This window comes from Lithobates pipiens, unplaced genomic scaffold (genome assembly GCF_037356315.1).
Source record: "Lithobates pipiens isolate NorthernLeopardFrog02 unplaced genomic scaffold, aLitPip1_a1.2 Scaffold_22, whole genome shotgun sequence".
NCBI lineage: Eukaryota > Metazoa > Chordata > Amphibia > Anura > Ranidae > Lithobates > Lithobates pipiens.
This window is the reverse complement of record NW_027507784.1, coordinates 52,524,747-52,813,104: the sequence shown is the minus strand read 5'-3', so window position 1 is coordinate 52,813,104 and position 288,358 is coordinate 52,524,747. Positions and strand designations below refer to the sequence as shown.

The following is a 288,358-nucleotide window of genomic DNA, read 5'->3' as shown; positions in this document are numbered from 1 at the left end:
TCCTCCTTAAAGGGATATAACCTTAGGACTTTTGAGAGCATACTATTCTTTTTCTCAACTTTACTCCATTCATCCGTGATGACCTCACCAAGTTCAGACAGGAATGGAAAGTTAAGACGCTCCCTTTTAAGTTGCTTGAAATACTTCCTTTGTTTGGAAGGATTAGCCACCTCATCTTCCCAGTTCAAAGCCTCTCTGATGGCCTTCACCAAGGGGGAAAGTAAGGCAAAGTCAAACCCCACACAGGGACTATCTTCCTCAGATTCACTGTCTGAAGCAGCAGCTGAATGGTGGCTTGTTAAAGAGGACTCCCAGAGCTCTTGAGCATGCGACTCCCTGACTGGTGACTGAGGTGATTCTGACTGAGGCACAGGGGTCTGACTGGCCCCGATCCCCTTGAGGGATTCTTTCACCACTTTTTCCACAAGGGATCTTAGTTGCTGGTCCGTACCCCCTCTCTCACTAGAGGCTTTGGAAAAGCAGAGGTCACACAGGGATTTCCCAATAGGAACTTGCGATCTGCATCCCCAGCAAGTATTAATAACAGAGTGGCTGGAATGAGCCCTGGAGGAGCGAGATCGATCCTCGCTACGGCGCCCAGATCTTGAGGGTGAGCCGTGATGTTTAGACTTAGAATATGAGTGCCGGTGGTAAGACTTAGAAGAATCGCTTCCTCTGTGCGTTGAGCTGCGTTGCTGTTCTGATCTAGATGGGCTAAGACAGAGATAGAAGAGACATACAGATAAGGAAAGATAACACACTGACTAATACCGGACCCCTCCCCCCCCCCCTTACTTCCTCCCCAGACAGTACCTATTATGAGAGGGCTGGCCACATACAGGCGGAGGTGAGTCCATATCTCTAGGGGTTTCCATAAATGCTGCAAAGACATATAAGTAAGGCTGAGGGCACCAAACACACACACACACGCCCACCCCCTTCTTCCCAGAAGGCCACCTACCTCCACAGCAGAAAACCTGGACAAGGGGAAGTCACGTAATAACCTGCAAGCATTCCCAAAGCTTGCAGGCTATTTTCTAAGTTTAAATAAGGCGCCTTAATGACGTCATCACCGCGTCCTGTGCACCGCTACTGCACATGCGCGAATAGCGTCATTTTGCCGCCACTGTGCATGCGCGAACCAAGCCTCAATCCTGTGCCGTACGCGCGCATGCGCAGAACGAACGTATCAACGAAGACCAGGAAGTGAGCGGCGGCTGGAACGCAGGCTAATCCGACCGCCATGCCTATACCCACATACACAGACACAGAAAACGAACGAAAAATGAAGGAGAAAAGGCAAGGAACAAACACAAACTGCTGCCATGAAAAAGAGGAACAATCTTACCGCTCCCACACGATCGTCTCCAGGCCGAAGGTAAGCACAATACATACCGGACTTCTCAGGGCAAAATAGGTCGCCTGCTATTTAGCTGGGCTATCCGACCGAATGCGCAGCCTGCCTGCCAGTGGCTAGGCTCCTGGCTTTCCTCCAGCGCTTATATCCAAATGCCCACTCCATACCCTGCTAGTAGCTAGGGCTTAGCGGAGTTATGCGACAATTCCATCCACAGTCGCTCTTCGGCCAAACCAACAACGGAATCATGTGGGAGCAATCTTCAGGTAGAAAGACCGTAATGGGTCCTACGGAGGAGGACAAAAAAAGAACACGGCCATGGGCAGGGAGCAAAAATTTATGGGAGTAGTGTCCTATAGGGTAGTGGAGGCGGGACTTAACCCACACGTTGCTGCCATGGAGTCTGTCAGGAAATATATATATATATATATACCGTATATACTCGAGTATAAGCCGAGATTTTCAGCCTCTTTTTTGAGGCTGAAAGTGCCCCCCTCGGCTTATACTCGAGTCATCGCTGTCTGCCTGCTCGATCAGCGTGTCGAGCAGACAGACAGCGGCCATTCTATAATTCAAAAGCCGCGCCTCCGGCTCCGCCTTCGCCTGTGATAGGCGGAACACTGAATTTCCCAGCAGCCTGTGTTCCGCCTATCACGGACATCGTCTCATCCTCGTACTACGGACGAGGATGAGACGATGTCCGTGATAGGCGGAACACAGGCTGCTGGGAAATTGTGTTCCGCCTATCACAGACAGGGAGGCGCGGCATTTGAACAGGGGAATGGGCGCCGACGAAGAGCGGTGATCCTGGGACGGGACCGGACGGAGGCTCGGCTCGGGACGGGACGGGACCGGACGGAGTCTCGGGACGGGACGGGACCGGACGGAGGCTCGGGACGGGACGGGACCGGACGGAGGCTCGGGACGGGACGGGACCGGACGGAGGCTCGGGACCGGACGGAGGCTCGGGACACAGGTAGGCTGGACACACAAGGCCACACACACACACACACACACACACACACACACGGATGGACACACACACACACAGGGATGGATGGATGGATGGATGGACACACACACACACAGGGATGGATGGATGGATGGACACACACACAGGGATGGATGGATGGATGGACACACACACACACAGGGATGGATGGACACACACACACACAGGGATGGATGGATGGATGGACACACACACAGGGATGGATGGATGGATGGACACACACACACACAGGGATGGATGGACACACACACACACAGGGATGGATGGATGGATGGACACACACACAGGGATGGACAGGCATATCTCACCCTCGGCTTATACACGAGTCAATAGGTTTCCCAGTTTTTTGGGGGTAAATTGGGGGCCTCGGCTTATACTCGGGTTGGCCTATACTCGAGTATATACGGTGTATATATATATATATATATATATATATATATATATATATATAATTTTTTTTTTTTTACATATTACACAAAAACAGGTAATCAAAACTTTTGGATGAAAAAAAAATGGGCTAACTTTACTGTTTTTTTTTTTTTTAAATCTGTTTATTTTTTCCAAAAAAAAATTGAGTTTGAAAGACCGCTGCGCAAATACCGTGTGACATAAAATATTGCAACATCCGCTATTTTTCCCTAGGATCTCTGCTAAAAAAATATATATATAAGTTTTGGGGGTTCTAAGTGAATTTCTAGCAGAAAATACATGATTTTTATTTGTAAGCATCAAGTGTCAAAAAAGATTTAGTCTTTAAATGGTTAAACTGAGAACTCTACACACTGAGTTGAGTTCATTCATTCAAGTGTAAACATTGTATCTTTTTGATCTTTTCTTGACAGACTGCCCAGAGAGGAGACAAGTGGCTTCACTCAAGTCTCCAGGCAACTTGCACTGACTTCTATTACTGAAGTCATTTGCAAGTCGCGCTGAAGATATCATCGGCCTTTTTTAACAGCACAATCGGCCGATGCCGATTAATTAAACAACGCCAAATATCGGCCGATATATCGGTCGACCTCTACTCATAATACACTCCTGGAGTAAAAAAAAAACATGTTATTATTTATGGTACGGTTTGAACAAACTACACAGACACAGATTTAGCTGCTATATAATGCCTTTACTCTAATATTGCTTTTTAAGTCACAGCTTTATTCCTTGCTATAAGTGCATGCTACTTTTCTGTTGTTGATTAAACAAAATAAACCTGAACACATATATACAGTGCCTTTAAAAAATATTCATACCCCTTGACATTTTCCACATTTTGTCATGTTACAACAAAAAAAAGTAAATGTATTTTATGGGGATTTTATGAGATAGACCAACACAAAGTGGCACACAATTGTGAAGAAGAAGGAAAATGAAAAATGTTTTTCAAAATTTTCTACAAAGAAAAATATCTAAAAAGTGTGGTGTCTATTTGTATTCAGCCCCCCTGAGTCAATACTTTGTAAAACCACCTTCTGCTGCAATTACAGCTGCAAGTCTTTTTGGGGATGTCTCTACCAGCTTTGCACAGCTAGAGAGTGAATTTTTTTGCCATTCTCCTTTGCAAAATAGCTCAAGCTCTGTCAGATTGGATGGAGACCATTTTTGCACAGCAATTTTCAAGTCTTACTACAGAGTCTCAATTAGATTTACATCTGGACTTTGACAGGGCCAGGCCATTCTAACACACGAATATGCTTTGATCTAACCCATTCCATTGTAGCTGTGGCTGTATGCTTAGGGTCGTTGTCCTGCCAGAAGGTGAACCTCCACTCCAGTCTTAAGTCTTTTGCAGACTCTAATGCCGTGTACACACAAGTGTTTTTTTCTGTCGGAATAAACTCTAAAAGGTTCCTCCGACTGAATTCCGATGGAATTCCGCTCAAGCTTTCATGCATACACACGGTCACACCAAAGTCCAGTCATCAAGAATGCAGTGGTGTACAACACGTACAATGCGACTAGAAAAGAAGTTCAAGAGCCAGTAGCCAATAGCTTTCGTCTCGTACTTGCTTCAGAGTAAGTGTTGTTTTTGGTACATCGGAACAGTATACAGACGAGTGGTTTTCCCGAAAAATTTTGAAAATTTTTCTCATACAGAACATATTTCTCAGAATTTTCGACGTAAAAAGTCACAATGAAAAGCTCCCATCTGACCTTTTCTGTCAGAAATTCTGCTCGTGTGTACACGGCATAACAGGTTTACTTCTAAGATTGCCCTGTATTTGGCTTTATCCATCTTCCCATCAACTCTGACCAGCTTCCCTGTACCTGCTGAAGAAAAGCATCCCCACAACATGATGAGGCCACCACCATGTTTCACAGTGGGGATGGTTTGTTCAGGGTGATGTGCAGTGTTAGTTTTCAGCCACACATAGCATTTTGCTTTTAGGCCAAAAAGTTAAATTTTGGTCACATCTGACCAGAGAACCTTCTTCCACATGTTTGCTGTGTCTCCCACATGGCTTCTCGCAAACTGCAAACGTGAATTTTTATAAGTTTCTTTCAACAATGGCTTTCTTCTTGCCATTCTTCTATAAAGGCCAGATTAATAGTTGTCCTGTGGACATATTCTCCCATCTGAGCTGTGGATCTCTGCAGCTCCTCCAGAGATACTATGGGCCTCTTGGCTGCTTCTCTGATTTACGCTCTCCCTGCCCAGCCTGTCAGTTTAGGTAGACGGCCATGTCTTGGTAGGTTTGCAGCTGTGCCATACTCTTTCCATTTTTGGATGATGGATTGAACGGTGCTCTGTGATATGTCCAAAGCTTGGGATATTTTTTTATAACCTAACCCTGCTTTAAACTCCTCCACAACTTTATCCCTGACCTGTAAAGGGTGTTCCTTGGCCTTCATGATGCTGTTTGTTTATTAAGGTCCTCCAACAAACCCCTGAGGGCTTCACAGAACAGCTGAATTTGCTAATTAGGTGACTTATGAAGTAAATTGATTCCACTAGATTTTAGTTAGGGGTATCAGAGTAAAAGGAGCTGAATAAAAATGCAAGCCACACTTTTCAGATATTTATTTCTAAAAAAAAATTAAAACCATTTATAATTTTCCTTCCACTTCACAATTATGTGCCACTTTGTGTTGGTCTATCACATACAATCCCAGTAAAATACATTTATGTTTTTGGTTGTAACATGACAAAATGGGGAAAATAGCAAAGGGTATGAATACTTTTTCAAGGCACTGTATATTGTTACCTGTGAAAAGTATGTGGGCCACTCAGACTCAATAGGGAGGGGGTATGTAGACAGTGCATCCACAGCTGCTGCGAGAGTGCTGACAGGGGATGGAACCTATCTTGGCTCCTGCAAAGGTTCAAGGAAAGAAAGGTAACCCCTGGAAGTCGCACATTTATGATGTCCTGCTGCAATGAATAGAGTGGCAACCTCAACCTGGACTCCGACCAGGCCATGCCACCAATGCATTTCACTCTGCCCCCCGGAGCTTAGTCATGGAGATAGGGAACTCATGCATATGGGGAATATTTAGGTATCATTGGTAGCCACTAGGGATGAGTCGAACACCCCCAGGTTCGGTTCGCACCAGAACTTTCGAACGGACCCCAAATTCGTACGAACTTTAGAACCCCATTGAAGTCTATGGGACTCGAACGTTCGAAATTAAAAGTGCTAATTTTAACGGCTAATATGCAAGATACTGTCCTAAAAAGGGTTTGGGGACCTGGCTCCTGCCCCAGGGGACATGGGCCAATGCCTAAAATGTTTTTAAAAATGGCCGTTTTGGCAGGAGCACTGATTTTAATGACGATTAAAGTGAAAAAAAATAAGTGAAATATTCCTTTAAATATGGTGCCTGGGGGGTGTCTGTAGTATGCCTGTGAAGTGCCACGTGTTTCCCGTGTTTAGAACAGTCCCTGCACAAAATGACACCATTTAAAACTGCTTGCGGTTTTAATGTTATATCTGGTTCCTGCAATATGGTTGAAAATCATTGAGAAAAATGGCATGGGTAGCCCTCCCTGCCCATTACCAGCCCCTTTGGGTCTTGTACGCATATTAAGGGGAACCCAGTACCCATATTAAAAAAAGGAAATGTGTGTGGCCCCCAGGCCCTATATACTCAGAACAGCAGTATACAGGCGGTGCAAACAAGACAGGGACTGTGTAGGTTTGTTGTGTTAAGTTGAATCTGTTTGTAATTTTCAACTGGTACATTTTTAAAGTGTAGCTCCAGTCAAAAAAACGGAAAATTTATGTCAAATACTTACCGTAATTTTCCTTTCCTGATGGACTCCATGGCAGCCTACGTGTGGGTTTAGTCCCGCCTCCATTACCCTATAGGACGACACTCCCATAAATCTTTGCTCCCTGCCACAGGCCGTGTTCGGTAACTATCCTACTCCAGCCATTTGGGAGGGAACTCCTGCTGCCATGGAGTCCATCAGGAAAGGAAAATTACGGTAAGTATTTGACATAAATTTTCCGTTTTCCTGACAGACTCCATGGCAGCCTACGTGTGGGAAATAACTCGCCAAGACACACCCGGGTGGGCAAAAATGCTGCTTAAAAAGATTTATTTGACACCGTCAACTGACAAAACTTTAACACCAAAATCAACTGAGGATAAGGCCGCTGGCTCAACACAATAATGAGACATAAAGGTGTGAATGGAAGACCACGAGGCTGCCCTGCATATCACGTCAGGGGCCACATGGCGAGAAGCCGCCCACGAGGTCGAAAGACTTCTGGTCGAATGTGCCGTCACCGCCTGAGGAGGAGCCAAGCCCTTATCTCTGTATGCCCACTGGATTGCTTGAACTATCCATGCTGCGATTGCCCTGACTGATGCTCTAGTGCTCTTGTTCTTACCACAGAACAGAACGAACAGGAAGTCCGACTGCCGGAACGGAGCTGTAGCTTCCAAGTAGAGCTTTAAAGAGCTTCCAACGTCAAGAGGATGAATATCTGAGGAATCCGAGGATCTGAATAAGGGTAGAGAGATTTCTTGATTATTATGAAAGACTGAAGTGACCTTAGGGTTTGACCCTAACATTGGAACTAGGACCACTCTATCCGGAAAAAAGGTTAGAAAAGGCTCCTTGGCTCCCAGAGCTTGGATTTCCGAAACTCGTTTCGCTGAGGTGACCGCCACCAGGAACGCGGTTTTCAAGGTAAGTTCTCGGATGGAGAGATCCGTACTGAGCAGAGAAAAGAAGTCCAGGACTAGAGGAAGATCCCATTTGGGGAATCTGGGTTTCCTTTGGGGTCTCAATCTTACTGCACCCTTGAAAAACTGCTGAATGAGGGCGTGGCTGGCCCACTGAACCCCTGTAAAAGCGGAAATAGCTGAAACTTGAACCCGAAGGGAGCTAACTGATAAAGGTAAGTCCAAGCCAGATTGCAGGAACCCCAACACATCTTGAACCGTGGGTGAAACATAGGAACTGGTTCTGGAGGACACATAATAAACAAACTTGGCCCAGATTCGTTCATACACCTTATTAGTGCTTCTTCTCCTTGCACTTAGGAGAGTAGGAATGGCTTCCTTAGGACACCCTAGAGCTTCCAGCCTTCCCCTCTCAAGAACCAGACCTTCAACCGGAGCTGAGCCGGACATGGATGGAGAACCGACCCTTGGGAGAGAAGGTCCCGTCTGGACGGAAGAGGAACCGGGTCCCGAAAGCTGAGGAGGGATAGGAGAGGAAACCAGGGCCTGTTGGGCCAATACGGAATTATTGCCAATACTTCCACTCCTTCCCATCTGAGTCTCTTCAGGAATTGGAAGATGATTGGCGTTGGGGGAAAGGCATAAGCCTTGTGGAATCGCCACTGCTCTGTTAGGGCATCTATCCCGTAGGCCTGCGGATCCTTGAACCTCGAATAGAACTTTGTTAGCTTCTTGTTGAAACGAGAGGCAAAAAGGTCCACTTCTGGAGACATCCCCAGGGATAGAACCCACTGAAACACCTCTTCGTGAAGGGTCCATTCGTTGTTGTCCAACTGGACTCGTGATAGAAAGTCCGCCTGGACATTGAGGACTCCGGGTACATAGGCTGCTATTAGGTTGGACAGGTTCCTCTGAGCCCAATGCATTATTGGCTCCACTTCCTTCAGCAAAGACCGACTTCTGGTGCCCCCTTGCTTCCTCACGTATGCGACCGCAGTCGTATTGTCCAGCCTGAGGACTACGGATGCACCCACTAATAGATGTGGAAACGCCAACAGCGCTAGGAAGGCTGCTCGTATTTCCAACACATTCGACACTATTCCCCGAGAGGGAAAGTCCCAAACGCCCTGGGCCACTTCCGAAAGACAATGTGCCCCCCAGCCTTTGTTGCTGGCATCTGATGTTACTGAGATCCATTTGATTGGCAGAAGAGAGTGACAATTCAGTAGATTCTCCCGACGAAGCCACCAAAGGAGGGAACCTCTCATGGTCTGAGTAACTACGATGGACTGAGCCTTTTCTCCCGACCATTGATGGAGAAACCCCACCTGAAAGGGGCGCATCCTCCATTGTGCCCACTTCACCATGGGTATAGTAGACACCATGGTGCCTATGATCTTTAGGCAATGAAGAGCACTGAGACGAGAAGAGGAGAGAGCTAGGTGGATCCTGTCTCGTATTACTGCAATTTTCTCCTCGGGCAGAGAGATGGTACCTCTTGCTGTGTTGAACAGGGCACCGAGGAACACGAGAGACTGCGTAGGAACCAACTGGCTCTTCTCTAAATTCAGGAGCCAACCGAATTCTTTGAGGGTTGCGATGACTTAATCCCTGTGGCTCAAGAGACAATCCTTGTCCTGAGCGAGAAGAAGCAGATCGTCTAGATAATGATGAATCCGGATCTTTCTGATTCTCAACAAGGCTACGACTGCCAGAAGGACTTTCGAGAAAGTGCGAGGAGAGGTTGACAGACCGAAAGGAAGGCAAGTAAACTGTAAATGGAACTGGCCAATGGAAAAACGGAGAAACTGTTGGAACTCTGCAGCCACTGGGACGTGAAAATAGGCGTCTTTGAGGTCTATTGAGACAAGCCAGTCCCCTGGCTGCACTGATTGTTGGATCGTGGACAGCGTTTCCATTTTGAACTTCTCCTTTTTTATGTAGCGATTTAGACGCGTTAGGTCTATTACGGGTCTCCAAGTACCGTTCTTCTTCTGGACCAGGAAAAGAGGTGAATACATTCCCCTGCCACGTTGGACATCTGGAACAGGAATAGCGGCGCCTTGATCCAACAAAGATTTTATGTAAGCTAGAAGAATTTGCCTTTTTTCTTCTGACTTTGGAATGGATGTGGGAACAAACTTGAGTTTGGGTACACTGCTGAATGTCCACGTGTGTCCGGAAGAAACCGTCTTGACGGTCCAAAAATCCTGGATCAAGGCCGCCCAAACGTGTCGAAAGTGGAACAAACGTGCTCCTACCCGAACCGCCTGGACGGGCTTGATCTCAAAAGGACTTAGTCGGCTCCTTTTCCCCCATTGAACTGCCTTTCGCAGACTTCTTGAGAGATGTCTGTCTGGACCTCCAAGATCTAGAAAATTCTCGTCCAGGCCTGTAAGTGCGCGCCTCCCTAGCACGATCTTGAACCTGCTTCCTAGGGAACGATCTTCTTTGACCCTGCAGGCGTCTATCCTGAGGAAGGAACCCCGACTTACCTCCAGTGGCTCGAGTTATGGCACTATCCAGCTTATTGCCAAAAAGGGAAGAACCATCAAAAGGAATACGGCACCAAACCTGCTTAGAAGCGGGATCGGCTAACCAAGGACGGAGCCAAAGGGCACGCTTGGCAGTTACAGAGGAGAGCATAACTCGAGCCACCAGACGGATAATGTCGATCGAGGCCTCTCCCAGGAAAGCTGAAGCTAGTCTCAATTCCTGAATGGGAGAACTCCTGGCCAGATCTTCAGAAACATTTCTGAGTGAATCGTCAACATTATTGGACCAAACTTCCATTGCTCTAGACAGAGCCGCTACAGCCAAGGCCGGCTTGCAGGCCATCCCGGCCGTAAGGTAGATCCGCTTTAGGTCAGAATCAATTCTTCTATCCAAAGCGTCCTTAAAAGAGACTGTGTCTTCCAGGGGAAGGGTAACATGTCTGCCCAATCGCATTACTGCTGCGTCCACTAGAGGAGGAGACTCCAAATTCTTAACTTCTTCTTCCTTGAAGGGATAAAGTCTCTGAATTTTAGATAGAAGAGAATTCTTTTTCTCTACCTTGCTCCACTCATCTGAAATCACTTCTCCCAGTTCTGAGAGGAAGGGGAAGCTAATACGCTCTTTCTTCAATTGTTTGAAAAATTTTCTTTGTTTTGCCGGGGCCACTACCGGCTCTTCCCAGCTCAGTGTTTCCTTAATGGCTTTGACCAAGGGAGGGAGCAGGGCAAAGTCAAAACCTGAACCAGACTCTTCCTCTTCAGATTCACTCTCTGAAAGGACAGCAGATGGATGGCTAGGCAGCGAGGAATCCCAAGTGTCCTGGGCCTGAGCATCCCTCCCTGGAGACCTTGGAGACTCTATGGGAGACAACTGGGGGGCTTCAAACTTCTTAAGACTGTCCTTAACCAATCTTTCCACCATAGACCTTAGCTGTTGGTCAGAGTCACTCCTTTCACCCGTCGCTTTGATATAACAGGCATCACAAAGGGACTTGTCAGCAGGAACCTGCGTCTTGCACCCCCAGCATACACCTTCAGCTACGTGACTTGGGTGAGCTGATGAAGGGCGGGAAGATTCCCGGCTACGGAGACTGGTTCTCGCAGGAGAATCATGTCGTCTGGACCTGGAAGAGGAATGCCGGCGGTGGGACTTAGACGAGTCACTTCCTCGGTGAGAACTTCGTCGTTGAGTAGACCTAGAAGGGCTGTAGAACAAACCAGCAGCGTTAGCGGAACATTCCCTAATGTTCCACTGCTTCCCCCCCCCCCCCCCCCCCGGTAGGTAACCCCAAAAGAAGTACCTTCTCCGAGAGGGCTGGCCACTAGCAGGCGGTGAGGCATCCCCAGGATCCATAGGGCTGGAGAAAGAAACAGCCTAATTTAAACACAGAAAAAACAGCTAAGGAGGCAGAGGAAAAACTGATCCCATAAAGACATATACCTTAACACTGAAGAAACAGAGCTCAGGAATGATGTTGCAGGCTTACAAAACATCCCAGGCATACTACCAGCTGTTTTCTGTTTTTAAATTCGCCGCCAAAGTGACGTCACGATTTTCGTCACTAAAACGCTAGTGCGCATGCGCGAAGCCCGCATCGCGCATGCGCGAACCAAGCCTCGTCTTCGCTCCGGTCTCGCGCATGCGCAGAACGACCGAGCGGCGAAACAAGGAAGTAACTGGGCAGCTGGAACGCACGGAAACCAGCCGCCCAAACAGCCAGATACACCGCACGGCGCTGTATGGGGGAAACGAAGGGACACTGCAAACCTGCAAAGGAAAGCAACAACAAACAAATACAGGCTGCCATGGAAAGAAAACGGCTCACCACTCCAGAAGACGGACACCAGCCGAGGTAGGTCCCCACACACGCCGGACTTCAAGAGGAGGAGGAGGGGGGGACGTTGGGGGCGAACAGTCACCTGCTAGTAGCAAGGTTCATGACTCAAACGCGGTTTCACCTGTCAGTGACTAGGCATACACCTCTTCAGCGCCTCTTCCACATGCCCCTTTTCCATACTCCGCTAGTAGCTAGAGCTTATCGGAAATCTGCGACTTCCAAGTCGCACGGCCGGTCCGTAACGTAGAAAAAAGTAAGTCTTCAGGGTAAAAAGACACATGTTAAGTCCTATGGAGGAGGACAAAAAAAGAACACGGCCTGTGGCAGGGAGCAAAGATTTATGGGAGTGTCGTCCTATAGGGTAATGGAGGCGGGACTAAACCCACACGTAGGCTGCCATGGAGTCTGTCAGGAAAACTATTTTTAAGCTTTTTGGAAAACATAGGGAAGGGTTATCACCCCTGTATAATTTGTTTTGTCGTCCATCTTTTTTCATCTCACTTGCTGTTGTCTCCTTCCGTTTGCAAGTAGGAGATGTTTGTAAGTTGGATGTTTGAAAGTAGGGGCCTGCCCTATATGCTCTGCAGAAATGGCGGAACAAGGTGTTGGTTTTGCCACAACATTGTAAGCCCTCAAAGTGACTCTTGGTGGTCGCTGGAGCGCCCTGCTGTGAACGATTATATCAAGAATTGTAATTACATGCCATTGTTGAACAGTGGTAGAAAAATTGACCTTTGGTGGTTGTGGTGCTGGTGCCACAACACTATAAGTCCTCACAGTTACTCTGGGTGGGCACAGGAACGGGCCCTCCTGTGAAATATTATATCAAGAATTGTAATTACATGTCCCTGTTAAACAGGGGCAGAAAAATTGGGCCTTAGGCACTGGTACCACGACACTGCAACCTCTCCCATATACTCTAGTTTTATTGCAGGAATTAGCCCTGCTGCAAAGCATTGCATCAAAAATTGTAATTGAACGCCCCTGTTAAACAGGGGCAGAAAAATTGGGCCTTAGGCACTGGTGCTGGTGCCACCACACTGCAACCTCTGCCATATACTCTAGTTTTATTGCAGGAATTAGCCCTGCTGCAAAGCATTGCATCAAAAATTGTACTTAAACGCCCCTGTTAAACAGGGGCAGAAAAATTGGGCCTTAGGCACTGGTGCTCGTGCCACCACACTGCAACCTCTCCCATATACTCTAGTTTTATTGCAGGAATTAGCCCTGCTGCAGAGCATTGCATCAAAAATTGTACTTAAACGCCCCTGTTAAACAGGGGCAGAAAAATTGGGCTGATGGCATCACCCAGAACCAAAAATGTTCTTCCAACATATCAGCGGAGGAGGAAGAGGATAGACAATCAACATAACAGGACAGTCAATCAGCATCAGCATAGGCAGTCTTGAAGGGATGTGATATTTTAAAAAAAATTATTCGGTTACATCAGCTTCAGGTGCTTGGTAGCTGTGGGTGATCCAAGACTGATTCATCTTGATGAAGGTCAGTCGATCAACTGATTAGGTGGACAGACGCACCCTGTGATCGGTAACAAAGCCACCAGCAGCACTGAAGGTGCGTTCCGAAAGAACGCTGGATGCAGGACAGGCCAGTAGCTCAATTGCATACTGTGCAAGCTCTGGCCAGTGATCCATCTTCAAGACCCAGTAAGCCAGAGGATTTTCGGTGGGAAAGGTGTCTAAGTCTGACCTTGCTCCTAGGTATTCCTGCACCATGTAAATCAGACGCTGGCGATGGTTGCTGGAACCGATCATACCTTGGGGTTGCGGGCTAAAAAATTGTCTGAAAGCATCAGTCAGACGGCCACCTTCTCCACCGCTCCTTCTGACAGATGCCTCAGCAACACGTTGTCCAGGACCAGGAGTTTGTAACCTCCCAGTCTCTGGGAACGCGTTGCACAGACCTTTCTGCAAGGCCTTCCGGAGATGTCTCATCCTCTGCTCCCTCTGCGATGGCAAGATAAGGTCAGCAACCTTACCCTTGTACCATGGATCAAGGAGAGTGGCCAGCCAGTAATGGTCCCTCTCCTTGATCCGAAGAATACGAGGATCCTTCCGCAGGCTTTGCAGGATCATGGAGGCCATGCAGCGTAGGTTAGCTGAGGCATTCGGTCCGGAGTCCTCTGGGTCACTAAGGACAACATGATCCGCAGCTACCTCCTCCCAGCCACGTACAACTCCACGTGTTTCTTGGGACTGTAAATCATCCCTACAAGACTGCTTCTGCTGCTGCTGCTGATGCTGAGTGCCAGTCTCCACCTCCATACTGACACAATCATCCTCCTCCTCCTCTTCCTCCTCCTCATCCTCTTCCTGTGTGATGGGTGGCACAGCAGGAACACTGTCTGGATAAAGGGGGCCTTGAGAGGCAAGGAAGTCCTCCTCTTCCTGCCTCTGTTCTGCCTCAAGTGCCCTGTCCATTATTCCACGCAGCGTATGCTCCAAGAGGTGGACAAGAGGTACAGTGTCACTGATGCATGCACTGTCACTGCTCACCATCCTTGTGGCCTCCTCAAACGGGGACAGGACAGTGCATGCATCCCTGATCATGCCCCACTGGCGTGGTGAGAAAAAACCAAGCTCCCCTGACCCTGTCCTGGTGCCGTAGTCGCACAGGTACTCATTGATGGCCCTCTGCTGCGTGTGCAGCCGCTGCAGCATGGCCAACGTTGAGTTCCACCTGGTGGGCATGTCACATATAACGCGGTTCTTGGGCAGGTTCAACTCCTTTTAGAGCTCAGCCAGCTGAGCACAGGCATTAAATGATCGGCGGAAATGCACACAGACTTTCCTGGCCTGCTTCAGGACATCCTGTAAGCCGGGGTACCTGCCCAAGAACCGCTGCACCACCAGGTTAAGGACGTGAGCTACACAGGGCACATGGGTCAGTTGTCCCTGTCGGAGGGCGGAGAGGAGGTTGGTGCCATTGTCGCAAACCACCATTCCTGGCTTAAGCTGGCGTGGCGTCAACCACCTCTCGGCCTGCGCCTGCAGAGCTGACAAAACATCTGCCCCAGTGTGGCTCCTGTCCCCCAAACAAACGGCATGGCATCGTTTTGCCTGCGTACTTGCGTAGCCCCTGGAACGCCTACGGAGCACCGCTGGTTCTGAGGACAGAGTACTGGAAGAGGCCATGGAGGAAGAAGAAGAGGAGGGGGTGGAGGAGAGAGGTGTGTCACAACCAATAGTAGCATTTTGAAGGCGTGGTGGCGGAACAACCTCCAACACTACTGCACCTTGTCCTGCATCCTTCCCAGCTGCCAGAAGAGTGACCCAATGGGCCATGAAAGACAGGTAACGTCCCTGTCCATGCCTGCTGGAACATGAGTCAGCGGTAATATGCACCTTACCGCTGACCGCCCTGTCCAGCGAGGCAAGGACATTGCCTTCCACATGCCGGTAGAGAGCCGGAATCGCCTTCCGTGAGAAAAAGTGGCGTTTGGGGACCTGCCACTGAGGAACCGCACATTGTACAAACTCACGGAAGGGGGCCGAGTCTACCAACTGAAAAGGCAGCAGTTGAAGTGCTAGCAATTTAGCCAAGCTAGCATTCAACCGCTGAGCATGTGGATGGCTGGGAGTGAACTTCTTTTTCCGGTCCAGCAGCTGGGGCAGGGACATTTTCCTGCTATAATCGGACGTGGGTGTACTGCTAGCAGAGTGCCCGGAAGCACTTGGCTGTGACACACCTAATTCTACACCTTCATTCCTCTCAGAGCAGGTTTCAGAGAGGACTGAAGGTCTAGTGGGGTTGGAGATGCCAGCTGATGAGGAGCAAGGAGAGGTCCGCTTTGTTCTTTGGTGTGGGTCTTTGAGGTACGCTTGCCAACGAGCTGCATGGCAGGTCAACATATGTCTGGTCAAGCATGTGGTGCCCAAGCGGCTGATGTTTTGGCCACGCGAGATACGCTTGAGACATATGTTGCAAATAGCAGCGGTGCGATCTGATGCACTCGTCTCAAAAAAGGCCCACACCAAAGAACTTTTAGAATAATGCGCAGAGGCAGCGCCCTGCACAGGCGGAGCTCTGCGGTGTGATTCAGTCGGTGTGCTGCCCCTAAGCTGGCCCCCGGAGGGCATCCTGCCTCGTTGGACATGTGCTTCCTCCTCCTCCTCCTCTCTCCTACCAGGCACCCACGTGGAGTCAGTGCCCTCATCATCCCCTCCCTCTTCATCGCTGTAGCAAACCTGGCAATATGCTGCAGCTTGTGGAACATGCCAGATTGCTGTCCTTCTTGAGCATCCCCTCTCTCTGCATTCACGCTACTGCCTTCCTCTAGCTGAGTGTCATCATCAGAGGCTACAAAACACTGGGCATCCTCCTGGAGCATGTACCCAACACTGTGCTCAAAGAGTTCAGGAGACTCCTCAGGAGGACGTGGTGGGTCTAGGGAAGGAGTCACTGATGATGACATTGAGACGAGGGAAGACGATGCGTTGGCAGCTGCTTTGCTAGTACCCTGAGACTGGGTGAGAGAGGATGAGGAGGATGAAGAGGGCTTGGTCATCCACTCTACCAAGTCATTGGCATGTTGCGGTTCAACATGTCCAGCTGCCGAAAAGAAGGACAAGCGTGTCCCATGGCCACGTGCTGATGACAATGCACCGCGTCCACGACCAGCACTGTTGTCTCTAGACACAGAGCCTGCTTGCCCTCTTTTATCGGCTCGCGCCTGTCTGCCTCTCCTTGCTGGCCTTCCAGACATGGTAATGGCCTGAAGGGAGTTGGGTAAAACAGCAGTTGGGTAGTGTATATTGTACTGGAGGCACACAACACCCACTAACTCCTGCAGATGCCTTTATTATAGAACACCAGAGATAAAGGGGTATACTGTAATGGAGTCACACAACACCCACTAAGCCCTGCATATTAGAGAAATAGAGAAGAGCTATGTAGGTGGATATAGCGGTGTGTACAGGGTACAGAGCATGCAGACAGCACGCACAAGCTCCTAACACTACTGACTGCAAGCTCTATTATAAAAGATAGATCACTAGCTATATAGGTGAGGTGAATATAGCGGTGTATACTGCGGTCAGGGCAAGCAGACAACAACCACTACAGAAGAGCAAGATCGAAAATCGGCCGATAACGATCGGTGTATACTGTGTTGAAGGTACACAGAACACCCACTAACTGCTTCAGATGCCAACACACTACACAAGGCCGCCGCGCTGGCGGCCTTATATAGTGTGGGGCGTGTACTACACAGCCTGAGCTATGATTGGCCACAGGCGTCCTGCCTGTGGCCAATCATGGCTCTCTTCGCTGCTGGCGCTGTGATTGGCCAAGCATGCGGGGTCACAGTGCATGCTTGGCCAATCATGAGCCAGCAATGCACTGCGATGACGCAGTGTATTGTGGGCCGTGAGCGCCACACGAATTTGGCGCGAACGGCCCATAATGTTTGGAATTCGCCGAACGGGCGAACAGCCGATGTTCGAGTCGAACGTATGTTCGACTCGAACACAAAGCTCATCCCTAGTAGCCACTAGGAGGGAGTCATTAACAGATACTGGTCTCTATTAGTGGGTTGAATGTAGGCCTTGATGTCCAAGTCCCCCGAAATGTCTTCAATATTACAGAACAAGTCCAGCTGAACGTGACTAACTAATACTAGATATACCATGACCTGGATAAATGAGAACCTTCACAGATAGTACGAAGATAGTTGACAGTAAATATTGGTATTTTTTTTTTTTTTTTATAGATGTTTATTAACTATCAGAAAAACATTACAAATAAACACAAACATAGTCCACCTTGTCTCCTAAGAAAAGTAGACTGGTTACAGTCAATATATACACTATTTTGAAATAAACAATTATAACAATAAAACAATAATTTATTTATAGATAGGTACATTCTACTAATCTGAAAATTGAAGAGGTGTAGACGTAACAAGGATCAATACAGGATTATTAATGACATTAGCAAAAACTGTACTGTATAGGTGAAAAAAATCCCTATGATATAAAAAAAAATCCCAAAAATATAAAAGTAGTCAATAAACATCAGCATCAGCATAAATCATTAAACAATATCCAGGTCAGCCATACCCCTTTAAACTTCTCATAGGCTCCTTTTTTTTTTCAGCTACCAGTTCCTCCATATGCCTGATAATATTAAGAGGGTCTCTAGCCATTCAAGGCACAAAAGTGTAATAGAACACTTCTAGTTTCTAGGTATCAGTTGTCTAACCTAAGAGGTAAAAAAAAACCATAGGAGAGATTTTTTAACTTGCAATAGGGATTGGTGTAAAAGCACCACTTCTGGGGAATTAAAGATCAATTCTTCGGTTACATTATAAAGGTGGATTACAGATTGCAATAGCTTGTGAATGGAGGGACATGCCCACCATATATGAAGAAGGGCGCTCATGGGAGTATGATAGCACTAGCAGATATTTGACTAGGATAGGAAAATACAGTGGATACTAACTGGAGTGCAATACCATCTTGAAAATAATCTAAAATTATGCCCTTGAGCGGCACATGCCAAAGAAAATGTATGGGTAATGGTATTAATAAAAGTGTGTCCCCATTCTTAAGCAGAAATTAAGTTCAAGCATTCAGTTATCCGTATAAGAAGGTAGGCCAAAGGAATCAGAATTAGATATGAAAACATAAATCTTAGATATAGTATGAGCCGAAGACACAGGAGAGACACAAAGCTGTTCAAAGGTTGCAAGTGATCGGTATATGGCAGTTTTTGGTGACAGAGAGTAATAAAAACTCTGCACTTGCAGAAACAGAAACAAAAAAAACTCTCATTTTATCATGTATCTCTTGAAATTGTGGAAATGAGAAAAAAACATTGGACGAAAGAACATGTCTTATTTTGCAGCCAAATGGATTTATTCCAGCTTAAAAAAGTCTTTGAATGAAGGTCAGTAGGGAAAAAAGGATTTTCTAATAACGGCGTAAGGGTACTGCGCACGGACGATAAGGAAAAGGATTGCAGATGTCGATGCCAGCAATTTAAAACAATACTGTATATGTAACCCAGAGCCAAGAGGAACGTGATCCAATGTATTTTAATAAAAGCCAGAGAGCTGCTTTAGGATGTATTGGAGAACAATCTATTTCTAGTAGAACCTGTTGTTTATTACGAAAATGATGGAACCAATCTAGAATCCGAGAAAAAAAATAACAGCTTTGTAATAAAGCTCAGGGTCCGGTAAGCCTATACCCCCATGGACTTTCAAACAGCAATTTGTTTACCAGACAGAAATCTGATCTGATTTTCTAATTTTATAAATCTGTCTGCTGGTCCAAACATCACTAGTGTGTCTCTAAATGATGCAGGGGCCATTGGATGGAGTCCCAGTGCAAAGCAAGGGATGCAGGCATCTGAAACACAAGGGGAACGTGTGTTGGATGTACCGTAATAATTCTACTAGTGGCTTTGCTCTGCAAGAGGGAAAATGTTCCAGGGATGGCAAATATAAAGATTGTCTTTTGCAGGGTATTTTTATAGGTATCATGTGTTCTATATATCCCTTTTAATGTCTAACTGCCAAACAACTAACTTTAAATATACATCATTACTTTGACGTTAATAGTGGGGCTATGCCTTAACCCCTGTATCTTTATTTACAGCTAGTGGCGAGCTTTCATATGAAAGTAGCTATGGCCAGGAGATCACTTTAGGCCATTTTCCCACTGCTGCAACTTGAAAGTCACACAATTTTGCAATGATTTTGCGGCCACGATTTTGACACGATTTCAGAGAATGCCTGTGTAAACTTGAGCTCTATGGACCTCAACTTGCATCAGAGTCGGACCAAAGTAGTACAGAGACTACTTTGAAGTCAGTGAGACTTGAAGTCGCACAGAAATGAATGGTTATCATTGGGAATCATGGGGTACAACTTATGATGCGACTCTGATGCCCAAAGTCACAGGAAAAGTCACACAAGTGTTAAAGGGGACTTATAGGCAATGGGAGAAGTGCCCCTTGCCACTTCCCAGTGTCTTTCAGGTTTAACAAAGCCATGAAAGCGATTCGGTCCAATTGGTGGCTGGGCAGGAAGCCGAGTCACTACCGCCTCTCGGTCTTAAAGGGATGATTTATTTTTTATTTTTTGCTTTTAAAGGTAAATGAGAGATTTGGGGTCTTTTTGACCCCAGATCTCTCAATAAAGTGGACTTGTCATGATTATTTCTGTTACAAGGGATGTTTACATTCCTTGTAATAGGAATAAAAGTGTTAAAATATTATTCTTAAAGGGACAGTGTAAAAAAAAAGTCAAATAAATAAGAAAAAAAAAATGAAAGCACCCCATCTCTCCAAGCTCACGCACAGAAACAAACACATAAGTAAGTCACGCACTCATATGTAAACGTGTTCAAGCTTCACATGTGAGGTATCACTGTGATCATTAGAATGAGAGCAATAATTTTAATACAAGACCTCCTCTGTAACTCTAAACAGGTAACCTGTAAAAAAAATTTAAGTATGGCCTATGGAGATTTTTGTCGCCATTCCACAAGTGTGTACAATTTTAAAGCATGACATGTTGGGTATCTATTTACTTGGCATAACATCATCTTTCACATTTTACAAAAAAATAGGGCTAACGTTACTTTTTTTTTCTCATTCATTAAAGTGTAGTTTTTCCCCAAAAATTGTGTTTGAAAGAGCGCTGCGCAAATATAGTGTAACATTATATATATATATATATATATATATATATATATATATATATATATATATATACTCTGACCAGCTGACCAGGCCATGCCGCCAATGCGTTTCACTCCCCCCCCCAGAGCTTAGTCATGGATATAGGGAACTCATGCGTATGGGAAGTATCATCGGTAGTCACTCGTTAGGTGCAAAAAAGCAGCAGGTGTATGTTATTGTGATTGGTGTTGGTATGGAGGAAAGGATCTATCAGTGCAATTTGGCCTCAAATGTTACCCTCTGTGCAGTGTGTGAAATATTGTGAGTGCAGGAAAAAATATATACCGTATATACTCGAGTATAGGCCGACCCGAATATAAGCCGAGGCCCCCAATTTACCCCCAAAAAACTGGAAAAAATTATTGACTCGTGTATAAGCCGAGGGTGAGACATGCCTGTCCATCCCTGTGTGTCCGTCCATCCCTGTGGGTCCATCCATCCCTGTGTGTGTGTCCATGCATCCGTGTGTGTGTGTGTGTGTGTGTCCATGCATCCGTGTGTGTGTGTGTGTGTGTGTGTGTGTGTCCGTGCAGCCTACCTGTGTCCAGCCTGCCTGCGTCCCGTCCAGCCTGCGTCCCGTCCAGCCTGCGTCCCGTCCAGCCTGCGTCCCGTCCCGTCCCGGCCCGGCCCGGCCCGGCCCGGCCCGTCCCGTCCCGAGCCGAGCCTCCGTCCTTCAGCTCTTCGTCGGCGGCCATTCTAGGATTCAAAAGCCGCGCCTCCGTCGGTGATAGGCGGAACACTCAATTTCCCACTGACTGCTGTTCCGCCTATCGGATGTCTGTGATAGGCGGAACACTCAATTTCCCAGCAGCCTGTGTTCCGCCTATCACGGGCATCGTCTCATCCTCGTCCGTAGTACGAGGATGAGACGATGCCCGTGATAGGCGGAACACAGGCTGCTGGGAAATTCAGTGTTCCGCCTATCACAGGCGAAGGCGGAGCCGGAGGCGCGGCTTTTGAATTCTAGAATGGCCGCTGTCTGTCTGCTCGACACGCTGATCGAGCGGGCAGACAGCGATGACTCGAGTATAAGCCGAGGGGGGCACTTTCAGCCTCAAAAAAGAGGCTGAAAATCTCGGCTTATACTCGAGTATATACGGTAATCATTTATACTCCCAGTCAATATGCAAAATATATATTAATATTAATCACGGTTGACAAATGCTTGCACGAGTGGGACATACCAAAGCAGAACATCTTAAGAGTTAAAACACACAATAGGAGTAATATGGAGGCAGCATTTAAACAAACCACAGCAGCAGAAGAACCACACAGCTCTAGTGAGGAAGACACCCCTGTGATAGAAAGTGAGTGTGAGTCCAAAATTAATGATCTGCTGTGAGACATTTTTATTATTCTTTTACACGATGACATTCAATTATCAAATGGATACGAGATGATTGATCTTGGGGCTATCTGCTTTACTTGTGTATCTTTGTTATTTTTCCACTAAGAAATAGTCAGTTCTTCCCCCTTGCTGTGAGTGACAGGTGATTTACATATCTCATCTCATGCCCGAGCCTGAGAGGCCTTCTGTGTACTTCAGATCCCCTCCTCCTTTCTTCTCCAGCTCTCCCAGAATTTGCTGCTCCACAGCTCAGCATGATTGGGCATGCTAAAGTCATGCAGTGACTTTCCTGGGTTTTGACTGGATGTTAGTGATCATAGCAGAATTTCAGTGTAAGAAATACACAGGAGAAAATGCATGTTGACAAGGGGAGTGTAGAGGTGGGCAGGAGTCCACTGACATCACAAATCCACCCACTGAGCTCCCACCCACAGAATCTGCAGTTTTTCAGGTCTCATAACACACAGAGGGGAGACATTTGACATGTAAGGATACATGCAGGAGGTATATAAATCTTTATAAATAACCACTATGGCAATAGTTAGAGAGCGAGTTTACCACTAAGCAACAAATGTTCGAAAAAGGCCTGGTCTTAAAGTGGTTAACTGTATTATCTATCTCATATTATGTTGTGTTAACACTGATGATTTGGGAGGAATTAAAAAATACAATAAAAATAGGGGTCATTTGCTTCAACACCTGTCAGTGGTATAACTACTGCTGGCCTGGTCCACTGGTTCAATTCTGCACCCTATTTCTATTCTGTGGAAATGCTATAAAAGCAGGCATAATAAAAAGTATGAAACATTTGGGATGAGATATCTACTATGAAACATTAGAAAGTTGTTATCTATTATATGTATGTTTACAGTCTATAACTCTTAAAACGTTTCTTTTCTGTTGCTCAATGTGTAGGTGCGTTCCATAATCAGTGACTTTGCCGTGTTCCTTACTATAATGACTATGGTAGTGATAGACTATTGTCTGGGAATTCCATCCCCTAAGCTTCAAGTTCCAAGTGATTTCAAGGTAACAAAAAAAAAATGATTTTCATGGTATTTTCAGTGAAGTTATATTGCCACTAATAAAATTCATCATGCTTGTATTTATCATGGAGGTCATCAATACATAATTTCCCATGGTTGCTTGCAAGTTGAATGCTATATTGACTTTTTATATCTTTTAAAACCTTCAGTGATGAGCTATGCCCACCACAATTCCTTGTTTTGTCTAATTGCAGTGGCCATTCACAAATAACCTGATAAGGTCTTAGCCCTTGTACACACGGTCGGAGATTCAGACGGAATGTTTCCTATCGGACCGTTTTGTCGGATATTCCGACTGTGTGTGGTCTGCATTGGACTGTTTCCGTCGTAATATCCGACGGACCAAGTTTTACAACTTGCCGGTAAAATTTTCCGACAAAATGCTCCTATCGGACATACTCCAATCATGTGTAGCCTACTCCGACAGACAAAGTGCCACGCATGCTCAGATCAAATTCCTAGACCAAAGCTATTGGCTACTAGCCTGAACGTAGTCCCGTTGTAATGAAATAACGTCATCACGTTATGTACAATCGGATTTTCCGACAACTTAGTCCAACCGTGTGTATGCAACATCACTTCCGGACCTCTTCTGGAATTAATCCATTAAGGGCACCTTGAGGTTTCTTCAGGGGTGTATGGGCAAAATGCCTAAAAAATTATCAAAAATTGCATACAAGCCAGCAGATGGATCAAGTCTGCCTTTTGGTTACACAAAGCCACTGTTTTTTATTATGCACCATTACAACTTTCTAGACACTGATATCCTAACAACCATTGACGTCATCAGTTAATAAGGGGGTGTCTGTTCCCTACACAGCATCATTGTTTGACCCTCCTGTGCCCCTCTCCCTCAGCACTGGGATGACATTAGCTGATGGAGAAAAACTGAGAGAGAAGAGAAACACTGGAATACTAGTCAGTACTGGTGTGCAAAAGTATTTTTGCTTTGGAAGAATAAATTACCTCTAATGTTGGGTGTCCTATGTGTGGATGTTGCTGCATTATGTAAAGCTATTAGAATAGTTTTCTACATTTTAGAATAGGTTGCCTCAAGACTGTCCATAATTTTAAAGGGTGACTTGAGATTGTCTATAATTTTAAAGGGTGCCTTGACTGAAAAAAAGTTGAGAAACACTGCTCTAGGCAAGCAGTCCTGGGATTTACACAGATTGTTACAGAGCACAGTCATGTCTGGCAGGGTAGAAGACCTAATTTTCCATAGAAACTAATCAGTTTACAGTTTTTTTTTGTCAAGGCTTAATTGAATAAGCTGGAGTCTAAATCTGAATGGCTACTGTGCACAGCTGCACCAGATTTTGCACTCTCCAGTTTTAGTAAATCAACTCCTATGTGTCATTGATCTTAAGATAAAGATAAATGGCTAAGGCCGGATTTACACTGGTACGACACGACAGTCGTACCACTTTGGATCCAACTTTGCCCTCTGACTTAAAGTCCAACATGCATCCGACTTCAATGAACAGGGATCCGACTTTGATGCCCGACAATGCCAGGCACTGTGTCTGGTATGAAGGGGGAGCACCAGCCAAATTATTATTTTTTAAACTGGCATGGGTTCCCCCTCCAAGGGCATGCTAGGCCCTTCGTTCTGGTATGGGTTTTAAGATGAACCCCCACACTGAAAAAAACAGTGTGTGGTTCCCCCAAAATTCCATACCAAACCCTTATCTGAGCATTCACATATCACCCTATGTGAATGAGTATGGGGTACATTGTATCTCTACCCATTCACCTGAAAAAAAGTGTCAAAAGTTAAACACAGCACACAGGGTGTTAAAGTAATTTATTAAGGCAGCTCCGTTGTCTCTTCAGACTTCTTCTCCCCTCTTCGGCTCTTCTGCCTCCTCGGCTGTTGTCTTCTGCCTCTGTTGATTCTTCTCCCCTCTCGGGGTCTTCTCCACTGATGTCTTCTGGCCCTCTCTGCTTCTTCTCTCCCTGTTCGCTGTCTTTTGCCTCTGCCGGGTCTTCTCCGCTGTCTTCTCGCTCTTTTGCTGGGTCTTCTCCGCTGTCTTCTTCCTCTGTTCTTCTTCCGATATTGACTCAACGCTCTCTCCCGCTCTAATGCTGGGTGTGCGGTGTGCCCCTACTTAGATTGGGGAGAAGAGATTGGGAGAGACACCGGAGCTGCCTTAGTAAATTACTTTAAAAACCTGTGTACTGCATTTTATTTTTTACACATTTTTTTTACAATGTACCCAAAACTCATTCACATAGGATGGGGAGCCGGGATATGGGAGCCAGATTCCGATAAGCCCCCCTCCCGCAGACCCCAACAACCAATGGCCAGGGTTGTTGGAAAGAGGCTTTTGTCCTCATCAACAAGCACCCACCCCCCATGTTGAGGGCATGCAGCCTGCTACAGTTTATGGGGGATGCTCATTCGTCCCCACCCCCTTTCCTAATCTGCCTAGCTGTGTGCTCGGAGGAGGATCTGGTATAGATTTTGAGGGTTCCCCTTAAAATCCATATGAGACTGAAGGGCCTGTTATGCTCTTGGAGGGGGAACCCATGCCATTTTATTTTTAGTTTTTTATTTGGCATGGAGTTCCCATTCAAGTTCCCCTTCAAGATCATCAGAGCATGCCAAAACAAAGTCAGATCAGTTAAGAGGGAGTTCCGACTTTGATCGAACTTCAGTGATATTCAATAGGCTGAAGTAGGATCAAAGTTAAACCAAAGTAGTGCAGGGAGCATTTTCATTTTGTGTCGGACCAGTTAAGACGGCTCCCATAGGGAAACATTGATATCTTTAAAAATGGTAGGTGATACTGTGCTACTGAATCCACAAACTGAATGCAAGTAAAATAGATGAAATGAGACCAGAGAGTGGGAAAGAAAAAATGGAATTGCTGTCTACTTGAAATAAATAGTGGTGGAAAAATGAATTTGAAGATGGAAGTGGAAAATAGAAAACTATAGTCAATGTGGTATGGTGTTATGCCCTCTGCCAGTATCAAAATGAAAAGAGTGAGGGATGTGACATTTTTTTATATTGTGTCAAAAACTAGGTGTGTTAGACCCTCTGTGCTAGCTGGAAGATAACCTTGAATAAATTATGGTGTGTTACACCCTCTGTCTGTAGTACAAATAAGTGTGAAAAAATATATATAATGAATGAGTGCTATATAGTGATGTGAAAGTGCCATATAATTCCAATACAAAAACCAAAGAATACTAAAGACTGTGAACCCCTGGTGTATTACACCCTCTGGGGTGTATAAAATAGGTAAACTGTCCCAGTGAAGGATAGGGGCCTTCCAGACCCCTGTGTATGTAAGGAGGTTGGTGTATTTGACTCTCTGTGTCAGAACACTAACCAGCAAGTGTTCGCTTATGTAATTGGTTTGTGTCAAAAATAAAGGTTGGTTTAAACAATACCAATTAATAATTCATGGAAATAGCTCGTACTCGTAACCTTAAATGAATAGGACTACATTTTACATCAAAAACAAAAAAATAAAAAATAAATAGTAAAATGGAAATAAAATTAAAGATAAAATATAATGACAATTGACAATTAATCCGAAAATAGCTTGTGCTCAAAAAACATTTAGTCCATAAAGTAAAATAAAGTGACTTGTGCTCTAAAATTAGTGTCCAACATTTAGTGCAGATACTCTTTCAGGTGACAGTGGTGCCAGGTGATATCATCCGTGTTGGTAATAAGATTGCACTCACCAGACGGCTTTACCCCCCTAGGGGTATTAGCCGTTCACAGTATGAGCCACTGTGTAGCTTACTGGAATCTGCTGGGCAATCTGTGGATCTATGACTGGCTTTTCCACTGGTTAATTTACATGTAGGAAAGAGGAATTCCCATAGCATAATATTTCTTAACAAAAGCTTTTTTAATCGCAAATTTGAAAAGGTACTGGCATTGTATACAGTTTTGAACATGCATCAATAGAAAGATGGAGCTGGCACCGTGTAAACAAAAAGTCGCTGCTCAAAACTGTATATAATGTGAGTACCTTTTCAAATTTGCGATGATTTTCACGGATGATATCACCTGGCACCACTGTCATCTGAAAGAGTATCAGCACTAAAGGACCATTTATTACAGGGTCTGGAAGGCCTACCTCACTTGGTGTGAAACCAAGGGCTGGCATCCTTGTAAGTATGTCATATCAAGAATTCTGGCCTTTCTACAATTAGGAGTAGAAATGAAGCTGGCTTTGAGTACAATCAAGGGTCAGATTTGGGCCTTGGCAGTGTTTTTCCAAAGCCTCACACTCTTTAGCTTCGCACTCTTTAGTCTGGGCATTCATACAAGGGGTAACTCGGATAACTCTGCCAGTTAGAATACCCTTGTGCCCATGGGATTTGAATCTGGTTTTGTCGATGTTGCAAAGACAATGCTTTGAACCTATATGGAATATTCCTTTGATCCTTTTGACAAGGAAATTGGTATTGCTTATTGTGATAACCTCTGCAAGAAGAATATCGGAATTGGCTGCTTTCTCCCATAAATCATTCACAAGGATAAGGTTGTGCTGCGTCCGCACCCAACCTTTTTTTGCCAAAGGTAGTGTCTGGTTTTCATCTGAATCGAGATGTTTCCTTACCTTCCCTTTTCCCAGAACCTCGTTCTGCAGAAGAAAAACTATTGCATTCTCTCGATGTAGTGAGAGCAATTAAAGCCTATCTGAAAGCGACTGCTCAGATACGGAAAACTGATGTTTTGTTTGTGTTGCCGGAAGGCCCTAGAAAGGGTCAGGCAGCATCAAAATCTACTTTTGCTAAATGGATTCGTCAGGTGATTAGTCAGGCTTAAAAAAGAAGGGTTCCTCCCTTTAAGATTAAAGCGCACTCTACCTGGGCAGTCAGTGCTTAATGGGCAATGCATCACCAAGCCTCTGTGGCTCAGGCCGCTACTTGGTCGTCAGTAGATACATTCTATCAAATCAATGTAAGATGGCAGGAGGACACCGCCTTTGGGCGCAGTGTGCTGCAGGTAGCAGTATAGGTCCTCACGCCTGGCAGCGGCTCTTTGCTTTTGTCTCCCTCCCCTCAGGTGGCATTGCTTTGGGACATCCCACATAGTTATTACTATGGTGTCCCGTGATGTACGATAAAGAAAATAGGATTTTTGTAACAGTTTACCTGTAAAATCCCTTTTTTGGAGTACATCACGGGACACAGAGGTTATGGGATATGTGTATATATTGCTTTGCTACATAAACTGAGATACTCCCGGTATTGGGGGGGGGGGGGGGGTTATATAGGGAGAGGTACTTCCTGTTTCCTTTTTGGTTATACCAGTATCCATTCACCTAAAGGTGGCCTATAACCCATATAGTGGGTTATAGGCCACTATGATGAATGGTGCTCTGGGTCCCGTGATGTACTCAAGAGAAAAGGATTTTACAGGTAAGCTGTTATAAAAATCCTATTTTTCACAAGTCATGTGACATGAGCTCCCGATGTTTGAGCCTTAATCAATGAAAAGGTAATGGGAGAGCTGAAGCATAGTCAGGCTACAAGGGACTACCAGGGATATACTGTATTTATTGGCGTATAACACTCACTTTTTCACCATGACAATCTGGTGCAAATAGCGTGTGCGTGTTATATGCCAATACTTAAATTTTAGCTGCCTTATTTAAAATTGTATTTAGTTTTTTCTGAAACTTCCCTCTTAAAATGAATGTGCGTGTTATACACCTGTGCGTGTTATACGCTGATAAATACGGTAGTTGTAGTAGAAATGATAATGACAACAACCCTAATGATATTATATATTATAACAAAATTATGAATGTTCTTGCACACAATTACTCTATAACCCTAATACAAACTTCTTTAAACTCTTTCTTCTTAAAAAAAAATTTTTTTGTAGAACTACAAACATCTGCTGTCCCACAAGCTTTTAGCTAAGGAAAACCTGTGGGATTTTGACTGATTTTTGACATAAGGCATTTGGGGCTAGGTTTACGCTTTTCAACCTTTGTGAAATAAAATGTCATCATGTCCAAGCTGCATACTTGTGGCTCTCAGCTGCTATAAAGCACTCAAGAATTACAAGACCCAGTATACAGGGCTTTTTTCCTCAGAGAATAGGTGCCGGAGCTCCCCCCTTTTTGAGTTACCCCTTGTCTCCACTCCTAGCCACCTCTAAATACTGTTCCTTAGTTCCACCCCCTACCCACCTCTCATTACCGTGCTTTTAGAGAATACAGAACCATGCATAATTTTGTGGTGATAAATAATGTGTATGGAATTTGTTAATGATAACAAGAAAAGCAGTAAAATAGATCCCCTGTAGCCAGTAAAAATAAAGCCCCCTTCAGCAACAATAGCCCCCCCCCTCCCCCATCAACAATAGACCACCTAAGACAAACCCCCCCTCCTGGCAGCAACAATAGACCCCCCCCCGGCAGCAACAACAGATCTCGTTTATTTATCAATTCATTTGTATGTGTACCACTACCTTTAGCAACACGTTGTTCCTTGTTAGAATACCTTGATCACTTGGGTATCTGTGTCTGAACAGCGCAGCACCAACCCCCACCTTTTTAACAACAGATCTCTCCACAGCCAGGTTCAATAGACTCTCCAGCAACAATAGACCCCTCCCTCAACAGTAGAACCCCCACCAGCAAGAATAGACCCCCCTGCAAAGATAGATGCGCTCCAGCTAGAATAGATCTCCCAGTAGCCAGCATCAATAGTTTCTGCAGTATACCCCATGATATTAAATACAGTCAGTGCTGGAGGTGCCGGAACTGCGATCCCCACGTTCCCGCTGAACAAAAGCCTGATGTGTATATACTGCTATAGGCCAGAAGGTGAGAGGAGTGCAAAGCTCACTCTACCTCTCAATGACTAGGTGTGCACCAACGCCTATGCTTACCTAATGATACCCAGAGATCCTGCCATGAAGTTTCCTGTGCAAGCACTTCCTGCTGTAGGGTGACACTGGGTGGCTATGCTCATAAATAAATGGGAGATAGGGAAATATACAGGGACAATGCTTTGTCCCTGTCTCCCAATTGTTTCCAGCATTGTCACCCAGTCACATGGGCTTCTAATGGAGAATACAGGTGATTGTGTTGACGCACATTGCACAAGTATGGTCCACTGCTGTCACTATCAAGAATCCATTATAAAATAAAAATAAAAAAACACTTTGCAATTACATAATTCTTTAAATATCTTGTGATCACAGAACTGCTACATAAATCATCCTTTCAATATTATTACTTATTGTCATTCTGTAGCCTACAAGAGATGATCGTGGCTGGTTCATTAACCCATTAGGACCAAATCCTTGGTGGACAGTGGTTGCTGCTATCATTCCGTCTCTGCTCTGTACCATTCTGATTTTTATGGACCAACAAATTACAGCCGTCATTATTAACAGGAAAGAACACAAGTTAAAGGTATGAGATAAAGAATGGCCAGCTGGCAAAAGCCCTGATTTCTAAATCTTCAGTGACACGATAATTATTTATTACAGGTATTTATTACACACTAGTGCCTAGTGCTGCCAAGCAGAAGTGATAACCACTTAGCCACTGTGTTTATAATGCAATAATGATAATGCAATTATTAGAAAACACACACTCATTTGTATAGCTCTTTCACATTCCACAGCACTTTACAGAAAATGTAAAACCATCAGTATTGGTTCTCTACCAGGAAAGCTTACAATTTGAAGTCACTGTCTTAGTTATACAAACACCTGAAGGGCTTGGTGGAAGACAAGCCATGAAAACACATGTAGAGAAAATGCAAACTGTATGCAGATAGCTTTTTGTTGCTGGGATTTACAGTCCCTTGAAAAAGTATTCACATCCCCGTTACAACTAAAAATAGAAATGTATTTTATTGGGATTTTATGTGACAGACCAACACAAAGTGGCACATAATTGTGAAGTGAAAGGAAAATGATAAATGGTTTTCCAATTTTTTTACAAATAAATATCTGAAAAGTGTGGTGTGCATTTGTATTCAGCCCCCTTTACTCTGATGCACCTAACTGGAATCTAGTGGAACCATTTGCCATCAGAAGTCACCTAATTAGTAGAGTCCACCTGTGTGAAATTGAATCTAAGTATTTATCATTTTCCTTCCAATTCACAATTATGTGCCACTTTGTGTTGGTCTATCACATAAAATCCTGATAAAATACATTTACCTTTTTGGTCATAACATGACAAAATGTGTAGAATTTCAAGGTTTATGAATTCTTTTTCAACGCGCTGTATATGCAGAACCCCCTGTTCCACAAGGCAAAATGTAGACCACTTCTTTGCCATACTACTATCTAGATTCAGGTCTGTTTCTAAATTACAAATAACTGCTATATTTTGGGCTATATTTTGGTTATAAGTCTACAATTTTTTTGTCTGCCTGCCTGTCTCTCTTATCGTCATTCTAGCTCTTATATATTCCACTTCTAAAACAGAATCATCATGTAGACTTTTCCCTACATTAGGCAGTTCTTGTTCATATGCTGCGGGAAGTAACTTCTGTACATCCTGCTCACCATTGAGCCCAGGGTAGCCATCCTTCCCATCCACCCCCAGTCCCGTCCCTGGACACAACCATAAACTGGTTGTGTCCAAGGCCGGGATATGCTTCAGGTACATCTGAGTGAGCCAAAAGAAACATAGGAGCCTCATGTAAGGAACAAAACTTTCCTAATGCAAAATAAAGTCTGCATGGCAGAGGAGGAAGGGTTGGCTTTTTAGGGAATCACATGTATAACTGCTTGAATGCGGGTAAGTGTTTTTTTTTTTGTTTGGGCCAAAAGTTGGGCTTTAAAATAATACAAATAGAACTATGAATATTCTTCATGCAATATGTAGCAATAAAAAACACTCAGTAGGAAGGATATCCAATAGAAATGCAACTTTTTATGTTGTTACAGAATCAGTCAGGTTTTTATTGCAATGTATTGGGCAGATTTCCCTTTGCTTCCTGTCAAGACAAGAAAAGAAGGGAAGCAAATGGGGATATTAACAAAGAAAATGTACACTCAAACTCTATCTACCAAGAGTAGGGAAGGGTTAGATTTTTTTTTTTGTTTTTTTCTCTCTGTGCCTCCTTATCCTGGTAACAACCAAATTCCCCTATTTCTTGTACAGGTGTCACTGGGGGAGGAAGAGAGTAAACATCTTCCAATGGGGGCCACAATATATAAATTGTCTCAATAGCTTCTGAAATGTTCATTGGCTAAAAAGATGTCTAAAAATGTTACACGTTTGCCACCATTCTGTAGAGGTGTATATACAGTATCTCACAAAAGTAAGTACACCCTCACATTTTTGTAAATATTTTATTATATCTTTTCATGTGACAACACGGAAGAAATTACACTTTGCTACGATGTAAAGTAGTGAGTGTACAGCTTGTATAACAGTGTCAATTTGCTGTCCCCTCAAAATAACTCAACACATAGCCAATAATGTCTAAACCGCTAACAACAAAAGTGAGTACACCCCTAAGTGAAAATTTCCAAATTGGGCCCAAAGCAACAATATTTTGTGTGGCCACCATTATTTTCCAGCACTTGCCCTAACCCTCTTGGGCACAGAGTTCACCAGAGCTTCACAGGTTTACACTCTTCCACTCCTCCATGATGACATCACGAAGCTGGTGAAAATGTACACTGTTAGACAAGCTGTACACTCACTACTTTACATTGTAGCAAAGTGTAATTTCTTCAGTGTTGTCACATGAAAGATATAATAAAATATTACAAAATACTGTAATTTTACATGCGTGGGGGTGCCATTCAAAATTAACGGTAGCCCTGCTCCACTGTGGGTGGTTGCGGGTGCGGGATGCAAAAGTGTGAAGCCTTAGAGTTTACCAAACTGTACTACCAAATATATTATAATTGTTTAATGTGGAAATTACAATTTATATTATGGAGTTATTGTGTAAACCAGTATACAGTGTGATCCTGATTCAGGGTTGGGTTGATTCAGGATCACAGAGATTTCATATTCTCAGGCTCATTGGTGTAGGGCAGAATTTCTGCCACAAATGTATCTAAACCTAAACAAAAATATAAGCTTACCAGTTATATGTGGTGATTGCATTAATTTTCTCCTTTTTAGGGTTATACATTTTCTGCAAGTACAGAAAATGTTGATCCTGCCAGCAATACAGTCTTTGTAATTTCCTGTGGACTGAACTGCAATCTCAAGCAATAATATAAGCTTCCCTAGCTATCTGAACTCCTACCTAGGTGCAGATGAAGAAAGGTGAAGGTATTTGTGGAGATATTTCAAATCAGAAGAGCAGCCTAAGGCAACAATTCTGTTCATCTCTAAATACCATACAGCGAGGGGGCATTGTCAGCCTAGTCTGTGTTACTGGCAGGATCACAGGGTGAAAGCAAAGGTAAAACAGCCTGAATACCTGATGCATATATATATCAGGGGCGGATCCAGGGGGGGGCAACGGGTCAATTGCCCCCCCCGAAAATATTTCACTTCAAGGCTTTCTCCCTCCGCCACCTATTTACGTTTGGCGAGGAATCGTCTAAATGCAGTTGCAGGGACTTTATTTCTGCTTCCCCCACTCCAAGATGGCTTAAGACATAGTCAGTGTGCCCCATCCGTTCATTTAGAGGGGCCCAGGCGGTGGTGTCCTTATGGGGGTAAAGACCATGGTAAAACTGGGTTCGCCGCTACACGCTGTGTAGTATTATTTGCAGAGCGGTGCGGACGTGCCCAGTGTTACTTCCCAGTCAGGCGGAGTGATCTCCACCCGACAGGAGCTCCCTAGTCCCGGCTGGCGTGACGTCATATTTCAGAGGCCGGGAGCGCGAGATTCAAGACAAGATGCTGTCCGACCTGTGAGCCCATCTGCATTGTCTGCAAGTGAGTGATCACTTAACTGCCTTAACTCCTTAACAGTGTGTTAGCTGTGTGAACTGCTGAAGTGGTTAACACTTGGAGGGAAGGGGAGGGGGGAGGGGTGTTAATGCAGTTAGAATGGTAATTGTAATACACAGCATGGAGGGGGGTAATGTACTCACTGATGCATTCATGACCAATGGCAATTAATTAACCCCTTTGTGCTGCATTAGTGGCAGTGGCACCATCATTATTAATTAACCCCTTTTATGCTGCAGCATGATGGGGTTGAAAAAAAACAATGCTACTAATGCAGCACAAAGGGATTAATTAATTGCCATTGGTCACAAATGCGTCAGTCGGTACATTACCCCCCTCCATGCTGTGTATTACAATTACCAATCATCATCATCATCATGAGCCACAGCAATTCATCTTTAGGCCTCATTCACACAGGGGGCATGCTGCAGACATGCGGGCTGTCTTTAACTGACTTGGGGATGGATAAAGTGTGGGATATACTAAAAGGAATGTCCAATAAAGTTTTGTACATATCCCTGTGCTGGCATCCCATTTATTTCTAATGTCACACACAGCTTTTGTGTCCCAATATGTCCTGCGTGGGTCTCAGAATGCTTGCCAGGTGCCTTCAGGTACCCACACCAGCATGTCATATTGGGACATAGTGGCTGTGTCTATGCAGCCATGTGTTAGAATACAAATAAATGGGATGCCGGCATGGGGATGCATCTAACACTTTAAAACAGTGTCACTGTTTTAAACAAGGTTATGACTGTATGATATGTTAAATACATATATTTTAATACAAACGTGTTCTATAAGCAACACCTTATTTTCTGGCAGTGCCCCTCCCGAGACTAGGCTCTGGATCCGCCCCTGATATATATATATATATATATATATATATATATATATATATGTATATATATATATATATATATATATATATATATATATATATATAATATTTGTTTTTGGTTTTAGATACACTTTCAGGCTGAATACAAACAAATAACTTGAAAGATGGATATATAAATGGATTCTTAACTGAATTTAGAAGAAAGCACAGAACAGTGGGCAGTAAACTAACTTAAATTGTTTATATTCTTTGTTTCTACAGAAAGGCTGTGGCTACCATCTTGATCTGCTGATGGTTGCTGTCATGCTTGGTGTATGCTCGCTGATGGGTCTGCCCTGGTTTGTTGCGGCCACTGTCCTATCCATCACTCATGTGAACAGTCTCAAGCTGGAGTCAGAGTGTTCGGCTCCAGGAGAACAGCCTAAGTTTTTAGGGATCCGCGAACAAAGGGTTACGGGACTCATGATTTTTGTACTTATGGGGTCCTCTGTATTTATGACAAGGGTTCTTCAGGTAAGTAAACAGTTTCAGCAGGTCCATTAAATAAGACTTCTTGGGGTTGATTTACTAAAACTGGAGAGTGCAAATTCTGGTATACAGTAACTGTGCATGGTAGCCAATCAGCATTTAACTTCAGCTTGTTCAATTAAGCTTTGACAAAAAAATGGAAACTGATTAGTTTCTATGCAAAACTGCACCAGATTTTGCACTCTACAGTTTTAGTAAATCAACTCCCTTATGTTTAATATGCTTTATTGTTGTTTTTTTGCCTTCCTCTGGATGAACTGTGGGTATTGGATAGTGAATATAGAGGTTTTCTATTTGAGCATCTTGGCTTTCTTTTTTCTTTTTTCACTGTTGGTTGAATTGGATGAACTTTTTCAAACTAACTATGTTACTATGTACGTAATATTGTCTGAATCAGTAAGGCTGGGTTCACACTGCTCCAATATGGAAGTCGGATCACTTCCGATCTGACTTTGCCCTACTACTTCATGTCCGACTTCCATGCAACTTCAATGAACAGCATCCGACTTCGATTTGACCATACTAAGGCCTTTGGTCTGGTATGGATTTTGAGAGGAAACCTCATGCCACGGCAGGTCAGGAGAAAGGGGGGGGGGTGAGCGAACCTCCTAGGCTATACCAGGCCACATGCCCCCAACATGGGGAGTGGGTGCTATGGGGCAGGTGGGGGCTCTAGGACCATTCCCGCCCCAAATCACCTTGCCCCTATGTTGATGGGGAAAAGAGCCTCTTCCCAACAACCCTGGGTGGTGGTTGTAGGGGTCTGCGGGCAGTTGGGTTATTGAAATCCGGAAGCCCTATTTAATAACGGGCCCCCAGATCCCACCCCCCCATGTAAGTGAGCATTGGGTACATTGTACCCTTACCCATTCACCCCAAAAAAGTAGCATAGTTTAACTAAAAATAAGAGTTTTTGACAAGCCCTTTATCAAAAGTGAAGACTGTCCCCTGTCGTAGCTCCAACATGTCTTCTTTCTCCAGTTCGGCCACTGAAGTGTGCTTCCTTCAGTCTTCTCCCTCGGCTCTTGTTTTCTCCCTCCAGTGATGAGTTCTTCCTCCGGTCTACTCCCATCGCTGCTGACTTTTTTTCCTTTGCTGCTGTCTTCTCCTCCACTGCTGTCTTCTCCTCCACTGCTGTCTTCTCATCCGCCACTGTCTACTCTGCCGCTATATATTCCCCACTGCCTACCCGGTCCTCCTCCAATGCTAGCTCCCACTGTTGTGTCATTTCCAATGTCTGGCAGTTCTTATATAGCCATGGGGTGTGGCCAACAGGTGACGTCACTATGAAACTCTGCCCATTGTGATGTCACGCTTGCTCAACCTGACCTGCCTGACTGCATGCTCAGATAAGGGTCTGCTATGGATTTTGGGGGGGGCACGCGTTTTTTTTTTGTTTTTTTGTGGGGGTTTTTTTGCGTAAGGTCTACCCTCAAAATCCTCAGAACACAACTTTCTTACCACAAGTCGGATACGACTTTGATGCGACTTACATTCTAATCAATGGACTGAAATTGTGCCCAAGTCGGACCCAAATAGTGCAGGAACCTTTTTCAAAGTCAGACCAACACAAGTCAGACCACTTAAGACAGTTATCATACTGAACAAAAAATGTTTACATGTCATGAGACTTGTTCCCTCGAAGTCGGAGCATAAGTCGGACCATAAGTCTGACCAGTGTGAACCGACCCTAAATGTTCTCCTCCAGCGCTCACATCTTCAAGCAGTCTTCTTTCTGGGCTTTCAGGCTTTGGCTATCTGCATGGCAGAGCCAGCATTGCCATCACCCTAGCGCATGCACATGGGAGTGACTTTTTACGGCTTGGCTCTGATGGAATTGCACGGGTATGCCATTCCTTCAGAGCGCATGCGCCAGGGATGTTGCCAGTTGCATATAAAGTAAATATCTCCAAAACTGTGCACATTTAGGAGATATTTACAATACCTATAGGTAATCCTTATTATAGATGTGTAACGTGGATAATCCGTGCTACCCCAGCAACAATTGAATTGAATTAAATGTATGAAAATATATAAACATATATGCTCAAACTCAGTGTATATAATATATGACAGGTGCTGCAACTACAAAAAAACTGGAATATTCAGCTCAAAATTCTTGATGATAGATTTTGTATTTATTTGTTTATGTTTTAACACATTTATTTGCATGGATTTTCCCTACTTTGACACATAATTGTTTTCAGAAGTTTTTTATCTGCAGATTTTTGGTTGCGCATTTAAATTTTTGTTGTACGAGCCTTATTATAGCTTACCTATAGGTAAAAATCGTACAAGGGAGTTTACTCCCACTTTAAGTTACACTTTGCTACTGCAATGCATAATGTCAATGGGCTCTGAGAGATCTTTGTCTAAAAAAAACATGAAAAACAAGCTACACAAATAAATATATTTTCTTGTTGCATTTTCCTGATGTACAGTCTGCTGCCATTTCTTAAGCCATTTTGCTAACTATGTATTTTCTCTTTTTGATGTGTAGTTTATTCCTATGCCAGTTCTTTATGGAGTCTTTCTCTATATGGGGGCCTCATCACTAAAGGGAATTCAGGTAATATGCTTTTTAAATGACTGGTGACTTTAGGACAGACATAGCAGGGACAGAGCTAAGCATTCTGTATTGATTTTAAAGCAAAATCATTACCATATTTAATTTTCTTCTATTATAGCTTTTTGCCACAAATTGACAGTATATTTCAGTTTATTACAGATAGATTCTTAACTCTGCTGTAAAAATAAGTTGACAGGGAACATGCCAACAGGAGAAGAAAGCAGATGTGCTTAATGATCTCTGTTGCTGCTTCTTCGTCGTCTATCACTATAAAGTTTAACCGAAAGATGGCACAATGTATTTCTTAAGGGAGAAGTATGGGCTTAAAAAATGAAAAATAATATAAAACCATTGGAAAAGAAAAATGAAAAATAATCATACATACCTTCATGCTGCAGCATCTGTGTAATGCTGCAGCTGTACGTCGTCGTCTCGACACTGAGAACACATGATCACTGATCACTCTGTTCTCTGTCTGCTCCGAGTGAAGAGCAGTGACTGTCAGTTACTCTTCTCTACTCTTTCCCTCAAGTACTGAGTGTTGGGTCAGGCAAGGGAGGGGAAAGTTCTCAGCCGTGTGCTGAAAAATATAGCCAGCTGTCAATCAGGCAGCATGATGGATCATAGCATTATTGTCAGGATACTTCCAGAGCCTGATGTGGCCTTACACCGTGTGTATATATAATGTTCTAGAATCCAGTCCAAAATGTGGCAAATTCAACTTGACTTCTTAAAAGATGCTTAAAGAATCACAACATGCTTCTACCCACAAATTGACAGAAGATATAACATTTCTAGCACGTTAGCTTATGGAGGACTTTCAAGTATCAGGAGGATTTAATCCCTTCTATCCCACAATCTGCCAATAAATGTCTTCCAGAATAGTGCCCTGTTTACATTTCCCCTTTGAGAGCCAGCAACCAATGCTTTGTGAAGCTGCTGCCTGTTAGTCCCTGCTGCCACTGACAGCTTAGGTTCCCATTGATGAGTGAGATCATATGATCTCTATGCTAGCTATGACATAGTGATCACATGCAGGCTGGAGAATACTTTGGAAAAAATAGAAACCTTCATTCTACAGATGAACACTGCCATCCTGAGGCTGTAATGACATCTTAAGGCCTCATGCACATGGGCGTATGAAAATATTCAGCATTTTGTGTGCCAGAACTTGATGGAAAAAATGCCTCTAGTGTTGCATTCTTATGTGCATGTATGAGTGTATGAATGTGTATTTATACGCTTTTACACACATGCATTTAGATGTGTATTATGCCGCGTACACACGAGCGGACTGTATGGCATACTTAGTTCGTCATACAATCCGATGGACAGTCCGTCGTACTTTCCACTGAACGGACTTGACCACACACGGATGCACAAACAGTCCGTCGAAAGCCTGCGCGATGACGTGTACAGCACGTACGACGGGACTAGAAATAGGAAGTCCAAGACACAGCAAAGCACCCTTCCACCGTGTAAATCCTTTCTGGGCATGCGCCATTCTTAGTCCGTCGAACTAGCATACTGACGACCGTACTGTCTGCTGAAACCAAAGTACGACGGACAGAATTTCGAAAAAACCGAAATACTTAGTACGCCAGACTGCACGCTGAAAAAGTCCGCTGAAGCCCACACACGAGCGGATTGTCCGCTGAAATGTGTTTCGACGGACTAAGTACGCCATACAGTCCGCTCGTGTGTACGCGGCAGTAGCGTAAACTCATTCTACTGTTTAGAATATTCATTTATTTTAGGAATTAGAATAAATGTGCGCTCATATGCCCACTTAGGTGCATTTAAACGTGTACTGAGTAAATTTCTCTAGAAAACACCTTTCTGAGCACAAATTGGGGGCATTTTTTTTCTAAATATTTTTTCTAAAATACATCTGTGAAAAACACAATGTGCACATGCACATTAGATAACCTAGAGCTGTTTTCAGAGGCATAAAAAAATGCCTGTAACAGCAGCAATTTTTTCTGTGTGTGCATGAGGCCCTAGTTCCATCCATTTTAATCGTAACTGTAACTGCACAGTATGAAAAAAAATAGCAAAATAATTTTTTGCGCATTTGTTAACCTAAAAAAAAACAGAGCAATTAAGATGGTGTACCAAATCAAAGCCCTATAGGTCCTTAAACATTTATAAAAATGTTTGGGTATGCAAATTAGTTACAGAGTTATTGTCAAATTATCTGACATTTGCTGATGTTGCTAAATTTACCCTGGGCATTAGGACATTAACCGCTTAAGGACCGCCTCACGCCGATATACGTCGGCAGAATGGCATGGCTGGGCACAATCATGTACCTCTACGTTGCCTTTAAGTGCCAAGCCGTGGGTCGCGGGCCCGATCCTGAGCTTCATGATCGGGTCACAGAGCTGAAGAACGAGGAGAGGTAAGTGTAAACAAACCTCTCCTCATGCTTCCTAGTGAGGCTGTCACTGATCATCTGTTCCCTGTTATAAGGAAAGACGATCAGTGACATAAAACCCCAAGCCACACCCACCTAAAGTTAAAAAAACACACACTTAACCCCTACACTGCCCCCTAGTGGTTAACCCTTTCACTGCCAGTGACATTTTTACAGTAATCAGTGCATTTTTAATCGAACTGTATATTGTTGTATTAATGCCAATGGTCCCAAAAATGTGTCAAAGTTGTCTGACGTGTCCGCAATAATGTCGCAGTCACAATAAAAATCGCTAATCGCCGCCATTACTAGTAAAAAAAAAAATATTAATAAAAATGCCATAAAACTAACCCCTATTTTGTAGACGCTGTAACTTTTGCGCAAAGCAATCCATAAGCGCTTATTGTGATTTTTTTACCAAAAATATGTATCAGAATGCTTATTGGCCTAAACTGAGGGAAAAAAAAATGTTCTATATATTTTTGGGGCGATATTTATTATAGCAAAAAGTAAAAAATATTGCATTTTTTTCAAAATTGTCGCTCTATTTTTGTTTATAGTGCAAAAAATAAAAACCGTAGAGGTGATCAAATACCACCAAAAGAAAGCTATATTTGTGGGAAAAATTAAGATGCCAATTTTGTTTGGCAGCCACGTCGCACGACCGCGCAATTGTCAGTTAAAGCCACATCGCACGACCGCGCAATTGTCAGTTAAAGCGACGCAGTGCCGAAATCGCAAAAAGGGGCTTGGTCCTTTAGCTGGAAAATTGTCCGGGGCTTAAGTGGCTAATGACCTCTGGTTATGAGAGAGTAAAACATTTTTTGATGCCATTCTTTCCTAGTTACTGATTTTTACATCAGCCATTGTTTTGTAACAGCATGTTGACTGGCATTTGGTACATAGTATTTCGTTATATGTCAAAGGCCAATGAATTACTGTAAATCAACATAAAGACATTTTATTTGCGACCTAAAAGGGCTTTTAACATAATTACCCTCTAATTTTTACCAATTTCCACAGTTCTTTGACCGGATATTATTATTCTGGATGCCACCAAAACACCAGCCAGACTTTATCTATTTGAGGCACGTCCCCCTTCGTAAGGTCCACCTCTTTACCATACTTCAGCTGACCTGTCTTATACTGCTGTGGGTAATCAAAGCCTCCAAGGCAGCCATTGTTTTCCCAATGATGGTAAGCATGCATATAAGCTGACTGTAGTTAGTATTGTTTAAAGTGAAATCATAATTGTTTGAGTCGTTATTTATTTTTGGTGTTAACGTTTTTCTTCTTAAACTGATGTCTGTTGGTGGAAATTGTAAATTTTTAACTATCACACGATAACTGTGCTACTGTTTATCAAGTCTAAATTTCCAATAAAACATACATTCAAATTAATTTTAGCCCACACAAATACAATAAAATACCTAATTTGTTGGTAGAATATAAAAGGTCATGTTGCGTCAAGTAGCTAGATACCAAATATGTCAAACCTCAAAAGTATGGATTACAGTGAAACAGCAAAAATATATGGTACCCAGGTTTTGTCCACAGGTGAAGCTTTAAAAGCCTTTCTAGCTCAACAATTTGGAGCTAATAGTCAATGATTTCCCAAGAATTATTGATCATGATAGTGAATGAATATCTAGTGATGTTATAGTGAATATGTGTGGTGCAATCGTCATTTTCATGCACGTGCACACCCAACACCCACACACCTGTGAATGTATTAACTTTATTGTCAGTCCTCTTTGTGATTATATACAGGTGACAGTTTCCCTTTAATTCTACATAAGTGGTCTATTAGAGTTCCAATGTCACCTTTGTACTGTGTTGAAGCTAAACAGCCACAGTCTGTTCTTATTTAACTTCTTCCCTGGCCCGAGGGGCCAGAGATTGACAGCTCTGAGCCCAGATGTGCTCAGCGTTGAGTGCTTCTGGATTCATTCTTCCAGGGGAGATCAGAGAGCTGACTATGGGGTTTCAACAGAGGATGTCCGCTTTCACACTATCTCTCTCAGAGTCAAAGTGCATAACAATTATATCCCAATAAAATGTTAGACAGAAACTGTATAACAGGCCAACAGGTTCTGAAGGTCTAGCTGGCCTTCCTCAATCAGGATTTGTAGAGGGTAGTTTTTCTTTGTGTTGACCAAGACTTAATGAAAGATATTCATTGTTTTGAATTGCTTTGTGTGCCCGTTGGCAGCTATAACTCTTTTCCTTTATTCCCAGGTATTGGCATTGGTTTTTGTAAGGAAACTAATGGATTTTTTCTTTACTAAACGAGAACTGAGTTGGTTGGATGATCTAATGCCTGAAAGTAAGAAAAAGAAGTTGGAAGATGCAGAGAAAGAGGTACTAAAACTCAAAATGGTTTGTGTGACCAGAAATAAGAGTGTGCTTCTAATGGGTGTGATCCAAAAACAGTTATCACAAATACTTCTGTTTATGTCATAAAGCCTATATTGTTACCCATCTGCTCTAATTTGTTTCTTGCTCAAATGAAATAAAGTTTCATAGACACCATCTTTGGGAACCTTAGGCCTTGAGCTATCATGGCTGTTGTTCAATGGTTTTTTATTTATTATTCCACATACCCCAATGAAACTTACATTTGCTCCATCATTCTTTAGGAGGAACAAAGCATGTTGGTGTTGGAAGATGAAGGAACTGTCCAGTTACCGATGGAAGGGAACTGCAGGTAATATGAAAACACAGAACTGTAAAATTGTGTCAAAGTAACTACTGCGTAGTCTGTCTTGAAATACCCAGCATTGCTACTCCTTATATCAAATGGTGTATTACTATTTGAACACAAGAATTATTTTTCAGTCTGTTCAGTCTTGAACATGTATTCACATTTAGACTCACTGGTCTTCTTAAGTATACCTATCTATCCCAAACATCAGATCAAGAGCTGTAACTGACACACTGTAATTATGATTATATTAGAATGGATATTGCTTGATTGTTGGTGGTAGACATGCTGGTTGCAATATCTCAAAACCTAAGGACCATGGTAGCTTTTCACTTACTGCTGTGTCTTTAAAGTGCCCCTGTGCTCAGACTGTGGACACCAAACTATTGGCATATTCTTAATAATCAGTATACAAGCTTTAATACAAGACATCTGATGCTGTAATTTATTCTTAAAGATTGTATCCTTTATACTTAAAGATCACAACAAACTCTAACGTGTTCCGTATGTTTACATTACAAGGCAGATAGGCTGCCCAGATTCTGATGTAAAAGAAATTAATAGTAGACATGTGCATTCGTTTTCGTCCGAATGCATTTTCGTCCGAATTTCAGCTATTTTCGTTTTCGTTTTGACAAACGATAACGAAAGCACAAAATCCGAAAAACGAAAGATCCGACATAAATAAATGCTTTATTTTCGTTTTCATTGTTACAACAGTTCGATATAGAATAGGAGATTCGACATGACTCTGACGATAACAATCTGTCTATAGAACCTGTGGTCGAATGTGCTTAACCTTACCTCTATTAGTCCAAGATTATATAGAGAAAATATTCGACAGAGAAAAAAGATTTGACAGAGAGAAAAGATTCTGCAAGTTACTGTCCTAAAAAGTGTTTGGGGACCCGGGTCCTGCCCCAGGGGACATGTATCAATGCAAAAAAAAGTTTTAAAAACGGCCGTTTTTTCGGGAGCAGTGATTTTAATAATGATTAAAGTGAAACAATAAAAGTGTAATATTCCTTTAAATTTCGTAGGGGGGGGGGTTGTCTATAGTATGCCTGTGAAGGGGCGCATGTTTCCCGTGCTTAGAATTGTCCCTGCACAAAGTGTCATTTATGCAGGAAAAAAAGTCCTTTAAAATCACTCGCAGCTATTATGAATTGTCGGCTCCCGTAATACAGAGAACACTCATTGAAAGTCATTGATAAAAAAATAAATAAATAAATTAAAAAAAAAGCGTGGGGGTCCCCCAAATTCAATTTCCAGGCCCTTCAGGTCTGGTATGGATATTAAGGGGAACCCTGCCTCAAATTTAAGAAAAAATTTGACGTGGGGTTCCCCCTAAATATCCATAACCAGACCCTTCAGGTCTGGTATGGATATTAAGGGGAACCCCGCATCAAATTTAAAAAAAAATTGACATGGGGTTCCCCCTAAAAATCCATACCAGACCCTTTATCCGAGCACGCAACCTGGCAGGCCGCAGGAAAAGAGGGGGGGACGAGAGAGCTGCCCCCCCTCCCTCCTGAACCGTACCAGGCCACATGCCCTCAACATTGGGAGGATGCTTTGGGGGTCCGTGACCCCTCAAAGCACCTTGTCCCCATGTTGATGAGGACAAGGGCCTCATCCCCACAACCCTGGCCGGTGGTTGTGGAGGTCTGCGGGCGGGGGGCTTATCAGAATCTGGAAGCCCCCTTTAACAAGGGGACCCCCAGATCCCGGCCCCCCCCCTGTTTGAAATGGTAAGGGGGTACAAAAGTACCCCTACCATTTCACAAAGAAAGTGTAAAAAATGGTTAAATAAAACAAACACACTTTTTAAAAATTCCTTTATTAAAAATAAAAAAAAGATTCCAGCGGCGGTAATCCACTCTTGCTATCCAGCGACGGACGGTCAGCTCTCCATCGATGTCTAATGTCATCCAGCGCAGCGCAGCATCCTTCTTCTGTCTCCGTGGAGGAGACACTACAGACATTCCGGCGGCTTGACGTTTCTTATATAGGGTGGGCGGGGCCACCCGTCACCTGACCCCGCCCCCCTCTGACGCAAGGGGAAACCCGGGGTTCCCTGTGACGTAGGGGTGACCCGCACCCCTCTGATGTAACACAGGCAGGTTTCCGTTACATCAGAGGGGGGCGGGGTCACCCATACGTCACGGGGAACCCCGGGTTTCCCCTTGCGTCAGAGGGGGGCGGGGTCAGGTCACGGGTGGCCCCGCCCTCCGTATATAAGAAACGTCAGCGCCGGAATGCCTCCAGTGTCTCCGTGGAGGAGACAGAAGAAGGATGCTGCGCTGCGCTGGATGACATTAGACATCGATGGAGAGCTGACCGTCCGTCGCTGGATAGCAAGAGTGGATTACCGCCGCTGGAATCTTTTTTTTATTTTTAATAAAGGAATTTTTAAAAAGTGTGTTTGTTTTATTTAAACATTTTTTACACTTTCTTTGTGAAATGGTAGGGGTACTTTTGTACCCCCTTACCATTTCAAACAGGGGGGGGGCCGGGATCTGGGGGTCCCCTTGTTAAAGGGGGCTTCCAGATTCTGATAAGCCCCCCGCCCGCAGACCTCCACAACCACCGGCCAGGGTTGTGGGGATGAGGCCCTTGTCCTCATCAACATGGGGACAAGGTGCTTTGAGGGGTCACGGACCCCCAAAGCATCCTCCCAATGTTGAGGGCATGTGACCTGGTACAGTTCAGGAGGGAGGGGGGGCCGCTCTCTCGTCCCCCCCTCTTTTCCTGCGGCCTGCCAGGTTGCGTGCTCGGATAAAGGGTCTGGTATGGATTTTTAGGGGGAACCCCACGTCAATTTTTTTTTTAATTTGACGCGGGGTTCCCCTTAATATCCATACCAGACCTGAAGGGTCTGGTTATGGATATTTAGGGGGAACCCCACGTCAAATTTTTTCTTAAATTTGAGGCAGGGTTCTCCTTAATATCCATACCAGACCTGAAGGGCCTGGTAATTGAATTTGGGGGACCCCCACGCTTTTTTTTTTATTTATTTATTTATTTATTTTTTTATCAATGACTTTCAATGAGTGTGCTCTGTATTACGGGAGCCGACAATTCATTATAGCTGCGAGTGATTTTAAAGGACTTTTTTTCCTGCATAAATGACACTTTGTGCAGGGACAATTCTAAGCACGGGAAACATGCGCCCCTTCACAGGCATACTATAGACAACCCCCCCCCTACGAAATTTAAAGGAATATTACACTTTTATTGTTTCACTTTAATCATTATTAAAATCACTGCTCCCGAAAAAACGGCCGTTTTTAAAACTTTTTTTTGCATTGATACATGTCCCCTGGGGCAGGACCCGGGTCTCCAAACACTTTTTAGGACAGTAACTTGCAAATTAGCCTTTAAAATTAGCACTTTAGATTTTGAACGTTGGAGTCCCATAGACTTTAATAGGGTTCTAAAGTATGCTATATAGTTAGCTCCGTCGAATCTTCTTTATACATTCGACAGACACCATAAGCCTTCCAAGACAGATTCGACCGTAATTCATGTGGATTTTCGGACGAATGCAATTTTTGAACGAAAAACTAAATAAATAAAAACGAATTTCGGGAGTAACTAAATAAATTAAGTTTTCAGACGAAAACGAAATTCCGAAACGAAATATTTTACTCTGCACATGTCTAATTAATAGTGTAAAGAGCTGAGATTTCTGTGCCTTTTTTGTAAATTTTGAAGATTAATTTCTTCAAAATATCTATAGCTACAGTGGTAAATGAGAGCTTGTTTTTATTGCTTCTTCAAAATATATAAATACTTTCGTTTGCATTGTCTGGGCACACGTTCTCTTTAAAGAGAACATGTGCCCAGACTATTCAGGAAATATCTCTGAAATATGCAGGTATAATTACACTTACTTCGGTGCTTTCTTTCTGGGATATAGTTTTTCTGAAATATTGCCTAGTGCACAGAGACATTTTTGGCTGAATGCTTGTAGTCCATGCATTTTCTACATCCCTTATTTTTTTTCATAGAATTAGTTACAACATTAGAAGTCTATTGAGGCCACTATATGTATCAACTAATTCCATCCATAAAATAGCAGGGAACAGAAGCAGATAGTAGGTGAGAAGCACTAAGCTAATGGTCTTGCTTAGAAGAGCTGCATCCCAGAAAGAACAGCATGAAGGTATAAGAAATAAACACATTGCACAGAGATAGGACCCAGCGATCAACAAATACGACACAGACTGGCCTTTGGTAGAGCAAGTATGAAATTGTTACAAAAGATCTTCAAAAATACTGGCTTGTCTATATTATCTGAAATCATCTGGTATTTGTACTGTTTGCAAAAATTCATGTCATTTTTTTTTTTAAGCTGTATTAATTTAGGCAAAGTATTTATATCTGCTAATGTTTATCAATGTCAAATTCTAATGCCACTGAATAGAAGTTACAGTTATTTAATACCTACAATGGTACAACTACATTTTTTTTTATCACAATGGATATCCTCACCCACTTGAACTGTTGACAGTGTGTTTCTGTTATATCCACATCAGTGCAGAAAGAGAAAAAGCTCTGAATGTATTTGTTATAAGAATCTACATTTTTATTGTAGTCATCTGATTAAATAGCAGCTTCTCAGACAGTTAGTTAGGAAAGTTATTCATTTTGTGCATTATTCTGTGTGTTAATTCTGTCTAGAGAGGACCCATCAGTAATAAACATTTCTGATGAAATGGCAAAAACATCAGTGTGGAAGACTCTGCTATTAACCTCAGAAAACACAAAGACTAAGGAATCCAGCTTTTCTTCTAAAAGGTTTTAATTTTTTCTAAGTAACTTCCTTATTTTTGTATTATTTTGGTAGTGTACAATACACATCACCCATAGAATTTTTTAGTTTTTATTTTGATTCTGTTAACTGTCACATGTAAAGAACGAGATCAAGAAAATTTAAAAGGGCAGTAAACTTAAAAAAAAAACAAAAAAACAGTTGCTTCATTTAATAGAGCTGCTAGTAACATTCATAAATATAGGTGTAATATTTTTTATATCTGCCTAAATATGGGCTATTAACCTCACTTTACAGTCTAGTATCACATGTAAGAAAAGAACCCTGCTTACTTTCCCTTACCCTTCCTAACTAAACCAATGCCGGGCAAAGCAACATGTTTGCATATATTTTAAGAGCAGCATATACTTTAAGCCCTGTCAGGCCATCACTAAGTATTTTAAGTTTATTTATATAGTAAATATATTTGTAATATTATTATATTTATTATCTCAAGAGGCCACATTTTTGCTTAGAGCATTAGATAGAGTTTGGAAAAATATTTTAATATTATTAATAAAATGTTTACTTATATCAGATAACTCCTTTTTTCTGCTATTGACAACCTTACCTAATCTAAATAATTAAACAGTCCCAAAGTCATATTAAAGCTGAATTTTAGACAAATATCAGCAGCCATCCTTTAATTCAACTATAGGTTTATTAAAAATAAAATATGCTTTAGCATAAGTATTTTAATGCCTGGTAATGGATGTTTAGTTCCTGTTTAATTTTCCAATCACAGGTGTCCTAGACAGAGCTGATGTATTGCAACTACATACATAGTTATGTGTCTAAACTTCAACTTCAATTCCAGGAGGAATAAGCAAATAAGTAATACATTAATAATTAATAAATAATTATATATAATGTATTACTAATAACATGTTTAACAAATAAATTGAAGCAAGAAGCAAAACAAGAATTCTATTTTAAAGATCATATTTTTGAGTTATTTAATAAATAGGCCATTTTGTGACGATTTAAAAATCTGTATTGAAGAAAGCTTTATAGATAAGGGTCCTTTCCACTGAATAACACCTTACACATTCAAATATTTATCCATGAATTTTACTAAAAGCTCTTGAATATAAATCAACTTCATTATTTAATTTCACTGCTCTTTTACATTGGAGAAATGTGGCTTACACAGAACTGTGTACCTTGGAATTACTTAATTTTAAAATCACAATTTCATAAACTGCATAAATAAAATGCGTTGTCAATTAATTAGCATCATAGCTTGAGTGTCACAGCAATCAGTTTGTATTTTTTGGAAAATTACCATTAATAGATATTGTCTAACTGTTCTTTACTTGTGAAGAAATTCATCTAGGTGGTTATTTAGTCATTCGGTGCACCAATCCCAGAGATGCTCTAAGTAACCACATCAGCCAAATATCTGCTTTCATCTAAAATAATACACAGCACCATTGCTAACTATGTCTGTTTGGCTGCTATTGGTCACAGCAATCTGGGCTTATTGGTTGTGACATTTAACTAGACACCTTCATTTACAAAACCCAGTAGTGTCTGCTTTTTAAATTTTATCCATTGTTGTACTTTTTTTTTCTTTCCAATCAAAGAATTTTCTTTGGACTATAGGTGTTATATTCAGGCAGAAAGGAGCAATCTTCAGTATTAGAAAATTACATTTTCTATTAGGCTTTGCTGAAGACCAAATACTTACTGTGCTGGATTTTGGTGAAATGTACATTAGCTCAGGCTTAAATTATTTAAATTTTAATCTATTGTAAATCGAGTATGAAAAATAAATTGTGTTACTTTTTTTTACGAAACTATTTGTGATGTCTGCATTGCAGTGACTCTGTATCTTCTAATAACGTTACAACCCATTTACTAGAAAAGTTATTCTAAACCTAGCCTGTGTTTAGTGTAACTACCAAATCAGGACCAGTGAAAAGTTTGAATTCCTCTTATTTGACCTGATATTTGAAACTAAGACAAACCTACTATTCTAATGCATTTTTTTTAAAGTTTTGGAATAGCATGGAACTCCTGTCAAGTATTTATTCACCTGTCTGTTTCCCATTTTATGATCTTTTCCTTTACTTCCTCTAGACACAACAGGAAATGAGAGACAATGGGGGTTATTTACTAAAAGGCAACTCCACTTTGCGCTACAAGTGCAAAGTGCACTTGAAATTGCACTGAAGGTGCACTTGGAAGTGCGAGGGGGACATGCAAGGAAAATAAATCATTTATAAATAAATTAATAATAATAATAAACAGCATTTTTGCTTGCACATGATTGGATGATAAAATCAGCAGAGCTTCCCCTCATTTCAGATCTACCCCTCAGATTTAGAGCGACTGCACTTCCAAGTGCACTTTGCACTTGTAGTTTGCACTTGTAGTGCAAAGTGGATTTGCCTTTCGTAAATAACCCCCAATTTCTCCAAAGAAAGGGAAATATTTTGTCAGTTGTCAATTGAACAACTCTCTCCATTGGAAGGTTCTCCTCTATTCCTGTTGCAACTCAAAATGTTACATTTTGTCCATCACTTTCAGGTTGTTCTACTAAAGGCAAATAGGGTTTTCACATTTAAAGAAGAGTTACCCCTTGCCTGGGAAATATCCCCAAAGCTCAGTGGATGTTGTGAAATTTCAGTTTGCAAAGAATACCCAATCCAGTGTAAGGGAAAAAAATGCTTTTTTGCCTGAACATGATTGGATGATGGAAGTGTACAGAATTTCACCTCATGTGCTAAGCTCTTGGGAACATTCCTTTGCAAAGTGAAAAGTCTATTTGACTTTAGTATATCAATCTCTTTAAAATAATGATGATAAATCTCCCTAGTGATGACACAGGTGGCAATATAAACCTTAAGGCTGGGCTCACACTAGAGCATGGATCGGCACAAATTTTTGGCTAAATTCGGACCTGAAGAGGACCAAAAGACCCACAGGACCCCTGTGCTATTCGCACTGGAGCTGCTCCGGAGATGGCTCCATAGAGGGCCGCTCACAATCTCCTGCTATGCAAATTGGATGCAGGGAAACCCACATCCAATTCGCAATAGTGTGAACCCAGCCAAAAATGGAATCTTCACATCAAAAAAGATGAGGGCATCACAAGAATTGAACAGTTCAGTTACAGTTTATTCATTGCAAAGCTACTGTGCATTTCAAGGATACAAAATAGCCCCCTTCATCAGCATTGCAAGTGTAATAAACTTCCAGTTGATATTGTATATACATATGTCGGATAAGATACTAAATACTACATGTAATATTACAATTTTTAAAGCTGTTAACCTATGCATCATACATAAAAAAAATATTTACCAAGGTATAAATAAATCTAAACACTAAATAGTCCTTACTTCTTTAACCAGTTTCCGACCAGTGCACGCCGATGTACTTCGGCAGAATGGCACGGGCAGGCATATTGGCGTACAGGTACGTCCAATCTTTAATGCTGCCCTGCCATTGCAAGCGCGCCGCCGGAGGCGCGCTCGCGTGCTGGTTGGGACCCCCCGTGAGTCCGGTCGTGGGTCCCGCAGACCCAATCGTCGCGGGAATCTCTCCGTTGTAAACAGCATCTCCCGTTCTGCCAAGCAACAAGTGACGCTGATTTCTGCTCCATGTGATTGGAGCAGAGATCAATGTTCACTAAATGAAAGCCCAGCCCCCACAGTTAGTAACATGCCTCTAGGAACACTTAACCCCTACACTGCCACCCACTGGTTAACCCCTTCACTGCCAGCGTCCTTTACACAGCAATCACTGCATTTGTATAGCAGTGATTGCTGTATAAATGACAATGGTCCCAAAAATGTGTCAAAAATGTCCAATGTGTCCGGCATAATGTCACAGTCATAATAAAAATCGCTGATCGCCGCCATTACTAGTAAAAAAAAAAATTATTGATAAAAATGCCATAAAACTATCCCCTATTTTGTAAACGCTTTAACTTTTGCGCAAACCAATCAATAATCACTTTTTTTTTTTTTTTTTACCAAAAATATGTAGAAGAATACGTATCGGCCTAAACTGAGGGAAAAAAAATGTTTTTTTCAAAAGCTTGCTTACATTAGCATCTCCCTGTTCTTCCTCTCCATGAGACGATCATGGGTATCCGCACGGAACTCCCGGAACGCATGTGATGGTACGGCGGCAAATTCAAAGGGATGTACAGGTACACCCATTTGCCCAGCCGAAGTTCGTACATGCCCAGCCGAAGTTCGTACATCAACTTGCCCCAGTCGGGAACCGGATACCCAATCATGCAAGGGTAAGCAATCCCTGTGTGGCTGATATCCTATCTCAACAAGTGATTAAAGGAGAAGTTTGGAGTTACCCTACAATATTGTTGGGGTTTTCCCTGGAGCCTGAAGCTGCTCTGCCCCATCTGCCCCATCAGCTAACACAAGAGAGCAAAAGTAAGTGCACTTCTTTCTGTGAAACATGAGAAGTATGGCCAAAAAAGTTTTTGCCATACATCCCTTTTTCCATTCTCTTTTACCAGGTGGGAAGAATTATTGTAGTTACTTATCTGCTCTCCCTCTAGAGGCTTATGTTTTTATTAAAGTCACAAAAAAAGGAAGAGAAAGCATGTCAAAATTTGAAAGCTGTTTAAAAAAATTACTTTAAGTGGCCATTCACACAATTTTGAGTTGTAATTTGTGGGCATTTTGAATAGACAGTACAGAAAAAGACACATGTTTTTTTCACTGTATTGCGTCATACCACACACTATGCTTTTTAGTGCATTGCGGAGTCCTCTAGTAAAACGTCATTATGTAGATGTGTGTAGTACTGATGCATTCTGTAGATTTATAATTGATGGCATGGCGTTGCATTGCACTGCACTTGGTAGGTTACCAAGCTTACTGAGGATATACAATACCTTTACTTTAAATGCATACATTAAAAATAAAAGATAGAATTCCTATGTCAAAGTCTATTTTGTAAACCACTACTGCCCCCCTCAAATTACAGCCTTTTTTCCCTAAAATCATATTTAAACAGTCTAATATTTCCAATCACAGCCTTTGTTATGCAGGCTTGTTCATATATAGACACATTTATGGACAACCCCTCCTGCCTTGAATACAAATGCTGAATTGTAGTGTCTATAGAACATAGGGAATTTCTAGGGTGTGTGATATGGCCCCCAAGTACCTACAGACATGCTGATAATTGTCCAAACCTGATTATTGTTTTAGATTCATGCACTAATCACCATGTGTCTATGAATGCTTATGAAACAGTTGTTGATGGGGCTTGCATGCTAATGTGCTGATCCTATCTTCAAGGATATATATAGCTTAAAAAATAACTTGTCTCCAAAAGCTCATGCAGCTGTGATAGTTATAGTACCAATTTGGTACCAATTAATGTGAACCTGGCAACCATTTATTTATACAAGTGAAGGGGTACCGCACTTCGGACAAATTAAGAAAGGTTGCTGCCTCCCCAAAAAACTCCCCCGTAAGGGGAGTCCTAGATGTATAAAAAGATAAAATAAAAAAGGGGTTGATGCCACTACCTATAGGTATTATATAGTAGTATATATAGTATATAGGTAGCGCCATCAACCCATTTTAATTTGATCTGGCAACCATTTCACACATCTAAAAAGTCCCCCCTGAAGCCCTTTTGACACTGAGGCGCTTCTAAACTGCCAGTAAAACACTGACCACTTTTGATGAGCTTTTCAGGTGCTTTTGAAGAGCTTTCCATTAATTTCAATGGAGAGGGGCGTTTTTTCACCTCCCTGCCAGTGCACTGCCCCAGTTTGAAAGCATTCATTGATTTTAATGGAAATAGGATTTTGTGAGCTTTTCATTCATTTTTTGTAGTATGAAAGTGCTGGAAAAGTGCCTCAGTGTGAAAGGGATCTAAGAGCAGACATCATGAACGCTTGACTTTCCTGGTTTTTGGGCTAAGACATACCCAACAGGCATTAATGCAATGAGAGCACTTCATTAATCATTAAGAAAGATTACCCAAAAACCTTCTATTGTGTGCCCCTCTGAATTTGGTTTTACTTTGTACTTAGAGAATTGACATCCTAACTCCTGGGCTGTACTCTGTTTCCATATCATTGTCCCTAAAGAATATCTAAACCCAATAAGATACATTTTATATATTGCAGCTTATCAGTCCCTAGATGTGGTCGCTGTATTAGTTTTCTTGTTTTAGGCTCTTTTCTCTATATTTTCACCTGGTGATCCTGCCCATAAACCATTTCCTGTCCTAGGGTGACAACATCTACTCACAATGTATGGAGGAGCTAGGTGTCACCCTAGGCTGGTTTTGGATTAGAAACGCCTCCTCCTCTCATCATCTGCAATACATAAAGAGGAGCCGTTATATAGTTGACAAAGCTGGTTGGGATTTCAGCTCAGTGCACAGGGTGCTGCAAGGACACTGGATATCTGTCAGGAATCATGGTTAGTTTTGTAACTTCCAGTAAATGTACGTAGCTTAAAAAAAAAAAAATGTATGCAGCCACTACATACAAGGACTGGTAAGCTGCAGTTTTTCCACTTTTGTTCTTGGGTTTAGACTTTTTTATGGGACAATATTATGAAAACAGGCTTCACATTGATAAGCAGAGGACAGCCCAGAAATCAAATACCTAGGAACAAAGTGAACCCGAATAAGAAGGGCACACAAACGAAGGTTTTATTGCGTTATTTTGCACAATTCTCATATTTCATGTTCTTGTTACAAAAAGGACGCTGTTAAAAAAAAAACATTCTTGTATACAATTAACAAGTACTATTCTAAATTACAAAGAAGTAACCAATGCGTCAGCTCAGTAGGTTTATGAATGATGTGTAAATGTGAGTTGCCAGATTTTGCGATGACACTACAAAAGCACCAAAACATCTTATAATAAAAACATTATTAGGAGGTTAAAAAAAACTACAGGTGCTAAAGGTTAGTCTAAAGAGTAATTCTGTGCTTACTTTAGACATAATGAGGGTTTATTTACTTAAAGAATAGAGAATGCTCACTTAATTTATTGACTAATGGAATGCTGTGCTCACTTTAATCATCCAGCCACGTGCTGGCAAAAAATATATATTTTTTGTTATTCGATTTGCACATGATTGTGTATTCAGAGTTAACATAGCTACACCAAATTTATTATATTTAAAATGGAATTTCTCTTTTTCAGAAAAAATGAAAAGGTGAACTAACACCGTACACCCTACCACCCTTCACATACCTCCGTGGCTGATGAGCTGTCAGTGCCCAAGCAGCTGGTGCATCTGGGACAGATCAGAATGATGCTCTTAACTGGTGCTGAACAATTAGAATAATTCTGATCTGTCCTGGAAGATCTGCAGAAAGAACAGGGAGAGGAGCGGGGATTTCAAATCCCCATACTACCACACTGGCATCTAATCACCACGGGAGGTAAGTAGAGCAGGTCTGACTGGAAGGAATTAGGGTGTGTGTACACCTTTTCATTTTTTCTGAAATTAAGAAGTAAACCTTTAATTGAACATACCCTGCAAAGTAAACAACCTCTAATCGTTTAATAAATTAATCCCACCCAATCAAAATTAAAAGTTCATTTTCTCCAAACACAATTGGAAGTCTGATGTGAACCCAAGATAACTGGGTTAGTGTCATCTGGTGTCATCTGCTATAATCCTTTTATAAATTCCAGCACAAGTAAAACTCCACTGAATTTAATATGTTGCATGTTACATTTCTATCATAAGCTCCCCTTCCTAATCACTGTACGAGCTGATCCCTAAAGGTAAGTTCACTGGTCACATGCATCTTAATATATATTGCTTGTTTACTAATTTATTTATTGGATGCTCACATAGTCTGACGTTTGTAACTGCATACTGTAGCATGCTTTGCAGGCCGCTCAGCAATGATTCTATTTGGGAAAACAAAATGGAAATCAAAACAGACTTTTATAGAAGTGTTGGCAAATAAAATGGATTGAATTTATTATATTAGACACTCTGTAACAGAAGTACATATCACTACATAGGCTTTTATCTATTTTTTGATCAAGAGCACTATCATAAAAAAAGTTTTCTGGAACCATTTTTTAAACCAGAGATCATTAAAGCCTACATGTCCAGGCCAAATTTAGCATCATCTGCATTAGTTAAATTGGCAAGTTATTTTTTTTTTTATAGTAGTTGTAACTGACAGTTATTATATAATGTATATATTGTAAAGCTCAAGTCTAGCGCCCACTAGAGAGTACAGTCCACACCAGAAATTGTAATTTAAGGGCTTGTTGGCCCACTTTTGTTTAAATGAAAGTTCAAACAAGGTTCCAGAAAAAAAATAAAAAAAAATTCCCTTACAGGGATTTTCAGCATTTTCATCCAATGAAAATACACTTTCAATCTCCAGGCTTATACATGCAGCACTCCTGGCTTACACATACAGCAGTGCCTTCCACTTTTAGCCTTGGTCTGTCTCCTGCAGACCATTTCCTTGCCAACACCGTTCATATAGATAGCACCCCCTCACTGCCCTGATCCTCATGCCTGGGTTCCTGGCTTTCCCAGTGCAAACATGCACTATCTGTACAACTGGACTCCTTGGGAGAGTGGAGCCCAGGACCATGGTCAGGTGTCTACCAAAAGATGACCAATTAATGTGTTGGCAGTTCTGAAAATCTGGACCCAAGACTGGAAATTTAATCCCATCCAGTTCTTTAAGAAATCGCCAGGCTCCAGGTCCCAAAGTGGACTGCTCCAAATGAGGAAACTGAAAAGCCAGTTTATTCCCAATTAGGCAAACCCCCTCAAGCCCCTCAACCTGCCTGGTCGAGAATCCTGGGTTAACATCACGTAGGGCATCGCTTTGCCACTATATATATATATATATATATATATATATCACATACACTGAGCAAAATGATAAACGCGTTTGTGTTTGCCCCTATTTATCGTGAGCTGAACTTAAAGATCTATGACTTTTTCTATATACACAAAAGGCCTTCCCTGAGATGGTTTCTGACAGTTTGTGCAGAAATTCTTTGGTTCTGCAAACCGATTGTTGCAGCAGCTGTCCTGGTGGCTGGTCTCAGACAATCTTCTCTGTTGGATGTACTGCAAAATTCTCTGAAACACCTTTGGAGAAGGCTTATGGAAGAGAAATGAACATTCAATTCAAGGACAACAGCTCTGGTGGACATTCCTGCAGTCAGCATGCCAATTGCACACTCCCTCAAAACTTGTGACATCTGTGGCATTGTGCTGTGTGATAAAACTGCACATTTTAGAGTGGCCTTTTATTGTGGCCAGCCTAAGGCACACCTGTGCAATAATCATTCTGCCTAATCAGCATCTTGATACGCCACACCTGTGAGGTGGATGGATTATCTCGGCAAAGGAGAAGAGCTTACTAACACAGATTTAGACAGATTTGTGAACAATTTTTGAGAGAAACAAGCCTTTTGTGTACATAGAAAAAGTCATAGCTCTTTAAGTTCAGGTCATGATAAATAGGGGCAAACACAAAAGTGTTGCATTTATAATTTTGCTCAGTGTGTATATATCTCTCTCTCTCTCTCTATATATATATATATATATATATATATATAGATAGATAGATAGATAGATAGAGAGAGAGAGAGAGAGAGAGTTTTTATTTTATTTATTAGTTTATTTTTTTAACACCGTAATTGTATCTTACAATTACCATGTTAAAATGTTTTGTGCAGATCTGTTTCTGTAAAGTTCCATCATTCACAGCTTAACCTCATTGCTGCTGCCTATCGGAATTAGCTGTCCACGCACAATAAAGAGTCTTTTTTTATACATGGAAAGGACAGCAGCAAGGGTTATTTTAAAAAAAAATAAGTTCTTTATTATTACATTCCTTTTTTTTTAGCACTCATTGATTGTATAATTAAGTGTAAATAAATTACAGACATTGTTCCATTTTATTATTAACATTTGCTTTCCATTTTGTTATCCTAAAATTCCGCTTTCAAAAAGTATTTTATTTTCTATTTTTTAATATATTTTTTTATTTTATTAGCAGTAGCAACACAGTATGCTGGTAATCTGAGGGCTAGACATTTAAATTGCTTTGCACCTGTCCTTCATTTTTGTTAATAAATATAGTGATAATATATATCCCTTACACTTTTGTCAGCTTTATTAATTTCAGAAGGAAGTCAAAATGCTGTACACACATTTTGCATACTTTGGAAAAGTTGTATTAATCAGGGCCTTTTTTTTAAAAGCTATATAGTATAAGAAAACCAGCAGGAGCTTGGAATAACTGTTCTTAATCCTTCTTTAAGCGTGTTTGGGAGTGGTTTGAAAGGGAATATGTTTTTGTGCAGCAGTAGCAGTCGTGACCAAGTCATTGGACTCTAACCTACTACCTGTACTTGGTGCAACCAGTTTGTAGTTCTAAAGTCCACAGTAACCAGGCATTACCTGATATCATCACAACTACTGCAAATAGAATCTATTAATCCTCCAAAATTCTAAAATTCTAATAAGCATCTTGTTTGTTGCCCTCTTTCAAATCTGTATTGCTTTGTTTTGACTGTGGTTAGTTCGATGAGGACGTCCAACAAGTACACAGAAAGTAGTTAAAGCCCAGAAGAAAGTCTAACATTTCTCCATTCATACAAAACAATGTAGATTTGTACTTTAATGTAAAATGCACCACATAAATAAATATATTATCCACAAAAAAATCAGTTCTGTGTCCTTTCCTAATGTAAACTTCCTTTTCACTGGGGCAAACCTTTCCCTGACCTCATCACTAAGCCCTGCCTGCTGATACCCTTTTTGTCCAATGAGATTGCCCATACTGATCACAGAAGCAGTGGACCACAAAGTGTAGTATATTGTATGTATAGCACAAAATTTTAAAAGTTTAAAATAAAATACAGGTTCACTTAAGAAAAACAACTTGTTTTTGGTAGGCCTCGCAGAAAAAATAAAATCTTCTTATCTCTGTTTATCTACAAAAGCAGCTAACGTAAATCTATAGGCTGCACAGCAAAGGTACTTATTCAATGACCTCTAAACCTGTGACAGCAGGGTTGATTTACCAAAACTGCATGAAAACCAGTCAGCTTCCATTTTTTCTTTTTTGTCAAAGCTTAATTGAATAAGCTGAAGTTAAAAGATGATTGGCCTCCATGCACAGCTGAACCAGATTGTACATTCTCCAGTTTTAGTAAATCAATAACAAGTTTTTGTAAAGAATTTGCATAGAAGGGATGGTGGCAACCACTACATTTCCAAAAAGAGTTTTTTTGTATAGACTCCGTTGTAGTAAATCAACCCCATAATTATTATGATGGAAATCAACATAATCTGAGCAGGACCTTGAGGTGGGACTTACAAAAAGGGTCTTCTATGTTGTTCATATATGGATTTACATGGATGTTAGGTACAGTGAGGTGTATTCTAATATTGCTCTAATTTGAACATTTAAGATGTTGAGAAGTACTAATAATTACCCTTTCATCTTATTTTTTTTATTTATCAGATGTATTATACACTGGGGATTTTTTTATTTGTGAATTGAAATAGTCACATTTCCACAGAACAAATTCCAGATACTACTTCATGCAATTTAATATTTCTAATTATCAGCTCATGAAACAGGGGCAGTGCTTTTGTTTTTTTGGGTGTAGTGCAATAGGTGATCATCTACTAAAAATTTAATATTTTCTTATCTCTTTATTACATAACCAACTAGAGTATTACATCTAACCACTTTCTTAATGAACCAAACCCATTTAAATATCTCATAACCCTGTTTAAAGCATATGTAAACCCAAAAACAAAAATATTATATATTGGAGTTTACCAGTCCTTAGATGTGGTGGCTGCATTTGTTTTTTTCTAACTCAGTGTAATGTAGCTATTGAGAAGCATTGCCACCCCTGGACTACAGAACACCTCCTCCCCTTATCTCCATAAAAAGGGGAGGTGTTTTTTAGTCCACAGACATAGCTGGGAATAATGTAAACTGGTTAGAAAACATACAATATTTTTTTTGCAAGATATTTGCACATTTTATGTACTTATCTAAGAGATTTAACAAAACAGTTTCAGTGGTATGCTTAACAGACCAAAAGGGAGCAAATAAGGGAAGCTCATTGTTAGGGTTTACATACTCTTTAATCCCTCCAACTAGAATATTGCTGTGTGTTATTCTGTGATAATTCAGCGTGGACAAATTTACAGATTATATCCAGCTTGCTTCTTAAATATGCAATTTAATATATCTGTGTGCATGCATGCTTGCTAAAGCTGCCTTAAAGAGATTTCATGTTTGCTCAATATGCTTACTATTCTTCCCTTCTAGCATCCATTTTGATTGTTTGCAAATTGTGTTGCATCGCATGGCAAATATATTACTGTAGTCTTGGAAGAGCATCTGTGTCAGTCAAAGCTGTAAGATGAGACCCAATCACCTATAGGCACCATTGGTGGCCATGTTTTGAGGAAACAAAACAGTGATAAGCATGAACTTTGTCTGCTTACAAAATGGCTACATTTTGTATCTGTAGGTGATGGGTCACCTTCTATTGAACATGTTCAGCTCATATCTTCTGTTTGTTGTTTTTTTGCAGCTCTGAAAGCAAGATGGAGAATAAAGCTGCCTCAGGGAAAGGTATCGACAGGGAGACATGTCTCTGAAGCTCTTTCTCAGTTTGTTTTTACAAGGAGATGAGAAGAATATATACTTATGACACACTTGGGTTACCTATACTGCAAAATCATTACATCCGCTAGCAGTGCAATACATAGCAGTGCAATATTTTTTGGCTTGCTCACTGTCAGAGGACTTGCCGTGAAAAAAGCCTTCTTAGCAGAGGAGAATTTTATTATTGTAATTTTATTTCACAAGACAGCTACTAATTTGCACAGTTCCTTGTTTTGTTCATATACTGTACATTGTCCTTACAGTCCATATCAAAACCATTGCTGTATTCAAAGTGTGGCTCCCATCCCTGACAACAGTAAGCGGCTACCCTGAGTTTGAGGGTAAACCTTACCCACAATTCATCTGTACCTGGTAGCAGAAATCAGTAGAGGTCTACCTTTCAACAGTCTTTATTTTACAGGATTTTCTAAAATGTTTTAGGCCCTGCAAGGGACAACACTTGGCAAATCTGAGAATAGTTTGATTATATAGTGACTGTGGAGTGGAATTTGGGCAAACCTTCATCTTTTGAAGGTTTAGGAGGTTTAGGAGGGAAAGCTCTGGGGCAGTGAGGCATGGTAAAAACCTCAAGGAGAGCCATGCTCACTGCATATTGGTTCTACCTATAAAGGTCAACATTGTAGATGACACATTGAAGCTCTTAATGTAAACTTGTACTTTGCCGTTCCCAGGCCCCATACCAGCTTATACCTTCTCTTTGCTCCCCTTCACTTTGTTAACCAAGGAAAGTGACATGACCAGTGCTATAAGGTGTGACTTGCTCCACTTTCTCCAATGTAACAGCTGTGCTCCGCTTAGGAACCCAGTGCTGTCACATTGAGGTGGTATAAGAGCCCCTGGCTCTGTGTTAGCTACACGTCATTTGAAGCTTTCACAGGGCTTCTCCTGCCACTCAATTCTCCAGTGGAAGAAAAGAGAAGGCGAGTGCACTATTTTGCCAAACATATGTGAACATCCCTGCAAATTATTGTGCTCTGGTGTTTCCAGTGAAGGGAATGTTTAATGCTACAGCAGTACTGTACAAAGATATATATTATACAATTCTTTACTTCCAGAATTGTCCTTTTATGTTCCAGCCTAACTATGTTCCTCTTCACAAAGCCAAGTTTATAAAAACATGATGTGATGAGTTTGGTGTGGAGGAACTTGAGCGGGCTGTATGGAGCCTTGACCTTCACCTTTCTGAACAACTTTTGGATGAATTGGTATGCGGATTGTGATCTCATCCACAACTAGTACTCAACCTCAAAAATGCTGGTTTGGCAAGCTAGGTAGTACAAATTCCCAAAGTCACACTCCAAAATCTTGTGGAAAGACTTCCTAGCAGAGTGAAGATTGTTTTAGCTGCAAAGTATGTCCAACTCCCTACTAATAGCCAGGTTTTTGTATGATAGTAAGGTGTCCACAGATGTTTTGCTGTAAACTATATAAACAGCTGTGACCATTGGCCTGTATGGGTAAAGCACTGTTTTTCTTTAAAGGGTCACATTATTCTGATAAATTTCATATTGCAAAATGGCCATAAAGCTACCATCTAGACCACCTGACTTTTTATCTTACCCCTGTACAGGATTTAAAAGAATTCACTGTTTCCAGGAGGAGACTGTTACATGTGCCTAGACACACATAAATAATTCTGCATCAAAAAAATTGTACAACATTGATTTTTTGGTTGACACATTCCTAGTAAGGCAGCATTGGGCTTTAAAGAGGACCTCTTTCTTTCTGAAGTACTTTTTAAACTGGCTGTGAATATAACTCTTTGTTTTTTAATAAAGATGTTCAGATGCAACATCACTTATCACAATCTGACACATATATGAAGGATTGTTCTTGCCTCCACTGGGCAGAAACAAGATTTTATTCTCCTTCTCCATATATCTTTGCACAGTTGTATTGTAGCAGGAAAGGGAAGGGGTACTTATTGGAGAGGATGGTCTTTATGTCAGTAGGGCTCCAGCACACAAAAACAATTATTTTGTGCTGAGGAGTCAAGGGGTTGCCTAAGGGAAACTCTGCAGTTTCACTGACATGAAAAAAAAAATTGTAATTTACAGATTGGTCAACTTTGTAATTTCAGGCATTTATATAGCATCAGTAATGTCTGCAGCACTTTACATAGTGTACATTTTCATCAGGCCCTGCCCTCAAGCAACTTACAATCCAATGTTCCTATCTCCTTTCAAATATTTATTATGTTTTTTAAGGTTTAACAAAAGGTCTTAAAATAACATCATTTGTGGTAATACAATGCATAGAAAAGAATGAAATAATAGTAATAAAGCTTCTCTGTTAACAAGTATGAAATAGAAAGATATAGTAAAAAGCATTCAACAATACAATATTTCATTTAACATATGTATCTGAAGCTGTGATATAATTAGTATTAACAGTATACATGAATAATAAAGATAATGAGGTAGGGTAGTGTAGCCAGGTTATTGTGTCGAAGTTCGAGAGAGATCAAGATACGTATGAGATGTTGAGTCAAAAGTGATATAGGATAGTTAGGAGAAGTAAATAGGCTTTTCCAGGGCCAAGTTCCTGCAATATGGCTTGGCATTGTCTGGAGATATAAGCTCCAAGGTTTCCTTCAGGGAAAATTGGTGAGCTAATCACACAAGCAGGAAATTATGTTTCTTGGAGGCGTTCTGTACACATTCTGTGTACAGAACACCTCCAAGTAGCCATATTGCATTGCATTTTCAGAAAATTACAGATCTGCAGATGGAAAAGGAAAGGTCATTTTTAATAACATTTAATTACAATATGACTTTTGTCACAATTGTATACACTATATTACTCTTTCTTTATATGCATTTTTTCCCCAGGAAAGTGGAGTTACCCTTTAATCTTGTTCTTCAGAAAGAGAATGGTCCACTTTAAAAATTTTCTAGTTTTACATTTAAATTATCATTCTTTCCATTTTTGAGTTCCTTATGTGTTTAGATGTGCATACACGTGTGATTACAAGTGTGATGTTATTTTTAAATCGAAACAAAAGAACCCAAAGTGACTCACGGGTACAACTACTTATAATTTCATACCTTTTTTTTTTGAGTAAGGAAATGTTTTTCTTACATCAGACTTGCTCACTACTTGATTGAATAACTGGTCCAATTTGGCCAGCTAGCCTACCATACCACTCATTTCTGTAGAAGGACTCTCTGTAAATTGTATCACCAAATGTATTTATTAAAGGGGAACTATTGCAATGTACTTGTTATATTAGATATGTAAAGAAAATATATTAAGCTTTGCAACCTATTTATTTAGAAAAGAATGTATAGTTTTGATTACAGTTAATGTTTTGTTGTTGTTGAGTATTTCGAGAAATAAATTTGTATGCTGTGACAGATCAGAAGAACTTGCCCAGTAGGAGCATCTGACTAGGGCTAAATGAGCGGTTTTAGTTTATTGATACTGAGAAATGTAACCACTTGACAATCATCTCTATAGCTGCATATTAATTACTTGTCAACAAGAGGTCAAAGCTCTCAGTAGCAAGAGATTACAGCTACTTATGTAGCCCTAAAATACAACTAACCTTAAAGTAAATAATATGATTTTACAGTCTTCTCTAGATCTTCAAACAACTATATTATATTTTAAATGCTGCTTTATGCTATAAGTAGTAGTACACATGAGAATGTTGTAGCAGACTGGAATTTGATCGTCAGCTGCTTCCTAGCAGATCTCAGAGTCTGTAGGGCAGACAAAACCATGTGCTTACTAAGAGACAGGTAAGACACAGGATCGGCCACTCCATGAATTCCAGCAACAAGAACCTACTGATTCCTAATGTTCTTATAGCAGCCGTGCCTGTTTGCAAAGCTAGCAATTATTGCAGTAAATTGCTGGCTGTGTGAACAGGCATGAATAGCTGCAGTTGCTGACAGCCTGCCATTGCAAGGTACGGGCTTGGCAGTTACTGCTATCCACTCATCACTGGCAAACCCAGCAGCAGGAATCAGTAGATTCCTGCCACTGGGATTCTCAGCATGGCAAAACACCCATGCAAATAGAACCTAAAAGTCCACAACAGATACTGTAGAGCAGACTGTGTAGAACGCTATAGATATGTCTTCTTACTGTTCTATTTCAAATACTACTTTATGCCTTGACATGCCTGCTCAGACCCAGATTGTCTGTACAGTATGGTCATCTGCTGACTTGGCACCATCCACAAGCAGCTTAAAGTGTTACTAAACCCTGGACCCTGCATTCACTATACCTGGTCTCCCACAGTACACAAAACATGGAAATGCAACTTCCACATTTGTACATTATGTCCACCTTTGTATATTATGCAAATATAAACTGCTAAATACCTTTTCTCATAAGCCGTATATAGCAGTCTTGTGACATCTATGAGTGTCTGGTTAAAGCTTATAGGAGGAGTTTTCATTCTACTCTGACTGTCCTGTGAGGCTGCAGAACTCCTGACCCTCTGTCTGGACAATGTATATTGGCCCTGTGCTGATCACATGCACCCCCCCCCCCCCAAAAAAAACCTCTCTAGCAATACAAGCAATACACACGAAACCGAGCATGCGCAGAGTGCCCACAATGCTCTTTACTGTCAGGAGATGGATTGGGAACTGTGGAAGAAGGGGAGGATCAGGGAAGACAGCCTCTATACACAATGCACAGGATTTACCCCTTAGGTTGCACAGTGAGCAGTGAGTATAACAAGCATGCTTCACTGCATATACAGACTGATTTTACTGTTGTGGGTTTAGTAACACTTTTCAAAAGGACACAGAAATTGAATCCAACACAATTTTACTTCAGCTAATTGCAGTACAGGATGTTTTTCCAGTCATTTGAAGTGTAAGAAGACAATGACTTTCCTATGCGCTGTCTCTGCAAAACACTGACCAAGGGAACATTTAAGAATTGTAGGTGGTCTTTTTTTTTTTTAAGTACATGATTAAAGGCGGAGGCTCTAATTGGTTTAAAAAAAGGGTGGGCTCAGTTGTGTGACGTTAGCAAATTAATATTCGCTAATGTTATCCTGCTTCTCCTCCTGGGCCAATCAGGACCGATTGGTCAGGGAGTCTTAGGACAACCAGACTACAGGATGTATGGCCAGTTTAGGAGTTAATTCTCACAAGCTTATGACACTGTCCCTACCTGTCATATCTTTTTTTTTAATAACGAGGCAACAACTGCTAAAAGCCAGCAAGCAAAATTTTAGACAAAAACAAGTGCAACATCGTGACAGAGTAGAAGACATTAATTATATACAATATGTTATTTGCCTTGAATTAATTATAATCTTTTTTTCCCGAAGTCTTAAATCTAGGAAAAAACCTTGGTAATATGCACAACTTTAAATTATGTTGTTGTACTACTCTCTCTGGAGATTTTATTTATTTCTTCTTCCTGCAAACCAAAATGTTCTTTTGGTTTCTAAAATTGAAAATAAACAATTTAACATTCTGCAAGACATAAAGTGGCCCTGCTGCCTGGGTCAGTTTGCTAAGTTTAGAACTTTTGCTAACATTATGTCACCATAGAGATATTTTTTCAGTGTTGTGAAAGCAGGTTGTCGTATAGAAAGAAACTCTGCTAAATGCAAAATTCACCAAAAATTGAGCATGCAGAATCTGATGAATATGCTGTTCGATGTAGAACATCAGTAAGTAGGGCAGGACTGGGCTGGGAGACAAGGTAGCATTTTCCCCCAAGCCAGTAATAAAAAATATGCTGGGCTGGTTGCCCTTAGAGGAGGTAATTCTCCATTTAATCATTTATCAGAGCAGAACTCGAAGACACTGACAACTGCTGGGCATTATTCAGTCACCTGCTCCCCTATTAAACCTGCAATTACAGCATCTGACAAAGCAAAGTCTTCAAACATCAACCCCGTTTGTGGCTCTTAGATGTTTTGTGGCTGAATGCCAAAAACCACAAAGGAATCTGGTGCTCAAAGATTTGAAGAGGTGTGTCACTGCAACCATAATCTTTGGAAACAACAACCTTTGAAACAACAATTATTGCCACATGCAGAAATGTTTCTCTCCCATGACCTGGATAGTTAGGTTCATCTCCAGGTCAAGGATTCCCTGTTTTCCCTTGTCCATAAGTATTGAAACGCATCCACTATAAAAGATAATTCCCTTAATAGACAGTAATAGACCTTAGCATGCATGTTTGTTGATTTTCAAAGGGTGGCTTTCAGGGACATCTTCTACACTAGTGGTCACCAAAAGCCATCACTAGTAAAACAATCCACCTAGGAATGGAGTCTCAGCAGGCCCTTCTGGATTCTTGGTCTCTTAAAGTGGAGTTCCACCCAAAAATGGAACTTCCACTTTTTAGAATCATCCCTCCTCCACAGTCTAATGACAGTCTAAATACAGCTTCTGGAAAGCTTCTCAGGAGCAAAGTAGTTGGATGGGTTAGAAAGCCTGACCATCGTTGTTTCCTTTAGATAAGCCAATAGCAGGACTGTCTGTGCAATTGCTCCTCCTACATTTGCATACATTACAAAGAGCCAAAAAGCATTATGATCAATTGAAATTAGATACCTAAAATGGTGTGCAAGGAAGTACACTCATAAAATTCTGGATGTAGTGACATAGACTTATGAAGATCTCCAAATCTTACTCCCATTCTGGCCATTAGTAGCAGTTCTTTGTGTCAAACAAGGACCATTAATGCTTCTGGTCTGTCTTCTATATAAATAGATTAATTACCGTATATACTCGAGTATAAGCCGAGATTTTCAGCCTCTTTTTTGAGGCTGAAAGTGCCCCGCTCGGCTTATACTCGAGTCACCGCCGTCTGTCTACCCGATCAGCGTGTCAAGCAGACAGACGGCGGCCATTCAACTATTCAAAAGCCGCGCCTCCCTGTCTGTGATAGGCGGAACACTCAATTTCCCAGCAGTCAGTGGTCCGCCTATCACGGACATCCGCTCATCCTCATACTACGGACGAGGATGAGAGGATGTCCGTGATAGGCGGAACACAGACTGCTGGGAAATTGAGTGTTCCGCCTATCACAGACGGAGGCGCTGCTTTTGAACAGTGGAATGGCCGCCGTCTGTCAGACGAGAAGAGGTGCGGCGATCCTGGCATGGCCGCCGTATGTGCAGAAGCACACAGGCTCGGGACGCAGGTAGGCTGGACACACAAGGCTGGACACACAAGGCTGCACACACAAGGCTGCACACACAGGGATGGACGGACACACAGGGATGGACGGACACACAGGGATGGACGGACACACAGGGCTGGACACACAGGGCTGGACACACAGGGATGGACAGGCATGTCTCACCCTCGGCTTATACACGAGTCAATACGTTTTCCCATTTTTTTTGTGGTAAATTAGGGGCCTCGGCTTATATTCAGATCGACCTATACTCGAGTATATACGGTAGTTGGCCTTCTATATAAATAAATACACAAAATGTCATCTTGACAACTCTTTTACTTTAACACATTGAATACAAGTTTTTGGCACTGTTTGTAAGATTAATTTTAAAAAATAACAACAACCCTTCTAATCCTTTAGGATCTATGTGTTGCTAACCACATGTGCCCACCCTCCCCATAATTATAATAGTGTCTGTTCCCATCCTAGCAGTGAAGTGCAATAGGACACGTTTGTTTTTTCCCTGAACTTTGGGACATTGGGAGGCCCATAGAAGTCATCGGCAGCACATCAAAACACATATAGCATTAATTTTAATGTGTTGGCAATGGGTATTAACAAGCCTTGGTAATGGCTCTTCCACTCCAAATTCAAAATCCAAAAACACATTGAAAATGTGTCAGTGTGCATCGAAGTGGATGACGTACACAACGGAAATGTACTAGCGTGGTGGAAAAATGCACCTCTATGCTCACACATAGATCTAAATGGGTCCTTACTGTATCTGATATGCCAATGAACCTGCAGTCTGGCTCCACCCCTGAGAAAGGTATGAGTGGAGGAGTATTCTCCTGATAACCACTCCTCTAATATGATATCCTTTATCTAGAATAATATATTGCTGCTCTAAAAAACATACTTTTATTTTTTGTCAAATATTTAGTCACTATTTTATATGAATTCATGTTTGGTTCTCATGTAGTCAGACTTCTATATTAGGCTAAAATATAATACTTGAGCCACAAGCATTGAATTTCATGGATAAGTATTTTGATTCGTTCCACTTGTACCAGTAGTTCACAGCAACTTTTATTGAAACAGAGCTATCTGAAATAAATCTGCTATAAAAGGTGTACCACATCCCCAGAAGGATAGAAAAATGGAGAAACCCCCTAGAAGTGGGACTTTATAGGTACTATCATATTCACATACGTAGGAAAAAAAATATATATATATATATATTTTTTTTTTTTTCCTACGTATGTGAATATGGTAGTACCTATAAAGTCCCACTTCTAGGGGGTTTCTCCAACTTTTTTTGGGTTCTATCACCACATATATTGGGTTACGCACCTTAAAGGGAACCTGCCTTGCAGCAAAACACATATTAAAAAGAGAAAATGGGAGCTGCCATTCTTATCAGAGAATGGCAGCTTCCATTATAGATTTTCTACATAGGTAGTTTTTATTCATGGCGGGATCTTTTCCCAGGAATTTTCTGTTATCTAACCTGTTAAGACAGAAACAAGGGAACTGCACTTGCAATATAACGAAGTATGTGTTTAAGGCTGTTCGGTGTAATATAGCTGCTTTTTATGCAACCAAAAGATTCCTGACTTGTATTTGTTAAAATGGCTCCGGCTGACTAACAATTGCATTTAATAGAGTATGGTGAAAAGCAATGACCTAGTGCTGTCAGTTTACTATAGGCATAAAGCGGAAAGATGGATTCAAATCAACCACTGTGGATTACTAGACTTGTATGTATGTATATATGAGTTCAATTAAATCCAGCTCTGCATTAGTTTTCTTGCTTCAACCTTTTCTTAGGTAGGTCACCAGGTCTTTCCTCAACCTTCACTAATTTAGGCAGTAGCCAACTAACCTACCAGCATGTCTTTGCAGTGTGGGAAGAAACCCACACAACAACATGTGATCTCTGTACAGATAGCATCTTGGCCAAGATTTACACCTAGGACTCCCTTGCTGTGCTAACCACTAAGCCAAGTGGCACCCTTGAATATGTTTCTTTTTGGCTTACTAAATATGTCAAATAGCCTGTTCAGGCAGTGTATAATAGCTCTCATAGAGCACTAATATATCCAAATGTATGAAATACAATAGCAGTTTTCACCTGTAGGGGCAGTGTTTTACATACAGATACTACAACAGCAATTTACCTTTTCACCATACATGTAAAGCTGAACTTAAGGGAAATACAAAAATCAGATGGAAAAAAAACACTGCTAGAAAAAGTACTTAATCTGATTTTCTTGACCTTTTGAATTCAGCTTTTTGCAGTCCCCTGTTCCCCTCTGATCCATAATATAAGTAAACTGAGGACTGCATTTTTAAATACAAACAAATTAGTAAACCCATTGGGGCTAAGCTATACTTGCTGGCATCCATTAGGCTATAGCTACACAACATATTTTTATTATTTTATTAGCTCAGTCATGCTATCCAGTAATTTCTAGTTGAAGAAATGAATCAACAAAAAACAAATTGAACAAATGGCTTCCTATGGAAGTTATACCAGTAATTCGCAGTAGTGTGATCATTGTTTGTTTAGCTTTTTCAGTAGGGAACCATTTGTTCCATCTGTTTTGTAATAATTTGCAACCCCTAGAGACTTATTGCTAGTGAGTTTACTATCACGATTAGCTACTATTTGAGATACTATTTATTCATGTTATTAGATAAGATTACTATCTCTAGTTAAGATCTTGCCTAATTAAACAAATGCAGACAAGCAGATAAGGGCACTTTCACACAGGCTGTATACGTTTTTCTCAGCAGGGGATCCCCTACTGAGTTGAACAGAGCTGGCAGATACCAGGTTCTTGTTCGCTCCGCTTAGGCTGGCCATACAATATACAATTTTCTAGCACAATTTTCCCTTTGATTTACCAAAACCCTGTAATGTGAGGTCAAACCTAAACAGTTTCAATTTGTATGCAATCAGGCAAGCTCTTGTGCTACATAGTTGAAGGTATATCTAAAGGAAATTGAACAAGAACATTGTATTATGTATGGCCAGCTGTAGGCAGAGTGGACACAGACATAGCCCATTCTGCTGTATGGGCAGGATGTAAACAGATCCGCTTCTGTTTGTTTTTGTGGGATCATATTGGAGGTAGGTTGGTGGAAACAAGTCTGTTTACATCCGCCACTCAATAGAGAAGAATGGAGGGTCCAATTGAGTCCATCTGAAAAACAGACAGGAGGACCTGATCAGACAGCTCAGCCTGAATCTCACAGTTGCAAGAGCCTAAAATTGTCTGCGAATTGTAAATTTTAGGTCAGATTCAAACCTTGTGTTACAGTAACACAGGTAATTGCAGTGCCATTCATTTTGAATGACACCATACATAACCAATAGATAGCACTGAACCTGTGTTTGAGCTTACCACCACACCATAATGTGAAATAAAATAGGCGCGAGTCAGTTAAATGGTCAAAATTAATGGGATGCCTTACTGGAATGCATGTTAACACATGTCTAAACATACTTACATAAGTGCAGTAACACACCTCAATGGTTTGAATCCAATCTTTGCTTGTAATGTACATTTTTGCAAGCTTAGGGATGCCTAGTAGGTGAGTGAAGCTTAAGACAAGGCATGGCAAGATCTAATGCAACTCTTGTCTTGACTAAACACATCTTTAAAGTGGTTGTATACCCACTTTTTTAACTTTTACCTACAGGAAAGCCTATAATAAGGCTTACCTGTAGGTAAAAAAAATATCTCCTAAACCTGTACGGTTTAGGAGATATTCCCCTCGGTATGCGCCGCTGACTGCAGCGGCGCATGCGCACAAGGGGGTTCTCTCCGTGAAAATCCGGCAGCGCTCGTCCGGCCGGATTTAAATCTCCCGCGCGCATGCGCGGGAGTGACGATATCGCGGCTCCGGCCACTCACAGCGCCGGAGCCGCGATACCCGGAAGAGACGCCGAGGGAGCATGTCGGCTCCCTCGGCGTGGATCGGGCGAGATGTCGGGGCCTCGTTCTAAGGTAAGTATTTCATAATGAGCTAGTATGCGGTGCATACTAGCTCATTATGCCTTTTGCTTTGCAGGTTTAAAAAAAAAAAAAAAAAAATTGCGGGTTTACTACCGCTTTAACAGCATCTTTGGGCTGATATGGTCTTCAACTTTGTTCATTCCCAGTCTCAATGAGTGAGAAATATTTTACCAAAATTAATATATTTAATTTTCAGATACACAATGTGTACATGACAGTGTTATTATTTATACTTGTATGGCCATAAGGAAATAAAGTGCATTTAACTTTGAACATCTCCAGCAAACTGAGTTTTTAAAACTTCTCTCATTTTTAACTGAAATGGAATGACCATGTGTGTTATCTGTAGTCATGATTGCATTTATCACCTGTTATGTTATTTTGTGTACAGTTTTACCTGTCCGTATATTTACGGTAGTAAATTCTTCAGCTTGAGCCATGTCCTCCGCACGCAGATGTCTAATTTATCCAGCTGTCTTTCCCATAGCTGTACATGATCTTTATTGATTGGAAAAATGCATTTTTATATTCATTATTTAAAAAGGTAACTCTGCTGCAACTGATAGCTAAGTTGGGTAAGAAGAATGTGTAAATTATGCCCTATGCCACCATTCTGCTGATTTAAAGAGTCGGTCCACCAAAATTGGTCAGTTCATTTATGAATGCATTCTGGTGAACCTGTTGTCATCTTAGATCTCCTAGGGACCCCAACAGCAAGATCTAACCAGCTGAGCTCTCAGCTCTTCTGCCCACTTTCTTGATTTCTCAAAAATATCCTAATAAATTCACATAGTCCAAAATGAATGAAAGTCTAACAGGGATTATGTGATTGCTTTGTGAAGGGTAAGTGGAGCTGGGAACTCAAGGGCAAAGCTGTTACCACTGAAGTCTGTAGAAAAATTAAGAGACAAGGACAATCAAGTACCCCCCCCCCGCCAATATATTTGGCGATAACCTTGAGTCTGTTACACTGTATCAAATAAAAGGAATATATTAGGTTACAGACCTTCATGGCTATAACTTTACATTGGTCTTTAACTCTCTATTCCGAGTGAGAGGGGGTAAAAAAAAACAGTTGACAAGCATTTGTGATGCAGCCAGAAAATTTTATCAGAGAAATATAGAACTGGCTGGTTACACAGTGGCCTAGTTCAGGGCATACAGACCCCAGTGCAAGTCTTACACATAAAGATTTGTTCACGCCATTACACATATAATAACATTTATTAATTATGTTGCAGCAAACCTCCGCTATAATGCACCATAGCACTAATGCAAATGCTCTGCATTATTTTTCCATAAATTGTGGAGCCTTTACAGCCTATCCTATTCATAGTCTATTCCAAATGAATGGACTGCTAATACACAAGACAATGTATAATGTGTGTTGGGGTGTAAATGGGCTCTGCAGTGTTCAAAATTACAGTACTACAGAGGATATTAAGCAGAGGTGTTGGCAAAACAATCCCCTATGGCAGACAAAGACGTGATGACCCTATGTGTACTTAAAGCAGAACTTTACACTGTCAAACAACTATTTTTAAACCTTATGCAACTAGCATTAGTAAAAAGATAGGAAAGTATACAATATTTACTTGTGTTAAACTTTTTTTTTTTTACATTTCTTCAGTTACTGCCGTTTTTTTTGTTTTGTTTTTATTGATTTCTCAGCAAACAAAAGCATAGAGACATAGATGGGTGGGCGGGTTTGCTTTAAGTATTAAAAATACATTAAATTGCATTTCTTAGTTTGTGGTGCTCAGTTACAGTTTAATTCCCCTTTAACTACTCCAACAGTAGAACAATGAAGGAGGGTGAGAACCCATTTAAATCAGGAGGATAGTGGAATGAGGGCACCCAGTAATTATTTACACATTATACTCACCACACTTTAGTTACTAGCTGTTAGATTTTTCGTTTTTCTTTAATTTAGGCTAAGTAAGCGTAATAGTAAATTAAGGAGAGAAAAAAATCATCAGAATTTTCTCTGTAAATTGGAGGGATGGTAAAGAGTAGCCCTTTCTTGCAAAAAATATATATTAATAGCCACAAGGCTGGGAAAGGCAATACTTGTGATAATTTACATTTATAGTGAGTGTCTTATTCATTTTATATGTGACCTTTTAATGCATCATTTAGCCCAGCCAAATAAAACCATAGCAGAGGGTAAGGGGCAAAATGACAATTATTGCACTCAAGCTCCCCTCTGATCTTTTTTTTTTTTTTTTTTTTTTTTTCTGTCAAGCATCATACCATTTTGGATGTACTTTGATACAGATGTTTATGTATTGTGTGCTTTTTGCATAGACATTTCTGTTATGTGGAAAATAAATATTTAGAACAGCTCTCTATGCTTTGTCGTGAAATATTTTCTCAGTTCTCTCCACATGCATGAAAAAGAATTGTTTGGCATTTTTACTGGGTAAGTTACACTGGTATTACATATATCATCAAGATTAGCCTGAATGGTGCTTTTAGAGCAGATTTTCAGGCCTTTATACATATATAGTGCACATTGAAAGCACATTTTGTTTTGTGGGTACTCCTATACATTTCTAATAGGTCTCCAATGCATGTCCACACTTATGCCGCGTACACACGACCGGACTTTTCAACATCAAACGATTCCGGCAGACCATTCGATCGTGTGTGGGCTGCAGCGGACTTTTGATTTGCAAAAATCCGACAGACTTTAGAAATGGAACATGTTTCAAATTTTACCGTCAGAACTCCGCCGGACCCAGTTCCTACCGAGAAATCCGCTTGTGTGTATGCTAGTCCGACGGACAAAAACCGACGCGAGGGCAGCTATTGGCTACTGGCTATGAACTTCCTTATTCTAGTCCAGTCATACGTCATCACACTTGAATCCGTCGGACTTTGGTGTGATTGTGTGTGGCCAAGTCCGTTCATTCGGAAAGTCCGTCAGAACTCTGTCATAACTCCGTCAGAACTCCGTCGAAAGTCTGTCGGACCTAGTCCCTCGAAAAGTCCGGTCGTGTGTACGCGGCATAACAATGCACTTGAATATAACACATATACGACAAAAGGATCAGGTATGTTTTTGGTGCATGGATGCTTGTTGAGAACCCCTAGGAAATAAGTGGCCACAGATACGAAAAAGTGTGTGAACCCATTAAACAATGCATCAACATGCGAGATAACACACAATTGTAACTTGACCCTTAATCTGTAATTGCCAATGGTACTATATAGTGGGATGGGTAAAAAGCTCCCTTCACCCATCATCTTCCCCTGTTTTACCTAAAGTATACCTAACATCTAATTTATTGGTGGTTCTCAGGATGCGCCAGGCGTACCTAGGGATACATCTGAAAGATTCAAGGGGCTGTCCTGTGTGTGTGAAACTAGATCTTCACTCTGTGAATCAAAGTCCTTTTATTTGAGCTGGAATGAAAATACAACAAAAGGGACCCCAACCTACAAAAGAGTTAATACTTACCCCTCTGTCACCTATGCTGCCAGAATCCACTGTAGTGAAAATTTTCCAGTGCCTGAACAATCTTCAGAATCTGACATTTCTGGTAGTGTTGGATTCCTGGTTCCCTCTGTGCTCTGTAGTTTCTCCAGATGGCTCCTATTTCACTATAGGACACAGTTGAGATGTAGGGAGCAGTGGATTTAAGTGTATTGAAAGCTTGCAGCCTTTTTAATAATCAAGTAAGGTTTTATTGATAAGAAAGGAAAAACAAACACAGTATTGATACAGAATTTCCAAGACATCCTCTCAAATATATCAAATACCATCAAAAACATGTACAACGTTTGATTTGCTTCGTAAAACAAACATAGCACACCCCTTCCACACATTGTTACAGCTATACAAGTGATATAAAGCATAAGTTACAGCCAGGACCTCTGCCACATGTATTTAAATGCTCAGTCAAATTCCATAACCAAAGGGATATGGCTTAACCAATGTAGTCTGTCCATGACCAGGTCAAGTGGACTCAAGATCGGGGTGTTCAACCATGGACCTCAAAGGTTTTCATATTTATGGGAGCATCCCCTATGCTGATAAATGTACTTCTCCAGTCTGAGAGTTTCACCCATACACTGTACACGCTCCTTATGGGCGGGAGAATCAGCGAACTTCCAATACGCAAGTATAACTCTCTAGGCTTGAAGAAAGGCTATAGCCACCACTTTTCTAGTAGGAGTTGGAAATAGGAAATCTAAAATACCCAAAAGACATGGTTTGGGGTCTAGCTTGACTGAAATTTTAAAGACAGTATTCAAAGTGTTCATTACCCTTACCCAGTATATATGTAATTTGGGACACTGTCAAATTTCATTAATAAAGTCCACATGGTCCCTGTAAAACGTACTGCAAGTGGGAGTATCTAATATGCCCATTTTGTATAGCCTGGCTGTGGTAAAATTAACTCTTAGCATTTTATACAGCTGCATGAGTCTTTTGTGCCATGTTAAGGGAAAATTAGGGTACTGCTTGAAGAGTGATCCATCTCCCACCTATTCCTGCAGTCAAGGGAAATTATTTCAAGAATTCACCTATCAGCATGGCATAGCAATGGGAGATGAAGCCCCTAGCAGAGACTTAGTTGACCATCATGTGCTTGCAGCCTTAAAGGATAAGTTCACCTTTTCAAGCAGAATTTCACTTTTCATAATAAATAGAAATGTTTTCCAATGCCATTTCTGGCCCAGCCATCCCAATGTGATTTTCTGTTACTTATCTTATCCATAGAGGTTTACAATCTTGTCAGTTTATTTGTATTTTTAAAAGTAGGTTGTCTCTCAGCTTTCTCTTCCTTTTAGATCATCTCCCAGAAGTCTTTACTTCCTTGTTGCATCACAGAAGATGTGATAGGGTGTGTTCACCACTCTGGACTACGCCTCCCACCTTACAATTCATACCCTCCACCCACTTCCAATACAATCTGATTGTACAATCTCCTTTAGATCTCCCATCAGCTATGTAGTGCAAGGACCTGCCGGATTTGATACAAATTAAATGGATTGATCAGGTGTGTCGTCCTATTCCATAGTCCTGGTAGATCTAAATGTAATTGAGCAGATATTGTAAAATCATATTGCATAGTGTATGCCATAGGTGTACGCAGCCTATTGTATTAGGGTGTGCACCCCAAAGCTCAAACACTTGGTACCAATCACTGTGTTCATTCAGAATGGTAAGGGGCCTGTAATGACTATCACTTCCCCCATTCATCCTGAAACATCATCTGTGTGTGCCCGCAACAGCAGCCGGTGGGAGAGTGGGGAAACTGGCAGCCCTGTGGTAGGGGTTTCTGGGGCCGAATGGGGTGATTAGGGTGTGCCTGGGCACACCCTGTGCGCACGCCTATGGCGTATGCCCATAATTATAGGAGTATATAGGAGGGAGTGGACATAGACACTCAGTTGTCAGGCCTCGTTCACATCCACACAAAAACTCACATTCCGGCATGCCTTTGTTTTGGGGTTTTTGTTGTGTAAATGCACCAATTTCACTTTCAGGCCACATTCACACCTAAAGTAGTGGGAGTGCATGTTTTTTCAGCTCATTTTTTCAGTGACACACATAGGGGAAGGCGTTGACTTCAGCGGCCTGCACTACACATGGCCAGGTAGCTCATTGGACATGTGGCAAAATATGTGTTTGGCGTGCTGTTAACAATTAATGACACTGAAAGCGCAACAAGGTAATTTTAGGTGTATAAATGTGGCCATACACTGTACTATCTCCTTTAGATTTACCAAAACAATATACTAGGAAAGACACATCTATCCAATCACTCTATATCCAATCAGGCAGGTCCTTGCACTACATCAGGGGTGTCCCGTGGGCTGCATGCCACAACATGGAGTTTAGCATGCAACCTGAGCCTGTCTGAAGGGACGCTGGGAAAACCAGGCAAATGCACGGGTGGAGAATAGCCAGCATGCCATGAAACCTAAGCTGATGGGTGAAGGTGTGCTAATGAGGTTAGCTGGTAAACTCTTTCCTGTGTCTTACTGGTTTCTTTGTCTGTATACCAGGGAGTTTCTAAGAAATATAGCAAGGGCTAAGGTAAGACCTTGTTCTCAAAATCAAAGAAAGCTTGTATTTTTCTGCAACCTAGTTACATTAATGGTATATTGGTACATAGAGGAGCTAAATTTTAGGAAAAAAAAGTAAACTTAGCCTGTAAAGTGTATTTACATTTTTGAAGATAAATTTGAGAAAACCCAATTGTATGGTTGTAATGTGTTCTTATCCAAACAGTGGGGGAGATTTACTAAGACTGGAACACTCAAAATCTGATAGCCAATCAGCCTCTAACTTCAGCTTGTTCAATTAAGCTTTGACAATTAAATCTGGAAGCTGATTGGTTACTATGCAGGGCTGTACCACATTTTGCATGCTCCAGTTTTAGTAAATTCCCCCCCCCCCCAAGTATACCTAAAGTAATTTAAAAAATATTTATTACCTTTTAGAAGTTTCCAAGAAAAAGGTGTCATGGCTGACTGCAAGCATTTCTCAGCTAGCTCAGCATGATCTGTTCCAAGAGCTAGGAGTCCAGCTCCTATTAATATCCAATAGAGAAGCCCAGCCCAGTGATCAGATATCTGCCTCCCAGATTTGGTAATCGTGATAAACAGAACTTCCCAGCCCCCCTCATTGCAGAGAAAATGAAGTAGAATTTTTCCTTCCTGGAAGTTCCATAAAAGAGCATTTTAAAAAGGTATATTATGCAAGATGAATAGGGACATGTAACAAATATAAAGTAGGTATTATCCCAATTTGACAGCAAAAATGGAAATACCCTTTAACAATTTGCAGACCATGGGCGTATGAAGCACACCCATACAATCTCAATTGAAAAAATTTGGACATTACCTTAAAACAGACAAATAACAAAATAAAATTGTACTTTGTATCTGCTGTAACAGTAGTTGGTTTAAGCCTAACAATGATTAAACAAAAAAAAAAAAAAATTTTTTATATATATATATATATATATATATATATATATATATATATATATATATATATATATATATATACACACACAGTATCTAACAAAAGTGAGTACACCCTTCACATTTTTGTAAATATGTAATATCTTTTCATATGACAAAACTGAAGAAATGATACTTTGCTATAATGTAAAGTAGTGAGTGTACAGCTTGTATAACAATGTAAATTTGCTGTCCCCTCAAAATAACTCAACAAGCAGCCATTAACCTCCCTGGCGGTACGATTATTTCGGATTTTAGGTGCTAAAAGCGGTACAATTATTTTGCATGAAAATTTGGCGTTTTATATTGTGGTCCTGTAATTCTTAGGAATAACTCATTTAAATCTGTCCAAACCAGAGTCTAGTAGACATCCCGGGTATGATAAAGTTTGAAAAATGAAATCATAAATTATAATATAATAAATAATTATACATAATTGTACCAAATAATAATATAACAATAATAAAAATATTCAATAATGTAATCAAATCAAAAACACTGAAATTTTCTCAGTTGCAGAATTGTCACTGTCATTACTTTTCAGTATTTGATGACGGATCTCCCCACAAATCGCTATCCCTCAATTCTGCAAGTGATTGTAATTTATTATCGCTGTTTTCTAGCTGGTCTAAAATCATTTTTGATGTAAAGTGACAGTTTTGGTTGCTATGGACAATCTCCAGTTTCCAGGCATAAAGAACAGTTTTTATAATATAATACTGCATGCAGGACACTGGACAGACCACTAGGGACAAAGGGGATGTGAAATAATTACATACAGCAATGTAATCTGTAAGATTACATTATACTGTATGTATAGTGTTTGTTTCACTTTTTGAATTTGGTGCCGATCTCTGTCCCCGTGCGTCGCAACGTTTGCAGGGCACGGAGAATGGCTCCGTGATAGATCGAGCGAGACACGGCTTGCTCGTACAGCACGGGGACATCGCTGGATCCAAGGGACAAGGTAAGTAAACCTCCTCCTGGATCCAGCGATGCGGTCCCGAGTCTGGCTCGGGGTTACCGCTTTTGCCATAAAAATTCCACCCTGAGCCAGACTCGGGAATACCATCAGGGGGGTTAATGTCTAAACCACTGGCAACAAAAGTCAGTACATCCCAATTGAAAATGTTCAAATTGGGCCCAAAGTGTCAATATTTTGTGTGGCTGCCATTATTTTCCAGCACTGCCTTAACCTTGGGCAAGGAGTTCACCAGAGCTTCACAGGTTGCCACTGGAGTCCTCTTCCACTCCTCCATGACGACAGCACGGAGCTGGTGGATGTTAGAGACCTTGCTCACCTACACCTTATGTTTGAGGATGCCCCACGGATGCTTAATAGGGTTTAGGTCTGGAGACATGCTTGGCCGGCACATCACCTTTACCCTCAGCTTCTTTAGCAAGGCAGTGGTCATCTTGAAGGTGTGTTTGGGGTCGTTATCATATTGGAATACTGCCCTGCAGCCCAGTCTGCAAGGGGAGGGGATCAGTATGTCCCAGTACATGTTGGCATTCATGGTTCCCTCAATAATCTGTAGCTCTCCAGTGCTGGCAGCACTCATGCAGCCCCAGACCATGACACTCCCACCACCATGCTTGACTGTAGCCAAGACATACTTGTCTTTGTACTTCTCACCTGGTTGCCACCACACGCTTGACACCATCTAAACCTAATACGTTTATCTGGGTCTCATCAGACCACAGGACATGGTTCCAGTAATCCATGTCCTTAGTCTGCTTGTCTTTAGCAAACTGTTTGTGGGCTTTCTTGTGCATCATCTTTAGAAGAGGCTTCCTTCTGGCATGACAGCCATACTGACCAATTTGATGTAGTGTGTGGCGTATGGTCTGAGCACTGACAGGCTGACCCCCCACCGCTTCAGCCTCTGCAGCAGTGCTGGCAGCACTTATTCGTCTATTTCCCAAAGGCAACCTCTGCATGTGATGCTGAACACATGCACTCAACTTCTTTGTTCGACCATGACGAAGCCTGTTCTGAGTGGAACCTGTCCTGTTAAACCACTGTATGGTCTTGGCCACCATGCTACAGCTCAGTTTCAGGGTCTTGCCAATCTTTTTATAGCCTAGGTCTTCTTTATGTAGAGCAACAATTCTTTTTTTTTTTCAGATCCTCAGAGAGTTCTTTGTCATGAGGTGTCATGCTGAACTTCCAGTGACCAGTATGAGAGAGTGAGAGCGATTAATACCAAATTTAACACACCTGCTCCCCATTCACACCTGAGACCTTGTAACACTAATAAGTCACATGACACTGGGGAGAGAAAATGGCTTATTGGGCCCAATTTGGACATTTTCACTTAGGGTGGTACTCACTTTTTTTGCCGGTGGTTTAGACATTAACCACTTCCCGACCGCCGCACGACGATGTACGTCGACAGAATGGCACGGGCAGGCATAAGGGCGTACATGTACGTCCCTGCCTTCCTGCGGGTCGGGGGCCCGATCGGGCCCCCGCCCGGTGCCTGCGGTGGTCGGTATTCGTTCGGGAGCGATCCCGGACGAGGGGGCGGCCATTCATTCATGGCCACCCCCTCGCGATCGCTCCCGACGAATGAAAATGCTCCGTGACATCACTTCCTCTCCTGTAATGTAAACACAGGAGAGGAAGTGATGTAATCTCTCCTCCGTGTCGGTATTTTTCGTTCCGACACCGAGGAGAGAGGATCGGTGAGTTGCACCAACACGACACTACACAGTAGAACATGCCAGGCACACTCACACCCCCCCGATCACCCCCCCAATTACCCCTGCCCCCCAGTCACAGTGACACCAATGTCATTTTTTTATTTATTTTTTATTTTTTGCATTGGTGTCATTTGTGACTGTAATAACTGTTAGGGCAGTTAGGGTTAGCCCCCTTTAGTACTAATGTACCCCCCTAACCCCCCCAATAAAAGGTTTAACCCTGTGATCACCCCCCGTCGCCAGTGTCACTAAGGCTGGGTTCACATTGCAGCGGTTTATGAGAACGAATGTGATTCGCACCGCACTGCAGTGCAAATCACATCTGATCTCTGTGCGATTCGAGTTCAGCCATACAGATAGTATGGCTGAATTCGCATCGCACCCGCCGCAAATTCGCACGGGACCCTTTTTTTGGCCCGCAGCAGAATCGGATCGCATGGGTGTTCACACCATGCGATCCGAGTTTGCAGATCGCACTGCGATATGCGAACTGATCTGGGGGTGTCATTAACATTTCACTGACACTCCCAGCAGTTCGCATAGGGCAGTGTGAACTGCCGCCGGGAGGCATGCGATGCGGGAACCCGCCGCGGATTCGTGGCGGTCCCACATCGCTCCAGTGTGAACCCAGCCTAATAAGCGATCGTTTTTCTGATCGCTGTATTAGTGTCACAGGTGACGCTAGTTAGGCAGGTAGGTATTTAGGTTCGCCGCAGCTTTTTATAGCACCAGGGACCCCCATATACTACCGCATAAAGCCCCCTGATTGCCCCCTAGTTAACCCTTTCACCAGTGATCACCATAAAACTGTTACAGGTGACGCTGGTTGGTTAGTTATTTTTTTATAGTTTCAGGGCACCCGCCATTTATTACCTAGTCTCACTAGTGTACCCCTAAATTTAGGGGTGTCTACTTTCCAAAATGGGGTCATTTGGGGGGGGTTTGTGCCATCTTGGCATTTTATGGCCTTCAAAACTGTAACGCCCTTAGAAAGCCTGAAGGCGGTGCTTGGTTTTCGGGGCCCCGTACGCGGCTAGGCTCCCAAAAAGTCCCACATATGTGGTATCCCCGTACTCAGGAGAAGCAGCAGAATTTATTTTGGGGTGTCATTTCACATATGCCCATGGCATGCGTGAGCAATATATCATTTAGTGACAACTTTGTGAAAAAAAAAAAAAGTTTGTAATTTTCCCGCAACTTGTGGCAAAATATAAAATATTCCATGGACTCAACATGCCTCTCAGCAAATAGCTTGGGGTGTCTACTTTCTAAAATGGGGTCATTTGTGGGGGTTTTGTGCCATCTTGGCATTTTATGGCCTTCAAAACTGTAATAGGTAGTGAGAAGTGAACTCAAAAATTTACGCCCTTAGAAAGCCTGAAGGTGGTGCTTGGTTTTCGGGGCCCCGTACGCGGCTAGGCTCCCAAAAAGTCCCACATATGTGGTATCCCCGTACTCAGGAGAAGCAGCAGAATTTATTTTGGGGTGTCATTTCACATATACCCATAGCATGTGTGAGCAATATCATTTAGTGACAACTTTGTGTAAAAAAAAAAAAATTTTTTTTTTTTGTCATTATTCAATCGCTTGAGGCAAAAAAATAAAATATTCAATGGGCTCAACATGCCACTTATCAATTTCCTTAGGGGGTCTACTTTCCAAAATGGGGTCATTTGGGGGGGTTTTGTACTGCCCTGCCATTTTAGCACCTCAAGAAATGAGATAGGCAGTCGTAAACTAAAAGCTGCGTAAATTCCAGAAAACGTACCTTAGTTTGTAGATGTGACAACTTTTGCGCAAACCAATAAATATACAATTATTGACTTTTTTTTACCAAAGACATGTGGCTGAATACATTTTGGCCTAAATGTATGACTAAAATTGAGTTTATTGGATTTTTCTAATAACAAAAAGTAGAAAATATCATTTTTTTTCAAAATTTGCGGTCTTTTTACGTTTATATCGCAAAAAAAAAAAATCGCAGAGGCAATCAAATACCATCAAAAGAAAGCTCTATTTGTGGGAAGAAAAGGACGCAAATTTTGTTTGGGTACAACATTGCATGACCGCGCAATTACCAGTTAAAGCAGCGCAGTGCCAAATTGTAAAAAGACCTCTGGTCATTGACCAGCAAAATGGTCCGGTCTGAAAGTGGTTAATGGCTGTGTGTTGAGTTATTTTGAGGGGACAGCAAATTTACACTGTAATACAACCTGTACACTCACTACTTTACATTGTAGCAAAGTGTAATTTCTTCAGTGTTGTCATATGAAAATATAAAATATTTACAAAAATGTGAGGGGTGTACTCACTTTTGTGAGATACTATATATATGTATATATATATATATATATATATATATATATATATATATATATATATATATATATATATACACATACATACATACACACACACACACACACACACACACACACACACACACACACACACACACACACACACACACACACACACACACACACACACACACACACACACACACATATATATATATATATATATATATATATATATATATATATATATATATATATATATATATATATATATATATACACACACACACACACACATACATACATATTAATGTATACATATCCCCTTCATGCTAACAATACACATATATGCGTCCTCATTGGACTGGGCTTTTTTTCCGTATGGCCATATATATGCGTATCTGTCTTTGTTCTGGGAGCACGCCACACAGCACGCATAGTCTATGGGAAATACAAAAACAAAACATAAGGAGCTGCGCTCATAGAAATTTGATAAATGAAAAAGTGATGTTCAAGTGAGTAAGTCAATCTGGAAAAAGAGTCCAAAAAGATAAACTAAATAACCAAAAATGAAAAAATGTATATATACATATATTAAAAAAAGGTAAATCAACAGTCCTAAAGTCCTCCAATGGTAAATTAATAAGTGATTGTGGCAACACAGTATTGTGAAATCGTCCATGAATTTTGAGAGACAATGTGAATCCCCCACCACATAGAGTGCAAGCTTACCAGCTGCACAAGCTGTTTGAGCATGTGGCTAATACCCAGCAAGGACCTTTAATCCTCCCAGCACCTCCAGTAGCCCATGAGCCAGGCGTTCCTGTAGACTGTAGATGTATTCAATGGTCAGCAGCCAGCCACTGGATTCAACTCGGTGTAAGTGCTCATAACAATCCGGAAAACAAAATAAAGAGCAATCGCCATCGGTAAGACCAGGGCGGTGTTTTAGTTAAATAAAAGTTATGCTTACAAGCATGGAGTAGAAATTTCAAATACAATAAGAAAGCCAGCTGGCAAGCAATAGTACAATAGTGCAAGCGGGACGTAAAACAGCACAGTAACCTCAGCACGTCGCTCCTCCCAACGCATTTCATCACTAATCTGGCTTTGTACTGGGGCACCTCCCCAGTCCCCCATCGTGCCCCAGGATGACGTCAAATTAGTAATGAAACATGTGGGGATAAGCATTGTGCTGACATCATCTCGCTGTTTTATGTATCGCTTGCATGGGTGTTTTGTACTATTGCGTAGTAGGCCACAACCTCACCCTCTCGAAGTCCATCACACACCAGGCCCAGGAAGAAGAGAGTGTAACACACGTCTCTGGTCTCTTTTTTGCATCTACACAGCATTCTCCCTGATGATAGCAAAGATATATAGTCCGGGTGCATAGTCATACAGAGTAATAGCCATTCTGAGAAACGACTTATCCCACAGTCCCTTTGGGTCAGCTCACAGATTTGATATCTGTTAGTGATGCTGGGCACTAGAGATACAATACAGTACATAGAAATGACAGAGAATCGCCATGCTTTGCAATTGTCATCCACATTGCTACATCTATATATATAATCTAGAACTGTGCACTAAGTAATATACTGTATTACATGCTTGTTACCACACATAACTGCAATGCAAAATCCAGGCGTAGTGTACTGTGGTACCTCTTATTCTGAATGGCCCCTTTTGCACCTTGGCAACCCACTTCATTACACTTGCATTTCAATGCAGCACACAGATGCGAACCAATTGTGTATTGTAATGCAGTGCTCTAAATTTTAAAAAAAACGCACAGGTAATTTTTTTTTCATAGAAACAGAAAAGTGACAGTGGAAAAAGAGAGAGGTCCATCGAGTCTGCCAATTTTATTTTTTTCTCTTTTTGTTTCCGTTAACTTTGTTGTCTGACTATAGATCTATGTTTATCCCAAGCATGTGTTGCATGTTGTAGTGTGTGCTGCTAGCCCATTTAAACTGATTGCCCTACCCTATATTAACGTGCCTTGGAGAACAAAAACCTGTTGCATTGACACAGACTGAATATGATTTACTAAAGAATTTGAGAATGTTTCACTTATATTATCAAATTGTGAAAAGAAAATCCTTGCCTATTTATTTTATCTTCCCATGATTGGATAATTGAAGAGAGTTTTCACACATTTCACAGTGTGACTTTAGGCTTTACAAAATCCACCTACTCATACCCAGCATGGTCATAAAGGAACATCAGCATTTAGAAAAGAACCTGAATGTCCTCTCTGAATATCGCTACTTACAGATGGACTTTTCTGAGTCCGCTTTGCAAGGGTTCATTAAATACAGCTTTGAGTTCCCCTTAAATAGGCTTCAATTAAAACTGTATTTTTATCGGAAGTAATTACGGTTATCACAAGAATTCTATACAACAAACAATATAAACCTGCACAGGTCACATCTTTATTGTTTTCTTCCACAGCAGAATTTACAGAAAGGACATATTATGAATGTGTTGTAAACATATTTAGAAAAATCTACTCGGATACTATATTATATATTTCACAAAAAATACATCTCATGAAACTTCAGTTTCCAACATATTACAATAAGAATAGGCCAATTCGGCAGATCTGATCATTTTCTGCAAATCACAATTGCTCTGCATATAGACTTGTCTATGGATAATAATGCAAATCATAAATAGGCAGTCAAGATTCATATATTCCAAGATTTTTTGCAGATCGGAGAAGTCACTGTACATCTAATAAACGTGAACCCCAGGCAGATATAAAAGACACAAATGATTGAAGCTTGGTATTCATTACATTGTATTTAAAAAAAAAAAAATGTAACTAGTGTAAGTACCTGAATTTGACTTGGCATTGCCTTTGAAATTAAAATGAGAAAAAGTTGATGTTTGACCAAAAAAGTTGAAAATACGCCAAATTCCTGAATAGATTTGCTCATCTATTATATTTATAAATACCCAGCAGTTTTTAATACAAAATCAGAGAATGATTGTTAAGAGCAAACCTTGCATTACTTGCTACTGTCATCTATTCTTTTTTTTTTTTTTAAAACATTGCAAGGACATTACTTAGGAGGTCAAGGTAAGTCTATGGGAATGTTGGAAAGTTATATAATAGCATTGGTCTGAAGTTGAATATGTGTGTAAATACAAAGCTGCCTCTGGCCGAGTCGGTGAGCATGACATCATCAGCCGGACTCTCTGCCCCAGCCAATCAGAAGAAGCGTTGTATTAATTCACAGAATACAAAGCTGCCTATGAATGGCTTGGCCTGCTCAGACCGATTCTTATTTTATTCTGGGTGAGAGACAGGAAGTCTCTGTCTCACAACTGGAACCCAGCTGAAGCTACATACAGTTGATACAGTGATTGGAGCCAGCGCAGCACTTTGTGAAGGAGATAGTTAGTTTGGACCAGCTTGGTCCAAACAAAGTATTTAAAGTGACAGGAAACATAGAGATCAGCTTTCAACATTTGGAGTGTTTAGAAAAATACATTTTCATAATGACCTCTATGCTGCTGCAGCAGTGTGATGCTGCAGCTGTCCCACGTCAGCTCTAAGACCAAGAACTGAGTGATCACATGACTGTTGATCGCTCAGTACTCTGTCTGCACAGAATGGAAAGTAGTAACTGTCAGTAACTGCTCTCTACTCTGCTCCTTTAGTGCTCACTAAAGTGCCAGGCAGGAGAGGGGGCTGCTTAATGGGAGCTGGAGTCAGCTGTCAAGTTGGCAGCTGGGTGGATTCTGACAATATTGCTGGGATCCTTCCAGAGCCTGGAGCAGCTCTACTATGTCAGCGAAGAGTGGGTCACTGGAGAGCAAAAAGTAAGTGCAGTATTCTGACTCACAAGAGAAGAATGGCCAAAAAAAGCTTTGGTTATAGCTCTCTTTTAACAAATGGAGGGTATGGAAAAATGATAAAGGAAATAGAAATGGAAAATAATTATTTCAGACTGTTAAAATTTGCGAACCGGGTAAAGAAGCTTGTTTCTGTCCAGTAGTGACTAAAATAAAGTGCCACAGTCTGATCCAAAACTCAAAATTATAAAATTTAGCTATTTGTACTGGTCTATGAAGAAGGTTAAAATAGAGTTTTTGGTCTTAAAGGACACATATTTCATGGTCTAAATACCTTTTAAGCCCCCATATCCCCCCACCCAAAGTTTTATACTCACCTGTTCAGGCTTCTGTGAGATTCACACTGTGCCCCCCACAAGGAGATGCACAGTCACTACTCCTGGCTGTTCACGTGGGCCATCCTTTCTTTCTTCACAGTGTGCAGATAAAACCATTTTTATTCCTATTTAGGGGTCATCTATTATGGGTCCCAATGATAGATGGCCTCTCTATTGGTATAAATGGGATTTTTCTGCGTACATATGGAAGCAAGGGTCTGGCTGAACAGTTTGCAGGGGAAGCCATTTGGCTCCTCATGGTCTGCACAATGTGGTATTTCACAGGGGAATGGACAGGTGAGTATAAAATGTGGAGGAGTGCTAGGGAGAAGTGGGGGGTGACAGTGTTACCTATTTAAAAATGAGAATCATAGAAAAGGGTTAATGTACACCCCTTTCTCCATACATAAAGGGTTGAATGCACGCTTTCTTGCATGTGCCACTGATATACACTGTCTTCATGAGTAGAGTGATTGATAAACCTTCAGCATCCGATACACTTGGACGCACTAGTGTCCACCACTGAGGAGTTTTCCCTTTACGTCCAACTCCTGGTGGTGCTTGTTGGGCGAAAACTCCAAAGTGGGGCCTCAGAAAGCAAAACAAGCCTAAGAGAGGCTCTATTCCTTCCCCACTGTAAGTAAAAAAGTCTGTGTAGCTTATTGAAGGGATTTACTCTCTCTTCCTGTCACACTGACACATGTCACCGAGACAGGAAATGAGGGGCAGTCTCCCCAGCAGGGGCATAGACAGCAATTCAATCCTGATAAAGTTTCTAAACAAAAAAGTGTTTGCTGAGATTTGACCGATAAAGGTACTTTTTATTTTGTGTAGTTGTCAAATAGTTAACAGGGGTAATATTTATTTTCATTGGGATAGTATTGTTGAGTACACACCTTTTATATTACAAGCTACTTAATACACATATTAAATATATTCAATAGAGTCCATATTCTCCAATATACAAAATCTTTTCTCCAGAATAGTAGACTATACTTCCTAATTTGGTTAATAGCAAAACACAGTACAAGTTTGACATTCATATATAAATAGTTTACTCTCCTAATTAGCAATATCATTTAGAATTAGTGGGTGAGATATCTTCATATATATCATCCATGCTTTCAGTCATGACTGAAAGCATGTCCATTGAACTGTGCTCTTCATTTATTTATTAATTCTTACAGTAGTTTTCCAAGTCATTTGCCTTATGTGTTGCTTCTTTGGTTGTCCTAAGGATTCAAAATGGCTTCCTTTTAGTCATCACAGTGTACCGGTCAACCATGGCACAAATGAGTATATTGTCCTTGATTACTGCAGATTAAAGCATTGCTTCAGATAATGACTCATATGGGTGTAGATGTGTCTGTTTGCCAAGCCGCTTATTGCGTGGTCTTTGTCAGTATACCACTAAAAATAGAAACAGAGAGTAATAATAAAACACAATGTGGCAAAAAATATGTGGACACCCCTTTCAATTTTGAGTTTCAGGTGAACAAAGCCAGGACCATAAGGACATGGTTTGTGAAGTTTGGTGTTGAGGAACTCAAATAGCCCACACAGAACTCTGACTTCAACCCTGCTGAACAGCCTTGGCATAAACTGGAACACTGATTGTGAGCTAGGTCTTCTCAGCCAGCTTCAGTACCTGACCCTACAAATGCTCCTTAGGTTGACTGGGCACAATGTCCTACAGACACTCCCCAAAATCTTGTGAAATACCCTCACAGAAAAGAGGAGGCTATTATAGATACGGGGGGGAGGGGGACTCCATAATAATGCCCATGGTCTTGGAATGGTATGTCCAACAAGTTACATGGTTATAATGGTTATGTATTCAAGAACTTTAGGGTGTGTAGAATAACTACATGAAGTTGAGTGCAGTTTTACACTAAAAAATAATTAAAAGTATAAAGCCAGCCACTGGTTTTATCTGTGTTTCTTTTGTGTGAAGTATGTGGCATCACTTTCATAGTATGTAGGTAATTTTGTCTGTGCCATAACCCTGCCTTGTAAAGAACATTCAACTGGATTTCTATGATGTTGAAAACAGTTCTCTGCTTGTCCAAGTAACTTCTTCAAATCTAATGAATGTAAAGGACAAAGCCCAGAATGTAATACCTATAGCTATACAGTTAACGTGTCACTTTAATCCAAACCCAATGGAATGTTCAGGGAAAATGGTGTTTCCCAGTAATAAATACTGAGGTATGTTTGTGACAGATTCTCTTTAGGCTGGACTCACACTTATGTGCTAGCATTTTAGGTGCATTTTTGATGCACTGCACTTCATGATGCACTGCCTTTTTTATCCAAAGACCTTATAACACAATAGGGGTTATTTCCGAAAGGCAAATCCACTTTGCACTGTAAGTGCACTCGCTCTAAATCTAAGGGGTAGATCTGAAATGAGTGTGGAAGCTCTGCTGAATGCTGTTTTTTATTTTCCTTGCGAGTCCCCCTCGGATCTACAGAAACTTTACTTTCAAGTGCACTTCCAGTGAAAAGTGAATTTGTGGATTTTCCTTTAGTAAATAACCCCCAATGTGACTTTTTTGGCCAATGCATGCCAATGTACTGAATATATGTGAACTAGCACTATTAAAAACAATGGCAATACGCTTATAAACAACATTAATATATGAAAATTAAAAAGCATACTACAGATGTAAATGGGCACATAAAGACAAATGTTTAGAGCACTGTATACAAAAAAAATAAAACATTTACCATGCTTTCAAAGTCTACTCCTGCATCTACAAGTGCCTTCGAAATATGGGCTGCTTGCTGGAAATGCACATTATCTGGAAAAGAAACAAAAAGGTCAGTAAACTGATTACATCTGATTACTGGCTTTGTATTGTAAAAGAGCTGGAAGAAGAAAGCGGAAGGCCTGGCAGAAGAACTGAAGAGGGGGACAAGACCCCCAAAGAGCAGGACAAGACCCCAGAAGAGCGGGACAAGACCCCGAAGAAGAAAGCTGTGCTCCTCCGCTAGTAAAAGAGCTAGTAAAAGAGCAGAAGATAGATGAGGAGTCTGGCGAGAAGACACCCCAAGACAGAAGAAGAGAAGACCACCGGAGCTGTCCAATAAATTATTTTAAAAACTTGTGTTGTGTTTTTTATTTACACTTTTTTCACCAGGTGAATGGGTACATCGTATTATTGTATTATTAAAGGGGGCTCCCAGATTCCAATAAGTCCCCCGCCCGCAGACCCCAACAACCAATGGCGAGGGTTGTTGGGAAGAGGCCCTTGTCCTCATCAACATGGGTACAAGGTGCTTTGGGGTGGGGGTGCTGAAGGGCTCCCCCTTCCCCAAAGCACCCCCCCATGTTGAGGGCACGTGGCCTGGTATGGCTCAGGAGGGGGGGGCGTTTTTTCGGTGTAGGGCTTCCCCTTTAAGTCCATACCAGGTGACGGGGCTCGTGAGGTGTCAATCTCGCCGATGGATGCGGCGACATTGACTTCCTGCACTAGTCTCGTCTACCTGGAGCTGTGTTCAAAATGAACAGACTTTTCTTTGTGTGTGGACAAGTCCGTTCATTTCAAAAGTCCGGCGGACTAGTACACAGACGGGTGGATTGTCTGCCGGACTGCCAAGTCTGGCGGACAATTTTGAGTCAAAACTTCTTTGTAAGTCCGCCAGACTTTTGGAAAGAAAAAGTCTGCTGGAGCCCACACATGGGCGGATTGTCCGGCGGACTCTGGTCCGCCGGATAGTCCAATTGTGTGTACGTGGCATTAAAGGAAGTTTGTGCAGCAGTGGAAGCCATTGGCTCCCACTGCTGTCAGTTAAATCCTGTGAGCAGAGAGCAGGGGCAGGGCCGAGCCGGGCCAGGCTGTGTATGTCTCATATGTTTGCCCCATAGCAAGCGGCTTTCTATGGGGGCAGACACATAAGAAGAAGAATGGATAGCACTGGTGGGATACCCCAGAAGAGGAGGAGGGGCGCTCTGTGAAAAACCATTGAACAGTGCAGGTGAGTATAAAATGTTTATTAATATAATAAAAACAATAGCATTTAGAGGTGGAAAACATTTGATGACTTATTTTTTCCCTGAAGCTTTGGAAGTGTAACTTTCTCCCTTTCTAATTAAAGAAGAACTATCACCAGAAGAAAACAATGTTTGTTAATCTCCCCAGGTGATTACCTCCATTTTCTAATCTCTTCAGGGGTTGCTGAGATGTGTCGTCAGATAGCTAGCCTGTCCACCTTCTTAGCTATCTGACAACCCTGATCAACAAAGATGGGTTTTTGAGTAACAGCTCAGGAGCACAGAGGGCATGACAGGCAGTGCACACAAAGCCTACACAACCATACCCCTTTATCTTAAACTGGCAGACAGAACAGAAAGATTGCATCTGGAAGAAAGAGCTTTCATTCATAAAAACACAAGCTGACAACAGCACAAGCCATGTACTACCCTGTTTCCCCGAAAATAAAACCTAGCGTGATTGTCGGTGATGGCTGCAATATAAGCCCTACCCCCCAAATAAGCCCTAGTTAAAGTTCTTGTAGGTCTTATTTTCAGGGTAGGGCTTATTTTCGGTGAAACAAGGTAGGGCTTATTTGGGGGGTAGGGTTTATATTGCAGCCATCACAGACAATCACACTAGGCCTTATTTTTGGGGAAACAGGGTATACTAGGCTGTCTAGTACAAGTGTAGTAGCCAGGATGTGCTGTTGTCAGCTTGTTTTTTGAAAATGAAAGCACCCTTCCCACTTGTGGAAACTGTTGTGAGAACTGCCTCACTACTGACAATCTGTATGTGAGAGACAGCAAGAAGACTAGAGGGAGTGTGTTTGGAAATATTTGAATTACAAGGCTTCTTCTACACAGCCGGTTATCTTCATTCTGTGGATTCCAGTGGCAGATTTTTGCCAGAGGAATGTCCAGGTCATGTGCACAGCAGCTGCTGGTCAGCCTATATATATACCAATGACAGGCTGACAGTGGGCTCTGCATGTAGCTGTACCTACGGATGGTCAAGCCTAGACACAGTCAATTGCATCCAGGATCGGACATTCTCAGATAAATACGCAGGGAGCAGCTACATACGATAAGCAGTTGCCACTGTCATCCTGTCATCTGTTTATAAAGTCAATAATAGTACAAAATTTTACTGCACCAGCACTAAGAAAAAATTAAGCTGCTGACACTGCAATAGAACTAATTGCATAAGTGAATGTAAATTAATGTGCAGCGCTAAGGGATGCAAACAGGGGTGGACTGACAACTCATGGGGCCCCCGGGCAATAGGAGATTATGGGGCCCCCGGGCAATAGGAGAAGATTATGGGGCCCCTGGGTAATAGGAGATTATGGGGGGCCCCAGGCAATAGGATATTATGGGGCCCCTGGGCAATAGATTATGGGGCCACACAGTATACACACATACAGTATACACACACAGACACACAGTATACACACACAGAATACACAAAGGTACTGGAGAGGCGGGGCAGCTATAATCTTGGGATTTTTAAAAATACACAGATTTTTACATACTGTCTCTGGTTTTATTGAGGTTGGCAACCCTGATGGGCCCCCTTAGTGGCATTGGGCCCTCAGGCAGTGCCCGAGTACCCATATGGCCAGTCCGCCCCTGGATGTAAACAAATGAAAGTGCAAAAAATTGAAACAAATAATTAACACTGATAAAAGTGTAGAACATACAAAAATAATACTGATAAATACATAAAAATATATATATATATATCAATAAATCATAATGTCCATGTAAAAATGCATAGATTCTAAGGGAGGAAGTGAGTGACTGAAGTGGAAAAACGGTTCAATATAAATTCAAACTTCTGCTTCTGGGGAGAAGTTCAGTGTACTCTTGTGGAAAGGACCACCAGGAGTGGAAATTAACATTGAATGTGCAGCCACCACCAGACAAAATGGTTGGGTACTCTTACCAGATCCAGTGGGCTACTTGTTATCAGCAAGGAGCCAAATGTGCAGAGAAACCAAAGGAGATTGGACTCCACAAGAACCAGCATACACAGAACAACACAAAGGGAATGCCACTCCAACTCAGCATCCAAAAAGTCCAAGGCTCAACCAGGCATGTAGAGATTGAGGAAGGAAAAACGCCAACATAGCATAAAAGCTTTAGCCAGGTATGTTTATTGAATAAGTAATGCACTTACATCAATATGGATGGGTACAGGCACTGTCTCTATCAGATTGTTGGCGTTCTACACTTTTATCAGTGTTAGTTATTTGGTTACATTTTTTGCACTTTCATTTGTTTGCATCCCTTAGCACTGCACTTTCATTTACAATTGTTTATAAAGGCTACCCAACTGCTGCTATTCACATGACCCCGGTCATTCCATTGTCAAGAATCTGCAATTAGAACCCACAGAATACAGATAATTGGCTGTATGAAGGAGGCCTAGAGGTTTAAACAAAAGATCCACAGATCAAAAGATTACCAGAAAATGGAAGCAAAGTGAACTTTTATAAAGTTTTCAGCAGAAAAAGTGTCCCCTTGGAAATTTTCCCCTCTATTGCTACTGTGGCACCAACCATGGATGAGCTTGGGTTCAGTGTAAACTGGGTTTGACTAGCAATGACAGCTAACTTCAATGCCTGGATGAACTTGGGTTTGAACCGACTTTGACAGTGGTCAGCAGGGTAGAGTAAATCTGCCATAATGTGAAGACAGGCAGCAGTCAAAGCCTTGCAGGAGCTCTGTACCCTCGCTATGCTATCCAAAACAAAAGACATGGGGTTTCATGTACACTTTAATTTTTCGTTCTAAATAAGGCATATCTTTAATGCACCCTCAAGCTACATCTGGAAGTAATAACTACAGAGAAATTAAAATAAAGCAGTTTCTTGTAAAGAAGAATAAAATTACTGCTTCTCCTGTGCTGTTTATGTTAATAATGTTTCAATGAAGAGGAATCACCTCTTGGAGTCTGCTGAGAAACCGGTATTTCCAAAAGTGTCAGTCTCCTGTGTCCCCTGCAGTGCTCAGCAGTTCCTCCTGCCCACCCTCTCATCCTAACAGAAAACAATAGTGATGTGGATGTTGATTGAAGGAACCATTGAGCATGAAAGGGTAAGATAGGAGGTCAACATTTCTGGAATTTTGGTTTACCAGCAGATTGTGGGGGGAATTCCTCTTCAGAGTGGCATTCGTGGCACCGGAAATATTAGAGGCAGAGGAGCTTGCCCTATTTCAATTGTAAGATTGGCTGCAGGGTACCTGTAAAGCAATAGACAGCACTCTCATTGACCTTCACCACTGAACTAAAGGTTGCTTTAGGGCCCTACAAGTGTTAAGATGGCTTCTCAAATGCTTAGCAAATACCTATTGAATCTGATGCTCTTCAGAATAACATATGCAAGTTAAGATTTCAGAATACCTGTGTATTTGGCCCTATGCATGCAGAAACATGGGGTCATGGAAGAGGCCCCATAGTCTGTTGAAGTTAGTTTACAGAGAAGGTATTTTAACCACAGATACCAGATCTCCTTGATATGCTGATAAATCCTTTTCATTAGCAAAAACAGTTAACGCTGAACATGTGGTAGAGTTTCAGTAGCAGCAGATTTAGATTCATATGATATAATTACACAGCTAATAATTTACATTTGTAGACAATTAGTGTTGTTCTGTCTCGGTCATCACAATATAGCATTTGGCCATCAAGTTTTTGTTTTGTCAGTTTTGATGCTGGAAATCTGTCATGGGTAGTAGAAGCCTAATTAGAGGAGACTCACCATCTGCTGTGCCGTGGATGAGGAGGTATCCCACGTCCTTAAACTTCGTCGCTCTAGCCATGACCGTCGAACTCTGACGGAATAAAGAAAGGTTTATTGGTTTTTGATTTAGCTAGTAAAATTACTGAATAGTGCAAAACAAACTGAATTGTATCTTTCACTGAGCTAGTGAGAACTAAAATATACCCCTGGATAGAAAAAACTTTTTGACCATTTTCCCACAATCCTTCTCCAAAATACAATTTACTGTAAAGATGCTCCTTCCTTTTTCCTTATCTATCATAAGCAAGGTCAATAATGGGGAAAAGGTTTGTATTTCCAGACAGCAAAGGGTAAGAAGTAAACTTTTTAATCTTTTTTAATTGTTATTTTCTGGAGCAGATTGGTGGCTTTGGGGCAACTCAGACTGTTTTTATTTTAAGCACTGACTAATGCAATTTGTACGGCTTAATGATTTGACCTTGTTAGGAACCCAGATTCCACAAAGTACTGTTTCAGTAATGGTAGTATACAATGTACTTATTCAGTGACAGCAAACAAGCCATTCAGGATAGAAAAAACGGGTCAGGACAGAGCAGTCACACTGCTTACCGACCACAGAAAAAGAAATGGTTATGCAGATTCCTGTCCACAGTTCACTTGGGAATGTAACACACAAATAACAAGAGATATTTTTTGGTCTCTATGGAATAGGTGAAATTTTACAAAATGGTTAGCAGGTACAATGTTTTTTAATTTTTATTTTGCAGTGTGTATTCTGAAAATTTACTAAAGGCTAAAATAATTTTTTTAAGGTGAACTCTATTTAACAGTATTAATTATTCAAGCCTGAATTGGTGGAATGGCCTCACAGACTTTAACCTAGAGAAGCTAGGCTAGGAGATGTGATGCACTTTCCCTTGTTCTTATTACCTTTTATGACCATGTAAACGCACGTTAAATATCTATTATAGTTCAATTACCTTGGAAACAATTATTTTTTAATGCGGTACAACATTTTTTGCAACCAGAAACATTATAAGGGCAAATAAAGCAAAAGGGCAAATAAAAGGCAGCCAAGGGACAGATAATTGGTCGATATATGGGGCACTGAGCCAACCCAGATCAGAGTCAGACCATTCACAGTGCAAAATAGACAGGGGCCTAGAGCTTTAAGTATCTCCAGGGGATCCAAATAAAACCTTCATTCTTTCCCAGTAAACCAGAGAGATAGCGCAATTCACCAAAGCTGTAATCTAGCTTGTCACTTTACCAAGGAGGATACATTTAACTGGGGTCTAGAAGCTGCTACCTTATCTAGGACTCCTTTTTGCCCTAAATAATCTAAATATCGATAACACACCCAAGTCTACCATTTCTCTCTGACTGCTGTTTACATCATACTGAGGAGTCTTTGGGAAATTATTGACATAAGGCTAGAGAATCTGAAAGGCAGTAAGAGGAAAAACCATACAATGACTAATGTTTGATAATACAGGATATCATACCTCATAATTCTTCAGGTTATCCTCTGGTGTAGGCAGACTCATGTATCTCTCGGTATAAATAGTATCTGTAATTTATAGAAAGCGATAAATTACTTTATATGGCTAGATACAGTACAGTATATACAGTATATGAAACACATGAATAGATACAAATAGTTCTGAATGGCAACCATTACCAAGTTATTGAATGTTACAAAAACAATCCATTCCTTCTCCAATGTTTAGGAAACTGCTGCCAGATAAAAACATCCAATCATTCTATTAAATACAGCATGCACATCAAAGACATATGCGGATATGTCTTTGATGTGCATGCTGTATTTAATAGAATGATAATACCCTTCCTCTGACATACATGTGTCAATGCTCTGTGAATTCCCTCTCTGACCACACCCTTGGATGGAGATGGAGGCCATGGCTTAGCTGTTGACTTTTGACAAAAAGTCAAAACTTGCATATACTGTATGTAATGGTACTATTTTGATTGCTAATGTTGATTGCTTTGGGGGAAAGTATGCTTCAAGCAGTTGATAGAACAGATATGGTAAGCACCGTTTACTTGTTTGGGGAATTGAAGGAATTTACTAATTTTGATGCCATAGTACCCTTAGTAATTCAGAACAAGAATCCTGATATTTTGCTTGTTTCTTGATAAACTGAAGCATACTATATACAGTATGTCAGATAATGAAAAAGATGAAAAAGTGCCAAATGATCCAATACAACTTTATATGACTAAATATCAAATCCATGGAGCCTTCACACCAGATTCTAACTCTACTTGTGCGGGATCTTTAAATGATCTACACTCACTCCAGGGGTAATCTATAATTTCTACTCTTCAAATTACTATTTATTAATTAATAAACCTTAATGATCATTATAATCGCCTTCTCTCTAACCCCATTTAAATGTCCTAGCAGCTCCTCAGTATTCTGGCCTCTCCTTCCCAATGGTCTTATCTGTTCTCTAAGCTATAGTACTGCGGAGAGATTCTGAATGTATAGCAACCCTCTAATGCCGATTGGGACTCTTAGACCAGATTTTTTAAATTAATGTATTTGAGGTCCTGTCCTAAATTTCATTCAAATAGTATAAGAGCAAGTAAGTGATTTCAACTGTTGATTATTTTTTTTTAAATGTGTCAATAAAATTATTAATATGCAATATGGAGCAGTTACTGGTATCCACTAAAAACAATCTGTGAGCTACTAATAAGTGTTTTAGCGGTCTCGTTATAATTAAAGACCATGTCTTCAAAAACTGATGGACATCATTGCTTTGAATCGCCTTTTCTTTTTAAATTGTTCTTATCTCAGGGGTTTTTGTGCCAAAATATCCTTGCCTGTGTTTAGAACTTTAATTTTTAAAAGTAACCACAGCCAAGGCTATCAGTGAAAGTGTGACATGATTTTAAAGCCCAAAGGAACTTTCAGTTCAAACCAGCTACAAAAAATATTTTGCAGGTAGCTCCAAATGAAGGTGTGATATGTCTTGCAATCTTCTTTCTTTGATGTGTGTGTGATAGCGCTGGACCAGTAGACTTCAAAACCATATATTCATATCATAAAATATAGGGTGGGTGTACCATGTTCAGATCCTAGGCTTATACTGCTCTGACAGTGACAAAGAAGGTGTTTGCCAGATGTTGAATTCCTGGATGTGTATTGAAGAGCGCCATGTACAACTGTTCATCTCCCTTAAAGAGGAAGTAAACCCTGATGAGTTTACTTCCTCTTTTTTTCCCTGCAAAGGTAAAGCATAATGGACTACTATGCATCGCATAGTAGTCCATTATGTGTCACTTACCTGACACAGGAGCCAGCGAAGTCGCCGCTGTCCCCTGTAGTCCGCCGCATCCATCTTGCTGGTGGCGTCTCGCAGCTCCGCCACTGTCATTCGGCGAAGTCGCGATGACGTCACTCCCGCGCATGCGCACGGGAGTGGACAAATGCGGCAGCTCCATTCTTGGAACTGCCGCGTTCAGTGCGCCTGCGCGCCGCTGTCTACGGCGCATGCGCCGTAGACAGCGGTGCCCGTTCTCGGGCAAATATCTCCTAAACCATATAGGTTTAGGAGATATTGCTTGGACCTACAGGTAAGCCTTAATCTAGGCTTACCTGTAGGTCAAAGTGGTTTGTAAGGGTTTACAACCACTTTAAAGGACCTTTTGAAACATTTAATGGCTTAGAGTATCAAACACAGCTAAGCCGTTTTAGGTGAAAAAGTCTTCTCCTTTGGGGCTTGAGCAGTCAATGTTAACAACACACAATACAATTAAGATATCTGTGTTAATGATTGGTAAAGACTAGCATCTCCTGGTGGAACTAAAAGCTGCTTTGGAAAGCAGCCAGTGGCGGAATTATCAGGGTCGCAACAGTCGCAAGTGCGACTGGGCCCTGTAATTCTCGGCCACTTCAGGGGGCCCACCGGCAGCCCGCCCGCCGCCCTCTGCCCGCCGCCCGAGGGGCCCACCTGACTGTCCGGCCGGGGGTGTGCGTGTGCGGCGTAATGTCGGGTTCATTCATGCCGTCCTTCGCCAGCGTGAGAGAAGTGCTCGGTTGGCTCCGCCCCCGCCTATCCAGAGCGTCTGTAAGGGAGGCGGGGCGGACACAAAAAAACCTTCAGCCAATGCAGTGAAGGCACTCTCTGAAGCAAGGCTTTCCCGGAGGAGCGGAGGCACGCTTCATGGAGGAACTTTACGTCACTCTGCAGGATTCTGAGGAGGGGGAATCGATCATCATCATCGATTGATTGGCGGTAAGTCACCACCCCCCCTCCAGATTGTGCCAGCCCGCCACCCCCCTCCAGTGCCACCACCTGCCCTCCAGTGCCACCAGCCCACCATCGCCCCTCCAGTGCCACCACCACCCCTCCAGACTGTGCCACCCCCTGCCCTCCAGTGCCACCAGCCCACCATCGCCCCTCCTGTGCCACCACCTCCCTCCAGTGCCGCCACCCCCCCTCCAGTGCCACCAGCCCACCACCCCCTCTCCAGTGCCACCACCCCCCTCCAGTGCCACCAGCCCACAACCCCCTCCAGTGCCACCACCACCCCTCCAGACTGTGCCACCACCTCCCTCTAGTGCCACCACCCCCCCTCCAGTGCCACCAGCCCACCACCCCCTCTCCAGTGCCACCACCCCCCTCCAGTGCCACCAGCCCACAACCTCCTCCAGTGCCACCACCACCCACCTACCCGCCGTCACCACCCCTCCAGACTGTTTCACCACCCCCCTCCAGACTGCCACCACCACCCCTCCAGTGCCGCTACCCCCACCTCCCTCCAGTGCCACCACCCCCCCTCCAGACTGTGCCACCCGCCCTCCAGTGCCATCACCACCCCTCCAGACTGTTTCACCACCCCCCTCCAGACTGCCACCACCACCCCTCCAGTGCCGCTACCCCCACCTCCCTCCAGTGCCACCACCCCCCCTCCAGACTGTGCCACCACCACCCCTCGAGTGCCACTAGCCCACCACCCCCTTCCAGTGCCACCACCACCCCCTTCCAGTGCCACCACCCCTCCAGACTGTGCCACCACCCCTCCAGTGCCACCACCCGCCCTCCAGTGCCACCAGCCCTCCACCCCCCCTCCAGACTGTGCCACCACCACCCCCCCTCCAGACTGTGCCACCACCACCCCCCCTCCAGACTGTTCCACCACCACCTCTCCAGACTGTTCCACCACCCCCCCTCCAGACTGCCACCACCGCCCTCCAGTGCCACCCCTCCCTCCAATGCCACCATCCCCCCTCCAGTGCCACCACCCCCCCTCCAGTACCACCAGCCCACCACCCCCCTCCAGACTGCCAACACCACCCCTCCAGACTGTGCCACCACCACCCCCCCTCTAGTGCCTCCACCACCCCTTCAGACTGCCACCACCACCCCTCTAGTGCCACCACCACCCCTCTAGTGCCACCACCACCCCTCCAGACTGTGCCACCACCCTTCCAGACTGTGCCACCACCACCACCCTTCCAGACTGTGCCACCACCACCACCCTTCCAGACTGTGCCACCACCACCATCCCTCCAGACTGTGCCACCACCACCACCCCTCCAGACTGCCGCCACCCCTCCCTCCAATGCCACCATCCCCCCCTCCAGACTGTGCCACCACCACCACTCCTCCAGACTGTGCCACCACCACCACTCCTCCAGACTGTGCCACCACCACCCCCCCAGACTGTTCCACCACCCCCCCTCCAGACTGTTCCACCACCGCCCTCCAGTGCCACCCCTCCCTCCAATGCCACCATCCCCCCTCCAGTGCCACCACCCCCCCTCCAGTACCACCAGGCCACCACCCCTCCAGACTGTGCCACCACCACCCACTCCAGTACCACCGCCACCCCCTCTCCAGTACCACCACCATGCCACCCACCTCCAGTACCACCGCCACCCACCTCCAGGACAACCATGCCTCTCCAGTACCATCGCCACCCTCCTCCAGTACCACCACCCACCCTCCGGTACCACCGCCACCCCTCTCCAGGACCGCCACCCCCCTTCAGTACCACCACCGCCACCCACCTCCAGTACCACCACCACCCACCTCCAGTACCACCGCCACCCCCTCTCCAGTACCACCACCATGCCACCCACCTCCAGTACCACCGCCACCCCTCTCCAGGACCATCATGCCTCTCCAGTACCATCGCCACCCTCCTCCAGTACCACCACCCACCCTCCAGTACCACCGCCACCCACCTCCGGTACCACCGCCACCCCTCTCCAGGACCGCTACCACCTTCAGTACCACCACCGCCACCCACCTCCAGTACCACCGCCACCCCTCTCCAGGACCACCATCCCCCTCCAGTACCACTGCCACCCCTCTCCAGGACCACTATCCCCCTCCAGTACCACCACTGCCACCCCCCTCCAGTGCCACCATCAGCCCCCCTCCAGTACCACCACCACCACCCACCTCCAGTACCACTGCCACCCCTCTCCAGGACTACCACCGCCACCCACCTCCAGGACCACAATCCCCCTCCAGTACCACTGCCACCCCCCTCCAGTACCACCACTGCACTGGTGACACAGGTTTCACTCGGGACACAGGCTGCACAGAAATGTTTTACTTTGTTCTACAGTGGAAAAAAATATAGTATCAAAATCATGCTTTTCGGGGGGGGGGGGGGGGGGCCTTCCTGATTTCTTGCATCGGGGCCCTGAGGTTTCTAGTTACGCCTCTGAAAGCAGCAACAGCATAAGTAGAAAAGCCTATCTCCTACTAGTATGCTGCAGAAAAGGACCCTTGCTCTCTGGGTGAAAGTGATCTTTTTGCAGAGGTTGGGAAAACACCAAGCTTGCTTAGAGCTAGAGCTCCCCAATCAGTATGGCTCATGAGTTTGCGGATTTAAGAGATATAGGTCTAATTCAATAATTCAGCAGGGGGGGCTAGAACCTCTGTATAGAGATATCTGCTTCCACACAGAATTCAAAAGATCTTCACTGCAGCATGCTGGCAGGGGACAGTTGTTTTCACTCAGGTTGTATCTAATTTCTAAAGAAAACATTCTGCGACTTTGCACACCTAGAATGCGTTCTGGTGGACTAAATTTAAAGTTCAAGTGGGCTTCAAGTTGTAGTTTAGTAGTGAAGTAAAATCAGTAACTCAGTGAGTAACTCAGTAAGTCTATAGCTTTACTACCAGCATATTCCAACTTTATACTTTTCAGCAATTTATCTAATGTCCATCCAAAGAAGAATATCAGATCTGAGTAGACATACCCTTAAAAAACTGAGTTTTGTTTTAATAAAATACTGCATTGTTGTGTCACATACCATAGTAAAACCAGCTTGATACCGGGGCTACAGCAATTCCACACTTAAACACACCACTTCCACTGCCAAGCACCATAGAAGTTACATAACCTCCGTATGACTGAAAAGACACATATACACACAGTTTAAAATGATTATTATAAGTATTATGTACTTTGTACTGTTAAAGGGAAAGATTCTGAACTAACATTGGTGTGATGCACCATTTTCCTAAAGTATATCTAAAGTATAACTTTTTTTTAGCTCTGCATTGAATGGGGCAGTGTTAGAAGCCTTGTCAAGCTTTACTGCTATCTTTGGCACCATTAGAGAGATTCCTCCTCAATTTCTGTCCTGGGGGGACCAGGCAGGAAGTGAAGGAACCCCCCTCCCCCCAGTGAAGCTTCCAACTACAGAAAAACCTCACTGGAGTTTAATGCTTCCCCACTCCATTCAAAACTATAGATACACGTAAAGCACTACTGGCCTTGGCTTTATTGTCCAGTAAAGGAGCCTGGATCACAAGACTGGCTGGCTTAACTATTTTGGTTAAGGTAAAACAGCTCACATACATGTATTTCTGCTTTGCATTTAGTGGTCTGCATTTAGCTCAGTATTTAAGCATATCTAAATCCAGTGGTGGCTGGTGCTCCAGTTGGGGGGTGGGGTAAGCAAGACAAACTCACGCGGCGATGCAGAGCAAAGAGATCGCTCCGATCAGGACGGCCATCTCCCAGGATGCTCCGTACATCCTCCCCACCCCAGTTCTGGACAATACAATCGCTTCACCTCTTGGCCAATCGGCTCGACCCACTTCCTGACTGGTTGGGAGGAGAGGCAGGAAAGACAATAGCGAATATTAATTCCCTATTGTCACACAAGTGGGTGGGCTCAGAACACAGTGCTCTGCACCCTGAGCTCACCCTTTTTGGAGCCAATTAGAGCCTCAGGCTCTAATCATGTGCTTAAATAAAAAAAAAACATTGGAATCCATGTGTCCGGCACCCTGCATGTAGATTAGGGTCCATGCACATGGATTAGGAGGGCTATGACAAAACAAATCTTTAATATTCCATATTTCTTTATTCAAGTTTTGCCCTGAAAACAAAAAAAATACAAATAGAGATGAATCTAAATCAAATCTTTAATATATTGCAGCTTACAGTCCTTAGATGGCTGTGGCTGCATTCAGGTTTTATTGTTTTTTGGCTAAGAATATTTTCAGCAAGTACAGAAAGCACCTGTTGATTTTGCCAGAAAATCCATATCCTTTTCATGTCCTGTGAGCTGAAAAGAAAGCCAAAAACACCCTTTTTGGATAAACTCCTAGTACCATCACTCCACAATGCAACTAAATGCAATGAACTAAAGTAGACATGTTTGTTACGCCTGCTTGACACCCATGGCTTTTCTCTCATAGATACAGTGGAGAAATGAGTAGAGGCACAAAGAAAAAGATTTGTAGGATCATTAGGTAAAAATAAAGGGAAAAAGGAAAACTAATGTAGTCACCACATCTATAGACCGGTAATTTACAATATAATACATTTCGTTTTTTTAGGGTTTAGATATGCTTGAAAATATGAAGAGAGTATGAAAAATGTCCGTGGGTCTTTATTTAAATTTTATATTTCCTAAACCTATATGCTAATTTGTTGAAATTCTTTTACCAAGCAGAATTTCCCCCTAAACGTGCCTATAATACCACCCTGGTGTAAAGAAGTTCTTGTCAGTCCCCCATGATGTGCAGCACGCTGTCCATTGAGAGCACAGTGCTCATCTGCTACTGTAGTAAATATCTCCTAAATGGTGCACGTTTAGGAGATATTTGCTGTACTTACAGGCAAGCCTTATTTTAGGCTTACCTTTAGGTACAAGTAAACATTAGGGACTTTACAACCATTTTACAGAATACTGAGCTGCTATCATTTGTGCCAATGCCATTTCTATATTTATTTATGATGATTGGCTGAGTAATATTTTATTATCACCAAAATTGTTAATAAAAGTAAGAAACGTAATGTAGTACTTACCCATCCCCAAATAGCCATCCTTGTTTCATCAACATACCCCAACGATGCAAAGTGCCTAATGAGAAACGCATGTCATTATTATACAATGAAACCTTACATCTCTCCATAGCTAAAATATATACAGGCATACCCCACTTTTAAGTACACACTGGGGTTTATTTACTAAAGCTGAAAAATGCTAAATCAGTACTCCTGTCCCATGTCATACAATTACCAGAAGAGGCATTTTGTTAGCTCAGCAAATTTTATAAGACACTGCCATTGATGTTCTTTCAGTTTGTAGCAATGTGCTTATGCTGCATTAAAGGGATTTTCCATGTTCAGAAAAAATTGAATACCCATTCAATGTCCAAGGACAGATCTACATTTCCCGATGACCCTACTAATATGGTAGCCTGGAAAACTCAGAAGTACCGTAGTTGACTTTTCTCATCTGTAAAGAAAACTGGCACAGCTTTAGTCTCATACGCTGAGGGATCCCGACTATGGAAGTGTTCCAAATAGCTGATTGATGTTTTTCCAAAGAAGGTGGATATTACTTCCCATCTAAATAGATTTTCCCACATTTTTGGCAAATCTTTTTTGGAAGTAAAGACTTATTAGACTTTCATTAGACAAGACTACATAACTTATAATCATGTCCCAGAATTTACTTCTATGACCTCAGTTCATCCCTTCATACTTTACAGGTATAAACACTGTCAGATACTGTGGTACTGTGGGGAAATACTTTACGGTTTAAAATGTCTGATTTTCAGAGCTTTGTTGTGTGAGAACTGTGTATTATGAGAAGTGAATCATGCAGAAGGATATGTTTTTGTTGCTTGGGGAACTATACAGTATATAAAACCACTTTAAGTTCTGCATCGCTTCTACGAATCCTATGAATATTATTATGCAATATATAGGAAGGCCAGTATGGGGGCCTGAAATTATGGGAGGAGTTGGGGGTATTTAAGCAGACCACTCACACTGGTCTTTGTCGGTTCCAGTACGCAGTGCCCACCCATTCCCCTTCTTGGGGCACTTCTCTTAAAACACTTTCTCTACAAAACCATCCACTCGCTAATCTTGGGTATGAGCCCTTCACTTGGCATGCCATCAAGCAGACCAGGGCAAACTTCAGGTCTACTTTTCTACTTTATGTTGTTAGTCTTGTGACGTGTTTATGTGGTTTACATCTCTCCCAGACATAGGGCTCTGACCATAAATACTGTGTGTAATATATATATATATATATATATATATATATATATATATATATATATATATATATATACACACACACACACACACACATACACACACACATACCAACTAGGTTTCTTAATAAGTTCTGTTCTGGGCCATCATGCCTGGAGGCTTTGTAGAGATTTGGGGGTGAATAAGCCTTCATTCCTAGGTCCACATCTTTCCTGGAATCCAAACCTCATTAAGTAGTATCAGCTGTCCACTGGCCTTTAGGGCTCTTTTACACAAGTGTTGCTCTCTGAAGAGTGATCTGCAGTGGAATGCTTTTCAAATGGAATTTGCGAGGTGGTGAGGAGGCAATATGTCACCTCCTCACCACCTGTTTTAACCCCTAAAAATCTGCACCACCACACTGCAACTTCAAGCATTGTTAACGGTTGTAAGGTAGTTGTGGCTCTATTCATAGATGGTACTGCCCACCAAACAGGACATGAGGTTTATGTCTTACCAAAGCCAAGGCATGTGTAACTCTCCATATGCTGCTTTTAAAGCTTAAGGGGGAATGATTGGGAGAAAGGGGAAACCAGTTGAGATGTTCATCCACATGTAAAAACGTGGAAGAGCTGCTCAGCTGTGAGTTTTTACTGTCCTCCAACTGCAAGTGTAAGCAAGGCCTTATATATATGTGAACTGCCTGATGTTCTGGGCTTTTTTCGTTCTTCTGTGAGATGCTGCTGGGTAAAAAGGATAATTGCTGACAGAACACTAAAAAGGGTGCAAGTGTTGACTGTTTGGGTTGGGGAACCCATTGAGGGGCACCCTGGTATTCAGGAAATAACATGAGATAGTGACTTGATTTATGATATACTTGCTGTACACAGTCCTCCACTGTTGGAACTGCTTTTTTTTGCAGCCAATGTAAAGCAATTAGAAGAGCGGGAAACAAGATTTATATGGACATTCTAAATACTAACAGTGTACAGAAAACCTCCAAGTTGTCACAATGTATTGATTTTGAAAGTTTTAGATAATTACAGTGGCTGTAGATGAAAACAGAAAGTTAATGATTACTAACATTAAATCACAAAATGCATAGACAGTCACTTATAAAAGGTCAAATTAGTGAGTAGCCAATTGATATATCAACATGTTTTTGAAAGTTGAAAAAAAAACAGGAACATGTAGACAAAATGTACAAGATCAATACCCTACCTTCGTTGTTACCATGGGTTACTGCAATCTGCATCTCCTCCCTGTATTTTAACCAGCTTTACTGAATAAGCCTAGTATGTGTCAGTGCCGACTTACCTGCCAGCAGAAATTTGATCTTCTACCTCTACTGTCCCCAGCCTCCTGTATATCTCGTGCATGATTTTGTCACCTTGATATCCACTCCCTCGACCATCAAAACTGGCCACAATAATCTTCTCAGTGCTAGCCAAGTACGTAGCCCAGTTTAGCCTGAAATACTGGTCAACTTTCTGGCTGCAGGGTCCTGCATAACTGTCAACATGAAAGAATACTTTAGTACATATTTATATGATAAGCTAGAAATCAGGAGTCTCTGGATTAAAGAAAGCATTCAGACAAAGGTAACCATAAAAACAAATCAATAAAAATTCAAACTATGACCTCAATCATCTTCTGAAAGATATGAAAAATGTATCCAGAATCTTTCTCAGTCCAGAGATCCTTTAATGAACCTATATTACTTGTATACTTACACATCAATTAATAAAGGATATTTCTTGGATCTGTCAAAGTTAGGAGGTAAGATCATCTGATACCACAAATCTAAAACAAAGACATGATGGGTCGCTGTTTAGTAAAACATATAAAGTTCAGTACTATATGGGCACTATTCTTAAAATGCATGCATCATTTGCCATAGTGATTGCTTGTATTCAGTGTTGTGACATATGACTATTGTTAGCAGCTCTCAGCTCTCATTAGCTACAATTAATAGGTGGAATTTACAAGACCAGTTAGACATCATACCATACTAATTCTCTAGTAGGTACAATATATACAGTGGGTATAGAAAAGAATCACCCCCTTAAAATAATCACATTTTGCTTTGCAGTCTGGCATAAAGACAGACACAGTTTTTGTTTTATTCAGCTGTTTTTACTAGTACCTTAAAACATCCAAGTGAAAAGATATAACACCAACATGTCAGAAAAAAACACTGAAATAAATAAAAAAAGAATGACAGTTGGAAAAAGGATCAGCCCCCTTATGTCAGTATTTTGTTGGACCACATTTTAGTGTGTTGGGATATGTTTCTACTAACTTTGCACATCTACACTTTGAAATATTTCCCCACTCTTCTTTTCAGAACTGCTCAAGTTCAGTTAAATTTGATGGTCACTGTTTGTGGACTACATTCTTCAAGTCATTCTGCAGATTTTCAATGGGATTTAAAGCGGTTGCAGTTTATACTTGTTTTCAGAGCACCGCTGGGTGCTCACGTGACCGGCCAGCTCTCTCCTTTCCCCATCTGACAGCTACAGCAGGCGGACTAATATTCCTCTACTGACGTCAGTCAGGACGAGAGGAGGAGAGAGCCGGATTGTCACATGAGTGCTGAACTGTGCTCTGAAAACAAATATAAACTGAATTTTTGTTATAAAACACAAAGAAGACTGTAGCAAATATCATTAGGAAACAAAGAGGATTATATGAGATATTAAAAGTTATTTGAGCAGCCAGAGAGGAGTGGGCAGGCATTGACCCAGGAGCAGACAGGCAGGGAGGGGAGGGGCAGGAGGACAGAGGGAGATACAGGAGAGCTGCAGATAGCAGTGGCTGATGAAGGTACGTATCAGGGCTCAGCAGCCATGATATACCGTGGTCAGTTTACGGGCGAGGGGCAGAAACTTGCAGGATCAGCCAGGTATTTTAGGTGATACAGGGGCCAAATGATACAGCACAAGCACTGTGCGGTTATTCATGCTTTAATAAAGCAGGATTTTTTTTTTAGGGTAACAAGAACTTTAGGTCTAGGCTCTGACTAGGCCATGCAAGGGCATTTACCTTTTCCTTAAACCACGGTGTTATCATGTTGGAAGGTAAACGTTCTACCAATTGACAACTTTTTGGCAGTGGGCAGCGCATTTTCCTCAAGAATTTGATGGTATTTTGCCCCATCCATTTTTCCTTCTATCCCAAGTGCTCCAGTCCCTCCGGAATATAAAAACCCCCGTAACAGAATATTAACACCTCCATGCTTTATTTAGGAATGGTGTTATTTGGATGGTGAGCTGTATTGGATTTCTGCCAGACATTTCAGTTGGTGTTGAGGCCAAATAATTAAATTTTAGTCTCAACTGACCACCTTAAATGCACCTTGAACATTCTGAGGCCACATGGAAAAAGGTGTTATGGTCAGATGAGACTAAAATTTAAACTGTGTCTGTCTTCATTTCAGGCTGCAAAGCAACAAAATGTGATAGTTTTCTATACCCACTATATATACAGTGTATAAAAAAAAAAAAAAAAAAAAATATATATATATATATATATATATATATATATACACACACACACATGATTTATATAATGCAACAGTTTGTGCAGCGCTTTACAACGTCAGGGCAACCAGTACAGTTACAATACAATTGAATACAGGAGAGGGCCCTACTCGTTAGAGCTTACAATCTAAAAGGGAGGGCCAAGTGATACAAAAGGTAATTGTGGGTGATGGCCTGATGGAGAAAATAAAAGGACAGTTGTTAGGTGGAGGCAGGATAGGCTTCTCTGAAGAGAACTGTTTTCAGGGATTGTCCTAAAGTGGAAAGAGTAGGAGAAAGTCGGGCAGATTGGAGTAGGATGGAGGAGGCTCAGCAGAAGTTCTGGAGGGGAGCATGGGAGGAGATGACAAGGGAACTAGAGAGCAGGAGGTCTTGGGTGGAATGAAGAGAAAGATTTGGTTGGTATATTGAGACTAGGTAAGTGATGTAGCTGGGGGCTGAGTTGTGGATGACTTTGTAAGTTATTGTTAGTATTTTTTAGTATTAGTTAGTATTTAATATGTAGGGTGAGTGAAAGCCAATTAAGGGATTGGCAGAGAGGGGTAGCAGACCCTGAGTGGTTTGTAAGGTGGATATATATATATATATATATATATATATATATATATATATATCCATCAACTTTGTTTTAGTCAAAGCAGGGCAGTGTCTTTATCAGTCTCCCAGCCTCTCCTAAATATGTTTCAAATTCCATTTCCCGTACACAGTAATGAATGAACACAGAGTAAAAAGGGGTAAATTAATGAAATACTTACTAAATCCATGGAGGGTAATGTTGCCATGTTCTTTTGTGGGCATCTGAATATCTTCAAGTAGGACTTTTAGCTCCTCATTACTCTCAAAAACTCTTATTTCTAACACGGAGAAAGAAATTGAGAAATTTACCTCATTGTATTGCTTTATCCATACACACAGTTCTATATGGGATTTATGGCGCAGAGTTTATCCAAGCCAAATCATTTCATGGCTTTTTGCCCAGTTTATGTTTTAAAGTCCAGGAGTGACAACTGGATGTAAGAGTCCAGCTCTACTCACCTACCCCAGTCACTACATTCTACACTGGATTTTACCTTTGGACGTAGCTACCTACGGTAGATAACTCTTTGGTCCTGATTCCATTAACAGTCACTCTGTACCCATGCAATTCCCAATATCTTATATAATGGATGAATAAAATAATACATATATCAGTATAAAATGTATTTTGGATTTATGTTTGAATAAAGGAATGTGTTATGATAAATAATGAAAAAGATTATCTGCTACCCCCTGGAACTTTGCAGCCTTTGGTCATGGCTTAGGTGGCTGTTCCATACATCCAGATCTGACAACTCTCCCTTGGTATTTTATTTTGTAGTACATAGCACGCAACAGAAGCGAGACTCCATGATATTAAAAAGATTACTTTCTAGCAGTTCACTGATAAAGGCTACAGATCACATGTTGGTTCATGATGGTTTATTGTCCCACAATCCAAAAACATACTTGTAGTTTAAAGAGTAACTCCACTTTGGTTGAGAAAAAAACATTCCCCTCTAGGTGATCTATGTACATTGAAGGAATTATAACAAACTTTGTTACAAATTCCTACCTTGTATTATTGTGAAGGAATAGCTGTTTGTTTGTCTGTGTCCATGTGCATCTTTATGGGAGTAGTTTTAGAATTATCAATCAGCTGCTGTACTTGCGTGGCTCTAATGAGGAAAGTGACAGGGTCTGCATACTGTTAGACACGATTTCTCTTTCAGAGTATTCCACCAAAAATAAAATTTTTGTTGCAGGGGAGGCTCAAATTCTGAGTTGTATCTTAGTGCAGACTTCTGGGAAAATCAGTGAGCCAATCACACAAGCAGGAAATTATATTTCTGGGTACGTTCTGTACAGAACCCCACCAGGTTGCCATTTTCCATCTTAGGCCGCGTACACACGGGCGGACTGTTCGCCCAACTTAGTTCGTCAAACAATCCGACAAACAGTCCGCTCAAAATTTGCATGAACGGACTTGACCACACACGATGAACGAACAGTCCGCTGAAAGAGTGCGCGATGACGTGAACGGCACGTACGTAAATTCGACGTCCAATACACTGCAATGCAACCTTCGCCGTGTAAATCCTTTCTGAGCATGCGCGAAACTTAGTTTGTCGAACAAGCCTACACACGAGCGGACTGTCCGCTGAAACCAAGTTTCAGCGGACTGTCTTACGGAAATTCCGAAAAACTTTGTTCGTCAGACTCTCCGCTGAAACAGTCCGCTGAAGCCCACACACGAGCGGACTGTCCGCTGAAACACTGTTCAGCGGACTAAGTTGGGCGAACAGTCCGCCCGTGTGTACGCGCCCTTATAGAAAATAACAGCACTGCATATTGAAAAGGAAAGGTCATTTTTAATAACATTCAATTACAATATGGCTTGTGTCTCAATTGTATATGCTATATTATTTTTTTATTTGCTAATGTTTTTCCCATGAAAGCAGAGTTACCCTTTAAGTCAATAAGTGTGTCAATGTGTGTGTTCATGTCTGTATGACTGCAGTAGAAGCAGTAAACGGTAAGCCAGTTCAAGTGCACCAAAAGTCAGTACATTGTCTTTAGGTCTGCAACTCCCCCTCATTACGGTTTCAGAAATATAAACATTAGAGTCCTACGATACTTACCTTGCTCCCATCATGTCTAAATGGCTACTTCTTTTTTTATCGTTAAGTGTTTATTGATTTTATCATGGTACAAAGGGTACACAATATAAAGTATCAGCAAAATAGATAAGGTATCAAGAAAACAAGAGGAATGACAAAGGGTATTGGGCAATACATCATCATAGAGTTGTCTCGCGGGGGAAATATTTATAGACCCAAATACAGCTGTACTTGTACTCATGCAAATGCCCGATGCTTGGATCGATACTTTGGCAGCCTCAGAGATGATCGGTTTGAGAGTAGAGTGAGTTATAAGCACCAATCTCCCTGTATAGCTGGGTTTCCCTCAAATATTCACAATTAGAATAGGATTGTCTTGAGTTAGATTTTAGCTCAGTGCTCTAAATCAGTGGTTCTCTACCCTGTCCTCAAGTACCTCCAACAGGCCATGCTTGCAGGCTTTCCTTCATCTTGCACAGGTGCTTTAAATCAGAGTCAATGGCTTGGTATTTTGGACAGCTATTTTAGCTAAGATAAATTCCCAAAACTTGTCCTGTCGGGGGTACTTGAGGACTGAAGTTGAGAACCACCTGCACTAAAATTAAAAAATTGAATGCTTACTACTCTGTAATTTTCCTTTCCTAGTGCCTATCCATGGCAGCTTACACAAAATCCATGCATATGTTACCACGAAGGCACCAGGAAAGTAGCTTTTAGACAAATGACACCTTTTTTTGTTTTGCCATGCCAATCAGCCTAGTTAAGCTGCAGCTGGGAAATCTTTTGCATGAAAATTGTTGGGGGGGGGGGGGGGGGGAGTGTAAAATGCATTACTTGAATTGAGCATGCATCTACAAAACACATAAAACATAAAAATTTGATACAAATGTTATTGGTCAACAGAATAGAACTTGGAAAAGAGCATGGAAAGCAAAAAACACATGTATGTTAATTGCACAGACAAATCAAAGTGAAACTAACAACCTACAAACATTGAAAACATCAAAAATACTTCAGTGAAAAATATCCCCCCCCCCAAAAAAAAAAAAAATAAGCAAACGTAAAAAACATTTTTTACCTTGCCCTGAAAAGAGGTATCTGCAAGCTTTATATAATATAGGTTTGTGTGCTAATGAGTCAATTGAAAACACATGCACGGTCCATGAAACACACACAATGCACGTTCACCCAGTGTATTATTATTATACACGATTTATATAGCGCCAACAGTTTATACATCGATTTCCAATGTATAGGGGGGGACAACACAATTACAGAACAATACAAAAGGTACAGGAGGGCCCTGCTCATAGAGCTTACATTCTAAAGGGAGGGGTGGTGGTACAAAAGGTAATAGCTGCAGAGAATGATTTGAATTAGTAACCCAAAAAAACACTATCTGAGCATGCCCAGAAAAATGCAAGTGCTGTTCACACAAAAAAACAAAGTCCCTGAGTATGCCCAGAACAACCCAAATGCAGCTAGCACAAAATAGACCACCCCCTGTCCAAAATTAAGCACATCATCCAGCATGCTACAAAATTACAGATGGGACAAACACCCCCAAGTCCAGGGGGGGAAACAAAGAGCCGGCGGTATTGCAGCGCTGCCCCATAGATTTCAATGGGGAGCAGCGGTGGAGGAGTGGTGAGTTCACCGCTCCAAAGAAGCTGCTGGCAGGACTTTTTCTGATGCCCTGCCAGCGCACCGCTCCAGTGTGAAAGCCCAATAGCTTTCACACTGGAGTGAATGGAGCCGCTTTTTTCAGGCGCTATTTTTAGCACTGTAGCACCTGAAAACGCTTGCAGTGTGAAAGGGGTCTAAAAACTACTGACACAGTCCACACCTCATAAGTGCCCATCAGTGCCACCTACCAGTGCCCATCAGTGCTGGATATTAGTGCCACTGTCACATGACATTAAAAAAATATATATATCAATAATCGGTACCGGTGAGTATTTGAAAAAAGTATTGGTACTTGTTCTTCAGTCTTAAAAAAGTGGTATTGGTGCAACCCTAATACAAAGTATATCACAGGAGCAAGGTGAAATGCAGAATATCTGTGCAAAAATAAGGGTGAACATGTACATGGTATATTCAAGCGAGAGTCGAGCCAACACTAAGCTCTATTCTAACCCCCTGTTGGTACATCAGTGTAGTGAAACATACAATAGTGCATTAACTATGCATTATTACAATAGCTGCTGCTTTTGACAGATAGACAATTATTGTCCCTGCTTTACACAGATCTTGTTCCTCATGGCAGAGAGACAGAAATGGCACAGAAACCACAGTCTCACCTAGGGGAAACCTGCTGTTGCAAACAGCTTAAACTACTATTTCCAAGCTTTGATGTTTATTTTTATAATGGGGGCAGCAAGTGGCAGCAATGGACCTAAAACCATTTTTTTTTTAACTTGTCTGTATTGTTGTGAATTCATATATATGATTTTTTGAGGGGGGGGGGGGGGGGGAGCTGGAAAGAGTCATGCTATTTAAATTAAATCATTACCTTCATTGTCACTGGTCCTGTGCAAAGTGTATATCGGGACTCCTGGTCCTGTAGAAAAAAAAGTTTTATTACCTGGTTACCATAACATAGCAAACCCATTGTAACCAACATCACATTTTAAAGGACAGTACTTCTGTAAGACAAAATAATGAAAGAAAAGTAAAAAAAAAAACTTTAATAGCTAAGCAGAGTGGAAATGACAGCAACATTTCAATGCACAAATTCCCAAACAAAAAATTCAGAAACTTCAGAAAAGTGTAAAATGCATTACATATAGATTATATTTAATAAGAGCCATTTCCTAATAAAGGCTATTATATATGGCAAGTTGCAATTCATCCTCTGGGTTTGTCTACCAGGAATAGGAGGGATACTCCACCTTGCTCCTCCATCTGTGCAGGTCCCAATGAATTTCAGGCATTGACTGGAATACTTACAGCCTTCAATGCCCAAAATCTGGTCATCAGGAGAATAGGAACATTCCTGTTTAACTTTAAAGCCTACCCTTAGTTGCTTTCCTTATTTTGATCTGCAAATTTACTATTTTCCATTTATGTCTGATACAATACTATTATTGAATTTGCGGGGGTATATCTGAATGACGCCTGCAGCTACAGGTATCATTCAGATATTGGGGCTGTTTCAGTTGGCGGTTCCCTGCAACATAAGAATGATCATAGCGGCTGTTCCACCACTTGATCATTCTTACGCCCCCCCCCCCCCGAGCCCTCCTGTGCTTCTACCGACTCACTGCTTCCATCAGTGAGTCGGACACAGGATCCGCCGGCCCTGGATGGTGACGATAGAGATATCTGGAGGACCAGATGGTCGCCGGAGTCTCTATGATCATTCGGAAGCCGGGCGAGATGGTATGACGTCACGCCCGGCCTCTGCATTCACAAATGGCACCGCCTCATCTGGGAAGCCGAGATCGTTTTATTTATTTATTTTTTATTTCAGGCTTCCCAGCCTACAGGTGAGATGTGGGGTCTTACTGTACAGAGTAATGTGTACTGCTGAAAATGTGTTTGTTTTTTCGTTTTTTGGATCATTCGTTATGATCAATATTTGTTATTTTTAATAAATTTGTAACTTCGGATAAATTCATATTTGTTACGTTCACTAACAGCCAAACTTGAAAGGAAATTCCAATACCTATAATTTAATCGTTTATAACTAATAGTATAGTTTTTATTATTATTAATAAATAATAATAAACTATAATAATAGTTAAAAAAAATAATATTTTAATTATAATAGAATTTATGAGAATATTTTTTGTTCTTTCGAATTTTTGGATTTTCATTCTCTTAAATTCTTATTCTTATTTTTGGATTTTAGTTCTTTCTAATTTTCAGATTTTCAAAACTTTTGGATTTTCGAATATTTGTTTTTTTGAATTTTCATTTTAGAAGTCGAAGTTTTCGAATATTTGCAAATGTTTTTCGGACTTAACAAATATGCTGAATTTTGACAAAAAAAAACGCATTTATAGCGAAACAAATTGCACATGTCTAGTTATGTGGACTATTTTTATTTTATTAGCAAATATATTACAAGTCTGGGGGTAGAAGTGAATCACAAATTTGACATCAGCCTATAGGCCTCCACAATGTGCATCCAAACTGTAAACAATAATAACATTGGCCATATTCCAACCACTAAATATCCATACTCACCATTGCAGTATAGAGCATAATACTTTCCATTGGTACTAAATGACACAGAGTAGTGATGGCATCTATCAGAACGCAGGTTACAGGTAATACATTGTGGACTATAAGTGTTATCCAACTTTAACCTGTAAAGAGAAGTGAGAATGACAGATTTATAACATATCTTTCTGCAATCATCTCAGCTATCTAAGGCAGGAAATACAGAAACCTTTTAGAGGCTGAAAAGATTCCTTTGACACAACTTCAGTCTTAAGAAGGAAACATATTTAGACCATCAATACATCAATGTTCGTTTTCTAAAAGAGTTGAAATTCTTCAATAAAATTTTTTTTTTAAAAATGTGTGGAAATTCAATTAGCCAAACATGTGAAAGGCAAATTCCTATTCACTTTTAACCCCTTAAGGACTGAGCCTCTTTTTGAGATGTGTTGTTTACAAGTTAAAAAATTTTGGGTTTTTTTGCTAGAAAATGACTTGGAACCCCCAAACAGTATAAATTTTTTTTCCTAACACTCTAGAGAATAAAATGGCGGTCGTTGCAATACTTTCTGTCACACTGTATTTGTGCAGCAGTCTTACAAGAGCACTTTTTTGGAAAAAATACACTTTTTTCAATTAAAAAATTCGGACAACAGTAATCCCGCCGGCGGCGCGCTCATGACCATGGCCACGGGACCTATGGACCCGATCGCCGCTGATGTCCCGCGATTGGGTCACAGGGCTGAAGAATGAGGAGAGGTATGTGTAAACAAACCTCTCCCCGTGCTTCCTAGTGTGACTGTCGTCTGTTCCCTGTTATAGGGAAAGACGATCAGTGATGTCACATGCCAAGCCACGCCCCAAACAGTAAAAAAAAACCACCTAGCACTTAACTCCTCCCCGCCCACTAGTGGTTAACTCCTTCACTGCCAGTGTCATTTACACAGGAATCAGTGCATTTAAATAGCACTGATTGCGGGTATAAATGACAATGGTCCCAATAATGTGTCAAAAATGTCTGATGTGTCCGCCATAATGTAGCAGTCACAATAAAAATCGCTGATCGCCGCCATTACTAGTAAAAAAAAAAACATTAATAAAAATGCTATAAAACTATCCCCTATTTTGTAAACGCTATAACTATCGCGCAAACCAATCAATAATCGCTAATTGCGATTTTTTTTTACCAAAAATATGTAGAACAATATATATCGGCCTAATCTGAGGAAAAAAAATGTTTTTTTTATATATTTTTTGGGGATATCTATTATAGCAAAAAGTAAAAAATATTGAATTTTTTTCATAATTTACGCATTATTTTTGTTTATAGCGCCGAAAAAAAAAAAACGCAGAGGTGATCAAATACCACCAAATTAAAGCTCTATTTGTGGGAAAAAAAGGACGCCAATTTTGTTTGGGAGCCACATCGCATGACCGCGCAATTGTCAGTTAAAGTGATGTATCGCAAAAAGGGGCCTGGTCCTTTGTCTGCAAATTGGTCCGGGGCTTAAGTGGTTAAGAAGAGGACAGCTTTAATGTTATTAACTCTCTGACAAGTCTGAAAAAAATAAACACTGGTATATCTGCTAGAATTTTCACTTACTTGTAAAGGTGTCGTTTTGATGGGTACCCTCCATCATTACTTATATAGAACCTGAAATACAAATAATTACACAATGACTATTTAAAATATATTTTATCTATAATTTCAATTATTCATATTTGACTGTTTTTAGACATCCACTACTTTGTACAGGTTGCTGGAAAAATGCTTTTATAAAAAAAAAATTATAATTATTGCCACCATATATCTTCATTAAGCTCTTTCTGTTATATATACTCTAATAGGAAGCCACGTAAACAAATGATGTGCTGGAGTCGGGTCCTGCATTTTGGAATCAATAGCCCAGTCTGAAGAATTAATAAATAACAACAAGGTCTGGGGAATGCCCAGGGAAAAACCAAAGCCTACTTACCACCAGCTCGCAGACAACCAAATTAACCTGTCTAACAGTATGCGTTAAAAACAGGGGTTTAGTCCGCACGGATTTGCAAACGCATGCGTGAGCCACAGAGCCACATCAAGGCACCCTGGTACCCTGCGAGCTGGTGGTAAGTAGGATTTGGTTTTTCCCTGGGCATTCCCCAGACCTTGTTGTTAACTGTTGTTTAGCCTTCCAAAGCCACTTACTATGAAGAATTAATAAAGCCTACAATTTACTTTACTACACTTTCTTGTTAGATTTTGTGCATATTAGGTTTTCAATACAAATACAAAAGAAAAGAAGGGTTAAAAGGCCCCAGAAAAGATTTTTCCTGCAAAAAGAATGCATGAAAAATACAAGGTTTGTCACATTTGAAAAACTCAGTGTTATCTGTCAATTACAAACGTATTACTTTGCAAATTGGAAGCCACATTTGCCACGTGAAGATTTCTTTGTCATCAAAAAAGTGGACATTTGAAATATCATTGATAATTATCAGCAAAATGATTATTACATTTTCCCAGGGCTTAATGAACTATAGAAGTCTAGAGGATAAAGTAGTAAGATAGACCAGGTAACGGTATTAGTAATTCAAAAGGTTAGCCCTTGTACACATGGTCGGACATTCTGACAACCAAATCCGTTGGATTTTGTCCGATGGATTTTGTCCGAAACTGTTGCATACACACGGTCAGACAAAGTTGTTGGAAAATCCGATCGTGCAGAACGTGATGACGTAATTTCGTTACGATGGGACTATGTTCAGGCTAGTAGCCAATAGCTTTGGTCTAGGAATTTGATCTGAGCATGTGTGGCACTTTTCCGATCGGAATTCTCTACACACAATTGGACAAAGTCCGATCGGAACATGTTGTCGGAAAATTTTATAGCCCAGCTGGAAAACTTGGTCCGTCGGATACTCAGACGGAAACAGTATGATGGAGCCCACACACGGTCGGATTATCCGACAACACGGTCCTATCGGACATTGTCCATCGGAATATCCGACCGTGTGTACAAGGGCTTAGAGCTTTCAGGTTAGGTTGGGAGTATGACATCAAAGGGGACCAGATTTTCTTGTGTTTGTTAGGTGCGATTGCTATCAATTTCCCATTTACCATAGTTCTGTTTTGTCAGGAGAGAACTTCAAGTTACTTTAGTGCACTATCTAACTGTTATATATCTGCCAAGAGTTCTTTATCTAAATTATATTTAAAGACAGCCATTTTGTTTTTAGTCTTAGATGCTGTAAGGTAGGTACAGAAGCTCTGCCAGGTACGCATTGTTGACTGTCCCTGCAGGAGAGCTTTCCATTCTTCACTTCTACCTCCACTTGCTGGTGGTCACGGGGTCTCCCCATCTGTGACACAAATAGCAAAAGTTTCTAATCATTTTCAGTATATCACAAAACAAATATGCTGAAGTCCAGGGTTAAATAACTTCCTTATCATTCCCCTTTATCACCAGTGTTTATATTGCTGTGTCCTTCTGACCCTACTCTGTGTTTTGGAGTTTGACTGAATATCATATGTAATCTGCGGGCTTGTGGAGCTTTACATTTACACACAATATGACTGCTGGAATATCAATAACCTGGTTGCATCTGCCAGCAATATATGGTGAACCACCCTACAAGTCACATGCTCCTCAGAAAAAATATGAGTCCAAGCCCAAGTTCAGGGTTTAATGTGGTGCACTAGCCTGTCCCCCCCTCCCTGCACATCTGGCTTTATGTAGTTATAAAAGAAAAAAAAAAAGAACTTTAAAGAAGAAAGTAGTGGTCATGTGACAACTGCTACTCCTTCTTCTGTGTTTCTAACGGTAGGCCATTTGTAGGCTTCAACATCGCTGTCAATCTCTTCAGTGGGTGTTAGGGTGCTGATTCCATTATGCTCATCATGACCAGCAAGAACGTCAACAGAGAACCAAGACAGTGTGATCATGCCACCACCTATAACCTGGAAGACTACAGGGGGAGAGTCCATAACTGGGCTCTCAGGAAAGAGGTGAGATGATGGGCATGATGTTGGGGGGTCTCATTCAACCAGGAAGTGAGATGGCATGTCAAAACTGTCAGCTAAACAAATCAAAACACAGGGACCAAAACAGCAGGAATGGTTTTGGTATTTTATGAATCACTTATTTTTTAGTAATATACCAACAGGCATAGGAAAGCATATATTAGATTTATTTTATTATTGTTTTTTTAGCAGATATTTCTTTAAAATAAAGAACAAGCTTGCATGTGGATTTAAGACAAAATTTACATTGTCATTGTTAGAGAAATAGAGTAAAAACTACTGTAACCCTTAGAAACACCGTGTAAATTTCTACCCGAGTTTCAAAATACCGTAAGCAAAACCCTCCTGCAGAATACGATCTACTTACAAATAATCATCTGATATTTTGGAAATACTGGTCACTTCATATTTTCCTTTAGTTATTTCAACTCCCTCCTAGAAAACAAAAAATTAAACAAACAAATTTATTAAAAAATAAAAATCATTCAAAATTGATTTAGACGGATGTGAAATTATGGAATAGGGGTGCAAGAGGGGTGAATAGAAACATTTTAATTTTGTTACCCACATAATACGTAAGATTTTATTAGGGGTACAAAGCCATGTACTCCAGAGGTCTAAAGTGTCCCCAGTAAATGAGAAGAGAAAAACAACGTTCACCTTTAAAAGTTCCGACAGAGGCAATTTTTCGTTTCTCAATGATGTTACTAAAATTACTAGTGATTAATCACAAAACTGGCAATACACAGGCAAGTTTCAGTAACGTTCAACTATTTTCAAGCCACTGGGAATGGCAAATATGATCAAAAGTATTGTCCAGAAACTGAGCAATCTACTATCCATCCATACCATCTCATCCACCAGAATTTGGCCAATTGTGAAATTAGAACTGAACAATGAGTTGATTGAAAGATGGAATTGAAATGGGTAAAAAGTGACAGCATTTTAATTGTAGGTCGCTGGATTCTGCTGCATTTTCAATTGGGGAAATTTTGATCGCATTTCTTTGCAGCTGATCAAAACCACCATTTGATCAAAACTACTACTAGCAAATTTAGTAAAAGGAATGAACTGATAAAAAAAAATCTCATGTAGCTCTAGCCTATCCTCCTATCTGGTCTTCTGTGTGTATCTACACTTTCCATAAAATCTCATCTGCTGTCCCATGCTGCCAGTTCCCTCGCTGACCTTTTCTCAACCACAGATTTATGTTCAAATTACTACACTTAATATGCTACCAAACCCAGGACCCTGCATTCACTATACAGTATCTGGTATCACACAGTACACAGAACATAGAAAAGTAGTTTAGTAAATATAAACTGCTAAATACCTTTTCTAATCAGTGGTATATAACAGTCTTGTGACTTCTATCAGTGTCTGGTTAAAGCTTGTAGGAGGAGTTTCCATTCTACTCTGACTGTTCTATCAGGATTAAGGACCCCCCGACCCTTTATCTGGACAGTCCTGTGTCGATCACATGCACCCTCCCAAGAAAAATAAAACTCTCTAGCAATACACACCAAACTGAGCATGTCCAGCAGGTCCGCTAGCTCTATATTATCAAGGAAATATATTGGAGACAGTGAAAGGAGGAGAGGATCAGAGAAGACAGGATCAAACAACCTTTTTACAAAATACAGAGGATTAACCCCTTAGGCTCCACAGTGAGCATAATAAGCATGCTTTACTGCATATACAGACTGAATTTACTGTTGTGGGTTTAGTAATACTTTAATTAAAATTTTTATACATACTTCAGAGCTCATGCACAATGTTTATTCCCAACGTCACCATAAACACTCAAAGGGCTGTCCACTCCCCCTCCACTTGTTCACACGAATAGCTAAACTTGTTCTAAAGAGCATCTCTAATACCATGGAATTCCCTTCCTATGCATTTACACTTCTCACTGCTTATTCATTATTGACTAATAGTTATCAGTGACATTGAAAGCTCTAATTTCTCTGAAATCTTATGAAAAAAATCTTTAGATTTTTAACAAAATGTTGCCTTTTTTTGGGCAAAATGCATTAGTTGCATTAGAAATGCATAATTAAGTCCATTTTAGATTTTTTAAAGATTTTTAGATTAGATTTTGATGGATGCAGTTGGCTTAGATTTTCTTCTGAGGGTTATGGAAGCTGCTTTCAATTATCCTGCCTCTCATTAGCTCTATTATTCACAGAAAGAGAAAACCAAAAACTTAAGAAAATAAAACATGCAAAGTTACATTACAGAAATTACAACCAAATAAACACACAAAAAAGAAAAACATATATAACAATAAATGAAATAAAATGCTAAATTCAAGATAAAAAGGAGCTGGCACACAGACAAAGATCTGTATCAAAAGTTTATTTATGTATAAAGTAAGTGAATCCAAACATGACAAAGATGCTAATGCTGTTGGATCTAAGCCCTTGTATACACGGTCAGACATTCTGGCGGAATATGTCAGATCGGACCATGTTGTCGGATAATCCAACCGTGTGTGGGCTCCATCGGACTGTTTCTGGTAGAATATCCGACTGACAAAGTTTTAGAGCTGGGCCATAAAATTTTCCGACAACATGATCCGATCGGACTTTGTCTGACCGTTTGTAGAGAATTCCGATCGGACAAAGTGCTATGCATGCTCAGGTCAAATTCCTAGACCAAAGCTATTGGCTGCTAGCCTGAACGTATTCCCATCATAACTAAATTACGTCACCACGTTACGAATGATCAGATTGTCCGACAACTTTGTCCGACCGTGTGTATGCAACACCAGTTTCGGACAAAATCCGACGGATTTTGTTGTCGGAATGTCCAACCGCAAGGGCTTAGGCTTTTTTTCCAGTATTGCGTCCCCATAGTTGTGCGATTTTTTTGCCACAATTTTTACCATGATTTTTTGCCGCGACTTGAAGCAATGCATGTGTATTCTTGAGATCTATGGACCTCAAGTCGCATCAAAGTGGGACCAAAGTAGTGCAGGGACTACTTTGAAGTCGCTGCATCTTGAAGTCGCACATATATGAACAGTACTCATTGGAAATCATGGGGTATGACTTGTCATGGGACTTTTCAGTCCCAAATCGCATGAAAAGTCACACTAGTGGAAACCTAACCTTATAGGGTTAGTTCACCTTTACCAAACAACCTGCTTATGCAGGTAAGGGAGTTCCTGTAGATAAAAAAAAAAAATGGCCCTGCTTTGACTAAAGTTGCAAAATGCCCTTACTCTAGGTATGGGCCATTTACTGACCTCTCAAAGTCTGCCAAAAAATTTCAAAGATGGCTTCATCCTGTCCTGCCTTGTTGCTAGAATGTTGCTAGGACACTCCCAGCTGTTACTCATTCTGCGAGCCAGAGAAAAATGAGGAGGTAGAGAACTTTCTTTCCTTGTAAACTACTCTAAATAAACACCCACACTCACACGCACATAAAAACACACCCTCTAAAACATTAAAAAAATAATTAAAATAAAAGTAGATAGTTGTTTTTCCCAAACAAACTTCACCTAAGAAGCTCAATGAGTGGAGTTGAGAGTTTCCGCTTTGGCCAATTTCACCAGAGGCAAAATCAGTTTTACCACAATGACTCTGCTCCTCTCCATTGAGTAACCATTTCTCTACCGACCTCTATCTCCATTACTTGCGGTATCATTTGTACTCTTTCTTTATTTGATTCACATTGTTATGTCAAGATATCTACAAGGAGATCAGCCAATGAGTTCTAGACAACAAAAAAAAAAATAGTAGCTGTACATAATCTGAAACTATGCTATAAACTTGTATGTAAGCTATTCCAGAAACAACCTCTTATGGCTCATTTGAGTGACTTACCTTTGATGCAAAGAAGTGCACATGCTTGTAACCATCTGCATTGCTAATTATCTTGTAATATTTGTTCCCTGATGTGAAGTAGGGATTGCTGGGCCCAAACTAAGAATGAAAGAAAAAGCTTTTACTTACAAATAATGACTGCAGTCTTTCTTTTAGGCAATATACATGGGCGCCGTCAAAAAATGTGTTTGGTTTGGTTTCGTTCCGTTTCGTACGAAAAAAATTTGTATATAATTCAATTTGGATTCATACGAAATATGAATTTTTGTTAGATTTGGAAACTTTTCTTTAACCACTTTCAGACCGGACCATTTTGCTGGCTTAAGACCAGACCACTTTTTGTGATTCGGCACTGCGTCACTTTAACTGACAATTGCGCGGTCGTGCGACGTGGCTCCCAAACAAAATTGACATCCTTTTTTTCCCCACAAATAGAGATTTCTTTTGGTGGTATTTGATCAACCCTGCGGTTTTTATTTTTTGCGCTATAAACAAAAATAGAGCGTCAATTTTGAAAAAAATACGCATTATTTTTTACTTTTTGTTATAATAAATATCCCCCAAAAATATATAAAAAAACATTTTTTTCCCTCAGTTTAGGCCGATACGTATTCTTCTACATATTTTTGCTTAAAAAAAAAATCGCAATAAGTGATTATTGATTCGTTTGCCCAAAAGTTATAGCGTATACAAAATAGGGCATAGTTTTATGACAGTTTTATTAATAATTTTTTTTTACTAGTAATGGCGGCGATCAGCGATTTTTATTTTGACTGCGACATTATGGCGGACACATCAGACATTTTTGACACATTTTTGGGACCATTGTCATTTATACAGCAATCAGTGCTATACAAATGCATTGATTCCTGTGTAAATGACACTGGCATTGAAGGGGTTAACCAAGGGGTGGCAGTGTAGGGGTTAAGTGTTCCTAGGGGCGTGTTACTAACTGTGGGGGCTGGGCTTTGTGTTAGTGAACACTGATCTCTGCTCCAATCACATGGAGCAGAGATCAGCGTCACTTGTTGCTAGGCAGAACAGGGAGATGCTGTTTACAACGGCATCTCCCCGTTAAGCCACCCCATGAGACGATCGCGGGTATCCCCACGGTGATCGAATCCACGGGACCCGCGACCTGCGGCGCGCACGTGATGGCAGGGCGGCATATAAAAATGGACGTACCTGTATGCCAATATGCCTGCCCGTGTCATTCTGCGACGCACATCGGCGTGCACCAGTCTGGAACTGGTTAAAATAACGAAAGTTCGTTATGATGAATTTATCATTATGAGGGGCTCCCACCATCCCTAGGCTGTGCTGACTTCCGAGGTTTTTAACCTTTAGTTTTGTTAACTTTTCGTAAAGATAACGAAATTTCAATATGATGAATTTATCATTATGAGGGGCTCCCACTCTCCCTGTGCTGTGCTGACTTCTTGGGGTTTTTTAACTTTCAGGTTTGTTAACTTTTCGTAACAATTACGAATGTTCGTTATGATGAATTTATCATTATGAGGGGTTCCCACCATCCCTGTGGTGAGTTCCCAGGTCTGTACACCTGCTTTGTCCATTATGAGGGGTTCCCACCATCCCTGTGCTGTGCTGACTTCCTCTGATTGGTGAACAAAACACCAGTCACAATTCTGTTAATTTGGATCCGAAATTCATTAACGAAATTTCGTATCAAATTCGTAAACATAGAAATTCCTCATAGGGTTCCCACCATCCCTGTGCTGACTTCCTGGGGGTTTTAACTTTTAGGTTCGCTAACTTTTCGTAACAATTACGAATTTTCGTTATGATGAATTTATCATTATGAGGGGTTCCCACCTCCTTGTGCTGTGCTGACTTCCTGGATTTTTAACTTTTAGATTCATTAACTTTTCGTAACAATTATGAATTTTCGTTATGAATTTGGATTCGAAATTCATAAACAAAATTTTGTATTGGAATTCGTATGCATAAATATTTGTATTTCAGATTTGTACGAATGTACGAATTTCCGGAAATTGGTACGAATTTTCGATTCGTACGAAATGAATCGCACATGTCTATTAGGCAATAGAGCGAGATAACAAGTTGTTGTTACCCAGTGCACTGCCTCATTTTTGTAGTGCACAGACAATCTTGCTGTTGTTTGACTTATTGTTAGAGAACATTGCTACGGTTACATCAGCATGGATTGCTTTCCACATGGGAGCATTAAAACCTGTATAAGTATGGCAATTGTCTCTTGTACAGCACTTTCCTGCAATTTGCCTTGAACATTTGCGGAGGAGCCTCAAATGTGTAGATGGAAGAATCCATTTGGGGGTTTTATTTAATCAGCCATCTTAGCCAGTCAGGATTCAGAGAACCCGCGTGGCGGCCATCAGTAAGCCCGGGGGCTCCATGAGTTATCAGTCCGCCCCTGTTCCTGGTGCATGTGTTTTGAATTATAGTAATTCATTCATCTGCAGTGAATTTTTGGTGAATGTCACATTCACTGCTTTATATGCCACTAATAAGCTCTGCTCTGTACACTGCCTGTCCCTATGCACACTCAAGGGAATTCAGTAAATCCCTAATGACACTTTTCTGGAACGTTGGCACCTTTGAAATGGCTTGTGCCAGATTCAAAAATCAAAAACCTATTTTGGTATCTTTACCAACATATGCGACATATTCAGATAGTTCTTAATAGCATTACTTTTATAAAGTGTTGCAATTAACCACTTGCTTACTGGGGACATATACCCCCCCTTTCCCTTTCAGTCCAGGCCAATTTTTAGCTTTCAGCTCTGTGACTCTTTGAATGACAATTGTGTGGTCATGCTACAACGTAACCAAATTACATATTTATCATTTTTTTTACACAAATAGAACTTTCTTTTGGAGGCATTTAATCACCACTGGGTGTTTTAAATTTTTTGCTAAACAAAAAAAATGGAAAATGTTGACAAATGTTATAAAATTTAGCAAACAGGTCATTTTTTGCCTTAATGGATGTGCGCTGATGAGGCTGCACTGATAGGCTGCACTGAAGGGCACTGATGAGGCTGCACTGATAGGTGCCACTGATGGGCACTGATGAGGCTGCACTGATAGGTGCCACTGATGGGCACTGATGAGGCTGCCCTGATAGGTGCCACTGATGGGCACTGATGAGGCTGCACTGATAGGTGGCACTGTTGGGCACTGATGGACACTGACAGGTGGCACTGATAGGCAATGATTGGCAGAACTGATGGGCACTGACATGTGGCACTGGTTAGCAGTACAGACGGGCACTGGTAGGTGGCACTGGCGATCACTGCTTAGCAGCAGTGACTGTAACTCTGTAGGACAGATGTCTCATTTACACAAGCTGGTAATCCACTTTTTCCCCCCCTCTCGCTGTTTACATCATGTGGGCACCTGTCATTGGCCAACAGCTGAATATATGGTAAAGGGCCAGGATCAGCATTTTACTCTGATCTGTGATCAGCCGAGTCCCAAGGACTCACAGAGTGCTCTGCCCGTGCCCTGCAGGGGCTGTGCAAGGATGGGAGGACATACATGGGTGTCCTCTCATCAATCTAAGCCGTGGGTGTGAAGTGGTTAATGCACCACATTAAAACATACCGACCTCCAGTTCATAGATATCGAAACTAGATGTAATTAGGACAGACCCTAGGTTGACATACAGAGACAATAGAGTGCCTGTCTCTGTACATGGTGTAGCAAGCAACATATTTGCTGCCTGATGAGGAAGCCGAGACACTAGTTCCCCTGTGACCTGAAAAGTGGATGTTTGTGCCGCTAAGGCTAGGCAAAAACACTGGTTCCCTTGAGTGACAGCAGACAGTGGGTAGATTCTATAATCAAAAACAGGCTGTCCATTGGCTAAGCTTGATGTGAATCACAAAGGCAGCATTCCTGATTGGGCACCTAGTGTCAGTGAATACCCCCACCCAGCTTCAAAACTCCTCTGCCCCTGCAGGAAACACAATTGCACTGAGGGCAGTGTCCATATAGACACTCCAGACTTAGTGCCCCTCAACTTGTTTTGCATACCACAAATTAATTTTCCCCTTTTTGCAACCGATACATGAATCTGTCACCCACGCCAACATTTCTCAAGTGGAAGCACAAATGAATTCTACAGAGTGTCTCAGTCACTCTATATGAACCCCCCAACTGTCCTGAGAGCTCCTAATTGTGGTATACAATACTGTAGTTAGAAAAAATATGTAAAGACCTACAAGATTCTGTTATTTTTTATATGGTGTTGTGCAGACTAAAAAGCTGAAAGATTTCATTTGACAATTTTGTTGAACTCTTGCAGTTCACTTTTTGTATTTTTGCGTGCAGATATGGACATATAAGCAAACAAGTTCTGAACATTCCGCACGCTGTGAGGGCGGAGGAGCCGTGATGCTAGGCGGGCAGAGAGAGATGATGTAATTTCTCTGCTCCCCGCAGGACCTCCCATATTCCGCATGCTGTGAGGGCGGAAGAGAGCAGATACTAGGCAGGCGGAGGGAGATGATGTCATCTCTGCTCGCCAGCCCGCTTCTCTCATACCCCCACCCACCTGCCTCTCTGATCCACCGAGCTCTCTCACCCGCCCACCCGCCTGCCTTGCAATGTCATGCTGCCCGACGCAGCCCGCAGAGACGCTAGGGCCCTGTAGTGGGCTGTGGCCCGGTGGTTGGAGACCATTGTTCTAGTCCCTTTATTAGCTTTCTTGCCCTTCCCCAGACTCTCTCCACTTCCAGCACATCCTTCTTGAGGACTGGTGCCCAGAACAGGATGGCATACTCAAAATGCAGCCGGACAAGAGTCTTGTTGAATTTACTTTCTTTATAATTGTGCAGAAAAAAAAAAAAACTTGATACATTTTTGGACATATGATGCAATATTGTTTTCCTTTATATGCTGTATATGTGTGATCCAATGCTCTCTCTTATACATATCCTTTTATACATAGACTTTATTTGATCTCTCAAGCTGAAGCATCAGAAAAAAGGTCATAAAAGCCCAACTCCAGCTAAAACTCTTTTTTTGTTGTTTTGGTTTGATGTGGCAAGGGTTAGAGCCTCTGTTAGATGTTTTAGGGGTTTCCACTTCATGTCAGGAGAGAAAGAACTTAAAGTGGAGCTCCACCCACTTGTTTGCTTTCTTGTCCCTCCGGTGCCACATTTGGCACCTTTTTTTTGGGGGAGGGGGGAGCAGGTACCTGTTTTTGACAGGTACCCGTCCGCACTTCTGGGAGACCTCACCGCAGACCGCGCTGCAGGAAGTTTGGTCCTTCTTCCTCTGCCACCACGCCAGCTAGAAAGCGCGCTTTGTGCAGCAGGGAACTGGCTGTGAAGCCGAAAGGCTTCATTGCTGGTTTGCCTTACCACGAATGGCAGCAGAGGCACCTGAGAGCCAATCAGAAAATCAGCTGGGGTGCCGACCTCGCAGGATTCCTGGACAGGTAAGTGTCCTAATATTAAAAGTCAGCAGCTACAGCTAATTTTTTGGTGGGGGGGGGGGGGCTCCTCTTTAATAACACTGAATAGACAGCATTTATTAACACCAAAGACAAGAAGAATGTAGTGAGTTATATATATGACTAATTGATATAACACTACTTACATTTCCGACCCAGCCGGTATGACTCTCCTCATGAATGGGCTGTTAAGTAGAAAAAATACATAAAACACGATCAACACATCAATACACATATATACCACACATACACATATATACACACCCCACCCCGTTCAATCTGCATTCCAGCAAAGGACATGTGAACCAGGCCCAGACACACTGGGGGGCGGCACACTGGGGGGGAGTTTGGGCCTGCACCTTTTTATTTTTTTGCATTACAGGTTCCCTTTTGTGTCTGCTGCTGGTTGCTGCTGGCACAATACCCATGACTTACATGAAGATGTCATTCAGTCCTCTAACATCAGAACCACCTAAAACTGGACTATTGGCTTTAGTTGTCATTTGCCCGTATGATAGAGTGATTACAAATAGAACCTAACATACCGTTTCACAGTTCCAGGTTGTAGAAGCATTTGCATGGTCACATATGACAAGAACAGAAACATTCTGGATTCTTTTCAGCCACTGAACTGCCAAACTCTGATCGGTCACCCAGTTCATTCCACATATGTAATGGTCACTGAAATCATCACAGAGAAGCATTAGAATATGTTACATTGTAATGATAGATTTCCAATATGTTTGCTGTAAGGCTGACCATACGTTATACAATTTTCTTCTATAGATTTCTTTTAGATTTACTAAAACCATATAATATGAGGTCAAATCTAAACAGTTTGTGTGCAATCAGGCAGGCCCTTGTACTACACAGTTGAAGGTAAATCTAAAGGAAATTGAATAAGAAAATTGTATGGTGTATGGCCAGCTTAACAGTGTATGGCCGAGATAGATAGATAGATAGATAGATAGATAGATAGATAGATAGATAGATAGATAGATAGATAGATAGATAGATAGATGCTGTTTACTCTTTTCACCAGTAGAGGGTGCACTATAACAGTTTTATTTGTTGTATCTGCTACTGTACTGTTTCATATCACTCCCAGTCACGCTTGGTTTTCTATCAGTATTTAATATTATTTTACAGAAACCATTATTGTTTATTAACAATAGGTTAAAACCCTATGTTTCAGCTGATTCTTTTTTTAACTCATCATTAAATTAACAAACAGTTAGACAGTTGTGATGCATATATGGTTAAAAAATAAATAAAAATACATTTCTTTATAAACTGTTATCAAGTTAAAGAAATAGCTTCAGAGGATACATCATTATAGTAATAATTTACACCCTGCAAATTTTGTGTTTTTTTTTTTTTGCGAAACGGCACTGCGCCGCTTTATCCGACAATTGTGCAATCGTGCAACGTTGAACCCAAATAAAATGTATGTCCTTTTTTTCCCCACAAATTGAGCTTTCTTTTGGTGGTATTTGATCACCTCTGTGGTTTTAATTTTTTTGCGCTATAAACAAAATAAGATCGACAATTTTGAAAAAAACAAGCAATATCTTTTACTTTTGTTATAATAAATATCCAAAAAAATAAAATAAAAAAAAAACAAATTCTTCATCAGTATAGGCCAATATGTATTCTCCTACATATTTTTGGCAAAAAAAAAAAAGCAATAAGCGTATATTAATGGTTTGCACAAAGTTATAGCGTCTACAAAATAGGGGATAGATTTATGGCATTTTTATTATCTATTTTTTATTTTTTTTTGGTGGCAATCTGCGATTTTTAGCAAGACTGCGACATTGCGGTGGACAGATTGGACACTTGACACTTTTTTGAGACCACTGACATTTATACAGTGATCAGAGCTAAAAATAGCCACTGATTACTGTATACATGTCATTGGTATAAAAGTGGTTAACAGTAGGGGGCGTTCAAGGGGTTGTAAACCCTAATTTTAGTTGAAAAAAAAATAACAAACATATCATACTTACCTCCACTGTGCAGCTTGTTCTGCACAGTGTGGCCCTGAGCCTCATCTTCCGGGGTCCCCGGTGGTGCTCGCTGCTCCTCCTGGCATCGGTAAATCCCCTAGGAGAAGTGCTCTCCGCAGGGGTTACCTTGCGCGTGCGCTCCCGAGTCCAGCATTTGAGTCCATGGCTGCACTGCTGTCAATCTATCCAATCAAGAGCCGAGATCCTAATAAACGGGGAGGGGGGAGGGGTATGGGGGACGGTCAGTGGCACAAGTTTTTTCACCTTAATGCATATAATGCATTAAGGTGAAAAAACAGGAGGGTTTACAACCCCTTTAAGTGTTCCCTAGGGAGGTGTTTCTAACTGTGGGGGGAGGGGACTGACTGGAGGAGGAGAGAGATTTCTGTTCCTAATCACTAGGAACAGCAGATCTCTCTCTACTCCCCTGACAGAACGGGGTCACAGATGTAAGGAGGGGCTCCGCTGGGGACCCAGATGTAGAGAGGGACTCCGCTGGGGACACAGAAGTATGGAGGAGCTCCGCCGGGGACACAGATGTAAGGAGTGACTCCACTGGGGACACCGATGTAAGGAGGGACTACGCAGATGGGGGCACGGATGTAAGGAAGGACTCTGCTGACAGGGACACAGATGTAAGGAGGGATTCCACTGGGGGCACCTGATGTAAGGAGGGGCTCCGCTGGGGGCACATTATGTAAGCAGGGGCTCCGCTTGGGGCACCTGATGTAAGGAGGGTCTCCGCTGGGGGCACCTGATTTAAGCAGGGACTCCGCTGGGGGCACCTGATGTAAGGAGGGACTCCGCTGGGGGCACCTGATGTAAGGGGGGACTCCGCTGGGGGCACCTGATGTAAGGAGGGTCTCCGCTGGGGGCACCTGATTTAAGCAGGGACTCCGCTGGGGGCACCTGATGTAAGGAGGGACTCCGCTGGGGGCACCTGATGTAAGGAGGGACTCCGCTGGGGGCACCTGATGTAAGGGGGGACTCCGCTGGGGGCACCTGATGCAAAGGGGGACTCCGCTGGGGGCACCTGATGTAAGGGGGGACTCCGCTGGGGGCACCTGATGTAAGGGGGGACTCTACTGGGGCACCTTAATTTTATATTTTTTTATTATTTTTAATTATTTTTATTTTATTTATTATTTTTTATTTTATTTATTATTTTTTATTTTATTTATTTATTTTTTTATGGTTGAACTGGATGGACTTGCTGTCCCTCCATCCCTCTCCATCCCTCGTTCATCTCCGATGCTAACCACACCACCTTAGAGCCACACCCACTATTTTGCTGAAACCTCACCCATTTTCACCAAGTGGTCAAATAGGAAGCGTGGGGTCAGCAGCCACTGGATACACTCCTAAACCTTGTGGACAGCCTTCCCAGAAGAGCTGAAGCTGTTATAGCTGCAAAGGGCCAACTCAACAGTGTGCAGCAGTGTGTGTCTTATGCATGCACTACTTTGGTGCGGCCTGGCGTGATTTCAGTCCATTCAAATTAATGGGCTGAAATCGTACTGCAACCAGATCGCATGTGAATGCACCGTGCACTCCTGTGAGATTCATTTTGTGAACCGGCCTTAAAGATAGGGCTTACGAAAGAATCCGAATGGGTCATTTTAAAATTGTTTTAGCTGTGCAGATTTAGTTTAGAATATTCTTTTACATCCCATGTATAAGGCTCGGTTCACACTTGTGCATGGTGTCAGATCGCATGTACTTCGCACTGCACTGCTGTGCAGATCACATGCTATGTCCATGCAATGCGATTTCAGCCATACAGATAGTATGGCTGATTTTACATCGCATTCAGACCAAACTGGCACAGGACCCTTTTTTTGGTCTGCACCAGAATCGGATCGCATGGGTGTTCACACCCATGCGATCCGATTCATGTCCGAACTGTCAGTTCGCAGTGCAATATGCGAGCTGAAATTACGGTGTCATTAACATTGTATTGACACTCCCAACAGTTTGCATATGGCAGTGTGAACTGCCTTGCGAGTCGGGTGGGATGCGGGAACCCGTAGTGGATTTGCAGGGTTCCCACATAGCACAAGTGTGAACTGGGACCAAGTCTGATTTTTCAGACAGTGATCAGAAGCCACCTGAAGTCTTAAAGCTGAAAAGTTACCATTCTATCAACTGCAAGGTCTCACATACTGCCTCTCAGCTCCTGAGTATGCATAACACTGTCAAGTACAGCGCTGTGAAAGTAATTTTACCCTTCCATGCTGAATCATGAATGAACTGTGATTAACCACAATTTTTTGGAAAGCTGAGTTAAATTACATTTGCTACACCCAGGCCTGATTACTGTCAGACCGGTTAAATCAAGAAATCACATAAATAGAAGCTGTCTGACAAAGTGAAGCATGCTAACAGATCACAAAAAGCCACATATCATGTCACAATTGGAAAAATGTAATAACACAACAGATTAGAAACAAAGTAATGTACATGTATCGGTCTAGGAAGGGTTTCAAAGCCATTTCTAAGGCTTTAGAACTCCAGTGAACCAGTGAACGGGAGAGCCATTATCCACAAATGGAGATAACTTGGAACAGTGGTGAACCTTCCCAGGAGTGGTCGGCCTACAAAAATTACTCCAAGAGCATGACGACGACTCATCCAGGAGGTCATAAAAGAACCCAGAACAACATCTAAAGAACTGCACCCTTCACTTTAGGTAAGATCAGTGTTCATGATTCAACAATTTGAATGTTATGGTCTGGGGTTGGTTGCATTGCAGCTTCAGGACCTGAACGAATTACCAAAATTGATGGAACCATGAATTCTGAGCTCTACCAGAAAATCCTAAAGGCGAATGTCCGGCCATAAATTCGTGACCTCAAGCTGAAGTGCACTTGGTTTATGCAGCAGGACAATGATCTGAAATACAACAGCAAATCCACCTCCAAGCGGTTCAAACAAAGCAAAATTTAGGTTTTGGAGTGGCCTAGTCAAAGCCCGGACTTAAATCCAATTGAGATGCTGTACCATGCCCTTACACAGGCCGTTCATGCTGAAAAACCCTCCAATGTGGCTGAATTAAAGCAATTCTACAAAGAAGAGTGGGCCAAAATTTTTCCACAGCAATATGAAAAACTCATTGCCAGTTATCCCAAATGCTCGATGGCAATTGTTGCCGCCAAGGGTGGCACAATCAGTTATTAGGTTTAGGGGGCAATTACTTTTTCACATAAAGCCAGGCGGGTTTGGACAGCTTTTTTGCCTTAATAAATGAAACCATAATTTAAAAACTGCATTTTGTATTTACTTGGGTTATCTTTGTGTAATAATAAAATTTGTTTGATGATCTCAGTCATTGGAGCGTGGCAAATATACAAAAAAAAAATCAAAAAATCAGAAAGGGGGCAAATACTTTTTCACAGCATTGTATTATGATTTTCCCTATTTACTATGGGTCTGTGTAAGGCCGCGTACACACGGGCGGATTGTCTGCCCAACTTAGTCCGCTGAACCGTGTTTCAGCTGACAATCCGCTCGTGTGTGGGCTTCAGCGGACTTTTTCAGCGGACAGTCTGATGGACTAAGTCTTTCGGAATTTCCGTCATTTTGTCCGTCCAAACTTGGTTTTGTCCGTCCAAACTTGGTTTCAGTGGACAGTCCGCTCGTGTGTAGGCAAGTTGGACGGACTAAGTATGGCGCATGCTCAGAAAGGATTTACACGGCCGAAGGTTGCATTGCAGTGTATTGGACGTCGTATTTCTAGTCCCGTCGTACGTGCTGTACACGTCATCGCGCAAGCTTTCAGCGGACTGTCTGTTCATCGTGTGTGGTCAAGTCCGTTCATTCAAAAGTTGAACGGACTGTCTGTCGGATTGTCTGACGAACTTAGTTGGGCAGACAATCCGCCCATGTGTACGCGGCCTTAGTTCTTTGTATCTAGCTACAGAACACTTGTTATGTTTCCTAAATAGAAAAATAAATAAGTTTTGGAAGGCTTCGGTAACCAAAGTAAGGGCAAAAGCTGAAATGTAAATGTTGCTCTGGAGCTTGATTAGCTATGGAACATATTACATGTCTAGTACATGCGGACATGTTGTAGGGACTGTAGGGAATGTTACAAACTCTGATGTATTTTCTGAAACCATGTTTATCTGAGCAGACACAAAAAATACGCAGCACATCTCTGCAATACATATACATTCTCCCATGTTTGGTCCCTTTAAAGACCCAACAAGTACAGAACAGTAGTGATGGACGAACTTCCGACGGGACGTTTCGCGAACGCGAAACGCGAACGGGCACAAACGTTCGCGAAAACGACCGTTCGCCGCGGGCTCCATTGACTTCAATGGGAGGCGAATTTCGCAAACCTTTAGGTCGAATTTGCGGCCACGGGGTAATTATTAGGGGGTAGCACGTAGTCCCACCACCTGGACAATAGCATAATACATGTATGAGGTGAATTTGGGATCGATAACTACAAGCATTTTTTTTTTATTTGGGAAATTGTTCTGACAATTCAGGACTATGGAGCTAATGAAGGCAATGGAGGAGAGGGAAGGTCAGGGACCAGGGTAGGCAAACAAGAGGGTGCAGGAGATACAGAGCACTGACAGCAGCACCGTAATACAGAGCACTGACATCAGCACCGTGACATACAGCGCTGACAGCAGCTCCGTGACATACAGCGCTGACAGCAGCTCCGTGACATACAGCGCTGACAGCAGCTCCGTGACATACAGCGCTGACAGCAGCTCCGTGACATACAGCACTGACAGCAGCTCCGTGACATACAGCGCTGACAGCAGCTCCGTGACATACAGCGCTGACAGCAGCACCGTGACATACAGCGCTGACAGCAGCTCCGTGACATACAGCGCTGACAGCAGCTCCGTGACATACAGCGCTGACAGCAGCTCCGTGACATACAGCGCTGACAGCAGCTCCGTGACATACAGCGCTGACAGCAGCTCCGTGACATACAGCGCTGACAGCAGCTCCGTGACATACAGCGCTGACAGCAGCTCCGTGACATACAGCGCTGACAGCAGCTCCGTGACATACAGCGCTGACAGCAGCTCCGTGACATACAGCGCTGACAGCAGCTCCGTGACATACAGCGCTGACAGCAGCTCCGTGACATACAGCGCTGACAGCAGCACCGTAAGCAGCCCCAGGAGGAAGTCAGCACAGCACAGGGATGGTGTGATCCCCTCATAATAAGAACCCCCAGGAGGAAGTCAGCACAGCACAGGGATGGTGTGATCCCCTCATAATAAGAACACCCAGGAGGAAGTCAGCACAGCACAGGGATGGTGGGAACCCCTCATAATAAGCAGCCCCAGTAGAAATATGACACCGCTCAACCTCTTCAAAGAGGAGGGTAGGGGCATATAGTACGGTGTGCTTTTTTGGGTCAGGGAAGTGAGCCAAATGAATTAAGAAGGTCTGTGTGCTTGATTCCAAAAATTGTTTATAGACATATACATGGTCTACTGATCACATGTGTTGAATTCCTCCGAGATCCATGCCTCATTCATTTTTAGAAATGTGAGGTAGTTAACACTGTGGTGAGCTAGGCGAGTACGCTTATCGGTCACAATCCCCCCTGCTGCGCTGAACGTCCTTTCGGACAGGACACTGGATGAGGGGCAAGCCAACAGTTCGATTGCAAATTGGGCAAGCTCTGGCCAGAGGTCAAGCCTGCCCACCCAGTAGTCTAGGGGTTCATCACTCCTCAGAGCGTCCACATCGGCCGTTAACCCAATGTAGTCGGACACCTGACGGTCTAGGCGTTCCCTGATGCTGGATCCGGATGACACCTGTCGATGGGTCGGCTGAAAGAATGACCTCATATCCGAAGTCACCAACACATCTTCAAACCGGCCTCTTCTTGCAGGCGCTGTTGGATTGGTACCCGCAAATCCTTCTCTGGGAGTGGGAATTGCTCCTCTGCCAGCGCACGCAAAAGCAGAATGCAGCATTTCTCGAAGCAAGGCCTGGAAGTGCTGCATTCTGACAGCCCTCTGCGACGGCGGTAACATTTCCGCCATTTTGTGTTTGTACCGGGGGTCTAAGTACGTTGCCACCCAGTACTGGTCCTTGACCCTCATGCTTTTTATACGGGGGTCCCTATTAAAACACTGGAGCATGAAGGCCCCCATTTGCACTAAAGTGGAAGCGGTGTGGTGGCCTGGCTCCTGCTCATCATCCAGGATAATGTCGTCCTCTTCATTCTCCTCTCCCCATCCTCGCACAACAGGGATCCCAGAAAGGTTTAAAGCATGCTCTTCTTGCTCCTGCTCATCCGCCCCGGCACCATCCTCCTCTGACTCCTCATCAGACTCCTGTTGTTGACTTGTCTCAGATAGAGTAGCCCCCCCTGGGAATTCATCCAGCATTGCGACTTCCTCATCTTCCCGCTCCTGCTCCTCCACAGCCTGATCAATGACACGACGCAATGCACGCTCCAGAAAGAAGGCATAAGGTACCATGTCACTGATGGCGCCATGGCTGCGACTGACCAGTTTGGTGATCTCCTCAAATGGCCGCAGAAGTCTGCATGTGTCGCGCATGAGCAGCCACTGGCGCGGTGAAAAAAAACCCAGCTCCCCAGAACCGTTTCTTTCGCAGAGTTCATACAGGTAGACGTTAACTGCACGTTTCTGCTGGAGCAGCCTATCAAGCATATAGAAGGTTGAGTTCCATCGCGTCGGGCAATCGCAAATAAGACGTCTGACCGGCAGATGGTGTCGCCGCTGAATGTCAGCAAGGCGAGCCATGGCCGTGTAAGATCTTCTGAAATGGGCCGAGATTTTCCTTGCCTGCCGCAAGATGTCCTGGACCCCAGGGTATTTGACAAGGAATCGCTGCACGACCAAGTTTAAGACGTGTGCCATGCACGGCACGTGCGTGATTTTGCCCTGTTTCAATGCGCTAAGCAGATTGGCACCGTTGTCACACACCACTTTACCAACTGTCAAATTGAGCGGTGTTAGCCACTCATCTGCCTGTGAACGCAAAGCTGAAAGGAGTGCCGGGCCAGTGTGGCTCTTTGCTTCCAGGCACAACAGACGCAGCACGGCATGGCAATGTCTCACCTGGCATGTGGAATAGGTTCTGGGGAGCTTGGGCGGTGCAGTGGAAGAGACGCTAGCAGCGGAAAAGGAGGAGGCAGCTGAGGAGGAGAGGGAGGAGGATGGAGTAGGAGGAGGAGAAGAAGAGTCAGGCCTGCATGCAATCCGTGGCGGTAAAACCAAATCTACACGGGTGCCACGGGTTACATGCTTGACGGCCGTCAGAAGGTTCACCCAGTGGGCAGTAAAACTGATATACCTTCCCTGCCCGTGTTTGCTAGACCACGTGTCTGTGGTCAGATGTATCTTGGCACCGACACTGTGTGCCAGAGATACATTCACTTGCCGCTGAACATGGCCATATAGCTCTGGGATGCCCTTCTCTGAGAAATACTTCCTTCCTGGGACCTTCCATTGTGGTGTTCCAATGGCCACAAATTTGCGAAAGGCCTCCGAGTCCACCAGTTTATATGGCAGTAGTTGGCGGGCTATGAGTTCTGACAAGCCAGCCGCCAACCGTTGGGCAAGAGGGTTATCCGGCGTCATCATTTTTTTACGCTCAAACATTAGGCCCACGGAAGCCTGCCTTTTTGCAGAAAAATGTGAGCTTGGCGTGATGGAAGGTGGAGTGGAGGACAATTGTGAGGAGAGAGGAGAAGGAGAAGTAGAAGACGAGGCTGGACGGTGAGAGCCTGCAGTGTGGCTTTGTGTGTTCCGTTGCTCCCACTGGGCTCGGTGATGGCTGCTCATGTGCCTTCTTAAGGCGGTCGTCCCTAGGTGAGTATTGGGCTTACCGCGACTAACGCGTTGACTGCAAAGATTGCAGATGGCAACGCTATTGTCAGCAGCGGACACGTTAAAAAAAGCCCACACTGCGGAGCCATGTGCCGGTGTCCTGGGAGCGCCAGATGTGACCGTACATGGTCGATGACTCGCTCCTGATACATTTGCAGTCTGCTTTGTCCCTGCTGTGCAATGTAAGTCATTGCTGCTTCTCCTCCCTATCTGCTGGTCCATATCTCCCTCTGAACTCCCCTCCTCTTCCTCTCTTGTGGGCACCCACGTGACATCACTAGACACGTCATCATCAACGTCACCTTCCCCACCGCTATAAGTAGAGTAGGCAGCAACACCGGGGACCAACCTCCTCCTTGGGCTGATCTGGGTACTGGCGTCAGACTGCTGAGTAGCGCTTGTTGCTACCTCCTCTTCCTGATCCAATACCAAGAGTGGCTGCGCATCAGAAATGTCCTCTTGATATGGATCGGAAAATAATTCCAGTGACTCAAGCGGAAGGTATGTGGTGGTGGTGGTGGTGGTCGTGTTGTTGGTGGTAGTGTCTTTGGGGGTGCACATAGCAGAGAGTGAAGAAGAGGGTGCAGATCGAGAGGATGAGGAGGGTGCAGAAGAGTAAGGCTGAGCGAGCCACTCAACCAAGTCTGGTGCATCCTTTAAAGTAATTGAACGCACCTTCTGCAACTTCCCACTTTGGCTCAAGCCTGTTGCTCCTGCCCTACCCCTACCACCCCTGCGGAAGGGCCTGCCTCTTCCTCTGCATGTCATTTTTTAAATGACCCTGTGACAAAACTCTTAGTCCCTATACCGCTGAAGGACTGCTGCAGTATAGGTGAGCGGTCAGCAGTGGTGCACGTCAACCCTATCTATTGTGGACCTATAGCGGTCCTTACAGAACAGCAGACTGTACCGCACTCAAGCCTATGTACCGTAGCACCCTATACCAAGTTACCAGTCCTTATAAGAACTTTTGTGGACCAAGCAGGTTGTGTGTTAGTGATTAGCAGACTGTACGTCAGTCCCTATACCAATGAAGGACTGCTGCAGTATAGGGCAGCGGTCAGCAGTAGTGCACGGCAACCCTATGTATTGTGGACCGATAGCGGTCCTTACAGAACAGCAGACTGTACCGCACTCAAGCCTATGTACCGTAGCACCCTATACCAAGTTACCAGTCCTTATAAGAACTTTTGTGGACCAAGCAGGTTGTGTATTAGTGTTTAGCAGACTGTACGTCAGTCCCTATACCGCTGAAGGACTGCTGCAGTATAGGGCAGCGGTCAGCAGTAGTGCACGGCAACCCTATGTATTGTGGACCGATAGCGGTCCTTACAGAACAGCAGACTGTAACGCACTCAGGCCTATGTACCGTAGCACCCTATACCAAGTTACCAGTCCTTATAAAAACTTTTGTGGACCAAGCAGGTTGTGTATTAGTGTTTAGCAGACTGTACGTCAGTCCCTATACCGCTGAAGGACTGCTGCAGTATAGGGCAGCGGTCAGCAGTAGTGCACGGCAACCCTATGTATTGTGGACCGATAGCGGTCCTTACAGAACAGCAGACTGTAACGCACTCAGGCCTATGTACCGTAGCACCCTATACCAAGTTACCAGTCCTTATAAGAACTTTTGTGGACCAAGCAGGTTGTGTGTTAGTGATTAGCAGACTGTACGTCAGTCCCTATACCAATGAAGGACTGCTGCAGTATAGGGCAGCGGTCAGCAGTAGTGCACGGCAACCCTATGTATTGTGGACCGATAGCGGTCCTTACAGAACAGCAGACTGTACTGCACTCAGGCCTATGTACCGTAGCACCCTATACCAAGTTACCAGTCCTTATAAAAACTTTTGTGGACCAAGCAGGTTGTGTATTAGTGTTTAGCAGACTGTACGTCAGTCCCTATACCGCTGAAGGACTGCTGCAGTATAGGGCAGCGGTCAGCAGTAGTGCACGGCAACCCTATGTATTGTGGACCGATAGCGGTCCTTACAGAACAGCAGACTGTAACGCACTCAGGCCTATGTACCGTAGCACCCTATACCAAGTTACCAGTCCTTATAAGAACTTTTGTGGACCAAGCAGGTTGTGTGTTAGTGATTAGCAGACTGTACGTCAGTCCCTATACCAATGAAGGACTGCTGCAGTATAGGGCAGCGGTCAGCAGTAGTGCACGGCAACCCTATGTATTGTGGACCGATAGCGGTCCTTACAGAACAGCAGACTGTACTGCACTCAGGCCTATGTACCGTAGCACCCTATACCAAGTTACCAGTCCTTATAAGAACTTTTGTGGAACAAGCAGGTTGTGTGTTAGTGATTAGCAGACTGTACGTCAGTCCCTATACCGCTGAAGGACTGCTGCAGTATAGGTGAGCGGTCAGCAGTGGTGCACGTCAACCCTATCTATTGTGGACCGATAGCGGTCCTTACAGAACAGCAGACTGTAACGCACTCAGGCCTATGTACCGTAGCACCCTATACCAAGTTACCAGTCCTTATAAGAACTTTTGTGGACCAAGCAGGTTGTGTGTTAGTGATTAGCAGACTGTACGTCAGTCCCTATACCAATGAAGGACTGCTGCAGTATAGGGCAGCGGTCAGCAGTAGTGCACGGCAACCCTATGTATTGTGGACCGATAGCGGTCCTTACAGAACAGCAGACTGTACTGCACTCAGGCCTATGTACCGTAGCACCCTATACCAAGTTACCAGTCCTTATAAGAACTTTTGTGGAACAAGCAGGTTGTGTGTTAGTGATTAGCAGACTGTACGTCAGTCCCTATACCGCTGAAGGACTGCTGCAGTATAGGTGAGCGGTCAGCAGTGGTGCACGTCAACCCTATCTATTGTGGACCGATAGCGGTCCTTACAGAACAGCAGACTGTAACGCACTCAGGCCTATGTACCGTAGCACCCTATACCAAGTTACCAGTCCTTATAAGAACTTTTGTGGACCAAGCAGGTTGTGTGTTAGTGATTAGCAGACTGTACGTCAGTCCCTATACCAATGAAGGACTGCTGCAGTATAGGGCAGCGGTCAGCAGTAGTGCACGGCAACCCTATGTATTGTGGACCGATAGCGGTCCTTACAGAACAGCAGACTGTACTGCACTCAGGCCTATGTACCGTAGCACCCTATACCAAGTTACCAGTCCTTATAAGAACTTTTGTGGACCAAGCAGGTTGTGTGTTAGTGATTAGCAGACTGTACGTCAGTCCCTATACCAATGAAGGACTGCTGCAGTATAGGGCAGCGGTCAGCAGTAGTGCACGGCAACCCTATGTATTGTGGACCGATAGCGGTCCTTACAGAACAGCAGACTGTAACGCACTCAGGCCTATGTACCGTAGCACCCTATACCAAGTTACCAGTCCTTATAAGAACTTTTGTGGACCAAGCAGGTTGTGTGTTAGTGATTAGCAGACTGTACGTCAGTCCCTATACCAATGAAGGACTGCTGCAGTATAGGGCAGCGGTCAGCAGTAGTGCACGGCAACCCTATGTATTGTGGACCGATAGCGGTCCTTACAGAACAGCAGACTGTAACGCACTCAGGCCTATGTACCGTAGCACCCTATACCAAGTTACCAGTCCTTATAAGAACTTTTGTGGACCAAGCAGGTTGTGTGTTAGTGATTAGCAGACTGTACGTCAGTCCCTATACCAATGAAGGACTGCTGCAGTATAGGGCAGCGGTCAGCAGTAGTGCACGGCAACCCTATGTATTGTGGACCGATAGCGGTCCTTACAGAACAGCAGACTGTACTGCACTCAGGCCTATGTACCGTAGCACCCTATACCAAGTTACCAGTCCTTATAAGAACTTTTGTGGACCAAGCAGGTTGTGTGTTAGTGATTAGCAGACTGTACGTCAGTCCCTATACCAATGAAGGACTGCTGCAGTATAGGGCAGCGGTCAGCAGTAGTGCACGGCAACCCTATGTATTGTGGACCGATAGCGGTCCTTACAGAACAGCAGACTGTAACGCACTCAGGCCTATGTACCGTAGCACCCTATACCAAGTTACCAGTCCTTATAAGAACTTTTGTGGAACAAGCAGGTTGTGTGTTAGTGATTAGCAGACTGTACGTCAGTCCCTATACCGCTGAAGGACTGCTGCAGTATAGGTGAGCGGTCAGCAGTGGTGCACGTCAACCCTATCTATTGTGGACCGATAGTGGTCCTTACAGAACAGCAGACTGTACCGCACTCAAGCCTATGTACCGTAGCACCCTATACCAAGTTACCAGTCCTTATAAGAACTTTTGTGGACCAAGCAGGTTGTGTATTAGTGTTTAGCAGACTGTACGTCAGTCCCTATACCGCTGAAGGACTGCTGCAGTATAGGGCAGCGGTCAGCAGTAGTGCACGGCAACCCTATGTATTGTGGACCGATAGCGGTCCTTACAGAACAGCAGACTGTAACGCACTCAGGCCTATGTACCGTAGCACCCTATACCAAGTTACCAGTCCTTATAAGAACTTTTGTGGACCAAGCAGGTTGTGTGTTAGTGATTAGCAGACTGTACGTCAGTCCCTATACCAATGAAGGACTGCTGCAGTATAGGGCAGCGGTCAGCAGTAGTGCACGGCAACCCTATGTATTGTGGACCGATAGCGGTCCTTACAGAACAGCAGACTGTAACGCACTCAGGCCTATGTACCGTAGCACCCTATACCAAGTTACCAGTCCTTATAAGAACTTTTGTGGACCAAGCAGGTTGTGTGTTAGTGATTAGCAGACTGTACGTCAGTCCCTATACCAATGAAGGACTGCTGCAGTATAGGGCAGCGGTCAGCAGTAGTGCACGGCAACCCTATGTATTGTGGACCGATAGCGGTCCTTACAGAACAGCAGACTGTACTGCACTCAGGCCTATGTACCGTAGCACCCTATACCAAGTTACCAGTCCTTATAAGAACTTTTGTGGACCAAGCAGGTTGTGTATTAGTGTTTAGCAGACTGTGCGTCAGTCCCTATACCGCTGAAGGACTGCTGCAGTATAGGGCAGCGGTCAGCAGTAGTGCACGGCAACCCTATGTATTGTGGACCGATAGCGGTCCTTACAGAACAGCAGACTGTACCGCACCCAAGCCTATGTACCGTAGCACCCTAGACAGACCAAGTTACCAGTCCTGATAAAGAGCTTTGTGGAACAAGTGAGTTGTGAATGATTAGCAGACTGCAGCAGAAGGGCAGCAGTCAAGTATAATATTCTTTCTATATTTGGAAGAAAGAATATTATACGTGTACAAGCCTATTACCGTACCACTGATACCAGTCCTGAAAAGAACCTTTGTGGAACTAATAGTAACAGCAAGTCTTTAAAATTATCCTCACTGCCTGACACACTGCTTCCTGCCTGTCCCTATACAAATTGGCAAAAAAGAGTAGGCTGGAACGATTAGCTGGAACAGCTCTTTTGTGGACCTGATAGTAACAGCTAATGATGATGATGATGATGATGATGAAGAAAGACTAATCTGGCTGAGCTGTCCCTAAAATAGCAGCATACAGCGCTCTGTCCCTTTATCTAAACTGACAAAAGAAACTCAGGCTGCTGACCTAACACCTATACCAGTCCTGAAAAGAACTTTTGTGTACCAAATAGCTAGCGTTTTCTCTGTCCCTACTCCACACAGGATCCTTTCCCTACAGTGACAGAAGAAAGAATGTAAAATGGCCACCGGATCGGGTGTATTTATAGGTTAGGGGGAATGTCCAAGTGTCCATGAGCTGTCATGTCTCAATTGGTTGTCCTGTAACACATGATAAACGTGTCACGAAAGGTTAAAGTTCTTGTATACATTAAACACGTAAGTCCGCCGGGGCGAACGACGGAAAAAGGCGTTCGAACCCGCGGACGGCGAAAGTCGGAAATTCGCCGCGAAACGACCGCCGGGCGAACCGTTCGGCCATCACTACAGAACAGTGCCTGTTGATCTGCCAAAAATGCACTCAGCTCCTATGTTGTGTTTTTGCCTGACAACACACAGCATTTTTGTGGGCTGAGAGGTGTCATCCCCGCCCAGTGTCTTTTTGCTAAACTACTCAATTCCACTTCCTATCATTTTCTCCACAACATAGAGACCACTCATTCTGTGGTTCCAGGAACTAGGAGGGCTAATTTGACTTCTTGAGATAACGCAAGAACTGTGTGGAGGACAAAGGATGATTCTGAATTTCAAACCTGATTATTATTTTGCACTTACTGAAAAATATAACAAAATGCTGTCAGTGTTACATTTAACAGCCATAAAGTAAGAGAATTTTGTGGCCAACATTTACATACAATTTAAACATGTAAGGATTTAAATGAAAAATCTCTTATGCCGTGTACACACGATCGGAATTCTTGTCGGAAGAAGCTCTGATGGTTTTCCCGTCGGAATTCCAACTGAATTCCGCTCAAACTGTCTTGCCTACACACGGTCACACCAAATTCCGACCACCAAGAATGCGGTGACGTACAACACATACGACGGGACTAGAAAAAGGACGTTCAATACCTAGTAGCCAATATCATCCATCTCGTAGTTGAATCTGAGCATGCGTGAGTTTTTGCGCGTCGGAATTGGATACACAGGATTGGAATTTCCGATAGAAAGTTTTTCCATCGGGAAAATTGAGAACATGTTATCAAATTTTTGCTGGTGGTAATTCGGCCAGCTAAATTCTGATGGAGCATACACACGGTCGCATTTTCGAATGAAAAGCTCTCATCGGTCTTTTGCTGGCCGAAATTCTGATTGTGTTTATGTGGCATTAGGCTTGGGTCACATATACACGGTGCGGGAACCCCAGCAAATACTGTGCATATCCCGCACTGCACTGAAATCATATGGTGTTTATGTGAACCACAGTGTGGTGTCAATGTTATGCTAATGACACCCCAAAACTGTTCACAGAATGCAGTGCAATTGACAGAATCAGATTGTTCAAGTGTGAATCTAAATTGATCTGATTCCAACGTGGGGAAAAAATAGGATCCTGCACCCTTTTTGTGTGGATTTGGTGCGATTTGAGCCATACAAATATATGGCTCAAATCACACCGCACAGACATCACATGTGCTTTGAATAGGAATGCGGTGTGATTCCTATTTGAATCACATGTGGTGTCCTGCACTGCATATATGTTAACCCAGCCTTAAAATTGCATGCTGCTCCAGGGTAGTGAATAAAACAGAGATGCCAAGTTTGAACAGTTTTCTGTAAATAATAACAATAATAATAATAATAATAATAAATATTAATTGTACTATGAACATTCTTACCCAGATCGAATTTCCGGTGGTGCAAGAATTTCCTTAAATACTAGGCTTGTGAGGGATTCTGTGTTTACGGAAAACAATCGCACTGTGGGGTTTTTAGCTCCTGACTTGGGGAAAAATAGAATTAATTATAAATGCAATCAGAGTTTGTAGGATTCATTTAATTTAATTTAATTATTTTAAGGCATATAGCAAGGGCTGTACAATATTATGCAGTCTGATGCCTGGCACCATGATGAATTTTCTGTTGGTGCCACTTCAACTAATTCTACTAAAACGGGCATTTTTTGTGTTGGCAATTATGGATGAAAACACAGGATTTCTTATTTCTCTGAGGCACTCCAATAACAAAATTTCTCTGTAGGTTTTTGCTTCCAGCCCCTCCTATATAAGGCCATAATGGAGGTGTCACTTTACTGCCATTGGGCTCCCCAATTATTTGCTTAATGTATTTTTCTAGTGATGCAATGATAGTGAATAGATTGCAGTACACCAATGCAGGATCCAAGAAGATCCTTAGATGCCCTTCCCGGTATTTCAGAGTGTGTTTAACATAAATTCGCACTTTGGCCCCCTCTTACCTCCCACACATTCCTATTGGCCAGAGAGAATGCCCATCATGGTACTAGGCCAGCAGAAAGTGCAGTAGGTTAAAGGTTGCAGCAAGCTCTCATCACTACCAGAAATGTTGAAATTTGGAAGGTTTCAAGGCTGAAGAATTGGGGCACCAAGAATACTGGATAAAGAAATGCAATATGTCTAAACTGTAGTGTTATGACCTGATCACTACTATTAAAGTACTGCCAAATTGATTTAAAGTGATATTAAAGGGAACAATTAAAATAAAAAATAAATAAATAAACAAGCATGTCATACTTATCTGCTCTGTGCAGAAGAACCTCTTCTTCTTGGGTCCCTTGCCGGCGCTCCAGGCTCCAGCTTGCAATGGGGGCACCGGAGCGGGAGCACTCCTGAGTCATTGCTCTGCGTGTCTATTAAGACACAAAGCGACGGCTCTGTCCCACCCTCTCTCTCTCCTCATTGTCTCGCTTGTCTCAGCGAATGAGGGAGAGTCCCCAGAGAGCCAATGCTCTTGTGCACACCACTGGATTGAGAGGGACCAGGTAAGTATTGGTGGAGATTGGTGGGGATTGGGGGGGCTCCTGCACACAGAAGGTTTTTTACCTTCATGCATTCTAAAAAACCTACATCTTTATAACCCCATTAATGCCAACATGTCACACTGCCACACTATAATCTGGCCAAAGCAGTTTGGGGGAAATGTGAATTCTGGTGAACATCTCAGCAGTGGTTGCTTGGTCACTTGACTTTTAGGAACACTTATGTATTATGTATTGTATGTTATAAAACTCATAAGCTCTCCTTTACTCTTTTTCTTTTTTCATTTCCAATAAACAGTATATCTAGCAGTAGTTAGTCACATTAAACTGAACTTGTTCCGTAATGGTAAAGACATTTCATAGGTTGTCCAAGCCACTTCTTCAGTTCTAATGCAAGTCAGGAAAATAGTTCTGGATTTATACCCACACAGGTAGTACCAACACTCTGATCCAGTCACCATGGGAAAGGCAGATGTCATTATATCAAGATGTTGGTACAACCTGTGTGAATATAAATGCTGGGGTATTTTTCTGACACTGGTTGGAAATGAAGAAGAGGCATGGACAACCTACGAAATATTTTCAACATTACAGAATAAGCACGGTTAAATGTGTCTAACTACTTTTATTGAAAATGCTAAATAAATGAAAGAAGAACTTAAGTGTTTTGGACAGAAGTGTTTTTAAAGGTCAACTCTTGTCCAAGCTATGAAACGTCTTTAACATTACAGAACAGGTCTAGCTGAATGTGAACGTCTACTACTAGATATAACATGACCAGGTACAATCAGAACCTTCACAGACAGATTTCAATTGAAAAGTTTTCAATAATTAACCATCATACTGTTAGTTGCTGTGATCCTAGCTACTTAGTGATCTATCAAGGATATTCGGACGTCCAGCGTTTTCATTCACTGAGCTACTTAGTCCTTTCTACTTACACCAAATGTATATATGCTTATAAAAGTTGGCCATGAAGACTTGATGAAATGAGTAAAATGAAAATGCCAATAAAGTGTCTTTATTTACGTGCCCTGAGCTAGTTCAAGAGCTGTTGCAGAATTGCACAACATATGGTGTCTCTGCTGCTGCAGGGGATTCTGGGTAGTGACACGTCTTGCCTATTTGCCTCCAAGCACACGGTATAGATGCTTTAAACATATGTCGGATGTTTTAGCACTCCTTTTCAAGAGTAATAGAGGAGGCGTGTGCCAACGTTCCCTGGCAGAATATCTTGGCTTGCCATCATCGCTCTAACCGTTCTTTCCTGGCTACCGCAGTGTGAATATATATATATATATATATATATATATATATATATATATTTTTTTTTTTTTATTATTATTATTTATTTATTTATTTTTAATGATAAACATGTGACTTTGGGTTTAAAAAGATATCACCCATAAATACAATTTAAAGGAAATATACTGTGGTTTGTACATATTAACTTTCCTTATTTACTATGGTCTGGACTTCATTTAATTGTAATTTCTAGATTTAGTCAAGTAAATATGAAACATTACATACAGGCATACCCCACTTTTAAGTACACAATGGGGTTTATTTACTAAAGCTGGAAAGTGCAAAATCAAGCTCACTTCTGCATTGAAACCAATGAGCTTTTAACCCCAGCTTGTTCAATTAAGCTTTGGTAATAAAACCTGGAAGGTCATTGGCTTCTATGCAGAAGTGAGCTTGATTGTGCACTTTCTGTATTGTATATATATATATATATGTATATATATATATATATATATATATATATATATATGTATATGTATATGTGTATATATATATATATATATATATATATATATATATATATATATATATAATATAGAAAGTGCACAATCAAGCTCACTTCTGCATAGAAACCAATGAGCTTCCAGGTTTTATTACCAAAGCTTAATTGAACAAGCTGGGGTTAAAAGCTCATTGGTTTCAATGCAGAAGTGAGCTTGATTTTGCACTTTCCAGCTTTAGTAAATAAACCCCATTGTATATATATATATATATATATATATATATATATATATATATATATATATATATATATATATATATATAGTGCAGTCTTATATCCAGCCAGCAGATGGAGCTCTAGTTCCCTTTTTCTTTTTTTTCTTTTTTTACATATTTAGCGATTTGTGGTTTCACAAATAGAACATAACAGTTTCAAATCTGTTAACCTTAAAAAAATAAAATAAAAACTAGCATAATATTGACCCACAACATAGCAGTTCCTCTTTAAATAAGCTTTCTACATTGTTTTACTGTGGAATAGATATCAGTGACTCAAACATTACTGAACAACTGGAACAGCATGACAGTCAGGTAACAAGTAAACCCAACTCCTGACTTACCTTAGGATATGGAATATGAACCGTCTGTGGATAATGCTCTGAATCATCTCCATAGAATGAATATTCTATTATTGGCACTTCTGTATCATTAAACTCTACATATGTCAAAAACGTTGCATTCGGTGACCACCATAGAGCATAATTAGTGCTAAACATTTCCTCTGCAAAAATAAAATATAAAGATATTATTTTGTTGCAAAGTAATAGTTACGTTCTTCTCATTTATGTTTTTATGTTTTTCTTTCCCTCATTTTAAGCAGGTATACATGAATTAGTATTAAGTGAATTGTTTTGCTAGAGATCTGAAAGCAAATATACAGAGAATTAAAAATTAGAAAGTTAGCGATTCTACAAATTCTGTCCCAAATTGCACTTCTTTTATATCTAATTTTATGTTTTATCCCCTTTTAAGTATTATGACTGCTTTACCCTGAGGATTGACTCCCATTCTCGAAATTTTCAGAAATGTGTTTAATCACTTCAGCCCTGGAAGGTTTTACCCCCTTAATGACCAGGCCATTTTTTTTGCAAAACAGCACTGCGTTACTTTAACTGACAATTGTGCGGTCATGCGATGATGTACCCAAACAAAATTGATGTCCTTTTTTTCCCACAATTAGAGCTTTGACCACCTCTGCTGTTTTTATTACGCTATAAACAAAACAACAATTTAAAAAAAACAAAAAAAAACCCAACATGTTTTACTTTCTGCTATAAAACATGTCCAATAATAAAATTGAAAAAAAACAAACAAACAAATTTCTTCATCTATTTAAAGAGGAAGTAAACCCTTCCAAACCACTTGGACCTACAGGTAAGCCTAGATTAAGGCTTACCTGTAGGTCCAAGCAATATCTCCTAAACCTATATGGTTTAGGAGATATTTGCCCGAAAATGGGCACCGCTGTCTACGGCGCATGCGCCGTAGACAGCGGCGCGCAGGCGCACTAAATGCGGCAAATCCAAGAATTGATTTGCCTAATTTGTCGACTCCCGTGCGCATGCGCGGGAGTGCCATCATCTCGGCTTCGCCGAGTGGCAGCGGCGGAGCTGCGAGACGCGACTCCCGTGCGCATGCGCGGGAGTGACGTCATCGCGGCTTCGCCGCTGTGATTCGTCGGAGCTGCGAGACGCCACCAGCAACATGGATGCGGCGGACTACAGGGGACAGCGGCGACTTCGCTGGCTCCTGTGTCAGGTAAGTGACACATAATGAGCTACTATGCGATGCATAGTAGTCCATTATGCTTTACCTTTGCAGGGAAAAAAAGAGGAAGTAAACCCATCAGGGTTTACTTCCTCTTTAAGCCAATATGTATTCAGCTACATATTTGTTGGAAAAGAAAATCCGAATAAGCGTATATTGATTGGTTTGCACAAAAGTTATAGCGTCTACAAACTATGTTATTTTTTAGGAATTTTTTGTTATTCATATTTTTTTACTATTAATCAGCGATTTTTAGCAGGGCTGCGACATTGCGGCGGACAAATTGGACACCTGACACTTTTGACTTTTTTGGGAAGCAGTGACACTAATACAGTGATAAGTGTTAAAAATATGCACTGTTACTGTAATGACACTGGCTGGGAAGGGGTTACCAGAGGTAATTAAAGGGTTAAGTGTGTGCCTAGCTGGTGCTTGTTCACTGTGTGGGGATTGCGCTGACTGGATAAAGACAGAGATCTACTTAGCAGGAACACAAGATCTCCATCTTCTCCCTTGTCAGAATGGTGATCTGCCTTGTTCTCCCTATGCCGGGAATGATTGTGGGTGGCCAGTGGACATCGGGTCTGCCGGACCCACTGATTGACATCCCCTACATCCAATCAGCACACAATTGCGCCCCCAATGGCTATTGCACAAAATCACATACAGTTAAGTGGTTTTGTGCAATAAAACAACCCTACCTTAGTAAGTAGGCAGTCAGCAAGTGGTTAAAGTGTATTTTCACTTTTCCAGGCAAATTGGGTTAAACTTACTACAGCTTTGTAACATCTTCTCCTTCACATAGCATTAGAGGTGCATTTGGTTGTGCACCCCAAAGCTCAAACACAGAGCAACAGAGGTAGTGGATAGGAATGTACTCACCACGGCCCCAATACTATGATTCACAGACATGGCAGTAATTATGGAGTGCAAAGCACATGTGGACAAGTCCATTTTTATTTTTAATTTTTTTAATTGAAATTTTATTTTTTTATACTTTTAAAAAATTTTTAACTGCTTATATACAATCGGCAGAATGGCACAATCATGTACCTGTACGTTCCCTTTAAGTGCCCAGTTATGGGTCGCAAGCGCACCGCCGGCGGCGCACTCGCGACCCGGTCCTGAGCTCCATGACCATGGCCGCGGGACCCGTGCACCCCATCGCCACCGGTGTCCCGTGATCGGGTCACAGAGTTGAAGAACGAGGAGAGGTATGTGTAAACAAACCTCTCCTCGTGCTTCCTAGTGAGGCTGTCAACGATCGTCTGTTCCCTGTTATAGGGAAAGATGATCAGTGATGTCAGACGCCAAGCCATGCCCCATACAGTTAAAAAAACACACACACACACACTTAACCCCTACACTGCCCCTAGTGGTTAACCCCTTCACTGCCAGTGACATTTTTACAGTAAGCAATGCATTTTTAACAGCACTGATTGCTGTATTAATACCAATGGTCCCAAAAATGTGTCAAAATTGTCCGACGTGTCCGCCATAATGTCACAGTCACGATAAAAATCACTGATCACCGCCATTACTAGTAAAAAAAAAAAAATGATTAATAAAAATGCCATAAAACTATCCCCTATTTTGTAGACGCTATAACTTTTCCTCAAACCAATCAATAAAAGCTTATTGTGATATTTTAATGAGGAAAAAAATTTTTTTTATATATTTTTGGGGGATATTTATTAGAGCAAAAAGTAAAAAATATAGAATTTTTTTCAAAATTGACGCTCTATTTTTGTTTATAGCGCAAAAAATAAAAACCGCAGAGGTGATCAAATACCACCAAAAGAAAGCTCCATTTGTGGGAAAAAAAGGACGCCAATTTTGTTTTGGAGCTATGTCGCACGACCGCAAAATTGTCAGTTCAAGCGACGCAGTGCCGATTCACAAAAAGGGGCCTGGTCCTTTAGCTGCAAAATGGTCTGGAGCTTAAGTGGTTAAACTACCCTTTTGGGGGGCTTTGATGGAATATCACGGTTCTAAACAGACTTCTGCCATGGCTATGCTTGGCAGCCAAAGCACATGTGAACAAGTCCTTCATTTTTTTAAAATTGTTTTTTTTTTATTTATTTTTTTATTTTTTATTTTTTTACATTTTTTTAACTGTCCTTTTGGGGGGCTTTGATGGAATATCAGGGTTTTAAACAGACCACTGATGTCTTACATTTAAGACTAAGAAAGGAACTGAGTACAGGCTGGAGGAGGAGATGCTAGAACTGATCACCCCCAGAGGGAGGGAGAGGACGAGAAGCTGGCAGTGTTACAGGGGGAGGAACAACAGGATCAGTATCTGCAATAATGCAGTACAACCAGTCCTCCTACTTGGCAGGTGCCTGGGCCCTCCTTTTGAACTAATAGGACATGGGCCCGATACAGGAGGGCAGTCTGTACTGCCTTATCATTGGCTCTGGCACACAGGGTGATTAGGGTGTGCCCAGGTACACTCAAAACACACCCCTTGCGCACAATTATGCTTAGTATAATGAAATAAATATTGCTGCTAACTATTTAGATGTTCTTTTCTAAATTGCTCCAGCACTGTAAAATTCTGCTTAGTTATGTCTGTGTCGTGCTGGCAGATCGCATTATCAGTTGTAAACTAGATGTTGTGAACACTGTTAAAACCTAGAAGCAGTGCTTCATTATTGTAGAGAAGAGAGCCTGTCCTAAGTCTTTCAAAGTTGGGCAGACTCACTCTGAATTTGTTAAGAAATGCTTGCAGTCTGCCATAACATGTTATATATACTGTATATATATATATATATATATATATATATATATATATATATATATATATATATATACTGTACACACACACACACACACGTTAAGGATGTTGTTTAGGGTTGTTGTCCTGCTGGAAGGTGAACCTTCGCCCCAGTCTCAAGTCTTTTACATATTCTAACAGTTTCCCTGTCCCTGCTGAAGAAAAGCATCCCCACAATATGATGCTGCCACCACCATGTTTCACGGTGGGGATGGTGTGGTCAGGGTGATGTGCAGTGTTACTTTTCTGCCATACATAGCATTTTGCTTTTAGGCCAAAGAGTTACATTTTGGTCTCCTCTCCTCTCTTCCACGTCTTTGCTGTGTCCCCCACATGGCTTCTTGCAAGTTGCAAATGGGACTGCTTAAGGCTTTCTTTCGACAATGGCACTCTTAAATAAAGGCCAGATTTGTGGAGTGCACGTCTAATGCTGTGTACACATGACCGGACTTTCTGGCAGACTAAGTCCGACGGTCTTCCAGACGGACTTTTCAAATGAACGGATTCTAGCGTGGTGATGTATGGCTGGACTAGAATAAGGAAGTTCATAGCCAGTAGCCAATAGCTGCCCTAGAGTCGGTTTTCGTCCATTGGACTAGTATACAGAAGGACAGATTTTTGCGACCGGACTCGAGTCCGTAGGGAAGATTTGAAACATGTTCTAAATCCATCTGATTTTGAGACAGCAAAGGTCCAATGAAGCCCACACACACAGTTGAATTGTACGATGGATTCGTTCCGTCAAACTATTGCTGTTGAAAAGTCCAGCCGTGTGCGTGGAGCATAATAGTTGTCCTGTTTATAGATTCACCCACCTGAGCTGTGGATTTCTGCAGCTCCTCCAGTGTTACTTCTCTGATTAATGCTCTCCTTGCTCGGCCTGTCAGTTTAGGTGGACGGCCATGCCTTGGTAGGTTTGTGCCATACTCTTTCCATTTTTGGATAACAGCTTGAACAGTGCTCTGTGAGATGTTCAAAGCTTGGGATATTTTTGTATAACCTAACCCTGCTTTATACTTCTCCACAACTTTATCCCTGACCTGTCTGTTGTGTTCCTTTGCCTTCATGATGCCGTTTGTTCAGGAAGGTTCCCTAACAAATCTCCATGGGCTTCACAGAACAGCTGTATTTATACAGAGATTAATTACACACAGGTGAACTCTAATTACTAATTAGGTGACTTTTGAAGGCAATTGGTTCCACTACTCTTTCAAGGCACTGTATGTGCTTGCTAATCCTAGTTATGAGGTCCAACCCCCCCCCCCCCCCCCCAACCCCTCTTGAAATGGCCTATCTGGCAACAGCTATAAAGGAGACAGCTGATTCTTGGCTGCAGCTTGTCTTGGTTGGGAACACTTTCCCAAGACAAGTAACAGGAATGCAGAGGGAGGAGGGATGTGTCAGACTTTGCATTCCTCTTGCCTTTGCTTGTCACAGGAACATGTTCTAAGCCAAGACAAACTATATCTAAGAATCAACTGTCGCCTTTATAGCTGTTGTTAAATTGGCCATGTCAGGAGGGGAGGTGGGCAGGCTGGACCTCATTACTGGGGTTAGAAAGCACTTAGAAACTTGGGACAAATTACTACTTGTATTTGTGTGCCATAGGGGACAGGAATTATTTAAGAGTGCCTTATATATATTGGTCTAATCTTTGGGGGATGTCTAAAGCTTCGAGTACCTTTCATGTATTTGCATCTGAAGAGCTTTAAAACACAGAATCATGATTACCTTCATACACCCAATCTGGTATGCCATTTAAGATCTTGTTGTGCTCTCCATTGGTAGTAATTTGGACACTCTGCTCCTCTGGTGCATTCCTTATGTAAATGTTATTTTCCCAAACATATACCTAGGATTGTGAAAGACACATAACCAACTTATAAGGCTGTTGTAATAATGTAGCAATGAGTTTTCTGTATGAAAAAGAGAGATGTTTGACAGAATTTGTCAAAATCTACCAGTTTGTTCCATTTTTAGTTCTTAGTGACCCTTGCCAATCTCGCCTATGCTACTTTCTATGATCTCCACTATCAGTTGCATATTATTTTTCCATTCAGCCTGTCAGATTTGAATTGTTGCCTGTGCCCCTATTAGAGAGAATCACCCTCTCTATGTGTCCTGTTTACTGTTATCATTGAACATTAAAGTAAAAGAAAATTCCAAATTTTGGGATGACATCAGAACATGAACAGAGAGGAAATCTTCCAATGGGTGCAGTAGTTCTGGTGAGCCTGGTAACACCCCAGGACTCCCTTACTTTGGAGGGATTTTCTCTCACTTTCTGTTTTGGCTATCAGATAGGAAGTGAAGGGAAATCTCTACAATAGGACACAGATGGTAAAAAGAACGGACAGGGGTTTATAACCCTCCCTTACTCTATCCAAAATGAAAAAAAAAATGTTTTTCCTTTAGTGACGCTTTAATTATTCCCTTTGGGTCTGTTAATCACTTGCCTAGTGGACACTCATCCCCTTCCTGCCCAGGCCAATTTTTGGCTTTCAGTGCTGTCACACTTTGAATGACTATTGTGCAGTCGTGCTCCCATCTGAAATATTTAACATTTTTTTGAGACAGATAAAGCTTTCTTTTGGTGGTATTTAATCACCACTGGGCATATTTTTTGCTAAACAGATGAAAAAATACCAAAAATGTTGCAAAAAACAAACAAACCTTTTCTTTGTTTCTGTTATAAAATTTTGCAAAAAAGTAATTTATCTTCTCAGCTAATATGTGCTGATGGGACTGCACTGATGGGCACTGATAGGTTGCACTGATGAGGCAGAACTGACAAGCTGCACTGATGGACACTGATGTAACAGCACTCATGGGCACCAATGCAGTGGCACCGATTGGCTGCTCTAATGAGGCGAAACTGATGGGCACTGATATGCTGCACTGATGTCACTGACTGGCACTGATGGGCTGCCCTGATAAACAAGGCACTGATGATCAGTGCTGTGATTATATGTGTAAATGTCCCCTGTCACAGGATGGACAGTTAGGGGATGATTTACTAAGGGAAAATAGACTGTGCACTTTGCAAAATGCAGTTGCACTCTACAAGTGCAGTTGCTCCAGAGCTTAGTAAATGAGGTACAGCTTCACTTCATAAAAAATACCAAATAACGTGCAAGGAAATAAAAATAATAAAAAAAAACAGCATTTATGCTTGCACATTATTGGATGATGCAAGTTAGCAGGGCTTCTGCTCATTTACTAAAATCTGAAGCAACTGCACAGTATATTTAAGTCAACCCCATTGCATTTCCTTTCTTCAGACAGTAACAACATTGAGGAAAGGAAATGCCGATAACAACCATTTGTTTAAATGTGATGAGCTGTGACTGGACACAGCTGACCACATTGTAAATGGTGCTATCATTGGTCCTTAACCTCAACATGTGGATCACAGAGCGTGCCCGATGCGGACCTGGAGGGCGCACGGGGGGGGGGGGGGGCAATAGATGCCCTCCCAGAACTAGACAACTTCGCTGTAGCTGTCATTTGGCTATAGTGTGGTCGGAAAGTGATTAAATATATTCCCTTCAAAGTGTTTGTTATATCTGTTTGATGAGTGCAAAAACATTACTTGATCTGGCCAAAATTCTTGGGAATGGATAGCTTCCTTTTTTATCTGCTTGTGCTAGACTTTTACCAGTTAAAACTGTTCACTCTGTGGACTACAGAACACATCCCCCAATGTTATATAGAGGAAGAGACAATCGGGTAATCTGTGGTCCTAAAATACTTTCTGTTTAAGGGTGACAACACTGCTCCTAAAAGAATCAGTGTAGTGATTGTTGTCACCCTAGAACATGAAGTGTGTTAATGGCAGAATCATGAAATGAAAATAAAAGGAAAAATGCCTGGAAAAAAAAAGAAAACAAATGCAGTGACTACATCTAAAGATTAGCAAGCTGCAATATATAACATGTTTCTTCCTGGTTTTAGATAAGCTTTAAGAGGCCATTTACTTATGTAGGGACAAATAGAATGACAGAGCAGGGCACAAAAAAATACTAGGTTGGCTTAACCAAGCTTGCAATGTAGACTTTGAGTCGGGGGAAGGACAGGGGAGGGGAGAAAAGGGAACAGGGATGACTTTTTGCAATAATTATGGGACTTGCCCTTGTAGACTAGTCAGCTATGACATCAAATACAGGTAATTTTCAATTGGTTGAGAAATCTCCTTGAGGGCCTAAGAATTTACACAGGCGTCATGAGTTATCCCTGCAATGTGTCTACTATTGTATTTCCTATGATCGTCAATGTCATATAGTAGCTACAATGTGATATTTTTATAAGGAAATACTGCATTATGGCCACTAGATGGAATTGACAATTATAGGGAATACATATATTAGACACAGTACGGGGAGTAATCATGATGGCTGTGCAAATATTTTTTTTTTTTATATAACTAGACCCATAGGAGATTTTTCAACCAACTGAAAACTGTTGCAGCAAATTTCTTTTTTATAAACAGACTCCCCCCCCCCCCCCCCCCCATGTATGTTAAGCTTTTCATTGCTTAATTGGAGATTTAAGACAGCCCAATTAGTTCAGCAAGTTTGGAATCAGATGCATAATTTATAATAATTTGTCAACCCTTACAACTATATTTTGTTGAAAAATATCCATAAGAGTATGAAAAAGCTCTACTGCATAAGTGTGCTTGAACTCTAGATCTCCCTGTATCTGTACTGTTTTAGCCTTTGATCCCGGTTAGTAGTGATGGACGAACGTTTCGCCCGGCGGTCGTTTCGCGGCGAATTTCCGACATTCGCGGTCCGCACGTTCGAACGCCTTTTTCCGTCGTTCGCCGCGGCGGACTTACGTGTTTAATGTATACAAGAACTTTAACCTTTGGTGACACGTTTATCATGTGATACAGGACAGCCAATTGAGACATGACAGCACATGGACACTTGGACATTCCCCCTAACCTATAAATACACCCGATCCGGTGGCCATTTTACATTCTTTCTTCTGTTACGATAGGGACAGGTTCCTGTGTGGAGTAGGGAGAGATAAACCACTAGCTATTTGGTACACAAAAGTTCTTTTCAGGACTGGTATAGGTGTTAGGTGTTGATAGGTTTGCTGTGCTGCTGATTCTTGCAGCAGCCTGAGTGTCTTTTGTTAGTTTAGAGAAAGGGAAAGGACGGTGTATGCTACAGGGACAGCCAGATTAGTCTTTCATCATCATCATCATCATCATCATCATTAGCTGTTACTATCAAGGTCCACAAAAGAGCTGTTCCAGTAACCACTAATCGTTCTCTTTTTTTGCCAATTTGTATAGGGACAGGAAGGAAGCAGTGTTGTCAGGCAGTGAGGGTAATTTTAAAGACTTGCTGTTATTATTAGTTCCACAAAGGTTCTTTTCAGGACTGGTATCAGTGGTACAGTAATAGGCTTGTACATGTATAATATTCTTTCTTCCAAATATAGAAAGGATATTATACTTGACTGCTGCCCTTCTGCTGCAGTCTGCTAAACATTCACAACTCACTTGTTCCACAAAAGTTCTTATAAGGACTGGTAACTTGGTATAGGGTGCTACGGTACATAGGCTTGAGTGCGGTACAGTCTGCTGTTCTGTAAGGACCGCTATCGGTCCACAATAGATAGGGTTGACGTGCACCACTGCTGACCGCTGCCCTATACTGCAGCAGTCCTTCAGCGGTATAGGGACTGACGTACAGTCTGCTAAACACTAATACACAACCTGCTTGGTCCACAAAAGTTCTTATAAGGACTGGTAACTTGGTATAGGGTGCTACGGTACATAGGCTTGAGTGCGGTACAGTCTGCTGTTCTGTAAGGACCGCTATCGGTCCACAATAGATAGGGTTGACGTGCACCACTGCTGACCGCTGCCCTATACTGCAGCAGTCCTTCAGCGGTATAGGGACTGACGTACAGTCTGCTAATCACTAACACACAACCTGCTTGTTCCACAAAAGTTCTTATAAGGACTGGTAACTTGGTATAGGGTGCTACGGTACATAGGCTTGAGTGCGGTACAGTCTGCTGTTCTGTAAGGACCGCTATCGGTCCACAATAGATAGGGTTGACGTGCACCACTGCTGACCGCTGCCCTATACTGCAGCAGTCCTTCAGCGGTATAGGGACTGACGTACAGTCTGCTAAACACTAATACACAACCTGCTTGGTCCACAAAAGTTCTTATAAGGACTGGTAACTTGGTATAGGGTGCTACGGTACATAGGCTTGAGTGCGGTACAGTCTGCTGTTCTGTAAGGACCGCTATCGGTCCACAATAGATAGGGTTGACGTGCACCACTGCTGACCGCTGCCCTATACTGCAGCAGTCCTTCAGCGGTATAGGGACTGACGTACAGTCTGCTAAACACTAATACACAACCTGCTTGGTCCACAAAAGTTCTTATAAGGACTGGTAACTTGGTATAGGGTGCTACGGTACATAGGCTTGAGTGCGGTACAGTCTGCTGTTCTGTAAGGACCGCTATCGGTCCACAATAGATAGGGTTGACGTGCACCACTGCTGACCGCTGCCCTATACTGCAGCAGTCCTTCAGCGGTATAGGGACTGACGTACAGTCTGCTAAACACTAATACACAACCTGCTTGGTCCACAAAAGTTCTTATAAGGACTGGTAACTTGGTATAGGGTGCTACGGTACATAGGCTTGAGTGCGGTACAGTCTGCTGTTCTGTAAGGACCGCTATCGGTCCACAATAGATAGGGTTGACGTGCACCACTGCTGACCGCTGCCCTATACTGCAGCAGTCCTTCAGCGGTATAGGGACTGACGTACAGTCTGCTAATCACTAACACACAACCTGCTTGTTCCACAAAAGTTCTTATAAGGACTGGTAACTTGGTATAGGGTGCTACGGTACATAGGCTTGAGTGCGGTACAGTCTGCTGTTCTGTAAGGACCACTATCGGTCCACAATAGATAGGGTTGACGTGCACCACTGCTGACCGCTGCCCTATACTGCAGCAGTCCTTCAGCGGTATAGGGACTGACGTACAGTCTGCTAAACACTAATACACAACCTGCTTGGTCCACAAAAGTTCTTATAAGGACTGGTAACTTGGTATAGGGTGCTACGGTACATAGGCTTGAGTGCGGTACAGTCTGCTGTTCTGTAAGGACCGCTATCGGTCCACAATAGATAGGGTTGACGTGCACCACTGCTGACCGCTGCCCTATACTGCAGCAGTCCTTCAGCGGTATAGGGACTGACGTACAGTCTGCTAAACACTAATACACAACCTGCTTGGTCCACAAAAGTTCTTATAAGGACTGGTAACTTGGTATAGGGTGCTACGGTACATAGGCTTGAGTGCGGTACAGTCTGCTGTTCTGTAAGGACCGCTATCGGTCCACAATAGATAGGGTTGACGTGCACCACTGCTGACCGCTGCCCTATACTGCAGCAGTCCTTCAGCGGTATAGGGACTGACGTACAGTCTGCTAAACACTAATACACAACCTGCTTGGTCCACAAAAGTTCTTATAAGGACTGGTAACTTGGTATAGGGTGCTACGGTACATAGGCTTGAGTGCGGTACAGTCTGCTGTTCTGTAAGGACCGCTATCGGTCCACAATAGATAGGGTTGACGTGCACCACTGCTGACCGCTGCCCTATACTGCAGCAGTCCTTCAGCGGTATAGGGACTGACGTACAGTCTGCTAAACACTAATACACAACCTGCTTGGTCCACAAAAGTTCTTATAAGGACTGGTAACTTGGTATAGGGTGCTACGGTACATAGGCTTGAGTGCGGTACAGTCTGCTGTTCTGTAAGGACCGCTATCGGTCCACAATAGATAGGGTTGACGTGCACCACTGCTGACCGCTGCCCTATACTGCAGCAGTCCTTCAGCGGTATAGGGACTGACGTACAGTCTGCTAAACACTAATACACAACCTGCTTGGTCCACAAAAGTTCTTATAAGGACTGGTAACTTGGTATAGGGTGCTACGGTACATAGGCTTGAGTGCGGTACAGTCTGCTGTTCTGTAAGGACCGCTATCGGTCCACAATAGATAGGGTTGACGTGCACCACTGCTGACCGCTGCCCTATACTGCAGCAGTCCTTCAGCGGTATAGGGACTGACGTACAGTCTGCTAAACACTAATACACAACCTGCTTGGTCCACAAAAGTTCTTATAAGGACTGGTAACTTGGTATAGGGTGCTACGGTACATAGGCTTGAGTGCGGTACAGTCTGCTGTTCTGTAAGGACCGCTATCGGTCCACAATAGATAGGGTTGACGTGCACCACTGCTGACCGCTGCCCTATACTGCAGCAGTCCTTCAGCGGTATAGGGACTGACGTACAGTCTGCTAAACACTAATACACAACCTGCTTGGTCCACAAAAGTTCTTATAAGGACTGGTAACTTGGTATAGGGTGCTACGGTACATAGGCTTGAGTGCGGTACAGTCTGCTGTTCTGTAAGGACCGCTATCGGTCCACAATAGATAGGGTTGACGTGCACCACTGCTGACCGCTGCCCTATACTGCAGCAGTCCTTCAGCGGTATAGGGACTGACGTACAGTCTGCTAAACACTAATACACAACCTGCTTGGTCCACAAAAGTTCTTATAAGGACTGGTAACTTGGTATAGGGTGCTACGGTACATAGGCTTGAGTGCGGTACAGTCTGCTGTTCTGTAAGGACCGCTATCGGTCCACAATAGATAGGGTTGACGTGCACCACTGCTGACCGCTGCCCTATACTGCAGCAGTCCTTCAGCGGTATAGGGACTGACGTACAGTCTGCTAAACACTAATACACAACCTGCTTGGTCCACAAAAGTTCTTATAAGGACTGGTAACTTGGTATAGGGTGCTACGGTACATAGGCTTGAGTGCGGTACAGTCTGCTGTTCTGTAAGGACCGCTATAGGTCCACAATAGATAGGGTTGACGTGCACCACTGCTGACCGCTGCCCTATACTGCAGCAGTCCTTCAGCGGTATAGGGACTGACGTACAGTCTGCTCACTTCCTTGACCCAAAAAAGCACACCGTACTATATGCCCCTACCCTCCTCTTTGAAGAGGTTGAGCGGTGTCATATTTCTACTGGGGCTGCTTATGATATCCCTGTGCTGTGCTGACTTCCTCCTGGGGGTTCTTATTATGAAGGGATCACACTATCCCTGTGCTGTGCTGACTTCCTCCTGGGGGTTCTTATTATGAGGGGATCACACCATCCCTGTGCTGTGCTGACTTCCTCCTGGGGCTGCTTACGGTGCTGCTGTCAGTGCTGTATGTCACGGTGCTGCTGTCAGCGCTGTATGTCACGGTGCTGCTGTCAGCGCTGTATGTCACGGTGCTGCTGTCAGCGCTGTATGTCACGGTGCTGCTGTCAGCGCTGTATGTCACGGTGCTGCTGTCAGCGCTGTATGTCACGGTGCTGCTGTCAGCGCTGTATGTCACGGTGCTGCTGTCAGCGCTGTATGTCACGGTGCTGCTGTCAGTGCTCTGTATTACGGTGCTGCTGTCAGATGCCTCTATCACGGTGCATGTGTCATTCCGGTATGTCACGCTGCTGGTGATCATCTCCTGCACCCTCTTCTTTGCCTACCCTGGTCCCTGACCTTCCCTCTCCTCCATTGCCTTCATTAGCTCCATAGTCCTGAATTGTTAGAACAATTTCCCAAATAAAATAAAAATGCTTGTAGTTATCGATCCCAAATTCACCTCATACATGTATTATGTCATTGTCCAGATGGTGGGACTACGTTTTACCCCCTAATAATTACCACGTGGCCGCAAATTCGACATGAAGGTTTGCAAAGTTCGCCTCCCATTGAAGTCAATGGGGCCCGCGGCGAACGTTCGGTTTCGCGAACGTTTGGGTCCGTTCGCATTTCGCTTTCGCGAAACGTCCCGTCGGAAGTTCGTCCATCACTACCGGTTAGTACATTAGACTCTCAATAACAGCTTAGTTACATAGCTGGGCTCAGACAAGTGAGTTCATGTGCAGAATAAGTAACTGGGGAATGGACTTACTAGTTTATGGCCAACAGGAGACCATGCAATATATTGAATATTTTGAGGTAGTTCAGCGATAAGAGATCTAGGAAAGAAAACAGGAAGGTGCTGGTTGAGTGATGACGTTCTGAATGTGGAATATGCCCTACCAAGCAATCTTCATAAGTGACGCTGAAAGCCCATTTTTCAAAACGTTAATGAGATGTGACACATGTAATTACAGCAATTAACACTTTATGGCATCTTGTTTGTGGCTTTATGACATGGGGTGATTATCATCTGTTACTCCTGTAAATTTTTATGGAAATCTTGATAATAAAATGGAAAAAAAAAGGGCAGATCATGTTAGAAACAGTTAGAAATTATTTAAAGGAACAAATTCAGGGTAAAAAATAACCCTTTCATTTAGATTTTGCCACAGAGGGACCCTGTGAGGGGTTCCCACCTGGCAAAGTACCTTGCCCCCATATTGAAGACAAGGACTTCTTCTCCACAACCATAGCTTGGTGGTTGTGGGTGTCTCAGGGCAGGGGACTCATCAGAATCTGGAAGGCACCTCTTAAATTAGGGCACCCCCAAATACCGGTGCCCCCTCTACATGTATGTAACTCTACTCATTCACAAAAAAACGTTAATGTTAAAAAAAAAAATATGAAAATGTCCCATGAAGTAAATCCACTGTCAATCTGGTAGTCCAGTGATGCAGATCCACATGGGGGATGCCCGCTGACCAACTGAAAAAAGACTCCCTACTTATTCCTATGGGAAAACTCTACTCTCCGCAATAGCTGGAGGCTAGAGATGCACTGATACCAGCTTTTTTAAAACCGAGTACAAGTAGCGATATTTTTTCTCAAGTACTCGCCAATACCAATTACCGATACCCATTTTTTGTGTCAAATGACACATTATTAAATGAGCTAATATATTAATCTAATACTAAATACATTTTATGTGGTTCTGTTTATTATATTATTAAATTATTATTATGTTATATATTGTGTTTTGAACCGCATCTGATTTTCATGCCATGCAAACCAACCCGGCTTTCGGTGGAGGCGGTTCACATATGTGAAGGCAGGCCACAGTGCGATTTTCAGTCTGGTTCAGGTGCAATTTCCAGTGTCCCCTGGCCAGTGGCCACCAATGTAAGGGGTACTCTTGCCACTGACCCCTGATGAATTACTGAGTACTTACTGAGATTCCACATTAAGTATTCTGTATGAAGCTGTATTTGAATGTCTCCATAACTGTAAGTAGAAAACAAAAAAACAACATAAACACATAAAACTAATAATAATAACCAGAAAGTGTACATTCTGTTCCAGCAATCTAGACTGCCATTAAATTCTGCATATATGAGATCTTAGATTCATGGCTAAGTTTTTATCACATTTGTGAACATTTTTTTCATGGCACCACACACATAACAAAAACACTAGCGGATTGCTTTAGTACCAAATCCTGAACCTTAAATGTAGTCAATGGCAATCCAATTGAAACATTTGAAATATATACTGTACATTCTTTTGGCCGACCAATAGTAAGAAAAAAATGTCAGCCAGTCAGGAAAAGAGACTTTCTATGCTTAACTCCTGCTCAACGTCCAACTTGGTTTTAAGGCAGAGGGGCAGGATGGCCTTCCCAATCACATGATCATTGTATTGGCTCTGACAGTAATCGCATAATCGGGTGCCCATCCCCCTGGCTTCCAATCATACCTAGAGACCAGGTTCAGCCCATGACAGCTAGATCAATTTGCTGGGAGCATGCAGTTAGCATGCTCCCAACAGAGAAACTACAACCTTGGATGCATATGTGCAGCATGTGGGCATTAAGGTGCATTCTCCTTGCCACCTTACATATTCTTTTGTGGTCAGCAAGAAATTATTCTAAACCTTGTAAGCCTTCTGTCTGTACTATATAAATAGGCTATGTTTTGAGAGCTTGTATCCAGACTATATAGTGTTTCATATATATCTGGAACGTATAAACCAAGGGTTGGAACACGGAGGAGGTGGGCAGGAGGGACAGCCACCCTGGGCGCAAGGCTGTTACCCAAGGAGGGGGGGGGGGTGGTGCTGCTTGGGAAACGCACCACTGCATGCATGTTACAGTTTGATGGTGGCAACTAGTAAGCCGTGTCCGTCCAATAGCTTTCTGCCTGCTGTAACAGATTCTGGTTACAAACAACGCTCCAACATGACCACACTCACCCGAACCACCCATAGCCGACACAAAAAACCCACCATGCAAAACCGCCCGCCCACCCCCAGCTGCTAGAAAGAAAGTGAATGGCTAGACATATACAGCAGTGGCAGAACTACTAGATTTGCAAAGGTTACAACTCGGCCCTGACATTCTGCGATTGTGGGGGCCCCAAGGTGGCAGGAAGGGGGCCTGCTGCAGAACATGTGAAAGGGTCCTGCTGTGGGACCGTAATAAAGGGCCCCATGATGGGAGTAAAGGGCCTCAGGATCAGTGGGAAGGGCCTGGGCTCAGAGGGAAGGGTCCCCGGCCGGGGTCAGGGGGTCCTTCATTTTTTCTTGTTATACCTCTGATACACAGTGTACCCTCCATGCCAACTATGGGCAACTGGAACACAAGGGAGTGGAGAATGGTGTAGAATGGGTGTGCCAGAGCAGGCAGGGCAATCTGTCCATCTATAACTTGCATTGGCAGCAGAAGAGGGCAGTGCAATTCCACATTTTAGCCCTAGGCGTTGGACAACTTTTCTGGCACTGCATAGATCATTCTATGTCCCATGAGAATAAATATAGGAAAAATGATTGTGCTAACCTATAAAAAAGTGAATCAAGCTGCTACACACGAATGTGACAAAATTCATATACAGAAAAGAAAACTATAATGTAGCGCTAAAAATAGAAGAAAATTAAAAATAATGAAAATAAAAAATTTAAAATTAAATGGTGAAGCGACTAAAACCCAAAAATTATTATAACTATAAAGTCCCAAGAATGAAATAAACCAGTCTTTGGAATTCATGTGAAACTCAGATGTAGTGATTCATACAGTGCATAGGCCAAGGGATGATCCCGAAGACATTGACGGCAATGACATCAAAGTAAAGTGAAAAAAAAGGTGGGTACTCTTACCAGAGCCACGGGACCTGTATATAAGCACCAGGTCAAACTCCACTGTTGAGTTACCGGTTGGAGACCTTTTTTCCTTCTGTTGGAACCTTTGGAAGGAAGATTGGAACCCCTGAGACAGTGTTGATTGCTCTTCTACAGGTTGAAAGACCCGCAGCCCCATTGGCTGGTGGACCTTCTGTGATCTGTCGTACAGTTCCTGTAGAGTCGAGGATTTATTTGTGTATGCCTGTTTGACCTGGTGCTTATATACAGGTTCCGTGGCTCTGGTAAGAGTAGCCACCCTTTTTTTCACTTCACTTTGATGTAATTGCCGTGAATGTCTTCGGGATCATCCCTTGGCCTATGCACTGTATGAATCACTACATCTGAGTTTCACATTAATTCCAAAGACTGATTTATTTCATTCTTGGGACTTTATGGTTATAATATTTTTTGTGTTAGTCACTTCACCATTTCATTTTAAATTTTTTATTTTCATTATTTTTCATTTTCTTCTATTTTTAGCTCTACATTATCGTTTTCTTTTATGTCCCATGAGACACAAGTCAAACACATGGCCATATTACCTTCTGATAGCTGTGCTGCAGTAGTGCATATTTTTTGTCTGGAGACAGGTCATAGTAAGATCCATTGTTGTTATTCTGAGAAGAGAAGAAATTAAACAACGGTGTTAAAGGAACAGCAATAACATGTTAAAACCCCCTTTTTTCCACATGTCTCTCCCATTGGGAGTCTTTGGGGAACCTTTTTTTTCCCATTCTTTGCAATTTTGGTGATTGTGCTTTTCTTTGTATGCAAGTCCTCCCACCCACAACATTTCTAAAGTTCCTCTTTATCTGGAGCTCAAAGGTTGCTCTTTAATGATAAAAGATGCAGCTTTTTCGAAAATATTTGTAATGTGACATGAATTTCTGTCTTCTCTCTCCTTTCTCTGCTATCTGTATGAGTTATTCTGACAATTAAACAAGACACCAGAGAATCATGAGAAATGGTCCCACCCCCTTCCATCACACAGCAGCCTCGGCTGTGCATGTTTCTGTATAAAAAAACTGCATAGGGGAGGTGCCCATTCTCTCCACTCAGTTCTCAGGTTACACTCAGCTCACTGCTCTGTGATGTGCAGTGTGTGACATCAGATTCCTGCCCCCTGCTTTCTGGAAGGCTAAAAAATGCTGCCTAAATTCTGTACTTTGAACCAATGTAGAGGAAAGAGTGCTGCAGACAGGGCTGGGACAAGGGATAGGCAGGAGGGGAGGGGAAGATGGTATCAAGAGGTGGGGGGGCACCACAAGGAGAGGGGATTTCTGTTGGAAGGTGGATATGGGGGGGTAGGGGGTACGTATTGTTCTAGGAGTGGAAATTTGAGGGGGGTGAGTGCTAAGAGTGGTGATTTAGGGGGATTTGTGTTGGGAGGGGGAGAATATTTGAAGATGTGTGCTAGGAGGGGGGGGGGTTGTGCTGGGGGGGGGGGGGGTTTAAGTGGGGAGGGAAGATGCGTAGTAGGAAGGAAAGTTTTAGGGGTAAAGGATTTGTGCTATTAGGAGTGATTTTTTTGGGGGGGGGGGGGGGGATTTGTGCTGAGAGGAGTGATTTCTACAGGGGGTGGATTTGTACTGGGAGGAGGGGGGTGTATGCTTAGGGGGTAGCATGCAGATTAGTGCTCAGTGTTTTTGCCAGTTTGGCATATTCCCCCTGGGCTCTAGATGACCTTGTCTCAGTGTTCTGTCGAATAATGCAGATCATCAGATAATGCCTCTGCCAATCAGCTGTGCAGCGACGTCACTACTGCGCATGTGCAGATTGTCGGAGGTATTATCCAACAATCTGCAATAATCTACAGAACACGGGGTCCTCTCGGATACAGACCATCTCATCTGGCTTTCGGATTTATTTGCTTTCCGTGCTGACTCCCACATGGCCCTGGTGACCTGGTCTGTCCTCTACCTCTGACCTGGGAGGAGGAAGCTGTGATAGAGGACTGCACTGCATGCAATGCTGAGCCTGTACAAATCTTTTACATTGTCACCTCTAACGAGCTCCTTACCGAGATATCCCAGAGCTAATACTAGTGGTGGCTGTGTTGCCTTCATTGAGCTTCCTCACACATTGTCCAGTAACACGTAGTGAGGACCCAATGTTATGTATATCACTCCAGACCATCGGATAATGCCTCAGGCGATGAGATGGAGTGACGTTACTTACAGCGCATGCGCAGATCGTACGAGGCATTAACCGACGATCTGCATTTTTCGACAGAACACCGGCACTGGCTGCAAATAAACAAGTATAGCACATGTAGGAGAATTAGTTTAATCTGTATGTGCCACCTAATAATCACTTCACTGGGTATATGTAAAAGTTTACAACCACTTTAACCACTTCAGCCCCAGAAGGTTTCCCCCTTAATGACCAGGCCATTTTTTGCGATATGGCACTGCATCGCTTTATGACTGCTTTCACACTGTGGAGCTTTACAGGTGCTACAGCGCTAAAATAGCGCCTGCATAGTGCCTGTAAAGAGCCTCTCCTGTCTCTCCAGTGTGAAAGCCTGAGTGCGCCTGCAGGACGGTCAAAAAAGTTCTGCAAGCAACATCCTTACAGCGCTGTAGGAGCAGTGTATACACCGCTCCTAAAGCGCCCCTGCCCATTGAAATCAACTGTCGTTTTAGCGGCGCTATTCGGGCGCTAGCGGGGCACTTTTAACCCCCGCTAGCGGGTGTAAAGGGGTTAAAACCATCGGCAAAGAGCCACCGTAGCGGCGCTTTGCCAGCAGTTTTAACCTTTTTTTCGGCCGCTAGAGGGGGTTAAAAGCACCCCGCTAGTGGCCGAATAGCGCCGCTAAAACATCGGTAAAGCAATGCTAAAAATAGTGGTACTTTACTGCCGTCGGCTCGGTGTGAAAGCACCCTAACTGACAATTGCGCGGTCGAGCGACGTTGTACCTAAACAAAATTGCCGTCCTTTTTTCACACAAATAGAGGCTTCTTTTGGTGGTATTTGATCACCTCTGTGGTTTTTATTTTTTGCGTTATAAACAAAAAAGGCTGACAATTTAAAAAAAATAACAATATTTTTTACCTTTTGCTATAATAATTATCCAACCAACATTTAAAAAAAACGAATTTCTTCATCACTTTAGGCCAATATGTATTCTTCTACATATTTTTGGTAAAAAAAAATCGCAATAAGCATATATTGATTGGTTTGCACAAAAGTTATAGCGACTACAGAATAGGGGATAGATTTATGGCATTTTTATTCATTTTTATTTGTTCACTAGTAATGGTGGTGATGATTGATTTTTTTAGCGGGACTGCGACATTGCGGTGGAAAGATCAGACACTTTTTTTTGGGACCAGTGACACTTATACAGTGATCAGTGCTATAAAAATGCACTGATTACTGTATAAATGTCACATGCAGGGAAGGGGTTAACACTAGGGGGTGATCAAGTGGTAATTATGTTCCCTGGGAGGTGTTTCTAACTGGGGGGGGGGGGGACTGACACAGAGAGATCGCTGTTCCTGATCACTAGGAACAGACGATCTCTCTTTACTTCCCTGTCAGAAATGGGGATCTGTTTGTTTACAATGACAAATCCCCGTTCTGGCTCTCTGAGGAGCGATCGTGGGTGGCCCACGGGCACCGCAGCCACCAGCCACACGCATCAGCTCCCCCCTCGCCGTGCACCTGCTATAGCTGTTAAAGGGAACCAAGTACAGCTACAGCAGTTAGTCGGCAATCGGTTAAGCTGGCCATACACTAGTAACATTTCAGCAACTGTTTGACCACCGTGACAAAAAAATTTCTAGAACTAATTTCTAACAGTGTATGTTGTTTTTGTTTAGTATAATCCATTCATTCCAAAACCACATCCAGGTTTTGAAGAACTTTTGAATACCATTCATCAAGCCATTGAATGTACAGACATTTTTCTAAAATTTCATATAACGGTTTATAGGAATGTTAAAAATCTACCAGTGTATGGTCAGCTTTACTATCAAAACTCTAATTCTAGAAGCCTTTATTCGATTGGCCTTAATTCTGCATTAACTGCACTCTTATTCAATAATTACTTGATTCTTTTATAGATGATACATACTAATGTAGTGTTTGAAATGATCGGTTTTGACTCTCCAGTGTCAACGTTGATAAGAAGTAAATTATTTTCTCTAGAGCGGTGAAGATATTCGGAATCTGGGAAACAAAAAACACAAATGTTAAATCCGGTGTATTACATTGGTACATAGTTAGTTGGGTTGCAAAAATAACACTCTTTTTTTTTTTTGCTATTGTAACTACACTATATTACTAAAAGTATTGGGACGTCTGCCTCTACACACACATGAACTTTAATGGCATCCCAGTCTTAGTCCATAGAGTTCAATAATGAGTTGGCCCACCCTTTGCAGCTATAACAGCTTCAACTCTTCTGGGAAGGCTGTCCACAAGGTTTAGGAGTGTGTCTATGGGAATGTTTGACCATTCTTCCAGAAGCGCATTTGTGAGGTCAGGCACTGATGTTGGATGAAAAGGCCTGGCTCGCAGTCTCCGCTCTCATTCATCCCAAAGGTGTTCTATCGGGTTGAGGTCATGACTCACTGATAAGTGACACTGATGAGGAGGAACTGATGGGCACAGATTGGCAGCACCGGTGGGCACAGTTCGGCAGCACTGGTGGGCACAGATTGGCAGCACTGGTGGGCACAGATTGGCAGCACTGGTGGGCACAGTTCGGCAGCACTGGTGGGCATGGTTATCAGAGTACATGTCCCCCAGTTATCGGCTCTGTTCTCCCTTCCTCGTGGTGTCAGCATTGGACACAGCAGATCACGTGGTAAAGAGACACTGATTGGCTCTTTACCTCAGTCTGTGATCAGCAGTGTCCAGCGGACACTACGATCACAGAGTGCGCCAGTGCCGTAGGCAGGTACGCGGCAGGCAGGATCACAGGAGGACATCATATAATGTAATTTGGCTATAGTGTGGTCGGGAAGTGGTCAGAGAATTCTTTACATTCATTGAGAAAATGAGAAGTGTTCCCTGTATGGCACCATGTGGACCGGACAACCTCCTGTATTCAGAATGTGTCAAGCCAGCCGCTCAGCACAGGACCTGGAGTAAGATCATTGGATCATAGCAGTGCCTACTACAGTGATTTCCAGCTTCCACAAAGATCCCACAGGTAGGGTACTTACATACATATTGGTCCAAGCTGGACCAATGTAACAATGTGTAGTGAAGACCCAGGACTGGCAGGCTGTTTAGTTCCATGTTCCATTAATTGATAGGCACACAGTAGCCAGGCACACAGTATTTCACAGTCACTCGAGTCAGAGAACAGGTTACACTTGTCTTTTTGTGGTTTTTATTTTATTGGAGAACTGGGATAGGGTGAGATTGAGCCTAGGAATACTCTAAACAACTTGCAGTACAGGACGCTAAATCTGAACTTCTGCTTCAGGGTGAGGGCACCTTCTTTAAAGAGAAGGTGAACAGGTTCTAAAACAGGGATGCCTCAACAGAGGTATAGTCCTCAACGTACAAAGGAAAACGAATTAGCAGCTCGATTGCTATTAGAAGCAGCTTTGATCGGCTGTGGCAGCTGGTACTCCATTTTGGGGGGGGGGGGCAAACAAACCACCCATCAAAACCATCCCTTTCCCCGGATCGGTTGGCCAGTCGCATAACCACCCCCCTCATCGCTCGCTCTGTCTGTCCACCAGCCCTGCTCTTACCCCATCTAGGTTACGGGCAGCTCTGCACCCTGGGCCCACCTTTTTTTAAGCCAAATAGAGCCTGATCACGTGCTTCGGAACAAAAAAAAAACATTGGAATCCATGCGTCCGGCGCCCTGCATGTAGATTCGGGGCCGGACGCATGGATTAGGGGGGTGAGCCGCCACTGCTGTTCCTTATAGTATCCTGGAAGCGATGACATGACATTACTTTCAGGTTACTCTGATGTCATTGTCAATGTAAAATTGACAAAACTATGCAAAAATTTAAAGCATTCAAAAACACCAATTTTGGAGTTCTGATTGCTTTTTAGGACAAAGGAGAGATTTGGGGACCCCCGATCCCTCCATAAGAATACCTGTCACATGCCTATTGCTGTCACAAAGGATGTTTACATTCCCTGTGATAGCACTAAAAGTAATACAAAATTAAAAAAATAATAAATTTGTAATAAAAATTTTTTTTTTTTAAAGTGACCAGTTTCGAAGGTCCTGCACCCATGCAAACAGCGATCGTCTCACACATGTGAGGTATCGCCGCAAACATAACATCATGGGCAGTAATTCTAGCACTAGGCCTCATCTGTAGATCTAAAGTGGTAATCTGTAATGGCTTTTAAAGCGTTGCCTATGGATAGTGAATTTTGCGTCGTTTGGCGCAGTTGCATGGGCGTGCACAATTTTAAAGCTTGACATGTTTGGGATCTACTTACTCAGCGTAACAACATCCTTTATATTTTACAAAAAAGTTGGGTTATATATAGTGTTTTTTTGCATCAAAATGTTAAAAAGTGTAATTTTTCCAAAAGAATTAAAATATTGTGTAACATAATAAATTGCAACACCCACCAACTTATTCTCTGCAGGGGTCTCAAACTGGCTGCCGTCCAGCTGTTGAGAAACTACAAGGCCCATCATGCCTCTGCCTGAAGGAGTAATGCTTGTAACTGTAAGCCTTGCAATGCCTCATGGGACTTGTGGAGGGCCAGGGCCGGTGCTTCCACTAGGCGAACTAGGCAGCCGCCTAGGACGCACTGCCACCTAGGGGCGCACTGCTGCCTAGCCTAGCTTAGTGAGGGTGCAAGGCAGCTCGGATGGATCATGGATCACTTATGTGGTTTGCCTGCCCAGCGGCGGCCGGCGTGGCTCCGCCTGAATAGTGCTGCTAACTGTGTGTCACTCACAATGTGCAGACCTGGACCGTGGCGGCGCAGCAGGCACGGCGGGAGAAGTGAGATGTGAGTGCCCGGGAGAGAGAAGAGCTCCCTGACCACCAGAGAGGTGAGGACAAACAGTATCAGCAACCCGATGCGGCAGCGCCACCAAAGGGCTGGATTCCTCAAAACCTCCTCTCCGGTCTCCACTTCCAGCTCCGACAGCGGCCGAATGACGAGCGGATCCCCCCCCCCCGAGAGGACCGGCAAAGAGCGCATGCAGCCAGGGACTGCTAACCAGAGCACCCCCATCCTCCCCAGCCAGAAGAATGGCTTGCTGCTGGCCAGCATGGACGTCTATGGAAGGAGGTACACACTTACCCACAGACTGGGACAAGGGGTGAACAGAAGGGACTGCAGACACTGCTAGGGTCCCCCCTCTCTCATCCTCAACCCCCTCTCATCCCCTAAACCACACTCTCTCTATCATCCTCCCCCTTCTCACCCCCCTCTATCATCCACAATCCACACTCTCTCTATCATCCTCCCCCCTTCTCTCATCCTCACCCTCCCCTCTATCATCCCCCTCTCATCCCCTCTCTATCATCACCCTCTCATCCCAAATCCACACTCTCTCTATCATCCCCCCCCCCGCTCTCATCCTCACCCTCCCCTCTCTCACCCCCCCCATCATCCCCCTCTCATCCCCAATCCACACTCTCTCCATCATCCCCCCCTCTCATCCTTCCCCCTCTATCATCCCCCTCTCATCCCCAATCCACACTCTCTCTATTATCCCCCCCCCCCTCTATCATCCCCCTCTCACCCCCCTATCATCTCCCTCTCATCCACCCCCTCTCTAATCCCCAATTCACTCTCTCTATCATCCTACCCCCTCTCTCATCCTCCCTATCATCCCCCTCTCATCCACCCCCAATCCACACTCTATCATCCTCCTCCCCCTCTCCCACCCCCCTTTATCATTTCCCCTCCCCCTCTCTCACCCCCCTCTATCATGCCCCCTCCCGCCCTCATCCTCCTCCCTCTCTCATCCTCCCCCCTCTCTATCATCCCCCTATCTATCATCCCCCTCTCATCCCCAATCCACACTCTCTCTATCATCCTCCCCCCTCTCTCATCCTCCCCCCTCTCATCCCCCCCTCTATCATTCATCCCTCTCTCATCCCCAATCCACACTCTCTCTATCATCCTCCTCCCCCTCTCTCATTCCCAATCCACACTCTCTTATCCTCCCACTCTATCATCCCCCTCTCATCCCCAATCCACACTCTTTCTATCATCCTCCCCCCTCTCTCACCCCCCTCTATCATTCCCCCTCCCCCTCTCATCCTCCCCCCTCTCTCATCCCCAATGCACACTCTCTCTATCATCCTCACCCCTCTCTCATATCCCCAATCCCTCTCTCTCTTGTAGATAGTATATGGGGAAATATTGTATACTTTTTTTTTCGGGGGGGGGGGGGGGGGCGCAAGTAGCTGGTCTTGCCTAGGGTGCAAAATAGTTTGGCACCGGCCCTGTGGAGGGCCGCCAGTTTGAGACCCATGCATCTAGGGGCTATGCTTTAAAAAATATATATATATAATGTTTGGGGGTTCTACGTAATTTTCTAGCAACAAATACTTATTTTTACATGTAAAGAAAAATGTAAAAAAAAAGGCCTGGAGCTGAAGTGGCTATGCAATACAGACAGATCAGGGCTGGTGTGAGAACCCAGCAGAGTGCTGTGCAGAACTTCCTGAAAGCATCATAGCACCCCCTGCCTTAGTACTTCTCTCATAAGCCCTCAGCTCTGATGCAAGCAGTGGGTTGGGTCCTGGGAGCGGTAATATGTAATGGGGCTTGCAGGGGTGGACTGACAACTCATGGGGTCCCTGTGCAATAGGAGAAGATTATGGGGCCCCTGGGCAATAGTAGATTATGGAGCCACATAGTATATATACACACACACACACACACACACAAACACACACAGACACACAATACACACACACAGAATACACATACCCACACTGAAAAGGTATTGGAGAGGCGGGGCAGCTATAATCTTGGGATTTTTTTTTAAAACACTGATTTTTACATACTGTCCCTGCTTTTATTGAGGCTAGCACCCCTTATGGGAGCCCTTAGTGGCATGGGGCCATTGGGCAGTGCCTGACTGTGCAAATGGTCAGTCCCACCCTGGGGGCTTGTAAATGACTGAGTGTCAACGCCAAAGAGTACAAGTCCCTGCCGGAAACACAAGCCTCCCGCCTGAGGTTTTAACCCTCCACCATCTTGTCCCCATCTCCTTGCCAGAAACCTCCTCATGACATTCCTGGCCATTGACCTTTATATCAGTGCTGGTTCAAGATCACCCAGCGCCCAGAGCAAAGAAGCCAAATGGTGCCCCCCGCCATTATGTACAAGCTTAGGGGGGTGCTATCCCCAGCAGTTATCCACTTTTCAAAATGCCTTGTATTATAATGAGCTCACTGGTGCTCCCATCCATAGAGTAAACCGATGCACTCCCCTCCTGCCCACCCCTTGTCCCGACTTTGCTTTATAGCCCAAGGAATGGCCACACAAAAAGTTAGGATTGCTGCACTTTATTGATGTTACTTTAAGATGACACTACATTCACATCACATAGGACTATCCGGGTCACTTGACAGCATTTTGTCAATCACATACAGTGGAAGATCCACAGCAGTCACATGTGAAAGCATCACACAGTACACTGTAGTAAGCCATCTTCCCTACTTAGTCTCTCTCTTCCTGGAATCATCCGTACTCACTCAGGGGGTCCTGCTTTGCCTTAGGCTGTCAGTATCCAGCTCACTACTCCTTAATGGTAGCCTTCCTGAAACAGAATCCCTGCAGTCACCTCTGACTAGGGTAAACTTCCCCTAAGTCCTTCAGGTGTATAGCCTCCCATCAGGGAGCACTTGGCTTGGTCTAAAAGGCCTTTTGCAACCCTCTCTAGCCTCCTCTACCAGTAGAGTCAGGATTTCTAAAGCCCGCTCTTATGGGTGCAGGTTTACCTCTCCTTGACCTTCAGCCCTGTCCAGGGCTTCCACTTGCTAACTACCTCTGCCTATTGGTGGGGTCTCTGGCTCCCATGCCCCAACTGCACTAAGGCTCCTCCGAACCTATCTTATATATGGGCACTGACTTACTATGACATCACTGCAGGAAGGCTCTAATTAAAAGGGACCTAGCACCTGATTACACTATTCTCTGTAACCAGCATTAATATGGCACTGAGCCACCTAGTGGCAGACTAGCTAACTGAACCTGTTTATATATGCAAACACCAAAGTGCCTTGATGGGTGGGTGTCAGTATGGAGGAATGGCTATTTTCTTGCATGCAGATCATCCTAGGTAATACCCACATGTGATTCTGAGCTGTGCCTCCATGTTTGAAAAATTTAAAGAACTGAAATCGAATGAATGAGAGGAGCAGGCGAGGGACAGCAAAGATGAGGAGGAAAGAGCTAAATGATGCTGGACATCCTCTGGCCGGGAAATGAGGCAGGCTCTACCTGACCCATGGCAGCTTCTAATGCACATTGTGAGAAACTCGCAGTGTGCAGTGAAATCAGAGTAAGCCGTTGTAGTAACGGAGGAGGAGCCTGTACAGCTGTGAGTGAAGACAACAAGACTGAAGGTAAGGCTGGAGTTCAGCTTTAGGAATTTTGCTCAAAATAAAAAAAGGCACAAGAGCAAAGAGACTGGATGGAAAGTCAGCACTTCCTCCATGGTAATCAAAGTCTACAATAAATTAAAGTTTTAATAAGACAGTGACAAGCCATCCATGTCCCCCGCATTGTGGTGACATTGTACGTCTTCCCATTATCAGAGTTACAGAGATCTGCAAATCTGAGTGTCATTAAGCTAAAATCAAAAAATCTGTACAGTATGTTCCATTACCAGGTTAACTCTTCACATTCCGTGTAGCACAATACTAGGCTGCTAGGTTTGACGGGGCAAATGAAAGCTGGTCATACATTATGCAATTTTCTTGTAGAACCGATGTACAATTTCCTTTATATTTATCTTCAACTATGTATTGCAAGGGCCTGCCTGACTGCATACAAAAGTGTTGTTTAGGTTTGACCTCATATTATATGGTTTTTGGTAAATTGTACAAGAAAATTGTATAAATGTATGGCTGAACTTAGCGCTGTGTCTCTCTTGTAATCAGCAGAGCAGAGTGTGATTACTTTAGACTACTCTTTGCCCTGCAAGCGGCAAGTTTGACTGCTTTCCCCTGTTTCTGTATCTCCGGCCAATCCCTAGGGAGGTGTGCCCAGATGGTGGTTGGGGGGAGCATAAATAGTTTAGAGCCTTTTCCCAGGGCTGCTTGCCCTTCCTGGCTGTTGTCCTAAGGATCCAGCCTTATCACTGAGGCTCCAACTGTTCTCAGCTGGGGGGCCCATCCTTCTACAAGTCATTGGGAGCCAAAAGAGGGGTGCCCCTGAGGATCTTATCTGGGAGCTCTAGAAAGGAGTCTGAAGGAGACATGCAAGCCTTGGGGACACAGAGTACAGACCAGAGAGAGAGAGAGAAAGATGGATCCTTGTGACTGTTGCAGCTGACACTGTGTTACTAAACCCAGGACCCTGCATTCACTAAATCTGGTCTCCCCCAGTACACAGAACATAGAAATGCAATTATTTTAGTAGAAATAGTTTATCCTCTACCATTTACAGCAGTGAAAAAAAATTGAGGTTACCTCTATGGAGCTTTTCTATAGATTGCTGTTGCCCTATTTATTTATTGAATTTACCCTTTGACAGCATTACAGAACTTCAAGCGTTATTAAACCCAGGACCCTGCATCCACTTTATCTGTTCTCCCACAGTACACAGAACATGGAAATGCATGCATTTTAGTAAATATAAACTGCTAAATGCCTTTACTCATCAGCAGTATATAGCAGTTTTGTGACTTCTATCAGTATCTGGTTAAAGCTTGTAGGAGGAGTTTTCACTCTCCCAAGATTGTCCTTTGAGGATGCAGGACCCCTGACCCTCTGTATGGACAGTGCTGATTCGCCCTGTGCTGACCACATGCACCCTCCCAATAAACACATAAAACTATCTAGCAATACACACCAAACTGATGTGCAGTTTCTCCCCTAGCTCTGTAGTATCAGGATTCAGGAGATATATTGGGGACTCTGGAAAAAGAAGAGGAACAGCCGTTTTACACAATGCGGGTAATTAACCCCTTAGGTTCCACAGTGAGTTTAACAAACATGCTTTACTGCATATACAAACTGAGTGTGGTAGGGGTTAAAGCGTTACTTATCCCACAACTGTAAAATCAAAGTGGTTGTAAACCCTTCCATGTACACAGAGATGAAACAAATCATCCTACAAAAGTTGGTCCCGTCTACCTGCAGATTTCTCTTTTCTACATCCATTGAAAGTGCTGAATTTTGAAAGCTTGTCTAAATGTCAGCTGAATTTACACTCTGTAGAGCTCAGAGGAGAGCTCTGAGAGCTGATTGGAGGGAAGCGACACACCCCTTTCGCACTGCACACAGGAACAGGGCCAAGGCTGCCAATCAGCTGGAGATCCCGCCTTATCACCTTTTTTCTCTTGCTGTCAGGAAAATGTGTCAGAAGTGATTCATGCAGATAGCAGAGGAACGAGGCAGCAGACAGAAATGACACTTAGTGCTCTGGAGTGAGACAAGTACACACTATAGAGGGATGTGCTTTGTTCACATTTCATGTCTGAGGTTTACAACCACTTTAAGACTTGCCTGGCCTGAAACATTGCAAATAGTGTACCAGTGCTGCCCACTTTATGTCTTATTACTTGGAAGACTATGCTAAGAAGCTGCTGCTGCTAAGGAGACAGTGTACCCCCATTTTTGTTTAGTGTGCTGGAGTATCCCACAGGCTCCCTAGTCCCCATACAAGTTGATCTGCAATAAACTGTTAAAAAGGAAACCTCTAGACTGTTTCTTGGGCCAGAAGAGTGAAAGCTGCTTTCACTTTTGCCTGGTTGTTGCAGCACTAGCGGGAAGAGAACCCGGGACTCAAACTAGTGGTCCTATCGAGGGTAGCGCTACACACGCAATGCACTTGGGACGCAACCACATTCACTTGAATGTGTTGTGTTTGTGTTTGGTATTGGAACTGCCCATCAATTGCAAAATGTGTACAATTTTTGCTGCACGTGTGCAACTCTAGCAGCCAAACGCCGATTTTTACTTCTCCGTGACTGCAAGTGTAAACAAGTCTAAAGCCTTTTTTTTCCCCATTGGGGGCATTTGTTCCAGTAACAATTTTCTAAGTGAGGGAACCCTCCAATCCCATCTCCTTTCACTTCCTGCTGTATCTCCAGGTCAGGAAGTGAAAAGAAATCCAACCAACAGGGACACGGACAGCAAAAAAACAAAAAAAACAAATAAGGTTGGTTATTCCGACTATTGAAAGTGTTACTAAACCCAGAAAAGCAAAATCAGTCTCCATATACAATAAAGCATGCTTGTTATACTCACTGTAGAACCTAAAGGGTTAATCCTCTGCATTGTGTAAAAAGGCTGCTGGATCCTGTCTTCTCTGATCCTCCCCTATTTCCACAGTCCCCAATCCATCTCCTGATAAGACAGAGCCCTAGGAGGCACTCTGCACATGCCCAGTTTTGGTGCGTGTTGCTAGAGAGATTTAATTTCTTGGGAGGGTACATGTGATCGGCACAGGGCCAATAAGTACTGTCCAGAAAGAGGGTCAGGGGTCCTGCAGCCTCATAGGACAATCTGGGGTAAATGAAAATGCCTGCTGATAGAACAGAGCCCTAGGAGGCACTCTGTACATGCTCAGTTTGGTGTGTGTTGCTAGAAAGGTTTTTTTTTTCCTTGGGAGGGTACATGTGATCAGCACAGGATCAATCAGCACTGTCAAGAAAGAGGGTCAGGGGTCCTGCAGCCTCACAGGACAATCCGGGGAGAATGAAAACGCCTCTTGATATAACAGTGCCTTGGGGACTCTCTGCACATGCTAAGTTTAGTGTGTATTACTAGAGAGTTTTTTTTAGGAGGGTGCATGTGATCAGCACAGGGGCCAATCAGCATTGTCTAGACAGATGGACAGGGGTACTGCAGCCTCATAGGACAGTCAGAGTACAATGAAAACTCTGTTAGGCTGGATTCGCACCTATGCAGTTTTAGTGCTTTTTGCATTTTGCAGATTTGCACTACAGTCTATTTAACAGTTTCCTATGGAACTCGTTCTGTAATGCAAATCTGAAAAATGCAAAAAGCACTAAAAATGCATAGGTATGAATCCAGCCTTATGCATTGAAATAATGCGCTGGAAGCTTCTTGGATGCAGAGAATACTTTACTTTCATGGAGGAATATCAAGAACTTCATGATACAGGAACAAGGAGCATACAGGAACATAGTGAGGAAAGCAAACACATACTCTCATTACATTATCATGGAATACACATTTTAACACTGCAGTGCCACCTACTGGTATAGATAGGTATAATGCATACAGTATATGGTTCACATTATAAAGCTACTTGCTGTTGCCTTTCCAACAAACTCCTCCTACAAGCTTTAACCAGACATGGATAGAAGTCATAGGACTGCCATATACTGCTGATAAGAAAAAGTATTTAGTAGTTTATATTTACTTAAATGCATTTCCATGTTCTGTGTACTGTGTGAGACCAGATATAGTGAATGCAGGGTTCAGAGTTCAGTAACACTTTAAATTCTGTAATGCTGTCAAAGGGTACTTCTAATTAATAAAGAAATAGGGCAAAAGCAATCTATAGAAAAGCTCCAGTAGAGGCAACCTCCATTCTTTTTCACTGCTGTAAATGATAGAGGATAAAATATTTCTATATAAATACTCATATGTAGCGTCAGTTGTACATAGGTGATCATTTGCATAGGTATTTGTAACTACATTACCTGAAATCCACCTCAGGCTGTATGATTTTGTCCTCAGTTGATCACCAAAGTAATCGTCCAGTGTGTACGTTCTACGAGGATCTGGCTTTTTTTCTTCTGGGGTAGTAAAAGGAAAAAAAAAAGGTTAAAGTCTCAAGAATTAGTAATTCTAAAGTACAAAACGACAACAAAATATTAGATTCTTTCTACAACAAATTTCAGCAAAGCAGCTTATTGGGTGTAATAAAAGCAGTGTTAAACCCAAAACAAAAAATGTAACATGTTGAAGCTTACCTATCAGTCGATGTGGTGGCTGCATTTGTTTTCTTTTTTTTTTTTGCTTCCCCCCCCCCATCTGTTTTCAAATGCTGATCTGGCCTGTAACACACCTCCTGTATTAAAATGCCCCCAATCTGGATGAAGAAGGACAGGGGGCATATTTGGACAGCGGCATTTTCAGCCTGGGGGGAGGAGAGTGTTAGACCCCATACATAAAATGCAATGTTTGTTGTCCGATTTCCTTTAGATTTACCAAAACCATGTAGTGCAAGAGCCTGCCTGATTGCATACAATTCCAGACTCTTTGACCTCATATTATATGGTTTTGGTAAATCTGAAGAAAAAAAAATCTACAAAAAATTGTATAGTGTGTATCCAGCTGTAGATGCACCAGCAAACTGAGTATAAACTCCAACTCACAATTTATAAGCAGTTACAGCAAAAAAAAAAAAAATTCCCCTTTGGGATAAAGATTTGACATAAAAAAAAAAAAGCTAATTACAACACATTTCGAGTGTGGCCCTTTATCGAATTATGTGATCTGATGATTTGATAAAGGGTCACAAATCCGAAACGCATTGTCATGACTACAACCTGCTGACAGTCTTTCCATCTGGTCTACCATCGCATCTGCGTTCCATCCCAAGCCTCGTGGGAAGTCGGTCCGACATTGCTCTGGTGATGCCATATACAGTGTTGGTGATGCCACATACAGCGCACCACCCGACTACACCAGCTGCACCCTCCGCAAGTTTGGAGTCCTCTGCCCAGTCCATTGGGGGCCTCTCCAGATCACTGACCCTCACGGGTTCAACCAGTGTTCTGCCATCTCTTCCATTGGGCATCTGGCACCTACATATAGTGTTGCCACCTCATACCTTTAAACCTGAACACATATGAATTGCACAGCCTCTGAGGCTATTTTATTGCAGATAAGGCACTAAGTGAATTTAATTACCAACTTAATCAGCCACAGAACCTGTGTAATTAATATATGTTCGGTTTTAAAGGGATGATGTGGCAACCTTACCTACACACCTTTTGGTTGCCCCCAGCACTGGCCTTGATATGCCTCAGTCAGCCTGTGGAGGTTTGGGTGAGAATGAATTTCTTAATCAAGCATGACGTTTTTTTTGGTTAGGGCCAGGACACCCTTAGGTAGTTCAATTGGCAGACACTGAGACTTCAATAGGAGGACAGCCATGCAGGGAAAGGCATCCATCAAGATGCCACATCTGCACGTGCAGGAATGCTGTCTCCTATGGCAACAGTCTTTATCAGTTCCTAAAACAAACGTAACAGTTCCCTTTACTTCTACTACAGCCTCTCCTTGTAGTTCTTCATCCCACTGAGCTTCCGGTCTCTCACTAGACCCGCTGATTCACTGCCACTGAATCTCTTGAGCTCCTCCAATCTTCAAGGTGATATCTTCCTCAGGCGTCACCCCCACCTCTCTGCTGGGTCCTTAGCTTGGCACTCACGATCAGGGCCGTCTTTAGCGCAGGGCAAACGGGGCACCTGCCCTGGGCCCAATGTTTGTAGGGGGGCCCGCACTGTCCGCTACCCGCAAATTGTGGCCCACGATGAAGGTTTTGCAGAGTGCACAGAGGACACGGGAGGCTGTATTCCCGTGCTAGCCAGCTGAGAGGGGGCGGGGTCGGGAGCTCCACTGACACTCTGACCCCGCCCCCATGCAGCCTGTATGCTCGGAACAGAGCGGCTGTAGTGAGAGCCAGTGCTCGGAGTGGGAGCGTCAGTGGAGCTCCCGGCCCCGCCCCCGGACCTCTGTATTCCCCAGCCAGTATAGAGGGGGCGGGGCCGGGAGCTCCACTGACGCTTCCACTCCGAGCACTGGCTCTCACTACAGCCGCTCTGTTCCGAGCATACAGGCTGCACGGGGGCGGGGTCAGAGCATCAGTGGAGCTCCCGGCCCCGCCCCCTCTCAGCTGGCTAGCGTGGTAATACAGCCTCCAGTCCTCTTGTCCTCTGTGCACTCTGCAAAACCTTCATGGGGCCCCAATTCACGGGTAACGGGGCCCCCCTGCAAAGCATCAGTGGAGCCCCCGGCTGTTGTAGTGAGAGCAGAGAATGGAATCCCTCTAAATGTATGTAGTGAGTTTGGCTGCCCAGGTATGTCCTTGCACCCATAAAATGCCTGACTGCTTAAACCCTGAGCTGTGTTATTCAACTGTCAAGCTGTGCATTGCTGAAAATTCTCTGACCATCTCCTGTAGCATGTCTGCAGTCTCTGATTGTCTCCTGCAGTATGTCCACAGTCTCTGATTGTCTCCTGCAGTATGTCCACAGTCTCTGATTGTCTCCTGCAGTGTGTCCGCAGTCTCTTATTGTCTCCTGACGTATGTCCGCAGTCTTTGATTGTCTCCTACAGTATGTCGCCAGTCTCTGATTGTCTCCTGCAGTATGTCGCCAGTCTCCGATTGTCTCCTGCAGTATGTCCGCAGTCTTTGATTGTCTCCTGCAGTATGTCCGCAGTCTCTTATTGTCTCCTGTAGTATTTCCGGAGTCTCTGATTGTCTCCTGCAGTATGTCGCCAGTCTCGGATTGTCTCCTGCAGTATGTCCCCAGTCTTTGGTAATCTCCTGCAGTATGTCCCCAGTCTCTGATTGTCTCCTGCAGTATGTCTGCAGTCTCTGAACCTCTCCTGTAATATGTCTGCACTCTCTGACACTCTCCTGTAGTATGTGTGTGTATTAATGTGCCCCTTTACTTGCTCAATTATTTAGGATTGCTCCACTGCTCAGTGAGAGGTAATGATGTGCATTAACCTGTAGCAACCAATCAGCGAACAGTAGTGATCTGCTTTAATCTCTAGTAGCCAATCAGTAAGTGGTAATGATGTGCATTACCTCTAGCAACCAATCGGCAAGCAGAAATTATGTGTTGTAACCTCTAGCAACCAGCCAGCGAGCAGTAAGGATAGGCTGTAACCTCTGGCAAACAATTGCAATCACTGCGTGATCTGCTGCAGTAAACTGATTTTGTGTCTACCTGCTATTTTTTGTATGCCTCAGAATGGAGGGGGGGGCCCCAAGAAAATGTTTGCCCAGGGCCCAATCCAAATTAAAGACAGCCCTGCTCACGATACCCATCATACTTCACTTCACTGGCCTGCTCCTTCCCTGGCTTGACACACAAGGCTGCTCTGTAAGCATCACCTCTGCTGGCTGGGTCCCTGACTTGATACCCACTGAAGTTTCCAGATTCTTCACCGTCCCGGTTGGTGAGAATGCTGCTCCTGTATTTGCTTCAGTTAATCACTGTGGTCCCTGATAATCAGGTGGTTAGTCCCTTAGTGGCGGCAGCTTCCCTTCTACCTCTGACCATGACAGGTTCTCCGGTTGGCAGAACCGTCACTTCTGGTTGGATTGCAAGCCGCAGTCCCAAGCCTACGCTGCTCTCTTACTTCTAGATAGGCTTTAATACAGCTTAGCGGCCCGATGTACTGGGGATAGGCCCAATCTACGGCCTAGAAGCCCGGGGGACACAACACATGTCCACCCAGGACAGCTGTCCAGGTGGCACAGAGCACAGATCACCTTAGTCCACCCAAATATATATTCTCTCCCAGCAGGCCAAGGGATTCAAGAAAACCCCTGCCCATTGGCCGAGATACCCCATATACCCATAATCTGATCTTGCGTTGCCCTTCTTCTTTCTAGTGCCACCAAGTGTGGTAGAAGAGAAAAATGCAACAAGGCCAAACTTAGGGAGAAATCAATAGATCTCTAACAATCAACCAGGATAACTACTCCTGGCAAGTAAATTTGTGAGAAGCAACCCTACCTAAACTCCAGGGTGCTACATGAGGTATGCCTCAAGTGATTTGTTGCAATCACCCCCCCCCCCCCCCTCCCCCCGGATTAAGAAGAGTTGGATGACTACACACTGGTATATAGAAAGTCTAAACGCTTTATTGAAATCATCCAATAATCTAAAAATGACCCTAAAAACTAGGAATTTCAGAGAAAGAGGTCAGCATATTTCTCTGACCACATGTCTTCTTCACAGGGTGATTTTAAGTAATGGACATACTTTTTATAGGCTTGTCTCTGTAAAAGAGGTTATAATAACATCCATGGATAACTACTATGAACGTTTCAGGAAGTAATCAGAACACCGGATCCTGAAACTGTCCTTTTGTGGCTTCCTTCTGCTTCCAGTGCTGCATGTATCTGAAATATCTCTTTTCTTTTTTTACGTAAGTCCGGCACAGCTGTAAATGTTGTTAGCTGTCTCACATGCTTGAAGTATCATTTTCAGGGGTGGCATGGCTTAATGTGACACCAAACAATATCCCTATTCTCCAAAAATAATCCATACACACCCCAGTGGCGTCTGATGCTCAATATTTTTTGGGAGGTGGAAAACGAACGCCACCCCCACCACGGGAGATGGACAGGAAAGCGGCGATCCCCACCCCCCACGTGGGAGACGGACGGGAGGCCTCCTTACCTTAGGACCCATAGGATGAGGCTCTGTGGTAGAGCTTCTGCTCCTCACTCCAGCTACTCTTTGCTCTGGGGCCATTGCTTCTCCTCCCAGCCAAACAGGAAGTGGGTCCGGAGACCCAATTGGCTGGGAGTCCTAAGACTCCCTGGCCAATCAGGTCTCAGGACTCACTTCCTGATTGGCCGGGAGGAGTATCAGGAAGACAATAGAGAATATTAATTCGCTATTGTCACACAACTGGCCGGGCTCAGGCAGCAGTGCTCTGCGCCCCAAGCCCACCGTAAAACTGTGGCTCAGCTGCCCGTTTTTATCATCCTCCACCTGCCCATCTGAAAGATCTCTTACAGCACACCCAGCCGCATCGTTTAGTCATGGAAATAGTTGGCCATTATAAACTACTTAAAGTGCATTGAAACCTGGAATGCAATTTCATGGTTTTTATATCACCTGTATGTAAAGATACATTTCAGCATTTAAAATAAATACAAAACTGAATGAATTGGTAGTTTTCATATTGTCTCAAAGATTGATATTTAAAAAAGTTTTAAAGTTATTGCAGAAGCGAACATGGGGGTCAGGTGTGTATGCGTCTGGGAGGGGGATGGGCTTCCCTATATTAATATGTGGGAATCAGAGAAAACTAGGAAATCGCAATTTATGCAGGAAAACCCTTTTAAGGCAAACATAGGAAGAAAAATCTTGTGTTCTGTCAAGACCATCATATCATAGAAGTGACGCGCACTAAAAAGGCCATTTTACAATATACGTCAACTACAGTGATATACGTTGATGATTCATACGCTGAGCTATGTGCATACATGTGTTTTTCTGTTCAAGTTAACAACATATATTATGAGGTATACTTTGCTTCTGGTCAATATCATCTGCATATGTCATGTTAATCCAGAATATATCAAAGGATTTCATCTTGAAATGATTTACCATTGACAGCAGCGAGGAACAGCTGGTGCCATGAGCTGGGGATGTAGAGCTGGGGGAAATGTCAATTTTATAACTTTCAATCTACGTCACTAATAAGCCAGTCTAGGCTTTCCTCTACATAGCCTTAGGGGAAAGCTTTTTCTTAAAGGGATGCCATGGTATTGCCAGGCCACCTGTAATATACATTTCTTAGCATCCAATTATTTCAATTTCGGATGAAAATCCTTCTGTCCCTCCTTCATGCACAGCAGCCCTCCTTTTGATTCACCTTTAGATATATACTATATTACCAGAAGTATTGGGACAAGCTCTTTCACCCAAAACTCGCTCATCCATGTCTTTATGGACCTTGCTTTGTGCACTGGTCCATAAAGGTGGAGGGGGGATTAGGATGTGGGGTTGTTTTTCAGAGGTTGGACTTCCCTTACTCCCAGTGAAGGGAACTCTTAAGGCATCAGCATACTAAGGCATTTTGGACAATTTCATGCTCTCAACTTTGTGGGAGCAGTTTGGGGATGGCCCCTTCCTGTTCCAACATGACTGCACACCAATGCACCAAGCAAGGTCCATAAAGACATGGATGAGTGAGTTTGGGGTGGAGGAACTTGACTGGCCTGCACCTCAACCCGATAAAACATCTTTGGGATGAATTAGAGTGGAGACTGCGAGCCAGGCCTTCTTTTCCAACATCAGTGCCTGACCTCACAAATGCGCTAGAGGAAGAATGGGCCAACATTGCCACAGACACACTCCTAAATTTGCGGACAGCCTTCCCAGAGGAGTTGAAGCTGTTAAAGCGGCAACTTCAAAGGGTGGGCCAATTCAATATTAAACCCTAAGGACTAAGACTGGGATGCCATTAAAGCTTACGTCCATGTAAAGGCAGGCATCCCAATACTTTTGGTAATATAGTGTATATATAACACAGATCGCAGCTACAACTGAGCCCTATTTGGGCCCAGGGGTCATTCACACTAAAGCATTCTGCAGCGGTGCATTAATGGATGTGTTAGCGTGTGTTGTGTTAAGGCAGCCCATTTGATATAAATGTGTAGGCAGGTGCAGCCTGTATTCTCCAGAGGAAGCTGAGAGGAACTTGGTTCCTCTATGATTTTCTCGGGCACAGGGAGGCAGTTACCCAATTGGATGCTGGCGCCCCACGTAATCTACATGCGGGGCGCCAGCGCATGGATTTCAATGTTTTTTTATTTTATTTAGAAGCACGTGATTAAAGCCAGAGACTCTAATAGGCTTCAAAAAAGGGTGGACTGCACTCTGAGCCGGTCCAGATTTAATATTCGCTATTGTCTTCCCGATTCTCCTTCCGGGGTAATCATGAAGTGGGTCCTGAGACCTATTGGCTGCCGAGGAGGAGGAGAAGGGAGGAGACGCAGGGGAAGCACCCGTGAAGCACCAGGAGGAAGAGACGCCCCCCCGTCGCCCAGAGGAAACGCTGCCCACAACCTAGATGGGGTAAGTGTGGGGCTGGTGACTGACCGACCGACAGTGGAGGGTTTTGTTTGTGACCCGACCGACCTGGGGGGTGGTGGCGGCGGGTGGATGATTTGCTGCCCCCCCAAAAAATATACCACCAGCCACCAATGCAGTCAGCTATAACTCATGTCAACTGTTCTTCTGCAAAACCGTTTCATGATTGCCTATTTAAACTTGCTTGCATTGTGTCACTGGTTGTTACCAAATATCTCATTCCAGTGGGGTTTTTTTTTCCTTTATATGAAAATGCAGAACTAAACCTATCCATTTAACGTTTTCAAATAACTTCCTGGCATGCTAGGAATGTTAACTGTCACATATGCTTGAACTCTCAACCAAACCGCCAAACCATCAAATGACTGGTGTCATAATATATCACATGTGCAGCTTCCTTGGCTGAAGATGGCAGCTTCCTTGGCTGAAAAGGATAGAAGGTTTAGTTCCGCTTTAAATAAATAATTTAAACAACGCAGAACAGAACTCTCAAAACTTTCAGGTGGACAGGAACAGAGCTGGGATATATAGCAGGGAAATCTTTCAGTTGGAATATCACTGTTGTCTCGGCCCCAAAGGCCGCGTACACACGGGCGGACTGTTCGTCCAACTTTGTCCGCTGAACAGTGTTTCAGCGGACAGTCCGCTCGTGTGTGGGCTTCAGCGGACAGTTTCAGCGGACAGTCTGACGAACAAAGTTTTTCGGAATTTCCGTAAGACTGTCCGCTGAAACTTGGTTTGAGCGGACAGTCCGCTCGTGTGTAGGCTTGTTCGACAAACTAAGTCTCGCGCATGCTCAGAAAGAATTTACACGGCGAAGGTTGCATTGCAGTGTATCGGACGCCGAATTTCTCGTCCCGTCGTACGTGCCGTTCACGTCATCGCGCAAGTTTTCAGCGGACTGTTCGTTCGTCGTGTGTGGGCAAGTCCGTTCATGCTAATTTTGAACGGACTGTTTGTCAAACTGTTTGACGAACCTAGTTGGGCGGACAGTCCGCCCGTGTGTACGCGGCCTAAGGCTCTACTTTAGCTTTTGGGCAGACGTCCCTTTTTATTCCCTAAATTGGCAGTTGGACTAGGACTCGATATCTTCCTCTACATTCCGTTGTGTGTTGGAAATCAGATGTAGCCATCTTTGTAATGTGTAAATAACGTACTTCATGTGTATCAAAACCAGTAACATATTCTTAGGATATCGAAATGAAGATAATTCACAAGCCAAGTTACTAAACACAGGCATTAGACCAAACAACATTATCTGTATAATCTTTGGCTATACACAGGGACTGTCCTTTGTTTGTTAGAACTTAGAAGGAGGAGTGCTGAAACTACCAGCGTGTCCTGTTTCGTTGCCCAGAAAGTCTCCCAGTTCTACAAGTGCAACTCTGACGCCCACCCAAAAAAACAATGCGTGTTTTCATTAAATGAACTGAGATCATGTACATATGTGTGACACATGACACCTGCTGCAAGCAACCAGCTGCTGTGTTTAATTAAAGAACTTTTTGTCAACTCTCTCATCTGCTAACTTAGCTGACCTGGTAAGCATTTATATAAAGCCTTAAAAACACTTCAATCCTAAAGGGTTTCTCCTCTTTTGTTAAAATGTACATTTAATGTAAAACATAACTCCTTCATTTGGTTTTCTGTGTGTATATATATATATATATATATATATATATATATATATATATATATATATATATATATATATATATTATATTTATATTTATTATATCCCTATATCACTGTGTATATTAGAAAAAAAGACTTAAAAATAATCCTACCTACCACACCCTCTCCAAACAATTTCCCTAATATAACATTTTATGGGAGTTATTATTATTATTTAGGGTACTTATATAGCGCCGTCAATTTATGCAGCATTTTACATATACATTGTACCTTCACATCGGTCCCTACCCTCAAGGAGCTTACAATCTAAGGTCCCCAACTCACATTCATATACTAGGCCAATTTAGACAGAAGCCAATTAACCTACCAGCATGTCTTTGGGGTGTGGGAGGAAACCGGAGTACCCAGGGGAAACCCACGCAGACACAGGGAGAACACAGGGAGTTACTACTTACCACCTTTTGGTTTACAGGGAAGATGGCCATACAGCAGAGGGAAAGCTTTCTCTAGGCAGTGATTAAGCTATGGGAAGAGCAGACATTTTTCTATAGATGCTTTTTCACAAGTATGCCAAGCTGCAGCTCTTTAGATGAGAGTCACAAAACTCTTGGCAGTGTTGCTAACCGTCAGTATTTTTACTGCCAGCCAGTAAAAAATTAGTACTTTTCTCCTGCCAGTAAATGCCAGTAAAAGGCAAAGGCTGCCAGTAAAAAATAAGGCTGTGATGCTCAGCTCGTAACTGCACATGCTGAGACTATCTGAGTGCCTACTATAATGTATTCCGGCAGCGCCAGCAGGGTGTGAGTCTGGCAGAGGCGGTGCCTGAGCGCTTCGTGTGATGTCATGGTGCAAAGGGGTGAAGCGCTGGAGCCTCTTGTGCGGGTCTGTGGGGCAGGAGCAAGGCAAGCTGGGAGCGGGACTGTCTGTTTGGACTGAAGTAGAGTGAAGGGATCATCTGGCGTTGAGAGAGACTGTCACTGTGAATCAGGAGGGGATGTGTCATGTTGGAGAGGTTTCATTATCTGTGCTTAGGGTTGCCACCTGTCTGGGATTCACCCAGACAGTCCGGGTTTTAAATCATGTGTCTGGGTTTCAGTCCACCTGAAACCCAGACACATTATTCAGACAGTAATGCGGCTCAGAACAGGACCTGACAGCACGGTGAGGGGGACACTCTTTGAAGTGCCCAAAGGGGCTCCAGTGCACATTACAAATTAATAAGAATTGCTGTGCGCCGCTAAAGTGTTTGGGTTTGGCTTGAATAAAAAGTGGCAACCCTATCTGTGCTGCTGCACGGTGCTGTCAGTGTTAACTGTGTGTGCCTGCCCATTCTAATTTCTTGCCCTCCTGAGTCCTGTCCCTGAGCTACTTACTACTGTATAATCGCAAATAAAATAAGAAATATGTTATTTGCCTTAATATCTACCTTAAATCACATTGCTAATTGCATATTGTACCTGTTTGTAGTGGAAATACTGAAATTTGCAATTAAAAAACTGTAATTTCGTAACTTTATATTATAACAGTGTATTAAAGTGGTTAAGTAGGACCCTGCACCAATATTTAAACAAAAATTGCACAGGGTCCCCCCCAAAATCCGTACCAGCCCGTCAGGTCTGGTATGGGTTTTAATGAGAGACTCGGGCCAAAAGTTATAAGAAAATGGGGTGGGGGTCCCCCCAAAATCCATACCAGACCCTTATCAGAGCATGCAACCTGGCAGGCTGCAGGAAAAGGGGGGAAGAGATAGTGCCCCCCTCCTGAACCGTACCAGGCCACATGCCTTCAACATGTGGATGGGGACAAGGGCCTCATCCGCACAGCCATGGCCATTGGTTGTGGGTTTGCAGGCGGGGGGGCTTATCAGAATTTGGAAGACCCCAGATCCCGCCCCCCCATGTGAATGGGTAACAGGTACATTGTACTTCTATCCATTCTAAAAAAAATTGTCAAAAAGTAAAAATGACAGGAGAATTTTTTTTTTTGTGCAAAACAATAGGTCCACCTCAATGTTCAACCACGGCACTGACAGACCCCAAAAAAGCTCCACCTCGATGGGAGGGCATCTCACCGACTGCTGTCTTTTTGTGGTGACAGTTGTTATATAGCCAAGGGTAGGGCCACCTGGTTACTGGGTGACCTTGCCCTTTCTGACATCATGTGATGGTGACCTATATAACAGCCGTCAAAGCGAAAAGACGTTGGCGGGACGTCTCCAAAGGAGACACAGTTTTTCTGTTTTTTTCTTTCCTCTGGACCGTCGGATGCCGTGAATGATTATGGAAGCACATCGCAGGACACTTTGTTTTTTAAATAAAGGATTTTTTTTTTAAAACTGTCTCCTGTCGTTTTTACTTTGACCCTTTTTTGGTGAATGGGTAGGGGTACAATGTACCCGATATCCATTCACATGGGGGGGCAGGATCTGGGGGCCCCTTTGTTAAAGGGGGCTTCCAGATTCTGATAAGCCTCCTGCCCGAAGACCCCCACAACCAATGGCCAGGGTTGTGGGGAAGAGGCCCTTGTCCCCATCAACATGAGTACAAGGTGTTTTGGGGGGGGACCAAAAAGCATCCCCCCCATGTTGATAATTTATATACAATATATATATATATATACACATAACGTATATATTTATATATTGTATATAAATTAAAGCACAGCTTTTAGTGCATTATGAAGTATCACTTGCACAGACTAGTGGTGAAAGTCTTTTGCTAACATAAAGCAAAGAAAAATTGCAATCCTGTTTTGCTTTTTTAGTGGCTTATATTGCTATACCACATGGGGCTCAGACACATCAGCAAGTGTAAATGATACAAGTGACTATTCACAATGGTATTATGGTATTGTAGAAAATACAAGGCAACACTTGTTTTTTGTGTCAACAATGCACCTCTGTGCTCTTTTCCAAGTAATGTAACAGAAAACCATGATAATGGCCTTACTGTTAAACACTTGACTTTGACCTTCTTACATTATAGGATGACAATATCACCTGACACATACTTTTTTGTTTTTTTCCTTCAACCAATGAATGAAAAACAAACAAAAAAAACCTCACAGATCCCTGCATATATGCAAATGATGTGCATGCAGGGATGTCTGTGCTACTGTATTCTGATGTTGGGACTGCATGTCCAGCATGCATTGGTGCTGCATGCCCTGATCGAATACCGATTTTCTAGTAAGATCGTTCGACAGAAGGTTGGTCTAGCGATCCCGCTAAGCCGGCTGAATTTCAGTACTTGTATACCCAGCTTAAGGCTTAATACATATGTACAAATACATACCTTATTTCTTGCTCCCCAAGAAGCTTCTTTTCAAATGCTCCTGTCCTGAGTTGTGGGCAGGCCTTTGGCCTCTTCCCATACAATGCAGATTCTGTGACCAGTGAAGGGGCAAAGAGCAGCAGCTTGTGCATCACAGACGAAGCCTACAGGAGGGAGGAATAAGGCAAGTATTTGCACTTAACCACTTCAGCCCTGGAAGGTTTTACCCCCTTCCTGACCAGAGCACTTTTTACAATTTGGCACTGCGTCGCTTTAACTGGTAATTGCCCGACCATGCAATGCTGTACCCAAACAAAATTTACATCCTTTTTTTTCCCACAAATAGAGCTTTCTTTTGGTGCTATTTGATCACCTCTGGCATTTTTTGTTTTTTTTTGCGCTACACGCAAAAAAATCAGACACTTTTGACACATTTTTGGGACCATTGACATTTATACAGTGATCAGTGCTATAAAAATGCACTGATTACTGTATAAATGACACAGAAAGGAAAGGGATTAACACTAGGGGGCAATCAAAGGGTTCCCTAGGTGTGTTCTAACTGTATGGGGATAGGACTGAGTAGGAGAGGAGAGATTTCGCTGTTCTCACATTTAGCAGAGATCAGCATCACTAGTTGCTAGGCAGAACGGGGAAATGCTGTTTACAGCGGCATTTCTCCGTTCAGCCGCCCTGTGACCAGACTCACGGGGGTCCCGACCGGCACGCTCGCAATGGCAGGGCGGCATTAAAGATTGGACGTACCTGTACGCCAATATGCCTGCCCGTGCTATTCTGCCGATGTACATTGGCGTACGCCGGTCAGGGACCGGATAATATTCTGCAATATAATGCGCCAAACGTACAGTGACTCACAGAACTATATGGCGTTAAACTGGCAGTAACGCACACAGAACTATATGGCGTTAAACTGGCAGTTGTGCAGCCCTAGAACCCAGTAAACCAAAATGGTAAAATTTAAAATTGGAAGTATAAAAATAAAAGCATGAATATTCTTCACTAAACCCCTGCACATAATTGATAAAGTCTTTTGGAATAATGTAATATTCCTTTGCAATAAAGTGCTGACGGGGTAAAAGGCAAATCTTTTTTCCTACCAATCTGCAAATTAATCTAACTATATCCTAATCTGATTTTTTGGTTAAATGGCAGACTTTGGGTTGTATGAGGATAACATTGTTTTCCGCAGAAAATCACTGAACAGCAACATTTCCAAGGCTGCTTTTGTACATTTGTATTGAGTAATCTTCCTATAGTGTCCTTATATAAACTTGCTTTAACCTGTACTTTGGATATTTTTTTAAATATTACACACAAAGCTCTTTAAACTTTTTCCAACCAGCATTCTTACAGGAACCAGAAATGTCATGCTTTTAAAATGCCCATTTTATATTTTTTCACATTAACTCCTTCAAAACCTTTTTTTTTTTTTTTTTTTTTTAATGAAATTTCCACTTTGTTGTTTTATTTTCTTTACAATCTCATTACAAAAAAAGCACATTTCACTGCAATTACAGCTGCAAGTCTTTTTGAGTATGTCTCTACCAGTTTGCACATCCAGAGAGGGACATTTTTGCCCATTCTTCTTTGCAAAGTAGCTCAGAAAATGAACATTTCTGTGAACAGAAATTTTCAAGTCTTGCCACAGATTCTCAATTGAATTTAGGTCTGGACTTTGAATGGGCATTCTAACACATGAATATGCTTTGATCTAAATTATTCCATTGTAGCTCTGGCTGTATGTTTAGGTTCCTTGTGCGGCTGGAAGGTGACCCTCCACCCTATTCTCAAGTCTTTTGCAGACTACAACAGGTTTTCTTTTAAGATTGCCCCGTATTTGGCTCCATCCATCTTCCCATCAACTCTGACCATCTTCCCTGTCCCTGCTTTAGAAAAGCATCCCCACAACTTGATGCTGCCACCACCATTTTTCACAGTGGGGATGGTGTGTTCAAGGTAATGTGCAGTGTTAGTTTTCCGCCACACATAGCATTTTGTTTTTAGGCCAAAAAGTAAAATTTTGGTCTCATCTGACCAGAGCACCTTCTTCCACATGTTTGCTGTGTCCCCCACATGGCTTCTCACAAACTGCAAATGGGACTTCTTTAAAAAAATGTCTTTCTTCTTGCCACTCTTCCATAAAGGCAGGGGCGTTGCTAGGTGGCAAAAGGACCAGGGGCTTCAGCCCAGAGTCCAAGGCCGGAAACGGGTGGGGGGGCGGTTGTTGTACGCGACACAGGTTTGTTTTGGCTGGGCCGTGACACTGACGGTAGTGACTTACATACACTAACCTACCTACACTGACGGTAGTGACCTACCTACCTTACCTACCTACACTGACGATAGTGACCCCCCTACACTCATCTGCCTGACCTGCATACACTGGACATATACATACACTGACCTACATACACTAACGGTAGTGACCTACCTACACTGACTTGTCTGACCTACCTACACTGACCTACACATACACTGACCTACCTACACTGACATTACCATACACAGACCTACCTACACTGACATTACCATACATGGACCTACCTACACTGATGATAGTGACCCCCCTACACTCATCTGCCTGACCTGCATACACTGGACATATACATACACTGACCTACATACACTAACAGTAGTGACCTACCTACACTGACTTGTCTGACCTACCTACACTGACCTACACATACACTGACCTACCTACACTGGCATTACCATACACGGACCTATCTACACTGACATTACCATACACGGACCTACCTACACTGACATTAACACACACTGACCAACCTACACTGACATTTACATACACTGACATACCTACACTAACATATACATACACTGACCTACCTACACTGAAATTTACATAAACTGACATTTACATACACTGACCTACCTGCACTGACATTAAACACACACTGACCTACCTACACTGACATTAACACACACTGACCTACCTACACTGACATTAACACACACTGACATTAAAACACACTGACCTACCTACACTGACATTAACCTACACTGACATTAACACACACTGACCTGTCTCAGCTGTGGTGTGCGGTTTCACAGCAGCCAGTCCTCAGAGGAGGAGCCGAGGAGGAGAGGAGAGCGGCTCGCCCGATCGCTAACAGGGATGTGGCACAGCAGCCGCTTTGTAATTCCTGCCTTCTGGAGCAACAGCGCCTATGATAGACGTCACACGTCCCGCGGTCCTGGCATTGGACCAGTGGGACGTCCATCATAGATGTGCAGGCTCCAGATTGCGGGACCTGCTCTGGCACTTGGCCACACTCAGCGGCGCTCGGGATCAGATTGGTCCCGGTGCTCGGGGCTAGCAATGGAGACCCTGCAGAGCTGACACTCGGGCTTTAGGGGGTCACATTCGGGGCTTCAGCCCCCCCTAGCCACCCCCTCCAGACGCCCCTGCATAAAGGCCAGATTTGTGGAGTGCTTGACTAATAGTTGTCCTGTGGACAAATTCTCGAACCCAAGCTGTGGATCTCTGCAGCTTCTCCAGAGTTACCATGGGCCTCTTGGCTGCTTCTCTGATTAATGCTCTCCTTGCCCAGCCTGTCACTTTAGGTGGACGACCATGTCTTGGTAGGTTTGCAGTTGTGCCATACTCTTTCCATTTTAGGATGATGGATTGAACAGTGCTTTGTGAGATGTTCAAAGCCTGGGATATTTTTTTTTATAACCAACCCTGCTTTAAATTTCTCCACAACTTCATCCCTGACCTGTCTGGTGTGTTCCTTAGCCTTCATGATGCTGTTTGTTCTCTAAGGTTCTCTAACAAACCTCTGCGGGTTTCACAGAACAGCTGAATTTATACTGAGATTAAATTTCACATGGGTGGACTCTATATAGTAATTAGGTGACTTCTGAGGGTAATTGGTTCCACTAGATTTTAGCCAGAAGAAGCAGAGTAAAGGGGGCTGAATACAAATGCATGCCACACTTTTCACATATTCATTTGCCTTCCACTTCACAATTATGTGCCACTTTGTGTTGGTCTATCAAATAAAATCCCAATAAAATACATTTAGGTTTTTGGTGGAACATAACAACAAAATGTGGAATATATATATATATATATATATATATATATATATATATATATATATATATATGTGTGTGTATCACTCTAGGTTTTGGAACCCCAGTGAACCACGGGGAGAGCCATTATCCACAAATAGAGATAACTTGGAACGGTGGTGAACCTTCCCAGGAGTGGCCGGCCTATAAAAATGACTCCAAGAGCATGATGATGACTCATCCAGGAGGTCATAAAAGAACTAGACATGTGCGATTTGTTTCGTACGAATCTCAAATTCGTACGAATTTACCTAAATTTGTATGTTCGGGAGGATCCGAAATATGAATTGCCATGCGTCCGAATTCTGTACGAAATACAAACTTTTGTTTACAAATCCGTCAGCACAGCACAGGGATGGTGGGAGCCCCTCATTTAACGAAAATTCGTATTTCGGATAGGAAATTCTTCAACGGAATTTCGTATTTCGGATAAAAACCAAACATCCATCAGCATCGACTGTCATATTGAGATATATTTTTGCCGTTAAATTCAGCGTAGTGAACGTTCGTACAAGTCAACGAACCTAACGACAATTCGTATTTCGTACGAATTGAAACGGAATTTCGGACACAAAATACGAAGTACGAATTAATTTTAATACGAACTGTAATAGAACAGAACGAAACGAATTTATTGATGGCGCCCATGTCTAAAAAGAACCCAGGACAACATCTAAAGAACTGCAGGCCTCACTTGCCTCAGGTAAGATCAGTGTTCATGATTCAACAATAATAAAGAGACTGGGCAAAAATGGCATCCATGGGAGAGTTCCAAGGCCAAAGCCACTGCTGACCAAAAAGAACGCATCTCACATTTACCATAAAACATCTTGGTTATCCCAAATACTTTTAGGAAAATATTCTGTGGACTAATGAGACAAAAATGTAACTTTTTAGAAGGTGTGCGTCCCGTTGCATCTGGCATAAAACTACTACAGCATTTCATGTCAAGAACATCATACCAACAGTCAGACATGGCAGCGGTAGCGTGATGGTCTGGGGCTGATTTGCAGCTTCAGGACCTGAATGACTTGACATAATTGATGAAAACATGAATTGTGAGCTCTACCAGAAAATCCTAAAGGAGAATGTCCGGCCATCAGTTCGTGACCTCAAGCTGAAGTGCACTTGGTTTATGCAGCAGGACAATGATCCGAAACACAACAGCAAGTCCACCTCCAAATGTTTCAAACAAAGCAAAATCTAGGTTTTTGAGTGGCCTAGTAGCCTGGACTTAAATCCAATTGAGATGCTGTATCATGACCTTACACCGGCCATTCATGCTGGAAAACCCTCCAATGTGGCTGAATTAAAACAATTCTGCAAAAGAAGAGTGTGTCAAAATTGCTCCACAGCAATGTGAAAGACTCATTGCCAGTTATCGCAAATGCTTTATTGCAAACATAAAAAAATCAGAAGGGGCAAATTCTTTTTCACAGCATTGTAAATGCTTAGATCTAAGAGATAGTGCAATACCAAAAGAAAGCATACTGTTATGCAGGCCATACACGGTCGAATTTCAAACAAATTTTCTTTTCAAAATCAGAAAATTCGTTTTTTTTGTGATCCGATGATGCCACCATTGATTTTCGAAATTCGGCCGACCAAGCCTTCAATTTCACCTCATGTTGCTACAGAAAAGAATTTTCTTGGCCGGGAATCTTCTTTTCTCTCCGTAAATATTCTTTTATCTCCGTAAATTTTCTTTTCTTATTACATTTCTCGCACGATTCGAATTGTTCGTTTTTCAAAAAATTTCCAACATGTCCAATTCCTCAAATTTTATTTCCGCACGAAAATCGGCTGTTGCTGGAGCCCACTAATGGTGGGAAATTCATAAGAAAATTCTTAGATACGATTTTCGAAAGAAAATTATTTTCGAAATTCGAACTGTGTATGGCCGGCATTAGATTAGCCCCGCAGTGTTGGGGAACAAACACTCTGAATGAGCTCTGCATCTATCATGACCAGAAGCCCCGTTGTCCTCCAGTTCTGACAAAGTGACATCCAGCCACAATACTCGCTTGCTATGTTTATGTATGTTTCCTTGTCATAGGATCTAAGATCTATCAATACTCTGCTAATAATGTTATATTATGGATACTAGAGTCTTGCTCATTCATGTGAACTTTTTTGAACAGGTGTTTAAATTCTACTCTATGGTTGTACGGTTTTGCACCAGACAGATGTCTCTGTAGGTGTAGATTTGGGAGTTTCCTTTCAAATGTTTTGAAGGTTTAGGGGTTATAAATGTTTTCACTAATCTCAATCAAATAAATACATTTTTTATTTAGTATCTGTGTGGTTCAGTATATATTTCAGTTTTGCTTTGTGTGGAATAGTGGTTAAAGTGAAGGCAACACTTCCTTTTTCATTTTGCATAAGTTATAAACCTTGCCAGTTTTTTTTATTTTTTTTTTTATTTGCCATCTGTGCCGCACTGGGACACAGTGTTCCTTTGACTTCCCGTTCCATAGCCAAAACAGGAAGTGAGCGCAAATCTCTCCAAATAAGGGAGTCCTGTGACCCCAAAGCTAGTGCACCCATTGAAACATTACCCCTTCCATTCCAGTTCTGGTGACAGCCTATAAATTGGGATTTTCTCTCACTTTCACACTAGGTGATATTGGTAAACAAGACAAATGCAGAGGATGACTCTCCTTAGGCTCGGTTCACACAGGGGCGGCACAACTTGCAGCGCCGCGACCTGCACACGATCAGCGGCGACTTGCAAAACGACTTCTGTATAGAAGTCAATGCAAGTCACCTGAAGTAGTACAGGAACCTTTTTTCTAAGTCGGAGCGAAGTCGCCTGGACAAGTCGCCCCTGTGTGAACCGAGCCTTAGGGGCACAGACATAAATAAAAATCTGACAGGTGTTTTAATCCCTCTCTACCCTATTCATAACCTTAAAAAGTTTTGCCTTAGGATATACTTTAACTGCTTGCCAACCAGCGCACACTGATTTACGTTGTAAGAATGGCACTGGTGGGCAAAAGGGCATACAGGTACGTCCCTTTTAAGATGCGGGCACGCACAGGTTGTGGTCTCAGTGACCACGGGTCCCGCGGACTCAATGTCTGCCGGGTGCCTGTGATCGTGTCACAGAGAGGAAGAACGGGGAGATGCTTTTGTAAACAAAGCATTTCCCAGTTCTGCCTAGTGACAGGACAGAGATCACTGCTCTCTGTCATCGAGTGCACTGATTGCTGTCATGTGAGGTGTAGCCCACCCCCCACAGTTAGAATCACCCCTTCACTGGCACCTAGTGGTTAACCCCTTGACTGCCATTGTCATTTACACAGTAAATACATTTTTATAGCACTGATTACTGTATTAAAGACAATGGTCCCAAAATAGTATCAAAAGTGTAAGATCTGCCCACCATAATGTCACAGTCCTGATAAAAATCGCAGATCGCCACCATTACTATTAAAATCATAATAATAATAAAAATGCTATAAATCTATTCCCTATTTTGTAGATGCTATAAATTTTGCACAAACCAATCAATATATGCTTATTTATTTTTTTACCCAAAATATGTAGAAGAATACATATCGGCCTAAACTGGGGAAAAAAACTTTTTTTTAAATATATGGGGGATATTTATTATAGCAAAAAGTAAACAAATATTGCTTTTTTTAAAAAAAATTTATAGCGCAAAAAATAAAAACTGAAAAATCAAATACCACCAAAAAGCTCTATTTGTGGGAAAAAAAGGGCGTCAATTTTGTTTTTTGGTGTAACGTCGCATGGCCGAGTAATTGTCAGTTAAATCGATGCAGTGACAAATTGCAAAAAATGCTCTGGTCAGTAAGGGGGTAAAATCTTCCGGGGCTGAATCGGTTACTAAACCCACATAAGTAAAATCAGTCTGTATATGTAGCATAGTATGCTTGTTATACTCACTGTGGAACTTAAGAGGTTAATCCTCCGCATTGTGTAAAAAAGGCTGTTTTATACTGTATGCACAGATCCTCCCCCTAGTGCACTGTCTATCTGGGGAAAGCCAGCTAACACAGGCAGGGTAGCCGACCTGCACATGCTCAGTGGTGTCTCTTATGCTGGAGAGAACATTTCCTCATTCTCAGAGCTAGCCAGCTCACAGGATATTGACATCACAATGTGTATACAGGCTGTAGTGGAAATCTCCTCCTACCTGAACTCTCACCACTGGAGAAACTGTGCAGGTGGTATACAGATCATCGAAAAATGTATAGAGTTGCAATATTTTAATGTAAAACGATGATTTAGAAGCTGGGGGGGGGGGGGAGGTGAACCATTTTCATCTTACTGGGTTTAGTAACACTTTAAGGATTTAAATTTGTTTTAAGGTCCAGGGTATGATCCTCTTTAAGAAATCTTTCTACCTAACATAAAAGTAGATTCTTTGGCTTTCATCCAAAACTTGTCTGTGTGCAAACAGATGCGATAAGGACAGGATTTGTAAAGTCAAACTTTGGGAAAAGGTTTATGTAGATGGTTCAGTGTTTTCTGAGTGTCTGTAAATGAGTAAAATAAATAACAGGTGTATTACTATATACAGTATAATATACATGGAGGGGTCTTTAAAAAGTTTCCGCATCTTTCTATATTTAATAAGAGTTAAAAAAGTGTGGAAACTTATTGCAGAGCACTCATGTGTGTGTCTGCCCCCCCCCCCCCCCCAGTCCATTACCAGGCCCTTCAGGTCTGGTGTGGATATTAATGGGAATCCTGCGCCAATTTAAAAAAAAAATGGCATGGGTCCCCCCAAAATCCATACCAGACCCTTATCCAAGCACGCAACCTGGCAGGCTGAAGAAAAAAAGGGGGGCAAGAGAGCGCCCCCCCAAACCGTGCCAGGCCACATGCCCGCAACATGGGGAGGATGCTTTGGAGTGGCCCCCAAAGCTACTTGTCCCCATGTTGATGGGGGCAAGGGTCTTATCTCCACAACCCTTGTGGCGTCACATGACGTCAGAGGAAGGCAAGGTCACCAGGTGGCCCCGCCCTCAGCTATATAACAGTTGTCATCGAGAAGAAGTGGTCAGTGTGCAGGAGCCTCCCATGGAGGCACAGCTGTGTCAATTTTTTTTCTTTTTTAGTTTCCTCAGGTGGCGTGAGACAGATTTACATCGCGGAACATTTTTATTTTTTAATAAAGGACTTGTCCCTAAGTGTCTTCTGGCATTTTTACTATTTTTGTGAATTGGTAACCTATTGTACCTAAATTGTACCTATTACCAATTCACATGGAGGGGGAGGGATCTGGGGGTCCCCTTGTTAAAGGGGGCTTCCAAATTCCGATAACCCCCCCACCCACAGACCCCACTCCAAAGCAACCTCACCATGTTGAGGGCCTGTGGCCTGGTACGGTTCAGAACGGGGGGCTCTCTTGCCTCCTCTTTTCCTGCAGCCTGCCAGGTTGCGAGCTCGCCTAAGGATCTGGTATGGATTTTGGGGGGACCCCTACGCCATTTTTTTTATTTTAGCACAGGGTTCCCCTTAAATTCCATACCAGGCCCTTCAGGTCTGGTATGGAATTTAAGGGGAACCCTGTGCTAAAATAAAAAAAAATGGCGTAGGGGTCCCCCCAAAATTTTGGGGGTACTGCCACACAATAATTTTTTTTAAATTGGTTTGGGGTTCACTTTAATATTTATACCAGACCCAAAGGGCCTGGTAATGTAAGGGGACAGAGGAACCCATTCTGTTTTTTTCAATGAGTTTTATCTACATTGCTGAGACCTGACAATTTATTACAGCCGTAATCAGTTTTAAATTACTTTTTTTTCCTGTAGAAATGTCATTTTGCTAGGGTATTGTTCTAAACATGGGAAAGATGCACCACTTTACAGGCATACCAAAGGCACTGCCCAGGCACAATAGTTAAAGGAATATTTCATTTTTATTGTTTCACTTTAAGTATTATTAAAATCCCTGCTCCTGAAAAACTGCAGTTTTTAAAACTTTTTTTTGCATTGATAAATGTCCGCTGGGGCAGGACCCGGGGCCCCAAACACTTTTTATGGCAAATAAGCCTTAAAAACTAGCACTTTTGAGTTTTCATATTCGTGTCCCATAGACTTTAACGGCGTTTGCTTGTTCGTATAAATTTTGTGCCTGTTCGCAAGTTCTGGTGCAAACTGAACCGGGGGGGTGTTTGGCTCATCCCTAATGGGGAGCAGGTGTGTTAAATTTGGTGTTATCGCTCTCACTCCTTCATGCTGATCACTGGAAGTTCAACTTGATACTCCATGGCAAAGAACTCTGAGAATCTGAAAAAAAGAATTGTTGCTCTACATAAAGATGGCCTAGGCCAGTGATGGCGAACCTTGGCACCCCAGATGTTTTGGAACTACATTTCCCATGATGCTCATGCACTTTGCAGTGTAGTGGAGCATCATGGGAAATGTAGTTCCAAAACATCTGGGGTGCCAAGGTTCGCCATCACTGGCCTAGGCTATAAGAAGATTGCCAAGACCCTGAAACTGAACTGCAGCATGGTGACCAAGACAATGCAGCGATTTAACAGGACAGGTTCCACTCAGAATAGTCCTCGCCATGGCCAACTAAAGATGTTCAGTGCACATGCTCAGCGTCATATTCAGGGGTTGTCTTTGGGAAATAGATGTATGACTGCTTTCAGCATTGCTGCAGAGGTTGAAGGGGTGGGGGGGTCAGTGCTGCACACTGCACAAATTGGTCTGCATGGCTGCCATCCCAGAAGGAAGCCTCTTCTAAAGATGATGCACAAGAAAGCCTACAAACAGTTTGGTGAAGACAAGCAGACTAAGGACATGGATTACTGGAATTTTGTCCTGTGGTCTGATGAGACCAAGATAAACATATTTGGTTCAGATGGTTTCAAACATGTGTGGCGGCAACCAGGTGAGGAGTACAAAGACAAGTGTGTCTTGCGGAAGATGGAGGAGCACAAGGTCTCTAACATCCACCAGTTCAGTGATGTCGTCATGGAGGAGTGGAAGAGGACTCCAGTGGCAACATGTGAAGCTCTGGTGAACTCCATGCCCAAGAGGGTTAAGGCAGTGCTGGAAAATGATGGTGGCCCCACATATTATTGACACTTTGGGCCCAATTTGGACATTTTCACTTAGGAGTGTACTCACTTTTTTTGCCAGCGGTTTAGACATTAATGGCTGTGTGTTGAGTTATTTTGAGGGGACAGCAAATTTACACTGTTATACAAGCTGTACACTCACTACTTTACATTGTAGCAAAGTGTAATTTCTTCAGTGTTGTCACATGAAAAGATATAATTAAAAATATTTACAAAAATGTAAGGGGGCGTACTCACTTTTTTGTGAGATACTGTGTGTGTTATGTATATATATTATATTTTCAGATATATATAATTTTTCTCCGTATTGCTCTTTAAGACCATTCTTGTTTGCCTGATAATGAGAAAGCATATGTGAAAAGATGGCATTTGCAGCCTCGGGGATCAACCATTTAAAACCAAAAAGAAAACATCCTCAGACTGACAAATTCATAATGATGACGTTCTACGGATGTCCTAACGAATCTCTAGTTTATTTTTCAGGGCTTTTGACAACATGCCAAGTAAAATAAAGAGACTAATTAATATAAATTGGCAGTGTGCTGTGCCTTTTTACGTCCTGTCTGTTTTTAAATGTTAAAATAGATCTTTTTCTTCCAAAGACCAAGCCATGACTGAAGTTGAGGTTTCAAGTTGAGGGCATTAAAGAGTCAAGATATCAAAAATAAACGTTCCTATTTTTGTTGGAGAATCATTCACCACACCATTGAGTAATGTGGGCACTCAAAAGAAGCACCCTCCTACACTACAATCTAGGGAAAAAAAGAATTGGGACCTGGCCTGCTCACATTATTGCAATTTCAGGTTCAAAAAAACATAGATTTTCTTTTTAAATCTGATCTAGGGATTGGTAAAATGGGGGTGGTGTGTAAATGGTAGTGATGATGGAGGCTTAGCCTAAAAATTAGCTTTAAAATAGGATATTTTGCTCTATGACTTTACTTTACCAAAACAGGGGAACATCAGGTAAGGAAGCAGTGGGTTCATTAGCAAGCCGGCAGGAGGGCACAGAGGTGGACACAAAGGTGGAATCAGTGAGAGCAGCAGCATCAGACAGGAGGACATAAAAAAGGCCACACTAGAGAAAGCAACAGCAAGGAAACCAGAGGACCTACATGCAATTGCAGGAGAGGGAAGAGTGGTAGCAATAGCACCAGCAAGCAAGCAGCAGGATCCAGAAGAAGGAGCAGTGTTAAATGCAGGAACAACATAAGGACAGTGGGACCTAAAGAAGGCTGCATGAGGGAGAAAAGTGGGAATAACAGTAGCAGGAAGACACAAAGGGACCTGTGAGGAGGACAGTGGAGAGGGGGGAGTGGTGTCAGCAAGACAGGAGGACTTTAAGTATAGGCTGGAGGTCCTAGAGCAGTGATGGCGAACCTTGGCACCCCAGATGTTTTGGAGCTATGTTTCCCATAATGCGCATGCACTGTGCAGTGTAGTTGAGCATCATGGGAAATGTAGTTCCAAAACATCTGGGGTGCCAAGGTTCGCCATCACTGTCCTAGAGTAAGCTGGATATGAGAAAGCAATAGCAAAAGATGGAGGCAGTAGGCTCCTGCATCAGGACTTCAACGTTCATATCTTTGGATGCATGAAGGTTAATCACTGCAGAGGATTCTGGCACAGGAGCTCGAAATCTGAGAACAAAGGATTACATTACTTAAAGGAGCATTAATGCTCATTAGGTTTACGGGGAAGGTCAGTGTGAGGTGGGGCCTTAAACTAGCAAAGCTAATGCAGCGCCAACAGACAGGCAGTATCCAGAAAAGGCTGCAGGAGGGGAAGCATAGAGAACAGGAGCAGGCAGCCAGACCCAAGAGAAGCTGCAGGAGTAGTCATAGAGGGAGAGACAGGAGGCAACTTCATCACATGCACACCATGCAGCGATTGCAGCTCCCCTGAGAAGTATAAAGGAACCCTACATTTAGGTGATCAGAATCATGTCTTCATATGTACAAAGTATTACAAAACAGCTGCTTGGGTCTGCTCTGCTTGTCCTTGGTTCCACTCCAGAGAAATCTGCCTAAAGTCCAGTTTCTCATAGTAAACTATTCTCCAGATAAAATCAAAACAAGGGAAAAGATAAAGACAAGATTAATTAGGGTAGTATCGAAGAAAGGGAAAGCACAGCTGCTGATTATTATACATGTGCCAGCTGTGGTTTTAAGTCTAAGTATGAGAGGTATACTATATATCAACAGCACTAATTACCAGAGTTTATCTTCACAGTGATTGCGGATTGAATACACCTGCTTGCTAGACACGTGATGCAAGAGTGCAAGTGTTACAGATATGTTAATAGGTGAAAGTTGCATGTTAGGTAATATGCTAACGTTATGCTCTTTTGAGGGTTATCAGGGCCTACAGGAATATTTTGACTAAAAAGGACCCAAAATGCTTATACCGTACATTACTTAAATGGAATTTATAGATATATTAAACTAAGAAGTTGATCATAGAGGCCAGTTGATTCAATTGGCTTCCAAGGAGAAAAAGCACAGACTGCAGTATATTGCGTCCATTCTGATCAAAAATAAAACTTTACAGTCTGGATGTAAGAAATGATTCATTTCAACTATTGTCACAGAATTCCAAACGTGTACAACAAGCTTATGATGCTAAATTGTAAGATCATGAAAAATATTTGAAAAGGCTAAGGAGTTAATCATTATGACACGGCGCTGTTTTTCCGATCTACTCTTATGTCTCAGCAGTTCAGCCACCTTGTCACACATTAGTTCCAACTCTGATTAAAATGTAATGAATTTATGGCACGTAATAAAAGTATTATTTAAATCTCAACCATAGACTTTATTGTTACTTTAACTTTTTCTCTTCCAAAAGATATTTATGTTTGACTTTTAGGGTGGATTTACTAAACGCAACTAGACTGTGCATTTTGCAAAGTGCTGTTGCGCTCTGCAAGTGTAGTTGCTCCAGAGCTTAGTAAATGAGCAGAAGCTCTGCTGATCATCCAATCATGTGCAAGCAAAAATGCATTTTTTTTCCTTGCACGTGATTGGGTATTCTTTGTTAAGGGAAGGCTTACCTCATTTACTAAGTTCTGGAGCAACTACACTTGCAGAATACAAATGCACTTTTCAAATCGCACAGTTTATTTTCCTGTAGTAAATCAATCCCTTAATGTCACCCAAAGGGGGTTATTTATGAAAGGCAAAGCCACTTTGCACTACAAGTGCAAACTACAAGTGCAAAGTGCACTTGAAATTGCACTGAAAGTGCACTTGGAAGTAAAGTCGCTGTAGATCCGAGGGGGACATGCAAGGAAAATAAAAAACAGCATTTTAGCTTGTACATGATTGGCTGATGAAATCAGCAGAGATTCCACTCATATCAGATCTACCCCTTAGATTTAGAGGGACTGCACTTTCAAGTGCACTTGCAGTGCAAAGTGGATGTGCCTTTTGTAAAAAAAACAAAAAAAACACTGTCTTTATTCTGGGTGATTGTGCACATCCCGCTGAGGGGAAGGAGCGTCTGTGAGTTGGAGAGAAGTCAATAGGGAGTTCCATCTTGGGAGATTGTAATATTACACGGGCACTGTGGTCCAGCGGGCCTTTGGGCTCTGGTAAATGAGCATTTGCTTTAATGGTGGTGGAGCATGTTTTTTCTTGAAATTATATAAAGATACACGGTGGAGGGAAAGCTTTTATTGTAAGAGCAAGATACAGTTTTGGAAGTGGCCATAGCACAATAAGGACTTCATTTTGCATATTTCACAGCCCATATTGTTTTGAATATATATGTGCACATGAATGGGACATTGATATATTTGTTATTTTTATTCACAGGATATTTGACGCTTTTAATTTTAAGGCACTTTATTGATTATCACAGTTTGTAAAAGTTATGTTAATTGATACATGCAAGTCCGACGATATATGTAGTTTGAAATAGCGCCTACTTTAAATTTTTTGGTTTGAATATTTTTTTTTGTTTTATAATGCAGAAAATCCCTACACATAGGACACCCAACATTAGAGGTGATTTATTCTTCCAAAGCACCTTTGCACACTGGTACTGACTAGTATTCCAATGTTTCTCTTCTCTCTGTTTCTCTCACCCAGTCGTTTGATGTGACCCCAGTGCTGATAGAGAGGGGGAGGGGCAAACAAGGATGCTGTGCAGGTGCCCAACATTCTCTTTATCAGCTGATTGCTTCACAGGTTGTCCCGACGCTGGTGGCTAGAAGGTTGTAATGGTGTTCAGTGAAAAATCTGTGGCTTTGTGTAATTAAAATGCAGGCTTCAGCCACCCGCTGGAGTTATAAAATGTTTGGGCAATTTGCCAAGTCACCCCTGAAGAAACCTGAGGGCAATATGGTTGAAAAAGGCTTATCTGGGTCACATATACCTGCTCAGGAAAAGTAGCAATAATTTACATCAAGACATAGGTAATTTTTTGCTCAAAATAATCTAATTTGTTAACACTAATCTGTACAAAGATGATTCCCACTGTGCCTTTATTTAGAATTGATGCTGTACAATCATAGGCATGTGCAGCCTATTGCATTAGTGTGTGAACCCTAAAGCTCAAACACACATGCGTGTGTGTGTGTGCATTTTATATATATATACATATACATATACACACACACATATACACATATATATATATACATACACACACACACACACACACACACACACACACACACACACACACACACACACATATATATATATATATATATATTATACATACATACATACATATACACACACACACACACACACACACACACACACACACAGTATCTCACAAAAGTGAGTACACCCCTCACATTTTTGTAAATATTTTATTATATCTTTTCATGTGACAACACTGAAGAAATGACACTTTGCTACAATGTAAAGTAGTGAGTGTACAGCTTGTATAACAGTGTAAATTTGCTGTCCTCTCAAAATAACTCAACACACAGCCATTAATGTCTAAACCACTGCCAACAAAAGTAACTGTTCTCTCCAGCATAAAAGACACAACTGAGCATGTGCAAGTCGGCTACCCTGCCCGTGTTAGCTGGCCTTCCCCAAATAGACAGTACAGGAGGGAAGGATCTGTGCACACAGGATAAAACATCCCTTAAGTTCCACAGTGGGTATTTTATTGTTTTTATTGTTGTGGGTTTAGTAACACTTTAAAGTGGAGGTCCGCCCACCATGGTAAAAATACATACTGCAGCTGCTGACTTTTAATAATCAGATATTTACCTATCCTGGAGTCCAGTGATGTCGGCACCACAGCTGATGTTTCCACCAGATGTCGGGTGCTGATGCCTCCATTGTGAGTAAAGAAACCCGGCATTGAAGCCTTACAGCTTCACGCCAGGAACCCTACTGCACATGCGTGAGGCTCCACTCTACTCTCCTACTGGCCCGGTGCCTGGGGAAGGAGGAGGAAAGAGGAGGCAGCCCAATACTGACGTCCCGGAAGTGAGAACAGGATGTGAAAGAAAGGTATCCTGTTCCCCCTCCCCCCGAAAGATGCCGACTGTGGTACCGGAGGGGGGGGGGGCGAGTACAACGGGTGAAAGTTACACTTTTGGGTGGAACTCCGATTTAAGTGGCCCTGATTTTTGGCACAGTGACAAAAAATAGACAGCAACTGAGCATGTGCAGCACAGGGTGAGACAGTGTATTACTGTTTTTTAAACAGTATAGGCACTTATTTTTAATGTGAAATAATCTAGCGGGCAGGACTTCATTTTTTGACTAAAGTTCAACTTTAATGAAAAATATTTTAAAAAATTACTGCAATTTGCATATGTTTTGTAAAGTTTGCCTATGTTTTTTTCCTATTCTCAGGTGTACTTTTTTTGGTTTTTTCATGTGGTCAGTGGTTAGCAAACTTGAAATTTTTTAGTACAACATAGATATTGCCAATGGAATTTAGACAGCATAAATCTATAAAGGTTGTCAAGTAGTATCCAACTTTGTTAAATGATCTTTTAAGTAACAATATTTACAGGATGTAGACCCCCTGCCACCCAACATGCAGCCCTTTGGAATTTATTGTGCAGTCTCAAGCCCAAGCAGCCATTATTGGTAGTGGAATATTGATATGTGAAGGGTGTTTACAGGCAATGATCTCTAACAGACTCCATGCCTACAGTCTCCTGCAGCATGCCCCAATCTCTCCTCCCACCTGTAAAATTTCTTCAAGTCTCCTGTAATATGCCTATAGGCTCTGAAAATCTTCAGTAGCATTACATATAGAGGGGGATATGAGGGCATTTGAGTCCTAGTTGAGTCGCTCTATATCCAGTAGGTTGGCCACCACAGATGTAGACAACGCAAGCAAAAATGACAATAGTATTTTGAAGTTCAATAAATATGTAAAATATATAAAATAAGTAGGAAATAAGAAAGATGTCCTGATGGAATTGTATGGACTGCAAATGCATTTTTCCAGATATCAAGTACCCATTAATAATAATGGAGGATAGGCTTTCTACAAAAAAGAATTGGGAGGCAAAAGGTCTGGACAGGCAGCACCAGTTCTGCAGGGTTAAGTGATTGTTGTTCAAAGTTACCAGCCTTTCATCCTCCTGTTAACATATAGTACCACTAACCAACTAACAAACTGATTGTTATGGGGAACATGGGCCACATCTACACCTACTTTTAATATTCTGATTTCGGGAGGTTAAACCCAGCCTGTGAGCAATTATGCTGACATGTAAGTCCCCATGGTCCAGTGATGCCTTGTTTATTATGGTGTTTTTGGCTCATTTCTTTTTTAAATTCTACATTGCAAGTACATAAAACATCTAACATATAAGTATCACACTGCCAATATCTAGTACATGTAGGCTGACAATCTAAATAATATGCTTAACCTTACCTTTCGTTGCCAGCAGCGTCACAGGTACAGCAATAACTACGACAACTACTGCCCCGACCAGCAGACCGATAAACCACTTCACCCATGTCTGGAAGACATATTCACAGTAAACATTTTGTTCAAAAGTTTTGCAGTCATTGTTTTTTTATTTAAAAGGGAACCTGTAAATAACAGAAATACAGAAAAAGCCTGTTTTTAACAGGTGCAGGTTCCCTGGCTGCCATCCAGATCCTGGCTTCACTAGATAGTGAATCACTGACCTGTAACAGACATGGAGTACAGACGTTCAGATTATTCTTACTTTACTGGCTGTATACCGTTTCCAGGCCTGTAACTCAGTAGGTAGTGAAACCAGAGACAGGACCACAGCTCTGGAGCTTATAACTTTTAAGGCACTAATAGCAGTAACTACCTCTACCATCATATTTTTTGTTTAATTAAGTGTCAGGTATGCCATGTACTAACCCCTTCTTAGCCCCTGTACACACGGTCGGAGATTTCGACATTCCAAATCCGTCGGATTTTCTCTGTCGGATTTTGTCCGTCGGATTTTGTCCGTCGGATCTTGTCCGAAACTGTTGCATACACACGGTCAGACTAAGTTGTTGAAAAATCCGATCATTCAGAACTTACGTAATTTCGTTACGATGGGACTACGTTCAGGCTAGTAGCCAATAGCTTTGATGTAGGAATTTGATCTGAGCATGCGTGGCACTTGGTCCAATCAAATTTCTCTACACATGATCGGAGTATGTCCCTGATCGAACCAGTTGGTCGGAAAATATTTCCAACAAGTTTGAAAATTGGGTCCGACGGATATTCCGATGGAATCAGTCCGATGCATACCACACACAGTCGGATTATCCGACAACACGGTCCGATAGGACACATTCCGACGGATTCTCCGACCGTGTGTACAAGGGCTTAGACTCTAAATCAGAAGTGTAAGACAGAGACTTCTCAATAACACAGTCAGGAAAATTAAATGTATCAGCAACATGCCAAGATAAAGTTCAAACCTTGATACCAAAGTTATTTTTTGTAAAACTTTTGCAGTATGTTCAAACCTTATTAAAATGTCTAATATTAGCCTTAAAGCAAACCTGAATCTACCTAAAAGTCTCCAATTTGGCACTGCAAACATAGGCATCTCTAGTTGTCTTAATAAGTTTATGAACCTTGAATTACTGGAAGCTCTGGTATGCGTACTTACAAAATTGTGACCCTATTCCCCAGAATGATAGGCTGACCCTGCCCTTTCCTGCCTATTGTGCTCACTATTAGCTCATCTTTGCCATGTGTGGCCAAAGTTTCCAATAGAGAAGTTCGTACTAGGTACACCCTGCAATGTTCTTCCTGGTGGCCATTCATCACCAGTGGATGTAGCCATAGCCACCTCGACCTGGTTCAGTAAGCAATGGAACAGTGTGTTAAACGAAGCATTTACATGTGCAGTGTAAGAATCCCATTACACTAATGCTATAGCAAATAATTAAAATATAATCATTTTACAACATTGTAATCAACAACACGGTTCAAGTGTAGTGCTTGTTCTTTGGCACTGTCATTTTCTTTGTATGAAATTATCACAGCTTTTCTCACAGAACTTAATTCTTAAACCTTTCCTTTGTGGTCACTTAACTGATCTTTATGACCCAGTGATCTGGATCTCTAGAAAATGTGAACTTTCCCAGTGCAAAAAAAAAAGAATCATTAACTATTTACAAGCAGCACTCAAAGATTAGTTTTATTGACCACAAATTATGCCTATATAGTATATAGCCAGAATAACTTTTTTATTTACCTATATACCTGTAATTCTTTTCAAAAAGGAATAAGCAGAAACTTCAACTAATACATTTTTGTCAATATGCCCTATTGTTTTAAACATTTTCACAAATTTCTGATTATTTTCCTAAAGCAATTTGTTCTATTTTAGGTGCTGGTGCCCTTTGGTGGAATACCCTTGTGCTACCTTCTGTGGCCTCCTACCTTTCCCTGCAGTACTTTTTGCTACTACCAGTCAGGTAGTGCTGTGTTTTCAGATTTAAAGGCCAGATAAAAAGGGGGTACTTGAAATATCATTACAGGATACTGTTGTACTGGACAGTTTCTCTCATTGCCGTTTAACGGCATCATCTGTCATAGTTGCAATCACAGTGTAGAGTTGCTATGCTCAGCGACATAACGTCATTAGCATCATAGTCCTCATCATGAATCAGAAAAGGGCTGGCGACTCAGATGCTCTAGAATAAAAGTCCTTTATTTGGTTACATGGGTACATGGGTACATGGGTACAGGCTACGCTGACACATTAGAGCTAAGAAGCCTTCATCAAAGAAAGTAGTCCTCATCATGGTTGCAATTACTTCATTGCCAGTCTTCATTTTTAGGCGTTTAATTTCAACTGTGGGAAAAAATGTTGCACTTATGGGCACTGCTATAGTCTACAGAAGGATTTATCAACCAGGGTTCCATGGATACTTAATGTTCTTCCAGAGATTTCTAGGGGTTCTTTGATGAATCAGCAATTTCTGCCTCTCAGATAGGTTCCCACTAAGACCAATAATCGTTTTAGCTATCTGTAAGGGCCAATATCCACAATCGTAAAGAACATTCTTCCCACTGACCATCACACTAATGTATCATAGTTGTAGACAGTCATTTTTAGCAGGGGTTCCCTGAGACCGAAAAGTTATTTCATGGGTTCCTCTGTGTTGAAAAAGTGGAGAAAGGCTGGTCTACAGTATACCACATAAAAATAGTGGGTTGCCTGCTTACAAATGTGGAGATCTCATAGCCTCCCTCATGTTGAATATAAGGTGATGTTTCATCTTACAAATGCAGAATGAAAAAAATATAGTTTTTGTCAAACTTCTCGACACACATTGGGTTAAGTGGTGTCAGTTTGAGGGCCTGTTCAGACTGAGGGTCAAAGTTAGGGGAAAAAGTGAAAGAACAGGAACAGTACAGTGGATTCATTGCTTATTTCCGTTCTTGCGTGCAAGAATTTGTCCACTTGTGTGCATATTATATATATATATATATATATATATATATATATAGTACGGACCAAAAGTTTTGACACACCTTCTCATTCAAAGAGTTTTCTTTATTTTTATGACTATGAAAATTGTAGATTCACACTGAAGGCATCAAAACTATGAATTAACACATGCGGAATTATATACTGAACAAAAAAGTGTGAAACAACTGAAAATATGTCTTAGGCCGCGTACACACGCGGGGACTGTCTGCCGAAACTAAGTTCGTCAAACAGTCCGCTCAAACTTTTGAATGAACGAACACGCCCACACACGGCACTTTTTGAGCGGACAAATACGGCAAACTTTGTTCGTCGTACTAAGTCCGCGCAACTTTTGAAATGAACGGACTCGCCCACACACGAGGCAACAGTCCGCTCATTTCAAGCGCGTGTGCAGGTAGGCGGGGCCCGCGACGGAGACGTCGCGGGCTCCGCCGCCTGGAATGAACTTAAAGGGGAACCCCAACGCCGAAAAAAATCGGCGTGGGGGTCCCCCCAAAGTCCACAACAGACCCTTGTGCGAGCACGCTACCCGGCCGGCCAGGAAAGGGGGGCGAGCGAGCGCGCCCCCCCCTCCCGAGCCGTACCAGGCCGCGTGCCCTCAACATGGGGGGTGCCTTGGGGAAGGGGGGCCGCGCGGCCCCCCCACCCCAAAGCACCTTGTCCCCATGTTGATGAGGACAAGGGCCTCTTCCCGACAACCCTGGCCGTTGGTTGTCGGGGTCTGCGGGCGGGGGGCTTATCGGAATCCGGGAGCCCCCTTTAATAAGGGGGCCCCCGGATACCGGCCCCCCACCCTATGTGAATGAGTATGGGGTACAATGTACCCCTACCCATTCACCTGTAAAATAAAAGTACCCAAAAAAAAAACACAACACACGAGATAAAATATTTTATTGCACAGCTCCGGGGGTCTTCCGTCTTTGGGGGTCTTCTCGCCGGACTCCTCCGCTATCTTCGTGTAGCTCTTTTGCTAGCGGAGGAGTCCGGCTTTCTTCCTCCCCGCCGCCGGCCTCTTCTCCCGACTTCGGGGGTCTTGTCCCCCTCTTCGGTTCTTCTGCCGGGCCACCGCGCCTTCTTATAGCTCTCTTGCAGGCGGTGGCCTGGTCTTCTGTCGCCGCTGTCGCCTTCCGGTCGCCTTCCGGTAGCCTTCCGTTCTTCTTCTTGTTCTTCTTCTTGTCCAGGAGATGTTGACACGTCGCTCTCTCCGGCCGGAATGCCAGAGCCCCGCTGTGCGGCCACTTATATAGTGACAATGGGGCGGTGTCACATGGTATATGTCACATGGGTTGGTCACATGGGTTGATGTCACATGGGGACTATGACATCGTAAGGGGGCGGGGTCACCATGTGACCAACCCATGTGACATATACCATGTGACACCGCCCCATTGTCACTATATAAGTGGCCGCACAGCGCGGCTTTGGCATTCCGGCCGGAGAGAGCGACGTGTCAACATCTCCTGGAGAAGAAGAAGAAGAACAAGAAGAAGAACGGAAGGCGACCGGAAGGCGACCGGAAGGCGACAGCGGCGACAGAAGACCGGGCCACCGCCTGCAAAAGAGCTATAAGAAGGCGCGGTGGCCCGGCAGAAGAACGGAAGGCGGCGGCGACAGAAGACCGGGCCACCGCCTGCAAAAGAGCTATAAGAAGGCGCGGTGGCCCGGCAGAAGAACCGAAGAGGGGGACAAGACCCCCGAAGTCGGGAGAAGAGGCCGGCGGCGGGGAGGAAGAAAGCCGGACTCCTCCGCTAGCAAAAGAGCTACACGAAGATAGCGGAGGAGTCCGGCGAGAAGACCCCCGAAGACGGAAGACCCCCGGAGCTGTGCAATAAAATATTTTATCTCGTGTGTTGTGTTTTTTTTTTTGGGTACTTTTATTTTACAGGTGAATGGGTAGGGGTACATTGTACCCCATACTCATTCACATAGGGTGGGGGGTCGGTATCCGGGGGCCCCCTTATTAAAGGGGGCTCCCGGATTCCGATAAGCCCCCCTCCCGCAGACCCCGACAACCAACGGCCAGGGTTGTCGGGAAGAGGCCCTTGTCCTCATCAACATGGGGACAAGGTGCTTTGGGGTGGGGGGGCCGCGCGGCCCCCCCTTCCCCAAGGCACCCCCCATGTTGAGGGCACGCGGCCTGGTACGGCTCGGGAGGGGGGGCGCGCTCGCTCGCCCCCCCTTCCTGGCCGGCCGGGTAGCGTGCTCGCACAAGGGTCTGTTGTGGACTTTGGGGGGACCCCCACGCCGATTTTTTTCGGCGTTGGGGTTCCCCTTTAAGTCCATACCAGGCGGCGGGGCCCGCGACGTCTCCGTCGCGGGCCCCGCCTACCTGGAGACGCGCTCGTAATGAGCAGACTTTCCTCCGAGCGGGAACAGTTTGCTCATTTCGAAAGTGGCCTACACACTGGCGGACTGTTCGCTCAAACAAAGTTTCAGCGGACAGTTTTTCGGAATTTCCGAAAAACTTTGTTCGTCAAACTGTCCGCTGAAACTGTCCGCTGAAGCCCCACACACGAGCGGACTGTCCGCTGAAACACTGTTCAGCGGACAAAGTTGAGCGAACAGTCCGCCCGTGTGTAAGCGGCCTTATATTCTAGGTTCTTCAAAGTAGCCACCTTTTGCTTTGATTACTGCTCCGCACACTCTTGGCATTCTGTTGATGAGCTTCAAGAGGTAGTCACCTGAAATGGCTTTCCAACAGTCTTAAAGGAGTTCCCAGAGATGCTTAGCACTTGTTGGCCCATTTGCCTTCACTCTGCGGTCCAGCTCACCCCAAACCATCTCGATTGGGTTCAGGTCCGGTGACTGTGGAGGCCAGGTCATCTGGCGCAGCACCCCATCACTCTCCTTCTTAGTCAAATAGCCCTTACACAGCCTGGAGGTGTGTTTGAGGTCATTGTCCTGTTGAAAACCAAATGATGGTCCAACCAAACGCAAACCGGATGGAATAGCATGCCGCTACAAGATGCTGTGGTAGCCATGCTGGTTCAGCATGCCTTCAATTTTGAATAAATCCCCAACAGTGTCACCAGCAAAGCACCCCCACACCATCACACCTCCTCCTCCATGCTTCACGGTGGGAACCAGGCATTTAGAGTCCATCCGTTCACCTCTTCTGCGTCTTACACAGACACAGTGGTTGGAACCAAAGATCTGAAACTTGGACTCATCAGACCAAAGCACAGATTTCCACTGGTCTAATGTCCATTCCTTGTGTTCTTTAGCCCAAACAAGTCTCTTCTGCTTGTTGCCTGTCCTCAGCAGTGGTTTCCTAGCAGCTATTTTACCATGAAGGCCTGATTCACACAGTCTCCTCTTAACAGTTGTTCTAGAGATGTATCTGCTGCTAGAGCTCTGTGTGGTATTGACCTGTTCTCTAATCTGAGCTGCTGTTAACCTGTGATTTCTGAGGCTGGTGACTCGGATGAACTTATCGTCCACAGCAGAGGTGACTCTTGGTCTTCCTTTCCTGCAGCGGTCCTCATGTGAGCCAGTTTCTTTGTAGTGCTTGATGGTTTTTGCCACTGCACTTGGGGACACTTTCAAAGGTTTCCCAATTGTTCGGACTGACTGACCTTCATTTCTTAAAGTAATGATGGCCACTCGTTTTTCCTTACTTAGTTGCTTTTTTCTTGCCATAATACAAATTCTAACAGTCTATTCAGTAGGACTATCAGCTGTGTACTGTATCCACCTCCTGCACAACACAACTGATGGTCCCAACCCTATTTATAAGGCTTGAAATCCCACTTATTAAACCTGACAGGGCACACCTGTGAAGTGAAAACCATTTCAGATGACTACCTCTTGAAGCTCATCAACAGAATGCCAAGAGTGTGCGGAGCAGTAATCAAAGCAAAAGGTGGCTACTTTGAAGAGCCTAGAATATAAGACATATTTTCAGTTGTTTCACACTTTTTTGTTGAATATATAATTCCACATAGGTTAATTCATAGTTTTGATGCCTTCAGTGTGAAGCTACAATTTTCATAGTCATGAAAATAAAGAAAACTCTTTGAATGAGGTGTGTCAAAACTTTTGGTCTGTACTGTATATATTATATATATATATATATATATAATTTCTTTTTTTTGAGTTTTCAGGTCTTCATGGAAAAGGTAAACATTTTGTCCATACAGGGAGCTTCAGTGTCTTAGTCAATAACACAGTTAATGTTGCAACACTCTTCCAGCTTAAAGCAGAGCTCCATCCAAAAGGGGAAGTGCTGCTCGTCTGCCCCCTCCTCTGCTTTTGACAGCTACCCACTCACACTTCTGGTGAACTGAGCCAGAATTCAGCCCCCCTCATTCTTCCGCAGCTTTCTGGGTCACTTCACAGGTCCCAAAAGCAGCCCAACGCTTTGTACATGCGCAGTTGAAAACCGGTTGTGAAGTTGCAAGGCTTCACTACCGGATTCCCTTAGTTAAAACGGTGGTGTCAGCACCCACTGCTGTTTAAAGTCAGTCAGGCCGCACCTCCGTCTCCAATTGGACACAGGGAGCCACGGCTTGACTCCGGTGCCCCCATAGGAAGCTTCTTTCTGTGGGGCACTCAATAAGAGGGAGGGGCTAGGAGCACCAAAGAGGGACCTGAGAAAGGGAGGATAAGGGCTTCTCTGTGTAAAACCACTGCACAGAGCAGGTAAATAGAACACATTTGGTATTTTTAACTTAAAAAAATAAAAAAACACAAGACTTTACAATCGCTAAGGCTCAGCTCACACTGCTGCGACAACAAAGTTGTCCGACTTTGCCTGTGACTTAATTCCAACTTGATCCAACTTGGATCCTATTTAGTAGCCTGTACAAGGGCTGAAGTTGCACCCAAGTCCAAATAAAGTCGGAGCGACTTGTCTAGTATCAGTTAAGATGGCTCTCATAGGGAAACATTGAATTTGATATATCATGCAACTTGGAGGTCACACAAGTCAGATCCCATGTCATAGCAGTGTGAACTGAGCCTAGGAAAACAATACATTTACAAATGCTAGTTTTGTTGTTTACCAAAATCGAGATGTTATTTTTTCCTGGGGTTTTTGCAAAAAATTAAAGCATTCCATTTTACACATTTTGTAGTTTAGGGTCACAGTGACATAAATATTTTTCTACCAGCTTTATGGTAACTCTGATATTCCAACAGGAAGCTGTGGGAGGAAGGAGAGGTGGGGAGAACTGTTCTTTGAAAAGTTTTATTATGTAAAAAATGAACCAATTAATGTGTTCTGTATGTGTGTGTGTAAGAGAGACTTTTTTATTTTTTTTTATGTAGTACTGAAGTAAGCAGGCCAACGTGTGAAAATCTGTTTAGCTACTGAAAGAATACTGGTGTTACTGTGATGTATGCAGCATTTGAGTGCCTGACCTTTTCTCTTTTCAGGAAATACAAAAATTCATAAATACATTTTATTCATTATCACATGAACATTTTCATAAACATTTTCATAAAATTCATAAATAATATATTTTCAAAAAATGCATTATTTTTACTATAGTTTACTGTTGCAGTTAAATTATGATGGCCAAACACTAGTAGAGTTTTGAATTAATTTTTGTTCCTACATTGTACAAAAATTCCCAGTACATTTGATGACTTGATTAACATCATATGAAAGTTCTGTTTGCTTTTTAACCGCTTGCCTTAGTTTGTAGATGCTATAACTTTTGTGCAAACCAAATCAATATATGCTTATTGAATTTTTTTTAACAAGAAATATGCAGCAGAATACATATTGGCCTAAATGTATGAAGAAAGTTTATTTTTTTCCCCAATTTTTATTGGATGTGTTTTAAAGCAGAAATTAAAAAAACTTTTTTTTTTTTTTTGTAAATTGTTGGTCTTGCAGAGGTGCTCAAATAGCACCAAAATATTGCTCTATTTGTGGGGGGAAAAAAAAAAAATACTTTTTTTGCGTACAGTGTTGCACGACTGCGCAATTGTCCGTTCGTACCTAAATGAATGCAGTGCTGTATCGCCAAAAATTGCCTGGTTATGAAGGGGGGTAAACCTTCCAGAGATCAAGTGGTTAACATTTGATTTTGGAATGAATGGACTTTCCCAAACGAAAACCACTTATGCTATTAGAAATGTGTTTGTTCAAGAAATATTCTAACCTGTTTCTACTAATTTTCTTGGCACTGAGGTAAACGTTTGATTTCAAATCAATTTGACTTCACTAATGATTGCAAAATCAAACTAACAATCTTAAAATTAAAAATGTTGAAATTCTACTAGTACATGGCCAGCTTTAAAAATACAGGCAACATTGGGAATGCTTTCCAAAGTTTTTATGTAAAATGAATTATCCAAATGTATTTAAAGTGTTTGTTAAAGGTTGATTTTTTTTCTTTTAATAACAAACATGTCATACTTACCTGCTCTGTGCAGTGGTTTACACAGGGCAGCTCCAATCCCCCTCTTCTAGGGTCCCCCATCAGTGCTCCTGGCCCCTACCCTCTTAAAGTGGTTGTAAACCCTCACGGACCACTTGCTCTGGGTGCAAGCTGCTTGCTCTGGGGGCACATGTTTATGCTCACTCCCGAGCCACCCCTGTATGTCTATGAGACAGAGAGCGATTTAGCCCCACCCCCTGCTCCCTCCTCACTGGCTGTAATTGACAGCAGCGGGAGCCAATGTTTGCTGTGTCGCAGCCAATGTGGCGGCAGAGACCCAGGAGAGCTTTTGCTCTTGTGCACATCACTGGATCAGGATCGGGTTCAGGTGGGTATAAGGGGGACCTTTCACACTAAAGGTTTCTTACCTTCAGGCATACAATTCACGATGGTAAGAATTAAAAAATCTGGCCACTGAAATGAATAAATGCCCAAGGGCTTAATGCACCTAAATGCTCCTAAACACATTGCACACGTTTAAAAGCGTCAATCTTTTTTGCCAGTAGGAAAGTCATCTAGGAGAGATGGTCAAAGCATTCAGTGTGCAGAGGCCTAAAAGATATCTTCCAAAATCTTCCAATGGCCTTTTTTTTTCTTTTTTTTTTTAAGGTGACAACTGTCTAGGATTGGGTTTACCTCACTTTGTAGAAAATGAAAAAAAAAAAACACAACAGACAGGAGTTTTATTCATTCCCTACTCCAGGGGTAGGCAACCTCGGCCCTCCAGCTGTGATGAAACTACAAATCCCATCATGCTTCAGCCTCTAGGACTCATGCCTGTGATTGTAAGGGTCTTGCAATTTCTCATGGGACTTGCAGTTTCACCACAACTGGAGGGCAGAGATTGCCTACCCACTCAAATAGGGATATAGGGAGTAGGGGATGGTTAAAGTGGTTTTAAAAGCTGGAGGTTTTTTAACTTAATGCATTCTCTGCATTAGTGCTAGGCCTTTGTTAGAGATTAAAATATTCAGGAACACAATGGCTGTGCTAAAAAGCAGAAAACTATATACAGTTTTGGTATCAGTCTTCTGCCGGCTGCTGGGGCCCTTAGAGATGTTGGCGCGCTTAGGATGATGGAGATTACTGCAGACAGTAAGATGGTCAAATGCACAGGAATGTGCCAGGGTCAGATAATGAGTTAAAGAGGATGGTGGTGTTAGCAGAGAAGAACAGACAGTGCTTGAAATCAATTTCATAGGGCTTAAGGCTGACAGTCATCCAACAAAGAAACCCTGCTCTTTCCTAGACTTTTTAATTTATCTTCCCTCTTTAGACTCCTCCTGCTTCCACATACATTGGGGCTTGTACTTTCCCTTTCAGGAACTGCAATGGCACAGTTTATAGCCCAGACTACACTTCCCAGTGTTCACTGTTCTGCACTTGTGAAACAGGAGCACATTATGTCCAACAGCTCCATCTTGTGGCAGAAAGAAGGAACTTTCCTCAGGCACCTTTCACAATTGTGAACGTAATATTCTCCATAACTCAGTAACAGCATGCAAGGTTACATAAGAAATGTGGAGGTGTGACTTTGTAATATGGACCTTACAACACATTTTGTACCAGAGCATATACATGTAATGCATTGACTGCAATAGTGTGACTGTGTCAGATATGATATGGGAAGTAACTGGTGATAAGGAGATGGCTGAGAGGAGGTTTTACTGGGTCAGCAATAAAAATCACATTGTTCACAGAAACAGCAATGTTTTGGTGCCAGTAATGCTTTTGCAACTCACCCTCCAGGCTTTCTGGCTGTAAAATTACTGGAATGTGGTTTGTGGACAATGCGATGGCTTTTTTGGCATAGAAATATTCTCTACATTCTAAAGGAGACATACTCTGTGAATTTAGGTAGGCAAAGGCAATGTTATAGTTTCAATTTTGTCAAGCATACTGGGCGCTAATGCCTCTATTCCAATAAATCCAGATTGTCCTTTTTATTGTTGTCATGATTTTAGCCAGTTCCCACTTCCAGACCAATCCCACAATCTTGCCTCAGTCCCAATAGTCCTCAAATGTTTCCTGTCTCCAAGACATTTGGTATTCAGTTATCACTAGGATGAGCCGAACACCCCTACGGTTTGGTTCGAAGCATAACATGCAAACACCATTAAATTGCTCATTTTAAAAGCTTATAAGCAAGTTATTACCATAAAAGGTGTTTGGGGACCCGAGTCCTGCCCCAGGGGACATGTATCAATGCAAAAAAAGTTTAAAAAACTGCCAATTTTTCAGGAGCAGTGATTTTATTAATGCTTAAAGTGAAACAATAAAAATGAAATATTTCTATAAATATCGTGTCTGGGGGGTCTCCTTAGTCTGCCTGCAAAGTAGCACATCTTCCCCATGTTTATAACAGTACCACAGCAAAATGACATTTCTAAGGGAAAAAAAATGTAATTTAAACCTGCTCATGGCTGTAATGTATTGTCGGATCCTGGCAATATAGATAAAAATCATTGAAAAAAAAAGGGAGCATGGGTTCCCCCCAGTCCATTACTAGGCCCTTAGTATGAATATTAAGGGTAACCCCGTGCCAAAAATACCAAAAATAAAAGGCATGGATGCCCCCCCCAAACCCATACCTGGCCCTCTTCAGGTCTGGTATGGATATTAAGGGGAACCCTGCACCAACTTTTTTTTTAAATGGCGTGGGAGTCCCCCAAGCCCCCAGGTACTATATAATCTGAACAGCAGTATATATACACACTATACAGACTGCAATGTATACTCTTCAGAAAAATTGGGCCTTTGGTGTTGGTGGTGCCGGAACAGTGTAACCCCTCAGTTACCATTGTTGAGTGCGGGAATGGGCCTTGCTGTTAAATATCGTATCAAAAATTGTAGCTACATGCCCCTGTTAAACAGGGGGAGAAAAACTGGGCCTTGGTAGTGGTGATGGTGCCAGAACACTGTAAGCCCACACAGTTACTCTTGTTGGGTGCAGGAACAGGCTCTGCTGTTAAATATTGTATCAAAATGTTTAATTATATGCCCCTGTTAAACAGGAGGAGAATAATTGGGCCTTGGTGGTGGTGTCCTAAACCAAAAATATTGTTGGAAGCTAGCATCATCAAGATTGAGGAGAAATAGGATAAGCAACATAGGCAGTCTTCAAGGGATCCCAGATCCATAGCAAATTCAATCAGCAGTTACATCAGCATCGGGTGCTTGATAGCTGCTGATCCAGGACTGATTCATTTTTGTAAATTTGAGCCTATCAACCGTGTCTGTGGACAGGCCCACTCTTTGATCCGTTACAAACCCTCCAGCAGCACTGAATGTGTGTTTATAAAACATGACAGGCCAGTAGCTCAATTCCATATTGAGTAAGTTCTGGCCAGTGGTCCATCCTCAAGACCCAGTAACCCAGTGGATGCTCTGTTGGAAAGTCCTGCAAATCTGCTCTTGCCCTTAAATATTCCTGCACCATATAATGCAGATTCTGGTGATGGCTGCTTGAACCGTTCAGTGCTGAGGACTGAAAAATAGTTTCAAGGCATCGGTCAGCTGGCCACTTTCTACTCCGCTCTTCCTCTGACTGAATGAAGCCTCAGCAACATGTTGTCCAGCTCCAGGAAATGGTAACCTCCCAGGGTCTGGAAATGCATTGCACAAACCTTTCAAGGCCTCCTGAAGAGGTTTCATCCCCTGCTCCCTCTGTGAAGGCCGCTTGAGGTCTGCAACCTTTCCCTTGTAACATGGATCAAGAAGGGTTTCCAGCCAGTAACAATCCCTCTCCTTGATACCACAAATTTTAGGGTCCTTTCACAGGCTTTGCAAAATCAGGGAGGCCATGTAGCATAAGTTTGCAGAGGCATTTGAGTCCTCTGGATAACCAAGGATCACATTATCCGTAACTACCTCTTCCCAGCTACATAAAACTCCTTGGGTTTCTGGGCACTGAAAACCATCCCTTGAACACTGCTGTCAAGTGTTATGCTCTATATCCATGCTGACACAATCCTCCTCCTCTACTTCCTTTGTGTTTGGCAGGCCCGCAGGAATGCTATCTGGATAAAGGAGGCCTTGAGAGGAAAGGAATTCCTCCTCTTCCTCCCTTTATTCTGCTGCAAGTGCCCTGTCCATGATTCCACGAAGCGCATGCTCCAGCAAGAAGACTAGAGGGAGAGTGTCAGTGATGCATGCATGGTTGCTGCTCACCATCCTTGTGGCCTCCTCAAATGGTGACAGGACAGTGCATGCATCCTTGATCAGTAGCCACTGGCATGGCGAAAAGAAGCCAAGCTCCCCTGACCCTGTCCTGGTGCCATACTCGCACAGGTACTGATTGATGGCCCTTTGCTGTGTGTGCAGCTGCTGCAGCATTGCCAACGTTAAATTCCACCTGGTGGGCATGTCCCAAATAAGGTGGTTGTGTGGGCAGGTTGCATTCCCTTTGAATGTCACCCAGCCGAGCACTGGCATTGTATGACCGGTGGAAATGACCACATACTTTTCTGGCCTGCCTCCGGAGATCTTGTAAGCCTGGGTACCTGCTCAAGAACCGCTGCACCACCAAATTCAGGACGTGTGCCAAACATTGAACATTGGTCAAGTGTCCCTGTCGGAGGGGGGAGAGAAGGTTGGTGCCCTTGTCACATACAACCATTCCTGACTGAAGCTGGCATGGCCGACAACCGCCTCTGAGCCTGCCCCTGCAGAGCTGACAGAATCTCTGCCCCAGTGTGGCTCCTGTCCCCTAGACAGACCAACTCAAGCACCGCATGGCATCTTTTAGCCTGACTGTTTGCATAGCCTCTTGAACGCTTAGAAGAAGAGGCCATAGAGGAAGAGGAGGGGGTGGAGTAGAGAGCTGTGTCAGAATGACCACTAGCATTTTGGAAGTGTGGTGGCGTAACAAGCTCCAATAACACTGAACCCTGTCCTGCATCCTTCCCAGCTGCCAGCAGAGTTACGGAGTGCACCGTGAAGGAAAATTAACATCCCTGCCCATGCCTGCTGGACCATGAGTCAGCGGTAATATGAACCTTACTGCTGACCGCCCTGTGCAACGAAGCCAAAACATTGCTTTCCACATGCTGGTAGAGAGCTGGAATGGCCTTCCATGAAAAGAATTGGCGTTTTGGAACCTGCCACTGAGGTAAACACTTTCTACAAATTCATGAAAGAGGGCAGAGTCTACCAGTTAAAAAGGCAGCAGTTGCAGTGCTAACAATTTGGCCAAGCTAACATTTAGACGCTGAGCATGTGGATGGCTGGGACCGAATTTCAACTGGGGTAGGGAAATTTGCCTGCGAAAATCAATTGGTGGTGTATTGCTAGCAGATTGGCTGCAAGTACTTGGGACACCTACACCTTACCTTAATTTCTCTCAGTGCAGGTTTTTGAGAGGACTGGAGGTATAGTAGGGTTGGATATCTCAGATGAAGAGCAAGGAAAAGTTTGCCTTTTTCTTTGATGTGGGTCTCTCAAGTGCTTTTGCCAACAGACTGCATGACAGGTCGTCATATGTCTGGTCAAGCATGTGGTGCCCAAGTGGCTGCTGTTCTGGCCACACTTGATCTGCTTCAGACATAGGTTGCAAACAGCAATGGTGTGATCTGATGAACACGTGTCAAAAAAGGCCCACACCAAGGAACTTTTAAAAGTCAGTAGGGAGTCAGCAGTGCCCTGCACCTGCGGAGCTCTGCAGTGTAATGCAATAAGGTGGCTGCCTTAATCTACCCCCTAGAGGACATCCTGCCTCATAGGAGTTGTGCCTCCTCCTCCTCCCTTTCCTCCTCTCTTCTGTCAGGCACCCAAGTACAGTCAGTGACGTCATCATCCCCTCCCTCATCACTGGAGCAAACTTGGCAGTATGTTGCAGCTGGGGGAACATGACTGCCAGTTTTCTTGTCATTCTGTGGCACTTCCTCTCTCTAGGCTCACGTTACTCCCTGTGAACCAACCTGGGAGCACACATTGCAGCCTTCGAATCGATGCACATCCTCCAGCAGCATGTAACCAACACTGTGGTCGAATAATTCTGGGGACTCCTCCGTGCATGATGGTGGGGCTAGAGAAGGAGTGACTGTGGACAAGAAGCCGGTGGAATAGGCCGATTTGGCAGCTGCACTGGAAGGCAAACTGCTCTGAGCCTGGGTGACAAAAGGGCACAAAAGGTCCTCACATTTTTATTTTTGCAACACCACCTTCACCACCAGCACAAACCGTGCCATGGTCATTTGGTGTATCTATAATAAGACAGGTCACTCCATTCAATTATATTCCTGACTATCATTGAATAACTGTAACTCACCCCCTCCGGCCAGTAATTCCTTTATTAGATATGAAAAGGGCATAAAAACAACATCTAAAGTTTATGAATATACGTAATGTAAAGTAGCAGTATTTCTATCTGTATCTTATTCTCCCTTATCATCTAGCATGTCCGGAGAGTTCATAAATCTAAGCGTAGTGCTGTTGAAAGTTCAAGACAGACAGATAAGGGCAGAATGGGCCCCATGGCAAGGTAGCACCTTTACCTCTTTGCCCATCCCCCTTCCCATCTTTGCCATTGAAATAGACAATTGCAATAGGAACAGAGACGCTGCTCCATTTACATTGTCTGTACTGGCATGGCCCCATCAGATGCTAACTGACTACAAATGTATCTTCCCTTATGATGTGACATTGTCAAGAATATAGTAGTGCATAGCTGTACCTGAAGATCTGCATGTGCACAAAATATATAGTCATTGGCCCAGTACATTGGATACATGAGCACGCATATGCTAATATACGTGCTCACACTAATACAGGTTAGTGCTAATGAGTGTGCATGTCTAATACTGGCTTAGGCACCCGATTTAAAGTACAGCACACTGAAAATAATTTTCTGAGTTGTTGTCGTCAGCTTGTGACCGGATCTGTATTATGCTATCCTGTGTTTGACCTGACTTGCCTCATGACTCTGCTGACCTTCCTTTCTTTCTTTTCTTTCCTAACGTCATACTCTGCTGGCTTGTTTGATACCTCTGTTACTCATTTGATACCAACTCCTGCCTTGATTTGGTATTTTGGTTACCCAGTTGTTGCTGACCCTGTCCCATCTTGACTAAGCAAGTACCTCAGATCCTCCTGGGTAGCAACATTCTGGACAAGTTCTGGTCCAAGCATCCAAAGCATCCCAGCGGTATGCAGACTTTCCTCTGACCACCCACTGTGTCAGGACCTACAGCAGGCACCTATGCCACTCCTTGTACTGCTATGCTCTGTCCCTAACTCCAGGTGGTATTGAGCAGAATGTGTAAGGGAAACCCTCTTATCGGCTCATTTTCTACTAGGAATTTGACAGACAGGTAGGTGCATAGTCTTGGGCCATTGCGATATCCACTTAGTTTACTTCAGAAGCATTAAGGTTGTAGATGGTCTCAATGGACATTCTGGGTCCTAGGCTCTTGCATAGGTTACTTTGTGGATGAACTCTTCCTGGTCTACGGTACGGTTGTGGTGCTGCCATACCACAGAAAACAACATGTATATAAAATAAATTTACATTGTGGTCTTATTATTCTTTATGGTTAGCCTCCCTGTCCTGTACAAGATTCTGACCAGCCTGATGCTGCTGTGGTGATGCAGCATCTAGGATAAAAGAATGTAAAATTATTGTGTTTATTTCATCTTCATAATTAACAGCTTCCCATCTACTTGGTTCATGATGGTGGAGTTGTACCCCCTACAAAAATAATGTTTTTCCTCCTGTTTGGCCTACCTGCACATCTCTGCTGATTCTTAATAACATAAAATTTACCACCAGATCCTTGCAAGTCCAGTGTGCCCAATACAAGACCCCACCAAAAAAAGCAATTAAAAAGGTAAATTCTAATGACCTTATCAGTGTACTGTTCTCTTGTAATATTTATTTGTGTCTGAATACATTATGCACATTCTAGTCATGCAGGTGAAAATGTAATTGAAATGAAAAGCCTGAAGCCTATAAAAACAAATTGTGCAAATATTAAGATGGATATTCAAAACAGCAAACAGCATTGCCAAAGTAGTTCTCATGAATTGTTGGCAATGCAGATTTTTAAGCTGACCATTTTTTATTACTGAGCAGGTACCTGGCCTTTGAACATTGCCGGTATTACAAACCCCCTTTATTTATTACTTAAGGTTAATGTTTTTTCTTTATGGCTAAAAATCTCAGAGCTCTATAAAATTGAGTAGGGACAATTTCTCCTATGACTCAAGTATAAGGGAGGTGGATCCACTCCTAATACGTTGTATGTAGGATTCTGAAATAGCACCCCTCACACGCTTCTCTACTGTTCCCCTCAAAGACAATTACTTGAGCAGAATACTAATAGAATTTTTTTTTGAGGCACCTCAACTATATACACATACACACATTCATTTCTTCCAAATGTGTTGGCTGAATTTTTTTCCACCTGCCTAAATGACTAGTTTAATAGTTAGTTTCCCACCCCTGTGCTTCTGGGTCACATAGCTGTTGCATGCTCCTTTATGGTAGTGTTTTTCAACCTTTTTTCAGTCAAGCACCCTTTAAAATTATGCACGAGACACCCCATTTTAAAATGTGAAAACTAAACAAATAGCTTTACATAACACAACAACATCCAAACACATAGGCCATCCAACATGTAAGCAGATGCAGTTAGCTAGTTTGCCACTAGGTGGCTCTGTCCCAGGAGAGTGTGGCAACAGAGAAAAATGTAAGCAGGTGCTAGGCCCCTTTTAGCTACAGCCCTCCTTTTTTAACGTAATGGGTGGGTCAGTGCCCACTTATAAGGCTGAGAGGAGACAGTGCATTTGGGGCATGGGAGCTAGAGACCCCACCATTCAGCATATATAGTCAACAAGTGAAGGCCCTGGACAGGGCTGGGGGGTCGAGGAGAGGTGGACCTGCACCCAGAAGAGCCAGCTGTAGACTTCCTGACCATTATGGTGTTGGATGGGTTGCAAAAGGCCTTTCAGGCCAGGCCAAGCATTTCCTGGTGTTAGGCTATCCCTTGGGAGGACCTGGGAGAGGCGTACCCAGCTGGAGATGTCTGCAGTGATCCTATCTCAGAGGGACTATCTGCAAGGAACAGTGAGTGGACCAGCCTAAGGCGAACCAGAACCTCTGAGTGAGTACTAATGATCCTGGCTAGATAGAGACTGAGCTAGGGAAGATGGCTTGCTATACGTGCTGCTGGATGCTTTCACATGTGACTGCTGCAGATCGTCCACTATATGTGATTGGCAATGTACTGTCAGTTGCCCTGGATAGTATTTCGATATGATGTGACTGTATTTGCCATTTTTTTAATTACCATCAGTAGATTGCAGCAATCCTTTTTCTGTGTGAACATTCCTTCATGTGGGATAGAACGGTTAATAGCTGGAAAACTCATAAGGAGGCCTCTGGCATGGAAAGGGCACGAGAGGGTGGAGGGTTAAAGCTTCAAGGAGGTGGGTTGTTGCTCTTGAAGGGAAGAAGTTGGGCAGGAACTTGTGCATAGCTATTCCCAAGCCCCTGTACAAACATTTATTTTTTTTCTTACAAAGTCAATACACCTTTGCACACTGGTACTGACTAATATTCCAGCGTTTCTCTTCTACTTCACTTACCTAAAGTGACCCCATACTGATGAAGAGGAGCAGACAAGTATTGTGCGCAGGCGCCCGCTGTCACCCTCATCAACCGATGATGTAATTGGTTGTTAGGATGCCAGCGGTGCCAAAAGGTAGTAATGTTGCAGAACAACTCTGGCTTGAGCTGACCATCCGGGAACAACACTCACCACAAGCTTAAAAGAGCAGCAGGTCTGAATACCCCTAATTTTACCCTTTTCTGTTGGTACACATTCAGTACCGTGACCCTACAATGCACAATGGTACTGACTAATATTCCAGTGTTTCTCTTCTCCTTCACTCAGGTAAAGTGACCACAGTGCTAATGGAGAGGAGCCAAGGAGGGGCAAACAAGGATTCTATGCAGGTCTCCCTCATCAACCAATGACATCATTGGTTGTTAGGATGCCGGCGGCTGACCTGCATGGTGCCAAAGGTTGTATTGCTGCAAAACAAAAAATCCTGCGGCTTTCAAAAAGGCAAGCTTGATCCACCCCACTGGCTTGTACATAATTGTTTGGCAATTTTTAGGCATTTTACCAAGACACCCCTGAAGAACCCAGAAGGCACACTGGTTGAAAGAAATACTGTTCTATGGGTATAGTTATGCAATTGGTGTAGTGCTCTTGGATATTAATTGCAAACATTGCCACCTGTAACTAAAAGTACAGCAATTTCCATAAATTTATTGAGAGCTGAATATCCAGGAGCAACACTCACTGCAAACTTAAAAGTACAGCAGGTCTGAATGCATTGGTAGACATTCAGTACTGTTGCTCTACAATGTATTTATTACTTATTAACTAATCTTTTCATGCTGCAGGTACATTTTCTACAACATACCCTGTTTCCCCTAAAATAAGACCTAGCGTGATTGTCGGTGTTGGCTGCAATATAAGCCCTACCACCCAAATAAGCCCTACTCTGTTTCCTCAAAAATAAGCCCTACCCTGAAAAGAAGACCTACAAGGACTTTAACTAGGGCTTATTTGGGGGGTAGGGCTTTTATTGCAGCTATCACTGACAATCACACTAGGTCTTATTGTAGGGGAAACAGGGTACATAATGATTTCAAGAATCATAAAAACGTACACCTTCATTCAATCAAAATTGGATGCATCTGTGCTGCAGCTGGTGTCCCAATGAACATCTAAAGGTTATATACAGTAGTTCCTGATGCAAATATAAAGATATGGTAAAGAAGAACCATTAGTAACAGTATGCTGACCCATGTGCTGTAGTGCAACACCACTGATATAGACATAGGGAATTACCATTAATCAGATTTCATCAAACTATAAATCTTCAGCTTTAATGGATATTAGAAAGGTATGCTGAAGTTTGTAGTTCATTAGCTGCTGCTTCTGTTTAAATGCACACATTTCAAAAAACATAATTGTACATTGCAATATATCAAGGTAAGTCACTTACCTTCATCTTTGTTGGGTTCCTTAGAGGAATGTAGTCCCCTGCTCCAAGGTAAGTGAGAGCAGTAATGCAGAAAGGAAAAAGGAATAGTTTAAGTATCAGCTATCTTGTGATCATCCAAGTTGCTGTGTTAACAACTTCAGGGCAAATGGTTAAACATTAGTAAGGAGCGGTAGGATTGGGCATAGTCCTAGGTACATGAAAGCAATTCCAAGTACATTACAACATTTTTCTAATAGCGAAGAAACTGATCTACAGAGTCATCCACAAGTCCTTAAGTGAGGAGAGCGCAGCCTGCAACAGGAAAAGAGAGTTAAAACTTTCTGCCAGCTGTTTTGGGCTGAGAAGAGGGGGGGAGTGTGTGATCACTTTGTAATCAAGTTAACTTTCCTGGCTGATAGCCATCTAGGTTTTATGCAAGTCTGGGTACTTAAGGAAAAAAAAAAAGAAATCGGAATTTGATCGATGTGAATGAGAGGTAGTATGTCTTTAAAAAAAAAAGTTATTGGCAAATTGTATTTGTCATGCAGGGAGAAGTAAAAGTACACTTTGTTTAAGGACAGAGGGTACTAGACTTTAACCACTTGACCCACTGGGCACTTAAACAACCTTCCTAACCAAACCAATAGAGCTTTCTTTTGGTGGTATTTAATCACCGCTGGGTTTTTCATTTTTTGCGCTATAAATCAAAAAAAGACTGGAAAAAAAAAAAAAGATTTGTTTCTGTTAAAATTTATTGTAGAGTATTGGCGGGTATTGGCGAGTATAGGCAGAGTATTGGCAGAGTATAGGCACTGAGCAATGCTGTGGGCACTACTGATCCAGCCCACAGCACTGCTGCAAACGATCTCTGCCCTCTCCCCCTCTCCCCTCGCACTGTACAGATCGGTACAGAGAGGGGAGGGAGGAACCGGCGTCATGACATGATGCTGGTTTGTTTACAAGTGATCGCTCCGTCATTTGATGGAGCGATCAAGTGGTAAACGGCTGCTACCAGCAGCCAATTTACCGTGATCCGTGATGCACAGATTTTTGTCTTTCCCAACTCAGTAACCAGGCACTTCTCAGGATGCCAGCTTGTTGACCCTCCTCCGAAGAGTCCTCCCCCGGTCACCTTCACAAGCTGCGGTGCCCCTCCAAGCCGAAAGCACACCCGGACACCTTAAATCCTCCCCCAGTTACTGCACCTCGGACCAATGGCTTCCGAGACTGGGGAACATACGGATCCCTACCCGGCGGACTAGGTGCAGCGGACAAACCACCGGACTATGGCGGGAGTCCGCTGGACTTTTGAAATGAACAGACATGCCCACACACGGAGGAAAGTCTGTTCATTTTGAATGCGGCTCCAGGTAGACGGGACTAGCGAAAGGGGGCGAGATTGACACCTCGCTAGCCCCATCACCTGGTATGGACTTAAAGGGGAAGCCCTACGCCGAAAAAACGGCATGGGGGCCCCCAAAGCCCATATCAGACCCTTATCTGACTACACAGCCCGGCCAGTCAGGAAAGGGGGTGGGAATGAGCGAGCGGCCTCCCCCCCTGAGCCGTACCAGGCCGCGTGCCCTCAACCCTGGCCGTTGGTTGTCGGGGTCTGCGGGCGGGGGGCTTATCAGAGTCCAGGAGCTCCCTTTAATAAGGGGGCTCCCAGATACCGGCCCCCCACCCTATGTGAATGAGTATGGGGTACAATGTGCCCATTCACCTGGTGAAAAAAATGTAAATAAAACACAACACAAGGTTTTAAAATAATTTATTTCACAGCCCAGGGTGTCTTCTTCCGTCTTGGGGGCTCTTCTCGCCGGACTCCTCCGCTATCTTCTGCTAGCTCTTTTACTAGTGGAGGAGCCCGGCTTTCTTATTCGTCTCTGCTGCCATTCGGGGGGTCTTCTTCCGACTTCGGGGGTCTTGTCCCCCTCTTCGGTTCTTCTTGCCGGGCCTCCTCTTTCTTCTCCCAGCTCTTTTACTAGCGATGGCCCGGTCTTCTGTCGTCACCTCTTCTTCCGACTTTGGGGGCCTTGTCCCCCTCTTCGGGGGTCTTGTCCCCCTCTTTGGTTCTTCTTGCCAGGCCTCCGCTTTCTTCTCCCAGCTCTTTTACTAGCGGTGGCCCGGTCTTCTGTTGCCACCGCTGCCTTCTCTTCTTCTTCTTATTCTCTTCTTCCTTGAGATGTTGACTCAAAGCTCTCTCTGGCTGCAATGACAGGGACGCGTTGTGCAGCGACTTATATAGGGACAATATATATAGGGACAGTGGGCGGGGTCACCGGGTGATGGGCCCGCCCCTTATGATGTCACAGTCCCAGCATCCTCCAGGAGCTTCCTCAAGGGTCACCCCCGCTTCCCTACTGGGTCCCTGGGCTGGCACTCACAGATACTCCTCAAGCGTCACTCCTGCTGACCCGCTAGGTCCCTGGCTTGGCACTCACTGATGCTCCCCAAGGGTCACCTCAGCTGTCCTGCTGTGTCCCTGGCTTGGCACGTGCTGAAGTTTTCCCACTTCTTCACCGTCCCCGGCTGGTGAGAAGACTGCTCTGGCACTGGCTTCAGCTTACTCACAATGGTCTCTGGTAACAAGGTGGATGGTCCCTTAGTGGTGACAGCTTCCCCTCTATCTTTACCTCTGACTACAACTGGTTCTCTGTCCGGCTGAACCATTACTCTTGGTTGGACTCCAGTCCCAGCCCTGCTCTGCTTCTCCTGCTTCTGGCTAGGCCTCAGAAAACCTAGCAGCCAGATGTTCCTGGGATAGGCTGCAGCCCGGGGCAGCATAACGAACATCCACCCAGACAGTCAGTCATTCAGGTGGCACAGAACCCCAATCACCTGACTCCACCCAAATAAATAGGCTCTCCCATCAGGCCAGGGGACTAAAGAATCCTCCACCAATTGGATGAGACACCCCATCCATTCATAACCTGACCTTGCCAAGCCTTTGTCTATCTAATGTCACCAGCATAATGCCACCTAGCTACAGATAAGAGAAGGTGCAGCAAGTCCAGAACTAGAGAGGAATCAGTGGATCTACTAACAATTACCTGCCTAAACACCAGGGTGCTACATGTGCAACAAAACCCTCTGTTTCTAATGTGAACAGTTAGACAGGGTCAATTTCGTTTGTCTGCAGGCTAGCTTGTATGTGTCCTGGGAAATTTATGTTTGTTTGTGATGGGTGTTAAAGCCCACCCTCTCTTTGTCAATGCACATATGTGGTATGTGGACAGCAAGGGGTTACACTGGGCGTAGAAGAGTCTTTTTTTTTTTTTTCAATCAGCCAGCAAGCGGATGGAAATAAAAATCTACAGTTTCACTCACACAAATGAGATGGCTGGAGGAATCCCCCTCAAACTGTGCTATTGTATTGTGATAGCAGGGCTTCCTGTGCTGTTAGAATACACTGATTAATGCTGCAGCTGATTAACTGCAGCCACCAATTGAATTAAAAATTTCCAACATTGCCATTCGTTAGATTGACCTCTGTCCAGTAACGATGCATCCATAAGGGCGCACGGGCACCGCCCCCTCTCTCCAGTCACCCCCCCTCTATGACCAATGGATAGATTTATGCATAGCCATCCATCCATGTCCACCGCTGACAACCCCTATCCCCCTATTCAGGCACCGGGTGCCTGAATTACAGCGGCAGGGGTGTTTTGAAGCACCTGATTAGAGCCATAGGCTCTAATAGGCATCAAAAAAGGTGACCTGCGAGTGCCATGCAGGTGTGTTAGAACAGCAAATGAATTTGCTTTTCTAACACTGAACTGTCTTTCCGCCAATCAGGTGCGCAGGTCTGTTACCCGTCACCTGATTGGCTGAAACATCAGGCACTGTGATCAGACGTCCAGTCGTCTATAGGAGAGGAGAGGAGGGGAGAAGACCCATGGAGGGCACCGCTTGCCGCTATCACCCGGTGCCCCACTGAGACAGGGTAAGTCCCGGGCAGACGGTGAGTGGGTGGGGCAATCACAGTATCTGCATTTGATGGGCACAAAGGCAGCATTCAATGGGCACGGGGTCACAGCATTCGATGGGCACGGGGTCACAGCATTCGATGGGCACGGGGTCACAGCATTCGATGGGCACAGTGGAAGCATTTGATGGGCACATTGGTGCCATTTGATGCACACAGTGGCTGCAATTGATAAGCACAGTTGCTGCAATTGATGGGCACAATGGCTGCAATTCATGGGCACAGTGGCTGTAATTCATGGGCACAGTGAGGCTGCAATTGATGGGCACAGTGAGGCTGCAATTGGTGGTTTTTTTTTGCAGAATTTTTCAGTTTGTTTGCGCCCCCCCCCCCACAAAAGTTTGGAGCACCAGCTGCCACTGCCTCTGTCATGTGGGAACGGCCATAGATGGATTGAAATCCGTCTGATTCCTGCTGATTCCTGCTGAACCGGACAAATGTTGCTCCACCTTTGGCCAGTGACATTTTTAATTGCACAGATCGCTGTATAAATGCGAATGGTCTCAAAATCATACCGAAAGTGTCCGATGTGTCCGCCATAATGTTGCAGTCATGATAAAAATCACTGATTGCCTCCATTACTAGTAAAAAAAATTTTTTATAAAAATGCTTAAACACTATCCCCTATTTTGTAGACAATATAACTTTTGCGCAAACCAATCATTAAACGCTTATTGCGTTTTTTTTTTACCAAATATATGTAGAAGAATACGTATCAGCCTAAACTGAGGGAAAAAAAAATTATTTTGATATTTTTGGGGGATATTTATTAAAGCAAATGTAAAAAATATTGCGTTTTTTTAAAAAATTTTTGTTTATAGAGCAAAAAATAAAAACCGCAGGGGTGATCAAATACCACCAAAAGAAAGCTCTATTTGTGGGGGAAAAAAAAGGAGCCACGTCGCACGACCCCCCAATTATCAGTTAAATCGACGCAGTGCCGAATCACAAAAAGTGGTCTGGTCTTTAGCAAAGCAAAATGGTCCATGGCTTAAGTGGTTAAATAATTTAGCAGTGTCCTTTCTACAACCTCAGTCTGTTCAGTGGACAGGAAAAGAGCAGCAGCAGAAAAAGTCATAGCCCTTGTACACACGGTCGGACATTCCGACGGAAAATGTCGGATCGGACCGTGTTGTCTGATAATCTGACTGTGTGTGGGCTCCATCAGGCTTTTGTCAGACCAACAAAGTTTGAGAGCTGGATATAAAATTTTCCGACAACATGATCCGATCAGACTTTGTCCGATCATTTGTAGAGAATTCCGATTGAATAAAGTGCCACGCATGCTCAGATCAAATTACGAGACCAAAGATATTGGCTACTAGCCTGAACGTAGTCCTGTCGTAACGAATGAATGTCATCATGTTATGAATGATTGGATTTTCCGACAACTTTGTCCGACCGTGTGTATGCAACACCAGTTTCAGACAAAATCCGTCGGAAAAAATCAGACGGATTTTGTGGTCGGAATGTCTGACCGTGTGTACAAGAGCTTAGAGTCATCCCTTTGTTCTCTCCTATCAGCAGTGTTAATCTTGGCAGCAAATTTTGATTTAGTTTTAGTCTCATTTTAGTCTTCTGCAATTGTTTTAATTTTTGTTGTATTTAGTCGACTAAATGTCCAGTACATTTTAGTCGTCTAAAATCAAATGGATGTAATTAAATTGTAATGCATTAATTAACAATTCTCTACAATTTGCAAACTCATTATATACTGCTGGAGTGAAAATTTTAATGTTATTTATTATTACATTGAGGTATGAACATGCACTACAGACCAGTGTTAATTTTGAAGTCAAATTTCAAATTAGTTTTAGTCTTTTGACTAAAATGGCATTTTAGTTTTAGTCCCATTTTAGTCTTTGACTAAAATGACATTTTAGTTTTTGTCGTATTTTAGTCATTTCAGTTGGTTTAGTTTTAGTTGTATTTTAGTCTACTAAAATAATATTCATTTAGTCGACTAAAATGTTTTAGTCATTTTAGTCGATAAAATTAACACTGCCTATCCCTGTTCATCCACAAACTGAATCATAGTAAACACAGTTATAAATATACACGGTTATGAGTATACACCGCTCCTTCACCGCTCTTGCCCATTGAAATCAATGGGACAGCTCGACTATATTGCCGGCAAAGCGCTGCTACTGCAGCACTTTGCAGTGGTTTTAACCCTTTCTCGGCCACTAGCAGGGGGGTAAAACTGCCCCCACTAGTGGCCGAATACCACCACTAAAACAAAGGTAAAGCAGTGCTAAAAATATTACCATTTTACAGCCGACGCCGATCCTGCCCCAGTGTGAAATGGGCCTAATGGAAAAACATTCTAATAAATGAATAATAATAAAAGAAGAAATGAAACATACATACCGTATTTGCCGGCGTATAAGGCGACTGGGTGTATAAGACGACCCCCTATTTTTCAAGCGAAAACATAGGTTTTGGGCAATACTCGCAGTATAAGACTACCCCCCCCCCCCCTTCTGAGGCAACACCATTTAAAAAAACATTAGAACCATTAAAAAACACAAAGCAAGAATGCCAACTACTCATCCGCCATGCTGTGATATGTCATAAAGTAAATCAAACAATAATAACACAGAGATCTATTGAATGCCACAACTCCGGAAAGTAGAATTTTTAACTAACCAAACCTATACCACTTTTGGGTTACATTCTATGGGAATTGTCCACCAAAATACATTTAATAACCCCCCTGTCATATGTCCCAGATTTACCTGTCCCTCTTGGGTGCCTGGGACCTCAAAGGCAAACAGCAGGATGTATAGTAGTAGAAGATCAGTGAATGGATTTACCCAGGGAAGTATGGTGAGCGGTGTATTATTTTAATGAATACAACGCCTGCTTAGATTGGCAGAGGCTGTAGCATCATCAGCCCTTGCCTCGCTCTCTCTCGCGCTCTCTCTTGCACGCTCTCGCGCGCTCTCTCTCGCTCTCGCTCGCTCTCTCTCTCTCCCAATCCAAGCAGGCTACTCTATGTAGCCTGCTCGGATTGACAGAGGTTGTTACTCCAATCCAAGCAGGCTCTGTATTCATTAATAGAATACATCGCTCGCCGGGATTGGCTCAACGGCGTATACTGTTTGTAGCTGAAGCTACATACAGTATTAGCAGACATTTGGGGGCTGACATCCATCGGGCAGCATTGTATACCCGGCGTATAAGACGACCCCCGATTTTTGGGCATTTTTTTAAGTGTAAAAGGTAGTCTTATACGCCAGAAAATACAGTAGAAAAGCTAAAAAAGCTGAAAAACATAGCGACAAATATTATATTTCTCTATTGGCTAATAAAAAACCGCCAAAGCCCAAGAACGCTGCATACAAAACCCGCAAGTTGTGCAAAAACGTGCCAAAAATGCATGAAAAAATTGGGGAAATTAGAAAGTAAGTTACATTGAGGTGGGGAGTATTGGTTTTCATACTGCTAAAATATATACAGTAATATGATAACTTAGAAGACAAATCTATAGGAATTAGAGTGGTTGTGCATTATTTTCAGGCAGGAATGACAGCTTTCTAGTGATCAGTTCAGTATACACAAAGATTTGCCAGATCGTAGTAAAGTAATGTTACATCTGCTGGTCAAAGTTTCCAGAGAACCCTGGCATGGCTTGTTTGTGACAATGGAGAGTGCCAATTGGCAGAGCAGCGTGGGTGGAGTGCATTTTTCCAGTTGATGTCAAGGAACATCAGACACACAATATGTGAAAACACCGAACACCTTCCAAAAAAATTTACCCCAAAAATACAAAAAACGTAGAGGCATTTACATTTTTTCATTATTAAATCACATTATTTATTATGTGATATTTAAGTTTATTTTCCTGACTCTTCTCACCCACATCAATGGCATTCTAAACCAAATACACTATATTGTCAAAAGTATTGAGATGCCTGTCTTTACACACACAGGAACTTTAATGGCATCTTAGTCTTAGTTCATAGAGTTCAATATGGAGTTGACCCACCTTTAGCAGCTATAAGAGCTTCAACTCTTCTGGGATGGCTGTCCACAAGGTTTAGGAGGATGTCTATGGGAATGTTTGACCATTCTTCCAGATGTGAATTTGTGAAGTCAGGCCTGACTCACAAACTCAGTTATAATTCATTCCAAAGGTGTTCTATTGGGTTGCGATCAGGACTCTGTGCAGGCCAGTCAAGTTTCTACACCCCAAACTCGCTCATCCATGTATTTATGGACCTTCATTTGTGCACTTGTCTAAATCATTTGGTGGAGGGGGGATAATGGTGTGGGGTTGTTTTTCAGGGGTTGGGCTTGGCCCCTTAGTTCCAGTGGGAACACTTTGGGGATGGCCCCTTCCTGTTCCAACATGACTGCACACCAGTGCACAAAGCAAGGTCCATAAAGACATGGATGAGTGAGTTTGGGGTGGAGGAACTTGACTGTCCTGCATGACCACAACCCGATAGAACACCTTTGGGATGAATTAGATTGGAGACTGCGAAACAGTCCTTCTCGTCCAACATCAGTGCCTGACCTCACAAATGCGCCTCTGGAAGAATCGTCAAACATTTCCATAGGTACACTCCTAAACCGTGTGGACAGATCTCCCAGAGGAGTTGAAGTTGTTATAGCTGCAAAGGGTGGGCCAACTCACTATTGAACCCTATGGACTAAGACTGGGATGCCATTAAAGTTCATATGTGCGTAAAGGTAGGTTTCACAATACTTTTGACAATATAGTGTAGGTATTCTTAGATTGAAACTCCTGTTAACCACTTGCCGACCGCCGCACGACGATATACGTCGGCAGAATGGCACGGGCAGGCATATGGGCGTATATATAAGTCCCTGCCTGCCCGCGGGTGGGGGGCCCGATCGGGCCCCCCCCGGTGCCTGCGGCGGTCGGCATTCCTTCGAGAGCGATCCGGGATGAGGGGGCGGCCATTCATTCATGGCCACCCCCTCGCGATCGCTCTCGACGAATGGAAATCCCCGGTGACATCACTTCCTCTCCTGTAATGTAAACACAGGAGAGGAAGTGATGTATTCTCTCCTCCGTGTCGGTATTTTTCGTTCCGACACGGAGGAGAGCGGATCGGTGAGTTGCACCAACACTCTACACACACAGTAGAACATGCCAGGCACACTCACACCCCCCCTTTACCCCCCGATCACCCCCCCAATTACCCCTGCCCCCCAGTCACAGTGACACCAATGTCATTTTTTTTTTTTTTTGCATTGGTGTCATTTGTGACTGTAATAACTGTTAGGGCAGTTAGAGTTAGCCCCCTTTAGTTCTAATGTGCCCCCCTAACCCCCCCCCAATAAAGGTTTAACCCCGTGATCACCCCCCGTCACCAGTGTCACTAAGGCTGGGTTCACATTGCAGCGGTTTATGAGAACGAATGTGATTCGCACCGCACTGCAGTGCAAATCACATCCGATCTCTGTGCGATTCGAGTTCAGCCATTCGCCGCACCCGCCGCACCCGCCACACCCGCCGCACCCGCCGCAAATTCGCACGGGACCCTTTTTTTGGCCCGCAGCAGAATCGGATCGCATGGGTGTTCACACCATGCGATCCGAGTTTGCAGATCGCACTGCGATATGCGAACTGATCTGGGGGTGTCAGTAACATTTCACTGACACTCCCAGCAGTTCGCATAGGGCAGTGTGAACTGCCGCCGGGAGGCATGCGATGCGGGAACCCGCCGCGGATTCGCGGCATTTCCGCATCGCTCCAGTGTGAACCCAGCCTAATAAGCGATCATTTTTCTGATCGCCGTATTAGTGTCACAGGTGACGCTAGTTAGGCAGGTAGGTATTTAGGTTCGCCGCAGCTTTTTATAGCGCCAGGGACCCCCATATACTACCGCATAAAGCCCCCTGATTGCCCCCTAGTTAACCCTTTCACCTGTGATCACCATATAACTGTTACAGGTGACGCTGGTTGGTTAGTTATTTTTTTATAGTTTCAGGGCACCCGCCATTTATTACCTAATAAAGGTTTAACCCCCTGATCACCCGGCGGGTGTCATTTGTGACTAATAACTGTTAGGGCAGTTAGGGTTAGCCCCCTTTAGTTCTAAGGTACCCCCCTAACCCCCCCAATAAAGGTTTAACCCCGTGATCACCCCCCGTCGCCAGTGTCACTAAGGCTGGGTTCACATTGCAGCGGTTTGAGAACGGATGTGATTCGCACCGCACTGCAGTGCAAATCACATCCGATCTCTGTGCGATTCGAGTTCAGCCATTCGCCACACCCGCCGCACCCGCCGCAAATTCGCACGGGACCCTTTTTTTGGCCCGCAGCAGAATCGGATCGCATGGGTTTTCACACCATGCGATCCGAGTTTGCAGATCGCACTGCGATATGCGAACTGATCTGGGGGTGTCAGTAACATTTCACTGACACTCCCAGCAGTTCGCATAGGGCAGTGTGAACTGCCGCCGGGAGGCATGCGATGCGGGAACCCGCCGCGCATTTGTGGCGTTCCCGCATCGCTCCAGTGTGAACCCAGCCTAATAAGCGATCGTTTTTCTGATCGCTGTATTAGTGTCACAGGTGACGCTAGTTAGGCAGGTAGGTATTTAGGTTCGCCGCAGCTTTTTATAGCGCCAGGGACCCCCATATACTACCGCATAAAGCCCCCTGATTGCCCCCTAGTTAACCCTTTCACCAGTGATCACCATATAACTGTTACAGGTGACGCTGGTTGGTTAGTTATTTTTTTATAGTTTCAGGGCACCCGCCATTTATTACCTAGTCTCACTAGTGTACCCCTAAATTTAGGGGTGTCTACTTTCCAAAATGGGGTCATTTGGGGGGGGTTTGTGCCATCTTGGCATTTTATGGCCTTCAAAACTGTAACGCCCTTAGAAAGCCTGAAGGCGGTGCTTGGTTTTCGGGGCCCCGTACGCGGCTAGGCTCCCAAAAAGTCCCACATATGTGGTATCCCCGTACTCAGGAGAAGCAGCAGAATTTATTTTGGGGTGTCATTTCACATATGCCCATGGCATGTGTGAGCAATATATCATTTAGTGACAACTTTGTGAAAAAAAAAAAAAAAAAAAAAAAAGTTTGTAATTTTCCCGCAACTTGTGGCAAAATATAAAATATTCCATGAACTCAACATGCCTCTCAGCAAATAGCTTGGGGTGTCTACTTTCTAAAATGGGGTCATTTGTGGGGGTTTTGTGCCATCTTGGCATTTTATGGCCTTCAAAACTGTAATAGGTAGTGAGAAGTGAACTCAAAAATTTACGCCCTTAGAAAGCCTGAAGGCGGTGCTTGGTTTTCGGGGCCCCGTACGCGGCTAGGCTCCCAAAAAGTCCCACATATGTGGTATCCCCGTACTCAGGAGAAGCAGCAGAATTTATTTTGGGGTGTCATTTCACATATGCCCATGGCATGTGTGAGCAATATATCATTTAGTGACAACTTTGTGAAAAAAAAAAAAAAAAAAAAAAAGTTTGTAATTTTCCCGCAACTTGTGGCAAAATATAAAATATTCCATGAACTCAACATGCCTCTCAGCAAATAGCTTGGGGTGTCTACTTTCTAAAATGGGGTCATTTGTGGGGGTTTTGTGCCATCTTGGCATTTTATGGCCTTCAAAACTGTAATAGGTAGTGAGAAGTGAACTCAAAAATTTACGCCCTTAGAAAGCCTGAAGGCGGTGCTTGGTTTTCGGGGCCCCGTACGCGGCTAGGCTCCCAAAAAGTCCCACATATGTGGTATCCCCGTACTCAGGAGAAGCAGCAGAATTTATTTTGGGGTGTCATTTCACATACGCCCATAGCATGTGTGAGCAATATATCATTTAGTGACAACTTTGTGTAAAAAAAAAATAAAATTTTTTTTTTGTCATTATTCAATCGCTTGAGGCAAAAAAATAAAATATTCAATGGGCTCAACATGCCTCTTATCAATTTCCTTAGGGGGTCTACTTTCCAAAATGGGGTCATTTGGGGGGGTTTTGTACTGCCCTGCCATTTTAGCACCTCAAGAAATGAGATAGGCAGTCGTAAACTAAAAGCTGCGTAAATTCCAGAAAACGTACCTTAGTTTGTAGATGTGACAACTTTTGCGCAAACCAATAAATATACAATTATTGACTTTTTTTTTACCAAAGACATGTGGCTGAATACATTTTGGCCTAAATGTATGACTAAAATTGAGTTTATTGGATTTTTCTAATAACAAAAAGTAGAAAATATCATTTTTTTTCAAAATTTGCGGTCTTTTTACGTTTATATCGCAAAAAATAAAAATCGCAGAGGCAATCAAATACCATCAAAAGAAAGCTCTATTTGTGGGAAGAAAAGGACGCAAATTTTGTTTGGGTACAACATTGCATGACCGCGCAATTACCAGTTAAAGCAGCGCAGTGCCAAAGTGTAAAAAGACCTCTGGTCATTTACCAGCAAAATGGTCCGGTCTGAAAGTGGTTAAACATGCTAAAGGCACAGTGCATTGCTGTGAGCTGAATTTCCCTTCCTTGGGAGCTCGATTTTTGTAGAATCCTGTAGATCCTGTATCACTGGCTCCCTAGTGGAATAGTTGCAGAATACAGTCAAGAGAGAAAATAGAAGAAGTTCAACTTGTAAATGTGCCTTACAAAGACCCCTTTCACACCACACGGCCCATAGTGTGGGTGGTAAAACGCCGCTATTTTTAGCGGCGTTTTACCGCTGGATTTGCGGCGCATTTTGGGCGCTAGCGGGGAGCTTTTACCCTCACTAGCGGCCGAAAAAGGGTTAAAACTTCCGGCAATATGCCGCAGTAGCGGCGTTTTGCCGGCGGTATTACAGCGCTGCCCCATTGATTTCAATGGGGAGCAGCGGTGGAGGAGCGGTAAACACACCGCTCCTTCACCGCTCCAAAGAAGCTGCTGGCAGGACTTTTCCCTGACGTCCTGCCAGCGCACCATTGTAGTGTGAAAGCCCTCAGGCTTTCACACTACAAACAATGCTGCAGCTTCTTTAGGGCGGATTGCAGGCGCTATTTCTAACGCTATAGCGCCTGCAAAACGCCCTGGTGTGAAAGGGGTCAAAGTGTTGCTGCCCCCAATGTGTAGCATTCTCCTAGCTAGGGGCAAGGTTAGGTCAATTTAGTTTTGACTTACTGTATTCAGGTGAGCTGAATTGTATTGTTAGGTAGATTTAGTTCTGGCCCACTGCAATCAGTGTGACTGTTTGATTGTTCTGTTCTGGTCTGTATTGTGTTTCAGTGGCTGCAAGGTAAACCTCTTTCCAGTTTTTCCAAAAACGGTATGGAAGATAGTGGGCAGGGAGAATCTAATCAGCAGCTGAATATTTATGCAGCCCCGGCCACACCCTGGGGAGAAGTGCCCAGATATTGTCTGGGAGTGTGTATAAATACTCAGAGTGAGGGCAGAGGGATCTTTTTTCCTGAGGAGGATAGGACAATCTGGGGGGGGGGGGGGGGGACTGTTGGCCCCCTAGGCAATTAGGACAGGACAACCTGGGAGGGGGACTGTTTGCCCCCTAGGCAATTCTGCCAAGTGTCTGCGGTTCATCGAGGCCTCAGTTGGGCTGGCTGAAGGCCTTCTTTTTTTTTTTAAACATATTTTTATTCTGGAAAAAGCTCAAAAGTACAAATGAACAGACATTTCCAACAACAGGTTGAATACAATATCAGCGAAGTTACCGAGTAATCAGAGTATATATAGTATAGAAACATACTTAAATTCACAGGACCATACAGGTTTGAGAAATAAAACCGACTAAGTGCTCGTCAGGTTAATAAGAAGAGTTAGCCCCTGTACACACGGTCGGAGATTTCCACAACCAAATCCGTCGGATTTTGCCCGTCGGATCTTGTCCGTCGGATCTTGTCCGAAACTGTTGCATACACACGGTCGGACAAAGTTGGCGAAAAATCCGATCTTTCAGAACGTGATGACGTCATTTCATTACGATGGGACTACATTCAGGCTAGTAGCCAATAGCTTTGATGTAGGAATTTGATCTGAGCATGCGTGGCACTTGGTCCGATCAAAATTCTCTACACATGATCGGAGTATGTCCGACCGGCCCAGTTGGTCGGGAAATATTTCCAACATGTTGGAAAATTGGGTCCGACGGAATCAGTCCGATGCATACCACACACAGTCGGATTATCCGACGACACGGTCCAATAGGACACATTCCGACGGATTCTCCGACCGTGTGTACAAGGGCTAAGAGCTATCTGGTATGGTTCATAACATATTACTCTAGAGGTAATTGCCCCAAGGTCTTTAAGAAGATCGGAGGGAGGATACAGGGACTAATAATATGGAATGGTGGTTCAACCCTTGTGAAATCATGGGGCTGGCGGTTAGTCGTTTTTGGTGGCAAGTATACTGGGTCATAGCAGGGGAGTCCCAGGTGGGAGTCCACCTAAGATGGGGAAGGTTATGTGTTGTTGGGAGCGTGTGGTATTTACGTGAGCAAACATGTGTGCACGTCTATTTTGGGATGGTATAATACCAGAATAGGACGGGGGAAGGGAGCAGGGGGGGGGGGAGAAAAAAAAAAAAAAGGAGGGGAGGGATGAAGGGATCATGTCAAGGGGGAGGGGTCCCCCTTTCCTATGATCCCCCCCCCCCCCGAAGCAGAGCAATTGGTATGTATCTTAAATTCTTACCCTTCTCTCGGTTTCTGTAGCTTAAAGTTCAATATTGTACATGTAAATTAGGCCCTATAGGGTAAAGGCAGCAATCCTGAGGCCTTTACTTGTATACATCTGCGTAGGCTGTGGTGGTCTGGAAGTGTTTCCAACAGGCCCATTTCTTGCTAAATTTCGAGGGGGTGTCCTTGGATACATGGATCAGCTCTTCCATTTCGGCTGTTTTGTTGATTCTGGTAAACCATTCTTTAATGGAGGGGACTCTGGGCGACCCCCAGTGAATGGGGATACACTGTTTTGCCGCGTTGAGCATATGCATCGCCAGGGAGCCATGATAGACTCGTCTTGGTAAAGGCGAAAGATGGAGAAGGCATTGGGATGGGGTGGGCTCAATGTTGTAGGTGGTAATTTGGGAAGTGATTCTACATACTTCTCTCCAGTAACCCTGAAGGGGGGTACAGGACCACCAAATGTGCAGTGGCGTACCCTTGTCTAGGAGACACTTCCAGCAAATGTCGGTGGTATTGGAAGCAAATTTGTGTAAGAGTGAGGGGGTGCGGTACCATCTCGATTGGATCTTCTAACAATTCTCCTGAGTGCTGACATTGGAGGAGCCTCTGTGGATAGTGTGGAAAATGGAGCTCCATTGTTCGTCGGATATTGACAGGGAGAGATCTTCCTCCCAGCGTTTGCATGCTAAGGTGGAGCCGGGGTGTTCTTCATCAAATAACATGTTATGGGTGAGAGCTATCAAGTGCCTTTGAGGGGTTGACTGGGTGCAAAGCTTCTCAAAAGGAGATAGTGGTCTGGAGCATTGGGAGTCTCTGTTTAAGGATTGCAGATAATATGCAATTAAAAGATAAGTCCAGGGGGGCGTGGCTAGCCGCGGAGCGAGATGGCCACCTGAGATCTGAGCTCCGCTCCACGTTAGGCTTATACAGCGACACAGCAGCGACAGACCTTCTCTCTCTCGTTCGTTAGAGAGAGGGGGGTTTCGGGACACACAGCGGCATGCCCGGACGCCGCCATCCACCGCCGCAGCCGCGCCCTGTGGCCGAATTTTTAGGCCGCATGGATCAACTGTCCAGCCAAGATGGCGCCGAACGGGACAACAGTGACATAGGCTCTGCGTCGCACAGGCCTTCACAGTCCTCACAGCAATCTGCACCTCCTGCACATCCATCGCCAGACCGCAACACCAGAGAGGAAGCAGAGGAGATGGATAGCCTCCCCCCTCCATCGTTTCCCATGGGAGATGTGCCACAGGAGAGAGGTAAGAGAATGGCCTCCTCCCCCTGCAACTCTCCCCATAAGGCTCATGTGGCTAAAAAGCATCACGGCCCTGACCCTGGCTCTGCTCCTGCTGCACCAACCCCATTGTCCACCCTGGCTGCCATACCAGTAACTGATAATCCTGTGTCCGAGAGCATGCTAAAATCCATGTTACTCACCCTGCAGAAAGACCTCCACAGGGAACTACAACTTTCCCTATCCCAAGTGCATGATAGACTGGACTGCCTAGAAGACAGAGCAGACATGACAGATGAGCAAGTTTCTGACATGAGTAAAGCTCAAAATGAACTTCTTGATGCTCACGAACACCACACGGAAGAAATTCAGAAAATAAAATTGAAGCTCGCAGACCTGGAAGCTAGGTCCAGGTGTAACAACATAAAATTTAGGGGGGTCCCTGAAACCGTACAACCCACTGACTTACCAAATTACCTTCAACAGCTTTTTCTTACCCTGATTCCTAATCTCACACCCCAAGACATGGTTATTGATCGAGCGCATAGAATTGCGAAACCAGACCATCTCCCAGCTGACACTGCCCGTGACGTCCTGGCCAGGATTCACTTTTATCAGATTAAGGAACAGCTCCTTCGTGCAGCCAGGAATCTGAGACCCCTGCCAGCTCCATACAGCAAAATTGCTCTTTTTGCGGATTTGTCTCCCGCCACCATGGAGCTCCGCAGATCATTCTCGCCGGTCACATCCCTACTCCAGGAGCACAATATTGCATACCGTTGGGGCTATCTGACCAAACTATTGGTCACCTACCAGCAAAAAATAATCCCGATTCTATCTCCCAAGGACGGCTACAAAAAACTGACTAATTGGGGTCTACTCCCCATCCGCACGAAACCGCACGTGCAGGAGAAGCTTACTACTGGAACAGCACATCCACCTCGACGTCCTTCAAACAGAAGTGACAAAGTCTGATGTCTCCTACGGAACAGTTATGTCCCTTGCATGCGCAAGCCTGCCAGGGCGACCTTTCAGTTTCACACCCCCACTGAGCTGAAGTGTGCCAAGCACACTGTTGTATACTCCCTTCTTTGCTTCTAGCAATACACGAGTTAAGGTATCAATCAGAGATCCCTCTTGTACTTTTTGTTCTTAATTTTTTCATATTGTTATTGTTATTTTTTTCCAGCTGTTATATCATTAATCCGCTGGTATCTAGCATTCTGTGACTGACCACCCAGTCCCTGAGATCTGTTTTACTATTGAGTTACCCAGTTATTAGAGGATATCGTGCTCCCCGTCTTGTTTTTGCAGGCCGAGGATCACAACTTGTAAAGTGTGTATGCTACATTGTATAATTGCCATATCTACACAGTGTAATACTTTGTTTTCTATAGCCTGTAGCCGCACTCGACATCTTTGCATAGCCTCTACTACTTTAACATTATGCCAATCAAGTTAGTATCCCTCAATGTCAAGGGGCTTAACTCCCCTTTCAAAAGAAACCTCCTCTGGAAAGAAGCTTGCAAACAACAAGCTGATATACTATGTGTACAAGAAACGCATTTTCTAAATTCTAACCCTCCCAAATGCACACAAAAACTATTCTCATTATTTCTTCTCCAATCATAGTAAGAAAAAAAAGTGCAGAGTGATGATAGCCGTTAACTCCAACCTGACCTTTGTCCCGCATCAAATTGACACAGATGAGGATGGTAGATACATAAAAATGACGGCTACAATTGACAATCACCACGTAACGCTGGTGAATATCTATGCACCCAATACATCTCAGAAAAAATTCTATAAGCAACTTAAGGCCAAATTACAACTACTCAAGCATGACTCCCTTGTTATATGTGGAGACTTTAATGCCATTCCAGATCCACTGCTGGACTCTACCAACCCCAGCAGGAAGGAAACTTCCGCTCTCTCCGCGTTTATGGACTCTGAAAACGTATATGACCCATGGAGGTGTGCACACGATGTTGAGCGTGACTACACTTTTTATTCCTACCCTGGTAATTCTTACTCTCGGATTGACCTCTTTCTCACGAACAAAAAAGCACTACTAGCATCCTCAGAATCCCACATTGGCACAACCACATGGTCAGACCATGCACCGATCTCCCTGATCCTGTTCCCCCAAGCTTGCCCCACTAACCACTCTGTTTGGCGTATGAATTCATCCCTGCTCACTAATCAGACATATGAACATGTCATAAAATCCGAGATTGAGAGTTAGTTTGAATATAATTGTGCATCGGTAGCCAATCAGGCCACAGTTTGGTTGGCTCACAAAGCTTCTCTACGAGGGCTTTTTATAAAATTGGGAACCCAAGAACGCAAGAAACGTTCTGCAGAAGTAGACAAAATCTTACAACAGATCACATCCTTGGAAAATACTCATAAATCCAACCCCACTAAGCTTATGTTAGACTCCCTACGCGACCGCAGACGAGAACTTACTGAACTATTGAACCACAAATTTGAATATTACATTAAAAGATTAAAACTAAAATCGTATGCCTTCAGCAATAAATCTGGAGCCTTCCTGGCCAAACAAATTAAACAACAACAACGCAAATCGAAAATCCCATATCTTCTAAATTCCAAGGGGGTACGCATGACTAACCCCCTGGATATAGCCAATACATTTGCATCTTTTTATTCGGACCTCTATAACCTTCAAAAGACGATGTCAGACCCTCCAATTGAGCCTAACGCTATAAACTCCTTTCTGTCCTCAGTGCAACTTCCTACATTGACCCCGACGCAACTACAAGACTTGTCTGCCCCATTTTCGATTGACGAAATTCAGACCGCTATCAAATCCCTCCCCTTACACAAAGCGCCGGGCCCAGACGGATTCGTCAACGAATACTATAAACACTTTACTGACATTCTTGCCCCCCATCTATGCAAAGCATTCAATCAATACGCATCCTCTGGCACAATGCCGAAGGAGTGTCTAGAAGCCCTCATAGTAACTCTTCCCAAACCAGGCAAGCCCGCAGACACCCCAGGGAATTTTAGGCCCATATCGCTCTTGAACACGGACACCAAGATTTATGCTAAGCTATTGGCTCTCCGACTCTCCACAGTGATGACCCAGCTCATCCACATTGATCAGGTGGGCTTCATCCCTGGCAGGCAAGCCTCAGATGGTACCCGACGTTTTATTGATATTATCCAATGGGCAGAATACACCAAAAGGCCTTCTCTGCTTCTCTCTCTAGACGCAGAGAAGGCGTTTGACAGGGTTCATTGGAAATATTCATTGGAAATATTTAGAAGCTGTCTTACAGAAATTTGGTATATCTGGCACGCTCCTACACGCCATTCTATGTCTCTACACAAACCCCAGCGCGAGAGTATGGACATCTGGAGTCCTATCAGATCCCTTTTATATTAACGGCACGCGCCAAGGGTGTCCTCTCTCACCTTTGATTTTCACCATGATTATGGAACCCTTAGCACAACACATCCGCTCTGACCCCAAAATCACAGGTATCACTATAGGTTCGACAGAACATAAAATAGGCTTATATGCGGATGATGTGATCATATCGCTCTCTGATCCGCAACAATCACTGTCTGCTGTGAATCAAACCCTAGACCAATTTAGCGCAATTTCTTTATATAAAGTGAATCACAACAAATCCCTGATGCTAGCATTAGGTTTAGATAACTCAACTATCCAACAAATATCTGCCTCCTCCCCCTTTTCCTGGTCAAAAAATAGTACTCTGACTTACTTAGGAATCCATCTGACCTCCTCTAGCAAACTCCTTCTGCGTACTAACTTTTCAGCCCTCGTAGAGAAACTCCACAAACTGTCGCATGAAATGAACCACCCATTTGTATCGTGGGCTGGTAGAATTGCTCTGGTTAAAATGTTTCTGCTACCACATGTTTTATATGTTTTCCGCACTTTACCGGTGCCATTCCTTCCGGCACATCTGAGGTCCCTTCAATCCCTTTTCCATGCCTTCATCTGGCAGCATAAAAAAACCTAGGATCAAGAAGCAAAATCTGATTGCCCCAACCTGTTTGGGAGGTCTAGGTACCCCAAACATTGTCCTTTACTATAAGGCAGTCCTTTTAGATCAACTTAAGCTCTGGTGGGACACGTCTACCCCATCCAATTGGGCCCAGATAGAAGCAGCAATGCTACCTGCCGAACCTAAATTACTTCTAGCTGCCTCACTTCTAACGCCTGGAATACAACACTACCCTCTGAGCACTATTTCTGCCTCCCTAAGAGTCTGGACCTCTCTTCCTCAATTGTCCGGAGGTCTACCACACTCCATGCTGTCCTTTATACCAACCCAGTCTCTCAAATTGGTTCTCCCTGATCTCCCACTACAGCCATGGATTGAAGCAGGCATCTCCGATCTCGGAAAGTTGTTCTCTGGTTCACAATTGAGATCCTTCGCTGAACTCCAAACCTCCTTTAACATTTCCCCCAAATCCTTCTACATGTATTTGAGGATTAGATCCTTAAATCGACAAAATTGATTGGACAGACCACTGTGGGATTCTACGCAACACGCTCGCATACTTCACTATGAAGAATCATACCCGCAAGGGCATCTCGTACTTATACAAGGAGCTGTCTCGGCCCTCAGTAGATACACTTCATTCGCTAATCCTTCAATGGTCTACACATATTCCATCAAGTCCACCTAAAGAGATATGGTACCATGCTCTATTGTTGCCCGCTAAGCTCTCACGATGTACAGCACACTGGGAAGCATTGCAAAAGCTCTTCCAACATTGGTATTATACACCCAACAGACTTGCTAAGATGTTCCCGAATACATCACCTCTCTGCTGGAGGGGATGCGGGTCCATAGGATCCCTTTATCATGTCTGGTGGGAGTGCCCATCCCTCAAAGTCTTCTGGTCCCAAATCCGAGATGTTCTTCATTCACTTGCCCGTAATACTTTGACTCTCTCTCCCTTGGATCTCCTCCTTGGATTGTCAATCCCATCTTGGCCCAAAAATCCCCACACAGTGTCCACCCACGTCCTAATCGCAGCAAGACTGGCAATTGCTCGCAAATGGAAAAGCCCCAATCCTCCAGATCTCCAAGAAGTATTAGCAATCTTGAACTCCAACTTTACTATGGAACACAACTTCTCCAAAGCCCACCTTACCACGAATAAATTTCTCAGGGACTGGGACCCGTGGATTAAAGATCCGCGGAGTACGCAACTTACATAATTTCTGACACCAGATCCATCCAGTGGAAAGTTCTGTTTTATACTATACTTTTATTGTTTTACTCTATAGGTTAATGATGAATACAGTCATTACTTAATATTGTGCATATGACGTAAGTAACTCATTGTGCGATCCACTATGATAGCTACCTATTCCACCAATTGAATATTGCATTGTTGTTATTCTAGATTCGATCTCTCTGTTGAGAATCCTGCTAACAATATTATCGTAACTTGTTGTTGACATTCATATATACATAAGCGACTTTTGTGTTCTATCACTGTAATTGAATGTAATTGCTTTTTCGCTTCGGTACAACTTGTACACATTTGTATTCCATGAAAAATCCTCAATAAGCCTTTAAGTTTAAAAAAAAAAAGGTAAGTCCAAGGGGGAATAGGTGGTCTAGCTACGGTGTTGGCAAGGGTAGGGGCGGTGACGAGTTTACCTCTGTCGTACATGTGGCAGGCATTTAACCTGTCTTGTGTCCAGTGAACCGATAAAAATTCGGGAGACAGGCCAGGTGGGAAGTACGGGTTGCACTTGATTGGAGTTAGGGGCCCGGGGATCGAGGAGATTTTTGTACGGGAGCAAATCTGTTGAAAGCATTTTAGAGTGGGATGTAGAAGAGGGTGCAGGGTGGCGGAAGTGGGGATGTGGGCAGGCCGTATCCAGGGTAGAGAGGCGAGTGGTGAAGATGAAAAGGATGCTTCTAACGAAACCCATTCTTTACAGGGGTCCTGGACGTTCCAGTCCACAATCCTGGTCAGTTGGACTGCTCTGTAGTAGTTAAGTATATCTGGGAAGCCCAGGCCTCCCAGATGCTTTGGGCGAGAGAGAGTCTTAAGTGAGATTCTAGGTTTCCGGTTTCCCCATATGAATCTGGAGCAGATGCTGTTATATGTTGTGAAGAAAGATTGGGGGACCTGTATGGGTACTGTTTGAAGGATATATAATAAGCGGGGTAGAATGTTCATCTTGAGGACCGCGATCCTGCCAAACCAAGATAGAATTTGTTTGTTCCATCTCTCAAGGTCTGTCGTTAATTTATGTAGGATGGGGAGATGGTTTTTTATATACAGATCAGCTAACGTCCGCGGGATTTGGGTACCTAGGTAAGTGATAGAGTCAGTTTTCCAGCGTATCTGGAAGTTTGTCTCACATTGTGTCTGGAGCATTTCTGGAAGGGAGATGTTAAGGGCGTAAGACTTGGAGAAGTTTATCTTGAGGTTAGATATAGCCTTAAACTTTTGGAACTCTGAGAGGACGATTGGGAAGGTAGTGATGGGTTCCGTGAGATACATTAGAATGTCGTCGGCGAAGGCCGCATATTTGAACTCTTTTAGAGGAGTTTGGACACCCTTGATGTCACTATTTAAGGTAAGAGTCTGAAGGAGTGGTTCTAGCGTAAGAATAAATAGGATCGGGGAGAGGGGGCCTGAAGGCCTTCTTTGTTACAAGTGGGCTGAAGCTGGCTAAGGGTTGTCATCTAAGGATCTAGTCTGGTACCATGGGAAGAAGGTGCCTGGAAGATATTGAAAGGAAGCAACCAATTATCCAAGGACATTAGTGAGTACAGACTGGTGTGAGAGATTCCAGAGACTGTTTGCTGCTGCCATCCCTCTTACAATAGAGCCAGCGTGTTTAAAGGGGACATTGTGCCCTGAAGAGCTTAGTCTATTTAATTCCTAGTCCTAGTAAGGACTTTTCTCAGAATTTCAAGAAGACCACTAATCTAATCTTCTCAGGTTGCTACTACAAATGTTCAGTCTATTATGAACTTGTGCAAGGACTTGGCTCACAGTTCTAAAGAAACTGCTACTAAAGGTTACTGGATTATCCTTCAATTACCCACTACCTATCCAAGTTCAAGTTTTCATTAAGCATCCAAAAACCATACCCCTACACGGATGAGTCTGAAGAGTGATCAGAATTCTGTGCCTGGCTGTGGGGCAATTATTGGGGGAAAAAAAACTGGGCATCTACTCAGCAGCTCTTTCGGGAGCTGCTTGCATGGTCATGAGGAAAGCAAAGCATCTTGGGAGGTGTAGTCCATGAAGTCAAGATTTGCATTCAACTTGCGTGGTTTGAACTACAACGAACAGGATGCTGGGAGAGGTGATAAAAAGGCCTGTGTGTGGGCCAGATCTCTCTTCTGGGACCCTGGCCTGGACGTTGCTACCAAGTGACTGTGTTGGTGTGTGCTGTGGACAAGTCACGCCCTGTGCTGTAAAGAGAGAGTCATCGTGTGCGGGTATCAAATTGCATGCCAAATTGGTGGCTATTGCCGGCAATGGCGCTGTCCAAAATTTTTGCGATGATGACTTTACGGTGCCGCACCGATTTCCAAAAGTAGTTCCTGTACTACTTTTGCCGACTTCGGGGGTGATTTGAATAGACACCTGCACACAAACCCACACCGATGTCTGTCAAATCGCCCCCGAAGTTGGACTGCATTGCCGGTTTGAAATTGCGAGACTTCAGCTGAAATCGCACAATTTCTAACCCACGTCAGTGTGAACCTGGGCTCAAAGGGAAACAAAGTAATGGGGGGAAGATAGATGAAGGGGACTGAAGGGTAACCAACCCCCGGGACTTTCTTAACGGTACCAGATGTATACAAACAATGAATAAAATCAATAGAGTTTTATTTCGTGTACAAAAAACATTTCTCACATGAGACCAACAATTTTGTCCAAATGTGTATAAAATGACAAATACAAAAGCTGGTACAGAAGCCTATATAACTCCACAGATTACCACATTTTTGTAAATGATTGAGCCTGCATTGTTTCTTTCCTACATGTTTCGCTCTTTTGAGCTTCCTCAGGACAATTGCAGCATACAGCAGTAGGTAGAGAACTGAAAATATACAAAACATGAGACATAAGGAATTCTGTGCATACATAAGACCCCAGGGGGACATCTAAGATGTCCTCCCAACAGCCTAACACAGCCAAATAGATGAATATGGTGATAGATCCATTCCAATCAATTTACTACCCAGAAAATAATGAATTGATTACCTTTGCAGTAATGGAAAAACAGGACATAGTTTGGATAAATTTAGAGTAATTCATTACTTGATTAATTGAGAACAGACGCTCACTTTAGTCAGTGGCATCCTACATTTATTGGATAAACGAATAATGATATAATTCTCCAATTCGGAGATTACAATTTCAGTTGCAAGCAAAAATAAATAGAAATATGAAATGAAATAAAAATAAAAATAAAAATTGATAAATAAGAAAATGAAAATGAAAAACAGAAACAGAGGCACGAGAAAAAAATCATATAATATAATTGAGCCATTTGAGTGTAACACCCATATGGCAATCAAAAATCAATAGTAAAAACATACCTGGACGAAGCCCAGAAATGGCTAGATTAGAACCAGTTCAGTATTGCCAATGCCAATTATCTATTGGCATTGGCAATACTGAACTGGTTCTAATCTAGCCATTTCTGGGCTTCGTCCAGATATGTTTTTACTATTGATTTTTGATTGCCATATGGGTGTTACACTCAAATGGCTCAATTATATTATATGATTTTTTCTCGTGCCTCTGCAGACTCATGGAGAATGTTGGGGATCCCTAGCGCTGTTTTCATCATACTCCACCTACTTTGGTGGTAAAAGAGGAGAAATCTTCTCGCTTAAGCAATATTTATTATTTATAAACAACGATATTGAATCATACAAATTCACAAACTATATGGGGCAAGATGTTTCTGTTTTTCATTTTCATATTTATCAATTTTTATTTTTATTTTTATTTTTATTTCATTTCATATTTCTATTTATTTTTGCTTGCAACTGAAATTGTAATCTCCGAATTGGAGAATTATATCATTATTCATTTATCCAATAAATGTAGGATGCCACTGACTAAAGTGAGCGTCTGTTCTCAATTAATCAAGTAATGAATTACTCTAAATTTATCCAAACTATGTCCTGTTTTTCCATTACTGCAAAGGTAATCGATTCATTCTTTTCTGGGTAGTAAATTGATTGGAATGGATCTATCACCATATTCATCTATTTGGCTGTGTTAGGCTGTTGGGAGAACATCTTAGATGTCCCCCTGGGGTCTTATGTATGCACAGAATTCCTTATGTCTCATGTTTTGTATATTTTCAGTTCTCTACCTACTGCTGTATGCTGCAATTGTCCTGAGGAAGCTCAAAAGAGCGAAACATGTAGGAAAGAAACAATGCAGGCTCAATCATTTATAAAAATGTGGTAATCTGTGGAGTTATATAGGCTTCTGTACCAGCTTTTGTATTTGTCATTTTATACACATTTGGACAAAATTGTTGGTCTCATGTGAGAAATGTTTTTTGTACACAAAATAAAACTCTATTGATTTTATTCATTGTTTGTATACATCTGGTACCGTTAAGAAAGTCCCGGGGGTTGGTTACCCTCCAGTCCCCTTCATCTATCTTCCCCCCTCTCCTTTTAAATTTCTAAACTGGGATGTGGTACCCTTTTAAGTCTTAGATGCACACGACCACTAGCCTTTCTATATATACCTTTTGTCTGAAACAAAGTAATGGTTGGGCATGACTGCATTACAACAATGAATGGAGTGAACTCCTGCACTGCCTAGTTGGTGTATGTGTATTGACAAAGGCAAATCAGCGTGTAAAACAAAAGTTACTGCTAACAACTACTTTAAATAACTAAAACCATAAATGCGTCCAAAATGAATATCTTTAATTCATCAAAAAAATTTAGGTAGATAAACAAGTTAGAATAAATATAAATTAAATCTATATAGTAGTGAAATAAATCTGAGTTTAGATTGTGAGTGTGTAGCCATACTATATACTAACTGAGTGTGTAGCCATACTATATCAGTTTTCTTCAGTGCTCTTGTGGTCCCAAATCACAGTGCTCCTAATGCCGCGTACACACGATATCGGAATTTCGGAAAGCAAAAGACCGATGAGAGCTTTTCATCGGAAAATGTGACCGTGTGTATGCTCCATCGGAATTTAGCTGGCCGAATTCCCGCCAGCAAAAATTTGAGAGCATGTTCTCAATTTTCCCAAAGGAAAAACTTTCTAACGGAAATTCCGATTGTGTGTATGCAATTCCGACACGCGAAAACTCATGCATGCTCAGATTCAACTACGAGACGGAAGCTATTGGCTACTGGGTCTTGATCTTCCTTTTTCTAGTCCTGTCGTATGTGTTGTACGTCACCGCGTTCTTGACGGTCGGAATTTGGTGTGACCATGTGTATGCAAGACAGCTTGACCTGAGGAGCTCAAGCTGGCTGAGAGTGCTGATCAAATGCTGATCGGAAGGTGTTTTTCAGACATGCCCCTTTGACAAGAGCCAGATGTTCTGGATGTTCCTGTTAAACCGGCCGATAATCAGCTTGTGTGTATGGAGATTTAGACAAACCTGCTGGAATGGGGGAACTGCAATTCTGATGTATTGCAGTCACTAGGGGGTAAGCCTGTCCTTACCAATCTGTCTAACATTTGGCATACTGTAGGCCGCCCTACAAACCTCTCCCTCTTGCAGAGCAAGATCTCAGACTGGGAAGGGGGTAATGACGGCACAAGGGAGCATCCTGATAGCAGGAGATTAGCTTTTCAGTCTGTTGCTTCTCCTTTTACGGTCCAGTGGGGAAACTTCTGTAGAGAATGATCGGGTCCCATTCCTGGCTGGGAATGTTTTCAGAACTGGATGGAGAGAAATGCAAATCATATGGCAGGTAAAACAGCTTCCCCACAGGTTTTATCTATGTATTGAGCGTTTTCCCCAAAGTCCAGCTTTAACTAATACTGCTACTGTTCCAGTACATTTTCTGCCGATCAAGATAATGTTATATCCCATGGTTGAGAAGTGTGTACGAGTACCCGAGTACCTGTCACAGTTCATATGAGTACCCGAGTACCTGTCCCGGCCCATCAGAGTACCCGAGTACCTGTCCCGGCACATCAGAGTACCTGAGTACCTGTCCCGGCACATCAGAGTACCCGAGTACCTGTCATGGCACATCAGAGTACCCGAGTACCTGTTACGGCCCATCAGAGTACCCGAGTACATGTCACGGCCCATCAGAGTACCTGAGTACCTGTCACGGTCCATCAGGGTATCCGAGTGCCTGTCACGGTCCATCAGGGTACCCGAGTACCTGTCGCGGTCCATTAGAGTACCGAGTACCTGTCACAGTCCATCAGGGTACCCGAGTACCTGTCACAGTCCATTAGAGTACCGAGTACCTGTCACGGTCCATCAGAGTACCCGAGTATCTGTCACGGTCCATCAGAGTACCTGAGTATTTGTCACAGTCCATCAGAGTACCCGAGTACATGTCACGGCCCATCAGAGTACCTGTCACGGTCCATCAGGGTATCCGAGTGCCTGTCACGGTCCATCAGGGTACCCGAGTACCTGTCACAGTCCATTAGAGTACCGAGTACCTGTCACAGTCCATCAGGGTACCCGAGTACCTGTCACAGTCCATTAGAGTACCGAGTACCTGTCACAGTCCATCAGGGTACCCGAGTATCTGTCACGGTCCATCAGAGTACCCGAGTATTTGTCACAGTCCATCAGAGTACCCGAGTACCTGTCACAGCCCATCAAAGTACCTGAGTACCTGTCACGGTTCATCCGAGTACCCGAGTAACTGTCACAGCCCATCAAAGTACCCGAGTACCTGTCACGGTTCATCCGAGTACCCGAGTACCTGCCACAGCCCATCCGAGTACCCGAGTACCTGTCACAGCCCATCCGAGTACCCGAGTACCTGTCACAGCCCATCCGAGTACCTGTCACAGCCCATCCGAGTACCCGAGTACCTGTCCCAGTCCATCTGAGTACCCGAGTACCTGTCACAGTCCATCTGAGTACCCGACTACCTGTCACAGTCCATCTGAGTACCCGACTACCTGTCACAGTTCATCTGAGTACCTGAGTACCTGTCACAGTTCATCTTAATACCCGAGTAAATGTCACAGTCCATATGAGTACCTGTCACCGCCCTTCAGAGTACCCAAATACCAGTCACCAAGCCATCAGAGTACCTGTCACCAGGCCATCAGAGTACCCGAGTACCTGTCACCAGGCCATCAGAGTACCCGAGTACCTGTCACCAGGCCATCAGAGTACCCGAGTACCTGTCACCAGGCCATCAGAGTACCAGAGTACCTATCTCCAGCCCATCAGAGTACCCGAGTACCTATTTGCAGCCGATGTCTCACAGAATATACGTTGGGGTGTTTTCTTTCCAAAATGGGGTCATTTTGTGGGTAATTGCACTGTCCTGGTGGTCCAGGACCTTCAAAAGTGTGATAGGTAGGAATGAAATGAGATGTGTAATTTATGCTCCTAGAACGCCTGAACGTACTACTTCAATGTTCGGTCTCTCTATGTGGCCAGGCTGTGTAAAAGTCCTAGACATGTGGTATCGCCATACTCGGGAGGAGTAGCAGAATGTATTTTGGGGTGTAATTTTTGCTATATACATGCTATGTGTTAGAAATATCTTATAAATTGACAATTTTGTGTAAAAAAAATGCGTTTTAATTTTTTCCACATATTCCAAAATCTTCTGGAAAAAAATTAACCATTCAAAAGACTCATTATGCCTCACAGATTATACGTTGGGGTGTTTGCTTTCCAAAATGGGGTCATTTTATGGGAAATTTTATTGTCCTTGTACTCCAGGGCCTTCAAAAGTGTAATAGGTGGTTGAGAAATTAGATGCGTCATTTTTGCTCGTAGAACATCTGAAGGTACTACATCAATGTTGGTGCTCTGTATGTGGCCATGCTGTGTAAAAGTCTCACACATGTGGTATCACCGTACTCGGGAAGAGTAGCAGAATGTATTTTGGGGTGTAATTTGTTGTATGCATATGTTGTGTGTGAGAAATAACCTGATAATATGACAATTTTGTAAAAAAAAAAAAAAATAATAATAAAAAAAAAATCTTCATTTTGCAAAGAATTGTGGGAAAAAATGACAACTTAAAAAAACTCACCATGCTACTTACTTAATACCTTGGAATGTCTACTCTGTAAAAATTGGTCATTTGGGGGGTATTTGTACTTTCCTGACTTGTTAGTGTCTCAAGAAATGAGACTCACCTGATGTACTGATGAAGGCCTGATCAGATGTGATTAATTTTCAGTGATTGGCACCATAGTTTGTAGACTCTATAAGGCTGCTTTCACACTGGGGCGGTATTCAGGTGTTACAGCGTTAAAAATAGCACCTGAAAAAAACCGGCCCCTTTCACTCCAGTGTGAAACCCGGAGGGCTTTCACACTGGAGCGGTGCGCTGGCAGGACAGTGAAAAAAGTCCTGCTAGCCGCATCTTTGGAGCGGTGAAGGAGCTGTGTATTCACCGCTCCTAAACCGCTCCTACCCATTGAAATCAATGGGACAGCGCGGCAATACCGCCGGCAAAGCGCTGCTGCAGCGGCGCTTTGCGGGCGGTTTTAACCCTTTTTTGCCCGCTAGCGGGGGTTAAAACCACCCCGCTAGCGCCCGCAGACCGCCGCTAAAACGACGGTAAAGCGCCGCTAAAAATAGCAGCGTTTTACCGCCGACGCCCGCACCGCCTCAGTGTGAAAGCAGCCTTACTTTCACAAAGACCAAATAATATATACTAATGTGGGTTATTTTTACCAAAGATATGTAGCAGTATAAATTTTGGCCAAAATTTATGAAGAAAAATTACTAATTAGCAAAAATGTATGACAGAAACAAAGAAAAAGGCATTTTTTTCACAAAATTTATGTTTTATTTTATTTATAGCACAAAAAATAAAAAAAACCACTAGTGATTAAATACCACTAAAAGAAAGCTCTATTTGTGTGGAAAAAAGGACGCCAGTTTCATATGGGTACAGTGTTGGATGACTAATTGTCATTCAAACTGTGAGAGCGCTGAAGGCTGAAAATTGGTCTGGTCAGGAAGGGGGTGTAACTGCACTGTATTGAGGTGGTTAATGTAGAGCATGTTATGGTGCATGTGGTCTACAGAGACCCCTAGGAGCAGGGCAGTGACAAGGGGTGGGCAGGAGGAGTGGTTGCCCTGATTGCCCCATGGTTTATTGCAGGAACGTGGTCACCCTGATCCTAACCTTAAGGGAAGGGGGGAGCAGTTTAGCATCTTTGCCCTGAGCACTGGATGGCCCGTACTACCTAGAAGAAACATAAGGATTCATGAACACCTATGTTGATGTTTTAGTACACACAGGTGTAATTGAGTCCTAAATCGGTAGAAAAGAGTCAAAGTGATTGTAAAGAATCACCTTGTAAAACAACCTATTCAGTTTAAAATAGAAATGAAAGGCAAAACATTTGTGTATAGATATAAAAATACAAATGTTCCCCTTTTTTTTATAAGTGATCACATTCCCTCTGTTCTCAGCTGCATAAGAGCTGGGGGAGGAGAAGCATCAGCACACTGAGCTTACCAGTAAATGGCTGTGTGGCAGGGGCGTGGCAAGAGAAGTCTGATCATTCGAGGAAAGCACACTGAGTTCCAAGCATAGCTAGATAACTGACCATGATGTGTTCTCCTCTTTAGTGTGGTCAGTTTTTAATAGAAAAGCAGAGGGACTGGCAGGAACACCAGGGATTTCACACAAAGAAAGCAATACAAAGAGAACAGGATACTTTCTCATACAAGTACATGGTACAATAGGCACATATCAGGAATATTAAGTGTTAGGGTAACACATGTTTTAAGTGTATTTACATACATAATATTTCCTACCTAGGTAACAGACATACAAAATTACATTTATAGCCAGTGCTATTTTTGGATGTCAAGTGTACTTACAGCCCAAACTTTTTTTGCTGTTTGTATCCACACTGGGCAAATTTATCCTTTCCATTTGTCTATTGTCATCAAGACAGAATGTGATGAGCAATGCACAGTTTTAAAAGTATCCTTAGAACAAGAGATGAGGTGAAATCTTCCAGTGAGGAAACCTATCTAGCCCCTTTCCCCTGGGTAGCTGGGGGCAGTAAAAACAAGCATTTGAGCCACCGTTTTACTGCCCAACTGCCAACCTAAAGTCTACATTACATTCAAAGGGTGCTGTTTACATGCTGCGTTCATGAATTTTTGCATCTTTACCACAGCATGTCAAGTTGATGAGTGGCACTGCCTGTCAAATGTAACCATTCATGCCAAAGGGGCCATACCGTGACCAATGTTTGGCAGCTAGGTTAGTATGACCTTAGCTTTGGTCAGACAATGGGCCAGCATGACCTTTGCCTTGGTCAAACAATGGGCCAGTATGATCTTAGCCTTGGTCAAAAAATGGGCCAGTATGACCTTAGCCTTGGTCAAACAATGGACCGGTATGACTTTAGCCTTGGTCATACAATGGGCTAGTATGGCCTTAGCCTTGGTCAGACAATGGGCCAGTATGACCTTAGCCTTGGTCAAACAATGGACCAGTATGACCTTAGCCTTGGTCATACAATGGGCCAGTATTACCTTAGCCTTAGTCAAACAATGGACCAGTATGACCTTAGCCTTGGTCATACAATGGACCAGTATGACCTTAGCCTTGGTCATACAATGGACCAGTATGACCTTAGCCTTGGTCATACAATGAGCTAGTATGACCTTAGCCTTACACTGACAACTGTTTAAGATGGCAGTTCCCTACACTTTTCAGAAAATTCCTTTTAATTACTGTTGTTGTCAGGACAGGAAGTACAAGGACAAAGACAGCAAACAAAATGACAGAGGTTTTAAAGAGTAACTCCACTTTTGTTGGGAAAAAGCAAAACACATCCCCTGGGTGATCTATGTACATTGCAAGGATTTTAACAAACTTTGTTGCAGATTCCAACCATTTGTTATTCTGAAGAAAATGCTGTTCGTTTCTCTGTGTCCATGTGGAAACTGAATCTAATAGAAGTGGCTTCATAATTATCAATCAGCTGCTGCACTTGCAGTGTTCTAATGAGCAAAGTGTCAGGGTCTGCATTCCTGTAGACATGATTTGCTGAGATCTCTCTGAAAATGACATTTTTGCTGCAGGGGATGCCCAAAATCTGACCAGCACAGTGCAGATTTCTAAGTCAATCACACAATCAGGAAATTAGATATCTGGGGGGCGTTCTGTATACTGTCTGTGTACAGAATGCCTCCAGATAGCCATATTACATTGCATTTAAAAAAAAATGTACAATGTTGCAGAATGGAAATGAAATGTTTACTAATATTCAATTACAGTATGTCTTATGTAGCAATTGTATATGCTATATTTTTATTTTATTATCATAATTTTTTTTTTGCTATTGTTTTTCCTACACAAGAATGGAGTTACCCTTTAACCCTTACCCATGTTATCCAATATTAAAGAAAATGCTTTGCCTAGTCACACAATTTAGCAATTGTACATTTCTAAATAAAACCCCAGTAGAAGAACAAAGCTTTCTTTTCATTTCTAAATTGAAAATGGACTTACCTTCCATACCGTTCGGATCGTTAACCAAGCGTGTATATGACATGGTAGAAATGGAGGTGATCCTCAAACTCAGGTCAGAAACAATAGTAGGCACTTCCAGAAGGAAACACACTGAAAGGTAAAATCAAATGAAAGTGACAGCACAGCTTCCAACACAGAAGATACTTGGCTCACTGACGGCCTAAGTGCCGTAACCGGTTCTGCAGCGTTATGTGAGCTCGATGCTGACACAAGGAAGCCTGTCACTGTGACTTAGCCATGATGTTATTTATACTGGCCGATACAAAAATTGTCAAACCGGTTTCTATTTATATTTCATTATTCAGTGTAAAGTAACGCAAAAAAAAAAAAAAAAGAAGAGGGGAGCACTATTGAGTGAATACTTTTTATATTATTATAATTCAAGGCAACAATTGAAAACACTTTAACCACTTGAGCTCAGGAAGGTTTTACCCCATCCACGACCATACAATTTTTGCTAACAAACTGGCAATTGCGTGGTCATTCAACACTGTACACAAATCAAATTTATATTATTTTTTTCACACAAATAGAGTTTTCTTTTGATGGTATTTGATCACCTCTGGGTTTTTTATTTTTTATTATATAAAAAAAAACGAAAAAACAAAAACAAAAACAATAATAATAATAATAATAATAATAATAATTACTATTATAAAACATATTCAATAAATCTAATTTCTTCATAAATGTAGGCGAAAGATGTATTCTGCTATATGCCTTTGGAGTATTCCGTCCAGTTCTGGTCACCAATCCTCAGGAAAGAGGTGCTGAAATCGGAAAGAGCCCAGAGAAAGGGCAACAAAATTATGAGGAACGACTACAAGCACTACAAGCACTGAACTTGTTCTCTCTGAAAAAGAGACGCTTGAGAGGAGATAGAATAGTGATATACAAATACCTCAATGGTGATCCCAGCGAAGAAAACTAATCCATTTCAGGGAGTGTAATGCCCCATACACACGCTCGGACATTCCGACTACAAAATCCGTCTGATTTTTTCAGACAGATTTTGGCCCAAACTTGTCTTGCATACACACGGTTGCACAAAGTTGTCGGAAAATCCGATCGTTCAGAACGCGGTGACGTAGAACACGTATGATGGGACTATAAAGTGGGTGGTAGCCAATAGCTTTCGTCTCGTAATTTATTCTGAGCATGAGTGGCACTTTGTCCGTCGGAATTGTCTATACACGATTGGAATTTAAACAATCAGATTTTGTTGTCGGAAAATTTTTGATCCTGCTCTCAAACTTTGCGTTTCAGAAATTCCGAAGGAAAAAGTCAGATGGAGCCCACACACGATTGGATTTTCCGAAAACAATATCCGATCGCTCTTTTTCCATTGGAAAGTCTGATCGTGTGTACAGGGCATAAGAGGATACAGGATCACACTATGAGAAGCGGTTTAACCTTAAAGCGGAGCTCTACCCAAAAGGGGAAGCTCCACTTATCTACCTCCTCCTCCCCTCCTCCAGTGCCATATTTGGCACCTTTGCATGGGGGGGGGGGGGGGGGAGTACTTGGTTTTGACAGGCATCCATCCCCCCTTCTAGGAGACCTCGCCACTATGAGATCCCTCAGAAGTTCAGCCCCCCTCCTCCTTCCCCCGCCACCGTGCCATTCACAAAGTGCAGTGCCCTTCACACATGGGCAGTAGGGAAAAGCAAGCTGTTAATGGTTGGTTAACCCATTCATGACAGATAAAACTTTTGCTTATACAGTGATCTTCACTATACAATCAAAAACAGGAAACAGGAGTAAAAAAAAAAAAAAAAAAAAAATCCCTGATCCCCCCCACCCCCAGAATAGAGCTCTGTCACTATCGTGCAGTATCAGCTACTCTGATGACTGGATTAAAAAATAATAATAATATTATTATTATTAATAAATAAGTTTTACTTTTTAGTTTTTTTTACATACTGTCACCAGTCAGTATACCTGCTAACCCCCACACCAGTCATATTATGACACTTTACTGCACTAGTCACAGTATGTTAAAAAAAAAAAAAAAGGGACATTTTATTTTTTATTTAGATTCTTAATTTTCCAAAAAATTTTTACAAAAAATTACAACTTCATTAAACCCGCTATGCCCCTTACTAAACTTACTTACCATTACAGGCAATGGTGGTGGCATTACTGACATTTCAGGACAGGTAAGTGTCCTAATATTCAAAGTCAGCAGCTAAGGAATGTTTAGTTGCTGACTTAATTTTTCCGTGGGGGGGGGGTGGGGGGGGCTGTTGAACCTCCTTGTGAAGCTGCACAGGGTTTTTTTTTCACAGTCAGGGCAATAAGGATGTGGAACGCTCTTCCACAATTGGTGGCGTCAGTGGAGAGTAATGATAGTTTTAATAGACTTTTGGATGTGCATCATAGTGACAACATACAGGGATTTGTGAAATGATTATTGGCATTGACACACACACACGCGTTGAACTGGATTGACTAGCATCTTTATTCAACCTTACCAACTATGAAAAAATTTTCATAAAAAAAAAGTTTGTATGAAAATTATAGCGTCTACAAACGAAATTATATAAAAAGGTGAATATTGATCAGTCCTGAATTACTAATTGCCTCAATAAATAACAGGACAGTACAAACACCCCCCAAATGACCCATTTTTTTGAAAGCAGACAATCTGAGGCATTAAGAAAGGGGCATGGCGGCTTTTATGATGTCGATTTTTGTCAACATTTTTGGAAAATTAGGAAATCAAATAAAATGTTTTTGTTTTCCACATTTTTTTTCTTTTCTTTTTTTTTTTTTTTTATTACATCCTGTCACCAGTGCATTATAGCATCATATTATGACTGGTGTGGCATTGACTGGTCACTGTGTGTAAAAAAGGAAAAAAAAAAGTTAATTGTCTATTCAATTTTGGAAACATTTCCTTTTCTTTTACATCCTGTCAGAGTAGCCGATACTGTACTATAGTGGCACTGTACTATTCAGGGGGGTGGAGGTGATCAGGGATTGTTTTTGTACTCTGTTTTTGCTTATACAGTGAAGATCACTGTATGAGCGATAGTTTTACCTATCATGAATGGGTCTACTGATAATGAACCGCGGTGCTTTTGCTTGTGATCAACTACAGCTAATCACATAGTGCAGGTACAGGTATCATGTTATTTCTCTCGGCCAATCACAGATGACAACAGTAAGCAAGCTGTTCATGAATGGAGCGCCATTTATAGCAGGATGATTCCCTTGTTATCACATGAACGCTATGACCATAGTAGCGATCACATAATACTCGGTTACAGATTAAAAGACACAGCGGTAATGGAAGGGGCGCTCTGCATATTCCTAACCCGGAGCAGGCACAATCACATACATGCCCCTACTGCCCCTCTCTGAATGTCAGAATCCTCTACTGAGCTCTGGCATCTTTATAGCAGTGATGTCAAACCTTGGCATCCCAGGTGTTTTGGAACTACATTTCCCATGATGCTCATGCACTCTGCAGTGTAGTGGAGTATCATGCGAAATGTAGTTCCAAAACATCTGGGGTGCCAAGGTTCGCCGTCACTGTTATAGAGCATCAGAGGTGACACACTGCAGCGAGAGGATTACTCGAGCAGAATTGGTTCCTGCCTGTGTCACAGACCCTCCCTGAAGGTCCACACCAGACCCGATATGGAAGATGAAAACAGAACCTGCCTACGCACATCATGTAATAGATTTTTGTTTTCTGTCTTACTCCGCCGTTCCACGGTGAGGTTGAAGGGAGGACTCAAAGTCCTACTTGCTCGGTGTCACTCCCTAGAGGCCCACATGGCTTGCGGCAGACAGAGACATTAGCCAGCCCTTGTTAGAACATGCAGCCTGGCAGGCAAATGGTGCCCTATGGCCAGTCTGGGTCTGCTGTCATGCCTAGCATGGTCAGTTTGAAATAGGAAAGCAGGGAGACTGGCAGGATCACCAGGAATTTCACACAAAGGAAGCAATTCAAAGAACAGCATACTTTTTAAACAGAAGTACATGATAGACACTAATCAGGAATGTAAAATGTTGGTGTGACATATTCCTTAAGGTTACAGGAAGTGGAAGATAAAAGGAATGGTAAAATTACCATTCCTTTTATTTATTTATATATATATATATATATATATATATATATATATATATATATATATATATATATATATATATATATATATATATATATATATATATATATATATATATATATATATATATATAGTTATATAAAATAGTTATATAAAATAGTTATATAAAATAGTTATATAAAATGCATTTGTTTTCAGTATTGCGTTGTAAATAAATGTATTAACTCTGGTAGAAGTTTACCATATTTAGAGGGAACTGGCTGCAGTTAATAAAACGTGTGCCAAACATAGTACAGCAAAGTATTTATAGATCGCAGATCTGACAAAATCTTAACAATCCATCAGCTGAGAGAAAATGACCATTTCCCCTGTGAATCTGATAGAAAATTAAAAGATGTTTTTTAACTATTAAATGTCAAGCAGTAAAGCCTCGTACACACAATGCGACTGTTGGCCAACCGAGCATCTGGGTTTTGTCAAAAGGGCGTGTGACAGGATCTTGTCTTTCATACTAACGGTACACAATTGTCGTACAACAAACACGAAGGTAGTGACGTATTACAAGGAATTTCCGCTCTTGAGCACCACCCTTTGTGCCCCTTCTGCTAATTTAGTGTTTGGCGAGCATTAATTCCGAGCATGTGCATTTGTACTTTCGACTTTTGTGTAAAGGACTTGTGTACTGAACATACGAAAATCTGATGTCAAACTGTTGTCCACCAAAAATTTACTAGCCTCCCATCCAACATTTGTTGGCCGAAAGTTGGACAACAATTGTCAAAAAGGGAGTACTAAGGGTAAGATTTTGGGACAATAGTCCTTTCAACAGACAATCCCCTGCCAACAATCGCATCATGTGTACGAGGCTTAAGACTACAGTCACATGCAGTATAGTCACAGATAGCTTTGTGCTATGGCCACGTGCAAACTGGCCAAATAGTTGCGACCAGAACTCTGCAGAAACGCCGACCCTGGTTGCACACTGGCTGCATCCAGGGTTGGCTGGCTGCTCTATTCGCATGTAACTGCTCAGATGAGAGACATACCCAATAGCACAGCTCTGCTCAAGGCTTTCCCCTCCTGTACATGGACAATTTGGGTGGCAGCCACTGTAGTACATCACCACTTCCCATCAGAAGCATGAAAAAAAAAAAAAATTATCAGCCACACTCCAATCTTAGCTTCTCTTGTGTATTACAACATGCAAGTTAACAAAATGACTGCAAACAACAATTTACCTGGGAACCAACCTTGCTTGATGCGTTTCACCACTTCCAACCTACTCATAAGGAAAGGGGTAGACTTCATTTCACACAATCATTTTGTTGATAAGCAATATACAGTATATGGAAAGGAGGAGCTAAAAGTGGAGTGTCGCTGAGCCTCAGTTCACACTAGAATGCAGTGCGGCAAATCCACAATCTGCACGCGCTTCCTGCACTGCATTTAATGTGCACTGCACATTAACTGCACTGCAGCAGGTTCAATGGCACCCAACCATAGGTCAAAAATGCTTTTCATTAGCCTGCACTGGATCGCATGATACAAAACTATTATGTGATCTGGTTACAGTGCATCTCCAAAAGTAGAGCATGCACTACTTTGGTGTGATGCAATGTGATTTGAGCTCATTTAAAATTAATGGGCTCAAATTGCACCAAACTGAATCACATGTGTGAATTGCACAACACTGTGGTGTGCATTCCTGTGCGATTCATATGCTATTCATAGTGTGAAGCTAGGTTGATACATTTTTTGTATACTTCTGCTCAGGTGAGCAGTTACATGTGAACAGCGGTGGCGCCAGCCATTGAGTTATACAGAGTAACAATTTGACAGCTGCAGTCCTTTGCACACATTGTGAGTGCAAGCAGCATCTACAACCACCAGCAAGAATCTATGAATTTCACGGCATCTCCCTCTGGCCATGGATGTAGCCTAATAGACAGCATCCTTTTCCACTTTTGACTAGATCTGCAAGTACTGTATCTTAACCCTTCTGTGGGAGGAAGTGAGAGTCAGGCATTATAGTTGAGTAAACTGTTAGGCTGCTTACACACTGGGGCGTTGTGGGTGCTGGCGGTAAAGCGGCACTATATTTAGCGGTGCTTTACTGTCATTTTAGTGGCGCTATGCGGCCACTAGTGGGGAAGTTTTAACCCACGCTAGCAGCTGATTTGCCCCATTGTTTTCTATGAGAAGGGGCGCTTTAGGAGCTGTAAATACACCACTCTTACAGCGCTCCAAAGATGCAGCTTGCAGGACTTTTTTGACCGCCCTGCAAGCGGCCCACTCCAGTGTGAAAGCCCTTGGGCTTTCACACTGGAGACATGACAACAGCTGTTTCAGGGAACTTTGCAGGCGCTATTTTTAGTGCTATAGCGCCTGCAAAGTGCCCCAGTGTGAAAGAGGCCTTATGGTTTACCTAATCTGAGGTCATAATCCTGACCATCACATTAAAATCTGCCAATCAGATCTACAGTGGGGAAAATAATTGTTTGATCACATGCAGATTTTGAAAGTTTCCCGATTCGTTGGAGTCCTTGGTGATATACATGTGTATGTGCATAAGTGTTTTACCATTTAACTACATTGCTGACAGTAATCAAGTGTATGCTGATTATCTAGTGGCTCTCATCCAATAGCAATCAGCATTATGTTTTTGCTGTGCTCTATCCCAGGAGCCTATATAAGATTGACAGCACCTACTACCAATCAGATCTGAGGAAAAAGCGGAAGCTTTGAGACGCGTGATCTGACACTCCCCGATGCCATTTCCGATTCCATATTGCACAAGTGCGTTCCAGGTTGATACGCATGCCACCGCTGAGTAATACACAGGCCATTGCAGGCCAGCTTGTCCCTGCCCAGCATAAAGCAGGTCAGCTGGCTCCATTCTCCGGGTCCCCTCATCTCATCCCGGTTCAGTTAAGTGGGAACGCACTCAGGATGTATCCCTGGACTACAGAGTGACTGCACACCCCATATTGAGATACACCCATGCTTGTTTCTCACTACTGTCATGTGAGTAGCAATTTGGCTGATTATACTATTAATAAACCGTCATTTTAAACATATTGCCCTTATTAGGTGCCCCTTTTTGTTCCTTTATGCAAATTTTTTAAGTTTGCCCACTTACAAAGAAACAAAGGGTCTACAGTTGCTATCAAAGGTGTATTTTAAAAATGGTAGAGACAGACTATTAAACAAAAACTCAGAAAAAAAAACACATAATATAAATGTTATAAATTGAGTTGCAGTTCAGTGAGTTAAATAAGTATTTTATCCCCTACCAAAGAATAATTCTGGCTCACACAGACTGGCTACAGTATGTGCTCATGTGGTACACAGATTAGTCCTGTCAATTTAAGAAAGTGCTTCTGACGACAACTCGTTATGTGTATAAAAGACACCTGTCCACAGAATCTCTTTCTTCCATTCAAACCTCACCATCATGGGCAAAACCAACGAGTTGTCAAAGGACATCAGGGACAAGATTGTAGAACTACACAAAGCTGGAATGAACTACAAGACCATTAGCGAAAGCTTGCTGAGAAATATACAACTGTTGGAGCGATTTTTCACAAATGGAAGAAATACAAAAGAACCATCAAGCACCCTCAGTCTTGAGCTGCATGTAAGATTTTGCCTCATGGGGCATGGATGATCATGAGAAAAGTGAGGGATCAGCCCAGAACTACACGGGAGGAGCTTGTGAATGATCCCAAAAGCAGTTGGGACCACAGTCACCAAACAAATCATTAGTAACGCAACGGGGGTTATTTATGAAAGGCAAATACACTTTGCACTAGAAGTGCAACGTTCACTTGAAATTGCACTGAAAGTGCAGTCCCTGTAAACTGGGGTAGATCTGAAATGAGGGGGAAGTTCTACTGATTTTATTATCCAATCATGTGCAAGCTAAAATGTTTTTTTTTTATTTTCCCCCTCGGATCTACAGTGACTGCACTTCCAAGTGCACTTTCAGTGCATTTTCAAGTGCACTTTGCACTTGTAGTGCAAAGTGGATTTGCCTTCAGTAAATAACCCCCAATACACCGCCTTGGATTGAAATCCTGCAGTGCCCGCAAGGCCCCCCTCCTCAAGAAGGCACATAAACAGGCCTGTCTGTCTTTGACAATAACTCAACTCGCCGTGTCTGGAGGAAGAAAAATGCTGACTATGACCCTAAGAACACCATCCCTACAGTCAAGCATGGAGGTGAAAACATTATGCTTTGGGGCTGTTTCTTAGCTAAAAAAGGTAGAGGCCGACTTTGCTGCATTGAGGGACCAATGGATGGGGCCATGTTGAGGGGCAAATCTTGGATAAGAACCTTCTTCCTTTAGCCAAAACACTGAAGAAGAAGCATATTAAGGTCATAGGGTGGCATAGCCAGTCTCCAGACCTTAATCCTATAGAAAATTTATGGAGGGAGCTGAAATGTCGAGTTGCCAAGCAACAGCCAAGAAGCCTTAAAGTGGAAGTAAACCCTCCTATCGTTTTCAGCCAAGGAAGCTGACATGTTGGCCTCCCTTTAATCTTTAACTGCCATGAAGCTGCACATGTGATCAGTTATGACACCAGCCATTGGATGGTTTGGCAGTTTGGTTGAGAGCACAACCAATGTGACAGTTAGCATTTCTGGCATGCCGGGAATGTAACTGTTTTTTCAAACTGTTAGATCAATGGGTTTACTTCCGCTTCAAGGAATTAGAGAAGAAGATCTGTAAAGAAGAATGGACAGAAATCCCTCCTGAGATGTGTGCAAACTTGGTAACGAGAAACATCTTACATCTGTGCTTGCCAACAAGGTTTTTTTTTTTTTATATTTTCTCTTCAATAGACAATTTTTTTTATTGATTTTATCAGAAATACAATACAGTACATAAAGATGAAAACAGGGGTCTATATCATTCAAAATACACCTATGATGAAAATTATAGACCCTCAATTTCTTTGTAAGTGGGCAAATTTACAAAATCATCAGGGGATCAAATAATTCTTTTCCCCACTGTATTTGTTAACCAATTGTAAAACACATGCCTTGTACCCAACAAGAATCATGACTTCTTGTTAAAGTAATCCTGTATTACTACGTCTATGTTTTATCATAACTGACCCACTGAGGGCATGGGAAACTCCCAGCATGCTCTTTTAGTAAGTTTTACAATTACTATTTTTTTACTACTCTGAGGAATGGGACATGGGATATTCACAAAAACTAATTATGTCCCTCAAGGTCAAATCCCCTCTAATGAAGTCACTCATACCAACGCTATATTTTAAGTGTATATATAAATAGTAAGAGAAGAAGGGGGAAGTCAGAGAAAAATAGCTAGAACAAAAAAAATAAAAAATAAAATAAAAACCTGATTTAGACTTAACTCCCTCTTGTGTATATAAACAAAAAAAAAAAGAATTGTCAAATTATCAGCTCACTGGACTAAATACAAAAATGTTACTTTATTTCATTGTATATCAAAGTTCAAACCACAGCAAAAAAAAAAAAAAAAAAAAAACATCACCAATACATGAACACACATTAAAAACATGCACCTACCTCTCTCAAGAAATGGTCACCCCTACCTATGATATATCATCTTGTATTGTACTCTATTAATAAAGTTGTAATGGTAGAAATTTGGGTGACCCTGTGGTGATTCTCCAGATGGAAGCACTACCATTAACTAAGCCAGTCAATAAGCAAAATAAACCCGAAGTATATATATATCCGCTGAGGGTGCAATCCTGCAGGGTGACCAAGGTCCCAGAGTTTAGAAATTATATTCACTGGAAAGCCCCATATGGTACACTGATAATCAGGGGCATTGCTAGGTCTACAAAAGATCTGGTGCTAAAGCCCGTAGCAGCGTAGTAAAGAAAGTCATACGCTTGGGTGGGCATACACATGTATATACAGTAATATACGTGTGTGTGTGCATATATCCCCAGAGAGCCCCCCCCACTTACATTGGGGTCCCCAGAGAGCCCCCCACTTACATCAGGATCCACAGAGAACCCTCCCTTTACATCAGGGTCCCCAGAGAGACCTCCCTTTACATCAGGGTCCCCAGACAGCCGCCCCTTTACATCAGGGTCCCCAGACAGCCGCCCCTTACATCAGGGTCCCCAGACAGCCCCCCCTTACATCAGGGTCCCCAGACAGCCCCCCCTTACATCAGGGTCCCCAGACAGCCCCCCCTTACATCAGGGTCCCCAGAGAGCCCCCCCTTACATCAGGGTCCCCAGAGAGCCTCCCCCTTAAAATCAGGGTCCCCAGAGAGCCCCCCACTTACATCACGGTCCCCAGAGAGCCTCCCCTCCCCTTGGGGACCTCTGCAGAGACTCTGGACTATGGGCCTCAGATTCGTGGCTATAGCCCCAAAAGCCACCCCCTAGCAACGCCACTGCTGAGAATGCCCTCAAGGATTTTTCAGGGCACGAAGGACCAGAGGAGGTTGTTATACAGGGCATATGTAGTTCCTTCAAACATAGGGATCCAGTCCTATTGTGGATAACCAGATGAAGACTCTGATACTGTAAACACCCCCCTCACAGTAAAGGGGTAAAGTCACAACACTGTAGAGCATAGGTGTTTATACTTCAGAAAGTTCCAGAACATAAGTGGTCCCAAATCCATTACCCTGGTCCATATTACCTGCATGGTCACATTTAGAAACTTTCTTCAAGTTGTTGTAAAGGCTAAAGGTAAAAAGCCTGCTGTGTGCTGCTCCCTCCACAGCCCCTTTAATACTCACCTGAGCCCCATCTTCATCCAGCGATGTGCAGGAGAGTCTCGGCTGTCTTGGGGCTCTCCCTCATCAGAGACATGACTGCTGTCAATCACAGCCAGTGAGTCAGTGAGGAGAGAGCGGTGGGGAGGTTGACCCAAGCCTCAGCTCTATGTGTCATATGGACTCGTAAAGCAGGGCACGGGAGGGGCTTGCTTGCTATTGGGGGCACTGGTCAAGGGGGAGGAGCCAGGACTGCCGGCAGAGGACCCAGAAGAGGAGGATCAGGGCTGCTCTGTGCAAAATACTGCACAGTGCAGGTAAGTTTAACATGTTTGTTATTTCTATTTTATTTTTAAGGCTGAACGTTTAACCAGTTAATGATCACCGACATACTGCGGCAGAGTGGTTGCTCTACACTAGATCACGTACCGTGATCTGACACTTCCGGGTCTGGGCCACGTCCCGCCGGTGATCCGCTCCAGCTGTGATTCTATATAGCTGGAGCCCAACATCGGGTACCGCAAACTCGAAGTTTGTCTGTACCTGCTGATTACGCAGGACACAGTAAAACAGACAAGACAGATTGTCGTTCTGGCAGAAGGGAAGGCATTGATCCTGTGTTTCTGCTAAGCAGGAACACTGATCTTTGTCTTGCCCTATGCAAAGCATCTCCTTCACAGTAAGCACAGCCTAGGCATACATTTAACCCTTTGATCACCCCTGATGTAAACTCCTTCCCTGCCAGTGTCATTAGTACAGTGACGGTGCATATTTTTAGCACAATCACTGTATTCGTGTCACTGGTCCCCAAAAAGGTGTCAAAAGCGTCTGATTTGTCTGCCGCAATATCGCAGTCCCGATATAAGTCATTGATCGCTGCCATTAATAGTGAAAAATACAAAAAATAAATAAATACAATTTGCACAAACTAATCAATATACGCTTATTGAAATTTTTTTTTGATGGATATGTTTTAATGCAGAAAGTAAAAAATATTGTTTTTTTTTTTCAAAATTGTTGGGCTTATTTGTTTATAGTGCAAAAAAAATAAAAATACGGAGGCGATCAAATAACACCTAAAGAAAGCTCTATTTGTGGGGGGGGGGGGGTAGAGGACAAACATTTTATTTGGCTACAGCGTCGCACAACTGTGCAATTGCCAGTTAAATAACGCAGTGCCGTATCGCAAAAAAAGGCCTGATCACTTTAATACTTAATACCACTTTAATTTTCCATGTATCAAGGATTGGCTCAAGTTGAGAGCCATGACATAGGAATGACATATATGTATAAAATATACTCATCAGTCCATATTTCATCAGTGGGGAGGGGCTAGGCTGCTGGAGATGCATGACCGGTTTCGCCGGATATGGACCGGCTGCTTTAGAGGCAAACCCTTTGGGACTGTGGGCAGCATGTGCTTAAAAGCAGTTTGAAAATGGCCACCAAGCCATGAAGCAGCGTGCGTGATGACGTCATGCATGCTCACATGTGCGTGACATCACCACACATGCGGCACGGTGACGTCACACGCTCAGCATTACCTTGTTCTGCCATAGGTAAGAAAGGAAAAACATGGAAAAATGCCCTGGACGAAAGACAAAAGATTAATTAAAAAATTCCAAATTCATTTAAAAATTCAAATTTCACTTAAAGAAAATAATGAGTTGATCAACACAAGGGCTTCTTCCAATTCAAACATTCGATATTCACAAAGTGAATGGTTTTGGCACTCCTCAGACCTAGTTGCATTTTGGGTAGGAGTTACAAGATCCAGAATTAACTTCATACAGTTCATAGATTTAAGTGGAACTTTCAATCAACATTAATTATGTTTAATTATTTTGCTGCTAGCATTAGTAAATGGATAGGAAGTTACAATACATTTACTTGTTTTAAACTTTTTTGTTTACATTTCAGTCAGTTGCTTTCTGGCCTAGGCCAAAAGGATGTCCTACATCTCAGGAGTCTGCATGTACATTTTTTCTTTCCCTTTCATCTGAAAGGAGAGGGCCCCCCATAGCTAAGCACAACCTCCTGTATGCATGCATGAGCTAAGGGCAGATGGATTCCAGGGCATGAATGCTACATGATTCATCTGGCCTTACTCAAGATGGTAATGGCTAGATAATCTAGGGAGGTATGAATCGAAGAAAAGGCTGGACGGCCGCACTCTGTTAACACCTTTATCGAAGAAGGTTTAAAAATTCTTCTGTTACAAAGACATCAGAGGCACAGGATCAATGAAAAGCTGACTTGTTTCACACCACTATGGACATAGCTGAAGGAGGGGGGTGTTTTTCAATTGATTTCTGTGCTTGCCTCCACTCTGTACTCCGTACCCATGTTCAGCCACTCAGAGCACCAAACACAGACAGCGTGGGAGGAACATAGAGGAAAAGCCACACCTCTCCTCCTTCACAGCGGTGATTGGCAGCAGCCGGGAATGAGGGACACCTATTAACAAACGTATGTAGGCATAGGACACGCCCCCTGCCACACCCCCTTAAAAGGAGAATTAACCAAAACCAAAACGTTCATTAAATCCACTACTATTCCTTTATATTGGCTTTTTAAAATTTACAAATGTGGCAATTTAGATGAAAGGTTGAGCACTGGGAAACACTTTTTGAAAGGTTTTGAAAAAAAAGTGCATTTTATATATGACTATATAGATCAGACCAAAATGAGGGGCAGAGGGACGTTGCTCCAAATCAGGGACAGTTGGGAGCTATGCAACCCCTCAGTAACACCTCCCCACCACCTGTCAAACACCCTCTGAAAACTGATCCACCACAGATTGCTCTTCAGCAGGTAAGTGCACATGTAAACAAGCCCTTAGGTTCAAGTGGATGCTAAATATAAAAATGACTGATGTGGTAGGCAATTTTCAAGCATTAGGAAGTATTGTACCACATTTCGAGGTTCAAATAAAAGTCAACTGGTGGGCCTGAAACAGCACATATTTGTGAATACAAACCTTTTTTTTTTCCTGCATGCTGTATTCTTGTAGCATACTAGCAAACTTTTGGATGAAGGGGGGGGGGGGGGGGGGGGTGTGGTGTGACCAAAGATGTAAAACAGACATGCTTCAAAGCACAAGGCATCTGTTATAGTTTTAACCCCCTGCATCCACATTTAGTTGCTTCTATATAGCATTTCTATGATGATTAATGGCACGCACAGTTCATGGTTTCAATGAATTTTTATTTTTTAATTTACAGCCCAAATCTAGGCAAAACTTTTTATTTAGTTCTGGAGACTGTGGGGTAAGTTTAGAGCCACTTTCAGGTTTGTATTGACCCTCTGTGTCTCTATTGGGGAGATTTCATTTCACTTCCTGCCAGTACAGGGGGGGAAAAGGAAAATCTCTTCAGCAGAGACACCCCAATGAAAAACACATTGTTATTGACGTGGGGAAGAGAAAGAAATTCTAACTACTGTTCATGTCTTCATATTCCAGCGATGATCACTCCCCCCCCCCCCCCATTTATTTTATGGGTGTTGCAGGGACAGGAAGTGAGGGATAATTTCCCAAACCCAAAATAAATCTGAAACTTAAAATAAAATTTGGAGTTAGGCATTAAGATTAACACTGTCATAATAAATGTGTGTAGCACACCCCCTAAGGAGCCACAAGTAGAAAGGGATCCCCCACCCTGCACAGCCAGGCACATTACATGTTCACAGCTCACCGCAGTCAGGTGACACTAAAGGTTTATGTTTTTTTTTTTTTTAATAACAAACATGTTATACTTACCTCCACTGTGCAGCTAATTTTGCACAGAGCAGCCCCGAACCTGCTCTTCTGGGGTCCCTCAGCGGCTCTCTCAGCTCCTCCCCACTTTAGATAACCCCCTGGGAGAAGCACTCTCCGGGGGGGGTTACCTTGCGGGCGTGCTCCTGAGTCCAGCATTCACACGCCAAATGCAGAACTCTGCAAGCCCCCCCCCCCCCCCGGCGGCCGCCAATGGCTGCGCTGCTATCTATCCAATCAACAGCCGAGAACCCCCTAGCAGAGAGACATAGGATGCATTAAGGTGAAAAACCACAAACCTTTACAACCCCTTTCAGTGTTTTTTTTTTTTGTTTTATTGAGGGGAATAAACTTGGATGGGGATAGGGGTATTATGGGATGCCCACTTGCTTTAGCAAAAGTCTTCAGGGACAACTTCTTCTATACAATCTATTTAAACACTCCTCAGCTTCCTGCAGCACATAATTTCCTTCCAGCACAAAGCTCCCAGGACCAGCTGGCACTCTGTTCGGTGATCTGACAAAAAATGGCTCGGTCAGATGAAGCAAAGGCCCATTACAGGCAGGGACCGCGGGCCCCTTGGTTGTGTAGCAGAATCTCAGTGCCCAGCTGGCCTACTGTGGCTACTGATCCCAGCACAACCTTTTCAGGCACTACCAGCCCATCTGGCTGCAGCTGCCCCATTAAGTAGCCCTCCTAGATAAACTTCCACAGTCCTCCCAGACTGACTCTGAAACCATCTCAGACTGCTCTCCCCAGCAGTGGCGGCCTGTCCATTAGGGGTGCCTGGGCACCACCCCCTCTTTCCAGCACCCCACTATATGACTAATATGTTTGCTGCTCCCCCAAAGAATATACCGCCACTGCTCCCTAGTCCTCTCAGGCTGCCTCTCAGTCCTCCCTGACTGTCTCACTCACCAGCCCTCCTGGCTGTCTTCTCCCTTAAGATCTCCCTGACATGCTCACTGGCTCCAGCTTTCCTCACACCTGCTCCCATGGACTGGATTATTTCTTGGGTTGTCAGAGGATCCCACCTGCACCTGAGCTCCTAGGCCTGTGGTCACCCTGCCCCCCCCCCCCCGACTAGAGGTTTACACTCAAGAGCCCACTGACAGCCTCCTAGCACTCCATCTCCAACTTCCAGTGGGACTCTGCTGCCTTACTGAGCTGACCCTGAGTATTTCAGGGGGCCTGTCCCCTGCAAACCCATCTGTTGGAGCCAGGGCCCCAATAGATACTCCAGACAGCTCCTCCTTACCTCCCTCCCATTCCTTTGTAAGTTTCTCACAAGTTCCAGAAGTAGGGGTAGGTACCATAGATGCTGTCTGTTGAGTCATACCAGCCTCCCTGGATCACTCACCTCACCTAGTTTCAAAATACACTCTGCCAGCCAAGCCAAAACATTTTATCTACATTAACAAAAACCTAACATTACCTACTCTAGCACACTAGAGGGTGCTGCATGTGAAAATACACCCATTTCTATTGTGTAAGGGAATACATATCATTATAAAAGTACTTGTAGATGCATCTGCTCACTAATTGGGTATTGTGAAAGTGTCAAATTATAATGACATACAAGATTCAGCCAGCATGCAATCATGTTGAATTGTTATCCAGGCAAAGAGCACTAGAGGAAAAGTACTGTGCAGTGTAGGAGGTCTTACAAGACTTGGATATTTTTGTCATCTATTATTGCACAAAGCACCCTTTGTTTGTAATTCAGTTGCACTCACAGGCTTTGCTCAAGGTAGATATGGCAGCCAGGGCTGACATAAAATGGAACTTTACAGGATGGAGCAGCACTTGCTAGAATACAAAGTAAACTGATAGCACAAAGAAGCAGGCTGGAACAGTTCAAACATCCACAGCTGGAGACCATGGATAAGCTTCAGCACAGTGGTTCTACTTCCGGTCGTGGCCAAGACCCCAAGTTCTTGATTAGATTGATGCTAAATTACTCCAATTTTATATGTAAATTGCTGCTATCAAATAAATGAGATTTTATTGAAATACTACACTATGGAGATTTCCTTTATCTTCTATGAGTTGTAAATGGAGGAGAGTGGAGAAGTCTAAAAGAAGAATACATTTACTTAGAGGGAGAACATTGCTTGTTCCTATCCACCCTCATTACTACTTGAATGAATGAATAAACAAATTAGTGACTTGTATAGCGCTACCTACGCCGCAGGGCGCTTTTTTGCTGCTGGTGTCCATCTGCGGTATAGTGCGGTCCTTTTGCCCCATGGGGTCTCGACACGCTTACAAACACATACGCATACAACATAGAAATATTTGGCCAATTTTCCGACAGGATCTAATTAATCTACCAGCATGTCTTTTGAGTGTGGGAGGAAACCGGAGCACCCGGAGGAAACCCACGCAAGCACAGGGAGACCATGCAAACTCCAGGCAGAACGTATCTGACCCTCCAAACTTACCGCAACCATATCTGACCCTCCAAAAAGGAGAAGAACGGAAATCGGATAGTATCCTCATGATTTTTAAATACCTGAAGTGCCATTAGACCCGTTGAGATCTTTACCCCAGGTGAGAGGCAGGGGCACACTTGTGGTGGATTACGGATGAAGGTGGAGGAGATTGTGACTACACATTAAGAACTGAAGCTTATTTTGCAACTTTTGATTACTGCACTTTATATTGCACATCCTGCGGACATTGAAGATTTGTTTGCACATGCACTTTTCTGCACTTATATGAGTTTTGGATTTTTTATGGACTTTAAAGTTATTTATTGCACATGCACTTTTCACACTGAATAGTTACTTGAAATTGAATTAATATTTTGATTGATTTATACAATTGTTTATTCACATATATTGAGTTAGCGCTATATATATATATATATATATATATATATATATATATATATATATATATATATATATATATATATATATATATATATATATATAATCTCATTATATTTTGCTTTTGTTTTTTCTGACATTCAGATTTTTGCAAATGTGTATTAACTAAATTGGCAAATTACTATTTTTTGGTGTATTCAGCAGAAGACATTCTCAATGAATCCTTTATACACACACACAGTTTTTCCTTTCATTTCCTAATGCCTGATTCCTGACTGGGAGACTAACGTTTTTTTAATTACCGTTTTGGTTTAGTTATATTACTATATTATTCTTTATTTAGGTATTATTTTATAACAATTGTTTTATAATAGTTGCCCAAATATTTTATTTTGAAGCATACATAAAATATTCAATTTTGGATGGACATAAAAGTGGGGGTAATGGCTGTTTCACAGCACGATTCCAAAGTATGTGTCACATTGGAATGAATAAGACTTTGAGCCTTAAAAAAACATAAGCAACATTATGATGTATTTAGAAATTGGCTTCAATTCTCAAAAACACCCTCATGAAACAGTTGTCAGACAATATAATTTTAGGCTAGGACCATAAAGGATTTGATGAATAATAGCAGCCCATACAGTTGTTGGGCATCAATCCAGCCTTTGCAGTTCTTCTCAGTCCACAGAGGAATATTGGATTTTGCACAAAGACACACTGATTTCACTCAGACTTCAGCAATAGGTTCAGCTGTGTCATACGAGTCATCTGCTTCAGTCTCGATGAATGTGGTGTTAAGTTGTCCTAGCTCCAGACAATTGCAATCCACATATCCAGGATTATCTCCTTCCAGGCTCTGAGCCTGGAGCATTGCAGAGCCTCCACCTGCCCATCATGGATGTTTTGGCAGTGGGTGACTTGTCGTCAGTCAGGTTAACCCCATGTTATCTTTGCCAGAGAGCAGCCTTTCCCATTTTTCTCTTAACAGGATCATCAGATGTCATTGCAGGTTGTAATAGCTTGGTGTGAATGCTCACATTTCATCTCACCAGATGGAACAATTCTTGTCAATGTACATATGCCTAAACATAGATTGTAATATGTGATACACTAAAGATGGTAAGAGCAAACAACTGATCCAACAACTAGATTGATAACATTCCTCCATCCCTCAGTATAATACTACTTAGTATGATATAGACTGACCAGAGTTTATTTATTTTTATTTTTTTAAGGTACACCTTGCTAGTATAGGGGTTGGACCCCCCTTTTGCCTTCAGAACTGCCTTAATTATTCACGGCATAGATTCAACAAGGTGTAGGAAACATTCCTTTGAGATTTTGTCCATATTGACTTGATGCACGCAGTTGCTGTAGATTTGTCGGCTGAACATCCATGATGTGAATCTTCTGCCCCACCACATACCAAAGGTGTTCTATTGGACTGTGATTTGGTGACTGTGGAGGCCATTGGAGTACAGAGAACGCGTTATCATGTTCAAGAAACCAGTGGTGAGATGATTTGAGCTTTGTGACATGGTGCATTATCCTGCTGGAAGGAGCCATCAGAATATGGGTACACTGTAGTCATAAAGGGATGGACATGGCCAGCAACAATACTCAGGTAGGCCATGGCATTTAAAGGATACTCAATTGGTACTAAGGGGCCCAAAGTGTGCCAAGAAAATATCCCCCCCACCATTACACCACCACCAGCCTAAACAGTTGATACAAGGCAGGATGGATGCTTTCATGTTGGTTATGCCAAATTCTGACCCTACCATCTGAATGTCGCAGCTGAAATGGAGACTCATTAAACCAGGCAATGTTTTTCCAATCTCATGTAGCACCCTATAGTTTACAAATAGATACAAATAGTGGAGGGCCACCCTAAAATAAAATGCATTAATATTCTTAAAAAAAAATACATTTTTAACCTACCCGAAACCGCTGTTGATAGGCAGTCTTCCTAATCTGCCTCTTCCTATTCTGTGGCACTTCCTCCTCTTCGGCGAGCAGCCTCGTTGCCTTCTGGGACATGTGTGTGTCCCAGTAAACAATGGGGCCATTCACAAAGCGCCACGCGACTCGTGCATGCGCAGTAGGAAACGGGCAGTGAAGCCGCAAGGCTCCACTGCCTGTTTCCCTTCGTTAAGATGGAGGCGCTGGCAGCCAATCCAATGGACCGATCGGCCTCGGGCGACCGACATCGCGGGCTCGCTGGACAGGTAAGTGCCCTTATTAAAAGTCAGCAGATACAGTGTTTGTAGCTGCTGACTCTTAAAAAAAAAAATAATTGCGGCCGGAACACCACTTTAAATAATGGTGACGTGCTAGATGTCAAGCAATACAGTGCAAAATTATTAAACGACAGTCCAAAAAGTTCTTCCAAGTGTCGGTAAGACAGTCCTTCTAATTACATTTTCTTGCAAACAAAAAATGTTCCCGTGACTTCACACAATTGCTTAGTGCTCAAAGAACTCTCACTTCTGAGTAATGTTAAATCAGCCTTCTCAGTATCTATGGTGGTGGCAGGCTTCCACTTCCAGATGCCAGACTCCCCTGATGAAGTCACCTGTCGTAACATGTAGGACATGGCCGGAAGTAAAGAGCAGACCGGAAGTGACGCAAGGGGCGTCTGGAACGCCGTTGTTGCATTTTACACAAGCTTTTAAATTTTATGTAAGATTCCACTTGTCTTTTTTAATAAATCTTTTTTTTTTTTTTGGTTGTTTAAATGCTTTTACACTATGGGAGGCATTTATTTTATTCTTACATGATGGAAGTGGAAGCCCACCACCACCATATATACCTATAAGGCGTATTCATCATTGCGCAGAGGTGAGAGTTCTGCGAGCACTAAGCAATTGTGTGAAGTTGCAGGATTGTTGTTTGTTTGCACAAAAATTTAATTAGAAGGACTGTCTTACTGACACTCGGAAGAACTTTTTTGGACTATAGTTTAATCATTGCACTGTATTGTTTGTGACATCCAGCATGTCACTGTTATTTAATATTTGTATCTATTTTTCATTATTATTGATGTTTATGATTAAGAAGTTGCGCTGATCACTTTATATTTGAGTTCAGTTGAACTCGCACAATTTCTTACCCGCAGCAATGTGAACCCAGGCTTAAGGAGTGCTGGTAATCTTATGTACATGTTCGATTTACAATGACTCCCTCCATTTGGTTGTATGGAGCACCCTGCTTCAAGTAATCCTGTGCAGTCAAGGTGTGGACTAAAAATTTATGAAATTAAACTGGCTTCAAATTTTTCCGTCAGACTCGGCTTTCTAGCGTGCAATCCATTCGCCAGTGTGCTAGTCCAACGGACTAAAACCGAAGCTAGGGCAGATATTGGCTACTGGTTATGAACTTCCTTATTCTACGTCATCACGTTCAAATCCGTCGGACTTTTGGAGTCATCGTGTGTCACCAATAGGGATGAGCTCAAGCGTGTTCACATGGACCTTGTGCAGAGCCTGCCAGGAAGTCGGCGCAGCGCTGCGCTAATCACAGGCAGTGAGACATTGCCCCAATGTGCGGCTGCAGAGATTGGCCAATGTCTCCCTGCCTGTGATTAGCGCAGCGCTGCACCGACTTCCTGGCAGGCTCTGCACGTGGTCCATGCGAACATGCCTGAGCTCATCTCTAGTGGCCAAGTCCGTTCGTTTGAAAGTCCGGCGGATGTCAGCTGCAAAGTCCGTCGGATTGTCCGCCGTACCAAGTCCGTCGAAAAAGTCCTCTCGTGTGTACGCGGTGGCATAAGACTAAAACTAAATCGAAATTTGCTGCCAAAATTAACATTGGCTGCTAACATAATTTTTTTATCCAAGCACAGCTATAGTTTGGGTTTATAGCCACCAGAGACACCACATAGCCGCCAGAGACCCCCACATGGCCGCCAGAGACCCCCACATGGCCGCCAGAGACCCCCACATGGCCGCCAGAGACCCCCACATGGCCGCCAGAGACCCCCACATGGCCACCAGAGACCCCCACATGGCCACCAGAGACCCCCACATGGCCACCAGAGACCCCCACATGGCCACCAGAGACCCCACATGGCCACCTGAGAAGGAAGGGGGTGGGATACATGTGGATGCGGGGGCGGCTGATTTTAGTCTTCCCTAGGACAGCACAAAACCAAAATACATCACTGCACCACATACTACAGCATGGGATCTGGGTCTTAATTATTTTTTTCATTAGTACAGAGCTGGATTTAAAAGTGTTTTCTTTCAAATATTTTCCTACAATTTCACCTTTTTGTATTTTTTGGCAAGTAAAACGGTTACAATTACAAAACTTTCCTCAGTTCGGAGTGATATATAAAACAATTAGCATTAGCTGGTCACAACCCTTAGTGGGCAGAATGAAATGATGATGAACTGAATACTGCCAACTTTTAAAAAAATCACTCCCCTGAGTGTAATGTGCTGTGCGGTTGGCTGCGAATGTCACGTAGCGATAAAACTGAGATAGGAAAACAACATGTACTGTAAAATAATGTTTAGTGCTGATAACCTGCTGCTAAAATATATGAAAATATTAGTATAAAGAGCATTTCCAGGCAACCAGTAAAATGAATCTTTGAACAGTTAACTGTTCATGAAATTATAAAACTGTGCAAACACAAGAAAACCCAAACAATTTACCTGTTTTATAAAAGTTGGAGCCTGCTTCCTAAAACCTCTCACTATGGGCCTGAATAGAATTGCAAACATTTGTGCTGTGCAACATTATCCTCCAACATGTGTGCACAATGCTGCATTAGGATCAGAGAGGGATTGGTGCTAGAACCATGGAAAACAAAGGTCTGCATTTCTGCAGGCTTAGCTGTAGGGCCATTTTAAAAGGTGATAGCAATGATACAAATACCAAAGCAATAAATACAAATTAAATTTGCCACATCCCCTATTTTTAAAGCGAAATAACCACTAACATTAGTGTGGCACGCTCGCCTACATATTGTAAAACAGAAAACTACTAAACAGAGAACATATGTGCACTCAAATATTAAAAACGAAAATACCCGTCAATATAACAAACCACATGAATCCATATAACAACCTATAATAGAAAATCTGGTATATGTTCCCCTTCTTAATTACAAAAAAAAAGATTTGAATAGATGCATCTTGTATGTTATCCTTTGAACTGGCAATGTTTGCAACATTGTATTTATGAGGAAGACATTTCATCTCAATATGCAGTTAGGCTTTAACTGCAATCATTCACCAGCAATGTCATTGAAGAGAACAAGCACCTGTTCTGCTTCAGTCTAGGTTCACATCTATGCTGCTGCGCTTGATGCGTTATTCAGGCACGTTTTTCAGTGCATTTTTAAACCCTTTTTTATGCGTTTTTGCATGCAGTTTTCATGCATTTCGCGTTTTACGTGTTTTTATTTTTCTTCCTTTCTCTTTAACCACTTAAGGACAGCCGTATTGCCATTGTACGTCATCACAATGGCACAAGCACGTACATGTACGTGCCTGCCTTCCAGCGGATGGGGGGTCCGATCGGACCCCCTCCCGCTGGATACGGCGGTCCGGTTCGCTGCAGAAGCGATCCGTGATGAGGGGATGGCCGTTGGTTTCTGGCCACCCCCTCTGGATCGCTCCTGGCCAATGACAAGCTTCCTCCCACTGTGCATTGTTTACACAGGAAGGAGGAAGTGATGTCATTCTCCTCGGGGCGGTCTTTTTGAC

General features: G+C 43.0%; 2 protein-coding genes across 6 annotated transcripts in view; one reads left to right on the top strand and one right to left on the bottom strand.

Moving 5' to 3' along the window:
• SLC4A10 (solute carrier family 4 member 10) overlaps positions 1-63,625 on the top strand; it is a 381,585-nt gene extending 317,960 nt beyond the window's left edge. For 3 of the 5 annotated variants that reach the window (XM_077447585.1, XM_077447583.1, XM_077447584.1), the window contains exons 17-25: positions 22,808-22,921; positions 30,183-30,344; positions 34,918-35,169; positions 37,685-37,753; positions 41,193-41,366; positions 42,408-42,530; positions 42,809-42,876; positions 47,560-47,676; positions 60,264-63,625. In XM_077447585.1, coding sequence (XP_077303711.1) covers positions 22,808-22,921; positions 30,183-30,344; positions 34,918-35,169; positions 37,685-37,753; positions 41,193-41,366; positions 42,408-42,530; positions 42,809-42,876; positions 47,560-47,676; positions 60,264-60,330 — 1,146 coding nt within the window. In that variant the 3' untranslated portion in view covers positions 60,331-63,625. Of the gene's footprint in view, positions 1-22,807; positions 22,922-30,182; positions 30,345-34,917; positions 35,170-37,684; positions 37,754-41,192; positions 41,367-42,407; positions 42,531-42,808; positions 42,877-47,559; positions 47,677-55,398; positions 55,437-60,263 lie in introns of all 5 variants that reach the window. The other 2 variants (XM_077447586.1, XM_077447587.1) reach the window with 2 other exon arrangements.
• A 22,271-nt stretch (positions 63,626-85,896) lies between these two features.
• Positions 85,897-265,333, bottom strand: LOC143923753 (dipeptidyl peptidase 4-like). The gene is made up of 27 exons (XM_077447582.1): positions 265,211-265,333; positions 232,671-232,708; positions 212,214-212,301; positions 182,097-182,192; positions 171,366-171,460; positions 167,830-167,904; positions 165,345-165,397; positions 164,166-164,232; positions 155,865-155,985; positions 150,148-150,308; positions 146,664-146,767; positions 130,074-130,209; positions 129,675-129,713; positions 124,068-124,166; positions 120,605-120,672; positions 117,835-117,885; positions 116,256-116,377; positions 114,577-114,624; positions 110,184-110,282; positions 107,620-107,689; positions 107,204-107,398; positions 104,705-104,759; positions 102,693-102,792; positions 96,895-96,959; positions 95,408-95,480; positions 90,395-90,468; positions 85,897-89,074 (listed from the first exon to the last, which is right to left on the bottom strand). Exons 1-27 carry the CDS (start codon positions 265,251-265,253, stop codon positions 88,976-88,978), a joined length of 2,334 nt encoding a protein of 777 aa, XP_077303708.1. The 5' UTR covers positions 265,254-265,333; the 3' UTR covers positions 85,897-88,975.
• Positions 265,334-288,358: the final 23,025 nt, after the last annotated feature.

Bases quoted from the DNA above. Each gene is read 5' to 3' on its own strand.
- LOC143923753 (XM_077447582.1), bottom strand. From the start codon at position 265,253: ATGTCATATACACGCTTGGTTAACGATCCGAACGGTATGGAAG. The intron at 120,673-124,067 runs GTAAGTCACTCA...TTTGTTTTCTAG, and splicing joins TGCACTTCTTTGCATCAAAG to GAGGGAGTTGAAATAACTAA. The intron at 107,399-107,619 runs GTAAGTATACAA...TCATGTTGACAG, and splicing joins TATCCTTTATTAATTGATGT to TTATGCAGGACCCTGCAGCC.